General features: G+C 40.2%; 2 protein-coding genes across 3 annotated transcripts; both read left to right on the forward strand.

Annotated features, from left to right (window-relative positions):
* Positions 1-83024: 83024 nt before the first annotated feature.
* On the forward strand, positions 83025-240530 carry TMEM108 (transmembrane protein 108). 2 transcript variants are annotated; one of them, XM_066320875.1, is made up of 5 exons: positions 83025-83087; positions 155833-155914; positions 229281-230393; positions 238639-238793; positions 240182-240530. In XM_066320875.1, exons 2-5 carry the CDS (start codon positions 155875-155877, stop codon positions 240302-240304), a joined length of 1431 nt encoding a protein of 476 aa, XP_066176972.1. In that variant the 5' UTR covers positions 83025-83087; positions 155833-155874; the 3' UTR covers positions 240305-240530. The 2 variants fall into 2 exon arrangements, with proteins under 2 accessions (XP_066176972.1, XP_066176980.1); XM_066320883.1 differs by lacking the exons at positions 83025-83087; positions 155833-155914 and adding an exon at positions 223042-223309.
* A 3349-nt stretch (positions 240531-243879) lies between these two features.
* On the forward strand, positions 243880-265327 carry BFSP2 (beaded filament structural protein 2). The gene is given in 8 exon segments (XM_066320972.1): positions 243880-244335; positions 251959-252129; positions 252474-252556; positions 254428-254584; positions 258072-258233; positions 263488-263619; positions 264078-264298; positions 265094-265327. Coding segments are annotated over 8 exon segments (1386 nt in total). The 3' UTR covers positions 265098-265327.
* The last annotated feature ends 6717 nt before the right edge of the window (positions 265328-272044 follow it).

A 272044-nucleotide genomic window follows, 5' to 3' on the forward strand; every position in this document is an offset into this window, starting at 1 on the left:
CTTGAAGAGACATCACATATGATAAAGGAAGGGAAAAAATATGAGAGGTATCTTTTTGGCTTGGGGTCAACATAGATAAAAGTATGTTCTGGTTACTGGAAGACTGCAATCTCTCTCATCAGTATCTCTGTGGCAGGAGGCAGAGCACATGTTTCAAATCATGGAGAAAAGACAAGGCAAAGTGCTTGGTGTGAGGTACAATTTAATACCTGCTAGTATCTCAAGAGCATTAGAAAAAAGTCTTTGCAGTCACAAGAGCTAAACTTCTTTTTTAAAGTTTCTGCTCTGCACAAAGAAAGCAAGTGGTAATGAGAAGAGAGACCTAACTCCCCAGGGCAGTTTCTAAGAACAAACAAAGCAGACTTTTTCTAGTTGTTTTAAAGACCTTTTAATATCCTTTTAAAGACCATAATGAATTGAAAGGAAAACCAGGCTATAAAATATCTTTTTAATGTATTTATAAACAGCAAAATATCACTTTATTCTCAAGCATGGCAAATAAAGTCATGAAATACATAGCTCAAAAACATACTGCCTTTGATACAGAAGGAATATTTCCCACTACATCTTCAAAACAATTTTAAAATTCTGTCTGGCAATGAGACTGCTCTTCAAAACAGTAACCCTACCTAGCTTTAAACTGTTAAATGTCAGAGCTGAGCTTATGTTCACAATGGAACTAAATGATGAACAGCACCAATTGAATGACCTTTATTGAGTAAACAATTTGTTGCAGTCTCTGGTGAAGCCTTTCCATTGACATGCCTTTAGATTAGAGGATATGTTAGAATAAACAATACTGATAGCTAGCAGTAAAGGAAACATTCAAAATACTACTTTATTTCTCCGTCCTCCCTGAAGCCTGTCACTTCATTCTCATGTGCCTGCTAAAGAAATGCCCAAAGCTGCTTGAAACATTCTGAGATTTCTTTGAAAATTAATCTGGGTGGAAAAGAAATTGAGGGCAAGAGCAATCTTTTCCTGCTAGACAGGTGAATGAAGAAAACAACTGTAGTTTTTGGGTTAAGGGCCAACTTGTGTCAGGAAGTCAGGTAGCAATGAGCTTTTCTTTTCCCACACAATACTTGAATAGCTTGGAAATTAACTGGTCACAAGTGAAGTACCTTTGCTTTGAGGTATTGTGGCAGTGTGCTTCCTCAGGGAATCAGGAGTACCGAGGTGGGGCATTCATATCCAGTAAATAGTAAATTCATGTGCTTAGTTTCAGAACCAAATATCTCCAAATTCCTTCTGCTGGCAATGTGGCAATGCCTTTTTGAAATTGCATTCCAGGATGCATTCCCTGCAGAATGTGCTGTGGAAACAAGGCCATGTCTCTCTTCTCTTCTTATTGCAGTTTAGAGCAAGGTATTAACACAGAGTAATGTCACAGAATTGCAGAATATGCTGAGTTTGAAGGAAACCACAAGGATCGTTGAGTCCAAGTCTCAGCTCTGCACAGGACCATCCCCAAGAGTTAGACATTGTGCCTGAGGGGGTTGTCCAAATGATTCTTGAACTCTTTGAGGCTTGGTGCTGTGACCACTTCCTTGGGGAGCCTGTTCAGTGCCTGACAACCTTCTGGGTGAAGAATCTTTTTTCATTGTTTAACCTAAACTTCCTCTGACTCAGCTTCAGGTCATTTCCTTGGGTCCTATCACAGGTCAACAGAGAGAAGAGATCAGTGTCTGCCCCTCCTCCTCCCCTCAGGAGGAAGTTGTAACTGCAAGGAGGTCATCCCTCAGTCTCCTCCAGGCTGAACAAACCAAGTGACCTCAGCTACTCCTCACCAGGCTTCCCTTCCAGACCCTTCACCATCCTTGTTGCCCTCGTTTGGACACTCTCTGATAATGTCTTTATGTTGTGGCACCCAAACCTGCCCCCAGCACTTGAGGTGAGGCCACCCCAGCTCAGAGCAGAGTGGGACAATCCTCTCCTTTGCCTGGCTGGTGATGCTGTTCCTGATGCCCCCCAGGACATGCTTGTCCCTTCTGGCTGCCAGGGCACTGCTGACTCACATTCAACTTGCCATCAGCCGGGACCTGCCCTGGAGAGATATTGCAGCGTTTGGATGCACCTTTACAAAGGCCAGTGTGTGGCTTTGGTTAGCCTGAAACATAGAATGGTGTTTACATGGTGATGGTTTGTTTTTCTGAGCATAGGCAAATACTTGTTCCATATGAAGTGTCTCCTTAGGCACCAGGCACTTTCAGAAGGGTGTGAAAGCAGAATACCAGCCTAAGAACGCAGCTCACAGACAAATGTTCAGAGCACAGATGGGTTGCATTGCCTGAAGCCCACAGGGAATGAGCAACAGAATTGAGCATGTGTTTTCTTCAATGATGGTTGGGTAGAGACTGTGTTTGGTAGTGGGTTCTGATTTTGTATTTCAGTGCTGTCATGAATTTTCATGAGGTTCAAGAAGATACCCATTTCATTAGTCACACTGTAGGGAAATTTTGCTGAATGTATGAGTATCTTGCTCTCTTATAGCATGTTTTCATTGGAGGAGAAGAATTGGTTCTTTTGTCAGTTATTTAAAATAAATTGGTACAAAACAAGTGTAGTAAGCAATCAAATCAGTGCTAAAAATTCCCTCCCCAATTCTGTGCTAATTAATGAGGAATTAACTTAAATCTGTAACAAATTCAACTAAGAAAGTAATCAGTATTTCTGTGTGGTAAATAAATTCTTTGTCTACTTGAAACCTATCAGTAAGTTTATCAGGTAAAGACAATTGATCTATGTTTGTTCATGCTTCTGATATTAATTCAGCTGTTTATCTCCTTTTGTATGTTTTCTCCTCATTAGTTGTCACATGCATAATTTATGATCTAGTTTTGCAAAGCATAGATTTCTGTATATTAGTTACTGTATATCTTGTAAAGTTTTCCTGTGGAAAACTTAAAACCGAAGAGGATCATATAATATTAATGTATAAACCTCTTCAGAGTGACTGAAAGAAGCAGCGTATATCCTCTGCAAACTGATATTGTCTCTTTGCAGGGTTCCAGCTACATGGAGAGGACATGAAATTGTTTGATTGATTTTTCCAGTAAGCGATGCATGTATATTTGTTTACCTGAGACATCTGAAGTGCATCTAAAACAAGCTGTGCAAGATTTGGTGTATTTGGTAGGGCGCTTGTCAGTGTTCAAGGTCACATGGCTGGGTGACCTGCAGGAGCTCTCAGAACAGCTGAGCTATTACAGGAGGACAAAAGGATGGGAAGAGTAGGAGGGTGCAGGGGAGCAAAGGTGGAAATAGGAGCTTACCCCAGGGCAACACGTTTGGATGTAAGTGGGGAGGTGAGAAGTGGGTATTAACAGAGCTTCAAGCAGCTACACTTCCATATGGTTAAACAGCTGTGTTCTTGCTGCTCTCAGAAACATGTTTTCCTATTACATTTTGGAGCTGATTCACTCAGAGATGCACTCCAGACCATGGCATAATGGAGCAGAGCCTTGGTTTCTATCTGGGTTATGATATTTTAATTAAATACCAGGTAAAATATTAAAAACACCTCTAGGTGACTTAGAAATCTAATTTACTTTTTCATCAGATTTCTTAGAACAGTGTTAGTCTTAAACTCTGTTTGAACCAGCATAAAAACGGGGCCTAAATACCAGTGTCTAATGTGCAGCCACAATTGTTTAATTTAAAGAATCTTAATGTTTGTTAAGAAATGTAGAAAATGAGAAATATTATTGTTGCACTTTTTCTTTAAATCACCTAGGCTGAATTGTTAGATTGAGGAGTAAGCAGTGGTATTGGCAGAACAAAGTATGAATTTTGCTAAAAACATAAACGAGAAACCAAAACTGAAGGAAATTGAGTGCCCTGAAGAATTATTTTTCTTATTACATAATTCTTTTCTAGACCCATAACACCTCTAAACAGATTATTCTATTCTTAACTTTTTTATCTACATTATAATCTACATTATAAAGTCTACATTATAATTTACTCAGACTGTGGAACCTTACATTTTAAATCTTTACTAATGTCTGTGGTAAATACCATGTTTGCATTGATGAAATAAATGATTTTTTGGAGGGAGTTAAGTTAATCTTTTTGCTTCAGTACCTCTTGCTTAACTTTGTTATATTCCTTTAGGTAAGCATTTTAAAATAATACATATTAAAGAGAATTGAAACATGGAATAAATTTGGAAGATTTTAGGAAGGTAGCAAAATCTTAAATGTAGTTGAGATGGTTGCTGGCACATCTTTACTGGGTGACAAAATATACTGTGTAACAAAGCTGTAATGAATGGTGAGATTACATAATATTTGGATTTGAATCATTCTCCTGGGCTTTTATCTCCTGAGACAAAATACATCCACTTCAGATGTAGTTTCAACAGCTCTTGTTTTTCTCCATTTGTAAGTAGTGCAAATATGACTGAAGCATCTGTGTACAGACATAGGTAAGAGCCACTCATCCATGTCTTTTCTGCAAAGCTGATGCAGTTAACAGGGCTGGCAACCACAGCCTTCACTCTTTCTATCTTCCTTCTTCTTCCTGTACAAGTAATTCCTGCAGACCCAAGTTAGCCTGAAATAGGTCAAGACAGAACAGAACCCAAACAGTTCCAAATGACATGTCATCTTGAGGTGAGGCTGTGACAGGAAAGGACTTCCTACAGTTTAGATTTCTACTTCTGCAGAGGAAAAGCTCAGCCTGGATGTAAATAACTCTTTTACGTATTCTGTGGGATGGATGAAAATTGTAGTATAGTATCACACATGGCACCATTTTCACCACATTTCAGAATGCGGTGTAGAAAATAAAGTAGAAAACCGCCTACTTTATTTGTTCACTTCTTTCAAGAAAACTGCGTTAAAATACTTGAATTGTGATAGCTCAATGTCCATATTACTTATTCATATTTTGACTCAAACCCTCTGAACTTTATGGAAAAATATGTACTGCATTCCATTTTTAAACCACCTATTCATGCAGCCCCATATCCAAAAGAAGTTGACTCTTAAATAAGTAACGCCTAAGTGTTCCACTAAAAGACATATCCAATTTGCAAGCAAATGTGTGTTTCTTAACAAAGCAGATAAAAAAACCTTGAAGGTGCTTGTTAAAAGCTCTAAATCTTTTTGTAAAAATGTAAAGAATCACTAGCAACATCACTGAATATAATAAAAGGTGTAAACAGAGAACTGCTTTTCCTTCAAAAGAGAAGTAAAAAATTCTCTCCTAAGAAAACCTTCAAAAGGAAAAAGTAGGATTATTTCAATTCCACAGCTCATGTCATAAATTTTCTAAAGAAAGTGTAATCCTGTGTTAATGCAGCTTCTTTAACTTGACTGTACAAGGTTTGGTTTGATCCCAAAAACCTCTTCAGGAGTTTTAATATCTCTGAATACTCTGGAAGAAGAGTGAGATTCTAGAAAGGAGTCTTTGTACCAGTTATTTTAAGTCTTCCAAAAAGAGATTTTGTAATTTCCATACATCAGTGGGGTTATTTTTTTGTGTTTGCAGAAGCTTAGACTTTTAATATATCTTCTTTTTTTTTCCATGACTTTAAGCATGTATGGTTATAAATCTCTTTTAGAGTGACTAATGATAAAATTCTGGGAAACACAAATGTAAATAAACCAGAACTGTGTTTTCTAGGGTGGCAATTCTACATCACTCTGAATTTTTCAGTCAGCATTAGATTTCTTTTAGTCAATTGATTTCCTTCAACTACAATGTTGAGCTAGATTCAAGGATTGCTCTGTAATATCTAGGAGGTTTTTTTTTTTAATATTGGTGTCAGATGACATGATTGTAAATTCTTTTCTCTTCATGGATACTGGGTCTTGAAAAGGTGGGAGGGGATTGGGAAGGTGGCATGAGCATGGAAGTTAGAAACCACTAAATGAAGGCAGAGGACAAAATGGCATGAAAGGAGAAAAGTATAAAATAGATGAGATAAAGAAGGATATAGATGAGCATTCAGTTTCGAAAGTCAGAAGAATATATCTGACAGACCACAAATGCAAGTGCAAGAGACAGAGTTGATTGAAAAAATTTGCTTACAGTGCACATTTTCAGCAAAACCAAGCTTTGCACTTAGTTGCCCAAGCCTTCAACTTCTCAGGTATGCTGGTTCCATCAAATGGAGTGAATTGATCCCATCTTTCTTTTGCCTGATACCAATCAAAAGACAAGAATATGAAGAAATTCCCAGGGCCCAGCAGGCTATGAAATGTATTTTGAATAATGCAGCTACTTCTACAATACCAAATTAGATTTATCAGCTTAGTTACAATGCCAATTAGCTATAAATAGATCTTGTCACTAGATAACACAAGAGCTGTATATATTTGATATGATTTACTTTGCTTCCTCTGATGGCAAACACTGCTACATTGTAATGCCAGATTGATTTTTATAAAGGGATTTCTAGCTGATATAAAATATCATTTCACTGACTTAAATCCATCCATGTCTCAGTTTAGGTTGAGTGTTTGGCGAAGCGTTTGATAGCTGATGCCAAAAAGGGTAAGAGTAATGGAGCAGAAAAAAAAAAAGAAAAAAGTGAGTGATGAGAAATCTTAATTTTAAAAAACACTTATCTGATTTCTGGGTGAAAAAGTTAGGAAATGATAGCTGCAAGCTCCTGTCTTACTGACCAGCTCATTTATATATGCTGACCACAGAGTCATATAAACAGAACACGACTGCATACCTTAATTCTACCAAGGGGAAAAAAAAACCTTTCACATACTCATTTGCTTTGCTTTACATCAAGGAATGGCAATGAATTTAATTTTCCAGCAAATCAGAACAACAATCTGCTGGCTTGTTTTGTAGTATTGGTAATTTGACAATGTTCAATTACTCCATTTCCCATCTTATAATAAAAGAGATGTATTAATGTAATAGAGATATATTATTTGAACTTATTGTATCCATATAAACTCTTTTTTTCCCAAAGTTTCTAGTAAATTGGGACTGGTGTTTGTATGACTTCTAGATAGTATCAAAAGGCTTTTGATAATTTGTGCAGCAGTTGGTTATGAATTTCTCCAGATATTTCTGAGCTTTGAATCAAATCCTTCTTGGATAGGACCTACCTATCACTGATCATACAAGAATTAACAGACTGAAATTAGTTAAACTACTGTAAATTACTCACACTTGCTGTGAGTGCCCTAGGTTAGTACATTGGCTAAGAAGAATGGCTCAAGGTCCTAAAACTGCATGAATAGTGAGAGCTTTTCTTCACTGATTAAGTAGATAAAAATGCAGCTTCCTGATTTGTGTTGACTTTTAAAATTAATGGTAGTCCTAAAGAGCCAAGTGCTAGCAATGAAAAAGGTGCAAACGCAAAACAAAAACCCCATGTATATTTGAGGTTTCCTCTTTATAAATTTAAGATTAATTGTGTTTGACCACAGTCAAGTACAGTGTGATTTTCAAACCTTCCTAATTTTACTTAAAGGAATATTGAAATACTTCCATAGATTATAATTTATATTTCTGGTTAACCATGCCAGAGTTTTAACAGTTGCATTTTTCCTCTGCTGATTTTATGTCTTTTGAAAACTGTTTCCTTCCATCATCTGTATGGAACAAAGGCAATCTCTGGGGCTGATTGTCATGGCACTTTATTTCCATATTTTTAAACTGTGTGAAAAGAAAGAGTCTAGCTACATAAAGCTTTCTAGAGCAAGGTCACTCAATGAACATATTCAATAGTTAGCATTTAACAGAAGGTACAAGGGCACTGTTGTACTTTGGGCTTATACAGGCTCATAACTCCCTAGTGGGCAGGAGTAGTTGAAGTATAGACTGTTTGTAGTCTAAAATAAAATGTGCAGTAAGCCTTTGAAGGAAAAAGATCTAATTTTATTAGATTATAAATTCTGGGTTTTGATGTCAGCAAAGAAGAACCCAACCTAATGTTTTAGACAGCTGTCACCTCCTTAAATGGCATACAACAGTGGATAATGCAAAATTAAAAGCAATTTTGTTTAAAGGCAAAAATCAAAGAAAGCTGTGCCCTATGAACTGTTCTGCAGCCCTCTGCATGTTCTAAGGTGCAATGATCTTTGCTGATGCTATCTTCAAATGGATAAGAAAAGTGAATTCAAGTGGTTCACAGAACATCAAATTTATAGTGTTGTTCATCAGAAGATATTGAAAGACTGGGGAATGTTCACAATTCTTACAATGAGGCATCTTCAGTTTGAGTACTTTGCTGTGAAAGTTGTAGCACTGTATAGTGAGAAAGATGCCAGATAATGTTTACTGAAATAAAAATTCTTATGCATTCTGTCATGGTAAGTCTTTTTGCACATTTTTAATTTATTGTGCTGCATGTACTGAAGCAGGGTGTTTAGATATGATAGCTGTAATATTTCATTGCACAGCATTTTAGTTAATAGAGTGTAATTTAATACTGAAATAAACAGTGTAATTGAATACTTAGATTTTATAAATATGGAAAAGGCCACCATCTTATATATGTCTCCTTGATATATGAGTATGAAGTATTTTAATAAAGTATACCTTTTTAATTAAATAAAGGAGAAATATCCACATTAAAATACTTTTAAATCCTGAGTCTTTTTCAATAGTGGTATAAATTAGATGGAGTGGCAACCATTTGATTGTAGTGCCTTCAGTTTTCCTAAAAATAATTTGACTTTGGGAGGCAAAATTAACACACATAGAGCACAGGAGAGGGAAATGAAACCCTTTTCAGTGCCTTTCCAGTAAGTCAAGTGCTGCTAATGCAAAGTTTGTTCAGCATCCCTATGGAGTTCCAGCAGCAAGGCCTTGACCCTCGACTGGGATATGATAGCTCAGATTTCTGTGCTATGAAGAATCCCTTTTAAGTCATTGGTGCACACCTGAGTGGTTTTTTATCACAGTTTATCATTTGTTCTATTTGTTTTAGAAGACCACAAGTATCTAACTATATAAAACTAGGCTTAATACAATTCCCAAAGATAGGGCAAGCTAAAGAAAAGGTTGATACCACAAAAACTGCGCTTTTAACAAAATAAGGTCAGTGTCAAACAGAGTTTAAATCTTGTTTCCGGAAATATTGAAATGAAAACAATGCTGTTCTTGATTTCAGGTTCACCATTCATAACATTGCTTTTTCTCATTGCAGAGAGAGGGGGGGAAGAGATCATTCTTACCAGTCTCTCTCTTCATCATGATAAGTAGGCAATTGCACCTGCAGGCAGATGAAATCTACCAGCTGTAACTACAACTGGAGTTGCACCCCTCTTCTTTGAAGGAAGACATTGAGTGAGCACTTTGCCATATGCCTACAAAAATGGTTTCTTTTGGCTTTACTGTGCTCTGGCAGTTCAGCCAGATGTTTTGCTTTTTATGTCCTTATGAGAAAAAGGTTTTCAAATAGCGTAAGTAATGTATACTCATCAGTAAGCCACAGTACCTGAGCTTAAAGAAACATTGAATTACCTTTGTTTAACACCATAGCTTGTACAGAAGATTGTAATTATTTGCAAAGGGGAGATAGAGAGTCCATAGCTTCCCCATTTAAAAAGAAGCATTTAAGAAATCACTTGTCTTATGTTTATTTTGTGACATTAAATGCTAGGAAAAGCAGGTGTAGATTTTTCAGATTGACATCCTCAGACAGAAAAAATGTTTGAGAAACCAGGTTCTAATAGCAAGAGTGTTGTTATGCTATAGGTCTCATTTTGTTGAGAACTGTGCATGCAGAAAAGAGAACTTGTGCTTCTAGCCTATAAATAAATCTTAAATACAGGTCTACGTATTATAAAATGGGTGTAAATGAAGACCAGAAAGGGAGGACAAGGATTCAGTGGGCTGGTTTTGCTCAATCTGATAGCCCATTGTGTTAGCATACTGGTACAGCAAAGAAAGATATAAGGAAAATAACAAGGCAGCTATGCAGATGTTAACATATGCCCAAAGTATCATAGACAGGAGGAAGAAAAGCACAAATTATGTTGCTGTTTGCTTGCTTACCTGTTCATTTAGTAAGACTAAAATGAATTTGGCATTGACAGATCACCATGTTAGTAAAATTTGTTTGGCAGGTAGACATACATGTACACATTCTGAAAATGCATACCGGCCTTTTCTGATTTCTTGTAAAAAGAGAGGGCAGCCAGTGGAAGCATGCCAAGTAACAGCAGGTAAAATATAAACTTGAAAAAATACTTTTTCAGCAGTTTTCTGGATATATATGAACAGAGCCATCTTTCACTGATCAGGACCGACAGAAAGGAGGTGGCAGTATTGCAAGGTAATGAGATGCAGATCCTATGGTTTGATAGCATGCACAGAATCTTAGAGGTGGAGTGGAAGTTTTTAGCTTGATTGATATTCAGGTGCAATGTGGGTGTGAGGATTTAAGAGGGAAGTCTAACTCCAAAGCAGTGATCTGTTTCAAAGCTGCTGTAGTGAATACTGATGAGAGAGATTTGGTGATTGGCAAAGGAAACAGAAGGGAGAGATTAAAAGAAAATGTAAGAATATCTTAGTTTTATTCATGTTGATGAATCTGTGAGACAGAAGGAGATAACTGAGGCATTCAGTTTAACTCTTATTAGTGAATCTGACTGAGTGAGTACATGGTTGTTCAATGTATTCTTAAAGAAACTCCAAAGTTGCAGCTTCTGCAACTTTTCTACTTCTGCTACTTACCTATCTTTTATTGATTCACTACCTTTATCACTAAAATATTGTTTCTAATGCCTAATCTGAATTGATTTTGCTGCAGGTTGTGTATCGTCTTCAGCCGTTTTTTGCCATATTAGCTGTTTATCATACTTCTCATGCAAAAATAACATAGTCACTTCATTTAATTGTTCAGTCACTGATGGAGGTAGGATTTTGAGCTAGGTATATATTGGATTGGTTCTCAGGTTACTGAGGCTCAGTTTCAGTGTATATTCACATGTCTTCTTTATCCTCTGAAGACCAGGAACATGTCCGTTTCATATAGAGTCAAGGAAATGATAAAACTTGTATGGAACTTTTGGATGACCTCCCTGGTGCAAACTCTTGTTCAAAACAATGCCAGCCGAGATCAGGTTGCTAGCAGCTTTGTCCAGTCTTAACTATCTCAAAGAATGGAGATGTTGCAGACTTTTGAACATCTTCTTTTATTATTTGACTGCCTTCATGGGACTGTTTTGTTTCCTCTATATGCTCCTATGAAGTCATTGAAGACCAAGATGCGCCTACTTCAGTGTTCTCCAGTAGTTTCTTTCTATTATTAGAAACAAATATTGAGGAATATTTGTGCATAGTTCTTTTTGACCAATGCATTTCAAGAGCTGACTAGATAAAATGTATTCCTTCACCAAGAGATATCTGAACAAACAAGCATTCCTAATTCCCACCATTCTAGTTTGTTTTGAATGATTTTGCAAAAGGCCTGCAGAAATCTTGATTTATCTGATTCTGATTTAGGAGTAACCTTTCCAGAACAGATTCCCCCCTTTTTTTCCTTTTTCCTGTTTGTTCTTATGCTTTCAATGACTTCATCCACATTCCAGGCTTCAGAGCAAATTCTTCATGTGCAAGCTAATATCACGTTCTTTCTTTGCTATCTTTTATCTTTCTGAAACAAGCCTGGTTAAATGTGGGGCAACTGAGTTATACATTTGCATCACTTATTTCACACCCCGGTCATCTGCCACAGGATTTCTACCACCTTGTGGGTTTTTTTAGTATACAGACATCCAAGCTGACCTGTGATTTGCAACATTTCTTCCTTTTGTCCCTCTCATTTCATCTTCAGCCATTTTCTCAGACAATATTTCTTTGGGCTGTAATATTGGGTTACAATTAGTGAGACTGGATTACAATAGAATTTTAAAAATTGAACGAAAGCAACACTTTTCTCACAATAATGTGTAGAAAACAAACTGTTTCTATGGAGTGAGTTTTCTTCTGAAATGACCTGTAAGCACTTCAAGTGCTGACAGTTATGTAAAGAAACATTACAAAAGAAGTTAAGTGTAAGTACATGGAATGTCATAGTGAGAGCTGATACCTCCTGTTCTGAAAGGACAATCACAAAGAATACAGCACCTTCAAGAATTTATTACTCTATAAACTACACCCATAATTTTAAATGAAGAGCTATAATCCTGTGAGATTGCAACATATAGGATGGATAAGTTGAATTCATATATATTTATTTCCAAACATAACATAAGCAATAAGAGAGTTAATATGTGCTATGGAGTAAGAATTGCACTAGCATTTTTGTTACATAGTAAAGGGCAAAAAACATGCCAAAGGAAGGAAAACAGCATAATTATTAAGTTTAAAATTACTTCTAGCAGCGGGGTAAGAAGTGTAAACCAAAAAATGTTTCATTTGCAAAGTATTCTTTTCTATGAATGCTAAATGTGAAGGTCAACTGACTCTGAGGCCTCCACTTTTGTTTTGTAGTGTAATGTGGGCTTTGTTGGCTCTGATATGCAAGGTTCCTGTGATCAGAAAACATAATTATAGAAAAATGGAATTTGAGCATTGAAGCTTAATGACCTTAGTGTATTCAATTTCACGCTATTCATAGACAATTACACTGAGTTTTTATAAGGCTATTTTTAATAGCTGCTGGACATTTTCTATTTAAGAGAGCACTTCCTGTAATTACAGAGCATGAGAAACCTAAACAGCTTTAAGAAATTTAACCCTTTTAATTGCATCTGGGTTCATTGCTGATTACATCATCTGACTCCTAGTTGTCAAAGTTACACGGAGTTTGCCAGGAAACAAATCCCTGTGGGTGCAGTGAACAGGGTGCAGAGCTGTCTCTCCTCTCATTGAAGTCTTGTAAGAGCAAAAAGATTGGATAGTCTAGCATTAATCTACTTCAGACTTTGTTCTTTCTTATCTTGACTAAGAAACTTTGGACAAAGTATTTAATGAGTGTTTTTAGGCCATTACAGCACAAGGTGTCTGCTTTCTGACTCACCTTTGCTTCTGCAAAGAAAGTGCTCTTCAGACAAGATTTCAGATTAACTTTCATTTTTGCTTTAATTCAAAACTATAATAATAGTATTATAGATAAATAATGCTCTTTAGCTAATGTTATTGAGTATATTCAGGAACCTTGGTGTATACTAATGATACTAATTGAAGGCTCAAGGCAACTGTCCAGTGACTGTCATTGTCACTCGCCTTGATCTTCACACTCTTTGTGCTTTTCCTGATGGTCTTCTACTGAGTTTGACTATTCTGAATTCCTGTACAGGGCAACTTATGTGGATATAGATATAGATATATATCCCCCAATTAGGCTTCACAATGGAAAAGTACTTTCTTCTTTTAATAGTTTACGAAAGACAATTTATTCTCCTTTAACTGCTGAAGTAGTCTTTTTACTTCTAGTTTATTTGACTTTCTAGAATTATTTTCTCAACTGTTCTAGATCAGTCAAATCTGTCTTTCAGGTGCCAATATTTGTTAATCACAGATTTATGAGTCTTCTAATTTAGGTGTGAAGACACAGTTGTGGCTTGTTGTCTATCTGTGCAGAATTCATGTCTCATGAGAGCATGGCTCCCTTACAGTCAGTTCTTCAGGCTCTCTGCTGGTTTTTTTCCTCAAGTTTAGTGATGAACAGAATTCTACAGCAGCAGCAAATTATTGCCTGAAGAATTCAGCGGATTGCTAGAATCAGACCCTAATATAATACTATAATATTTCCTATAAAGAAACTGTCCATATCTTTTAATATCTACAACACCTACCAAATGTCCTTTTTGTTGTATGTTACATATCACATATCTTTTAATCTGACATTCTGATTGCTCATTTAACTGTCACTGACAGTAAACTTTAACAGATATATAAAAGTATTGTATTTGTTCTATACTTGGTATTCTATTGCCTTATTTGTGTGCAACAAATCTCATTTAAGGTATTTGTTACATATATTCATTTTCCCCCCATGTATTTATAGATATGGAGATGTAGTTCAAATGTTTCAGGGCAAAAACAGATGAATTAGAAATTTAATGTAATATATCTGTGTCATAAAAGGAATTTATTGACTTTTGGCAAACATTCATTTATTTTCTGTCATTCCAGTATATTCTTACACAGTGACTAATGGAATAAAGGAAATAACAGGTTTGCATTGCTGCTTGGATTTTTGGAGTGGTTTATACTTCAGGTTTACTTCTGTTCTCCCTCTTTCCACCCCTTCTTTCCAGTTTGGGGCAATATTTTGTCTTTGTGGCCTAAGACAGTAAACTCTCTTGAAAAATTGTATCTATAAGGGAGTAGCTTGGAAAGATGCAGGTCCTCACATAGCTATCCATTTTTCACACGCATATTGATATATGTGACCCCCTTTATGTTTCCTGTGAGCAAGGGAATTTGAATTGCTTTGTTCCTAGTTGCAGAGTTATATTGGTAAAATACAGGAGAGTTTCCCCTTTTTCTGTAAACTGTCAGGAAATAATTTGTATGGTCATTTCAGTTTTACTACAAAATGAATTATTTCATATAAGATGCTTCGCTCTTCTTATAGGTTACTATAATAGGATGTAAATAAGAGACTGTAACTGCATCGACTTGGGAGGTTGCAATGCTACTGAAACTGATCCTATGTCTGACAGTGATCCATAACTGCTGTATGCTTGATTATTTATAGAAAATTTTCTGTGTTAGTTCAGTTTATTCGTCAGTTTAATTCCAATTCTTCCAAGGGCAGTTTAAAAAAATGATACTGTTTACAGGCAGAATTCTGTTTTCTGGTTTCTGGTCGAACTAGAGACTTGATTTAATTGCACCATGGAATGGCACTTTTCACTGACACAGTAATTGTGTTGGGGTGGTCTGCAGCTTTACAAATGCAGTGGATGCAAGGCCTTGTTTTTCAGGGAGTGTGGCAAATCATCATTGGATTGTAAATTAATGGTAGGTACTGCCATCAACATCTTAACTGCTTCACTGGTTACCAATCTGCAGCAACAATGTAAAGAAGAAAATGAGACCTTAATGACAACAGTTAAAGTAGTCTGTTAATTACAATGGAAAACCCCCTCAACTTTTTTAGTTTTCTCTTGTGAGGTGGAGTGGTCAATACCACTTCTCATTTATGAGACTTCTTAGAAGCATGGAAAAATTAATCCTCTATGTCACTTTAGTTTATATTATATTTCTACGCTAACTGCTATTTGCTGCTTTAAATATTGTGAGTGCAAACCCATTATTGCTTTGTTTCTGCAACTATGTTCATCACCATTTTGTTTCTTGAAAGGAAGCAGATCCAAAAGTAATTTTCCAGAAGCTTGTGACTTTCTAATTTTTTTTCTAATTTTAACATTTGGAATTTGAAATTCAAATCTCTCCAAAAGAAAACAGAATAGGAAAATTTGTTTTCTACTTTTCTTCGATGAGTGCTCTAAAACAGACTTCATTACTGAGCACTAAAACTAAAATTGTCTGGTTGTCTGGTTGATAAACAAGCTATCCTTCTAAGAATATATTTTGGAAGTCAGTGCAACTTTGAAGACAATGGAGACAAATTCAGTAAAACAAATTCTGACCATTTGTAGGTGAGATGAGAAAAACAACCATGCATATTTTACAGTGATTTTAGAAATATAATAGTCTGGATATGGGCTCTAGCTATGACTCAAGTATTGCATAGCAAAATTTATGACATTAACATGAACTAAAACTTTAATTTTGAATTCCTATTTCACTCATTATATCCTTTTTGGCTGCATTAATTCATTTACAGAATAAATTAAACCTGTAGTTTTTCTGATGATCCTTAGATGAGTCTTTGCAATTCTCCCAGTTTATGGAAATAAATTACTTACAGTAGACCATGTGATGAAATATAAAATACTTTTCCCTTCTCATTTGTAGGTAGATGTTAGGCAGGACAGCAACAACTAATAACCTTATTTTTGGCAATATTTTGACTCACATAATTTTTGAAGGTAGATGTTAGGCAGGACAGCAACAGCTAATAATCTTATTTTTGGCAATATTTTGACTCACATAATTTTTGAAAAGTGGGTTAAAAGCCTTAACTGTGCATAGATCTAAGGAGCAATTATTTTTAACCTAGAGTAATTTAATATTAATAGTAAGATGCTTCTTTGCTTGAAGAAAAGCTAATGAAAGAAGAAACTGCCATGAGCAAAATTAGATGGTATAAAGGACCATTTGTTTTCATATTTTTCAAATCAATTGATGCACCTAGGGGCTTCCACAATGCAAATAATTGTGAATGTAGAAATTATTACTTCACTTGCTTTTAACTGAAAAATTATTAGATGCATATTCAGAAATGTTTTTACAATATTTTTATTAAATAATGGCAATTAAGAAGAACTCAGAGACTTAAAAGTATGAGATAAATCTAGTCACCATGTAATTACTTTAAAATTAGATTAGCAATAAAGGCTTCATTAAAATTTTTGTAATATAAACCTACACAAAATATTTAGGTATTTAAGAGATCAGTCTCTAAAATTATTTAGATGTCACTTACAAGACTAGAGCCTTTAACTTCTCTCTCTTTGAGATAAACTCTTCTTCATTCTACTGTGAAATAAATCCCTGTAAATCAGAAATCTTGAAATTATTCTGTTGGAACTTGCTTGAATGTCATTAAAATATATAGAGGGTAATTTTCTTTGTATCCCATTCACTTGTACCAGTAACTGTAATTTTAAACTGTAATTCCACACTGTCTCCTAGTATGGGCATCTTTTTACTTTGTGTGAAACATTATTCTGCATACTTATTCTACTTATTCTGTGCATTTACTGTTAATACAGGAAATAGCGTTAACAGAGGAAATTAGTGTGTATTAGCTATTGAATTTCAAATTCACCTGTTAACTTCCTCATCTAAAAAGGGCTATAGAAGAACAAACACCCCTATTCAGGCTCATTTAAAAATAGAATTTACTAATCAATATAGTCTTGCATCTCCTTCCCATAATTCCATGAATTTTCACATAAATAAGGGCAAGGGTGGATGCTCCCATTAAATCACCTCTCTTCATGCAAATGCTATTATCACAAAAGTTCTGACCATTTTCACATACATTACATACCATATGCACCAACACCTATATACACCAATATCTATAGGACATATAAATATGCATCTGTATATGCCTTTATATGTACCTAATATGCTATCTATAAAAAGAAGATCTAATTAAAAACATTATATTTTCTCCTGAATCTCAAGATGTAAAAATACCTTCTACCTACTCATTTTTATGAAATCCATTTTGCTCTACATGCATACATGTCTGTTACTGAATTTTAGTGATATTTTAATTTCAAAACTAACTTCACTTTTCTTCATTCTCTCACAAAGATGGTTACAAGAACAGGCTGGTCTAAACTACTATCAATGTCTAGTTGTTTAAAAATCCAGTAGGATTTTTTAATGCATTGTGCATCTTCAACCTAATCTAGTTTCTAGTGTGATCTGGATCACAATTTTCAGTAATCCACATCCAGTTCTTCTCCAGGAATGATTTTTTAGTTGAAAAAAGACAAATGAGAAATGTTTTATAAATATGTGGGTCTCTTGTACTCACCTGAGATTATTATTGGAAGAATTTTGTGTTTTGAAGAAAAGCTGTGGGTTTTAAGGTCGTGTCTTTACTGACATACTGAATGTCTGAAGCATAAAAAGGACAATCTCTGTTATGTCTCTGCAAAGATTCTACACAATATAGAAGTTCTATTTTTTCTTCTTGCACCCATATCTTGATTATTTCTTTTATAAGAGCGATCAAGAGTGAGAGTGGCATGGAATGGTATAAAACAATTGCAGTCTATTAAACATTCTTACTGTTTTGATTTTGATACTCTTGCAGAAAGAAAAGACAAGAGGCAGCTTAGAAAGAGGCAAGAATAAAACTTTTTGCTTTGTGGTTTTATAGGAAAGAGAATGTGTCTGTTTGCAACAAAGACAAAGAATGGAGGATTTTCTACGTCTTGCAGCCCTTGCAGCTGCTTCAGGTTGAGGTGACAGGGGGCTCACAGAGATCAGTGATGGTGACATGAAGTTTAGTGGGGTCTTGCAGTGATGTTTCAGAGAGGAAGCAGTAGCCCACACTGAGACAATGTGTGCCATATGCACTCATGAGTATATGAAGTAAAATGCAGCAGTATGTGACATCCTCTTGAGGCTATAGCACCTTCTATTCATCCAGCCCATTACTTCAATTTATAAAAATGACTGAAAAGCAGTGTCAGGAGTTAAATACAGCTCTGTTCAGAAAAGGAAATGCAGTTTAAGCTGTATTTACTGAAGCACAATGGTAATCATGTAGGAAGATCTGCAGAAGGAGCTGTTGTTTGTACACCAACTTAGGCAGATCACGGCATGCAAAGCTGCTTTGTTTCAAAGTGATACAACAAAAGCTGTGCCTGTGTTCTTATGGATGTTGCTCTTATGGATGTTGCCGCTTCTTAGCTATTTTTCATTCATTTCATTTTAGCTCAGAGGAGATACTAAAATATAAAAGGACTGCTCAGAAAAGGAGAATATGCTCTAAACACAGTTATAGCAGGAGGAAGCCTGGTGCATAAAATCCTAATTAATTAAAAATAATTAGTAAATGCCTTAGGCAAGGAGATACCCTGAATTTTGCCTAGAAAAGAAGAAAATTATGTTATTCTGTTGTATTCCACTCCTCTGAAACCTCTATAGAGCTTGAGAGAGCTCCTGAAATTAAAATGCATCAGTCAGAATCCAAATGCTTCAATATTAAGCTAGAGAGCTAGGAGCCTATGTGGTCATTAGTGAATACCAATAGGTACAGATACAATTAGAAAATATAATACTCAAATCATATGAAAGGCACAATGTATAGTACGTAGCTCAGCAATCTTAAATTGTAAACATGAAATTAGCTGAATGCAGCAGTGTGATTTTAGTTCTCAGCTGAATTCTCTTCATTCAAAGGAAAAGAAAGCTTGCAAGATTGGGAAGGGGGTTAAATACACTTCTTTCCATGTACCTGTGGAAACAGCATACACACCTTAGGCAAGAGCTATTTGTACTAATTTCTGTGCCTCTGTGTTCATTGAGGGATGTGATAAATATAATGTATAAATTCGTGTATCTAATATTGTATCAAAAGTTTGGTCTATTAAAAGCTACTTGAGGGCATCTCCGAGATTCCAAGGCCTATTGTGCAAGCTGTGAAACCACAAAATTTGCAACAGAAATGACAGGACCAGATTGGAGATGTCCCATTCATCAAGGATGGGCTTCCACTTCACAGCTGATATCAATCTTGGTGGGGATCCAGAGGATGATCAAATCAACACCCCAAAGGAGAAATCTGGGAAGACTATTGAATCATCTTTTCATACTTACAGGAACCCCTTTCAAAACCTTGCTTGGAAATAAAGGAATACATGAATATTGGGAGTTTCAATGAACTTAGCCTGGGGATAAATAAACTGTATAAAAACCATACGCCAAGACCCAGTGGTGTGTGGTTGAGGTTGGATAGTACTTTTGCTACAGTCACTCTGCCCACCCAGCATTCAATAGATGTTGTCCGATTTTATTGTGGCCTTTCAATTTGATTTTGGAAAAATTGCTAACTAAATTCTTTTATTTTGAACTGGCTTCTGAACATTTATTACAATGGGTATCTTCCTTTCAGTCATGCCCTTTCTCCTGTGGCTTCACAAAAACTTTGCTGCCCATTTGCATAGAACTTGTAGCTGCATGGGAAAAGGACCTGGATGGAAGAAGTACATTTATATTGAAAATAGACATCATCACAGCTAAGCTGTAACATTATCATCCTCGAAGGGCCTGGACCCTGGCACCACCGTCAGTATCTTGGGCAAGGCCATCCTAGGATCATGGCTGTTGCCAAATGCTCTTCAAAATTGTCAGAGCATTTACACGTTCTGGTGTTAGGCAAGAAGGACAGAGTTAGACACATGTTCTGTGGCAATTACACTTGAGTATTGAAAGCGTAAGTCACAAAGTTGTCAGTTTGGATCAGAAACTGTTAAGAATTTCCTTAGTATGTATCAAAGTATTTAAAAGGAGTGGCTAATTTTGCATCAAGATTGTAAGCAAAATGCCAAGTAAAGCACAAAAAAATTGCTTTGGGAGTTGGAGACCAAACTGTATTATCAAATAGGAGTTTTGACTCAAGAAGAGCTGTGATTATGTGCCCAAGCACTTAAATAAATCAATTATTTTTTTCTTTATTTTCTTTGGTGTTGGAGTTTTAATACACAGAAAAGGCCAGTGTAGTGCTTTGGAAAGTAACCAAACTTCAAAGCAGTATTTTTTTTTGCTTTAGTATTCTGCTCCCTTTAGGGAATATCACACTGAAAAACTGAGAATTAAAACAACTTAATGGAGAACTATCTAGGTCTACTGATGGGTGATGGGTAGGGGGAGAATATTTTGCAGATTTCTTCCTTGCCTGGAATGTTGAAGGGCTGGTAAACATAGCATTGAAGAGGGAATGATAGAAGGAAGTACCAAAAATTATAACCAAGTATTCTTGGATGTAAAAACAAAACTTAGGAAAGAGGAGATGGTGCTGAAGATGTTTTGTTTGTTTTCAAAACAAAGAGGATAAGAAAGGTGGCAGGAGAGTAGAGGAGTTTGTGTGTGGCCCACAGATCCAGAAGTCTTAAAAAAATTAATATAATTAGGCAATTAAAAAATCTTATCTAAAAAAATAAGTAATCTACATTGACTATCCTCTGTTTGGTGGGGAGATGAATCTATGACTCTCAGGGGATATAATAGATCCAAATGTTGTCCATGAAACCGGATGTTGCATCTGGGTTCCAGTGTGACTGACAGATATGTAAAATCTCATGAAAACAGACAGCTCCCCACTGGCTCTGCATATAAGGAAGGTTCCTGTGTAATGTTTTAATTAAGGTTATTTATTTCTTTATTATGATGATTGCATTTTAATTGCTCATGAAGCACTCCAGGGGTGGAGGTGGAGGTGCCTTATAAATATTATATGACAGTATGTAAGGGAAAATGGTGCAGTTTGAGAAAATTCTTCTGATGCAATCTAAGAATGAACACAGAAATGCTTCTTTAAACCATCTCATTGCTTTTGAATAAACAACATTACCTTATTAATCTTCTCCATAGGTGACTGGCAATAACTCATAGCCATGTCCAAGGTGTAGTTACGTGAAAGATCTCTAATGTACATCTCTGCTTCCTCAGAGGGACCTTTTAGACAGAGTCAGGGTAGACATTTATATTTCCAGTGAAAGCACTGCCTGAATGAATCTCTACTGGGGAAGTAGAATGGGGAAAAATAGGAAAATAAGGGGGAAAAATCCTGTTTTATGACTAGTTTCTCTGTTTTTTCTTCTTCAAGTGCTTATGCATGGACAGAGGTATTTTTTTTCCTTCTACCCCATATTTATTTTCAATGCTTAATTTATTAATTCAGAAAGTGGTATTTTTCAAGATGTCTTCTATCTGGCCAAACTGGGCTTCTTTTTGCTTCTTTCAATATTGAAAATTATTCTTTACAGAAAAAAAAAACCTGAAATATTTCATTAGTCCTGAATTATTTGACACTTTACAACAATTTGGAATTTATTTGAGCATTTCAGGCTTAAATATGTACTTTAATTAGGAAGAGATTTGGCATTTTTTCACACAAACACTGAAAGAGATATCTCATTTGGTTCATAAACAAGAACTTTAGTACTATCTATCAGAGGTTACTTTTATTCAGCAGTAAACATAAGATCATATGTATATCTCTCATTTTCTCCATCTTATCATTTAATAAAACACAGGAGCCTGGCGTGCTGTCCAAATTGAAGTTTGTGTACTGTGACAGTAGAGCTTAAAGAGTTCTGGTGCTTTTTACACCTCTTCAGCCACCTAAAAAGTTGATTTAAACAGTGCTTATCTTCAGGAATAAGGTATCCTAATTTGTGGCTGGATAGTTCCATGTAGTTTCTGTATGTATCAATAGTACTGTGGGTTGACATTAATCCCCCTAGAAACTGGCTGCTTTATAACTGTTACTTTTTCAGAGCTAATTGCCTTACCACAAATAGAATAGAATTCTGCATGTGAGAAAGTCCTGTTGCATCCTTGCTACTAGAAATAGTATCACAATTAACATGGCTACAGCTTGCTGTACATATGTGGGTGGTTTTCATGTGCAGAATTCAAAACTACAACTTCCAAAACATTCTTTAGGTCTGCTTTGTCATTATTTTATCTGCCTTTGCTTTATTTTGCTGGCAATGTGTCAGAAAGGAGGTTCTGCTGGTCCTTTGACAGTAAAGAAACTTCTCAGCCTCTAAAGAAAATAAAAATACAGTGGTGAGGGATATTTTAGGTGCTACATATCCATGCTAATGATTCAGTTGCCAGAAATGCATACACTGATGTCTGTGTGGCCACTCACTATTACATGAATTTGTGGTAGAGCCAGCTCCTCACCACTGACAATTGCCTTCTGTGTGAGTTGTGTCCTTTGAGAACTATAGGTTCAGGGTAGCAGAGCCTTTGTAAATAATTTTCCCATCCCACTGTGGTTATTCCATCACTGCACACAAATCATGCGCATAGGAAATCTGACAAAAATTGTTCAATTGTTCCCACTTTCCTTTCTTTAATCTCTCTCACTTGCTTCCCTTTTCTGTCTTTATAGTCGCTTAGTTTATTTCTGCTCTTCCCCTGGTGTGTCTTCATCTTCCATTTCCTCCTAGCAGTCCATTTCCATCCCAGACAATGCTGATTCAGTGCCTGTGGTACTCAGACAGCTACAGCACACAGAAGCATATAAGAGCTAGCTTTGTAGTTACTCGTTTTGGTATTGATAGCACAGTTTGTATTTTTGTCTAAAAGTCCAGATATGTACCTCTGCACATACAGCCACTCTTGGTGTCTGATCTAGTCCCAAAATGTGCAGGCACAGTGACAGCATTTTAGGTGCACCCTGAGAATAATGCAGCCAAGGTTCAGTGCATTCACTGCCTGTAGTTTTCAGACACTTAGTTATTGTTTAGACTAAAAAAGGCACCTAACTTATTAAGGAGCTGCTGGCTTTAATCAATTACTTATGTGCAAGACCTGTTTACTCTGCAGGAAGCTGGTCTTAAACTCTGCAGGAATCATGGCATCTGCAAGGCCGTGACTATGCTTTTCTCCATTGTCTGAATACTTGTAAAGTGTGTTGAAAGGATCAAAAAGGGTACAGCTAGAGAAATTTTTAAATTTGAGGATTTTTATTGATCGATAATTTATGGAAGTGGTTTCTGAGACTGAAAAAAATAATTCACTAATTATTTTGGATTTATCAGAGATATATTTTTTTTTTCATTATCATCTCCCTTGCATCTCAAACTGAGTTTAATATTAAAGCATGTTTATTTGATTTACTGGTTTGTGCACCTGCATCATCAAAAGCTTCAATATCTCTTTGAGAAGAGTGTTCAGTGTTTGCTGAATACACAGGGAGAAGGCATTGCTTAGGTCAAATCTACAGCAGACTACATTTTAATGGGAGTGGATGGCATGAATGAAAAAGTCAACCAGTCAGCCACTTAACGAATCTGGATTAAACTGACTCAAAGCAATCAAGGACAGAGGTGGTGCCTAAAGGAATTAGTGCAGTTACTTTACACAATGATGATGTGGACACAGTATCCAGTGCAGTGTCTTACTCATGACTCTAGACAAAGAGTGCAAGACCCTTAGGGGAAAAAAGCCTCTAAGAAAGTGTTGTGGATTGAAGGACATTTTCCTTCCATCATGTTAATCTCCTTGCAGTAGTATGTTACACATACAGCAGTATTCCATTCCCTTGCTTATTAGCAAATCTCTAACCAAGGATTGGCTGAGTTATGTCGATTAATGCATTTCTCTCTCTTCCTGGTCTTGCTGTTTCTACCTGATTGGAATACTTTACGAACTCAGAAAATGTGGAGGATAGGGCAGCATACAAAATATATGAACTGCTAAATGCCTGAAAGCTTTTTTCCCAAGGAGGCAATGTTAAGTGAGTTATGTAAGACTAGATTTGTGAGATATTAAGCTCTGTAGCACTCTGGGACAGTGCCAAGTTCCTTAGTCCTGGTACTATTTGTTTGCTAGGTGGCATTTGTGCCTGTCTCTGTTTGGATGGAAGTGCTCTCTCTATTTTGTCTTAGACACTCTCTCACTCAGGATTTTATACAACTGTATTTTTGTTAATTGCTGTAATGATTTCATTGCATTAGTAGTAGATCTATTTCATACTGGAATTCAAGTAACATGTCTTGTAATTTTATTAGAAATACTATGGTAAATTACATTAGATCCAAGTGAGTTTAACAAATGATGGTATAGTCTGACTCTAATTAGAAAGGTCAGATGCATACAACATACATGCTCAAGGTGGAAATCCTTTTCAAAAAGCATATTTAACCCAGTTTAACAGCAGGTCAGCTCAAAAAGAGTAGAAAAGGCATATTCTGTATGTAGAATGAGTACAGAATAAATCTGATTCTTTGTTATCATTCTAGGTTTTTTTTTAAATCCATCTGCAGCCGTCCAGTGAGTGCTCTGGTCACTCTATACAGTGGATTATTTTCTGAAATATTCTCCATTTTCTGAAAACTTCTTCAAAAGCTATAGAAAAGAAGGAGAAAAATGGGAGCTGACAGAAAATTAGTCCATTTGTTTTCCAGGAAGTAAGTAACTTCCAGAGTTACCATGATCCTGTTGAAATAGTGCCATTATAAGTGAAATACTCGTAGAGGGAAGGTCAGGCCTGTGTTTGTTTTGAGGGAAGAGGCTTGTTGTGAACAATTTAAATAGCAAAATGTCCAACTGGTATAATTTGGTATAATTTGTTCAGACTGTCTGAAAGATTTTTTAAAAAAGATTTTCTGAGGCCTGATAGAATATTAGGTTTTTTTCCATAATCCACACTGAGTTACCTATTCCAGTTGAGAATCTGAAGATTCTTCTGCAGAGATACATGCAGCTGGAAACTTCTGTTTTAAGTGTATCTTTAAGCTGAGAAACCTTTGTTAATGCTTTTCAATCATAATACTTGAAACATGAAGGAGTACTTTAAATCTTTATGGATACAAATACCTAGTCTTCAGCTTTCATCCTTCAATCATAGCATGACTGTTAATAGAAACAAATTTTGCAAATGTCAAAACAGCTTTATTTCTTGGACATGTATTTCACTTTCTTCTTGTTAAGTGCTGCATTTAAATCCTCTAAAGTCTATTTCTTCTCATTCATTTTGCTAGCATAATGATTGTTTAAAGAATAAACAGAATCTATTTTTGCTCAATGCATTTAGTTCAAGATTATTTTGGGCTAGCCCTTTTGCCTAGTTTTTTCTTTGTGTGCCATTGTCCTGTTTTAGTAATGTCTTTAAAAAGATACTGTTTTGTTTATACAGTCTTAAAGTCTCTGCACTGATATAACTAATGCAAGGCAACAAGAAAGCCTGCTCTTACTTAGATTCCAGCTCTCAAAGCTAAAAAATTTTCCTTCTTTTACTTCTCAAGCCAGAAGACTTTCCTTCTTTTTATATTTTGTGCTGAAAAATCAGCCTATGGCTATTAATAGAGAGATGGGGGGAAGGAAGATTTCATAATCACTGACAGTGGTACTTGGTGATCTGAAAGATATTTTCCAGCCTAAATTATTCTATGATCTACTCAGAACTTTCTATTCCAAGGTGCAGAAGATCTATTTCTAATCTCTTTCTAAATGCCCCAGTCAGAGATGGTTTATGATAGACACAACTCACATCACATAAAAATGTAAAAGTCTTTCAGGGTCCACAGATTTTCCTTTCTAAATATTTAAAAAGTAGGTGCAACACATACCCAAGTCATAATGAGGTAATGTCAGCTGGGGAGATGAACAGCGACTGAAGAATGACAGTTACTCATTAGCTCTTGAAGGTTCTATAGGAAACTAGACATGAATATGTTGCCATCATGGTGTTCATTTTCATTTCTCTGCTTTGTGTCTCCAAGTAGTTCCTTTGCTGGAAAACCAAGATAATTTTTAATTTCCCCACTCTTCATTCCAGAAAAGTCAGATACTTAAAATATCTTGTGCGTCATCTTTTCGTCTATCTTTTTGTAAGCTTGAAGGTGTAATTTTATTTCTACATGAATTTGGCTGTAATTCTTTTTCAGCGGTTCACAAGTATTTTATTTAGCAGGATTTGCTGAAGAACATTGTCAGTGGAAAAAACTTGTGTAATTTTTTATTTAGCCTTTATTTAGGTGAGATCACCTTTGACTGGTTCAACTAAAGACCCTGCCAGGTGAAGATGTAGTTGAGATTTTGTGAAAGGTTTGACAATGAAGCTTGTTTGAGGTTTTGTTTTTTCCAGCTCTCCTTGCTTCTACATTGCAATTTCCTTTGGGGAAATCAGGTTTCTTTGAGCCAGACAAGTTGTTTTTATTTCTTCTACAATTGGCTTGAGGGTATTTTCAGTTTCTGTCTGCGACTCTCACTTTCATTTTCTGATGTTGGACTAATCTGGAGATGTTTTGCTTTTTATGGTTTCTGCTGTATCCTCCTAGTGTCTGTTCTCCAAATATAAAATTTATGAATGTATATTTATGATTGCTATATACTTAGAGTTGCTGTAACAGTCTGCTGAAGTTCTTTACTTGATTTCTGATGTTCCTGCTCTCCTTCAAATACAGAGATATTTTCGAAAATAGTGAAAATTATAGTAGCTGTTGTAGCTGAGATATATTGTCATTCTGAGGTATGATCAAGTGGTAGAAATATATTTAAAGTTATTGATTTATATTAGCCATCACAGAACTGGTGATTCAATAAGAAAACTCTATCTCCTTGAATGCTGAAAATATCAACTGTATTTTAATAGTTGAACTAACTATCTACTACATTTTAATAGTAGTGCAACATTCAATATTGCTTGCTTTTCCAATTCAGTATAACTTGGCCAGCTGGTTATATATTCTTTGCAAAATCAAAGATACAGTTATTGATAGATGTCTCTATGAATGTTTAGAAACCTAGCCATATGTATGACACACTAGGTGTTACCATTTTTTTTTAATATCTGTAAGGGGCCTGAAAATTTAGGCCTATACTTTCCTTAACTTTTATTGATGTCACTGTTTTAAAAATAATAACTATTGACTATATTCACAGCACAATCTTTTTCTGTGAATGTTTTTGTAACACAAAAAGTACAATCTACGTACCTGAAATAACAGCAGATTTGCCTCCCGTGACTATTGGGTAAGAAGATGACACTTTGAAAATTGTAATAATTTTAGCAGAAGCTATTCTGTTGAACAACATCACAGTGTATGGAAATGCTACATGCTGTTACGTGGTGCTGTTAATTTGCATTAACAATGAATGCATTATAAACCTCTTACATTCTTTTTAAGTACAGTCATGCTATGCGTTTGGTGGTGGATGTATTTAGAAGTTTAAATAGACAAGCTTTGAAGAACTTCAAAGTGCTTTTGGTTTGAACCCCATCTAACAATGATGTGTAACTTACCTGAATTAAATTAGCAACGAAGAAAATAGTTTTTTCATCCTGCCTTCATTGAAAAGTTCTATTAGGATTATTTTTGAAGCAGCATTTGCCCATGGTTGTTTTGGGAGAAAGAGGGAAGCATACTAACTAATAAGGATGATCCTAACTAATAAGGATGGATAATGATTTTCTTGTGGATTTCTACAAATCAGTTTTTAGAGTCATACTGTGTTGATAGTTTTCATTCTGCCTGGCTCTTCTGCCATGCAGGGTTGGTCTTTGTGTGAAATCCATATTGTGCAGAATGGATTACACAGTGTAAACTATTTGCAGGTTGCTCTGTACATTGACTTTTCATAACTCTTCTTAATCCAGAAAAATATTGTTACTAGAAGCCATGTGTTCTACCTAGCTAAAGTGTTATATATCATCCTAATGCTAGAAGCAAGACTTTGATGGAATTATTATAAATAAGACCATATGCTTTTACAAACTCTGACAATGGTGACTGCTTAATTGCATCAGTCATCAATCAGCTCTAAAATATAGTATGTGCAAAGTGTATGTTATTAAGGATTTTTAAAAAGAAAACTTTAAAGAAAATGTATGTGTGTGTAAGAAAATAACTCCTATTACTGTTTGGGTTGAAGGTGTTAAACAAAGAAGCTTCCTTTCAATTCAGTGTAAATGAGGGAATAGCTAATTCACTTTTGTTCAGCCGTTGCAAAAAATAGGAAAAGCAGAACGCAGGCCTGGATAAAAATAAGCAGAAAGCATTTTGGCTAATATCTTTTCTCAGGAAATGATAAAATATGCAGGAACTAGGACTGACTGGAGAAAGGAGAGAAGGAAAAGGAAATGCCGACAAATTAGAACCAAAGAAGCAAAAGTCACAGTGACCTTTAAAAAACTGAGGGAGACACAGTATTGGGCTGAGTACTGACTGCAGTAAGGCATGGATTTACCATGGGGTTCAGGGAAACAGGAGGTTAGATACAAATAAGGATAGCACTAAAGCTACTTGTGCTTCCATTATCAGTTTTTCCTCCCCAAAGAAGCAATTTGAAAGCTGCCAAATTCTGGTGACCAAGTAGGTTTTCCAAGACAGTCTTCTATTAGTAGCTCAGCTGGTCTGGTCATCAAGAATAGTAAAGCATAAGAAGACATTTGAAAATTACATGCATGGGTGTATTGGAAATACGTGTAACTGCTTGTTGGCTTCCTTCCAGGATTAGTTGCTTAGGCTGTGGAATCAAAATGAGCATTTGGATGATCTAATAGTTCCCACTGCAAAGCACAGATAATAAATCTGCAGTTAGTAATTTGTACACTAAATAAATTTAGGAGGCCAGGCATTTTGTAGTTAAAACTTGTAATGGCAGGGAACTTCCCATCTCTCTAGGCTTTTCTGCATTTATTCAGCAAGGAAGGGGTGGGGAAATCAACCCAGTCTTTATTTTCTAGCCTTGTTTTTCAGCTGTCAGAAAAAGTTATAGTTTTATTCTACAAACTGAAAAATGCTGACAACAAAAATGGATGAATCAGATTTGTTTTCTTGTGAGTACAATTCCACTGAAATTAATAAAGTGCCATTGAATTTGCCTGAAAGTATCATTATATTCCTATGTTTTGATAGGCAGTTCAGAAATATGATATTACCATTGGGTTCATGTACATGATCACTTTTATTTACATCTCTTCCAGCTTTTTGCCACCTCATTCTTGTAACTGCAACTGAATCTGTCTATAAAAATATTTGTCTGGTTAAGATGGTAATTTACCAGCTTGAGAAAAGCTTATTGTAGGAAAACTAGTTAAAGTCGAGTGAAGATTTATTTTTTATCCTATGTTAGCCAACACTCAGAATTTTAACACCTTGAAAAATAATGATACTAGAAGATTGAGGCAAACATTGATTGATAGTAAAAACATGGTTGCAATAATATCCGTTTCCCACAGAAACAAAGGGAGATGGTTTTTGAAAATATGTTCCAGCTTAGCCTTTCAAGTCAGCTTTCCTGTCAACACAGATGACTGTCTGCTTTCTGAGCTAATCCTGATGTTTCTTTCCCTGGTCAGCCAAGTAGTAGAGCTACCGAAAGTTCTCTTTGGCTTGACACAGATCAAATGTACTCTGTAAGTTTTGACATAATAGAAGTTGAGGAGAGCATTCTCTGGCAGCATTATACTAGCCTAGAGGCAACACAAATTATTTGCTAGCCACGTTGCCAGCAAAGTAAATACCAATTAAGATACCTTTTTGGGGAATATTGAAAGCTGTAATATTAATTATCAAGAGGTTGATTTGTCAAAATAAATGGAATACATAAAAATACAAAATTCAAACTTCAGTGATATTATTTTCACTTCTCCACAAACTACTGCTTTACTTTCTTTACCTCTTTAAGTTAAGAGTTCAGAAAAATTTGAGATAAGTAACTTGATAAAAGGTTCCCAAAAGCAAATGTCTGCAAAGTAGAAAAAAATCAACAGATATTATCTGTGTGGCATCTATGTCTTTCAGAGGCAGCCTCCCCTAGATGCTGTTTCTTCCCTGGCAATAAAATAAGGACAGTGCCACCACAATTAATATTTTCTTTGTTTACAGTCTCTTTTGCTTGCATGAACTTCAGTCCTTATATTCACTCTTATGTTCGTATTCACTTCAGTGAATTAAATCCTTTTGAACACGAAACCTGCAAACAAAGGAAAGGAGAGAATGAAGAATCCTGGAAAAGGAATTATAAAGTAGTAGTAGTAGTAGTAGTGGTAGTAGTAGTAGTAGTAGTAGTAGCAGTAGTAGTAGTAGCAGTAGTAGTAGTAGTAATAGAAGAAGTATAGAAGTGATTGAAGCCCCAAGCTGCAATTCTCAGAAATCCATTGATGCAAGACCATAATCGCGACAGAGTTTGTGCATAATTTTCCCAGCAAACTTTTCTTATTGTGGTTATTGTATTTGGAGTTTTTAAAATCCAATATTGATAATATTTGCATGAGTCTGACATTTGCTGCTTATTTTTCTTTATAATACAGATCAACTACCCATCTGTCTACATAAGAAAGAAATATTGCACCAACTGTGAGCCTGTATCCAGACAGGAAAATAATCACATCCGTTCATTTTCAGTGTATGCAGAAATGTCTGGAGTTGAAACAGACACAGAAGAAAAGAGACAGTGACTAAGTAATTCCTGCCTTTCTATTGTTAGGATTCAGACAGCTTGGTCAGCAGTCAACACAAATAAATTCCAGAAGGGAATTTACAATCAAGATGCTCATGTTCTCCCATTCAGCCCAAAATAACATGGAATACTCTTACTTCCAGGATGTAATTCCAGAAATGATGGCTAATAGAAAATGAGAACCATAGTAAAGAAGTTGAGAATACCTAGCTGTATCAACATTTGTTTTCAAATCTTAGTTTTATTTAAAGACTTTACTGGTTGTGATCTGTTGTAATGCCGTTGTTTTCTTTGGAAGGGATTGATTAGAAATTATTTTCACAGCTTTCTTTATGTGATTGTGAAAATAATTCAGGCTAGAAAAAGACCTATTTGTGGTTAATCTAATCTTCTGAGGCTTTTATGGTGTACCTGCTGTGGTTTCTTAAGAGTACCCCAAAAAATGACTAAGGAAATGTCACTCTTTCTTACTGGGTCAGAAGCATGCTGTGGTGCTTACTGAAACATGCTGTGTTTTATTTCCTGTAATGTGTTGCTCTGCCTAGGAAAAAGATGCCAGTTGTGTGAGAAGTGGCTTGTGGGACAGGATGTGCTGATCCAAGGTAGTACAGAAGTTGCAGTTCCTGATTACTTATTGATTCATCATTATTGTTTTCTACAGCTTTGTGAGACTCTACTTTTGCAATATCTTGTTGGACTAGTTAACACTGTGTGTGTAGAAGTATATAAAAAACTGGAAAGTGTATGCTAGTCATTAGGACATTGTGCAGTATACTAACTGGACCTTTTTTGAAGATTTGATAACTTAGTATACTGCCTGTAGTCAAATTTTATCAGAATGTCGTGGGTTTTGAATGTCTAAACCATGGCTTTACCCAAAGGCACTAGATTCTCTAGAACTAGGAGCAATGGAATCTTCTCTGTTGGCTTTGGTGGGAGGGTTGAACATCTCTGACCTAAACCACCACTGGCCTCATGTTAATGCCCCCAGGATGAATGTACAGTACAAGTCACGGGCAAGGATGAAATATAGACCTTCATTTTAGGGGAATGAGGAATGGACTCAGTAGTTTTTGATGTCTAAGATCTGAGGGGTAGCCTAGAAGGTCTGATGGTGTGTCTTCATGTCTTCTTTTCTGTTTTCCTGGCATAGTCGCTTCTTCTATTTTTTTTTTTCCTCCTTCCCACACAGGTTCTTCACACACAATGAAAACGTCTTTGGCTTTTTGTTGTATGTTAGGAATAGTACTTCCCAATTCAGCGTCCCCACCGAGAGTTTTCAAAGCCACATTGCTGCTTTCTCTCACTCCTGTGTTTCTTGTCCCCTTCCCACTGCAGTGGGATGGAGTTGAGAATTGGAGGGACAAAAGGCAAAGATCATGGGTTGACATAAGAGCAATTTACTGGAAATGGCAATGAGATAAGAAAACGAACAGTAAGAGCCACAATATTACAACAATGTACAACAAAATGAACTGAAAAGTGTACAGAAAAAAAGTGATTCACATTAAAAATGCTCATTGAGCCCAACCTGACCCAGCTGCATCCAGAGCCCCTGCTCTCTCCAGCTTGGGCCTGGCACTCTGCTAACCTGATCCCACATCTATCCACCATTTTCTTGGCTGAAGGAGCCCCTTCTACCTGGAAAAGAGTTCCTTCCTCCCACCCCCTGCAATGGCATGAGGTGGTACAGATTAGTCTCAGTGTCCTAGTCATGGCCCGCTCCTTGCTGCTGCAAAAATTAACCCTTTCCTGGCTAGAACCAGACACTTCCATTTGAATATTCCTATAAACAGTGGGAGACATTTTGGGGGCTAATTTTTCTCTACCGCTACTTTTATTTTCTTTTGAGGTTCTTATTGTTGAGAAAAGTCCTGTGGCAGTCTTTACCTGTCTAGGAGGCATAGTAGGTTTTAATTTTTTAATTCTCTTTCTATTGTATTGGGGTTTTTAGGGATAAAATTCTACACCAGCATGTAATATTGGAAGTGAGGATACACCTGTGATTTTGATACTAGCATTATATCTTTAAATCTGTATTTCCTTCTTAATGAGACCTAGTGTATTAGCATGATTTTTAGGTACTGGCTGAATACTGAACAAATGTCTTTATTCAGTCCTCCTTGATGACTCCTTTGTTTGTTTTTTTTTTCTTTTTTTTTCACTGAGATCTTATAACTAATTCAGAAGTTATCGGTGCATATGAGTAGTTTAAATTGTTCTTTCCAAGGTGCGCTGCCTTGCACTTTTCTACCTTCAATTTAATACGATCATCATAACATCCAATTGCTTTGTTATAATAGGTGCTGGTGGAGCTCTTCAGAATGGCTCGTTCAAAGGTTCCTTGTCAGTATGGTAACATGCAGCACTTTGGCAGGAGTTAGGAGAGCAATATGATACCCCAACGGGAAAGCCTTGTGCAAGCTAATAGAAATAAAACCTCCACATATATTATTATTAAAACTATGTTCCTCTTATTAAAAAATGACCTTTTTTTCCTATGGGCTTTTAAATTATGCCTAATGTAACCCTTTATTTTTAGATGGACTTCAGTTAGCAAGTCAAAAGGATAACACACCATGGAAAATTGATGTTTTTTCTAAATGGCATTGTAAAAATCCCTTCCATAAGAGGAAGCACTAAAATATAATGATGTATTTGAATAACAAAATGTACTTTCAAGGAGAAAATAAATGAGAAAATGTTCATAAATTTCAGAAAGCCCTTTTAAACAGACGCTATAAATAGAGAGAAACAGATACAAAACATTCCTAAAATATTATAGTATTGCATGATATCTGGCTTAGTGGATGCTATTTCAATCTTGAGTCATTTGCAGTATATGTGTACCCCTACATTTGAAAACCTTCAGTACTGTACCAAATCCTTTATTGCTCTTGGCATTCAATGGTTTTCTAACTGAAATTAGAAAACTAAAGTTAGAAACCCTGACCTTTTAAAATTTTACTTATTTGCACTTAGTTTGCACAGCTTTTGCTCTCACTAAGCTTTTAGTTAATGGTACAAAACTGTTCTATTTTGAAGCTTTAAATAAAACGGTTTTCCAATATATTATGTTTTTTTCCCCAGGCAAGTGTTTGGTTTTCATTGTAAATTGAATCTGCTCCCCTTTTTTTGTTCTCATTTATCCCATGTTTCCATCTGTTTGTTGATTGATTCAGGAGGATCTTGAAAACTTTTTAAACATTTCCTTAAAATAAAATATGTTGCTATATTCAGGGTAAATTTTTTGACATGAAAAATAAAATTCACCCAAACTCAAGGCTATATTGAATATTGGGTTTAAGTTAAGATTCTCATAGATTTACTGCTTCCCATGCAAGGCCATCTATAGTTTAATAAAATTATCACCTTGTAAAGTGGTTGGTATTAATGAACTTTCTGGGATTTTGTGGTCACAGGGACTTCCATGTGTAAATAAGGCTATTGTGACTCTTCACCTTCTTGTGCATCTAACATTAGAGTAGTAATGATTTTTTATGCTTGATTTTAGTAGTATTTTCATTACCTAATTATACATAAAATCAAATCTCAGAGGATCTTTGTCTATGGAGTCATGAACCTCCCATCACATCCATATTTATCACTCGCACGAGCAGATTAAGTTCAAATGCTTGTGTGGTACACGTTGCATATGTAAGAAGGAATAAAAGAAGCTAGAAATTAAATCAAAATGGTGTTAATTGCTAATAAATGCAGGATGCACAGCTGGAATGAAATTTTGCTTTTGGAAGTAGAGTCAAGATCCATGTTATTTAGATATTTAGCAGTATCTGCAAACTTGGTCTCTTTTATATATTCTTTCCATTTTCAGTATTTCAAAATGTGGACTTGGAAAATGAGAAATCCACATTCGTGCCCAATCCTCCCTATCCTCACTCTGGAGACTGCAATAACATAAACCTATGGGAGAATACTGCATTTGACAGAATATTGCTATATATATAATCTATTCACTTGCTTCCAATACATGTGAGGAATATTATATGGAAAGGTTCTTTCTTACTCCAAATACTCAATATTCCCTTACAAATAATATCAAGATATAGACTCAGAACAATATCATTTTTCAGATTATCATACATATGAGGATTTCATAGGGCACAAATACACTCCCTCTCAAAATACGATTGCAAGATGCCAGTCAATTCTTTCAATAAAATAAACATCTGCTTGCTTGTTGTAAACAAAGCACCAAGCCATATTTCACAATTGCATAATAGATGGAAATATTTTTCTTTAGTATTTTAAATAACAGCCCCAGGAGAACTCCATTCTGTCTTTCATGATTAAAACATTTCTACAGAGAGAGTTAGAGATTAAAATCTATTCATTATGGAAACTATTTTCATGTTGTTGGAGCTTTTATGAAAGATTCCAAGTTTCCACACCATTTATTAGGCAATAACATCACAAGAGAGAACCCCCAGGAATATTTTAGATTGGAGGAAATCTAATAAGGATTTTCAGAACTGGGGTGAACATGATTTGAAAATATTTCAAAGAAATCTTATCATTTCTTTAGAGATAGGGAATAACCTCCCTGCCCCACCCTCCCATACTATCCACTTGGACCAAAGTCATATCTTTGCAATTAAATCCAAGTTATTATGAGTCATATGGTGACTTTCCATTCGGTATGGCAAACAAGGATGTTGGAGCAATAGGATAATCAAAAGGATTCACTGAACTGGAAAATGCAGTTTTGACGATAAACTCCAAATAATTTAAAACCTATGGAGATGTGATGATGGGCTTTGCTGGCTTTTTATGGAGAGACATTTAAAACTGTCATCTGTTTAACAGTAATTTTGCTGGAAGATACAGCAACTGAACAGTGTAAAAACATCCAAGGGGAAAAAGAGATAAAAGTGTGGTTTATTTTGTATTTGATTGCCCTGTAAAAAGGTCAAATGTAGACCTGTGACCCACAGGGTGAGAAGCCCACCTCTTTTTCCAGTGGAAAGTGTTGAATTTTTCTTTCTCTTGCTAATATACAAAAAATCCAGAAAGATAGCTGTGCTTTTCTTTTTCTTTTTCTCTGGAAGTTTCTCGGGTTTTTGTGGATTTTTTTTCTTATATGGTAACCTTAGAGCTTCTTTGAGAAGAAAAGAACTGGAAATCTTTTGTGCTCAGAACCAATGCAGGGTAGGACGGCTGTTTTGACCATTATAATGCACTTTAGCTCAAGTCTCAGTATGCTTGTGAAACCTGTGAGATAGAAGGGATTTTCTGATGGTAGACAGCTGTCTATGCAGAGCTAGTTAAAGACAGCGAATTTCCCAAAACTGCTGGATGTACTAAAAGAAATACTAATGTAACCTTAATACCTGGTAAATATATCATCCTTACTTGTGATATTAAAGCTGCCTTGTCCAAGCAGGCACTGCATTTCTTTATTGGTTTTATTTGTTCTATTTTAATCTGTTTCTTTAAAATATTGCCCAACTCTGGCCCTGTGCAGGACACCCCAAGAGTCACACCATGTGCTCGAGAGCATTGTCCAAATGCTGCTTGAACTCTGCCAGGCTTGGTGCTGTGCCACTTCCCTGGGGAGCCTGTTCCAGTGCCCAACCACCCTCTCTGGATGAGGAAGCTTTTCCTGATATCCAGCCTAAACATCCCCTGACTCAGCCTCAGACCATTCCCTCGGGTCCTGTCACTGGTCACCACAGAACAGAGATCAGTGCGTGCCCCTCCTCCTCCCCTCAGGAGGAAGCTGTGACTGCAATGGGGTCTTACCTCTGTGTCCTCTTCTCCAGGCTGACCAAGTGACCTCAGCAGCTCCTCATGAAGCTTCCCCTCAAGGCCCTTCACCATATTTAAAGCCCTCCTCTGGACATTCTTAAAAAAAAATATTTCATTTTATTTCAGTGCTGTTTTAAAACAGTTACTGTTCAAAGGCTTCAGATTTTCAAGGACAAAATAAGAGAGTGCCAGCACTTCTTTAATTTACTGCCTTTGGCTTTACCTCCTGTAGCTGCTTATCTATATTCATTTGCTTTTATTTTTAGCATGTGGTCAAAAAAATCTTTGCAAAATTATTTTGAAAAGCTTTTCATGTGTGAGTGTGTATATGTCTTTGTGCATGTGTTTATATATGGGAGTATAGTATGGCTCATTATTAATCCATACATTATAATTTCATTTCTTCTCTTTGGAATTTTTCAAAGCCTTTACAGACAGGAGCTTCTTTTCTTTTAGTATCCATCTGCTGTGGATGCTTTTATCCTTATTACAGTCTCACATAAGTCATAAATTTCGGAGTCATCTGAAAAATATAGTGTGTGATAAAAAAATTCAGCATTTGCCCAGGCCAGAAGGCTGCAGCTATCCAATGTAAAGCAACACTGTGCAGGGATATCTGCACTAGAATACTAGAAATTATGTAGTTGTGTTCACCTAAAAGAGGAGCAGTGCTAATTGCACTTGCTGAGAAGCCATGTCTAACGTGGGGCCAATAAAAATGTCAATAGAAACTGCTGCAAAATTAATCCAGTCAGGAACCTGCCATTAGCAGCCAGAGTCCTCCTTCTACAGTAACTGGTAAATTCCTGGAACTGATCAGTAATTACACAAATTGTCAATCTGTTTCTTCATAAGACAAAACAGTGCAAGACAGTCTGAAAGATAATAAAGAGCCTATTCTTTCACTGTGCATAATTTTGTGCCATAGTAATCATACTTCTTACTTCAGTATTTCCTAGCACTATATTTTATAGCATTGTTTGTTTTCATGTCACCATACTTTTTTATTCCTTCTCAAATAATATAAATTATACTTCAGAAAAGGAGAACAATTTACTTGGAGTATTCTCTGACATGAGTCAGGGGTGGAAATATCTTATTGGATCAGTCAGTTGACTCCTTTCCAGAAACAACAATTTCTTATGATATATAATAGCTGCAACTAGTATTTGAATTTGAATTACTTATTACTTTTATCTTTTCACTGGATAAACTATTCCATGCTCTGGGAGAGCCCATGAACTAAAGGCATGTTCTCTGCAGAGCAGACAAACCTGGACACACAGCAGGATGGTCATTATTTTAAAGTTGTATCAAAGTAAGATTTGTGAGAATATGATTTTGATTTACATGTAGAAAAATTTAAATTCACTGAACTGAATGGAGTTATTAGGTAGTCATAACAATGAAGAAGAGAAAAAAACCAGGAAAATAAAGGGAAAATAGAGGATGAAGAGATAACAAAGAAAAAAAAAAAGAATAAGGGAGGAGGGTTTTAAAACAAAATTTAAAACTATTAATACCTGGGCCCAGGTAGAGATAATACATAGACAAATTTTAAAGAGGAGGTCATTAAACCCAGTAAACTTCTAGGAGTTGGTAGATGCAGAAATAAAACTCAAGGTGAATTGTAGAATGTGTAACAAGTTCCAGAGTGCTCCTTATTATCACGGCTTTTGAGCATAGGACAGAGTCCAGCTACGCAGTGCCTGATATTCTTCAAGAGTTGGTAATGAAACTGTAGAAAACATGGTCGTAAATAAACAGAAATAAAAGCCAGAGCACAAAAAGAACATTTTCTTGCAAAACCCCTCAATTCTGAAATCTGTCAGAGGCTGAGATGAGCTGGAAAGATGACAGAAAGCTCAAAACAACATAAATTATGCTCTTCACTATTAAGAATTAAAACTCTGCAGCTCCTTTTTCAAGGAAGAGACTAAATGGTTCTAAGTAGGTAATTTTAATCCACATTAAGTCAGCAAGCACCCTTCTGACTAGTGCTGCCCCCACTGACAACAGTGAGTGTAAAAGCCAGGAGCTCTGCAACTCCTTTGTAGTTCCTTAGCTGCTTCTATAGTAACTTTCCCTGAATGCTCTAAGTTGGAGACTGCTTTCATCTTGAAGCCCTAATTCTGATGTTATTCTTACCAGTGGGGCACACAAAGAGTTTGGGAAAGTCACTATGAGTTTTCTAACCAGAACCAAATTCATAGCTCAGAGTGCAGTGCTTAAAAGGATGGAATATTTCATTTTTAGAATAGTGTGTTATGGCACAATTACATTAACTGGGAACATCCTTGCTACACTTTTAAAGTCTTTAAATTCCTAAGTCATTCTGAAATGGGAACAATCTGTTTATAAAATGCAGGCTTCATATAGAGAAATGACTCCTTGTGAAGTTGTTTCCTAGACCTCAGCAACTTCTCTGTGGCAGTTTAATTACAGAATAGCATTCTTTATATATTCTAGTTACAACTAATTTCTTATTTAAAAATGAGGGCAGAGAATAAAGTCACAATAAAATAAAGATAACCTGAAGCTGGGTCATTTTGTTCTCAAGGGATAAAAATTTGCAGTTGAACTAATAAATTTTATTAGAATTTCCTATTTTATTGCTGGAAAAGAGAAAGTACTGCAAATAACTAACTGGAAAGTAACATGTTGAGTTATTTGTCTTCATAGCAAATAATACATTTAAATATGCAGTCTTTCAGCAAAGCCCTCAATGAACTAAATTATAATGCCTTGTGCTGTAGGTGGGCAGAAAGACCAGAAATGAAGTTAGGTTTTTCTCATGGAAGAGCAGAATTTGCAAATATGCTCAGTGTGCCCTCATCCCCTAAAACAGGTGAATATACTCATGTCTTCCTGGAGAGCTAGTCTGCCTTCTGAGCTATGAATTCAGTTCTAGTTAGAGAATTCATAGTGACTTTCCAAAAGTCTTTGTGTGCGCCACTGGGAAGAGCAACATCAGAATTAGGGCTTCAAGACGGAAGCAGTCTCCAAAATAGAACATTCACAGAAAGTTACCACAGAAGTAGCTGAGGATGTACAAAGTATTTACATTCAAACATCCTGGCTTTTAAAATATGTACATCCCATCATTAGTTACTGCCCTTTGGTAAGGTTAGTCAGAGTCAGGTGTAATGTTCCACTGTCATTTCTGAGTCTTCTCAGACACATCAATTAATAGGCTTTGTCCTACTGATCGTAATTGGCTTAAAGCCAGGTACTTTTTTTCCCTGAATTTGTATTTTCAAACAGGAGCCAGAGAGATAAATGTCATAACTAATCCACAGAGTACAAGAATGTGTTAAGAGCTTTTTCCTTCCCCTTTGAGTGGTACTTTGTAATCATGGACGATGCTGTTCTCAGAACATGGTGATGGTAATTGATGCTTTAAGTTTTAGTTGCATAGTAGACACTACAGAGAACTGACAGTTAAGTGAAATTTGGCCTAAAATCCCAGAGGAAGATAAGTGTAGACCAAAGGTTTGGAATTGATTATTTGTGATTAGGGCTATAGTTTTTCTTCCTTTTAATTATGTAATTCTGAAGTCCAAGTATGTCCAAATGAGTTCCAAACATAGACTTTCAGTTGCTGAGACTTCGGAATTCTGTATCTGAATTCTGCAGCTGAGCCCACTTCTAGTGCAGACCCTGATCACCTCTCAGTTGCCTTTCTGAGTGTTTAGAAACTTACCTTTCAGGCATTAATTGTTGATATTCTGGAGGGTTTTTTATGTGCCACTAGTATCTAATGGTATGCTGTTTTCTGTCAGAACTTGGCTGGCCCTAAAATAAAATCCTTAAATATTTAATGTTTGAAGATTCTTGGAGGGCATCAGGTCCAACATATCCTGCACCAACAGCTTTCTTAAAGCTGGGGGTGACTTGCTAACAGGAAAGACCTTGGGTGAAAAACAGTTTATATACACCATTTTGTGGAAAAAACATTTTGGGTACAGCCCTCAAGAAAAAAAACTATGCATTTTATAAGGTTGGATCTAGAACTGTTACAGGAAGTGAATTTTATTTCAGGTGCACAAGTTCACAGTATCCCAAGAAAAGTGACTTTGCACTCACATTCAAAATTTTATTGTTTTCTGTCAATGTATGATGCTGGATTTCAAATAAGTGTTATAAAAATAAACCAGTAAGTCTGGCAGTCAAGCACATCTTGTGAGTACACATGAAAGGGATTCCTAATTTTTTAACCTCTCATGATATATTTAAAAAATTGTGTATCTGCAAGTTTCTGAGCTGCAGATTAATTAAATAAAATATAAATATGAACAGGAACAATTATCCAGCATCAAAAATATTAGCTATATTAGCTATTTCATTTTCTCCCTTTGATATGTTTATTAAAATTATCCAAGATACAGAAATTGCTGCTGTGTAACACTGCAATTCGCAGCAAGATATCTGTATTTTGTTATTAGCTCATTAAATCTTTATGCTGTTCATTTTTTAAAATATTTTAAAATAGAATACAAATAAACCCTGATTCCAGTTCCCATTTCTAGACTTTCAGAAAACTCAATAATAGCCCCAAACCAACAAGCTGATAAAAATGGAATGTAAAGACTCTAAGCATGAGCAGAATGAGAGTTCAGAGTCTTCACATTCTCATTAGAACTGAAAGAGAGTGAATAGTTTAAAACCATAAACCTGTTTATAAGAAAAACCTTACAGTACAAGTATAAGATCTATTTTACCCTCAGACTATATCTTAAATTAGGCAGCCAAGCATAAAACTATTTTTCCTCTCCTCCCTCCTCCACCAGCATGAATCTTGGGATAGCTTAAATACCTAAGCTGAAGCTCAAATCTTGGCTATAGAACTAGTTGGCCCCCTAGCAGGGAGTGCTTGCTCAGACATGCATTTCTTACCAGCATAAATCTCTGCTAAATGCACACAGAACCTGCAGTGTCCATACCATTCTGCTTGCCAGGTCAAGTGGGTATTTGCCATGCAGCAGTTGAGTGGCTTTTGTTGCAGCAGCGATGGTCTTCTGAACACAATGAAATTAGGTATAAATTAGGTCATTTAGCTATTGCTTCCAGGTTCAACACAGAATGACCCTTTAGATCTTTATTTTATATCCTGGGTGCTTTTTGTAGCACAAACCAAGCTCCATGTCATTACAGCTTTGCATTTTGAAATTTCCTATGCAGCTTAAAGTTAACAAACTGATTAAACTATAATTTAATTACATACATCAGCTGTCATCACTGTCATTGCAGTGCACGCATGTCCTGCTTTGCACAGGGCTTATTTTGATGGGTTGACGATACGGTGCAGAGACCTTGATATAACCTAGAATCATAGCCATAGGATTTCCCAGGAATTATTTGCCCCAACACTTGGCTCATTCTGTACTGCAGAGGGGACTGGCTTTGGAGCAGGCAGAGTTGAACACATGCCTTTGATTTGGAGGGTATATTTTGATTAATGATGCTGGGGATCTATATCCCTTTCTGGGAGCCGTATCCAGGAACGTGTCCTTCCCTGAATAGATCTTATCCAGCAGAGTGTTATTGTGAAATAACTCTTCTGTAAAGATGCAGAAATCTCACCTTTTGGTACTGTTTTGCGGATCTGAAGATCACCTGGGGATATTACATTTTATTCTAGGTGGGTTTTGAGGTTTTCACCATTGTGAGCAATCCTGCCTGTCTAAATGACATATTCAGATAAGAAAGAAATGATCTTTCTTTTCTCCTTGATAAAAACTATCATAAAATGGGTTTGGATGTAGGAAATTTTCTCACATGAATATTTTAAGCCTAAGAAAATTACTGCAAAACATTGGTTAAGCAATAGGGATCCAAAACGTGCTTGACTGCAACTCTAAATGATTGATTCACAGAAAAATTGACAGATGTTTTTGAAAATTCCATAGTTGCCCTTACATTGATAATCTTTCTGTCTGGGTTTGCAAAGTGTAATTTCTTTTAAAGTCTTTACATGAAGAGCAAAAAGTGACTTCTGGCATAATTTTAAGGGAATGATATCAGAAAGTCATTAACTAACATTTAAAACCTATAGTTCAGACCACAGCTCTATACATCTCAAAATTTAATATGGTTCTAATTAGGGTTTTATTTTCAGAACATACATAATTCCTTCTTGCAAATTAGCCATTATCGGTGACTCATTCTCTACATGGTATGCATTATAAATCCTGATTTTTGAGAATGGGCGATCTTGACTTTCTGACTGTGATCTTTTCACCTTCCACCGTGTTTGCTTATTCCTGTGGGATGCTGAGAACCCTCGGCTCTCTCTGTTTTTCACACAAGCAAGTTCTGAGTCTACTTAGACTCTTTGATTAAAAGTTTGTTCCTGCGTTTGCTTTGTGCTCCCAAAGGCTTTTCTTCCAGGCAGCCCACATTCATTAAAGACTCTGTGGAAAACACATGGGACAAACTTAATTGAGCAGTGCCAGTCCAGAATAGCAATGTGTGTTCTGCCAGAACAAGGTGCAAGGCAGTTGGCATCTTGGGAGCTGTAAACCATCACCAAGGTCTTCAGAGACAGGTGCATTTGCTGGAGACAGCGCAGTGTGTCAGGGGATGTTGCATCTCTCTTCTGTAGAAACAAGGATTTTAAAGGTTATTGTGTATCTTTCCCCATTACCAAATAGCACAATATCATTATCAAATATACTCTTGAACTACATGTAGTATACACTTTGTCCAATTGCTTATTCCAGATAGTTTGGGGTCTTTTTTTCTTTTGTATGTAACAGAAATTACTTTGGTCCTGTTTCTGCATTCACTGAGAAACTTCAAGTGTGTCAACCACTTAATCAGAGGGCAGATTGAACAAAAAACCCCCCAACACTCTGTTACTTGGTGTATTGAGTAGTGTATGTACTACCTAGAGTAATAGATACCTCATTGATAGCTAGCAAGTACTTTTAGATGTAAATTAGGAATAAATATAATGCAAATTATTAATCTCTGATAAAATATTTACATTCTTGTTTGAAATACAACTACAAGTGTGATTTGGAAAGTTACCATAAATACTACTTAATTAAAAACCAAAACAAACCAAAACTACCAAGTAGACATGATTTCCCAGTAAGGTGATTCAGCAAAGAATATTTGGTCTCGGTGAAACAAATTCTGCATCTATTTCCCAAGTGACTTTAAGGAACTACAGAATTAGGATATTTATTTTTAAATGTAAATGTTACTAAAGTTCTGGATTTTCCTCTAAGAACTAGAATTTCCTCTCCCTGGCAAAAAATCATAGAACATGATATAATTTTTAAAAATGGTGTTCTAAGTAGTTACAGTAGAAACTGCAAAGCTATTTTTGATCAACATTTAGATATCTTAAAAGCAGCATTTCCAAGTTTCCAGATAAAGACATTTTTGCAACTTGTGTAGGAGTCCAGACTTATGAGGCAACAGTCAGCAAATAGAACCCCAAGAGTCAAACAGATTGAAGCATTCTGAAAGCAAAATAATCCACCAGATAATCGCCAGTGCTACTGGGGATGCAGTCAGGCCACTGTTTAGTTTCCTAGATATTTCTTTACCTGTTTTCTGAAGAAAGGTGAATTGAGAGACTGGTTTTCCTTTTTCCCACAGAAAGGAGTGGCGATGGAAAAGGTTGTTTGCAGCTTTTTTTGAAAAAGAAGGAACTAAAGTTTGATGTGTTTTAGAACTAAAATGGATGAAGTATGAAGCTAAGACCCTTATGGAGTCAAAAAGATCTTGTTTACTTTTTCATCTTACATGTTCAACATTTTTTTAAAAATCTATTAGATAAAACTGTCTAAACTACATAAGCTCATCTCTGGAAATTCCAGCATCTTCACAAAAATGAAAATTAGCAATTAAAAGCACAAGTATCACATAATTTCTACTTCGTAAAATTTTTCAGTATCTGTAGGAGCCATTTCTCCTCCTGACATTATTGAATCAGCCACTGATGTTTGGTGGGTTAGACATGCTGATGCTTTTTCTGCTGCTTTACTTGTAAAACTATTACTTGTTTCTAAGTCTATTCTATTTTTTAACTGGATTTCAGAGTCATTAATGCACTTTTGTTGTACATAATTGGAAGTTGTATCACCATCCTGGTGATTTTAAAAAACAGAAATAGCAAAAGCTTGGTTGGATGCCCATGCTTGAGAAGGATCCAAACCCATTCTGTTGTGCTGGATGAGTTTGGTTGCAGATAAATGATGAATATGCCATTGAGTGTTTCACTTTTAACTCCTTATTCTACTAGCATGAGCCCAAAACCAGAAATAGGTCACAGAAACCCTTTAGATGTCGTGAGCTCAACTGACACAGTGTTGCCTTGCAGGAATGATTGATATGGACAATTAAATCATAGCTTGTTATATGCAGCTGATATTTTTGAAATATTTCTCTGCAGTCCCACGTCTTTCCTGTTCTCAAGAACAAACTTATAACTCTCATGCTCTTGGACATGATATAAACAAAAGGAGAGAGTGATACTGTAGGGGGAGTTGGAAATAAACCAAGTAAGTCTGCAAAGTATCCTACATGGAAAAATTACACAGAGTTTAAGACAGGTGAAGGCATTAATATTCTTAGTGTTTAATTGCTTTATTCATTTCTGAGTGGTGAGTGACAGTCTTTGAATAAATGACCAGCAAATCATTTTCCTGGATGCAAAGCAAGAATATGATTTTTCACTAGGGAAATGTCAGAACCTTCAGAATTTACAGTTTCTTTGATCAACACATGTACAATTTAAGAATATATTTTCATCAAAAGTACTCTTAGTGGCAAGGCAGAATAAGATTTACATACCATATAGCTCAATCATTTAATAGCCTTCTCAGAGGCTATTATATATTTAATATAGAAGAGAGTATGTCAGGAATCCTAAAAGCCTGCTTTTAACAATTTGTTATTTTGTACATTATTCATTTCTTTCTGAAATTACACATGGTTTTGGTATTCAATTGTGTTTGAGGATGAGAACTTACTATGTTCTATGGGCATAACTTGCCTAAGGGAAAGGTCCTTCTTCCATGCCAAGAACCTGTTTTTTAATCATAGAATCACAGGACGGTTTGAGTAGGAAGTTAAGATCATCTCTGGTTCAGCTGAGTCCCAGTGCTGGGATAAGCCTGAGGTCACTAGTGCAGTGGAAATGTCCTGATGCAGAGTACAGCTTAAAAAGCAATACACAGAAATGTTTCTGCAGCACAAGTGTGTTGTTGGATACTTCAGTGACCACACCAAAGATTCAATCTGTTGAAAGTTTCCAAAGGCAGTTGGATTGTAATTGCCATCTGCATTTGCTGTTTTCTCATCTTTCAACATCTTGCTCTGCTAGAAAAGCACTGTGTTCTCTGAAAGCATTGACTTCAGTCTCCCATGGCTGGTCATTTGATGAAACAGGTTTATTATATGAGTTTCTGAGTGAGAAAACAAAATCAGCAATAAAAAGAAAGCAGATTGGCAGTTGCTATGGCAATTCCATCCTTTGCTAGGGTTTGATACAAGTCTTAGGAGCTAGGGGAAATGCTCGTAAATGGTAATTATTCTTTCTTCAAGGGAATATAATTTTCCATTGTGAATAGAGATTATAAAGTCAACAATTTAACTGGTGCAACTGGAATCTAGATTTTATATTTTCCATTTCTTAAGGAGAGGCAAGGGACATTTTCTGTAAAATAGTTGTATTGTTACCTGCATTTCCAATTATGTACTGTCAAATTCTATATCAGATTATTGGCTTTTTTTACAAGTGTATATTGGTGAAAATGGTTAATAATATCTGAGCAACACAAACCCAGTAAAGTGTGCTATTTGCAGCAAAGAGATTCATTAATTTCAATATAAAACATGGTGCTAAAATTACTAAGTTTTTTTTTTTTTTCCCAGAACCTGAGAGGAAATCATTAAGTGAGTTTTGGGACACAACTTTGAGGGATGATCTCTGTGGATTTCCTGAAAATGATATAAAGTTGCAATTATCCATACTGTACATTTAGTAGATGAAAAAAGGACTTCCAAATTAGAAGTTTGATACCAACCCATTTTTTTTCTGGAGAAGAAAATTCTCGTGACAATGTATGTACTACTACTGCTAGACTTATAAAGTAACTCTGGGGTAAGGGTAGACTAAAGGAATATGCAGTAATACTATTCCCCATTTATTATTCCAATTCCACAGACAACTAAAGGTTCCTTTATATTGCTTTCTTATTCTGAGATTCTCCTTATATTAGTAGTTATTAAATATTTTGCAGTAGTGGATTTTTTTTTTATTTCTAAGGATGGATATTGAACAGGTTTAGTGGTTTTTTTGGAAGTGTAATTCTCAACATTCTCTGTAGAAACTGCAGCACAACCACAGGACATCAGTTCTGTATCATTTGATATTTGTTTCCAATAGAGCTGAATTTGTAAGAGATAATATTTGTTATCATGAGGTGCAGTTGATTCCTACCCTCCCTTTTAAAATCAGTGTACTTACAAGAAAAATTAAGCTCTTACCATTTGGGAATAGTTGCCTCCAATACCCTGCATTTTCTGACACAGATATAACACTGGGGAACATAAAATGAAATGCTCTCACTGCTGTGTCTGGAAAGACAAAGGAGACATTCTAGGAAAATGAACTAAGAATGGAGAAGAAGTCATTCAAAATAGCAATAGATGAAAATATGGAGTCTAGTTAACAGCTGAGTCACTGTATATGCTGAAATAAGCCTGCAAATTCAATTAAATAATTGTCTGGATTTCCTTTTTTTTTTCCTTGGGTTTTCTGCAAGAAGATTTTTCCTCAATGTACATTGACAAGGAAGATAATACTAATTTTTAGAGCCCTATTTTAATTAAATTGTCATTGCATTTTAAAACATATTTTTTAAAGTATATGACAGCAGAATGCAGTCAAATTTTGAATTATTCTTTTGTTTCCCACCAGAGTTTTATTATAAAAGAACTTCAAAGGAGAGGGATACTGTAAGTCATTATTTTCCTATTGTGATCCAAGAGATTATGATTTACAAAACAAAACAAAACCAACAATCAAACCACAACACAAAAGGAAAGAAGTTGATTAATTGCAAGGAGGAACACTTCAAAGGCTGAACATGATGTCTTTTTCTCTGGTTAGTACTAGCTGCTTCTGATTGAAAAAAATGAGAGAAAAAGCAACATTCCTGTGTGCTTCAGCTCTGAGGTATACAGGAGTATTGGACACCTGTGTGGAGAGAAGACTCTTCATGCATGTGGAAGCATTCTGCCTCTGAGGACATCTGCTCCTCACTGTCACCAAATGTATGAGGAACCATTTAAGTTAAATGATTTAAAAAACCCAGGGAAAATAACCTCTATGTACTTCAGAAAGAAGTATTTCAGAAATTAAGGGATATTACCCTAAAATCTTCATATACTTGCAGTATTCTGGGAGGATTTCAGGGCTGACTAAATAGCATTCTTGGAACAACTAGTATTCACTTTTTATTTGTTATGGGGCATTAATTAGCCTTGGAGATGACCCAAAGTTGTGCATAACCTACTTGCACGAATTTTCATACCCTGGTGTGCTCTGTAGGGAATGTCAGGCATGACTGAGGTCTGTACTTGCCCAGTAAGTGACCCCAAATGTAAAAGTTCAAACGAATCCCCTCCTAGGGACTGTGGGCTGGCACAAACAAAGGTGCTACATAGCACTTCACAGCTCTGAGAATCCATTAGGAGATCTCACAAAGAATGTTTCTCTAAGACACATCATCTGACCAGGAGCCTGCAGCAGAGCTCTTAGAGCTCCCAGGGAATTACTTTGCATGCTAACATGTCTAGGCTTTTTCAATAATTTGTGTTGTAGATAGATGCTCTAAAAAGAGTGCAGAAAAGTATTTTCTCAGGACTTTGAGGAGGGAAGCATCTATTAAATTGTGCTGATTAGCATTTTATAACATTTTCTTTGTGTTACCATCCAGGCAGTAATTTCCTATTACTTCTATGCCATTATCCAATGAAACAGTTTAATACAGTGGAGTGCACAAGTGCCAGTGTTGGTGAGAGCACTTTGTCCTCTGGCTGTTTGCATTACAGGTTCCTCAACAATGGAAATATTCATACAAGAATGTAGGTTTCTTCTTTCCCTGTAATGGTCACAGACATGAATGTGCTGAACAGAGTTGGAAAAGGCGTGCAATATTCAAGACACAGAAGGGCATCTCCAAGTCCATACAGTTGTTGCAGTGTTCTTTGCCATCTGTCTTACCTGGGGGTGCAGAGGTGAAGGAGGCCGGGCTGATCTAACAAGGTTATAAAAGTAACTGTAATGTTGGAGAGTGAGATTTCATCTCTGCAGGCTCTGGCTCTACACAGAGATGACCCTGAATACTAATCCAAAGCAGCCTGTATCTAGTGCTCTAGTTAAGGTCTTGAGGAAGTGTTGAGTCTTCTCAGTCAACTGCAATTGGCTGCAGAGGTGTGGAACAATTATTCCAATCAGAAACACAACATGCACACTGTCTTCTTCCCTAGCATCCAAAACTTTGGAAAAGCAAGGCTGGCATTCATCAAGCCTGACCCTGTGTCCTGTGGCTAGGGATGGAAACATTTCGAGCTCTACCCTGCATAAGCCAAGAAGCTCAAATCCTTCAGCTCCCTCTGTAATGAAGAAAGAGAAGTAACAGTGGGGGAAGTGAAAAAGCCAATGAGTGGAAGAAAACAAGGCAGTGGGAGGTATTCTGGAGCATCTAAATATCTGGGTGCAAGAGCACCAGCTCAATGGCATTATCTTTCCTGCCTTAGGTAATGGAGGTTGCCAAAGTGCGACATGGATTCTAGCAGCTTTGGGAGAAACAAAGCAGAAATAGACAGGATTTGCACACTGGCAGATGCTTTCTGAGCAATTAAACCTTTTTACTTTTGCAAGTTTCTCTGTGATAATGTAATTCTGATACAGTTTTACAATGTGATAAGCTTGAAGAGAACAGGGATTTCACAGTAAATGGAGGTACAGTGAAAGTGTCTTGTAAGGTTCACACCCCATATATCAATGTATTAAAAAACCCAAGTAATTTTGTATGATATCTTACATTTTAATGTATTAGTTAAAATATGGTTCATGGTCTAAAATTAAACAGCCTGAGGTGATCATATGGTAGAGGATAAAATATTCATCTCATTATAATTACAGAACTTAAATATAAAAGATTTAAGCGTAGTAATGTTGTATTTTGGATTGTAATTCTGGGGGGTTATGTGAACAACACCCATTCTAGGATTTTAAAATATTATTTCCTGGCCTAAATAAAAGCATTTTCTGTTGGATTCACTTCTTCTTTCCTCTGTAAAACAAGCAAACTAACAGTGTCCTTTCCGCTGAGTGGCACAGAGAATTTCCATATTAAAATGTACATTTGTGATAATACCACATGAGTAATGGAAGAAACTGCTTCCTTCCCTGCCAAAAATATACACACGGCAGAAAAATCCCCTTGAAGTCTACACAAGGAGGATGTGAAAAATAGCCTAGAGAAGTGTAATCAGAGGCAAGGTAATACCAGTTTTCAAACAGGAAAAAGGTTACTTAAGAAGAGATATTCTGGGTCCATCCAGCCTGTTATTTTAAATGCAGCACCCTCAGAGGACATAAAAAAGCCAGTAATTTGTACCAAGAAACAGCAATCCACCTTCATTATGTACTCCCTCCCTTGCTTATAGGACATCTTAGACACAGCAGTTATGGTGAGACTACATGGCTGGGAGCCATCATGGAAAAGATATTGTTATGAGAGAACTAGAGAACCTGCTTAACTTGAAATGAGGACAGCTCCCATTCCAGTTGCGATTTATTATTAAGTGCAATGACACCAAGGTTTCCTGACTCAATAGCTTTTGAAGCACAAGTTTCTGGCCTCTCTATGGCCATAAACCCCCATAATAACATTATAATAGGATTTTAGATTGGAGAAAGGAATACAGAATGCAAATTCAAATACCACTGGGCAGGTTTGTCGTAAGAATATATGGCCAGAGACAAAATATCAACAAATCAACATATTTGTAGATATAAACTTAACTCAGACTTTCAAAAAATGCTTGTCAAGGACAGGATACAGTCAGATATGCATGAAGAAAGCTATTGCCAAACACATCAGCTTTTTGCTACCTCTTCAAAGTCTGCAAGGAATGGTTTAAGCAATCGCTCTAGTAAATAAATGAAAATTATATGGGGTATTAGATGTAGATTCCTTTTTCCTCATTTTATCTTTCGATTATTGCAGACATGCTGTTCACCTGGAGCATGCTCATTTAATTGTGTAGCATTTATGATGCTTCCTCTGAATTTTTTTTGTTATGTGAGCAACTTCTTCAGTAAGAGCATAAGCTTCTGTGTCTGTTTTATACTCTGAATCTCGTTAAGAAAGTGAGAGATAGCTGTCTGGGAGGTCCAGATCAGTGCCCGCTCATTAATGTCTCATCATTTTAATGGTTCTTTCACTTTGCAGTATTGTTGTTTCGTGGTTATAACACCCAGGAGTGCTAAAGAACAGCCAAGAACAAGGCCCTGTAAGGGACAGGTCTCTTTAAAAAAAAAAAAAAAAAAAAAAAAGAGAGGGAAAAGGGTACACATTTTTTTCATTTTTTTGAGTCTTTGATATTGACTGTCAATCAGGTTGTCATCAAATATAGTCAAACATGATGATCTTTCCTTCAGTCTTGTCAACAAAGGAAATACCATCTTGCTTTTCATTGTTTCTCTAGTTTTCTGTTCAAAATGCTGTACATTTCATAAAATTCAACATATTCCTTGTATCTGATTTTTCTGGTTTTGTAATAAGATACATGATAAGCCTCCAGCCACTATGACTCTATCCTCCTTTTACTCCTTATATAAATCAGAAAAATTAAATGTAACCTATCCTTGTGTCACAGGCTGGTATTAAAGTTTCTAAGTGATGCTTTTCTGAAAGCTTTCTTTTTCTGGTGTCATAAAGAATGGGACAGTTTGAGCAACTCTTTCCTAAAAGAAATAATTCTTCTGGCAATAGATTGCTTGCTAGATGAGGTTAAGTGAGCATGCTCTGACCTAACTACAGGTTCATTTTGTGAAAAAGATTTGAACTATTCACAATTTTTGGAATCAGGAAAAAAGTATTAGTTGCACAGAGCAACTTGTGTACAATGGATTTCTGGAGCAAATGTGCGGATGTGTCAATATTCCTGCTTCACTGTCTCCTCCATAAGAGTTGAGATAAAACTTAATCTTCTGTCCAGTTAAAGACATTTTGACTAAAATATGGCCTTCTCAGGGCTGCTTCCAAAGCTGTAGCAGCAGCAGCAGCAAGAAGAGGGGAAAGACTGCATAATCTCTATTTAGGAACAGTCCTTTGGCTTTCTCCCATCCACATATCAAAGTGAGTAAAACGCTGTTAATCTTAACATCAGCACTCTAAACCGAAAATTAGACCATGTCCATTATTTACGAGGAGGGGTGGAAAGTAAATAATCTTTTTTAGCATTAAATTGCAAATTTGGAGAGAGATATGCAGGTTTTGGGTGATATGACACAGAGAAATAAATCTTACTGCTCTCCCAATTTAACACATCAGATTCTAAAGACATAAAAGTGGTTTTATTTGCTGTATTCCATTTGATTACTTCCCTCTTCTGGTCTTACATCCTAATGTATTTACTCTCTGTTGTTTTGCAGCAGACCTAAGTAAAGCTGGGGTATACTATCAAGATAGAATGAGGAAAGTATGGGCCCTAAGCCTCCTTTCAATTACACCATGTAAAGGGAAAGTTTACTTGAAATTATATTTCCTTGGTGCAAGAGCCACTGACATCAATATTCTCTCTGCGATGAATCTAGTAAAGCAAAAGGTATTTGATGGATTTGTTGCTCACTGTGGGCAATGGCAGCACCTGCTTTTCCATTGACCACACCTGAACATCAGGCTACAATAAAATTTTGCTGCTTGTTTGTCTGTTTGCTTGTTTGCAAATCTGATGCTTTGACATAAAGGAAAAAACAAAATAGTACAGTAAAGTTGTTGTATGCCATTGGTAAGTTTCAAGGAGTTCTTATTTAACAGGAAGAGACATTCTTACCCCATTCCTTCATGGTGTTTTTTTTTTCCCTCCTTCACCCAGTGTCACTTTTAAAGTCTTGTTTCTTGAGTGATGGTGGAAAAATAAATCCTTTTGCAAAGAAATAAGGACAACTCCTTTTAACTCTGCCCCAGGCTGCTTTCTTTGTTGCTGTGTCTCTGCAGCCACTTGGTATGAAACAGTCTGTATTTACAATCCAGAAAGACAACTTTTGGAATGTGTTGGAGGCTATTGACCCTAGAAAAATAAGCTAGCATTTCCATTTAACTTCTACCCTGGAGGCTTCTTACTTGCATGTTAGGATTCATTATCTACACAGAAAATCAAGCTTAAAAAAAAACCAGGCAGAATGGCTGGATACACAAGTGTAGAGCAAAAGAGTTTCTTGTATATCACAGCATTTCTTGCATATCTCAAAGTGCTTTCTGGGGATGCTGATAAAAATTCAAACAGAAAGTGCAATTTTCTTGATGTCAAGGATATAGCACACTCCCAGCTATGCCTTCAATTTTTGTAAGTAATGCTGGCTTTCTTCTTCCTACTGCCATTCCTTTCACCCCCTTGCCTTTTTTTGCCATGTCATATTTACTTTTGATCCATTAGCTTTTTAACTCAGTGTTTTTCCTTTTCCTTTTTACTTTCCTCAAGGAAGCTACACTCAAGAGTGTTGCCTGGAGTCATTTATTTCTTCTTTGCAAGATGTTGCCTGTAAGAGTATATTAGTATCAGGCAGATATTTTTCTACTCCATTGAGTGCTGTTCTCTATGCACTCCTTGCATTATGGAAGAATTCATTAGCTGATTGACTCCTATCTCTTTCCCCACAGTGGCTGGTAATGTTATCTATGAGCATTCAATTTAAATCCCAATCCAACTCAATGTTGTGTGGTCAGGAAAGAGCAGGCTAAGGCTGTGTCTATACTGAAGGATAGTGAGATCAAGCAGGAGAAAATTGGATCTTTGTTCAGGAACTACAAATTCCTTATGTGCAACACTCTGTCCTTTTGAGAAAAGAAGTTTATAGCTTCCTCACACACACAGTAGGGCTTATCTTCTGGTAATGGAAATGGACATTGATCCACTGACATCACTGGAGCTATTTGGATAAAAAACAATTAAGGACTTGGCCCCCTAATCTTGCTTTCCCACACTTTTTCTCAAGGAGAGGCTTCCAGCAGCAGAGATGGTTTATCATCACTGTTCAAAACAGAGACATCTCTGTGAGGAGCACTAAAGAGATCAGGGCACATCTGAGCTGCAAATACCATTGGCATGGACTTGAGCAGCCTCACTGCACATTTGCATCAGCTTAACATAGCACAGTGCCAGGTTATGCTGCTGTTTGTGTTTTCAGAAGTCAATTGCTATCTCCACATGAGACTGGAGCATATGGAACCGCCATCCCAGTTGGAGTTGTTGTGGGAAGCAGTCAAAGTAGGAGTTTACATGGCTGAGATCTATTCTGCTGCTATCTAGCACTTAAGTGTGGTGGAGGGTTGCAAGGAGGGAGTTGTCTTTGCTGGCATCATCTGGCTGCTGCTCTGAAGCAGCAATGAAAAAATACCTGCTAAGAGGATTTTTTTTTAGGCAAACTGTATATAAATTTCTCACACAAAAGAATGGTGATTTAATTAGTCCTTCAAAGACATGAGGGTCAAAGGATAGATTAAAAAGAAATAATGCAGATTTCTTAGGACTAAGCTTTTTCTGCATCCTTTGCAGTGTTCTGGCCTCTAAAGACAACCAGGATTTCCATACAGAAGGGCAGGTAATGTTCAGTTGCTTGCTTAGGAGGAACATTTGTTTGACTCCATTCTAGTGAGGTTTTTTTGCCCCATGGCTTGGGGCTCTTCACCAATAAAATCACTGAAGGTCCAGAAATATAACCTCCGCATTCATCTTCCATCCAGTCTTTCAGGACCAATAAAAGATTTGCATTTGAAATGTTAGTAAATTCTTAGTCCATCTGCGTAATTTTAGACTGGCTGCAAGGTTACCAACAGGAACCTTTGGTAGGCACTTGGGCATCAGATCTATGTTGTCAGTGTCATTCCTTCTCCAGATGTGAGTTACTTTACTTAAATAGTTCCATCAATTTAATAACAAAAAACAGGTTTTATGTGACTATCATAGATTTGCAGATGATGACACAGAGGATATTAGCTGAACCCTTGCTTATATTTAGTGCTTAGCAAATATATTTTGCTGTAGATGGAAATGTCCTTCTTCTTTTACTGCAACCAGAACAGATGTTGGCAGATAAACATAAAAGGCAGACTGCAGGATGTTAAAAAGTCTTGAAATAATTTTGGACACATAAGATTGTGTCACAACTATCGCAAATAAGGTGCCATGCATCCTTTTTTTACACAACTAGCTTAAGTTTCATGCTTATAAAGTTGTGTAGAATAAAGTTTTGAAAGCAAAAGCCTAAAATCTGACATTTACAGCTGTATCCAGACACATAAATAGAAGTGCATGACTAAATTGATAATAAAGGTACCTGGCTTGCAATTTCTTTTAGACTCGCAGATTATGTGATGATTGGTCATTTTGTAAGTAACATTTCTCATACAGAAGAGCAGGTCAGACAAGAAAGTGGCCTTCCCTGGCATCTTTGGTGATGTCCAATAGAGGATGCTTTAGAGAGAATATTGAAAAATTACAAACATATGCTGGCACTACTACCAGCATATTCTCCTAACTTCTGTCTGTTTAAAACATTAGAGGCATCTCTTAGATTGGAATTTGCATCCATAATTGCAATCTATAAAACTATTTGATTCCCATTTAAGGATTTTTCTTGCATGAATTTAGCTAGCAATCTTTTGGATTTCTTCATACATTTGTCCTACTGTGGCCATCAGTTCCACTGCTGAATTATTTTATTGTGTTAAATTGTTCTTCTCTTTTGTTTCTTACATCTCTGCATTTAAAAACAGTGTGGCAAGCTCAGTCTTTCCTGGTCTCTAATTATTGCTTCAATATTTTAAGAATTATTTAAGAGTAGGATTTTCACTTGGGAAAAAATACAGTTCTCTTGTTTTTAGTGTTCTTTGGTGTTAACTAGGCTAAACTTCCCTCTCATGTAGATACTCTGCTAGCTTCCAGGAGACAGACAATGACAGTACCATATGCCAGTTTGTGATGGTCCCAGGTGGTAGGTAAGTGATTTCCAAACACAGGAACAGATTGGTGATGTTTTAGGCTCCACTCTCTCTGAGGAAAAACATCAAATATATCTCACTGTTGTAAAAGCAAATCATTTTCTTCGAATATTCTTTTAAAAATGCTAAATTAGCACACACCTGAATATTTCAGATAAATCAGAATAAAGAGATGAATTACCAATAGGGGAATGTGTTGTGGAACCTCACAGATCTCTTCCCTTTCTAACTTCTGTTGTACTGTCATTCACATTTTTTAAAATTTATGTTTCTGACAAACAGAAACCCTCTGGAACCTATTAGAGAGACAGAAGCAGCCTCTTAAGATGAGGGTGGTGCTCACTAATGGTACACCAGTACATCTAAAAGTTTGCAAAGATTACTTGTCCAATTGGCCCAGCAAATCTGAGCACTAGGTGAGAAATACATTTGCTGCTGACCTTAGGGTGCCAAAACCACTATTTATTGCTCCCTAATGCATCTCCTTCACATTTCTGCTGCTATTTCAAACTGCTTGTTAAGGAAAAGATGGCACAGGTATGACCTCAAATTCTGACTTTTTCAGAAAGAAATAGTAAAATAGAAATGTACCAAATTTGGTGGAAAAATATTAGAAGGTTTTTGGATTCAGGATACAGACTGCTGCAAAAGGGCCATATGAGGAAAAGAAAAATCCCCAGAGAAGCTAATAGCCATAACCAAGACATTCATTTGAGTTAAAAATAGATCTGGTCAAATCAATATGTTGAATACAGAGCAAGGGCTCAAGCAAGTGTCATTGTAGCTGATGAATGCCTTACACCGAAATTATTGGCTTTTGCAGAATGGAAGTCTATCAGACTCTTTGGATTCAGTTCCTGTGCTTTGTGTAAGAACTCCACCTCTCTTGGCAGCAGAAAAATTAACCCCTGTGATGGATGGTTTGATCTCTCTCCTGTCTAGCATATGGAGGATTCAAGAAAGGCACAGTGGACATGTGCCACTCACTTGTTTGGTTGCCTTGATTTAAATAATCTCTGTTCAGCATGTCTCTCATTATTCTTGAGAAAATATTGGCAATTCTTTATAAAAAAAGCAGTCAATGACTGAAGTCTCAGATTTTTTCATGCGTTCTCATTTTCTGACCAGTTTTACAAAAGCATTCATCAAAGGTCCTAAATTACAATTCCTTTGAAAGAGCAGTAGGTTTTAATTATACAGTACTTTTAAGAATGTGAAAAGGACTGCAATTTGTTGGAGAATAAGACCTGAGCATTGTCCTTATAGTTACTGCTCCATCTAGGTAGAAATGCTTTGCTCCCAAAAAAAGGTTTCTAAACAATGCAATGAACATATAGAAATAATTTCTGTAAATTATGTGGCATATGTAATATGCAGCACGGCATAGATGTTCAAGTGATTCAGTATGGGATGATACTCATGACTTCAGCACCCCAGGGTAACTAATCCTTCCACTGTCCCTTCTGCTTCTTGTCTAATTGCCAAACACATGTTCCTTCTTCTGTGAGGGTAATACACTAAGACTTTTTATCTTGTTCTATCACTCTTCTTTAAACAGAATATAAACTCAAGGCAGTTAGTCATATTTTCAAACCATTTTATTATTGAGTTACAATTGCTCAGCATGGACTCTGCTCCTTTCTCCATAACTGAAACTAATTCTTAAGGGAGAGGCAGAATAAATTTGTATCTTCTGTAGAATGCCAGTCACATCTGCACAATGATACAACAAGGAATTTTAAAAAATGATACATTATCATCTTCTAAAACCAGCATTTGGCATTGCTTAAAAGTAATCGCTGATGATGGGTTCAGATCTTATAACTTTTAGTGGGTACAGTAGTGGAGGTCATTGCATTTTTCACTAGTTGTCTGCCTGACCATGAGATGAGAGATGTGTAATTTAGCATCATTTCACCAGAAGGATGTCTGTTCTGGTTTACAGATATTATTTAAGTCCTGTGATATATTTCTGAGCTTTAAAGTAATCATATTTTACTCACTATGTAGACTAAGGGAAAACTGGCAACCTATACGCAGTACATGAAACACTTGCCATGTACTGTGAAAGAAGGAAAAATTGATCTCTCTTTTGCACTGCTAGTGTGCTGTTGGAACACTTATTTTTTGAAGTATTTCTGTGTAATAAAAATCTGAAATTCTATTTGATTATCTTTCTTATTTTACTTATAATGCATGTGGGTCTGTATAGATAATTAAAATAGACAGGTAAAATGGATGAAGTTTTTACCAGCCAAGCACTGTGGTTTGGGCTGCGGTGAAAAACCTGAATTTGGTTTCATATTTAGCTCTATGAGTCAAAGACATATGACGACACTGGAATGATGAATTCTGGAACAGCAAACTCTGTAAATAAAAGTCAAGCATGTATATGGAGGAAAAATGTCAAATTTAGATTCAGAGCTCAGATCTGATATTTTGATTTAAGTTCAACTCCCTTTATCTCTTTCAGCTTTCAATTCAAAAAGGTAGGCATTGTGTACCCTGTTGTTAGATTCCCAGAAACTAGGCAGCTCCTGCCAGCTATGTTCCACTTTTTCATGCTGTGCTTCCCATCATCATTTTCAATAAATCTGCTATGCAAAATGACCTTGATATTTAATGTAGGGATAAACTTGTCTATTGCTACTGAGATACTGAATTTAAAGCATGGGAAATTGTGTAGTCTCACTTCAGTGCATTTTGCCATTGATGGTATCTCTCAGTTTACTCCTCAAACTCTGGTGGTTGCTAAAAGCTGTATCAGAACTTCAATTCACTTCTCATTTTTCACCTTTACCTAGGCAACCTTTTCTGGAAATCAATTTTATTGAAACAAACAGGAATTCAAGCAATATTTATGTCTGTTGGAAAAAAAAAAAGTGTGATTTGTAGTACCAAAAGGCAGTGCTGGTTTCTCTTTTCCAATCCTGGAAAAGCTAGTTCAAGGGATGACACTTCTCTGTTAGTCTCATTCTCATGCAAAGCCAGTGGGAATGCTGTATGTTGGATAAAGCAGTAAAGATAGAGATGATAATAGAACTGTGAAATAAAGCAGTAGGCCAGGTGCTGAGAAAATAGTCTGGTTTTGCTCCATTTGTAGATAAAGCTGTGACTGAGTTTAATCTTTTCACTTGTACTAGGACTTAGTTAGGACCTTAAGGCTTGACCAATACAGAATAATCAGTCCAATAATCTACCATGTGCGACTTATTTATGTCCTGGAAAGGGCAGGGATAATTACAGGTTATAAATAACTTGGTAGACAAAGCATGAAGACAGAGACTTCTCATTGTGTTTTTATATGAAATCGGTACCTTTTGATCCCTTTTCCCTTTGATTTCTTATTGAAGAAAAGATAGTAATCTCACATTAATATACTGCTTTTCACCTCAAAGCACATCAAAAAGGAATACACACATAGTAGCATGTGTGTGCAATGTCTTACATAAATATGAGGCCTTCTATTTGACAGGAAATACCAAGGAGATGGAGGCTCAGAAGACCGAGTGTGAATATATCCCAAATAACCATTTTAAATTTGTTGGGCATTTAAATCTCCAGAACAGAATTATCCAGGTTGGTCTGGTTCTGGGAAAGGGATTCTTGAACTTTTTAGACCATGTAGCATCTAGCATTTCAGCTTTATCAATGCACAAAGCCACCATCTTCATGACAATATGGCTGCACAAATTTAGCACAAATCACTGACTTCTATGATATTGGAAGTGATGCATACAGATAAGACCTTATAAAAAATGTAAAATCATGGCTCAGGCCTTCTACTTCAGCTAAGTAGAAGTGGACTGTGGGAAACTGACTCAGCTGAATTAGAGGCAGAAAAACAAGTTTAATAACCATTACACGTTCACGTTGTGGTGTATGGTAGTTGGTTGAACTTTGTTTGTTATGATTTAAAACTATATAACTGATAAAGAAACTATATAAAACTATATAAACTGATAAAAAACTGATAACTGCTTTAAAAGGCCTGGTTTCTGCAATGAAGTGGCTCTCCTTTGCACCTGCCCAGGGACTGTGTCACCACGGACCCTCACCCACATGAAAGCAATTTCATCAAAGCAATTGAGAATTTCAGTGATTTGCAAAGGCCAAAAGGATTAGTTTTGTTTCGTCAGCTGGATGACAATCACACTCATTGCCACGGTGATGAGGATCTGTGTAGATGTTGATTTGGTGCAGTAACTGTTGACATGTTGATGGTCCTGTGGCTTTGAGCTGGGGCTTCCACTGTCAAGCACGGTGCTGGCCTGATCCTCTTGAACTTGTGGAAATGAAAGTCATAGCCTCAGGTTTTCCACAGGAGAGTGAGCTAGAGAATGAAGGAGCAGTAGTCTCTCCCTAGAGTTAGTTGCTGTGTGGCAGAGGACATAGCATTTAGGAACAACTTTGTTATTCCTTACCTGCAATAAGCACTACATGGGCCAACCAAAGTAGGGGAGGATCAGACATCTCAGAATGAATGCTCTGAGAAGCACAGGCTAATGGACAGAAAAAAACCAACAGTTGTGCTCCTCATGGTCAGAATAAAAGCAACAGTGTATGATCACTCTAATAAACACATCAGAATACAGAAACTTTGTGTCAAATATATGAAGTTTCATTCTTAATTTTCTTTGTGTATTAGACACACATGGAAAGGAGGCAGCTGTGTGAGAATGATATATGGAGAACTTTGCAAATGTTGCCAATGCAGAGTTAGCAAATAAATTTAGTAATGGAAAATCATGGAATCATAAATTGAGTTGTGATGCAGGGTTCAGTTAGGAAAGGACCTTAAAGATCATCTAGTTCCAACTCTCCCTACTATGGGCTGGGACACTTTCACTAGATCAGTTTGCTTAGTGCCCCATTCAAGCTGGCCTTGAACACTTCCAGGGATGGTACAGTCACACTTCTCTGGACAACCTGTGCCAGTGTCTCACCACCATGACAGCAAAAAAATTCTTCTTAATATCTAATCTAAACCTATTTCAATGTAAAGCCGTTACCCTTTGTCCTATCACTACATGTCTGTGTAAAAAGTCTCTCTCCAGCTCTCCTGTAAGCTCCTTCAGCAACCAAATGATGCAATAAGGTCACCCTGGGGCCTTCTTTTCAAGGCTGATCAATCCCAAACCCCATCTCTCTCATCCCCTCCTCATAGGGCCCTAAGTATGTAGCAGAATCTTAGGCAAAAGGAGGAAGGCAGAGTCTGAGTATACATTGGAAACAACAGAAGAAAACCCTTTTAGGCTGTGCTCAGAACCTTGCAGGAGTGATCTGAAAGCAACAATGGCATATATGGCAGGAAGTTTACATTTTGATGAAATCTGTCCAAGCCTTTCTTCCCCCTCAGTACTTCAAACAAACCACCATGTGTTACTCTAAAGAACAATGGGGCCAGAAATGTGAGCAGTAAATAACATTTTCTATTGTCCCATCAAGTAAATTATTCTTTATATATCCTTTTAATCTTGGCTCTGTCCACTGCATTATTGTGGTGTGATATAAGTCCTGCAAAAGTTAGCCTTGGTTACAAAAAGCATTGAGTTTCTCAGATGTGCTATTTCCTTTTGGAACAGCATCAGTTGAGACAGACTGGTTTCCCCAGGGCCCAGAGTAACTGTTTTCTTTTAAGTACTTTTTCTGGTTGATCATTTGGCCTGGCCCTATGATCAAAATAGCCAAGTTGTTTGGTGGTTTTTCATTGTTGTTTTAATCACAGTCTATTGTATACCAAGTATTTTCTTCTTTTGGTAGTACCTATGCTTTAATCTGAATGGTAGACATAATACTGATATAGCACACACTCTGCCTCAGACTGACACATAAAAAACTACACTTCACTGTCTTCACACTTACCTGGACAAGAATTTCTTGATTTTACCAAGAAAAATCATTATCTAAAGTAATGGGTCTTTAGTGGTGACAACTTTCGTGATGACTGTCAGTGTAAGGACATAATAGAGAAATGTCTTCATTTTTTCCTAATCAGATTCAGAAATAAGGTACATTTTTACGTAAGAGTTAGTAAAAAAAATGTTTTGAATCTAACCTCTTGATGATAAAATGGTAGATGAATGACAGCCTAGGGAGATTGGTATACATAGGGATTGATATCAGGGGCAAAAAGTGTGGGGAAATCTCTGCAGAGGGAATCTGTAGCACTTATTTTTATTCTATATTCCCAAATACTTGTGTGATGTGATACACTGCATTGAACTTTGCCTTTGCATAGTTATATATTGTTTCTTGGCTGGTTTCTCCAACGTAACGCTTTTCTTTGTCAGAAAGAACCTTGGATTTTGTCCTCTTCTCACAGGTGTTTCCTTTTCCCAGACTAGTTTCTTAACATTTCCAGCACTTCCCATTTATTTCTCCCCAGCTGTCAGGCCATACCAATAAATTAATGCAGTAAGCATCTCAACAACAGAATAACTGGAGAGAATGTAAATCAGCACAGAGCAGCTAAAAATCTGTCATGATACAAATTTATGAAGCCCAGAGGTCTATAGATATGAACCTCAGTCACAGTCATCTCCCAAAGAAATTTGCGGCCAGTTGTGTGCACCAATACCTACTCTATAATAGTGTTCATAAGCAACAAAATCTATTGTTCAGTTTCAGGGAAAATCAGTCTTCTCTCTTAACTGTTTCTCTTACCTATTTTTCTCCTCTCCTTTTCCTTGACAAAATCTGGAAATCAAGCCTTATCAATAAACCCTCCTTTGAAATGAATGTGCAAGGCACAAATAAGTACTCTGTATGTGGTATTTGTGTGTTTGTGCAGGACAGAGAGACAAAGCTTATGAAGAATGGCATTAAACCAGCTGATACAGTTGCGACACACAATCAATTGGCTCCAGATGCTTGTGCCTAGAAACATGTCCATTTTTCCTGACTGAATCATTTGAACATTGGATCATGTGCCCATCCTATAGATCTTGCTTTATCAGAACTATAGGAGTAGTTTTTATGCATCATAGTCTCCTCAACTCATGACTTGCTAGCAAAGCAAAATCTTATGCAGTAATTAACCTGGCACTGCAATCCTGTCAGCACAGGGTAAATTTGAGTGACATGAAGGAATGGATGTGAGGGATGAATGAAACTAAATGAAGATTTAAGGATACACCTGTTCATCAACCCTGAGACAGCAGTGAATGAATGTGTTTCAGTAATGATCCAAAGAAACAACAAGGCATAGCCCTCTGTTACTGGGACTGACAGGAATAAGAGCATGGGAAAAAATTAATTGCTTGCTGCCTGTATTGGATTAAGAAGTGAGTTATCCAAACAAACATGGAGAACATAGAGTGAACTAATACTTCTTTTTATGCCTGATGGGGTAAAATCTGCATGCTTGACTTCTGCTGAGCTCAACCTATTTATAACCATGCTCCTGCAGACTTAGTGGAATTTTTCCTGCAATCAGATGTTCATTGCAGCATCAATGAACCTTCAGTCAGGACCATGCCTTTCTATTCTTCAGTAGAGCAGCACCTGCAGATGGGTACTTACAATGTGAATAAATGTGTCAGAATCGTCATCTTTTATTTTTAGAGAAGTGGATAAAAAATTTGGAATTGAGCTATAGCAACCTCTTTCTCTCTGAAATATTTTGTGCAGTTGGAGGTCAATATAGTTGATCTCTGATTTCATAAAGGCTTATGTAAATTAAAATTAGGATTACATAATTCTATGCATTGACATCCACTACTGTTGTTTTCATGCTGGATAGCTAGCAAATGGATATACAGCAATTAATTCAGAATTACTATCACAAGAAATGACTGATATAACTATCCACCTTTCTTAACGCAAATTCCTGAAAATTATTTCCCTTAAAAAAAAATTCTACTCTTTTTGTAGAATAAGTCATTCCCACTTCTCTATATTATGACTAATATTTTCTTCCAGACCCTTTAAAGATATGACAAATAGGCAGCATTCTCAGAAGCAAATCATAGAAACATTTACATCGTGGCAAATTATTTCTGAGGAATAGTTGTTAAAGCTGTAAATAGTTGTAAACAAGGCAGAATAGAGAGGCAGAACTGTGTTTTAGCAACTAGGATATAGACTGACAAAGTTAAAATGAGAGAGAGAGAAGTGAACTGCTTCTGGCTAGTGAAGTGAATGGTAACTTACCTGTACTTTTCTGTTAAAGGAATGCATGAAAAATGCCCTGCCTTATCAGTATGTTTCTAGTGGCATTTACTGTACACTCAATTAGGCAGAACCTCACAAAAAAGCTCTGAGTTTCTATAGTCCCCTGTGTTGTCTTACTGTACCACACACAACCTCCAAAATTTACCTTAATTCATGTCAAATTTGCAAATCTGTCTCCACATTTTGAAAGAAACTTAGGTCTGTTTTCCAATTATGTCTTCCCATTTTCCATTCAAACAAGAGTAGTGAGCAGAAAATTACAAGTGTACTCATTTATATTTTAGTGAACTTGGGCAGCTCTTTCAGTATGAAGAAGCAGAAGCCATCTTCTAGCAGAAACTATAGCTTGTTGAACAGGAAATCTCTCCCAGGTCATCCCCTTGAATCATTCCAGTTACTAAAAAGAGTGGTGATAAGGTCAGGAAACTTAGTATGACTTGTGCCTCATCTATTTTCTTTTGTAATCAAGGATGTCTGATAAAAATCAGTAAGCATTGCTAGCCCATACTCTCTAGGTATGTTTTCTTAAGCAACTTCTTTTGCATTAAAATTGCCTCCACACAAAGATTCATGCCTTTAATATTTCACAATCATTTGCTGCTTTAGAAAACACTCTTGAAAGTAAAATTTCATTTTAAGCAAAATGCAAGGAAAAATAATTCTGCAACAGGAAACTGTCTCCTTCAAAGCCAATACCAAACACATAGCATTTTTTTATTTTTTTTTGCAAGGGCATAATGTCCTTCCAGACCAAAAAAAAAAAAAAAAAAAAAAAAAAAAAAAAAAAAAAAAGTCTGATACCTTACAAAACATTTGGGAATTTGATTTGCGTCTTCTAAAGGAATTATTTCTTACTCTTTCTGTACAACATTTAGCACTGTTGTTGGTCCCATGACTGACTGGCCCAGTTTCCTCCTATTTTTAGTATTTCCTTAGACCTTCATTGCTCAGTTCTCTTTAATTTTTTTGCATTATGGACAAAAATCACCCCTGACTATTTGTATGTCTGCTATAAAGTTGTTAACCAAGATTGTTTGTGTCAGGCAAACAGATTTCATTTCGAAGTGAGATGTAGGTTATTTCCCTTCCTTTTAATTCTTATGTCTTTCCTAACCTTCAGTCCCAAAGTTGACCAATTACAACCACACTCCAGAGGAGATTATCCTGAACAGGTTTTAAACTAATGCAAAAGACATCTGCATTTTCTTTTCATTTCCCTTTGTATTCAGGAGCATTAGTTATTTATAACCTAGTAATTATTTTTAGTCATTCAACTGAACAAGATAGGAAGAAAGCAACAGGTAAAGAGAAGGTAAAACCACTTTTGAAGCTAATAAAAAGTACATTGTTCCAAAATCAAAATCCTGACTTGCATCTAAAATAAAGTTCTTGATCTTTGGAGCCAACAGCAGGGCTTATATTGACGTCAGTGGGACAGTACCACTGCCAGAGGTCTTGTGATGCTAATGCAAATGTGCAAAGGGATGAGAGAGCTGGTAGCAGCAATTGAAGTACAAAAATTCTGGTAGGTCAGCATTATGTAAACTATGACTGTGTATTTAATTTATTTTTTTTAATCATTTGAGGTGTTGTTCAGGCAGACTTTCAACCAAGTTTGTCTCTTAAGACTATATTTCCTTTTGCCTGGGCATATTGTGTTTCCCATATGATCTTTCTTGCTATGGCTAGGACAGAAAGGAAATAAAAATCGAAGAAAGAGGAGAATTGGTTCTAGCTTGCTTTAATAGGGATAGAGTAAAAGCTGAAATTAATACAGGTAATGTAGGAACACAAACTCTTCCTGATAAACAGAAACTTCTGTGTTTGGAAAAACCTGTATTGAGCAATGAAAGAAATATATAGATGCATATAAATATGTGCATGCAGTTGACAAAGAAAAACAGGTTCCTTCACTGCTTACTTTGAGAAATGGAGAATTACAACTCTTCATTAGGTAAAGCATTTCTTGGAGGAGATAAATACGCAAGTTCCTAGCAAGACATTGGTGAAGGTTGAATAGGGCTGAGATGAGGCAGCTGCCACACTGAATTGCATTATAAATCAAAAGGTACCAAATAAATAAAACCACTTGGAAGAAGTTGATTATGGATTGGCTAAAGTTTGACTTGAATCTATGATGAGGCTGGAGGAGTAGAGGAAGATGTGTTTAGAGATTTCTTATTGAAGGAGGATAAATCTGAAGATTTAGCAGTCTGACATAGGTACTAAATAATTGAAGCTGTAAGTTCTCTAGGATAAAAATGGCTACATCAAAGCTGAAATGTGGTCAGTGTCTCCCCCCAGCGCCAACCTCCCCCCCCCAAAAAAAAAAAAATCAGACTGAGAAAGAGAAATTTAAATATTTGTTTGAATTCAAACATGTGTTGCACGAGTGCTAAAATTCCATGGGCAGATTATATTAGTTTTACAAACGCCCTTTCTTTTCTGTTAATTTCTTCATTCTTTCCTTTCATCATTCCAACAATAACTGTAGTGGGAAAAAATTACTCGTGGCTCTCCTCAAAGACAAAACAAATTGAAAAAAGAACAGCACTAACACATTATCTTTATTTTTGACTGAATACAGTGTTGCCTTTACATTTTCTCTTATTTATTTTATTTTTGAATGGCAGCTTAGGAAAAAATAAATTATACACTGAGGTACTACTCACACAAATGCAAAGTTCAGTAAACTGTTAATATTGTAAATCTGTTACAATTTTCTCTGCTCCATTACGTGCACATGACTTAAGTCAAAGCTCAGCACATTTGAAAACTCGGACGTAATTTTGAGTCCTGAGGGAGCAAGGCTTAATAAGTACTCACACTTCTTCCCACTTCATTATTACTAGATTATTGCTTTCTTATTCCACTATCTTAACTTGTATGACTTGGCTGTTCAAATAGAAACTCATTGACTTGAAAATGAGCCCCTTCAGTTGGCTCTACAACTTTTGCCTTAGAGGAGAATTTTTAATGATGTAAACCTTGTGAAACTGCAGATACTTGCATAGGAAGAGAGAAGAATGAGGGAAATATTTCCACTTTGTCTTCAAGAGAAAAAGGGGTATGCAGGGAACATTGTATTTTTTGTTCCTATGTCTGCAGTTCCTAAGCAAAAGCTTTAACATTTCTGAACTCCTTATTCAAGCAAAATTATTAACTTCCAAGTCTAAGAATATGGCCACGGGCCTGTAAAACCATTAGGATCATCTTGGTTGATGTGTGTTGGACTGTGAGTTGCTAGAAGGTTAATAACAAGGTTGAATTAAGCAAATAGAACCAGACACAGAGATTGGAAACCTCCCTTTTCCATGTACAGTGAAGAAGTTACAGGACAGATGGAAGAAATGTAAACTCTTCAATGGCTTAAGAAAACTCCTTTGCTTCTGAGCTGAAAAGCTAATGCTGATAAAATAGTTTATTTGGGAACACTGATGAAAGAGGACATGGATGCTGTGTTGGAATTGAGTTGCAAATCACAACATTTATTTACTACTGGACACATATCATGTTCACACTCAAACATAGCTTGCTGTCTATTCTGTGAATTCCAGGCATGGCATGACACCCCTAAGTGAGGGATTTCCAAGTCCCTTTGGGTTGGTTGTTTCAGGTGAAAGAAGCCCTGCTACTATCAGTCCAAGCTCAGCAGCTGATTTCTTACACTGCTACCACAGGGCTGGGTGAATTACTTCGAATTTCACAGCCTGAAAACACCTATTTTCTTTCCAAGGATTGGCCTGTTGGCATACTGATGCATTGGATACTGCTCATTTCATAGTGTGACCAATGTTCAGCCAAACATGTTATGAACAAATTCACCCACATTTGGCACCCTCATTTTTACTGAACATAAGTAAGAAGACAAAACTTTTGCTGACCCATGCTTTCCAGTGAAATCCCTACACGATTCATGCAAATATCAGTAATTGTCCTGCCTGCACTGAGTAACTCGTAATTGCTTTAAAATCTAGACAAAGTGGATGGTGTGCTTGCTTTATTGGATGTTCAGAGCTGATTGAGCTTGCCAGGAGACAAAAGACTTGCTTACAGACAGACATCTGCAGACCTGTCAGTCTGAGGCTGCATCTGGTCGACAGTGGGAGGGTTATTATGAGGAATGTCCTTCCTGACAGTGCATCACCTGAGCCCAGCACTCTCCCCAACAGGAAACCAGGCAATGGCACTCTTTTAAGACTCATCTCTCTGATGGTAGTGCTGTGTCTGACAATTAATGTCAACGTTGATTAACATAGCTAATTCATACAGATTATGGGATAAATATCCAAAGAATGTAATCAGAAATGATGTGACAAATGTAGAATTTGCAGCTTTGTATTGCAAAGCTACACACTGGTCTTTCCAGAATTTTGAAAGGTTCAAACACTTGAATCCACAGGAAACTGATGGGCAGAGGTTTAAAAGGCTGAGCCTGTGAAAATGGCTGAGAACCTTTTGCAGGTAGGGATGAAAGCAACAAATGGTAGAAATGGTAGGTGAAAGGAGGATGGCAAGGTGGGTGGAAAACAAAGAGGTTTTTTTGCCCTGGAATATAGTAAAAGAAAGGAGAGCACTCTCTGAAAATGATTTTATGTTTTCCTGTCTGTGGAGTAAACAAAAATATCACACTCTGAATAAAAACAATCAAAAGAACTCAATATACTAGAACAGAATTCACCTTCCAGGTTTCAATGTAATACATTTTTTTACTTCCCCCCCCCCCGAAAACAGCCATATTTTATTTGTTTTGTCAATGCTCCACATTTATTTTAATAATAAACAAAAGGCAGATACCTTGGCCATATCTTCTTTTTGGCTGAAATACTTTCTCACTTTAACTGGAAGTCATATTTAGACAAAGTACCTTATTTTTCTTTTTCTTGGAAAAGGGATAAAAAATACTGTTTTCACAACATGGAAGCTGCTGTGGAACCCTTCTGGAAAGCTGCACTGACTGGGGCATTTCCAGGAGTCACACCATCAGACAAGTAATACACTACTAAATCAAAATTCAGCTGTATGTTTTGTGACCAAATGCACTTTAAAATCTCTACAAAATGCTAATGTCTACATGGCTGAAATAATAGCCCCTGAAAAAGACATAAAATTGTTTTGGTAATGCAGTTGTTCAAATACTTTCATTCAGCTATGAAGAAGAGATCCAGTAGGCTCTAAATGGTTATATTTTCATAAAACCCAGAAAATAAGTGCCATGATGGCAGAGGGATAGTTTTCTAATTGGATCAGGGACAGTGCAAACAATTTTAATCAGACATCTGTTTCTGAAGTCTCTAGACTTGTACGTTATGTGAGAATTAATTTTCAGTACGAAGTGTCCCAACCCTTGAGGTTGGAAACATGAATTTTCTATTCCTTATCTATGCCTTCTCTCCCTGAAATGCACAGAAGAATGTCAGTAGAAGACAAATAGCTCATCTTATTTTAGTCTTCTTAACTTGGAGAACTATAATAATGAATTAATCCAATACCTTGCTAATTGGAATGTGATGGTAGTTTTAGAGATTTTTACATTTAGGAATAAGAACTGCATTATCTTTTCCAGGGAACTTTTAGCTGAATATAACCTTTTGCAACTTATTGAAAGTTCTCATTGTATATATAATTTCTTCTTCTCAAAAGTTATTTTACAAATAAATGCATCCAATCAAAAAGTGCTGGTGATACTATAAATGTGGGCATAAAACTCCAAAGGAAAAATTTAGGAAGGAAAAGCAAGGAAAATTTTACTTTACCTGTGTTTACATGACAGATGGTGAGCACAATCTTGGGTAATCTGTTAGTCCTTGTGAGTGAAATCAATTAAGTTTAGAAAATCTATTTATTGCCAGGGAGATTAAAAAGTAATTAGCAATTATAAAGAAATCTGTAAAGGTCTTAATTATAATGAAGCAATGAATTTAGTTTCTGAACAGGAGGGAGCTTCTAAATACATGGGAAGTTTGTATCTGATGTGTTGTTTTTTAAGAAAATAGCAAGCCCTATCTTTTTGGTGTTTGTCTGGAAAGGCCACTTGAATTTTTTTATCACAATGCTAACACAGTAGCAATGCCCCTAATACCAGTTTATTAAAACCCAACTGCAGGATTAAGATCTGAGTTAAGAGCATTTTGCAACAGATAGGAAAATAATCTTAGAATTTTTTTCTAATTTTCATATTCTTTCATCTTTTCCTGCAGTTGCTTTTAGTTTCATTTAGCCTTTTACTTGCACCATTTTTTTTTTTCCTAAGGGCTGGGCATAAGGAGAATAATTTAATTTCCACACTAAGTTTCCATGAGATGTACATCACCTGAGGTCTTTGCTGGAAAGCACATACTAAACCCCAGCCTAAAGTTGGTGGTGGAACATTTCTGTTCTGACCATATAAACATAAACTAGGGAAACACCTAAAATGAAGGGAAGGTCAGCAACAACAAATCCCTGGAGTTTACGGGACATGTGGCTTCTTGAAGAGATTTAGGTATGCTGTAGAGGGAGATCTTATTGGTCACTTGCTGTCCAGATTGCCTCAGCTTCTTCCCTGCTGTGCCACTGTTGTTAATACAGACTCTGATAGACACACGGTAAAATGGAACTTAAGCCTCCACTGTTCTGGTGTGATATAGTGACTTTTCAGGAACACAGCTTCCACCAGTAGTGATTGCTCAAGCAATTTTTTATGGGTGAGGACTACTTTAAACTAGTTTTCTCTGTTGACATGATTTTAAAATTGCTTTTCTAAGTGAGAATTAATGTCTTTGTGCTGAACCAAAAAAAAAACCCCAAATAATCCTACCTTTACTTTCCACTACCAGTGATTTTCCTCAAAAATGTGTTTCATTAAGGTATGAGTGAGGTGTACCCACATCCTCAACATGTCTGGTTTTGAGCAGTCTATTCAGCATATTTATGAGAGAAGCATTCCCATTCCAAAGCCTGATATGTAATATCTAGATTCAGATCTAAAATAATTGTGGTAAGCTTTGAAAATGTTATATTTTAGCTTACTCTTTTCAGTGGTATGCTCCATGCTCTTCTGTGAAAACCCTGAACAGCCTCAGTCTTACCCAATGAAAGGTACTCTCAAAGTCTTTCATATTCTCCTGTAAATCCTAAGGTTTTTCCTTCCCTCTATAAAAATTTTTAAAGCATTAGTAGGGTTTTTTTTTTTTTTGGTTGGTTGGTTGGTTGGTTGAAGATTTTGTATTTTTAATACATTGTTTCTTTTCCATTTTGCTTAATTAACTGCTTAGAGCCTTCTGTTATGTTCATGCAACCAGCACAAGAACAACTTACTTCAATTAACAGCTGCCTTTTTGAGAGCCCGTCTTAACCAACACGCATCAAAACTCAATCTGTGAGCACTTTCCTAAAACCATTCAATATATGAGCACGTCTTATGAGTAAATGACTTAATCATTCATAGCTGATCATCTTTTCCTTCTTCAGTCCTTCCCTTTCTCTTTACAAATTCTGGGGAACTTATGACATGCTTCTGAGAAACAAAAAAGGATAGAAAACCCCAGACATGAAATTTAAGGTTTTTGAAGTTTGTAGGCTTAATGCTGGATTTCCAGGACCATGTATAAACATTTAATTAAACAGTGCTCAGTGCTAGAACTGCTAGGTATTTATAGCTTCTACAGGCAGGTAAACATTTAGCATGCCTGAGAATGAGACTATTTAATTAAATATTTTACCATGGATTCAGGGATCCAATGTTAAGCATAAGCATAAATACAAAATTACAGATGTAAAAGAACACTCCACTGCCTGCTGTTATCTGAATTTACAATCAAAATTAATCCAGTGGACACAAAATTAGAAATATTATTTTTAAAACTTGATAAAATGGCTCAGGCAAATGTTGTGGTCCTGAATGAATGAAACTCCAATATTTCCTTATTCTTCCCAGTATTTTTATTATTCCTTTTATCAAATCTTTGTGAGATCCTTCCTTCTTTCATTCTAACTCATCGTTCTTAGCACATGCATAATTTCATGACTTTGTAAAGACGTAGAGATGAATTAAATTTAAGATGAAAGGAAAAGAGATTAATAGTGAAAAGGAAAAAGCTTTCTCTCTTAAAAAAGTGACTCAAATACTACAGATTCACTGCCAGTGCTTTTTGGAGAAGTATTTATGATCACAGATGTTTATAAGCCAAGACATTTTTGTAAAAATATATCAGGGATAGTTTTATGCATTTAAGGAACATATTCTTAATAACAACTCATCTCCAGGTTTTATTTTTAGAGCAGCGCCACAATATTTTAGGATAATTTATTAAAAATTTATTATGCTGTTAGCTCTCAAGTTGTAAATGAAGCATGTAGGAGGAGAGGGATTACTACTGTACAGCTTCTGCAACAGGGAATAATTATAGTCCTTCTAGAATAGGAAGGTGGTGGAAAATACTGTGTAATAAGTTGTGTATAGTTTTTCCTTTCAGTTACAGACCGATTCAGTTTTAAAAACTGCAAATGTCTCAGCTCCTGCTGGGTGTAGTTTACCCACCATGTGACTGGCCTACAGAGAGAAGAAATGGATATGGTCAGAGGGCTCCACTGGGGCTCCTTGTGGCTGTAGCCCTGAGCTGACAGCTCAGTGTTGCTGGTGCACCTCATCCTGATCCTTTGAAGCTGATGGGGATCTATCAGGCTTCAGTTCTTGTGAGTGCTAAGGAGTCCTTCAAGCACAAAGAATTTATGTATATACCCCTGTTCATCCCATTCTGCAACTTCCATTCATTTTGCAAAGATAAATTTTACTTTATATCTAAACCAGTTCAGTTTGGATTTTCTATGCACTAAAAGTTCACATTCATTTTGGTTAGACACTCCTTTTCTAAAAAAATTTCATTATGTAGAAGATGAATATTGTCATGTGTATTTACAAGTCCCATGAGGATTTTGAAAATTTCTTGTAACTATAGTTATAACATCAAAAATAATTTTGTTCCAGTGAGAAAGAAACTCCAATCTTTTTCACTTGTCCTTTATAATTACTTATGAATTAGAGTGCCTCAAAGGAACAAAGCTTGCTGGCTTTTGGCCAGAGACAAGTCATAGCTCTCTTCAAAGTGTAGATCTCTAAAGTGGCTGAACTTCAGTCTTCTTCAGGAAACATCTTTTAACCTGTAAATATCAATTGCTGGCTAGTTAAATAAACGGCCTAAAAGTGGTTAACCTCAGTATGTAAAACCTAGGCAGACAAGTGATTTCTCTGAAACATGGTTTCCAAATCTGGTTTGTGTGAACCCTAGGATAATGTTTTCTTAGCAGCTGAAATTTCCTCTGTATTAAGCAACTATGGAAGAAAAAGCTTTTACAGAAAAAAAAATATTTTTGAAGTTTAGCAGAGTTGATGGACATTCCGCCAAACAAACCTCCTCTGTGTGGAGCAAAGGGGTCTATATTAACTTCAGGCTGTTACCTTATTCTGTATAAGGCAGCAGGGAGATTAGGCAGACTGATGTTCCTTCTCTCTGACTATGAACCAGAGTATCCACAGCCTGGCAGACATAATCCAGGCTGCCAGCTTGGGAAACTGTCCTCATGTCCTCATTTGCTCTTCATATAGGAAGGTGAAGATCTTACACTTCCTAGTCAGTAATAGGTTACTGTGTTATTACAGCTTCATTAGCATATTTAGCCTAATTATTTAATATCTGTACTGTGATTGAAAACATAACTAACTGGAGATGTTAGTTGCTGTTTGACATGGACTCACCCATTCATGCAGCAACTTGAAGGAAATATTGAGCAAAAGAAGTAAGAAGGGAAAGCCAGAAAAACACAGCAGTGTTTTAGTTTTGCACTGACAAAGTAAAATCTCACTGAATAATCCATAGTTTCAATGTTAGTGATATTCCACCAGAAGCAACTCTTTCTTTAATTGGAAAGAAGTCTGCAAAGATTGCAAAGCCTGTTGAATGAAGTGCTGAGCAAGCAGGCAGATGGGGAGATCTTGTTTTGGTCTTTTAATTTCTAAAAGGGGGCTTATAAGAAAGATAAGAACAAAGTTTTTAATCGGGCCAATTGTGATAGGACAAAGCGCAGTCAGTGGTTTTAATCTAGAAGAGGGTAGGTTCAGAGAGTGGTAAAACACAGGCACAGGTTCCCCAGAGAGGTGCTGCACACTTCATTCCTGGCAACATTCAAGGTCAGGTTGGACAGAGCTTGAACAATCTGATCTATTTGAAGTCGTCCCTGCTCATTGCAGGGGGGTTGGACTAAACGACCTTTAAAGGTCCTTTCCAACCCAAACCATTCTGTGATTGTTCCATACATCAGCAGCTCTGTGTACCACTTTGCACTCTTCAGTCCTTAATCCCTGACGCACTCAACATTTCCACCTAAGCAATAATAAGCAAAATGTAAGAGCCTACACGTCAGAAGACAGATGTAGCAGGTTTGTATTGGCTGATAGTAATTATATATCAATAGCAAACCTAAGGCAAAAAGAGGTAACCAAAAACGGTAGGGTTTCCCCCTCTATTGGTTAATATAGAAAAACACCAACCAATAATGATTGTGGTTAATGAAAGGAGAGGGAGCAAGGCTTAAAATTTTCAGGAAGCAGTAGTGCTTTGGGTAAGGCACTGGACTGGGACGGACCTGGGCTGGGAGCTGCCGCTGTTTCTAGATCTGCACTTCCGAGGCTCAGCTTCTCTTGGAGCAGCCACACCAACGTCCCTACAAACGTTCCCTTCCCTACGGGATAAATCCTAACTCATCAGTCGCATATTCCCTCTGGAGGTCTCTTCCAGGCAGGCTCATACCTGTAAGAGTTGCCTTGATAGCCTCGAGCCCGGTGTAAATGAGTGATAAAACACCGCCGGAATATCGAACAACCCAGCGCTCGCAGCGGAAGGGGCCGTGCGGAGCGAACCGCTGTGGCAGCCACCTGTGATTTCACTGTAACGCCCTATTCCTGCCAACAGCTTCTGCCGCGCATTGAACCTCTCCAGCCCGGCCCTCCTAAATCCCGGGCTTCCCCTCTCGGCGCAGTCACGGCCCCGGTAAGACCCTGCCCCTCATCCCTGACAGCCGCTGCCGCAGCCGCGGCCCCTCGTTTCCATTCGCCGCCCGCGCCCCCGCGGCGGGGCCGCCGCCCCCCGCCCTGCCGCAGCCAGGGACCCTTCCCGGGGAGGCCGGGCCGGCGGAGCCCCGCCCGCCGCCGGGCCAGCAGCAGCAGCGGCAGCGGCGGCAGCAGCAGCGGGCGGCGGTGGGTGCCGGGCGGCGGTGGGTGCCCCCCGGTGGGTGCCGGGCGGCGGTGGGTGCCGGGCGGCGGTGGGTGCCGGGCGGCGGTGGGTGCCGGGCGGTGGGTGCCGGGCGGCGGGTGCCGGGCGGCGGTGGGTGCCGGGCGGTGGGTGCCCGGCGGTGGGTGCCCCCCGGTGGGTGCCGGGCGATGGGTGCCGGGCGGCGATGGGTGCCGGGCGGTGGGTGCCCCCCGGTGGGTGCCGGGCGGCGGCAGCGCAGGGGAGGTGAGCGGCGGCGGGAAGCGGCGGCCGGCTCCTGCTCGCCGGGGCTCCGCCGCCGGGGCGGGGGCTGCGCGGCTCGGTTCGGCGGGCGAGGGGTGCCGGAGGGATGGGGCTTCGCTTGTGAGACGCGTTCGCTTCTCGGTTTGTCTGCTTGTTGTTGTTTCGTGAGAGGTGATCCGAAGTGGCAGCAGCCTGGTGGCTTGCGCCCATAGTTTAAGGGGCACTGCGTTGTAGCTGTCCTTCTGCAGCGTACTGGGCTCGGCTATATGTGAATAAGCAGTTTCAGGGGTAGGCGCGTAGTGAAAATAGCGTGTGGATTACTACTCTTCGAATGGGTGGGAGCTGCGAGGGAAGGTGACATTAGTATCTGTCATTGCATGAAAAGCATCATATCTCGCGTAGAAGGCAGGGGTTTTTTTGTTTGTTTGTTTTTTTGATTTTGAAGCAGTAACTACCAGGTGCTTGTCACGACCAGTTTGCAGAGGTGTGTATTGGTAATACACAGCCAAAGGCACGAGACTGTTCCATGTCATAATGAACTGGGAGCCGGTGTCTTGCATGATGTATTTAAAGTCGAACACCTCCTTTTTAAAAGATGTCTTGAAGTGTAACCACAGAAAAAGCCTGTTGTAGTAATGATACGCCGTTTACTAGAGATAGCCTTCATACATTTCTCTCATATAGTAGGACGGGCTCGATGATTGGTTCAGCAAAATATTTTAAAGCATAGATTCATAGATGGTTGTATCAGAGATAAAACAACTATGGATAAGTAATTAAGGATTGAGGAGACTGACGTGGGAAAAATTGGGAAGGAAATTGAGCTATGCTATGAATGGCCACGCTTGTGCAGCAGAACTAAAAAATATATACTGTGTCAGAGAAAATTTACCTCTCTCAACTGCAGAAAGAAGTCAGGCGTTCAAGGTCTATGGAGAAAGTCCTTTATATGGAGAGGTTGCTGTGGAAAAAGCCACTAATTACAGCAAGTAGGATCAGTTCCTCTTTATCCTATTGACAATTTAATGTTTAAAAATGACTCTTTGACTGCCTGAGAAGGTAAATCACCAATGAGGATGTGCTTTTGATACATGAGGGTGTCATTTTAAACCCGGCCTTTGTTTTTGGGGGGATGGAGGGAGAGGGGAAAGTGTGTAAATCAGTAAATTAAGGAATGCAATTCTAAAGAAGAGAAAAAAAAAGCATTTTCTGCTAATGCTTTGCAGCACTACCTCTGGAAGACAGATGTAACTGTTCAGATCTGTGCTAAGTTCTGACTGATGTTTGCAGAGTGATTTTAACCAGATGATTTGTAGGACTAGATAACAGTACGGTAACACTGACACTACCTGTATCTGAAGATATTCTAGTGACTTAAAAACTTAACTCGACCTAGAACTACGCATGCAAGCCACTGGACATTGCCTACTATGCTGTTGTCCCAGAGTGACCTACTCCCCTCTAGTTTATATCAGACTTACTGTAAGTCATAATCGTAAAGTAATACTTCCTGCACATGCAGGAAAATTATTATGCTAAATTTCTTACCAGCTATTCTGATTGTGGTGGACCAGTTATTACTTAAAAAAAAAAAAATAAATTGTTACTTCTGAGGAACTGAAAACTGCAGAAACGCCTTTAATCCTGTTAGAACTAATGGAATTTGTTCCACCCTTGTGAACTGATGTTCCCCAGACTTATGCCAGGTATGGAATAGTTTGAACTTTTGTCTTTCCACTGGAGAGATTAGAGAAAGAGGGAAGCCAATTACGAGTGTTACAATGGTAGAGATGGGATTATGCGATTGCACCCAGGATCTGCATTTACAACAGCCTAATGCAGAATAAAAAAAACTCTCAAGGTTATTATTGACAAAAATCTTTTATTTCTGCTAATAAAGCAGATGTGTCAATATACCACTGACATATCTGCAGTATTGTGCATACATTAAAGAGGTTTTATGTGTTGTCAGTGCCTTTAAAAGTTTGAAAACGCTGGGCAATCTTTCCTCTCCTGGCAACAGGAGGCAATATTCCTAAGTGCTTGTGCCGTGGCTCAAGTGGCTCTGGTGCTGCCTTCCACTGGAGGTCTTGCCACGGCTGAGTGTTGCCTTAGCAGATAAGCTGAATCAGCACAGATTACATTTTTTCACAGCCTGCAGCTCCCCAAAGCAAGAGTTCAGCTAAGCCTGATCCCTTGGTGGCCATACAACAGACCTCAGCTGTATCAACAAAAACCAAGCAACTCCTGCTCCAGTCTAGCTCACTGGATTATATGCAGACCTGAAGTTTTGGCCATGCTATAAATTGGATTAATCAATTGCCAGGTAAATAGAGGCAATTAATGTACTAATTTCTAGTGTATGTGTTTGCAAATAATTTATTCTTGTCAGAATTAGAGGATCTGTGTAGAAAACTTACCCAGACTTATTCCATGACATCACTGCTTGTGCAAAATATGAACTGCTATGCCTGGCTGTGCTTACTAAACAACTAAATAAATTAAATTAATAAGCAACACATGTTTTTTTATGAATAGGTACTAAGTTTGTGCATCCAAAGCTCAGCTGTGTTGTGGAGCACAAATAACGACAATATGGTGTCTACAGCAGATCTCCTTTGAGTGATAGGGAGCAATTTTATGACTATGATACTGAATATATCTAAAGCTTAAAATCAGTAGGAATTAAAGTGAATCAAAAAATCTTGTTATTCCCTGAATTATTTCAAGAAAACCACTAGATGCAGTTACTGTGGGGTAACTGCAAGTGCCTCATCTGGAGACACGTGCTGAGCACACTAAATATACAAAATAGGAAGTATGAAAAATCTCTGTTAAGTTTTTGACATAAACAAAGAGAAAGCCTCATTATTAACTCTCTTGTCTGACTGAAGACTGAATTACTCTTCAAAAGAAACAGGAGTGAACTCCAGTTATAACTTTGGATTTGCTTTGTAGTCTGTTATAAATAAAGCTTTTCAGACTTTAAGATACTAGGACTCAGAATGGTGAGGTTAGAGGTGTTACCAATAGATCATTAGTAACACGAGTGTGGTAGCTGTTGAAATAAGGAGTGATGTGTGTAGGAAAGAATGACCTATCTCTTGCTCCTGGCTGATGGAGGGAATGAATTATACAGAGCACTTAGCCACCTCTTTGGGCAAGGACATGATACATCTCTGCTTAGTACTGAGTAATCCTTGCCACTGATGATGATATATGTAATCCATAGGTAGAACACTCATTGTGACCTTTGGTTTGCTGATTGCATTCTCTGAAAGAAGTGTATGAGCTGGCATGCTTGCCAGTTTTCCTTAGAAAAGCACTTTGGAGCTGGGTAAGGGTACAACTTGTTCTTCGTTATGGCAATGAATTCTCTATGCTTTCTCTTCATTCTTTCTGCACCAGAAAAGCAAGTTTTATCCAGTGTGCTGGGAGGCTGAGGGAAAGATTTGCTAAAAATTGCCTTGGCAGTCACCATTTGGGAGCATGATATAAAAGGCAAGACATAAATGTAATTTTACAAGTGGGTAATGCATTAAATGCTGAAAGAAGGAGTACTGATCTTGCTCCAGGCGGCAGTGACCACTGGAGCTTTTCTCCTAAGAAAAGCATAAAAGGAGCCGCATGATTCTTAGAGTAAGAAGCATCTCTAGTATCTGGGTACATTTTCAAAGTCATTTATTCATCAGTCCATTCCATTTGGGAAGTGTGGAGACCTCGAATGAAATTCTGGTTCCAATGTTCAGGATCAACTTTTTAATTTGGCCAGGTCAGTAACATACTATGGTGAACGTGTTTTAAAAAAAGAAAAATTTGGGAACAGGGCTCTGTTTACAGGGTTGTGGAATTGCTGTGGTTGCAGGGACCTCTGGAGGCTGTGTAGCCAACCCTTTGCTCAAAACGTCTAGAGCAGGTTGCACAGGACTGTGTGCAGCTGGGTTTTGAATGTCTCCAGTCTCTGGGGTTGGAGACTACACTGCCTCTCTGGGTCACCTGTATCTGTGTTGGACCAGCCTCACAGTGAGAGTTTTCTTCTGTTTAAATGTGGTTGCTTGTGTTTTCAGCTGTGCCTGTTTCATCTTGTTCTTTCAGTGAGACCCTGGGAAGAGCTTGGCTTCATCTTCTTTGCTGTCCCTTCTTTGCCATGTGGGCATGCTGCTTGCCTGTGGCCAGCTTGTCCCCTGGGAGTCCCAGGCCTTGCTCTGCAAATCCATTTTCATGGCCAGTTGCCCTTCCAGCCTCTGCTAGCACAAAAGGAGAGGGAGGGCTGAACAGAAAGGTGGGAAGAAGAGAAAATGACAAAGAATAGGAGATGTGGTGGGAGGTGGGTGGGAGTGTGCAGAGGAATGCAGGCATCTGGAGACATTATGCTGGTTGCAGCAGGCTGGTTTACCTCAGCCCCGTTATGGTGCTATTGAGGGAAGACCACATGTCAAGCCACAAGTGCTTTTATGCCTGGTAATTTAAGCACGATTTAATGTATCCTGTCGTTGTAAACAATGACATTAGTATGAATCAACAAGGATGTGTGAGTTTTTTCTCTGAGGTTGGTACGTATGCTTCCTGGGGCAGCCAGGAATTTCAACAGTCTTTGCAATGGCACAAATTCAGTCACTTTTGGTGTGATTTAATAAAAGGTTTGGTTGGGCAGCCCACTTTGCCTTATTAAGCTGCCTGTTAAGGCAGACTTTTCCAGGAATGGCCTTTCAGTAAAACATCATGATGCCTAAAGGAACAACAATAGTTTCATGACAAGCCACTACAACAATATGTTAGTTACGGAGGAAATGGGTGAGAGAAGCCTTCTGTGGCCACTTAAAGGATCACTGACATTCATATTTTAATCCAGTGGTAGTCCTCTAGAGTAGATGGTGGAGGATTACATTTAGGAGTCTTTCATGGTGGTTGTAAAATGGAGGTTGTGCAATAAGGTTGATTCTGGTGTTTCATAACACATGTACACTGAAGCATAGAATTCTTTGGTGTTTGAAAATCACACAGGCATACTGGGAGTCTTTCCTAGCTCAGAAGTAGTTGTAGCTTGTCCTTATCATTAGTCCATATCCAGTTCCACTATTAACAGGTCACTCAAAGTCAGTGGAGCAGTATCTTTCCACCCTTTGTACTTTTTTTTTTCTTCCAGAGGATTGAAAGTCACCAAAGAAACCTAAAATACGGTTTTCCTTTTCAGAGTCACCAGAGGTATGATCCATGCTAAGGAACAGCGTTATCAAAATTCTCTTTACCTGCATCCAGGCACATGCCAAGGCCTGTGTTCCACATGTCACTTTTCTTAACCTGCTGCCTCTTTCTGCCAAGTGGAGTGGTCCTAGTCCGTGTTTCGGTGAAGCTCCTCTTTGCCCCACCATTCAAAGGACAGCAGCCACTCACCTCTGTCTGAGCCCTGCTTGCTTTAAGACTCCTTGGTGTTACGGGGAAACGGAGATGATGAAAACTTGCTGGCTGCCTCTCCTGACCTACAGGTCCATCCAAGAGGTCTGAGATGGCAGGAGGGTTTTGTGTCTTAAGACCAGATTTATTTATTTGAAGGTATTTGACATTATGTTTGATTTGTATTCTGAAAGAGTGACACAGTAGTATGCCAAAATCCCAGCAAAAGCATGGTGCAGCAATTGTAATATATAGAAGAATTGCAATGCAAGATGCTTCCCTGTTCCAGTCTCTGCATGCTCCACTGTCATGAAGAACATGGATTTGTTCTAATTAGAGAGGTCCAAAACCGTGGGTTGAATACAAATATAGTCTGCAAATGTTCAGATAACCTGCATAGTGTGGCATTTTCAGTATTTTTCCCTAGCAGTTTGCACTGTGGTGTTTAATTTACAAGAATGCATGTTGTATTTTTTCCTCATGTTAAGTCATTTTATCCAGTACTTCTGAAGGACAAGTCTTTTATTTCACAGAAACCATGTCCTAAAACTTGTTGGGAGTAAAAGGAGAGCCTGTGTAGTGTTGTTATTATTTGGTGATTCAAAATCAAGGATTCTGGGGTTACCTTTCAGATCTGAGATCTGTCTGCATCAAGGCAGAGGCACAGATCCCTTAAAACATGTCCCAGGATCAAGGCTTTTTCTAGCTCCATCAGGAGTTTCAGATCTGAATAGCAATCAAACCAGACGTAGTAACATGTGCTATCAGTGTGTGACATGCAGGGATGGGTGGCTTTGTGTGCTGCCCTTCATGGTAAGAATTTGCATCAGGATATAAGGCTACTAATGGTTCCTGCATCACCACTTAGGATTTTTAGGCATTCTGACTGAAATGAGTTAATTTTCAATTTTCCATAATAAAAAAGGGAGGGAGAGAGCAGCCTGCAGATGATGTGTATAGTACAAACCACATATACACAAAGCTATACTAACCTTTGAAATACTCATAAACAATTTCTGTGGAGAGCAGGGACGGCTTTTAAGCAGCAGGAGCCAAAATGTGGAAAGCAGCAAATATGCATCCCATTTTCTGTGCCATGGTGCTGGAGCTGGGGTGTCTGGTGAAATCTCATAATGAAACAGTTGTTTGAGCAGTTGAATACAGCTCAGCAAAGCAGCTCTTGAGCTAACACGGGCTGTCTGTCTGCCAGTAAACAGATAATTACACTCCGTTGTTTAATTGCAGTTTCATGAAAACTGCAATATGTTTTTTGAAAGATCCACCATGAAAATGTGTTCTGCTTGTGGATCCTGCATGTGGGGATCAAGATGTTGGGGAGGAGTGTCAGGTGCAGAGGTAATGCTCTTTGTGCTAAACAATCTACAGTGGGGAGTCAAGCATATGTAAGTGGCTCCCTCATAGCTTTAACAAAGGAAAACTCTACTGTATAAGCAGAGAACCTGTTGCTTGGTTTTCTGAGGTCCATTTGATTCAGATGATCAAATTTAGATACCTGGAAGGCACTGCAGCTCTGAATACATTTGAGGAATCTCACTGTGATTCCCTGAGTAGTTAAAAAAAACACCACCAACAAAATCTCTGATTGAATTTTCCTGCTGTCCCACTAATTCATTTTGTTCCTGAAAACCACTGAAGAGTGGCCAGGGTCACTTTTGGGGAAAGTTTTTTCTTTTTTATTACCTTGATTGCTGAATATAAATCTTGACCAATCTGTCAACGTCGAGTTTCTCAGATTAGTAGCATTCTTATTCTGAAACTAATATTTAAATTGAATTTAGTCTTTTTCCATAAGAATCAACCTTTAACGGATAATTTAACAAAGAAATTGACAATTCAGAGATGCAAGTTGTGCCATGTTTTTCGTTAAGTGTTTGAATTTCATAAAATTAGGAGCATGTTGTGAAATCTGTAGGATATACACATATGGAATGTGACAGTCTGGAAAGTCTGAGTCTGCAAAGAAATCCTAAGGAGTCTTCTACTCATACTCCCAAAAATCAATAACCTACAGAAACAATGTGGTCTGTAATCCATTACACTGAAAGCTCTGGAGGGCAATAGGAGTCACATGGCACAGAGCCATATGTATTTAAATTGAATGCCTTATAAAATGAGATGAATAAACATCTTGGAATAACACACCCACTTCTGTAAATTTACAGGTTGTACCAGCTGGCAGATTAAAAATAAGAAAGCAAGAAGCTGGAAGAGTTTTGACCCCCAAGAAGACCACCATTCTGAACCAATGGACTGTATGGATATAGATATGTTTGAAGGCATCTGCTCTTCCCATTACAAGGTAAGACACAAATGGATTTCTCTGCTGGTTTCTCTCTTCAGTTTAGTGAAGCTCTCTTTTGTGGCACTGCCCAAGATAATAGTGGAGGTGTTCTCCAAAGCTTGTTCAACCTGGTGGCTGACTTCTAATAACTGTGGCCAGTTATTAATAACATAAATGGATGATACACAGACCCAAATAAGCCTCAAGTTTCAAAAGCCAACGATAAATTTGGATCCTCAGGGCCTGTAAAATTCAAAATTTTATTATATGAAATATCTGTTCAGATGGCTCTACAGGTTGTCTATTTTTAGCATGTGCTAATAGAAGACCTTCCTGCTCACCTAAGGCATCTTTTTTATGTGCTTAATCATTGCTGTAGATTGAAGTAGACTTGAAACCTGAACGTAGTGTAGCAGCTAGAGAAAGTCTCTAAACTGGATGCCTGAAAATGTCTCTGACTGGAGATGCAAGTTGTGTCACTTTCTTTGTACAGTTTTAGTGTTTCACTTTCAGGATTGTTACAAAACCTGCTTAATTTTCCTCTTTTTCCCTCTTAGTAAAAATAATTACTTACTGGTCTAAGCAAAGGTAGTGGAGAGCTTGATAGATTTGCTGGGCGTCTTTTGCCTCATGCCCTGTCTCTTACTCTGAATGTTTCCTTTACTGAGTTGTTTTCAGGGAAGGTACAAAACACAGATTTTTCAAAAAGCCACTTGAAACTGGTAGAAACACTTGATAAATAATGAACTGGACTTGTTTTAAAGTAAAATTTCTCATTTTCGAGATGATGTAGTTCTGCATGTCTGGAGAATGGCTATGTGGGACTTCTTCATATTTCAACAATTTGGCTCAACACAAGTTTGCTACAAAGCAAAACCATACCATCTCTATGTTACTCAGGAGCTCAAATTAGGCAGCTGAGCAGTTGGAAAAAGAGGCAGCTGCAGCTGGGCTTAGCTGGTCTCTGCTTTAAGCCAGAGAGGCTGAAGAGAGGAGGTTCAGCTCAAGTCAGCGTGATGCCTAATTTCTCCATTTTCACCAGCCGGTGTTAAATTATACGGGAACAATCCTGTGCAGTGCACTGCCATTGCTTCTATTCTGTATGGAAATATGACCACCAGTGTTACCAGTCTGCCATTTCTACAAGTGTGAGATAACCAATCTCCTTCTTTTGTGGAAGAACTAAATTGAAGAGATCCTTAGGTGGGGAATGTAACAGACTGTGGCACTGCATCCTGTAGATATAGCGGGGGGGCTCCATTGCTTGCTAAAATAATAGGAATGACATGTATAAAATATTCAGAAAATGCAAAGATAAGCAATAGCAAACACAATTTAAAAGGAAAAACACATTAAAACTCTTGAGTACTTGGGACATTCCAGTAATTTTCTACAACTCTTATTAGGAAAGAATGTACATAGATCATAAAAATCTGTAGGATCTGGTCTAGATAGCAGACACTTCTCTAGAGAGTTTTATTTTCTCTACCAGATGGTTGTGTAAACTCTGGTGTCCACACTCAAGTGTCCCAGAGGAGTCTGTATTGCCACCAGTTGTTGCCAGCTCCCACAAGTACAAATGCCTGCTGGTCTGTGCTTTCTTGTTTGAGCACCTTTACTCAAGGTGTGTACAGCGGGAGTGGGGAATGGCAGCTTTGGTTCTGCATGTGTGAAGGGACAATGCCATTTCCTGTGCCACCTTGCCTGCTTTAATCATGTCCTTCTCTGGATCAGAGCTTCTCTGAGTTTGTGCTTCTTGGCACAGCAGGGAGCCCAGCCTTGGACAGGGCCTCTGGCTGTTGTGTGGCAAGTAATCCTTCCAAATAGGATTTGCATTCTTGCAGTGGCTGTTCTGGGCATAGAGACTGAATACATGGAGGGCAAATTGTGCTTACGCAGACATAGCTCAAGCCCAGCCATTCAGAACACCAGTTGATGACAGAGCTGCACACAAATTGAGTATCTGAGTATCTGAAAAGAACTTGTACTAGTGGCTAAGAAAAATGTACAGGGTCAGAGTATTCTGCAGTGTCTTAGTTAACTGGATTTATTGGTGCTGTTTCACAGCAGAAATGTTGTTAGAGCCCCAGAGTTGCTTTGTTACTTTTCGTTGCCAAAGGCTGTTCTTTCTGCAGTGTTGCTGTGTGGAAATGAGAGCTTGCAACTCAGCTACCTCTGTGAATGATCTTGGTGTTCACCTAAAACATCATCATTCTTTCAGTGCTGTGCACTCCCTGCTTTAAAGCACCTGAGATGATCTCCTGTCGTGGCTCTTGTATTGGTGTAGTGTGTGTATAGTATAGTTTATATTGTATATGTTTTATAGTGATTCTTGATGTTAGCTGAATAGAATAAATAGCTGGAGGTAATAGTGGCTTAAATCAAAGCCAGAATTTGAATTTTTGAGCTCTTAAGTTGTGGTTTATTTGTGGGCATTATTCTTGATAGCATTTTGTCTGTGTTTATCCAGTTCTGGCTGAGAAATGGTTGAAACACCAAACGAAGCTTAGGAACTGAAAGAACAAATGACCTTCTGGTTTACACCCAACACAGATATTCCAATATTACAAGAAACTCTGTGAATTTCAGTTGATATTCATTTGTCCTAGATTAGAAAAATTAGAAACTGAATAAAAATTTCATTCAACTCATCCAAATATTTTGTAGCTTTAGTTTTGTGGTGGGTTTTTTTGTTAGTTTCAAACATAAGGACACATTTTTTCTCCATATTGAAGCACTGGTAATTTTTAATTGAAACATTTATTTTTAAACTAAGGATAGCTGAATCAAAATGAGTTCACTTTGCTAGGAGTTTACAGTCCAGTAAAATAATTCCTTATAATTAAATTAAAAAAAAAAAAAAAAGATTTTGCTAATGACTTAGCCCTGTCTTTCTCCTTTCTGGTGCACTGAATTTTATGTTCCTATTATTCACTTTTCTAGAAGTGATAAGGGACCCCAGGCCTTGATGGAGCCTCAGTTGTTCTGCATACCATGTTGGGTCCCACATAAATTGCAAATGCATCTTTCTGCAAAGAATATATGATCAAAGAGGCAAGAAAGATTAGATGGGTATGACCCAGGAGCATAGGGACAGTTTCGTCATCATGGTAAGCAGTGCCTTCAGGAACCTGCAGGCAGCCATTTACATATACAACTCTGTAGCCTTGAGGTGATGGTGTTTAAAGGTGGTGGAGAATCAAAGCATTTCATCCGTGCAAGTGGGGAAGGATCCCACGTCATGTCACTATAGTATTCCCTCTATGCTGTTTTGATTTGAATAAGAGCAGGTTGATTTAAATCATCTTGGAAATGGGAGCAGGTTCTTGGCAGTGAGGGGAAGCCTTTTTCTTTTGGAAGTGAGTGTGAGATATAACTCACCTGTCCTGCTGTGTAATTTGTCCTGACATTTGCTGGCACAGTGAGATCTTACTAACTGCAGTGACATTTGCCCTGTGTGACATAATTCTGAACACTTTTTCATAATACTTCCACTTGAACTGAAAGCAGCCAAACTGTCTTTTCTAATTTCAGCCCTCTTGATCCCTTGTCCCCAGTGATAAGTTCTGCCTTGCAGTGTTTCCCAGTGCTGCCTGAAGAAAAAAAAATGAGATAGCAGCTAGCAACCCCAGGTTTTTCACTTGCTGGTACTCAAGATCATGCTAGAAGTTGCTGATCCTTTATGAGCTAAATCCTGAAGGAGTTAGCTTCACAAGTCAGCTCTTCCAAAGCAGACATTAAGATTCAGAAGTAACAACGAAGCCACCTAATAATCAAGTGAGTTTGTTCTTGCCTCTATTACTACTAACACTGGTCGCTACTCACAGAACATTATATTCAAAACCCATCAAAAGGAAAACTGTATGAACAAAGATCACAGTCCAAACACACAAAAAGCATTTTTTTGGTTTTGATGGGGAATTGTTTCAACTTTGTTTTGAATTTGTTTCTAAAAGGAAAGTATTCTGTATTCTTTAGTAAAGAATACCTAAACACTTGTTTCTGCTTATTCATTTATTCAAGCAGCCCGTGAGATGCAGCAGTTGTTTCTTGATGATTAGGTGGAAGATAAAGTTGTTTTGATAGCATTTTATTCATGTTGATGACACTGAATGTACATAATTTACTCCACTTGGTGACCCGGCCCTTACAAGTTTAATTACTATTTCTAACAGTGAATGATAGTGTATTTTTCAGGGTGGTAGGAGACAGTGGCGATGAAAATTCTTTTAGATGCAGCTAAGTATTGTCAAATGTGGTGGGGAATTCACCAGTGAGTGGAGGAAGCTTGGGATTATGGTGTCTTGTTTGGTATCTGGTATGGAAAATAATTACATTATTTATATTGTTATATTGCATAGAATCAGACTGTGAAATCTGATAAAAAGATGAACTTGCTATGAGGCTAATATAAGAGAGCCTTATTATAATAATAATATTATATAATATATAATATTATAATATAATATAAGGCTCATTACTGACAGAAAGAAAGAAGCAGGAACGTGTCTATGCAGTTGTCAGAGTGCTTCCTCTGGTTTCTCACCAAGCATAGAAATGAAAGCTGGGAGACTTTTAGGTATTTAATTATTTAGGCTGTTTCCTCCCAACCCATAATGAGCCATAGTTTTGAGGACAACCTCATATCAGCTCTGTGGGGTGGAGAAATGCCCTTATCCCACCCCCTCATACAGATGGCCACTGAGATTAGCCCAGGATAATGCAAAGCAGAGAACTAAATTCCACTTCTAAAACTAAGCACCAGACCTGGCTATACTCTTACATCCGTGGGCTGGTCTTTCTGCAGAATGAGTGGGCCATACCATGCCTGTCCTCAGATTAAGGGTCAGTCTGTTAAATTTCAGCTGTATACATTTCTAGGTCAGATTTAAAGTGAGTAAAAAGGTCACACTTCAACTCTTTGCTCTTTAGGAAGAGAACTGAAAATAGTAAATGGAGTACAGAGAGCTGCAGAAATTCAAGAGAGACTCAGTTTTCAAGAAGCAGGCCACAGTGAACTTTAAACTCTAATCTGTCTGCAAAGGTGAAATTGCAGCTGAGATAGCATCACTTTGTGCCAAGGAGGTCCTTGTAAATAAAGATCCTCATACAAGAAATTAAGTCAGTATAGAAAATCTATACAGGGTGACTTGTGTATTTGTTTTTGTATTTGTGCTATTAATTGCATGCTAGATTACTAGAAGCGATTCTTTAAAGCTCTGTTTGTGATTTAACCTTTTCTTTTTTGTTTCTGTTTTCCTCCTTCTTTTTATTCCTTCTTACATGCATGTGGTGATTGCTTAGGTTTAGTTAGATGTTAAACTGCTTAAAAACAAACCTTTGCAAAAGCAAATGCAAACATTCTTTTTAAAAACCTCTCTTTTGGCATTTAGCATGCCAGCAACAGTGCTAAGAAGCCAAGGGAAGCCAAGTAGGAAGGCAGAAGCACAAGTGAAGTTTCACAAGTAAAAGCCAGCATCATCTTCTGCGACTAGGTGTTTATGGCTGTGAAAAGCTTGCTGACTGCAGAGTTGTCAAATCAAAGTGCTTAAAAAGTCTGGAAAGATTTTGACTTCTAAATGTTCTGTAGAAGCTCGTTTTCATGCATTTCAGTGTGGGATTCAAAGTTAAACTGTTGGCTTCTTTCTAAATGTGAACAGGCATGGGAAACTGATATGTATGATAGACTATGTCAGGTGAAGGCACAGTGGTGTTTTTTTGCTAGAAACTGAGATGAAAGATGATCTGGACCTGGTCTTACCTGCAGGATCTGATTGCGGGTTTTTTGCATGGCTTTAGCTAATTTCCTAATTGTCCACCTTAAATCCTTCCTTTGGTTGAATGTAGTAATAGCTTGACTTTGGGAATGAAATGAAGAGGTGTAAATATATGTGCGGTTGCTGAAGCTCCAGATTGTTAAAAATGCCGACTGCTGATATTATACAACTTTGGTCTCATTTGAACAACATGATCAGCAGGCAGCATTGTCTAGGCATCCCAGTGAACTACCAAATAAGTATTTAATTCCCTAAATCCTCTATTGTGGTTGTCTTTTGTATGCATCAATGTCATAACTCGTGTTCTCTTTTACAGCTATCCAAAGAAAAGGTTGGTGCTTTTTTTAAAAGTTGTATTCTTTGTCCTAATACTTTTTTTGGAATACTCTGAAGAATTGTACTTCTTGCTCATTTGGTTGCATTCACTGCTGACTTTCCTTGCTCAGCTTAGTCAAATTTTGGAGGAAGGATATATTGTCTGTAAAATTCAGGTAGTTCAGCTGCTCTTCCTTTTATGCTGAATCTTTTTAATTTTCCACACCATTGTCCAGAAGAGACTTTCAAAGCCAAGAATGACTTCAGAGAGTCACCTTGTTCTGTTCTTTCTGATTTGGTCTTATTAGCTGCTCATGCCTTATCTTATGGTAAAGGCAATTCCAAAAATGGTGCAGTCAAGTCTTATTCTCAGAGCTTTTGTTTAAATTGAAAGATGTTTAACCTATCACAATAAAGATACTAATTTGCAATTGTTTTTTTCTCTTTTGAAATGTCATCTTCATGCCCTTGAGTATAATCTCTCTCAACATGATGTCTTAGGCAGACAGTGTTTATTTTATTTCCTGATTCTGTCACAAAACCTAACAGCTTTTAGAATGGAAGCTGTCAGGTACCAATTGGCAGGAACCACCACACTTTTATTTTTTACTTTCTTTGGCAACTTAATAGTACTGTATTCTTCAGTTTTCTGTTTCTCACTAGTAGAAAGTTTGCATCTTTCTTCATCTTTCATTAAGGCAGGACATCATTTATGTCTTGCCTTGATTTTCCCCTTTTGGAGGCTGTGACATCTTTCTTCCTTCCCCTTAGGCTGTTGAAATTCTTCTTTCATCTTCCTGCACCTTTCCAGGTTAATTTTAGTTGTCTGCTTATGGGTGATCAATCTGTTTTTATCCAGCTTTACACTAAGCAAAATCTTCTTTGTGTTTCCCTCCTGGGACTGTCTCATCCCTTGAACTTTTGCTCTGTGGAAAAGTAGAAATATTCTGCTTCTCAATCACAAAAATATCAAACATATTTACAGGCTAGTAGGTAGCTTTTTTTTTTTTTTTTTTTTTTTTTTTTTTTTTTTTTTTTTTTTTTTTTTTTCATACCAAAATGCATATCAAATAGATTTACATGGTGTCTCTTAATCTAATGCTAGCATTGCTATAGTCCTGTGCTAAACTTACTAGGCATGGCTGACATCATGTCTGTCTGTCTCTTGCAGCAGCAATTATATTTATATATAAAATTAATATATATATATAAAATATATACTATATTATATATAATATATGACACATATATATATATGTATATGAGAAACCTATGCCTTGTGCTCTTCACACACGTGTATAAAACTTCCCAGTGACTTTCAGCTGGGTATCTGCTGAGTTTCCAGCCTTGTTCCATCCAGAATCTTTTCTAATTTTATGTTGCTGCTCTCATGATTCAAGTTGCAGAACACCTGACTTCCAGGCTTAGAAGAGAGAAGGAAAGCAGGAACTTGTTTAAAAAAAATTTGGCAAGAAGTGAAGGTGGTAATTTTCAACAACCCAGTCAGAAATAAATTGAGAAAACTTAATGCCTTGTTTCTCTCGGATGTAACTGGTACCATGTATTTTAAAGTAACCTCAGAAATAAAAGACTGAAATTCATATGCTGTGCACATGGCAGATCACAGCAAAGCAGTCCTAATGAAATAGCAGTCCTTTCTCTCTTTACATAAGCAGTTGCTGGGACAGAAGTGCTGTGATTTTCTCCTGCACAGGTAGAAAAAGGCACAGAAAAGTGATGTCATGTAAGGGAAATGTTCCTCAAAAATTTCCCTAGAGTGCTGGCTTTCAAGTATGAAGGCTGTGTAGATTGATCAGTAGATCAGTTTGGGTATAGAAGAAGCCATTCTGCTGATCTTTCCCTGCAAAACTGCAGAAAATTTCCAACTACCTCAGATATCAGAAGCACCATCTCATCTTAGGTGTGCATCAGTTTCAGTGGAGCAAAAAGGAAATAATTGGCTGCTTTCTCAAATGTGTGTTTAGTTTTTAAGAACCACAGGGTATGGAGTACCAGCAGGGCTCCCTATGAATTAGATTTGGCTAGACGGCTGCCAGCAGTGACTCCTTCTTAAAAGGAAAGGGGATTTTCGATATCAGCAACTAATAGTACAGAACCAGTCTAGCACTCAGTCTGATAGCAGCGCCATTGAAGTTTGGTGCCGAGGCGGGAGCCTGGGAGAGAGTGGGGGAAGGCGTTGAGGGGGTGGGAAGATAATTCTCACACTCTGCACAAGTAACATAAGCTCTGTGTTTAATCTAATATCCTGAAATCTGACATGGATAGCTATCCTCAGGGGATGTTCACAGACTAATTGTAAGTTCTTATTTGACGAGAGGAGAACTCACTGAAACATTGCAGGAAGGGTAGCTGTGAAAATTTTTCCACACATTTTTTTTTTTTTTTTAGTGCTTCTTATCTCCAGTTTAACCCTACGTCTTGCTGAATTGCCTTCATTTTCCCTGTCTCATATGGGTTATGAAAAACACTCAGAGCTGCTACAACAATGGGATCATTCACTATTTTTCTTCAGACTTCTAGTAATACTGTTCAGTGGCTGTGGCACACAACCTTGCAGTGATGCAATGGCCTAGCCTCAGGCTTTCCCAGTGTTTTTTGTGCAATAATTAAATGTTACAATACCCTTCTGAGGCAGCATCTGACCTGTGTTAGGCAGTGCTCTGTGAGTAGTTACATCGTAATTATTGTAGCTATTTATGAGTGGTAGTATGGTGTTGGGTAAAATCATACAGATGCCATATATCCTCCTCCCAAGGTCTAAACACTATGATAACAGGAATGACAAAAATAGAAACTATGAGTCTCAACTCCTGGGAGAGTGATTTCATCATCGGGCAGTGTCTCTTCCCTTAGGACCTTCTGTGTATTTGGTTTAATCAACCTTCTTTCTACCTTTGCTGCAAAGAAGTAGTCTGACTAAATAAAATTTTAAATTAAGGTAATTGCAATATGGCATCTCTTCCATAGGGAGTTTGTATTGTCTTTCTTTCTAAGTTAGATATGCTAGGAATTATACTGAACTACTTGCTGTGTAGTCAATACTGCATGAAAATGGACAACATTCAAGTACCTTTTTGGAATAGAGTGCCTCTACTGATGTTGCAAAGCAATTAACAGTTCTGTTAGTTTTATTTGTTGAAAATCAACCAAAACACAACACTATTTTTTGTTTCCCTCATCCCTATGTCACAGCACTCAAATTTTTGTGTAGATGTTAAAAGCTAAGATTCTCATTCTTTAAGAGAGCCTGCACAACTTCACTCTGTTATTATGAGGATTATCATCTGAGGTGTAATCAGGTTTTTTTATACCTTATATTATGAATTATATATTTAATTATTTTTAAATAGTTAAAATAATTATAGTCATTTTTGCTTTCTAAATGCAACAAAGCTTGTGAAATGTGATCACCAAAGGACTGTTGAAGCTGATTTCTTGTCACTGGAGCTTACAAGCTGTAGCTGACAGCTGGGTATACTTGTAACTAGGTAAAGGTCAGAAGTAATCCACCTCTTTGCATTCTGGCACTGCAGACCCAGTCTAAATGCAGTAACTAGCTGCAGAGGTGGGTTCTGTTCAGATGTCCCTCCTGGCATGCACAACGTGATGAGAAAAGGAGCTAATGAAAGCTTAGTTTTATGTTTTAAGAGGGCTTGCCCAATTCCTTTTACTAAAGATCAGGCTGCCCACTGCTTTGCTTTAACATCACCATCATCCAAAATGCTGACTACTCCAGAATAACACTGACCACAAATCCTGGTCAGGAACAGTAAAAGTAGCTGATACCTACCATAGTGCTGCAGGGGAAGGGCAGGAGGTGTTACAGAGATGGGTTCTGTGCATGTTTGTTCACTGGTTTCTGGGACCAGTCCCATGGCTAAATTTATTTGCTCTGTCTCCTTCTGTTTTATGAACTTTGATTTATTTTTATTTATTTATTTTTAGGTTGTAATTTGGTTTTGGTTTTGTTAGATTTGGAGGGGTGTTTTTTATTTTGGTTTTGTTTGAATTTTTAACTTGGTGTTGGAAATACAATCTCAAGGGAATCCACAGGGGCATTTTCTCCCATTGGTGCAGCATTTTCTACTGTGAGGATAATCAAGTCTCTACTAAATATGAGGCAATCTTTAGTAATTTATGCCTGTGCCTTGGCTGCAGACTACAGATTACTTCATACATATTTTTGGAAAAGCACAGGAGATCTCTTACTGAAATTAAAAGTAAAATTTCTATTGAGTTAATGGTTGAAATTATTATTGTGTTTTCATGCAGTTGTTTTCAATGATTAAGGCAGGACATCACAGGAGAATGATGAAGATTTAATAGCAAGAAATTAGGGTTATTTAGAAACCATGGGGTCCTAGAGATCACTAAAGTAGGCATGACTTTTTTGAACATGATACTGGTTTCTTGTTTCCAAAACAGTTACGCCCCAAAGTCGTGGATAAAGTTGTTGTAAAATGTGCTTCTCCAGAAGGTGTCATCCATCAAGATAAAGAAGCTTATTTTTTGTTTGTTTCTGTTTTGGAACTATTTGAATAACCATGAATCAGTTACTCTCTCCCCCACTGATTCATGAGTCAATGTGAAAGATTTTGATCCTATGCTATTAGTGATCATAGTTTTAATTGCAATGTTTTTATGCAGTGCTTTTAGTTAGACGTCTCCGCTCAGAGTTTATCTTATTTTTGTTACTTTATGTACTACATGATTGTTTAGCACATTTGAAAATTATATTTTGCTCAAATTCAGACTTTCTTCTGTCATTTTGCAGTAAAACAGTGTTATGTTACCATGTTTTTATAATCTTCTGAAGAACACCATCATTTGATACCATCATCATTTCTGTTTATTTAAAAGGCTGGCACATTATAGTTTACTTCAGATCAGAAAAAATTAATGAACACTCCAGAATCATCAGGGATGAATGGCAAGCATTAGTTAGTCATCTCCACAGCTTTTCTGTTTATTACTTTTTATTCATAGGAAGGAAAAATTCAACTATTAATATTTTTATTCTTTGTTATTCAGTGAAGATATAATTCAAAATGTATCAATAGCTAACTGAAGAGTGCCATAGTAGTCTAATAAGATAATAAATCACTTTAAAAACTAGGTACTTTTCTGTACTTGTTCTTGATTCTGGACCATGTACTTTCAAGGCTATGTCCTTAAGCCACTGTCCTCTCAGATATTCTCTCCCAGTTATTAAAGAAGGTTACCGTTTGGTATGAACAGGAGTAGAGACTCGGGTTTCAAAATAATTTCTCTATTCTGACCTGTGAAATGAAATACCAGGAGTTTAATGTATTAATTTTAATTAATAATTACAGTGTATTTATACTGTCTTTCAATTCACATAATTACCCAGCAGATGATGGAAAAGATCATAGATAACTCAATTACTGCCATGCCAAAGCAGGATTGTTTCAGGTGTCATGTTTTCCATTGTGTTACGCAACAGAAAAAAATGGTACCCTTTTTGGTAACTTGAAGGACAGAGTGCCCATAATTTCTTCCTCCTGTCTAGGTAAGGTTGAGGTTCTTAAATGAGTTTTGTTCAGAGGCTCATTCTTTGTTGCAGCAGTAGTTCATCAATGTGGAATGACATTTGCTGAGATGAATCCGTGTGTTTTGTGTAATAATGGAGCAGTTTATAAACCTTAATGACTGGATGGTGAAATTGGAAGAGACATTGTGTGACCCCTTGACTTAAAAGGGTCTGAAAAAGTAGAATTGTTACTTCTTGAGGGTCTTCTCAGGTGGTTTATTAAGTGATTGGTTTACAGACTGCAGTAGACATTGGGCTTTGTATTCCAACCTCCTTGGAGAATTCAGTGGTAGGTAGGTTTTCTGGTTACCCAGGAAAAGTTGTGGATTCAGTACCACGTTATGGAAGTGGCTGTATTTCTTTACCAGAATTACTAACCTTGTAATCTAGAGAGAGAGGCTGATCTGTAGTATAAGTCTTTTCCGATTTTGTAACTCTTTATCTATATGAAAGGATTGGCAGTGCCTCCTACTCATATAAAGTCACCTTAATGCAGGTAGAACTTTTTTTTTTCTTCTCTCTTCTTTTTCACAGGTCACCAGACTTACTCAACTAAACCTTTAGTTGTATTTAAAAGATTACTTTAAAAACATTTCCTTTACTTTTTGCAAAATTACACTCAGACTCTTGCAGATTTCCAGTGTGAAAGTGCTTCAAGAGAGCCCTTTCTTCAAGCAGGAAGTTTTTGTACTCTCTTCTTTTATTATGGAGGAAAACATTGAAAAGTTACAAAAATTGAACCTTTGTGGACTGTATTGTCACTTAAACTAGCTACCATAAGTGATGACTGAAGGATGTACAGTCCAGCATTTATCTTGCTTGATTAGCAGACCCATTGACTGAATTTTGTTCTTCCTGACACTAAGGAAGTGAAGCTGCTTGCCCAGCCTTGCCCAGCCTTCTCAATTCTGGCCAGCTAATTTTCTCTGTAGTATTAAATGCAAACAAACCAAAAAGGACGAATGGTTTGTGCTTGGTTTTGAAAAGAGGTGTTAGATATTTGTTCCCATTTGTTGTCATTGTTAAGGAATCATGCTGACAAAAGCACTTTGCTCATGAAATAAGAGGAATGGAAGGAGAGGGCAAGGCAACATTAATACTACTGAGGGATGTGCATGTGGCTTGGCAAATGGAGCAAGTGGAGGAGGTGGGATCAGGGTTCCTGACTTCACAGCTGATGTACTGATTTTCTCATTTTAACTGATTTACTCTGTAACACAGAGTACCTTGGCTCTTCAGTACGCACATCCATAAGAGGGTTATGTTACCTGATTTAATTAAGGGTTCTGCAGATTATTTTGTAAAATGCTTTGGGAAATCTGAATGAGAAGATTTATAGCTGGATAGATACAGATGTAGAAATAAACACAGATATGCATCTTAGCCTACTGCAGTTACAGAGCACAACACTACTGCCACCAGTGGAATGGACTGAAAGAAATCCCCTGGAAGCTGTTAAGTAATTCCTTGAATCTTTTCTTACATGTACTGCATGCTGGTTTTGTTTAGCAACAAATGGGGTTCTATGCAACTTCTAGTCCATGGATAGAGGCAGAAGTGTGGAGAGAAACGATAATTTGTTGAGATTTTTTAATTCCTTTGTAACTTAACTTGTCATTAGAACCAAAATTCATTATTTCTCTCCTCTAGAGCTCTAGCTATTTACTTGGTGTTAAGCCACTGGCTTTTTAAATGGGAGAATTTCAATACGCAAGAATTGCATCTTGATGAGAAATAAAAAGGCTTTTTATTCAAAAGCATGCTTTTCTTGAAGACAGGGTGCTGGGTGGATTTTTCCCTGGTCAGCTTCAGGATGGCAATTTTTAGATGATTATAGCAGCTCTTCTCTGAATACTTCTCCTATGGCTTATCAGTTCCATGTGCAAATCACTCAGTTTTTAAACCATTTAACGGCTCTGTTTAAAAAACTATTTAAACTGCCAAAAATAATACCAACCTGTTCTTCTACAGCACTATAGGATTCATTCCCCTTGCTTTGTATCTTCCACGTATTTTTCTTTTAGATTCCTCTTTCTTCAGCTGTCCTTGTGGCAGTGGTGTTCAGATGAAGTAGAAAGCAAGAAGGGAGAGCTCCCTGAAAGTATTTTTGCTACACCACTGAGAGAGAAGCCTATTGGTGTGTTTCAGCAGGGGCACAGGCAAGAGGTAACATAGCATGAAAGGAAAGGTAAGAAGCCATGAAACTACAAGGGAACAGTATTTCTCAAAGAAAGATAAGTAAAGTCAAAGCAATGTGTAGGGCAGGGACACAGCTGGGGACATAAAGCAAAGGTGGTCAGAGCTTGAAAGTGGACAAATACCATTCTTCCCAGAAAGAGCCTTCTCTGGCTTGAGTCACCCATGGTGACCTGCTGACTTCTGGGGGAAAAGCTTTGGTCTCTTCACACTGAGTTGAATAACCCTGGGTTTTTAGATCAAAAGACATACAGACCTCTCAAATACTTTGATTCATGTTTTTTCTTGAAAGTGTCCTGTGCCATTAGTACATGGGACAAATTGAAAGAGGAGAAATTTAGGTTCAATATTAGAAAGAAATTCTTTACTCTAAGGGTGGTGAGACACTGGAACAGATTCCCTAGGGAAGTTGTGGATGCCTCAACCCTGGCATTGTTCAAGGCCAGGTTGGATAAGGCTATGAGCAACCCGGGAGGCGTCTCTGCCTTTTGAGGCTAGATGTCTTTAAGGTCCCTTCCAGTCCCTTTACATTCTGTCATTCTACGATTAAGCCATGCAATAAGGGAAAAAGCTACAGGGCTGCAGCTGGAAGGTGTTTATTTTGCTAACCAGTATGGCTGCATTAACATTAATAAATGTGGTCAGCATGCCCAGGGTCACTCAGGCCGTGAGCACAGCTAGCTGCATGCAGCTCAGCTCTATATAATCGAACATTTTTTAGTTTTTAGATGATAGACACATGTAAACTGCTTGCTTGGTGTGTTATGTGTAGATTGCTAACTCCTGAAGTGTGGGAATTGTCAAATCCAGGACAGTGACCCTTTCAATGATTTAACAGCGTTGGTGATTGATTTCCAGCACCCAGGGTGCAATAGGTTGGCTTTCTCTGAAGGGTATGGAAAGCAGACATTACAATGATAATGGAAGGTCAGAGATAGGCAGTGAGGATGTCCAGTGAATCATGTTGATCTTGGCATTCTTGACAACCCAAAGCCTTTTGGGTTGACTTTACTCCACCTTCAGGAACAGAGAAAATATTTTGAACAAGTTTTGCTTTTGAATGTCTGAAGTTTCTTTGAGCCTGAGGAGCTTGGCTGGAAAAGTGAACTGGGACAGGTTGCAAGTCTTCTTCCACAGAACTGCTTCAGTTTTTCTTAGAACTCTGCACAAGGAGAACAAGATTATTGGGACTTTATTCCATGAGGACCAGCTACAAAACAAGGCTAGAAAGAAGCACTTTGTTGTTGGCTGCACAAGGAATTGCACTTGCCAATGACATTATGTCAGTGTCATTGTAATGCCCATTTGCAGCAATGGTGTAAGCAAACTTATACTATGGTTTATTTCTAACTAATTAAAGTCTTATTTAGGAATGAGTAATTTGTACACTAGAATTATTTATTTATTTATTTAAAATCACAGAGGCAGGCATTTCATGCTGAGGTCTGCTGCCTCTGTAGTGCAGCTTATTATCCCAAAAATGGTCTGGGGTTGCTTCTTTCTGAATTCAGGCATCTGTGACGTTAATGTTACTGCGTTTTATAATTGGTACTTGATAGTTTAAGTGGATAATCAGCTAAGACATAAATGCAGCTTACCAGGAAACAATTGAGAATTTAAGATAATAAGACTGATTAGACACTGTTATGCTAGTCTCATGCTAAGATAATTCTGCTGAGTTGAAGTTGTACAAATAATGCTGTAAGATGCGCAGTGGTCAGGCAGGCCCCCATCACATATGCTTAACTGCCTATATTTGAGCAAACACTGTCTAAAAGGTAGTAAGCTCTTGTTAGTGAGAAAGATATGGTCCTCAAATCTAGCATCATAGACATTGCTTTCCTGAGATCTTTGCTCCTTCTTTTACAGAGGAGTTTGAAAAACAGTTAATAACATCTCAAAGCAGCCATCATTTTAAATACTTTTCTCCTGTTATCTAGACACTTTATTTTTAGATTAAAACATAAAGGGAGAAATGTCTTGTCCAGCATTACATAAGCCTGGTGGGTTCCAGCATTCTTTGGGAATTCTTGTGTACTGGTAAAGCAGGTGTTAATGCTCTGTGAAGGAGGGAACTGAGTGCATTTTTCTGGTGGGCAGGCACAAAACTGGCAGCGCACAATTTGTATAGGCTCTTAAATTGGGACCCAAGCCGTGGAAGGAGCCATGTGGTCCACTTATGCTGTTAGGGAAAGGTGAACAAAGAAAGCTTTATATTAGCTTTGATCCAAGCCTTCATGAGAACCAATTTAGTCTGTGTCACAAAAGATATCAGCCTTATTGTCTAGGCATCAAAGGGAGCAGACACAGAGCCTGGTGTGGAGGATGTTGTTGCTGGATATAGTGGCACAGGAAGGAGACCATTATTTGTAGCACAGGAAGAAGACCACTCACTCTTTTCCCAAGGCCTCATTCCAGTCCTGATTCCCATGGTCTGGGGGTGGAGAGCAAATGGAGAGAGTTCAGTGATGATAATTACAAGTTGGGTTTTTTTCTAGAGTACGCTTCCCTAATACCAGGAAGTACTTCTACTAAGAGGATTGACGTGTCAGTATCTTGTGCTGCTCTGGGACTCGCATAACCTGAATCGTTTGGATCCATTTCTCAGGTTCCTCTGTACTTATTAGGCTCATGAAATCCATGCACTCTGAGGAGCAGTTAATGCTCTCTGCAAAAGTGCTGGCTAATCCCCAAGTGCATGTTTGGCACGCCCTTGACAACTTCAATGTCACAGGAGCAGCAGCTGGAGCTGTGTGTCTAGTGGCCATGTGATGGTTGGTCAGAGTTTGTTAGACATGTGCTGTGTGTTCAGGGCTATTTAAAGGATTAATTTACGTGAACCATGCAACTGTACTGAATCTACTCTGTCATGCTTAAGCACAATAAATTATTCATCTTATTCCCAGTTTATTTTTCCTCCCAAAAATTCACCAAGGGGGAAAAAAACCCCCGTGAAAATAACAGAACAGCTTCCATGAGTGGTTGGAAGGGAAAGAATGAATGAATGAGTTTCCCTGGCTTTCCTGTTCTAGGCTGTCTGGCTGAAGCCAGCTGCCTGGTCTGTCTGGTTCCTTGATGTGAGTGAGCCACAGTACCAAGGAAGGATGCTGAGGCGAGTGAGTGGGGAGCTTTTCTGAGATTATTAAAGTAGAGGGGAAAGAAAATTACTGTTTAGGAAACAGGCTACCAGTGAAATGATTGCTTTTTTTAAGCAATTTAGGAGAATGATTGTTTTTTGAACTAATAGTTCCAGATTTCTTCTTTAGTTATTCTTTTAGGTCTTTACAACAGACTTTTTTTTCATAGTGGCACTTTTTTTATTTTTGGTATAATAAGGGTTGTTTCCCCGTGTCTTCCAGGCATAGGAAGCTTCACTTTTTTTTTTTTCTTTCTTTGAAGTTAATACATTTTCTTTGTTGTTCTTAGGCTGAGAATTTTTTAATTATTACTTTGTTTGTAGAAGTATGGCAAAAGTCCTGAAAACTGTTGTCCAAAAGGAACTGGCCTCCGTTTGAATTTTTGCTTTGATGCCAAGAAATTTCTGTAAAGGAAGGGAAAACTCTGGTCTCTGTGTCACTGAGAGCATACCTGAATTGATTTCAGTAGAATCTGTAAAATGGACGTCATCTTTAACTACTGGAAAAAGACACTTTGCATTATTGTCTTACTTCTTAGTAACAGTACAGTACTATTTCCATCAAGTTAGACAATTCTGAAGTGTGCTTAATGAGAATAAATATCTAATGGTAACTGTTCCACTAGATCAGCATTGCTGTGACTCAGGAAGACTGAGATTCTGATTTCTGTTCATTTTTTGAGGTACCAACTGTCCAGTGATCTGTCCTTCTATCAAGCTGCTATTGCTGATCTATACATTAACTTTCTAATAGAAAACTTTTTCCTTTCCCCCCACATATTTCTGGAATGCTTGTTTTATTTCTTTATGCGTATATTTATTGATTTATAGTACATCCAGCAAGATGAATCTGTGCGAAGAGCTGACTGCAATTCAGTGTGTCATCACAGCAGATTTTTTCAAGGAGAGCTGGAAAATCCCACTATGACAGTGACAGCCCAGCTGCACATCTTAAAACTTATTGCAGCTCTGAACAAGTCAATTGAACAATTTAAATAATGAAGTGGATCTCAAATGTTTTTATTGCAACCAAACAAATAGACACACAATGAGCACAGCCCTGCCACTGTTGACTGACATAAAACATTAGGAAATGTCATATTTCATGGTGCAGTTAAACACCCAACAGCCGTATGTCAGCATGGATGTCACATTTATATTGTAACTCTTGCTTTATGATGGCCATGATTTTTATTGATGACCCTTGCTGCCCATATAAAACATGTTTTCTTCTTGCAACTGTGTTATCAAACTGACATCACCCCTCTTCTTCCCTACTACACATCCGTGGATTCAGGCAATTCACCTGTTTAGTTGCTTTAAAAAAAATCACTCATAGGTTAAAACTGCAAGATGAAATTATAACATTTCTTACAGTTCCCATCACAAAAGTGTATGTGGCATGGAACCTTATGGGAAGGAAATGTCATATCAAAATCTTACATAGCAAGAAAAATGAACCTATCTCCCTCTAGAGATGCTGATTTTGGGATTTGGGAATGATCTTAGCTTTGATAATGAACTGAATACAAATCACTTGAAAAATATGAGCATGTGCCTTGTTCCTTCAGAGGAGTTACAACTAAACTTGTGGTTCAATACCATTTCCACTATGGTCAGCCAAAGATACTGTTAAAGGAAGGAAGTTTGTAGAGAAGCCAAATCAGCTCTCAAATAGTCAGTAGGAATAGGGGTTTTTTGATTATTTTGGCAGCTTTTACATCCTTATTCTTGCAAAGCTGGAAATACTGTGTGAATAGCATCCCTGTGGGAAAAAAAGTTGTATTTTATTTTCAGCCTGTCAGGAAGGGGGAGATCTGAAAGCTGGTTAAAATGAAAACCAAAGAAAATTGTTTGGATTGGGCTGCTGCCTGAAGAAAGCTTGCTCTGAATGCTGGGCTATGTTCTACTTCATGTTAGAAATGCCCCTATTGTTCAAACTGTGTCTTAGTAGATTAAATTTATTTAGCGATGTCAGCTGAAAGCGCATTCTGTGTTGGGATGGGAAATAATTTGTATGTTTTGTGGAAAGAAACCTGATTTGGTCAGGAAAATTACTTATAAATGCCAGGTACACCTGTGGCTGGAATTTTGGTCTGGTGACCTACTGAATTTACAGTCAGAATTTAGTTTTGAGTGAGATGGGAAATAGAGCAGGTTAGATAGATCTTTCTAGCTAGATGGGTGAGCACGTTTTCTAGGAATAAACAACTGACTGATTTTTTTCTTTTTCAAAGTAGTTAATGTTCTCCAGGGTCTCTTCCTTAACCTTTACAAGCAGAGCATAAACAGTGAGGCATGAATCTTCAGTGCATCAGTTTTACATCAGCCAGCACGAAGCATTCTGCTTCTAAATGGTGCTGAGTCCTCACTGTACAGCAAGGCATTGCCTGAACACGTGCAGCAGTTCTGCTTCTTTCTTGTTGTGTTGAACACACTGCATTTTGGAAGGTTTAATCAACAGGGCAAGTCTTGTACAGTTGTCAGTTGCATTTTTGTTATGAGGTACTCCTCTGACCAGGGATGTTTAGTGTCCCAGAAATTCCAGACAAAGGGTTGAAACTTTTTGCTTTTCCTTGTCTGTAAAATTCCTCAAGCAGTAAAAAAGGACGTGAAGAGTAGTGTTAATCACAGTTATCTGGTGTAATAGGCTTGGAATTCAAAGAAAGGCTGATAATCTTGAGGCTTCTGACGCGGTTCACTGCAAAAAAATTGCTCAGTCACATTGGCTGCAGGTCCTGTCCCTTTGCTTGTCCTGCTGCATGAGCTGTGCCGCTCATAAACAGGGTCGTGCTCTCCCCTGCTAAATTCTGTGCAAACCTGGTGTGGGTTTGCTTGGAAAACTGAAGATAAAAAAGCAGAAAAATAGAATTACGTGTTCTCACCTGTGTTGTCTGAGGTAAAGCAAGTTGTTTACTGACCTTTTCTTGCTTTAATGATCTCTGTGTTCCATCTCTTATTCCAGGAAGCTTTGCTCATCTGCTGGTACCTATGACTAGAAAACATTAATTTGGACGCCTGGATGACAAAGAATTGTTTATTTACATGTAGGCAGCTGCAGTGTTGGAGTGCATCCTTTGAGGATAAGGGCACATGATGGACACTAATTGGAAATCTTTGAAAACTGAGCATTATCTGCCTTGAATTATAACCTTGTGCTATGCTCTGCACAAGATCTGTAAGATCAAGGCAGAAAGTCTCATTGAGAACTAGGACAGAGTTTAAGAGGCTGCAAAAAAAAAAAGGCATTGGCAGTCCTAGAAATGCCTCACTCAGGGGAGAGTGGTTAGACATGCCTCTCAACTGCATGAAGAAGAGAAAAGAATTTGATGTGCTGTTGGGGAGTTCTAAAAGCTATGTTGTGTTAGTTCTGCATGACTTGTAGATCTTCGTTAATTTAAGGAAGTGCTAAGCCTTGAGACCTGAAGCAGCTGATCTTTCATGTGCAGAATTCTGCAAAGACTGCTTTGTAGGTTGGTTTTTTAGATATCTATGAGCGTTACAAGCCACTGTACAATGGGCACAATGAAAAGTATATAACCCAGAAGTACAGACAGTGAAAACTATTATCTCACCAGGAAGCACAAAAAGGGAACACCACTGAGGCAAGCAGCTGAGTGAAAAACTTTGACAAATGGTAACTTTTTCTCTTTGGAGCTTTTCTGGGTTTGCAAGGCTGCGGGTAGAAACCAAGCATCAGTTTTAGTGGAACATTCATGATGGCAATTACTGTCATGTGAGAGGAGACAGAGAGGAGGCAGCAGCCCAATGGAGAATTACCTTGTCATTCACCTAAGATGGCAGCATCTGAGTAAGGGGAACTAGAAGAACTGCCAGTTGTCTCTCACAAGGTGCATTGTCGTTGTAAGGTGTAAGTGCAGTGATGTTTGCCATTTTCCTTTGCAGGACTGCCTGGCAGCCAGGCTGCTCTCAGGAGCAGTATGTTGATTTGCAACAGAGAAAGGCTTGCTGTGTCTTTGTCACTTTGGGCAGTTTCTGTAGTAGACACCGGTTCAGTGACAAGATACTGTGGGTTTTGTGTGTCCCCTAGAAAGGAGTCACAGCCTCTGCCCACCCTTCCTTTTGTAAATGTACATCAGCCTGTGATGAAACATAAATTTAGACTGTTGTCCTGTGCCAGAAATCTGTTCAGTGTTTTCATAATGCAGCTAGAGTGATTTTAGGCATGTGTTACTTTTCTTTAACTTGCTTGCCAGTCATGTTTATTCCTTAAAGAGCACATAGTTCATTGGCACTGTTTGGCCGTCTTTGTGAAACCCTTTTTCGATTGTGTTGGTGGTTTATGTCTAACGATGGAAAGCTTTTTAGTCATGGTCCTTCACAGAAGCACTTCAGTAAACATAAACACTTGGTATATAAAGTACAAGGCTAGATATAATGAAAGAGTTGTTTGCTTGCCTTATTTGGGTGCTGTTATTTTTACATGGATGCAGCTAGTGCTGCTTTTCCGTGTAGACAGACTTTTAGCAGGGGGTTTCACTTACAGGGCTGTTTTCGGGATTTGTTATGTGCATCTCTTATCATATAGGGAAAATGGTGTTTTTTAAAATAACTTCTACATGACAGCTTTACTAACCCAGGTATCTGAAATGCAGATCTCACTTCTGTGGAGATTTGAGGATTAGAGGTTCACGTGTTCCTGTACAACAAAAAGCCCTTCATTGCTATGTGGGCCTTATCTCTGTATGAAATGCTGACCTAAAGCCTTGCTTGTGTTTCTCTTTGTATATCCTGGCAGCAGAGTGTAGCTGGTGTTGCTGCTGCAGGAGTAACAAAAGCTTCCAATTACCATCTGTCATGTCATACTTCTAATTTTCAAGACCCAACCACGGCTCTCGTGGTGCAATTGGCTACGAATCATGATTGACGTTAATAGCTATTTTTAAAAGTCAAAAACTGGGCTTTATTTCTGACAAGAGGAGCATGTTCAATTGATTCTGAACTCATCACAATAATAGAGCCGAGTCCGGGAGTCCTGCAGTGACATTTAGGACAGCTTTGTTTCATATGCGTGTGTACAACTATTTTACTTGTGTAGGGCCTGCTCCAATGCTTTGAATTTAATGCCATGTTTAGGGGGTTCAAAGAAGGAAAAAGAAGGGAGGAGGCACCTGTAGAGGCAGTGAACACCCCTTTTAGAGAGTTATCCAATTGCTGAGTGGAGGAAAATAAATAAAGTGTAACTCTTATGCACTGACTTGAGCCATATTTTTGTTTGCAGAGATTCATTTACCTTTTTTAAATCGTGGCGTGCTGGCATCAAAAAATGCTTTGCAGGGGCAGTAAATCCCCAGTATTTGGAACAGCCTCATTATATGCTTGAGAAAGGCAGACTTTTGATTATCCTTACTTTTGTCATTCATACCTGATTGCTTTTTATTTTATATACCATAAGTAGTTATGAGAGATACAGGCAAAGAGTTTTGATTGATCTTTGAAGCTGGGCTAGAAATAAAACTTTTTTGACAAAATGAAAACAAAAACAAAAAAAAGGAAAGGCAACCAGACTTGTGTGAGCTAAGTTGACAAAAGTAAATACTGCACTAGCTTTAGTTGCATTGATTACTAGGAAATGAAGAGATAGCTGTGAATGAAATCCAAAGGACACCGCCTGTGGCCTGAAAAATCAATATATTAGAATAAATTGTGCAAAACATTGGCTATAGTTGAAAAGCTTGTTCTGTTGAGAAAATCTTTAGAAGTAGGTATTGTATGTCAGAACTTTGCCTTGTATTCAGTGGTTTGTCTACTTCTGTATATTTTTAATAATTTGTGACAAACTAAAATGAAATGCTGAAGGGCTTTTTTCTACTTTTCAGTGCTCAAAACACTTTAAGGTTAAGGGATAACACAGTAGCATGTAAGTCTGCCACCAAAACTAGCCCTGTAATTTCTGCACAATGTTAAAGTGTTTTTGATGATTATGATTCTGTTTCTGTCCTGTATAATAAAGTATTTAAAGGGCTTCCTTCCAGCTCTCTGCCTCATTTTTCGTGCTGTGAGTTTGAAGGGCTGGGCTGGCACCAAATTAAACAGAGCTCTCATGTCTACTCTCTCTGTCTCCCTGAGACATGGAATAAGTAATAATAAACAGTAAAGACTAGATGAGATTAGAAAATCTGCATAAATAAACAATGGGATAAAAATCAAGTTTTACAGAGGCAATTTTGTCTTTAAGCCAAGTGTCATAATTTTTAGAGAAACATCTTACAAATACATAAGTTTATGTAATAATTTGTGAAAATGGTAAGCCATGAAAGGCAGGAGTTCTTACAGGACTATATGGCAACATGATACATAAGTAGGATTTCTTACATCTGATTGCATCCACTGCAACTTCTAAAAGAAGGCAAACTTCAAATAGACATTTGTCATTACCAGCCTCTGTTAAAAGGTGGGATAGAATATACTTATCTTTAGTGTCTGGGAGCACCACTAGTATTTGGCTGGCCAACAATAAAGGCTTTCTAGCAAAATTATGCTCATGGCTGCAAGAAAACAAACCCACATTTGAACAAGTATGTTGGATTATGGTGCTTATGAGCAGATAGCAGCCCTCAGGATGCCCAGCCAAATGTTTGCTTGTCTGTGTACAAGACATTTTTTTTGTAAGCAGTGCTTGAGCACTTTTGCAAGTAATTATTGGACATTCTTGTGAGAACTTGATCTTTCATTTGATAGCCTAATGGACTGATACTATATTTTCATTTTCATTAATACACATGAATTGATTGTGCATGAATGTCACTGAAGAAAGGTTGTTATTTGTTTGCAGACCTAGTAAATTTTGTCCTTATCTTTTTCTAGGCCGTGCTTTAAAAAAACCCAAAATTGTAAAAATTAGAATGTTTGTTGGCACAAACTTCAAACGTCTTCTGAAGCAAACTTCCTTTTTTGAGCTGACTTAGCAAAGTACCCTGTCTGCTCTGTAGCATTCATGCTCAGAAGGCAAGTTTGAAATGCAAAGAAGGTATCTGTTTTAATACCCCCAGCCAGGAGGAGTGAAAGGAGAGCAATTCTTCTTACCTTTAACTTAATTCAGTGCTCCCAGTTCTGGGGGAGAGACTGCTGAAAAGAGTCCTCAGTTTGGAAACAACTAATGATTTGTCTTTGGCTGGGTTTGATTTCAGATCCTTGACCAGGGTTTAAACAGAAGATCGTATTTTGAATTAAACCTAAGTAGAAATAGCTGGGGCAAAAACTTTTAAGTAATTCTGTACATAATAGAGAATGTTTTTCTCAAATACACGAGTGAATGTTTTATGTGAAATTTGTAATGACCATTATGTTCTTTTTGATTCTCGTACATACTAAAAAGCTGAGACATGAGGTATACAGTAGGGCAGATAAATTTAATCTTAAATTGGTTTTCTTCTATTTGAAAAAAAAAAACCCCAAAAACTAAGAGATATGAGACTTAGCACTATCCTCCATAGCTGTGAGGCTTGCTAAGGAAGGCTTGTGAAATTGTTTCCTAGGGGAGGTCTGCAAATGGAGAAAGATTGAACATACTAGACTACACAATTACATTTGTATGATTATTGCAGGGAGCTAATCTAAATGCAGGTAAAAGCTCTCAATATGGGTTGATTTGACAGTTGGCATCATGTATATACTGGAAAAGACATTGCCATTCTTTTGATTTCTGCAGATGAAGTATGTTTAATTGTTAAAGAACACTTGCCCCATCTGGTGGGACAAAAAACCCAGACACTCTCACAACTGTCTGGTCTGTTTTGAGGTATTTTGCCAACAGATAGAATGCTTTTATGGTCAGCCATCAACTAACAAGACTTTCAAATTAATTATTTAGGTATCAAATGCTACCTTGGCACAACTGTTATCTTCAAGCAATGACTTTTTAAGTAGATTGTACTCTAGAGAGAAATGAAAGTGTCTCTCTGCTGTTAGTGTAATTTATGCTTCAAGTAATGTACATACCTTGAACAACAATAATACTTGCAATACTCAATTTTATTTACAAGTAAAGCTTTTTTTGTGATTTCTAGTAATTTTTGCTTACATGATGGGTGGAATGGTTAACATAGACCAAATTCTGATGGATGGAACTAGTTACTGCAATATGGATGCTTTTTTGAGCAGACTTTATGCAATTGAGGTGAGTTTCATACATAAATTCATGTTTAGATATTACACGCTTACATTTGTCTAGAGACTGAGGTGATCACATGTGTAGATATTTGTAGATTAAGTGCTAGACTACAGCTTAATAGCCTAGAGTTTTCAAAAGATATGAGTATACTGAAAAATCTATTGTTTTAGCTCAGCTTCAATATATTTGAGGTACCTGTTGTCATTTTTTAGCACATGCATATTGATGTTCTAGGGTGATTTTTAAAATTGTATTATTTTGTATTAATGCTTGAGTCTGAATGAAGAGCATTTGTAAGCTTTGTCTTAATTTCCTTTTAAAGAAAAAGGTTGTTATAATATCTAGGGATGCTAGTCCAATAAATTCTGCACCTTGCATACATGAAGCGCATGGAATACTACAAGGAGTTTTGCAAGTTCTTCTGTGTCTTCATTCACCAGCCTTCTGCTAGAGAAAGGGCTTGTGATGGGAGAGGCTTTGTAATTACTACAGACCTCTCTTCTAATCATCCATATGGTTACCTCTTACTTGGCTCACTGAAGATCATTTTCTTAGCCTTGGTCACCATGGAGAAAGCATTGTCTGTAACATCTCTTCCTTTCGTCTACCTTCTTCTAATGTGACAGGATTGAGTGAGGCTATGAGACAGCAGAGAATTCCAAACATATCCTCATACAATGAAGTCTTCCATTTCTGATTGCCAGTGAAGGCTCTCTGCTGAGAGGAATGCTCTAGAAACAGCTGTTCCAGGAGCAGTGTCTTCTACATCTTAACCATTGACCAAATACAAAGTCACGGAACCACATAGACTGGTGATAAGCAGGTGTCTCTGGAGGTCACCTGGTCCAGCCTCCAGCTCAAAGGGAGGCAGTACATCAGGTGAGGAATGGCTTTGCCTTTCCGAGTCTTGCAAATCTCAAAAGGAGGTTTTGCAACCTCTTTGAGCAAAGTAGCACCCCAGCATAGTCATTTTTCTCTTGAGCAGGAGGTTCAGCCAGTAATCAGTTGGTGTTTCATGAGCACACAGTTCTAGGTGGAAGGAGGAGGAATTAATCTCTCAGACTGTAAGACCTACACTGTAAATCAAAACACTTTCCACAAGTAGGTTTGCTGAAGAAAGAATAAAGGGGAAATTCCATGCTGGTTTCCTTTAATCACTTCAAAGCTCAACAGAGGAATTTGAAAATCAGTTATACAGACATGACTGCGAGCCAACACATCTCTTTTGGAAATAGCAGAATTGCAACTCCTCTTTTTGCTGATTGTGTCATGAGGAATTTGAAGCAGCAATCTGAACAAACTGCAGCTTAGGCAATGCTTTATCAGCAAAACAGTTATGGATTTGTGGTTAGCAGCATATCGACCATGTATTTTAGTGCATTTGGCAGTTTTATCCTTTAATCTGCTTGTAAACCCTTTTCACTGGCTTGTAAGATAGGCTTTCTCAAAATATGTAAACTGCAGAGGTGTGTATAATGTTACACTGAGATGAGCATCTCTTGTGGTTAATATGATGCCATTTTTTCTTACTGGGACTATGAGAACAATTTGATAAATAATGTCTATAATAAATGATAGATTTCAATAAAAAGGGCAAGAACAAGGTAGGTCAAGCTGGACATAACCAGATACTACAGTAGTTGGTTTGAAAATATTTTTGAGACTTGGAATGAAGTCTGAACTGGGGCAAGGAAATGTACTCAACACTTTCTTTCAGAAGTCACTTTTGATTTGTGCTGGAAATAAGACTGACTATGAGGGAATAACAGTGATGGAGATCCTTTGAGATACTCTTGGTTTTGCAGTGTGTAGAAACTCTTCAAGATTCTTTCAAACTATTTCTCACTTGACATTTTGTGTGCATTTTGCAAGCAAATTTGCCCATGCCCTTGAATTTCAAGAAGAAGCAATTGGTTTAAGGCACAACTCGTGGATGATGGAAAACACCTGAAAAATTGCAATATTTGTTCCAACAGTCCAGAAAGATTTCATGTCTAATCATCAGGAATTCATGTGACTTAGAGATGAGTGCCTGAGGTCTTGCTTTGGGTGGCTCTTCCCTGCTGAGCCCTGCTGCTTAGGTCTGTTATCCAGACATGGACCTGGCTGCAGTTGAATTTGCAGGTTGCCATGGGCATTAAGTAGTTCAAAATGTGTTCTCACATTTTAATAACAGCAAGTTCCTGCCCTTCTGGGGCTGGATGATAATAAAATTACCGTGTGGAAATGGATAGAGGACAAATGACGTGCTGCTGAAAAGCTACATGTGACAAGCAATATGGAGGAATAAGACATTTCCAGGGCTTTCATTTGTGCTGCATTATGTGAAACGGATGAGAAATGGTTTCTTTGTTCAGTCAAGATTTTGTTATGAGGCAGCTAGGTCACCGAAGTTGACTTACAGTGAAAACAGGAGGAGAATATTGATGACTCCTGATTGCTAGCCAAAAGCAGGAGAGAGGGAACAGCAGTTCATTTAAAACTGAGAAGCGTAAAATGTCACAGAACACAGGCTTTCTGTTTCAGGAAAAAACCTAGGTAGAGGGCTTTTTGTTCTCACTGTGAATAGGCATCAGACTTGAAAGTACATATAGTCACAGGTATGCCAGGTCTTAAAGCTGTACAGATACCATTATCGATGGTTTTCCCTTGCAATCCATGCCAGCTCTGTAGTACTTGCGTCCACTTAGTGCATTGAAAAGTAATGACTGATAAGTTTGTGTTTATTTCTGTCTCTCTTTCCTCCCTCTAATGGGTTAAACATTTTCTGTCTCTGTAAGAAGTGAATCAATAAAAGTGGCTGGAACCCCCTGAAATGGACATCAAAGTTATTTTCAGTTTCATAGGGTTTTTTTTCATGACAGCACTTTGAGTCTATTATGTAGTTAGGAATCCTAACCTTCCCCTAAGGTAGGCAAGTGGTATTCTCTCGATTTACAGCTAGTTAAACTGCAGAAAAGCAATAAAGTAGCTTATCAAAAGCAGTGCAGCATCATTTCCTGAGAGGAATCTGGGACACACAAGTTTCTAGTGACAATGGAGTGTATTTTTGAAAAACTGTGGTGCTGGGTTCTGACATAATGCACATAAAACTTGTAGGTAGCCACACAAGTGAACAAGAATGCTGTTTTCTGTATTTTTTGACTGTTTCCTCATGCCAGTCATACATCAGTCATTTAACCAGGACCATTTGCTAATGTTTTTGTTAACTCATGTTTTTTGAGTACTCTGTCAGCAATACATTGAGAACGTCATAAATTGCTAGCAAAAGGGTAAGAGTCAACTTCACTAAACCACTTCTTGAGGCCTTTTCTTCATTGGGTACAGATCCCTCTCTGGCATGTACCAAAGACTAGTTGATTTCTTGGTACAGTAAATCTTACCTGTGATGGAATAGGATGAAATTCTTCAATGGGTTAAAATAGTTATCTGTGCTTGGTAGGACTCCTTTTAGGTATGTTTGTTTATGCCTTTTTAGATTGTCTCTGTTGATCAGTGTTCAATGCCTCGTTTTCTCTTTTACTGTTTAAGAGTTACTGTGTTTTCTCTGCAAGCAAGGCAAAAGAGTTTGTACATAAAGAAAACTGTGGAATATTACCTCTCTGTGTTCAGAAAAATATGGAAACAAATCCAAATAACTAAGTGTACAAGTTTTGAAAAATACTGTGCATATATGTAAGCGTATTAACATCTGCATACATATGTAAAGACACAAACCTGTGCATGCTTTTCCTAAGTCACTACAGCTGCTTGAGATGCATCTTGTTCACAACTGTATTTATGAAATTATTGACTCATGTACATCACCATTTTACTTTTCCTGTGTCAGGGAAAAAAATGGCTTGAGATGAAGTTGACATTGTATGATAGGTCCAGAATAGAAGGGGTTTTATGGTTGAATGCTGGCATAAGGTTCTTGAAAGCATAAAGTTCTCCTAGCCTGTAGTTTCTCCAGTCTCTCTGGGCTGGAGTGCAAGAATTAAGTCCCTACAGCACTTCGATTTAAAAAAAAAAACCAAACAAAAAACCCAAAAACAAACAAACAAACAAAAACCCCAAAAAAACAACAACAACAAAAAAGTGAGAGACAGGCATCACACATCTTGATAAACACATCAGAAGACCTATTGATCCTAAAGTACTAAAATTGCTTGGAGATTGATACGATGAAAGCATCCAATTCTTTGTGTAGGTTTAGTTGGATAGCTCAAAGTCAGTTCATGTTTAGGACCAGATAATTGAAAATAGTATATGGCCCACATGGACAGGTGCCTTGCTGATATTATAATGCCTTTTTGTCTGGCCAGTGAAGATAGGACAGTTAGAGAGACATTAATTCTTCATGCAAGTTTGCTTTTTGCATTAAAAATTGGGCACTGAATGTTGCTGTTGGTCCAGACAACTCATGTCTGACACTGGTTGGTCTCTGCTAGCTAGCCAAGACATCCATGAGGTAGCAGAAAATTTTTGTCTCCTACCTGCTCAGAACCCCTTTTTTGCAGACCCAATAAAATGATAAATTGTATAGGGTTACAAGTGAAATTCTTATACTTCTCTTCCTTCTGAATACAGTCACAGCTTAGTCACCTCTTATCTGTTTAATATGAGAAAGATTCAACACTGAAACTTAAAAAATCCATACTTAAGTGTTACTCTTGTGATCTCTACTGCTCATCTGCCACTGTCTTCAGTGGCTTGTACAGAGAAATTCTGGTCTCACATACACAGATCATTTTTCATTCAGCTGAGCAATCTCTGGAGCAGGAGATGGGAGACTTTAAAATGCATGTCATGGCTTCACAGGACTATGGCTTTGAAATTATGAGAGAATGTCTAGAGGCTGGCAAATGGCATTTCTTAATGGAACATTAACAGTTGGTCACGATCTACCAAAATGTACCTTGGAGTTTTTTCTGCCTAGTTTTTGCACCTTTGAAAGATGGCACCCCCAGCCCTTGATATCACATTTGTTCGTCTCCTCAGTCTTGACTCTGAGGTAAGACTGCCATCTATTGAATCCTCAACATTATCTCCTGCAAAATTTAGCTTTCCTCCTAAATACTGGCCAGTTGCAGAGCTGCTTTGTTTATGGGATCTGACACGATTGGAGGCCTCCCTGGCATGCCTTCAGGCTAGATCGCCTTGCAAGCAGAGATCAAAGTGTCAGAAAGCAGCAGCTGAGCAAGAGCTCTTACCTTGCTGCACTGATCCTTTTTGCACTGAAGGAAGCCATTACAGATGCATCTTTCCAGAACTTGGTTGTCAGATGCATTTTTTCAGGGCTTGTCAAATCCAGTAGGATGCAGCTGTCTTCCATCAAAGAGGATTTCAGGCACTTGAGGATAACAGAAAGAAAGAGATAAGAATAACTTTCAGAAAACACGAAATTTGAACATGATTATATGGAAAAAAGCCTTCCATTCAGCTCATTGATTCCTCTCAATGATTTCTCCTTTCATTTATATGCAGGAATACTCGCAAGTGTAATAAGATTCATACCCTGCATAGTAGTAGCAGAAAAATTTAAAAGCACTGGCAGTATGCAATTCTGAAATTCTGCCGTCTCCCTAGGCACCACTTCACCTTAATAGTTTGATAATGTGGAAATCCCATAAGCACAACAGTTGAAATTTTGTAACTTTTTTTTTGCATTTCAAGATGTATTAATACCCTCCTCCAAGGCCCATGGAGATCCTCCGCTGAATGCAGTGGACTTTTAAATAAGACTCCCTCATTTAAAGAAGTGAACTGGCCGCAGCCCAAGGTTTGTAGCCATGTGGCTCAGTGGTCTTTTCTGGATGCCAGTGCAGTGGGGCTGTAGCAGTTTAGCTAAGCTGACAGGCCTTAAGCATTCTTTGTTAATGTCTAGGGACTTCTCTTTCACAGTCAACAAAGGGCCTGTGTGGGAGGATGGTGAGGAGGCTGACAGGCTCTAAACACACAAGGGTAACTACCAGCCTAGCACCTGTTGTGTTTCAAACGATCCTTCTCCAGGCACTGAACAAGCCAAAAGTGGTTAAAAGCTTCATTTCACTTGACATATTCTGTACATCTGTCTAGAAGACCTCTTTAAAGCTTTCCTTCTATAGCAGTTTTCCTTTGAATATCTCCTTTGTATAATCATTTCCAGTGGTATCACCTGTTTCAAGCAAAATTGTAAATGTCATGCACTGCAGGATGGAGCTAATCATTGAAGATGTCTGAGTTTAAGTTGTGAATCCTCAGAATATTAAGGATTATTATTATTTTCTGTTGCCTACAACTGAAATGTTTGCAGCTATGCCAGCTGAAAAATAAGGTAATTCACAGGCCAAATTCTTCTTCTTTGCTGTCCCAGAAACTGATGTGAATTACTGGGAGCACTCAATTCCAAAGCGTGGTATATTCCCCTTAAGTGATAAAGCAGCAAAGCTCCTTGTACCTGCAGATCCTTCCCTTAGGGTTTAGGAAGGATAATGCTTTCCTGTTCAGGCACCATAAATGAGATAACCCATCACCATCAGAAGGCAATGGAAAAAACAAGGACCAAAGGGTAGCATGAATCTTGTGCTAGTTTGGCATTGCCTGGACATTGGAAATCCACTGTCCCCTGCTCACATTTTACAGCCCAAGGAGCAGAGGCCTCATCTTGTTCTGCATGTAGTACCAGTCACTTGCAGCCCTGCTCCCAAGGCTGTATGAGCAGTGAACTCCTAATGGAGCTGGAACAGCTCAGCCATTGTAAAGTGCAGCATAAGAGTGAGAAATGTCCTTGTGTCTCAGGGAGATAAATTGGATGGACACAGAAATGAGAACAAAAGGTTTTCGAGTGGATTGAGCAAATAATACATTTTACCACAAAGAGTATCAGCACATGCTGGGTGAACATATTACTCAAAAGTGTGTGTTAATGTATGTAACTCTTCATGTGTGGGCTTGTATGCTCCAGTGCTCTTCTGTAGGTGTTCTTGTCACCCACTTCTCTCACACAGACAAAATTGGGCTTCACCCAGCCTGATCTTGCAGAGTGATCCTGTACGAGGACTTTCAGCACAAAAAAAGTAACTGTGCAACAACCTCTGTCTGAGCTGCATGTCGCAGGGGCAGGACAGACAGAAAATTACCTCAGAACTGAAACATGATTTTCTTCCTTGCAAAATCTCCATTTTCTCTCAGTCATCCTTGGGGCTTTTCATTCAGACATCAATAAATTCTTCCTTGACTGCTGGTCACCTGGAAAATGATGATGGCCCAAGAGCTTGCTGTGTGCTCCAAATGGCAGCATCTTGTCCAATTCTTGACTTCAAAGTCTAAGGGAGATTGAATTCTCCTGAGCACATTGGGCAAAAAACGAGGAAGTAGTTGGGAGTTTACAAAAACAAAATTCCCCACATTTTGTGTGAAGAATTAGCCAGAAAAACCTACTAATGAGTTAATGTATGTGTTTTATTCCTCCTGAGGCAAATATGAATATGGATCATCATTTGTTTATGCTGGACAGAGAATTTGCATAACTTTAATAGGGCTTTTTATTAGTTTGTGACAAATAACAAAATGCCAATATATTCATCATTCCAAACCCATTAAACCTGTCAGATTGTAAATGATTGATAAAATGTTCTGATTTAGCCGTGCACATTTTATCCACATTTTACTACAACCACTGCTTCATGTATGAGACACAGCATTCTCACCAGTTTCTCATCAGGGATAAGTAATTGGCCAATTAAATCATAGGCCATGATATCTTGTAGAGTGGAGTTATATCAGTGATAGTCTATCTCTGAACAATTTGAATCTTAATGTAGGATAAATTAAGCTCCCTCCTTTGCGGTTGTCTTCATATGGAATCCTCTGCTGTGAATAATGGAAAACCTGAATTTGTCAGTTAGACAGGGTTTTACGTCCCTTTTTTGTCACAGATTTTTTTCCAGACTGGGTTCCACCTCTACACTTATTACTGAGAAGACATTACCAGCTTTGTTGAAAAAATAATGCCTCTCTTTTTTATGGCTGAAGCCTGACGTCTTGGTAGCAGAAAGTGTTTTTGTCAGGACTAGGACTCCAAGACTTGATTTTGGAGCTTTCAGAGATTACTTTCTCCCAGTAATTTTGGCTTCTTAGTGCTAGGAGTTGAACTAATATTAGTAGTCCAGTAATGTCTAGAGGTTTTGAGCTGTACCAGAGCTCCATTGTGTCACAGACTCTATATAAACCCCTAGTGGGGAAAAGTCCCAATCATGCAGAGACTGCAGTATAATCAGGCAAGAAGATGGGTAACAAAAAGGAAATGGTATCTCTTTTTTTCAGATGGGGCTTCACTATTCACGCAGGATAACAGAACAGTAACGCTGTTTTCAGAAGTGAGCAGAAATAAAGCATTTTGCCAAATGTCAAAAAGAGAATTTGTGTTAGAGTAGGGAATGAGCTGAGGTTTCTTGAGTCCCAATACACTACTCTGATAAAAAGACAATCCTCCTGCTTTGTGATTTCTAAACAAAATTCAAGCATATCTCCCATAGGCTGGAAGCTAAGTAACATTCTTCTGGTAGATGAGAAAAAGCTCTGTACCAAGTGGGGAAGGTGAAAAAAGTAAACAGAGATCATAAAAATAAATTAGCTTTCCTTTTTTCCTCTCTAAATAATTTATAGGTATCTTAGCAACAGTGCTAAAAAGGTAAGAATTGCTTCTGTTTGACTCAGAGCACTAGCGCATAGTTGGAATCTCTCTTTTTTAGCACTCAGGGTTAATCTGGATGCTTGGACAAGAAGGAACAAAAGAAGTGAAGTGTGTGTTGAAGTTCCTAGTGACAAAAATCGTGTATGCAACCAAGGTTTGCTGTTTACACTCTTGGATCACTTTTCTGCATTCCTGTGCTGGCAGGGACTGTTCCCTAACTCAGGACTGAATGTTTTAAGCAAACTCCCTCCCTGAAAGATGGAGCAAACTCACATCCTTATTTTTAAATTAAACCAAAGCCTAGGTATTTTTCCATAGAGGGAGGGACTTCAACAAGGGAGGTACAAAAGCACTGTTAAACCCATAAGTTCTCTTAAAAAAAACAGGATCATAGAGTCATTTACATGAAAAAAGACCTTTAGGATGATCAAGCCTAACCCTAAAAAAACCCCAAAACACAAACCATTTTGATTTTGAAGAAGCTGATAAAACATGGTTTATTTATTTTTAATCCATCCTTTAGTTGCGAGTCAGACAACACATATGCTAAAGCAGTAGCAGGACCATGAAAAGTCCTGATTTAGACTACATTTTGCCATTGAATCCGTGGAAACTACAGTTTCCAGTAGTGAAGAATTTGGTGTGATGTCACATGGCAGTTGCAGGGGCAGATGAGGAGGGCAGAAATGTTGCCTCTGCTTCACTGGAAAAATTTCCTGATGACAAAAGCAAAATGTCAGCCCTGATTGTGGGGTATAGAAAAATGAGTTTTTGAGCATTTCTTTTTGGTGCACTGTGAACTTTCTGTAGGTGGATCATGTGTTCATACATGGAGGAAGGAACAGACTTGGCTTTTCACACCGCATCAGAAGAGCTTGATTGCTTTTTTGGAGGGAATGTGCCCAGACACCATCAGGGGATAAGTAGTAACCAGCTGGTGAGAGGTATTTAGAACAGAGACACATTTGGCGATTAAGTTTTCACTGTTGCACTGATGGCCTTCAGCCTGGTTTCCTTAATGGGGCAGACTTGGCAGCAGGGAGGAGTGGGAACACCTGTCTGTTGGCTTCCCCCGCTCGGGCTTGAGCATCCTATCGTTGGAAACACTGGACATCTGCTGCTAGACCCTGTCTTTGTGAGCATTTGCATACGTTTTCAAATATTGCGTTTGAGATAAATGGCAAATTCAGCTGGGGCAGGGTGTCAGGAGTCAAAAACTGAAGCTGAACACCTTTGCCTCTGGAGTGATTGGTGGGCTTATTTAAAAAGAGCTGCAGAACAGTAGTGCAGTGGGTCTCAGCTGTGATGCATGGTAGGCTTGTGTAGACTCTGAAAACCAGATGTGAAAAGCACCTGCATTTAATCAGTCTGGGGAGAGTTGTGTCTGAGCTTTATCAGGACTTCTGATCAACTGCTGGTGCCTAACAACACCCAGGGAGGGACTGGGAGTTGTTATGTCACTGGCAAGATATAATGCTGTTGTTAATTTAATGCTCTTTAGATTGTTTAATTTGGAAATTCAGATTTAATCAAATGTCAAACTCACTGTCCAAATTCCTGAATTAAACATGAATTGTTTGGAAGCTTCTCCAGAACTGCTGTTTGTTACATCAGTCCCACAGTAACTTTTGTTGGTTGCAGAATCAACCATTTTGCAACAAGGTAATTTGGCCCTTACCACAGGAGTAAGAATAGCTGCCTTGAGACATACTCTAAGAACTGACGTTTTCTGTAAGAACCTGTGATTTTTAATAACATCATCGAAGTCGTTTTGGTGGAGGCTGAGCAGGAGTGGAATAAAAACCCACAAAAGGAAGGGTAATTCCCATTCTCTTTAAGGCATTAATTTGGTCTCTGTATCTTGATGTATGTCTGCTTAATGACTGTCATCTCCCCGATCCTCCCAAGGGTATTCATGTTTGTCTGCTTTTGTAAGAAATGAGTCATCGAGTTTGGGCATTTTTGTCACATAGAAGCATCTACAAAGATCTGAATGTAAACACTAGGGTTTTGTTCAGCTGGTTAAAATCATGGTGCAGAATTCTACCCTGCAAATGCTGTGTTGGCTACAGTTGCTTGTAATATCTTTGTGAAAAGGGGAAACACCAGACTTGGAATGTGAGTATGTTTGAATATTTGTTAAGAGATGAAGCTCTGGAGCAACTTCTTAACTTGATACTGGAGTTTTTGGTGTAGTGTCTGATTGCTACAACACTGAGCATGGTTCCTTGTTAGCAGCAGGGCTTGTGTGAGCTGAGCATTGCTGAAAAGCCTGTCCTGCTTCTGTGTGTGAGCAGTTCACACCAGAGGTATGGGTCCATCTGGTTTTTAGCGACTTCTTTCCACACTGGCACTTGGTAACAGCATTGAGGATGGGCTGTGAGACAGCAGCTATTCTAGATTAGAGTACAAATGCCAAGTGTCTCTCCACATTTTCCTTCTGAAGAGTTGAAGGATTTGGAGCAAGGACTTTGTGTTAGTTTGTTACTGCATAAATGTGTGTGCTATCATAACAATTTTCAGGAGAGTATGGTTTCTGATCTTTTGTAAATCCAGAACAAGTGAAATAGTTTTATTTCATATTTTTTGTAAGCTAATTGAAAGCATAATTTAGTCCTTAATGCAGAGTATAAGGAATAAAATGGTCTTAAAGTTAAGTCCCTTAAAATAGTGACATTGCACTCAGTCCAGGAGGGCTTACTGAAACATTCTCTGCTTCTCCTCCTTTCTCAAGATCACAAACAGTGCAAACGCCCTGGCTCCAAAAATAGACTTAATCAATACCGCTCGTATTTAGATTTTTATTGCATTTATGATTGTCTTTCAACTTTTCTTAATAAAGCCAGCTAGCTGTAGTGTACTAATTCTATTCTTGGTGCTACAGGCAGAAAGGCAGTTACAAGTGTGCTCTGTTAGTGCAAAGTGGATTTTCAATATGCACTTAAATTTCAGCCTGACCCACGTGCTCTTTTACTCTAAGAACACTGAGACTCGTGTCCCACATCTATTCATCTAGTGGTACCAAAAAACTTGCGTTCTGAGCAGTGTAAAAAGAGGTGAATCTTCACTGCAGTGCTCTAGAGAGATACTGGGGTTGCTCTGTTGAGGCAGTCGTAGCATTTGGTATTGATGGGACCCTTTTTCTTGCCAGATCCATTGCAGCAGGATATGACTGAAAACTTCATAGCCTAGACCAGCAAAAGTGTTTGTGTTTGTGTGTAAGGTGTGACTTCCCTCAGTTCAGCTGAACTGCTGAACATTTTTAGAAGCCAGCAAACAGCTGCTGCTTACCTTTTCCTCACTCACTCACACCTGTTACTTTATTTCGTTTCAGCCTTGTTTTTACCCAAATGTGACTTGGACTTGTCACTCACACCTGCAGTACATGGAGCAGGAAAGGAAAAGCAGGAGGGAGAAAGGGATAGGAAAAAAAACTGGCAGTGTGGTCAAAGCCAGATGGTATAAGAGTATGTTTGGGGAAAGATATCTGGCTTCTGAGAATATTTTATACCCTTGTTATTTCATTTTCTTAAATGACATAATTCTGCGGTTAATATTGCTTTGTCACCAGTGTGTAGCAGCTAAAATGTTCTTCCTAGTGCTGCAGAAAGCTGTGTCCCAACTGAAGTGTGAAGCAACATGTCAGAAAAGCAAAGCGACATACTGAGTCCTGAGCAAGACTTTTCTTTTTTTTGCTGAAGGGCAATGAAATCTGAAAAACAAGGAAAGCTGTTTTGGTTTTAATATATCTTGCTTTAATGCAGGATTGGTAAAGGACAATATGAGTGTGCTGTGAAGTGGACGTACAGAATGGGTAATTTAATTTTGTTGCTGTTGTAATCTGCTGGGCATTTTTCCAAAACAAGAGTAGGGAGTAACTGGCATATTTCATTACAATTGCCCAGATGACTAAGAGGAGATTAAGCCTTTAATTACAAGATGGAGCATCCTGAGCCAGCATTACAGCTTGCGACTGAAGCCACAGTCAATCCTAGAAAAATCTAGAGAGTGTCAAATAGATGACCTGTATGTGCCTGCTAAAGACTTTATGTCTTGCTAATTAATATATTTATTTTATTGAAACTATACAAAGGTATGTATAAGAAAATTAATATTTTCCACGCATTGGAAATATTCTCATGCATCTGGTCCCCTAGCCATGTGGCATTGAAACAAACTGACAGCCAGTTCTTTTCCTCTGTGTTTGCATATCAGCAGCCTAGTTTTTAAAAGGTGCTACCCTGTGTGGATAGAACCTTTAAACACCACATTTACACCCCTTGTCTCCTTTTTGACTTTTCACTTCAAATTAGCAAAGCTGATTGCCGTCAGCAGTGGTGAATGGTTAACATTCTTGATGATTTTACTTGCCATCAGACTGTCAAGTTAGGAGATGACGCGCAATACTCATGTAAAAGTGGCAGAGAAAACATTCTCTGTATTTTTTTCCCCTTATTGTAAAATAGGTGGAAAAAAAGCCAAATGGAGAGAAGAGCTCAAGTACCAAGAAGGGCTGTCTTTGGACAATATTTCATTAAACCAACCTGCATGAAGGAGCTGATTTCTCTTTTACCCAGAACATTTATAAGGAATAATGATCTATCATTTGAGTATTTTGGTTTTTAGGGAGCTCCTTCAGCTCCATTTGGTGGTAATGGGAGTTGGAAGGGCTCAACTTACTGCAGGAAAAGAGCCCTAAAATTATGCCTTTATGCACAAGACTTAGGTGATTAAATTTGGGACCTTTTCATTAAATTATGCTGGAATAGTAGCCAGAGCAGAGTGAAAAAATTGTTGTGCTAGTTCATATATATAGGTTGAAGATTTGGCATGGAAAGCTGCATTGTGCCAGTGTTAGATGGTTTCCCAGACAGGAGCATCATGGCATAATGCTTGAATATTGCAGGCAGTACCTGGCTGTGAAGAACAGTCGTTCTCTCTCAGCTGCACAAAGTTTCAGGATGTGAGTGATTTTGTTATTCAGATACCTCAAGGCCTGGAGCAGTACCTGACTTTACTAAAGCTCTGGTACTGTGGACAGTTCTGTTCTCCAGCACTGGGTGCAGGATGCATTAAAAGGGGCAGTTGAAAACAGGTCCATCAAGCTGGATCTTTTTTAACACACACTCTGTGTTTTCCTCACATGTGTCTGACTCTGGTTGGCGTGAGGTGGCCTCTTCCTGCAGAGGTCTCTAAGAAGCAAATGTGTAGTTTTTTTAGACATTACAGTGTGTTTGTCTGAGACAGCAAGAAGTAAGTGGTTGCAGACATGCCAGCTGTAGTTGAATGACTGAAATATGGTGACCATCAGGAAAGACCTAAAAAGGAGCACAAAATTGAGCTTCAGTGGGATTACTGTGAAAAACAGTGTCCTGTGAGCATGCAGTTTTTGATGTTGCTACTCAGAAATCCTCTGGATGACAAAAAGCATTATGGAGAAGCTGTAATTTTACATGGGGTAAGTGCACTTTTTTCTCTTGAAATACAACATATGTGGGCAATGGCCTAATGAGTTAATACTCTTCAGCATCTCAATTCAGGCAACACTGCTGTTACATCAGTGGGTGGGATTTTTCTGCAACTTAATTGTCACTTAATAAGAGGAGAGAATATTTTCAAAAGTAAAAATATCCCTGCTGGCTTTTTTGGAAAGGGGTTTTACCTTTGAGAGCTTTGAAGTTAACATGAGAGAAGTCAGTAAACTAGCAAGCATTATGATATGTAAAGGTCAAGGATAACTATTAGATAGAGTGGCTGGCAGAGAAAATCCAGGCATTTAGCAGTGGATTCATGCCACAGCGAGTTATGATCAGGCAGTTAAATAGCAGGGTTATTTGCATCATCCTTGTGGCTCTTCTGTGCTATTAACCATTCCTCCTAGTGTCCTCTGCAACAATGTTTTTGAAAGTTTGTATTTAATTGCATATATATCCTGAGGCCCAGATTTCTTGTTCTTGTGTTTGTGGCTTTAGCAAGGATATCAAGAGCTGCAGGATAGGGCGTATTGCTTTAGCTTAAGAAATTCAAAGACTGCGTTAAAGTAGCTCTTTTCCTTTATTTGTTCTTACGTGTTCTGCTTTTCATCCTTTGAACATGACAGGAATTTATTTTCTGTTCTCCAATAGTAGAGTGCATTGTGAGCACTGTATATGTCCCTCAGCTATGACTGAAAAATAAAGGAGAGAACAGTTGCAGCTATTCCATAGCCAGCAGCAGCAATCACTGCATGCTGGGTCGCCTGCTTGGCAGGCTCTACAGCTCCCTGCTCAGTAGCTAGTGCAATTACCTCAGTTTATTTATGGTTATGGGGGGACATAAAGAGTAAATCTGAGGAAAAATTCCATTTTCATGATATACCTGGAAGCCTCAGTCACTGCACAAACTCAGCAACCTTACCTCTGTTTAGGCAGAAGCTGAAAACCCATCCATTCTAACCCAGCTATAAGCATCTTGGGTGTGCTTCTGTTGGGACCTCACATCTGTGTTTTTGGTGATCAGCTCCATTGAAAAAGAAAGATAGACAGTGGAGGGTACATCTGCGCTAGTGTTCGAGTTTGGTTTAGGAATCTGATTTTGATGAGAATCCCTCCTGTTCTTATGCTTTCATTCACAGCAGTCCTGGTGCTTGTGAACTGGACTGGTTTTGGATAAAAACTAAAACAGAAGTTGAAGTTTTGTATGCAAATTTCTCAAGCCTTGGGAGACAAAAGCAAAGCTAGTCCCAAGTAAGCTGCCCTAAAACATATGGGATGTGGTTGCTGATCTTTAGCAACACTCTCATACCAAACTACTCCAGCTGGGCTACAGTGCTTGATTAATAGATGTAGCCTGGAACTGCCAGGCTCGGTAGTGCAGCTCATTCCATGGAGTTCAGCTCAAGGCTTCATGCATCTCTGCTCCCATGTAGAAGACTCCATATTCAAAACCTCTCTTGGTGGAGGTGCTGATGGTGATTTCATCATCAGTCCCTGAGTACTCACATCAGGGCAGGGTGAGATCACCTCTGGTACCAGCAGATTCCCAGCTGCCCGGGGAGGAATGCCTCTTTTATCCTGCAATGACTGTGGTATTTTGAACATGGATGATCAGTATGTACTCCACCTTGATTTAACTTCCTCAGTGCTGTAATGAAATGCCACCACCAGGACTCCGGATCTGTGGAGGAATAGAACAATTGTGACTGCTTCAAATCACAGTTTGTTAATTAAAAGTTCCTGAATACAGCACAGGATACAAATACTTCCCGAATAGCGGTGTTTATTACTACTAATGCCTGGGTGAAACAGGACAGATTATTGTAGTTACACAATTGTTAAATAATCAACAGAACACACATATTGTATGGAGGCTATGGACGTTCAGAAGGTGCCTCATAGCAGCTGAAAAAAGGAGTGGAGTTGCAGTTTGTTCCCACCATGTGGACTGGGTAGTAACCAGTCCGGTTCACTCTTGCCAGGAAAACTGGGTGGGCCTGTTTTCTTTCATGCTGTACAAGAAAACTGTCTGTGGTAGCCAGACAACGCCAATGTTTTCAGTATTACATTACCATAATTGAAAATACTACTGAATTGCTAGAAAACTGCCAAATCAAATGTTCCAAATAACCATTGGTGCCATTTGTCTGACAGATAATGTTTGATTTTCTGAAGAGCCATACAGCATGCAGAATTAGGCGAGGGGAAATACACTGCATGGTTATTAATTCTTTAATACTTGAAACTACTTAGCGAAGAACATGTAGATCAAAGCTTTTGCTTGAGAAGATTGAGCTTCCGAGACAGGAGATAGCGGGAGCAGTCTGGAGCAATATAACAGAATCCTGGAGGATAAAAAAAAGAACTGATTACATTTCCATTAGTTTTAAAATCTCCTTTGTGTTCAGTTTAGACATTTTCATGGCTCTTGAATTCCAGGTTAAATGTAACCTGTTAAGCACTTGATCCATTTTCTCAAATTGACATGCGCTAGCTTTCCATTTTTAATAAACATACTTGGAATTTTGGTAGCCATCCTTCAAGAAAAAAGCTAAGATGCTTGTTGATTTCTGACTATTACCTTACATCATGAAAAGAAGAGATGGGTTGCAATAATCCATTCTTCATTGAAACCACCCCCAAAAGACGTATTTCAGACAGGTCAGATTTTCATGACCTCAGTCGCTATTACTCATAGAATGAAAAAAGGAGGGATAATCCTTTTTTTCTTGTTGTGATGTGCATTTAATGATCTGATTCATATTAAAAGTCCAAGTCTACCATAAGTACGTTTCCTACTGACTTCACCTGAAACAGAAATAGTATTTTTTTACCCAAAAATCCTGTAAATCTAAAGTCTGACCCTCCTGAAGTCAATTACAATTATACCAGAGATCTTGTAAGTGGCAAAATTTGACCTCAGGCTCTTCTGGATATATATGGGAGCTTTTGCAAAATTGTTTGGAGCATTAATCCAGTTCAGTCGCATGAAAAGGAAAATAAAAGGTTAAGGGTCATTTTCCTGTATTGATAGCTTTTTGGCATTTAATGTACTCAGTAATTTGATAGTATCAAATCTTCTGAGATTCTGTGCTAGTGTATGTTGCAGTTTAGTGTTACTGAAAAGGATCAGTTTAGCAAAATACTGATTTTCATTGAAACCCATCATATTCATTAGAAAGAGTTGCATTTCTCCTTGTGTAAGTTATTGAAGAACCTGAATTTCATCTCATGAATCTCTAAATCGATTGAAGCAAATTAAGACCCCTACAAATCGTGTATTTGTAAGGGGGAAAAAAAAAGTTGATACACTGCATTTTTTATATTTCTCTGACATATAATCGTGTTTATTTCTGTAATTAGTACAAGTGTGAAAATAGCACAGATTAAGACAGCAAACAGTCCAGTTTACAGAGCTGTGGCTTTGAGCCACTGGGAGGGGAGTCCTGAGCATTGGCTTAGTTAAATACACAAGCCAAGGAGTAAATCATCAGAACACACAAGTAGGCTTTAGGAGACATTAATACTATTTACGTTAGTAACCCTCCATGTGATATAAGAGGGTATATAAATGGTTCTTTCACCGTTGCTGGTCTTACCCTTTTGGTACTAACTGGCAAAGCTTCAATTAAGAAAAGGTCACCAAAAGGTTAAATTCTTAGTGGAATTTTTTTCAGCTCTTTAAATGAAAAACACTTTTGTATCTTCCTTCTTCTCCCCTCTCCACCCCCTTCCTGACCCCTTTTTAATGGGTATGAGCAATGCTGGAGAGGATTTCCAGGATGTTTAGGAGTCACTGTGGCCCCACTGACTTACGCAGATATATGTTGATTTTGACCAAATACCTGATACTTTATTTTACTGTGTCTTTTTGTCCAAAGAGATGCAAGAATCTTGGCTGCTTTTGGAGTTTTTTGTCTTAAACAACATACTGCTCTGTGTTTTAGCTGTGTGCCTCTCTCCTGGAGGCACCACCACCCCAAAACTGTTGTCTCAGGGATAAAGGGATGCATGATACGTAGAAGATGTAACAGCACACAACACCTTGGCTCTTGCTGTGTGTCACAGCCCACTGAACACACCTGAGGCATGTTGTGAAGCACCTTGGAAAGGCTCAATCACTTTTACAACCCCAAATTTACTTACATGCTCAGCATTGGTTCATTGGTACTGAAGCGTTGAACTTTTTTATGAAGAGGCAAATGTGTAAAATTCAAAATGAAGGGGTTTGTGTGCAGTAGGCTGGATTGCACCTTGAGGCATCATGTGAATCAGAGCAGAAAGGAAAGCTTTTGGCTTGCAGTGGCAAGTGCATTGAACTTTTCAAAGGTGTGATTTATGCTTCTCTCTGCTTTCCAGCCACTTCTGCTGGACTGGGGTGAGAGAAAACAATTTATCCCATGCCTCTAAAAAACAAATCAAAGTAAGTTAAAATCTGCTAAATTTTCTTCCCTTCTTCCCTCTTTTTTTACCTTGAATTCAGAGTAACATGCTACCATTCAGTGTAATAGTAGCATGTTAGCAGCAGCACAAACATCACTGAAAAACACCAAGAGAAAATCCTCAGGTTGTGCCATTAGCTGTATCAGATGAAGCACAACTTAGCAGGGCCTGGCTGTGTTCTCTTGAATTTTGGACATGTTTTGTTGGCTTTTTGTCCATACTTCGTTAGTGCAGCATTATGGTTTGCGTACATTTTCTTCATGGGAGAGCATTTGCCACTGATGTCATTTTGTCTGCGCATGTGAAGTGTTGTGCAGTCAATACTCCTCTTGGCACCGAGCTTGGGCCTCTTAGATATGAACTACAGCAAGCTCAATGTTCAAAATGCAATATATTTTGTCAGAAAATACTTTTGAATTGAAAGGAAAGTGTTGTTTTACTAAAATACGCTGCCATTTCACCTAATCTCTGTTTGTCAAGTCCAATGTAAGACAAAGAATGTCTCTCTCCCGGGTACATAATGCCCTCCTGATGTACACACTCCTGTGAGAAGCTGGAGGTATAGATTCAACCAGACAAAGCAAAAATGTGAGCTGGTGCTTTTCTGGATCTAAGGTGAGGGGGTTTTTAGGGTTTCTGGGTTTGTGGGGTTTTTTTCCACTTTTTTTTTCTTTTCTTTTTTGCCTACTGCAATTTTAAATGTGAATTTCCTACCCCAGTGTGGAACAGAAAAATATCCAAAATGTTGGCAATTTCCTTTACAGAAAAAAAAATTCCAGTCCTTTATGATAGATTGCAAGGAACTCTTTATTTAAGTCATGTGTCCTTCAGGAGGAAAACATGATGGGTTAGTTTGGATTCTGTAGTATGTGCTGATCCAGAACAGCATCTCACTGGCAAGCCCTGAAAAGCAAGAAACAAAGTCTCCAAACGCTCCCTACTGTAACAAGGGAATTTTTGCATCAGCATATAGACTTTTGGGGCTGCTATATCCACATTGTTGTAAAGATGAAGCAGTGTGGGAACACAGTGTAAGCTGCTCTCTGCATTGTCTCCACTCGTTAAGAGTGGAGTTTGCAGTTCAGAACAGAGGGTGGTTCTTATGCTGTCTGGATGACAAGGACATAGGTTCTTCCTGGCCATTGTGGAGCTCTTGGGTGGGTGGAGAAGGCGCTTTGGGCTTTAGTAGAACTCTTACTGTCTTCTGTTAGAGGCAGAAGAAAGCCTTTGTTTTGTCCTCCTCTGTCTTTCTCTCCATCCCCCACATAAGAGCTGTGAAAAAACCATTCCTTATAAATTCTCTTCAAATGCATGCCTGTACGTTTAGGTGCACACACACTCACGTGTGAGTGTATGTGGGTATTTCTTGGATTGTCCTGGGGACATGCAGGTGGTCAGCAGGTGGAGAGCACTAGCACACAGCAAATGACCTGATTAGTTTTCCCCTGTTAGTCCAAACAATGCCAGCCCTGCTAGTTATTTCTGGAATGTGTTATAGCAGAGCTGTGTTCAGCAGACTAGTTTTGTTGCTAAGGAATAGCGGCAACCACAGGAAAAAAAAAAAAAAAAAAAAAAAAAAAAAAAGAGGCTGATTTCTAAGCTTTTTGAAACAATGTCTGGAGGGATTTCCCTCTGGATTTAGTACATTAATCTTTCCATCTCTTATCAGAATTACAGTGTATTCATGTTCAGATATCATAGCTTGGATGGGGAAACATTTGTAAACACAGACAAATGTGTCTTCTCTGAGTATTAGGGGTCTTTTTATTTCAGGAAAGCAATTTGGCCACTTCAAATGAATTCTTTACATCCTGTGATTTTAGCACTTGGGAATAGCTCTGGCTTGACAACCTCAGGTACATGGGGCCTTTGTTTTGCTAAACAGCTTTTCCTTAAAAAGGGAGGAAGATGTTGTTTTTTTCTGATGTGTGATGAGCAGATCAGCACCTGGTCTACAGAGAAGAAAACCAAAGTAGTATGGCAGCAGCGTAGAGTTCTTCATATCTGTGTCTGTCCTGTGGCACTCTTAATAACTCAGTAGAATTAATCCCAGTGGTGGCTGTAGAGGGGGACATAAGTTTTTTGCTGTTGCTAGTCAATGATAATATCTGTTTAGTTGCACAAACAGGTGCAACTTTAGCACTTTGGTGCTAAAGCCTGTCTTCTGTAGCTGCTGTGGGTGGTCTGTGGTCATTTTACATGAACCTCTTAACTGTAGGTCTCTTAGCTGCTGTTCAAGAAGTCGAATTGGAGGTTGCATCTTTATTGCAAGAGCAGCAAGAAATAGACATGCAAGTAAAGAAGAAAATGATGAGGGAGAAAAGTAAATCTGTATGTATCCCATCAATTGTAAGCATCACCTCTACAGCAATATGTGGCTTAAAGCATATACAAAAGCCAGGAACAATTTACTCTTGGAATAGAAGGGGGACAGTTACTTCTCTGTGTGTCTTTATGGCTAATGGTCAGAAAACTGGATAAGTATTACATTAATACATAAATAGAGTAATAAATATGAATTGTTGCTCAACATAGCTCCCAGTTTACCCTTCAGATATGTGCTACTAAATTAAGCCTGTTTCACTAGAGAATGAAATAATAGAAAGCTTGGTCAAGAAGCTGTTTCCTGCTTCAAGAGATAAATTCTCTGTAGCTAAAATGTTTTTTCTACCACCAAAATTATAAAGCTAAATGTAGATTGTGTTAGTTTTATTTTTCTTGAGTATTACTGTCAAGTAAATCCATAAAGATTATTAAAAAACTGGCTTCCTTTCGGCCCTTTCATTTGTAAGGAAACAAATGTGCCAGTCTCAGCAAACAGATGTCCACATCATAGCAATCATCATCACAGTTGGCTTGAAACTTTGCCTGTCTCATAAATGCATCTGAGGACTGAAGAGACGAGGAGTTTTACCCCTCTTGGTTTCTCTAGGTCAGACCTGAGAGAATAGCAAAGGAGAGTAAAAAAATCTGCTTTGTTACTTGAATATTATATTGCATGGGTTTTGAAATCCCATGACTCCTGTTGCTATTCTTTAGGGATATCTTGTTATTAAAACAGACTTATAACCAAAAATATGTAGACAATGTTGTTATGTGATTGTTACTTTATTCACACCATGCTAAGCCTGGGAGGGGGGTGCATTAAGGATTTAATGCAAAAGGAGTGAGAGAAAGAATTCAGTTTTATCCCCAGCCCTGGCACTTGGTTCACTGTGAAGGAGGGAACTCACCAGAACAGGGAGTTGATCTGAGTGCTGTGGGGCGATTTTGGGGAGCTTTGTGCAAATTCTTTTACTGACTCCTATAAGAGTGTAAGTCAGACTCACTGGATATGCCTGGGATCTGGCTGCATGTTTTTCAGATTCAAAGATTGCATGAAAATGCAATTTCCTGAATCCTGGCTTTTTGTGATTTCTCTGCATAACAACAACTCCTAAGAGCCAAGAGTAAATTTACAGACAAAACAAGTTGTTTAGACCAATACTTTATTGAGGAGCAACTTCAAATTTGCTGTGGGTGCTGTAGCTTATCAGCCACCAGCATATGCGAGACATAAGAGCAGGATGCTTTGGGGGTGGCTTTGTTCCTGAGTGGCTTTGTGGATTTACTAAAGCCTGAGATGTCTGCCAGTCAGCGTTGGTAAGTAGTGTCTCACTGCAGGATGAGTGGGGAGATTGCTGAAACACTGAAGTCCCACTTCACAGATTATGGTGCTGTTCAGTGCCTATGCAAAGAACAAAGAGGCTGTGTCTCAAAGTGCTTTTAATAATCTCAAATTGGATTTTTGGGGAAAGGAGTGGGTGATTTTACACTACTACATTGTAGGGTAAGGTCCTGTAATCCCAAAAAACCTGCTGTCTCTAGTTTTTATCAAGAGTTCACGGTGCCACAAATGAAGTCTACTGTGGCACTGGGATGGATCTTTCCTTACAGTCCTAAAAGTACTGACCTGTATGAGGATTCTTGCCATATGTGATGTGCTGTTCATGGCATGTGTGTGTCCTGCTTCTGGTGCTGTGACCTGTCTTGTGTGTAGGATGGTGGGGGTAGGGAGAGGTGTCTGGAAAATAGTTCTTTCAAAAGGGCTGCATCTTGCCTGCCTATACAGAAATGATAATGCTGAATTTCTTATATCGTTAATTTCCATGGCAACGAAAAATAATCTCATAAATGTGGGATTATTGCTTTAGGATCAAAGAGGGGAGAACCTGGGCTGTGAAAAAGAAAGTTCTCTAAATATCTTAGCAGCAGAAGGAGTAATAAAACAGCTCTTGAGATTTGAGCATATTTTGCTTTTACTTCTTGATCGCCTATAAACCCAAGCCTTAAGTATTAAGCAAATAAAAGCAAAAATGTTCATCTCTTTTACTCTTTTATCTTGTCAGCACTGTTCATTGCTTCTGAGTGCACAGCAGACAATGAAATAATTGCAGTGGATCAGTAAAGTAGATGTAAAAGAAATCCCTTCCTTCTTTCTGCAGTGTCCTCGCAGCAACTGGCCGGAAGGTTGGACCCCAAAAAAGAATATGATACTGTCCATGTTGTGAGAGTAGGTGTCTGACCCCAAACAGCTTTTAATGGGGACCCCAGTGAAAATATTTCTTCTGAGCACTCTGGTTGGAGGGCAGCAAGAACGTTCGTGGGCTTGCTGAAGAATTCTAGATGGAGTCCACTGCAGTTTTCACCATGAGAGGATTGCTGCAACCATCTCAGTGTCCTCTGCTTCTTTTAATCACATGCCATTTTGAGGCTTGTCTCTCACATACCTATTACATATTGAGAAGCTACAGAGGAAATGTAGGTTTGTAGAGAAGGGCTCACCAGCTGCCATTTTTCCTAAAAGAAAAGCTGCAATTTAACATTAACCTAGCAATTAAGCAAAAATTTACGCTAACATGCTGCTTTCTTGCATAAAATCCCTCTCAGCAACTCTGAAAATTATCTGTGAGAAAGGTAATAGAATAATTCCCAGCATCTTTGATTGGGAAAAGCCATTTTCTGGCATGATTGATATTTCCTTTGTGTTAGCATGGGAGGCCATAGAAAGACGAGTAATCTCTCTAATGGGTGTACTCCACGCTGGTGCCTGGGGTCCATGATACATTTGTCAGGCTTTAATTAAAGCTCTGGAGTTGAATTTCCACAGTAATTAACTTTTATTTTCAGTTATACTGTGTCTCTCATTTTTGACACTGACACTTTCCTGTCAGAGATAGGGGCAGCAATTGGCAAGAAAAATAAAGAATTTGGAAATGAGGAATAATTTAAGAAATGGCATTGTATTTGCCATGACTTCTGACAGTAGCCAAAATCAAATTTTCCTTCAAAGCTGTTTTGTTGTTAGCTACCTAATATGTTTTCTCTTCTGCATGAACACATATCCCATTACCTTGGTTACCCTTCCTTATGCAAGGTCTGGTAGTAAAAAAGCAACTTTTGTTCAGTGGTATCCTATATTGCTGTTACAACAGGTCTTTCTTATTAAGTATTGCAGAAATATTTTGTTACCTTTTGGCAAATCTTGACTTTTAAGCATGAATGTGTGCTTTTAGTAATAGAAATTAGGTGCTTGTATCTTTCTCTTCCACTCTTAATTCATGTAATTTTCACACTTACTGTGAAGTACTATTATGCAGGAGCACAAATAGCAAAATCACAGTGTCACTGTCATTTGGCTTGGCCTTAACAAAACAGCCTTTCCAGGAACAGAGAAATGCAGAGCTGGAATCCAGTCCCCTTCTGTCTGAACTGCTGCATCAATTACCCTTTGACAGACACACTGAGCTTCATTTTTAAAAGTAAGAGTTGCTGTGGGGTTTTTTTACACAACCATGGTCTAAAATCTCCCTATGTGTTGACTGTCTTCTGATTTCCACTTTGAATAATGTCCCAGCTGGCTGTCACCATGTCCTCACATGTGCCAGCCTCCAAGTTCCTGTGCTCCTGGCTGGGACAGGTGAAAGCCTCCTTGCAGGGTGCTGTAATTGAGTTAAGAACTCTCAGAAAATACTAATTTCCCAGCTTTCTAACTTTACTTTTCTCAGGCCTGTTCGTGTAAAATAACTTTGGAATTTGCATTCTGTAATTTTGCAGCAGCTTCTTCTTTCCCAAATACTTAAAATGTATCCCTTGTTTCTAAACTGCAGATCTGGTCTTGCTGCTGTAGCTTTGAAACAGGTGATGGAATGGGCCCTCCAAATGCAATACTACCAGTAAAGAAACAGCTAAGAATAGTATCACTTCTGAAATAAAGCAATAGAGATAATTAAGCAGAACAGTGCAGTAAATCAGTGTGGCACTTAAGGGCATGGCAAAGGCCATGGAAAAGAAAGGTAATAAATTGTATGGTGAGAGATGCTAATTGATCATTGTTTGCAATTTCAAGCTGTGTCTCCAGATTTCATTTTAATATTTCTTGTGGACTGAAAAGCAGGTGCAGAGCTGAACTGATTGTGATCAAATAGAAGAATGGAAGCTGCAGAGAGACATGGGCTATTCAGGCACCAAATTCCTGTGGAATAATTCTGACTAGCAATGTATTTCCAAGTGTTTTGCCTATCTATTTTATAATGTGCTGGCTCTACTCACCCCACTTGTCTTACAAAACTGTTCCATAACAGAATGTATCTGGGTGCTGTGCAATCCTGTATGATATTTTCTCTATACTTTCTGTGTTTTAATTTGTCTTGATTCTTCCTTGATTCCACCTTCTCTGTACTTTGTGTGTCCAAATATTGTTTATCCACTATCTGTTAAAATTGTTCATTGTAGATAATTTTACCAGCTCTTTGATCAGCTTTATCCCTGAATGCACTTCAGTGCTAGCATCTGTTTAGCAGTGCAATGTCAAAGGGTGAGTGGCATTATTTTACATGCAGTTGCTCTGGAGATGTCACAGGGAGGATTCTCATCTGTGTGTTCCGCTGCAGTACCCACTTGAAAGAGAAAGTTGGGGTTTGTTTCATTTCTGACCCTGCTCAAGTTCCCAGATCTGATTTTGGACTAATCTGTGGTTAGTGACCCATCCTATTTTAATACAGGACCTCATCCCAACTTTGTTAAGATTGAAAAAGAACCTATGTAACTGGCTAACAGGAGATTCCCAAAGATGGGCCTTGCCTCAAATCTGCCATTAAACTGAATAATCTTTCCTCCAGACACGTGGAGGAAATATTTAGAGTCTTGCAAAGCAGGAATTAATGTGCATGGGTCCTGTATTGGTAGAGAGGATGTGACCACTGATGAAGTCACAACTCTGTAAACCATATTTATAGCATTGCTTGGAAACTTGTGTGTGTGATACATTGTGTTTTATAGCATTACTGTTGATTTTTTTGTTATAAGTACATTTCCAAAGTTTCCTTCTTCATCTGCAGAGTATTTTATGCCATAAATGTATCATGCAGCTCTTCCAGGATCTGTTTTCCACACAGAACTATTACTTCATGTTTTACAGAGAAACCTCTTACCAGGAGTAGGGTTTCCTGCCTATTGTCCTTTGATGGAGTTTTGCAGACAAGTCTGAGTTCACTTTGATCTTCACTTCCCCAAACCCAGTTTGAATGGGAAGCCCTGTAGCTATCTTAGCTGTGCTTGATCCAGTAAGCTCTCTCAGGAGGCTAGATTTATTCCCTAGAGCATAGTGCCACACAGTGTGGCTTTTGCCTTCAGCCAGCTCACATCATGAGTAGAATATGTCTGTCTTTATCTGCAGAAGGCCGTGTAGATGTAACATTAATGTGTAGAGTGAATGTGTCTTCCCTGGGCTTGCAGGCTCTTGGCTCCTTGGGGAGGCACTTCTTTATATGTAGACGGTGTCTAGGAGCAACAGTCGTTGCTGTTCCCAAACCTTTGGGATGTTTGAAATCCTGCCCTTCATGTGGAGAAACAGACTGAATGTACATTCAGGATGCTTTAATGGTATGTTAAAGGTGAAAGCACACTGTGACATTGACTGGAATCATCCCATCACACAGGGAGGCTTTCAAGGCACCTGCTAATCATTTACAGCATCTGTGGTCTTTCGTGACTCTTGCTGTAGCCAAAATATTGTCAACACAAGTTAGCTGAGCTGATTTGCATCCTTGTGCTTAATATCTCTGTCAAAATGAGCATACATCATGAACAGGATTTAATACTGACCACAAATCTCAGGCTGTTGATGTTGATACGTAGATGTCTGAGTTAAGAAATAGAGAAAATAACAATCTGAGCTTCAAATCTATGTGTGTCATTTTATTCTTTTCACCTAAATTGTAAATTAACAGGCTACAGTCAGTCTGTGAGTCTTAGTCCTACTATAGCCGTTATGTCTCGAATAAATAGTTCAGTGTTCGTGGCCAGAAAGAGAGAGACAGAGAAACTCCTCCTTCTGTTTAGTGAAGATTTTAGGGCATTCTCATTATAGAGAGAAGACTCAGGTTTTGTGTTTTATTTATACAAAATGGAAAAATAGCTCTAGGAGGGCAGGGAAGGAAGCCTTATGTTAGAGTGCTCAGCAGAATGATGGTTAAATTACTTATCTAGGCTGTGGATAACTAGCTTAACCAACAAACTGGAAGGAGCCTTATTTTTTTGAGAAGAGTTGAAAGGCCAATTTTCCATCCAAGAAGAGTGGTCAAATATCTGAAACCACAATAAAAGAAAAAAAATTTGAGGTGGGAAGAATATCTGACTCATCTCACTGAACAACACTTTCAGTTGTAGACACCATCAGAAAGTATCAACATCATATGTCACTCTTCAGTTTAATATTTCTGCAGTTGACAAACCAGAGGCTGGGGCAACACTGCATCAACTCTGCTATCACTGCAGTATTCTAGGCCTGTGAGCTGAGGCAGTAGAAAAACAAGCCAAAAGTTTAACTCCTGTATAAGCAAAATTCTCCAAAATGCACAAGTAGGTGAAACTGGAGTTAGAAATAGCATTACTCCTTGAATTTGCAGTTTGTGGCTAGTGCAGTTCCAAAGTGTAAATATAAGGAACTTGCATGTATGTTAAGCTCACATATACGAATTGTCCTCTTACTGACATCTGTAGTGCTGTTTGCATGACCAGCCTGCTTTCAGAGCAGTCAGATGTCAATAAAAGTGGCACAAACTCTAGGTAAGATAAATCTGAATATATGAGTCTCACCTGCATTCACAGCACAGTGGGAAAGACTTGACAGAGTGATGAAGATGTAAGAAATGGATGCTGGCACAATTCAGGTGCTGTGTGCTAAATTACTTAGGCATTCTAATATAAAGATGTGTCCTGTTTTTTCCTGAATCTGTGATAAGAACGATTATTCAAAGCTGCAATTGATTCGTGGATAATGCAGATGTAGTATATTTTCACTGGAATGCAGAGAGAACTGGTTCATACAGATAAGTTATTAGAGAGGAATGGCACAAGATTTTCTTTCCAAGTGAATAATCAAGCATCTGCATTGCCCTCAAAATGTCTAATATTGACTTTTTCCAACAAATGAACATCAGATTCAGTGGACCACTGCTTTTGTGACTGTGCCTGGTTTATAGATCCAGGATCACTATGACAAACCGCACTGTTCTTTGGTGTGAGATATGCTGTTTCCTCAAGAAAACATGAAATGGTTTGTATTTAGTCAATCTCACTCCCAGCCCTAACAAACTACTCCAAAATTGCTCTTTGTTTGCATTGTTCCATGTGCATTTAGCTTTCTGGTGAACAGCAAGTGAAAGTTTTTTTCTGCTGTGTTACAGCATGCTCAGTTGTACTCCTACCTGGTGGGAACAGATGTATCTACTTCTCCTTCTTCAGAAATGCCTTGCAGGGCTTTGAGACTTGAAATGGCCTATAATCTACCAAATAACAGATGTCTTCACAGATCAGCCTCTCCGAGTAAAAACACAGGCACACCACACAAAAGATGATGATTAGCTAGTTGAATAACAATAGACAAACTCCAGTGCAGATGTACAGGAAACAAGGAAAGGATCAGACACTTATATTTCTGTTTTTCTGAGTTCATTATATACATTCATTTTTACAATGACATCTTAATGTTAAAGCTGCCATTATGCAGCTTTCTGTTTCAAAGCTTCTAACTTATGATTTTTTCAAATTACAATAATGTATTAATATTTCTCCCAATTACATGCTAATAAAGGACTTAATTCAGTTTGCATACAATTAATGCATTTGTTGCAAAAGTATTCCATATGTTACTTTAGTTAATTTTTCAAAATATATGTCAGTTAAAGATTTGCATTCATATCGTTCAATATGAAGGAGACTGAAGAATGCTTCAGTGATAAATCCTGCAAATCATAATACACCTGTTTGTATATGGTCCAGCAGAAGGCAGAAAGTTTACTCACATGATTTGCAGTGAAGCATATGAAGAGTCAGACATATATATCTACAGGACTTCACCTGCTTTATGGTTTGATTGTGTCCTTACAAAGACTTGAATGCCTGCTGTTTTGGTGAGTCTGTCTTCCTGAGTGCGGAAAAATATAGACAAGGACTCTGATGACCTTGAGTCTGGTAAAGGTTACCTGATGCCTATTTTAGTCTGTAATTTTTTTTCATTTCAGTAAGAATAATTTAGTCTCTGAGACAAAAAGAAATGAACAAAACAAGGGGGGCAGAAAATCATGTTTAATCACATTACAGTATCTTGTGTTATTTTGTAGAATTTTCATATCACAGATCAGGAAGTTGAAATCTACTGGGGAGAGAGGACAATGCAGGATGAAAACTAAGGGAGATTTCTATAGTGGAAGTCAAGGTTAGAACTTTTCTCATATTAGTGGAAAACTGCCACATTAGACTGCCTTCTGGTCTGAAAAATTCTTATCTGTGTGTATTTCTTCAAATTTTGCAGTTCAGCTGTCCTAGGATTTTGTCAGTAAGGAGCATGCTTCAGATAGGGGAGATACGAAGGTTGTGGCCATGGCCCAAGTGGTTGCCTTGGGTGCTGAAATGATTAAGAAAGGACAGGGCTGGGGTATGGTCCCGCTGGAAGGGAAACTAGGACAAACTGATTATTAATATGTGGAAATAAAGTGGTGAGACAGAGAGAGAAGGAGCAGAGAGATGCTGAGGAGGAGAGTATGAGACGTTTAAGAAGGGATGGAATCAATACACAGGAGAAAGAGAGAGAGAGGTGGACAGGATTCTGGTAGTAGAGACCAGACTAGCAGTAAGGCAAGGTCAGGTGTTAGTCAGATCAAGGGTTAAAGTCTGGGCTCAGAACAGAAAAGGCTCCAGTTCTCTGGAGGATTGTTTTTATTTTAATTTTTAAAATGTTACAATTTTCTTTTTTTTTGTTGCTAAACTGTGTAAGTTACACTTTAAAGCCTTTTAAGGATACAAAGCAAAGCTCTCTTAAATATGGAGAGGTTTCAGTCAACACTGCTCAGAGGAATCAATATTGTATTTTATCATAGTAGTTCATTATGTCACCTCTTCCTCCTGTAACTGTACATTATTCAGAGTCAGCTTTGAAGCCAGAGTTATTAATTTCCTGGAGAGCACTTCTGTGGCTCTCATTATTTCGGCATCCGAGTACTGTAAAAACATTAATGAATTTATCTTCAGAATGTGCCAATAAGGTGAAATGACATTATGCACTGAAGAAAACTATGCACAGAATCATAATGTCAACAAGGGGCATTTAATTTAGATGCCGAACTTGAGATGTTCATGCCTTGACTTTCCAGAAACAGCATTGGATCATCCTCTTTTTGTTCTGGAGTTGGCTTGTGCTGAGTCCATCACAGTTGGAATTGTTCCCTGCTTCCACAGTTCAGAGCGCAGGTGTTCCATGCTCTGCTCTAAGCAAACAAAGAGGATGCAATTAATAGCTGCCTGCATGGAGTTTGGGTTTTGTGAGTTCCTTGGCATTAGGCACTGAGGTAGAGACAGCATCCAGTTCCCCAGGGCAGCTATGGTACCGTATGGGCAGTATGGTTCCCTAGGCACAGCCGTGGTAGTTTTCCAAGCCCTTACCTCAGTCTTGTTGGACTATCCAAGGCCATCAGTGGTGAGGCAGAGATGCAGCAAAGAGCAAGTTCCTTCTTGTTGTGACCTTGACTTGCTGAATGAGTGTAGTCAGTCCTTGCTCTTACACTGAGTGAGGCTGTATATTAGACTAAAAACCAAGGTATTTGAGTTTATTATCTGCATTGTCACAGCGTGCACAGACCATAGGCAGTGCAGATTTCTTGCACTGCTGGGATAGATGCACCAAAAGGCCTCTCGTCCCTCCATATTGATTCATATCTTCTGTAACTCTGTTGTGGCAATCTCAGCACACAGGAGCAGGGTCTCCTGAAGCAGAGAGAAGCTGCAATTTTATTTGAAAAAGATCCTTCATTGTGTTGCTGGATGGCCTCAAATTGTGTGAGCTGATTTGGGGATAAGGTGGGAACTGTGTCAAAAAAATATACCTGTGGCTGGACATCTCTTGTCTTTGAGCTTGCAAGGCTGAACTCATCGATCAGAAGTGCACTGCACCCAGAAGACACAGCCTGTTTTCCCTGACTTTTTACAGCCTGTAAGAGTAAAGCCATGGTGCAATCAAGCAGGACATGGAAGAGGCAGTCTCTGTATTGCTGAAAGATCCTTCAGTGGGAAAAGAGAGGAATAGAAAGGCACAGAGAATGTTTTTCAGGTGTGCAAATAGAAGCTGGTCTCTATTAGCTTTCACAGTGAGAAGGGAGTCTCACTGAAGTCTGTACCTGCAAAAATGCTGCTATAATAATCCAGTGTCCCCCACATCCTATCCTCTTCTGTTTAATTGTTCTTCCCCATTTTCCTTCATCCGTTCATTTTCATACTGATGGTGGGACAGAGTCACTGGAATTACTCTGGGTTTGCAGTCAGCAGCTCAGAACATGGCTTAGTCCATGTCAGTTGCAGTGTAGCAAAAAGTATTGGACACACCTGAAATGGCCCATCACATTTCAGCTGCAGACAGTTTTTCAGGCACAAATTCATTTATTAAATCCACCTATCAGTCCTTCACCTAAGCATTCCTGTTCTTTCCTTGTTTAGGCTCTTCCTTACTCCTGTCAGGAAAAAAAAGAACAACCTTCTCCAAATGATGGCATTTGCTTGCACTGCTTTATGAGTCTCGCGCCAGGTGCTGCATCTATACTGAAATCTCTTGTCAGGGCCAGTGGGCGTCACCTGAGGAAGAACTTGACAATCTCAGGCAGTAAATAAGAGTTTTCACTAACCTATTAGAATAAGCTGTGCATTTGAGCATAATCTTACTTGACAGCATAATGTGTTTTTAGATGGCTGGTGTTTGAGATTTCCCTTTTTTTTTTTTTTTTTTTAAATATATGTGTTTCCTTCTGGCTTACTTGCACCTCTTTATATGCCAGTGAACCTTTTGAAGGAGGGAAGATGAGCTGTTTAGCCAGTAGCAGTCTTGCTGGCTGCACAAACTGAAAAGAAAGAAAATAAGACACACAGTCATCTGCATGCTAAATCCTCTCTAAAGCTACAGACCTGTCATGTAGAGCTAAATCTCTGTCAGTGCCTGGTTTGCATCTTGCCCAATCATCTTACCCTACCTCTCCTTCTTTTGCCTTCAGTCGCCCTCTCCACAGCCTTAAGTTGCAGACATCACGTTGACACAGGCTTGGGCATTATTATTATTCAGAGTTGCATAAAAAGTGAATTTACATTGAGTAAAACCAATAAGCCATGCTGCTCTGACATTTAATTTTCTTGGAAATTCTTCCTATTGAATCAGACAGCACTACATGCATTTTCAAATGAAATTCTGTGTTTGCACCACAGTAATCTTGTAGTCAGAAGAATGAATAATTTGGAAATTACCAAGAGCCAATTTCCTGCCACCTTCCTCCAAACCTAAATTTTTATGTGGCTATATTTCTGTGTGATGCCATGTTAAATTTTTGTTTTATTTCCATCCACTCTCTCAAAATGGTGTGCAAAATTGTCTTCTATAAAATAAGTTACTATTAATGGCTGGGTCACTGGTTGGTAGTCTCCTATTTTTTCTGTGGCCATTTCTTCCTTTGACATCAAACCCTGGGAAAGTTGAGGATAAATTAGTGGTGTCCCTTGAACTAGACATGGTTATAATAAACTCTGAGATGAAATGTCAAGTCTAAGCCGGTGTACTGTTCTACTTTCCGGTGTATGTTGATCAGCCCACCAAAGCAGTGCAGTCATATTTCAGAGCTCACTTTATCTCCCTTCTCTTCTTACCATATTGAATGTCTGATTATAAAGGAGGCAGTAAATGGCTCTGTTAAAAGGAGGTTTAACCAGAGAGACATAGGTCAAGACATCACGTTAGTTTCTGTGTCAAATGATTATGCATTTATGCATCCATCCATCCAGATCTGCCAAAGATGTTCCTATTCTTAGAGCTGAAGTTGTTATAATTTCGCAGAAGAAGCTAATTCTGGCAGACTTTGTCTTCAAAGTGATAGACTTCATTTCAAGATGAATGTGTGCTCTGAAATAGCTGAGCAGAGCAAACACTCCAGTTGGGATTGCCTCTGAACTAACACCCTGTCATGGGGGCAAGAGGATCTGGCAGAGCACACAGGAAGGTCTTTGAAATGCCCAGCCTTTCACATCTGTTTACCATACTGATATTTTTACAAAAAAATATTATTATAAACCATAGTGGGTTTCTTGGTATTTATGGTCTGTTTAAAAAGCTAGCAGTATAGGTTAGTATTAAATACATTAATGCACCATTGAGACTGAATTGTTAAGAATTCAAAAGGTTGTTATGCTTTCCTACCATGCTTTTTTCAATTATAATAAAATGTTTCTTTCAATCTTAGGTACTTGTGTGTGTCTATTATAACCTGTCATTGTGAAATTAGATCCTTATGCTGTACTTACACATTATGATTAGAGCTAGTTCAAAACATTCAATTCAGAACTGACATGGAAATAATCTTGAACATGTATTTTATTAGGAAATTTAATATGATTTTCTTTTGGCTGAAAAGAAAAAGGAGATATGTTGTACAGATTTATTAATTCTTTTTTCCCTTTTTTTTTTTTTTTTTTTTTACCTTTTGTCACTGGGAGAATGATGCTAGTACTAATAGGGAGAGAAAGACAAACAAAAACCATAGCTCTCATCTATACATATATCCATAAACAAATATATATATGTGCAATTCAAAATTACAATGCTGAATGCATTGCTTTTTATTTAATTTTTTTGGCAACTAAAGTGGTTATGTTCTCCTTAACTGTGAGATCTTGTTTGGTACAATAGGGTGGGCCACAACCAAAATATGCAGGCAGGGCACTCTGACCCCGTTCAAAGTTCTGTTTTTCAGCCATCTTCAGTTCTCAGAAAGGCTGGGTCTGTGGACTGGGCTCAGCATGTGACAGAGCCAGAAGAGCACTGCATTTCCATCCTTCACTGGTGATTATTTCCTCTGTGCTTTGTAGATGTAAACCAGCCTAGGGAGTTGAGAGGCAAGGCAGAATGGATGAGTCTTGGACTCAGGTCTGCTGTGCTTATCTTACAGCAGGTCAGTTGAAATTCCCCTAGAGATGGTACAAAACTTAATTAGCCCATCTGGATCTTTTTCTTCTTTCGTATCTCTCCATCTCCTTAATCTTTACAGTCTCTTGAGGAAAGCTAGTGCAAGGGACCTTTTTTACAGATGAAGTTTTCAAATCCAAAACCCAGTATGTGAGATTTCTGTCAAAACAATTAGAGGCACTTTCATCTCTTAGCTTGCATCTTGAGTTCACTGTAAATCACATAATGCTGATGCACAATACTGAGCCTCCTTTGTACTGGTGTCTTAAGGTTTATTTGTTCAGCTAGGTAATTGTGACGTTCACTAAAGGGAAGATGATCTTGCAGTTAAAATGTTATGTTGAGATGTTTCCATCTCTACTATAGATTTCCTCTAAAGTCAGCTGGGGCCTATGTAACTGTTTTCAGGACTCCAATACAGGTATGTTTGACAGCACAGGACTTGATTGCATTTTAGAGTACTTAAGCATCTTTGGCCTGAATTTCAGACATGCAGAGCCTGCGTACTCCTCTTTGTGTACAGCTGATGCTTTCCATTCTGTAGCAGTCCGCTGTTTCTGCCACAGTGGAGGCTCTGGTATCCAGACATACAGCACGACTTCCACTTTGCTTTCATGAGTGGGTCGGGTCTTGTAACAGACGCATTGTACCAATATGGCAGACGGTTACAAAAGACGTTTATTAAGTAAAGTTTTCAGGTTATATACCCTCGGATCTACTACTACGTCAAACAGGATATAGCCCTACTTTCCGGGTTAGTAGTTGGAGTGGAAAAGTACTGGCACATGTTAGTAGGGGGTCTACATTCCTTTCAGGGGTAGCTCATCTCGAGAGGGGGATGGGGCTTGCTCTTTCCCTCACCGTTACAGCCCGAAATCTTCCGCGCCGCCTGTCCCTATCTAACCACATCTCCCCCCCCCTCTCACAAAAGAACGAGGTAGTTATACGCATATATATATATATAGATATAGGCACTAAATGAGGTAGAAGGTTAGGACTTAATAAGGGAAAAAGGAGTTTGGAAACCTGAGTAAATTTTTGCCAGGCAAGTTTGGAAATCTTGTGACTGGCAATTTTAAATTCACAGCATCTCATGTTGGCCTATGAACAGAATGTTAGTCTGATCTAGGCGAGCTTTGACAAATGAAACTATCTTGTTCAGCAGGCATGGTCCGAAGGTAACAGCTAGAAGTAGCATTGCCAATGGGCCTACCAAGGTGGAAATTAAAGTGGTTAACCATGGGGATTGGTTAAACCAGGATTCGAACCAGCCTTGCTGAGCTTCCCTATCTTTCTGTCTCTGAGCCAGTCTGTTTCGGAGTTCGGCCATGGAGTCCCTGACGACTCCGGTGTGGTCTGCATAGAAGCAGCATTCCTCTTTCAAGGCTGCACACAGACCTCCCTGCTGCATGAACAGGAGATCCAGTCCACGCCGGTTCTGTAGAACCACTTCTGAAAGCGAAGAGACTGACTTCTCTAAGTAGGAAATGGACTTCTTGATCCTCTGCAGGTCCTCATCTATAGTTATTTGCAGCTGAGACAGACCCTGGTGTTGTGTTGCCAGGGTTGAGACACCTGTCGCTGTGCCGGCTGCTCCTAAGGCGAGTAGCATTGCGATGGTAACACCTGTCAATATCTCTCTTTTGTGGAGCCTGTTGGATTCTTCGAGAAGGCTGTACATTTCTTCCTCTGAGTGGTACAGGACTCTAGGAACAATCAGAACTTGGACACAGAAATCGTTAAAATTATCAAACTTGGGAAGAAATACACACGGACTTACTCCAGACCTCTGACAAACCCACATTGCCGACGTAGCAGGGATCACCCACTTGTTATTCTTTCTGTTAGGCTTTACAACTCTAGTGCAGACATTCCCTTTTCGCTCAGCCAGGGTTGCATTACCAAAGCATTTGCCTCGGCCTGAGACCTGGCTTAAGGTGATGCCTCTGCGAGGTGTGTCCCATCGGCACTGCTGGGGTGCATCAGCGGCGGAGTAACTGAATGGGGTGTTTAAAGCAACTCCTTCATAAAAAGGTGGTTGGACATCATAACAAAGCCAACAGGAATTAGTTAGGTTAGGGTTAGATTCATTCAGGGATAGGAAGGTAGCTTCTAACATACGAAAGATTGGATTGGGATCTGACCTAGCTAATTTGTCCATCTGAAAGGCTTTTGCATCACTAGTTGGGGTTCTGCTGACACCTGTAGGTGCAGCCCTAGGATAGGTCATATTTCTCTTTGTCTGTGTGCTTTTAATTATCTTGTTGGGCCCCACAGCTCTGGGTTCTGAGGGTTGAGACTTGGTAATTTGCACGTTCACCCACTTTTTTGACCCTTGAAGGACCACTGTCCAGGTTTTGCCCACCGTCCAGCTAGGATGAGTGGGTTGCAAAACTGTCATGTTATAGTATATGCATTTTCGGATTTTTGGGATCTTGTAGCTATATCGATAGGAATTCCCATGTACAGAGAGAGGTGTTTTACAACCTGCGGGTGCCCAGGTGAACTGCAGGAATTTGTCAGGTTCTTGTGGGTCCCACCCAGGCCCTGACGGCCTGGCGTCTGTTACAATGGTCTCACATCCTCAATGTCCGCAATATCCCCAGCCGGGGTTATTACAATAGCTTTTTCCTGCGTTTGAAGCTGGGCACCAATAGGATAGGTATGTGTGTGATGAAAATGGAGAATGAGGGTCTACCTTTGGTTGTCTTGGAAACAAATTGATAATACGAAGCACGAAGGATGGACTGTTTGGTGTGGTGATGTCTCTGAGCACCTTACCACTGGTAAGATGTCTCATGACCCACCTGAATGGCTGGTGTGGGTAGAAATCTGAGCTGGCTTGTCCTCTGGCGACAAACCCCAGCAACAAAATCACACAGGCATATCGTTGGTGCTTGGATCTCGCCCGCGCGGGTTTCTCTGGTGCTTTCTGACGGCTTGGTGGTGTGTCTCGTTCCTCTGGTAACAAACTTAAATCGGTTAGTTTGCACTGAGTTTGTTCCCTTACATTGTTAAAGGCTTTGCTCGGTTTTGTTGTAAACTTTATAAAATCTGTTATCTCCGTTTCCGAATCGGACTCGGAGCTCTCTGTAGAGCTCGCCGTGGAGCTGTAACTCCCTTCCGTATCGGAAGTGAACTGGTGGTAAGCTTCCGGTTTGCTATGCTTTTTCTCCGGACTCCGTCCCCGTTCCGCCTTCCGCGGGTGGGCTCGGATATCCCCTCTATTTTGATTCCATTCCGCCTCCCGCGCCCGGCCCCCCCCCTCCGACCGGGGGTGACGCCGGCGCCTTTCGCGGGGGTAGTCCCACGTTCCCCCTTTTTGCTCGCCCCCGCGCTTGGTAGATGACATTGGTAAAGGTCCTTGTCCGCGTGTTCGCCCCCCCCCGCTCTCCCGCGCATGCGCCATGTAGGTCGGTGGCTCCGGACTTCCTCCGACCCCCCACGCATGCTCAGTCGCGGGGTTTTGCACTTCCGGGTTCGCATCGCCACGTGGCACCCTCCCCCGCGCGCGCTCCACGTGGCCGGCGCCATCTTGGCCACATGGCGGGGGGGGTAGCGGCGATTGGTCGCCCCGCCCCCGCGCCGGACCGTCGGCGCCATATTGGCCATATGGCGGGGGGTGTATGCCCTCCGCGGTAGCCAATCTCTCGGCGTCTCGCGCTTGCCGCGCGAGTTCTTCCCAGACGAACCGCGCACGCTCCTCCGCCCGGCCGCGCTGCATCTCCGCGCCCGGAGAGACTGCCGCTTCGGACCGCGCCGGACCGCCGCCGCTCTGCGCGCACGGCGCCGCTGCCGGTCCTAGCGCAATGTCGCCGCTCGGACCCTGGACGCGGCAAGAAGGGACGATCGGGGAAGCCGCGGTTTTTTCGGGGGTGTTCGGATCTGGGGGCTCTCGCGGGGGGACCCGGGGTTTTTCCGCGTGCTCCGCGGCTTTTATGCATGCATTTGTGGAGGGGGATAACGCGTCTGATTCCCGCTTTTCCCCTGGGGTTTCTGCCGCACTGCGCCCCCCCCCCGTCTCTTCTAGGGCCTCTCCGGAGGGTTCTGCGCCCCCTCGGTCCCCTCTCCCCGGCTGCTTAGCCGTGAATAAACACGTTTTTGCAGCGTTCCAAGCCTCCTGTTCTTCCATTGCTTTTCGCAACACTTTTTCAACTTTTCCCCATGCTTTTAAAACTTTTCCGCTGCCGGTGGCTTTTGTATCTTCCGCCAGGGCAACTGTATATTTGTCCCACCCCTCTGAATTTAATATGTCTATAGGGCGTGAAATCGCGCCTAGATCCGATAACCTTGCAATAGCAAGAAATAAATCTTTTTTGTCCCACGCAATTCCCGAGTGGGTTGCTATTCTACTCACGACCATCGTCACGGATTCCATGCTGTCCGCGGGGTCCTGGGGCGTCCCCCTTTTCCTTCTCCTCCGCAGAAGTTCGGACCGGCCGACTCCTACCCGCTGTGCCTTTTCCAAAGCGTGGCTCCCGTCCTCCGAGGTAATCGTTCCCGGGTTTACGGCACCACTTGTAGCAGTCCGCTGTTTCTGCCACAGTGGAGGCTCTGGTATCCAGACATACAGCACGACTTCCACTTTGCTTTCATGAGTGGGTCGGGTCTTGTAACAGACGCATTGTACCAATATGGCAGACGGTTACAAAAGACGTTTATTAAGTAAAGTTTTCAGGTTATATACCCTCGGATCTACTACTACGTCAAACAGGATATAGCCCTACTTTCCGGGTTAGTAGTTGGAGTGGAAAAGTACTGGCACATGTTAGTAGGGGGTCTACATTCCTTTCAGGGGTAGCTCATCTCGAGAGGGGGATGGGGCTTGCTCTTTCCCTCACCGTTACAGCCCGAAATCTTCCGCGCCGCCTGTCCCTATCTAACCACACCATTCTTGAAAATTTGACCCAGTCAGTCCACCTTAGGAATACAGTGCCATATTATAAGAGAGGGAAAATAGTACCTTCTCTTTTGCATGTTTTTTTAATCTACTTGAAATACTTGCATTTAATCAAGCTGAATGTGAAAAGCCTGATTTCAGCTGCTTCACAAAGGTAAACTCTTTTTCCACTCTCCTGTGTTTATTACAATGCAGGCAAAGCTATTTGCTTGTCTGTCCTTTACATTAAGTCTTTTTTATTGTATATCCTACACAATGGGAACAAGAGAATAGTTTAACATAGCTGCAGAGAAGTTAACCCCATAAGCCTTGAAATCCCTGTAGCTGGAGAAAGCTCTAGGTGAGATTCCTTTTCCAGATGTTGGCATCCATATTTTAGTGTTACAGGCTGAAATCAATTGATTGACCTTCAGCCCTTTGAAACTCAATGGAGAGAAAGAGCCCCACAAAAGGAATGAGCCCCTTCCTCCCAAGAGAAGCATTTTACACAGGGTACAGACATCGGGCTGCAGAAGAGCCAATCCACCTGCTCATTGCAGAGAGAGCTTCAGTGAGTAAATCAAATGTCACATCCACAGTGGGGGCACCCTGAGGCCTCTGAGGTGCCATAGAATATCCTCCAGGGAAAACCCACCGTCACAGGAATGGTGTGGAAGTAGAGCTGGTTTCTGCATCCATTCCTTGCTGTGCGTGAGAAGGAAAAACAGGCTGTATTTTCTTTTTTTTCCAGAAGTTATAGAGACATCTTTACTATGATGGTCTTGTGTGCCAAAAAAAGTCTTTTAGCAGGAGAGCTTCCAGTGGATATAAAGCTTTCTTGTCAGAGAGCAGGCAATTTACACTGAATGCTTCCTTGGTGTAGTGCAGCCTGTGAAATTTTCATCATGATCTTGAAATGAATATTAAAAGATTTTCCTTGGTTTGGCTGTCACAAGATCCACAAAGAAAATGTTGAAAAATTACACAACTTAAATTTGTCACATCTCATTTTTAAAAAAGTCTTTACAAGAGGACAGTGAAAAGTGCTTTTCACTATGGACTATTTTTATAAAACTTTCTTGACTCAGTTGTTCAACTCCCTTTTTTTTTTAATGTCGCATTGTGAAAGATTATTCTCCCAAAAACTCAGAGGAGTTGGACTTCTTTTCTTCAATTACCCAAAACAGTATGTTTCAAGGTGTGCAATAAAATTTCATTATCAAAGTTTCAAATGCCCATATATTCACATGTATTGAGGGGATTGCTTACTGGGAAAAAGAATATTGCTAGCTGTCCACAGGGATTTCACACATATATTTCACTATTTCATCACTGGATATTTTATATTCAGCCATATACAAGTTTTAAAATGAGCGCACAAGTCTTCACCTGCCCATCCCTAATATGTATTAATGACCAAATTCTAATTATCCCTACAGCTACTAAGTCAGTTTGATCTTTATGAAGATGTTAGCTTCTCAGGGCTCCACAGACAAGAATTATGTAAAGGAAGGGCTGCTTCTTTTCTTATTCTGAAACTAGGCAGACAGGCACACAGTCATGTCTTTGCACCATTGAGAACAAGAAGCAACCAGAACAACTGTTCAGACTTTCTCCCCCTGGAGCTTCCATAAGAAGTATTTGCTAATGGTGGGTAGTTAGGAACAAAGAAATACTCAAGAAATAGTCCCTTGCACCATTGATGTAGTGTGAAGGCCATTTCGTAGCCTAGTGCTTTATAATTTTTCTGATCTCCATCTCTGGGACTTCTCAGTTATAGTTAGCTAAGGGGGTAACCCTATCTGTCACAGCTTTTTCAAAATGGTTGTGTCTCTTGTGAAATGTCTCTAATTTCCATCCTGGTATTTTTTCCTCTCAGTTTTCCCTACCCTTTGAATGATTGCCTTTCGCTGTTCAGTGATTGCACATGAGATGACCATAGATGCCAAGGCATTAAATAGCCAAAGGCAGCAGGAGTTTTACCCAGTGTTTTCCGACTAAGTCCTTCCCCTGGCCATGGTCACTTAGATGTGACGTTCTTCATTCCCATCTATTTTTATGACCGTGAACCCCAAGGGTTCCTTTCTTCCCTCTCCCTTTCATCAGCACGCCCCAGGTCTGACATGTGAGTAGAGGAGGATGGTGAAGGGTGAGCTAGCTGGCAATGTCCTCCACTTGCCACGCAAATGGCAGTAGTCTTCATGTGATCATCGTGCCTGGAGTTGTTCATGGAAACACTGCCGCAGTTGGTAGGAGGGCTGTAGGAACATAGGAACTGGAACCTAAGAATTGTTATGTTAGAGAGATGAGGGATGAGGACGTCAGTAGTTAACAATGAAGTGGGCAAGCTGAGGAAGAGGGAACAATGACTGTCAGGGTTTCCCTTGTATGTTGACGCTGCTTTCTCTGTGTGTTTTTCTTGACTGGTGCTTATCTTTGTGCTTACGGGGAGGTGTGGATCCAAACACTGAAAGAAAAACAACAGCCAGCCTTAGGCCCAGAGGGATTTGTAGATGCTGTGCATCAGTATTCAGAGGGGAGACGCTTTGGGGAGGTTGTTTGTTTTTTTGGTTGGTGAGGTTTTTTTGTTGGGTTGGTGGTTTGGTTTTTTTTTTTTTTCCTGGATGCTCTGAGGTTCTCTGCTTCCAAGTTGGTCACATAGGATGCAAGAAAAGTATGATAGTAGCTCTAGTTCAGTTCCAATCTGACTATTCCTTATGCACATACGACAGGCCTGCGCTCCACACTGAGACTGGTTTTGATCAGCTGTGGTGTCCTGAGGATAGACCCTACTCTTTGGAGACCTTAGGAAAGCCAAGGGTGTATGCTTCTCTGGGTAATAGTGGAAATTGTTGTGAATTGCTTGTTCTTAAATCTGCAAAGAGGAATCTACTTCAAAGAGGGCTGAAAGATCTAAGTATAAAGTGGGCATAAATACAGAAAATTCTGTACTCGGAATGTTATGAAGAAAGATGGTAATGGTGGTTTGCATGTTCCAACCAGTGGGAAATAAATCACAGCAAACAATGTGGCACACGTTGAACAAGAACAGACTATTCCTGCTCAAAGGAATCTTATTGCTGCGAGTTAATCATCTTTTTATTAGCATGCCCTGAAGCTTTTTTGGGATATAAATTTTGCAAAATAAGATCTGGATTGTGGAAGCAGGCCATAGAAATAAGAAACACACACAAAGAAACACGAAGTTGTGCTTGAGCCCTGTGTAGTCAAGAAGAGGACACCTGCTTCCTTTTATGAGACACACTGGAACACCCCCTGTGACTAATCTGTGGGATGCAGTGGATGAAGACCATGGTGGTGGAACTGACACTGGAGGAGTAACTCCTGGGGTAGTCTCAGCTCTCTTGAGTTATGACTGAGGAGCCTCTGCTGTTGATGCCTTGTAGGAAATTTGTTGAACATCCTGGGGCAGTATTATATTGAAAGGATCAACTGTGATGTAGCATTTTCTTGTTTCCAGAATGATCCATAGTGGAGGCAAGGCAGTCAGAAATAACGTAATAAGGTTTATGTGCTTCATGGATGGGAGTGGCGTGTCTTTTGCCTGTCTCCTCTTTTCATTACCATTTTTCAGCTTCTTTATCTTAGTCTCCTGGTTTCCATTTGACAGACAACAAAAAAGAGTTCTCCACTGACTGTTAGCTTTGCCTCAATGTGCAATCTTCTGTTCTTTCTCCTCGATTTCTTCTTTAATTTAAGGCCTGGTTGGCATTTTTTTCCCCATCAGACATAATGAATGGCTGGGAGCTGTCTGCTCTTTTGGACTCTTGTCTTCAATCCATCATTATGTCTTCATTGTCCTCTTTAATTTAACTGAGATGTTGAGGGCATCACTTACTGTGAAAGACAATATTGCTGGCTGTCCACAGGGATTTCACACATCTATTCATCATCTTGGTAAGATAAACTATATGTGAAATATTGTGTACTAAAAAATGCAAAATACATAAGTCCATTTCAGACATCAAGTGCTTAACCAGTATTTTTAAACACAGGTGTCTGTGGCTAGGTATGTGACACCTTTTCTGGATAGAAATTTTGTCTAATTTAACCATGGAAGATGAATATTTCAAACTTGAAACTGATTTGACTACAAACTTGCACTAACTTTATTGCTTTATTTCAAAGTATGTCAGTAGGTACACCAATATGAACTGCAATACAGAATTGAAATAAAAGTCATAATTACACCTTTATTTCCTGGTTTTCAGAGGGAGTTCAGAGCAATTGGGAATATGCCCTTTCACTTGGAGACCAAAATCTAGGAAACTAACTTTAGAATACTTAACAAAAAAATAAATCTCAGAGATTAGGTATATTTGTATCAGATAATTCCCTCAAATACTCAGAATGGCTTCTCTAACATTAAAACTCAGTCTATTTCAAAATCAATGTTTTGGAAGTCTACTTCCAAAAAACCTCAGGGAAGTGTTGAAGAAATGAGTGACGAGTATAAAATGGATACAAAACTCAGAGACTCACATTAGATTTTGGATTACTGAAGTTTAGCACACATTTTCCAACTAATTTTTTTTTTCCAAGACCACTTCTATTTCTGCTTGTTCTTTTTTTTTTTTTTTTTTTTTTTTTTTTTTTTTTTTTTTTTTTTTTTTTTTAACGTGACAATTTTTGTATTTAAAGCGGGTGGTGATACTCTGGTTTTAAGCTAAACTGCCCAAAGTCAGGAACTGACTGTGTGTCTGTATTTTCCATCTGCAAATACACAAGTTTGCTAATCTATTAGTGCCTAAAATTGCATACTAAAATACCTAAGAGAACACGGGTTGGTGAACTAGAGCACTCTTAAGCTACAGCCACTCACTCTGTGACCTTCCTTGATTGGGATAAATAAATGTACCTACAGGGCCCTGAGAAGAGTATTGTGATGGCTGGACATGGGTTGATACTCAGGGAGGAGATTTCCTCTGCAGGTATTGAAATGTCTGACTGTGACATTTTGTTTGTCTTCTTAGAGGTACAGAAGAATTTCCATGATTGGAAGGTACTATTGTAGAAACTGTGGCAACTTCAGAAGTCCTTATATATGATAGGTATATATTTGTAGAATAATAATTATAATAATAATAATAGTAATTCAGCCCTTCATTGCCATCTCTTAGAAAAGTCAAGGTAGTAAATGATTATGTAGTAAAAATGGCAGATGAAATTCCGTGATGATAATTCCAAAGTCACATCCACAGGCAAAAATTAGTCCCAGTTCTAAATACCTGAGGAGAGGCTTCAGAAGAGTTGTTTTTACTTAACAGGCAGCTCCATAAAACAACGGAGTAGAGCTCAGGTGCAGTGGTGAAGACAAAGAGAATTGTAGGCACAACTGGGAGGAGAGTAGAAAAGAAACAGGAAATATCACTGTGCAGTATGAAACTCCAGTACACACCCAAATTCTGGTGGCTGCATACAATTTTGTTCCCTGCTCCTCAGATCTGGAGTGGATAAGTTCAGCTTAAGGCATGGCAATTATCAGACTTAAGGCATATCTTCTTTATGAAAAAAGAAAAAAAGACAGCAATTCCTCAGCTTGAAAAAGAGATTTTAAATGATCTAATGAAAGACTAAAATTGTGTGACATGGAGAAGATAAGTAAGGAATAATTATTCTCAAGTTAAAAGAAGTATGGCACCTTAGGAAATTTATTCCACTCAGGCTTGCTGGAGATAGAGCAATCTATGCCAGGGTGTAAAGATTACCTTGCACTGAGGTTGTTTCAGAAATCATTTCCCTGCTGTCCTGCTGGCAGCTCATGTTTAAGTCAGGATGATGGGCTTGCTGGAGCTTTCACCTGGGTGGGTGCAGTGGTGCTTCCTCTGTTCTCATGTCAAGTCCTGATTCAGGGACTTGATGGGCTGGTTCATCTGCCTCAACTTCGTGCAGCCTGGATGCTCATTGCAAGCAGTCTCTGCCTTTGGAAAACCATCATTGGTGTTCATGGGATTCCAGAGTTATACAAATAAATGTTATTACACGTCTCTTGCCTCACAGTAGAAAAAATCCATGTTTTGCACGCATTTCTTGTACACAAGAAATAAACTATTAAAAACGGTTAAAAGTTTATTTGCACTATTTTCCCCACATGTTTAAATTTAAATTAGTTGAACTAGATGATCGTTGTGGGTCTTTTATGACTGAAATGTTCTCTTCCATTAAGCCCAAGTCACACTGAGGACTTTAATGAAATTGAGACATTGTAAATTCATGGCAGCATTTCACGTATGTATGTTCACTGAGTTCTCTGTGTATAATTTCATGGCCATGTGGTTGGAGGATAAATCTTCTAACTGAGACCAACAGAAGAGCATAGTGAAATTTTCCAGTGATAACCTTTGTTTCTTTGCCCATATGCACACTAGTTCATATTTCTTAGCACAGGGTAAATTACTGGTCTAAATATATATACAAAAGCATATAATTTATTTTAACCACAATACCAGAATTGATGGGCAAATACCTTTATTTATTATTGGTGGCGGTAATATGGAGGTGGAGGAGAAAAGCAAAACAGTTGTGGTTCACAACCTAGAACTGCATCACATCAACATTGCCAAGCATAGTTCAAATTTGTTCAAATTAGTTCAAGTACATAGTTCAAATAGTTCAAATTATACAAGGTCAATAATGTGGATTTAGGCATGCAATTTCAGATTCTCCCTTCTTCCATTTTTTTAAATGACTTCACATGGGTCAGTGCTTGTAAATCCTGTTTTGATACAAACCTTATGAATTTGTACTTTGTAGGAGTGCTTGGGTATATGGTGTTTACATTGTCAGTGGCTAGTCTGGTTCTTGTCTTTTCCTGCATATATTTTTATTAATATATTAGTAGCTGCTAAACACAGAGTAAAGTAGCTGCTTTTGTATATGCATGTTTGAAGAGTGCTGTAATAGATTATATGATGTCTGTTTATACATAAAGAGTGAGGTTTTTTACTGCATCTGTTTCATCATTTGGTAAACCATAGGGAAAAAGGGGTAAACAGAAGTCCCTCAGGATGTTTCCATGATGAAACTATAGCATGAATTGAGTGCCCATTCTGATTAAAAATGGTAAGCTAATTCACAGGTGATAGCTTCCATTTAGGAGAAAACACCTTGCAAATATTGATATTTCTGCAAGTTACAGAGATGTTTTTAAGGTCCAGTTTTAAATGGAAAGTGTGGGGGAGCCCAAACATACAGCATGTGCATGCATAAATTTCCATGTGGAATAACTTAACAAAGCCCAAGCATCTTTTGTTACGGGCAAGAGAAGTCACGATCCTTTTGAGTTTTCCACATAAAAGTCAAATATTGCTCTGTTTTCACAAGCTCTGCAGCATTTATGCAGTTCAAAGGTGTTATTCATTGGTTTGACTTGTTTATCTCATGCCTTCAAGATTGCATTTTAAGTAAGCTCTGAAAGATTTATATGCGTGTTAAAATGACTCAGAAATGTCCCTAGGAGTTCAGAAGATGAAAATGTGTTGAACTGAAAGCAAAAGGATACTACATGCTTTTTAATATTGACCAAGGGCCTTTCAAGGAGGTGATCTCAGTGTCCTGCTTTTCACAGGGAAGTTTTGAATGTTTAGCAAATTCTTTTTTTCTGGAAAAAAGAGCCTGAATGTTGTGTTGTCTTAGTGAGACATTGCAGTGAGACATTGCTCACAGCAGTGCTTTAGGGCTGCATTTGCTTTTCACTTCTGATTTATGCGTTTATTTTCCTCACAATGTGAATAATTAATATCAGCATGATTTGGATATATTTTTTCATAGTATCTTTTAAACCGAGGTGAAAAAATATCCACGTCAAGTATTTGAAAATACCATCTGAGGACACATAAAATATTATTAGCTGTTCCCCAAGTGGGAAAAGGCAGGGAGGTAGGGTGGTCACATATTTTTGCCACATCACATTTTCAGACAGTGGGCACAAGAATTATGAGATCCCCCTCTGCACCAAGGCAATTCAGTTTAGAAGAAACAGAAAATGTCTAGAGACACAGAGAAGGTTCTCCAGCCGAGGTAGCTGATGGGGTATATCAGGAAGGAAGCTGTTGACCTACAACAGCTGATTAAAATGAAGCAAAAAAGGGCAACACAAAGCTGCCCTGTGTGCTACCATTTCAGCAGAGTTTGGGATCTCCTCCACTTTGGCACCACTGAAATTTTCATTGGGAAAGGAGAGGGTGGGATTTCTCTGTCTTGTTCTTCTTGAGTGATTTGAAAATGGGAGGCTCAGGGAGAAAACTACAGGCCCGTGTGCCTAGCACAGCTGCCTGGTGGTGTCTACATGTGTTTGCTTCTCCACTGAGGACCCTTCCTCCAAACTAAAAAGACTCCTATAAAATTATTTTTATCAAGCCATAAGCATGACACAAAAGTGATTTTCAGTGTGTTTATTTCACTTACTCTTGAGGCATTTTCCCTGTTTGGCCATAACTCTATCCTTCCTTGCCAAGCTGTAGGAGAACGTGGCTAAAGCAAGTAAAATGCAATTAGGCAATTTCCCAATGCTTATCAATATAGTTTTCCTGTGAGGCTTCATCTGACTTTGTAATGAATAGGTATAACCAGGCAGCCTATGTTTTTCATATATAATTTTCTCCTTCTCTTGACTTTTTTTGACAGAATCATGAATAAACTGGCAGACCAGCAGGACCACATGATACCATGAAGAGAAGCTTACAGGTCCTCTATTGCCAACTGTTTAGTAAGTAAATATTAATTTTTATTCTGTAAGAAAGAAACCATTCAAATCTTTATGTAATATAGTATTTGCGCAGAGTACAATTCAGGGAAGTACTTAACCACATGTCTTGCTTCAGGTACCTGGAGGAACCATATGGAAGCTAAATTACCCTGTTTGAGATATTTAGCAATGTATTAAAAAAATGAGTTGAAGGATCAGCTTATTCTGCAGAATTTTGTACAAGACTATAATTGATTTACTGTACCTTGCAACTGAGGCAACTATCATCCTCAGAAAAGCGAAATGTAGATACAGAGGATGGTGTCTGGAAGAAATAATGCAACATCTTTGGAAGAGGGATCCATCCCACTTAAGATTTCTGGTGGTCACCACTCAATCTGTGGGGGAGGAGAAGTCTAGGCTCACACAGACCTAACTTCCTGAGATACAAATTTCTTTTCTTTTTTAAGTTTTGGCTTTCAGAAGAGTCCATCCTTTATGAAAGTCCAGCAAAAAACATCAGATGGAATTTAGACTGTGTAGACAGGGGCTGGCTCCTTGCTGTTCATGGCAGTAAGGGAAGGTTTTGGGTGTAAAACAGTATTGATACTGTTGGGACTTTTTTTGTATACTGACAATGTTCAGTGAAAGCATCATAAGCAACAACTTTTCTTCAAAATTGTAGAGATTAAATAAAGTAGGACTAGACAAAATGTAAGTTTAACCACTTGGTGTCATGTTCTAGAAGGGAAATTGCTAATTTCCAGTAAAAATGAAAACAAAAAACAAACCCAGGTTTTTTTAATGTTGTCATTTCAATTTGGCAGAATGTCTCACTCCAATATACATATTATCATACACAATTTTTTATGGATTCTCTTATTCTGGCCAAAGGAAGAGAAAAAACCCAGAAATCATGCTTAGTGTGCTTGGAATGAGCAATGGAGGGACTGTTATTTTTTACTGGATGTGTGGAAGTTAAATCTGAAGAATATTTTGTGGTCTGTTACAGAAATCTGGTTACTGTCATATCTTTGCTGTACTCATGATCATCAGGGTATAGAGTGAGAAATTTCTTTTGCTTTGCTGGGTTGGTTGATGTTTTTATTCCTATTTACAGCTTCTCCTATGACACAGGGGAAACAGAGGTGTGTCCTCATGACATTAGAGGGGAGGCTCCAGAGGTGCACTCAAAGTTATTTTGCTTGGACATAAAGCAAGCCAGATGTGCCTGTATGACCTGCCCAGCAGCACAGTTCTGGCTCCTAGAGATTTGGTGCCTGGCTGGAGTGCAGTGTGGGAAGAGCTCCTCAAGGAGAATTTTAACCAGAAACCCACTGAGAGGAGTGAGACTGTGGTATTTTTACCATAGCTAAGGACCCAGAATACTTTGCTGCATTTTGCCATGTGATTTAATTCTAAAACTAACTTTGTTTCTGGACCAACATTAGGTTCATTGTAAAGAAAATATGAAGCAGAACGGTATAAATACTTTTCTACCAACATGTAGGGAAAAGAAGGAAGGTATACTGTTCATCCAACCTATCACAATGTTGAGTCTTTCTGGAACTAATTTTTTTTTTTTTTAATATCATGCTTCCCAGCTTGGCAGCATTCCCCTTTGTTATCCCTGCTTCTTTAAACTGTATTTTTCATGGCCATATGTTGAAGAGATAGGTGGCAAATAGAGGAACACTGAATATAAAGAGGGAAAAACTGAGAAAACTATATATATATATACACACACTCATATATAGTATGACTGTGCAACAATATTGCCAATTCTGTGATGTAATTTGAGAAGATGGATTCTGAACTTACTACTTCTAATGATACGTAAAAAACCGCTTTATTTCTCTGAGTGCAGCAAAACCTTGTAATAAATGTAGTTTACATTAACAAACACAGAAGCAACTGTAGCTGTAAGAAGTACTTTGGGCATCAGGAATGTATTTTTTCACTGGTTGGTTTATAAAAAGCCTATGGCAAGTTACTTAATTTCTGTTACACCAGCTTTCTTTTTGATGCACTGAGGTGTGTTACCTAAGCTCACTTTTTCCCCAGTTACATCACAGTGCTAAAAACAAACGCCAAGACAGTGCATTCCGTCCAAGGAAAAGGAAATTACTTTAATGTGTTTCCTGTAACTGTTCTTTATGGTATAAGAGGAGCCTGCAGCATGGCTTTATTTGTTTCATTTGGACAAAAAGAGGAAAATTGCTGCTACTATACAGCTGAAGAAAAAGCAGACTTTCAGAGAAAGTATCAAAAGAGGATATTCTGCTTTGGGCTGATTCACCAATGTCTTCCACCTGCCTGCTTTCCTCATCTGCAACTGCAACAAGTGAGTCTGTGGTGCTGCCTGGATAATGCAGCAGTGTTTTCATCTTGCTGCTGTGGCATGAGTGAGTGGCTGAGGTTCAGGGCTATAGAGAGAAGTGCCCTATGTATGCATTCTTGTAAATGTGAACACAGGGCATGCATAAACATAGAGAACCTAGGACGGCTGGAACAAAGTGCATTCTGTGGTGGGTTTTGGTGGGTTTTGTAGACGCAGTGATCACCTGGGGAGACAAGACTCTGTGTGTGCTTGTGGATGTGCCTGTGGCAAAGAAATGTCAGAAGGAGCAGTTTCACCTTCAAACTGGTGTGTTGTTATGAGGATTGCCACATTTTGCTTGAGTCCCAGCTGTGCTCCTGGGCCAGTAGTGGCTACACTCATCTGTGAATTCTTTTCCACCTCTGTTCATTTGTGCTGTGTTTAGCTGTGTTTGTGCAGTGTCTGAGACAGTAGAACTCTGTACTCTAGAGGGCTTCTTGGCTTTGGGGCTGGAAGAAAAGACTTATATGGTATTGGTTTGATTGTCAAACAGCGGGATTTGCTGGCTATGTTTTTAAAAATCAGACCCATATATAAATAAGATTTTCATTGTAGCTTATGTCTGGGTTTTTTGGTGAATCTCACATGAGTTATGTAAACATTCTATTGCCATGCATATTCTTTTGCTGTGCTTTCCAAAAAGAGCACATTCCATCCATTCATGCTGATCAAGAATAGCATGTGAAAATGGCATGAGCAACAGCTGCTCTTTTGAATAGAGTTGTAGCTGGCTTGAATCTCATCCAGGCTGTCAAGAGGTAGAGTTTGTGAAAATTGTAGTGCTATACTTGGCCCAGGACAGGGGCTCCGGGCGATGCTACTTTACCTCTAGTCATTCATGATTTATGAATAAGTAATCAAACATGTGATGTAAAACTATAAAGAAGTAGTGCTTTCATACTGTATCTTCAAAGATTCTATTTAATCTGAAATCTCTTAAGACATTAAAGAAAAAAAAATTAAAAGATTGAAACAAAAAATTTGGAAGAGGTTTCTTAGTAAGAGCTCTTTGAAGTCACTAGCTAGATTGAGTTGATGAGGACCAATTAAAGCAAAACATGTGTCCACAATTTGCTGCCATTTGTTCTAGGCACATCTTTATGGATGAAGTTTGTTGCCTCTGTAATGATGAAGATGCAAATGTCTTTCCCATGAGGCTGAGCGATCTCCGTTTTTTATAAAGACCTAATGTGATGATTTAAGCCCTACAGCATGAGCCACAATATGTCTGCGTTTTCTGTAATAAAACATGCACATTATAATTTGCCATGGGTGCACTGTTTACTCAGGGCTTCCAACTTGCATATAAGCTAGAGAAAAATGCGGGGACTGGTGAAGCTTTTGGTGCACAACCTCTGTATGGGACTTTCTTCCTCAAGCATTTATTTTCCTGAAAAAATGCAAGGACTTTTATTTGTTGTTTACTTACAGCACTAAAGTCCATGTGAGGAGCTGCCACCACAGCCTCTGAAATAAACGGCCATCTGAATGCTTCTTCATGCCATTAGCACTTAGTGTGTTCCCAAGTATCACTCTTTCATCTGGGAAGCCTGGCACAATGCCCAGTAACATCAATAGAAAGAGTTTCCTATTTGCAAGTATGTACCACTCCTGTAGTAAAATGAGCAAAAATGACAGTGAGTGGCCGTGCCTTACAGCACAGGCTGTCACTAGTCTTGTGCCCCCTTGCTGTGGATGCAGCTTGCCCTCCACAGTGTAAACTGCCACCCTGGCTGCCTCTCAGTCAAGTCTTTGCAGAGAAGTTCACCCTGTAGAAAGGGGTAGCACAAGCTGCACTTCCATTCCAGTCTGAAGCAATTCTAGGGGCTCATCCCTCTTCCTGTAAATATTTGATAAGCAGTGTGAGTTTGTGAAATTCCTGTGTTAGAGAAGACCCACTCGTAAGTACCTTCTGAAAGGCATTGAGCAGCATTACCTCCTAACGCCTCTTGCCTCTGGTAGGAGCCCACACCCGCCAGCTTTTCTTTCTATTGCCAAGCGCTGTCTGTGAATAATTACGTGTTATTAATAAGATGGTATGCACTGATGGCTCGTTTATACAATTACACATGGCTCATTTAGAGCAAGTCAAGAGGCATGGTAACAGGACAAGAAAGACTGCTGCCAAGTGCAGGAGAATAACCTATTCTCTGCCCACAGTAGTAGATGAGACATGAAGAAATGGATTTATAGAGCAGGTAGCTTGACATTAGGTATCAGGCAAAAAATGTTATGTCAGGTTAGGGCATTGAAACCCTAGAACAGGCTAGTCAGGAGCATATAAGTCTGCCACTGGAGGACCAAATGGAAAAAAAGAAATCTCTCGGGAGACAGAGGTCATCTAGATGATTTCAAAAGCTCCCATCAAACCCTCTGTTCCTGTGACCACTAGGTACTGTGTCCTTAGTGCAAATTAGCCTGATTGCTTCCACAGAGAGCTCTCAGCTTGCACAAGCCATGTATAATTAATCCCTGAGCTAGAAATGTACAGCTGACATGGGCTTAAATGTAATGGGGATCACTTGATACACATCAGCAGAGTGTGTCTTCCTATCATTCACAAGGACTCACAGGAAAGAAAATAGCATTTTTGTTGTGCTCTGTTAGATTGTCAGGTATTAGCCTGAGCAAAGACAGCAGCAGGGAGTGGTTATCCAGCAACAGATTCCATCTGGTTTTCTTAAAAATTAGAAAGGTAAACAGCCTCTGGCTATGCAGTGTATCATGTACAAAGCTTTTTGGGATACTCACTGGGCTGAGGCATTTGTTTATGAGAGTCACGTGGCATGGTAACAGCCTGCCCATCAGGCTGCTCACAGCAAGCAGTCCCTCAACACCTCCTTTTCCCAGAATTCAATTAAAGGTTGTTGCTTCAGCTTCTCAGCAAAAACTGCCTTCTTGAAAAAAGCTGCAGCTTTCCATTTTGTCCTGGAAAACAGACCATGTGAAAAAGGACTTTAAAAGCAAACCAATGCACCCTATAAAGAAACTAAATAGAATATACATTTTCTTATCAGATGTAGGCTACAGTGTCCTTGATGTGCTCTTTAGTGAGATTTCAGCTGCACACACACACACAAGAGGGAGGGTTCCTGCTTGCTTCCTGAATAAGCAAAACTCTGTGAATTGGATGGCTCTTGCCAGTCCAAAACTGAGATAGTTCCCGTGAATAGCTTGCAGTGTTTATTTTAAATTTGCTGGTTCCATGAACATTCGTGCCCTTAAAGGTGTTACAGTTTGGTAGGATTTCACAGATTGTGTGAACTCTTTAACAAGTTTGATGCACATCTGCCGGGTGGGGATCTTCTGCCTTGTTTTTCCAAGAGTGGATACAAATTCGGGACATAGTAACACAATCAACTAACATACTGTGTAAAGCTCTCCATTTTCCTTGCATATTTGCTGAAACACAAAAGAGTGTGGAATAGGCCTGGGGCTGTAGAATTTCAAGTCATGGTTTAGATCCTTGACACTGAATTTGGGATAAAAAGCCAACAGGCAGTTTCATTATTTTATTTGCTCTTTCTATTTGCAAACAAGTGGTTCATGCCTTTGCACATATCATTTGATAATCTAAGTATGTTCTTGGCATTAAGCACCTTCAATTTTATACTTCTACTGGTGCTATTTGCACTAGAACCCTGTAGGTTTTTCAAAATTAATGAGCACAGATTCTTCACAGTGTTTGTATTCATCAAGCATTCACACACCAGTTGTGTGACGTTCTGGTAACAGTGTTCATGATTAGTATGCTAGAAAACCAAGAAATATTAATTAAATACATATAAATATGTATGCTTAGCCAAATTTGAAAATGCTGCAAGGTTTTGGTTTTAGAATTCCTTACCACATTGTTAGAACAATAATCTGATATAAACCCACAATATTGCTTCCATCTTATGTTGTAAATTATTTTTATTTTGGACCTGAAGTGATCCCCATTGTACAGCACCATATCTATCTAATCTGTTTTAGATTCAGTGCTGTTTGCCTCAAGCCCTGAGAGAGATGTTTTACAGGGAGGCTGAATAGGCAGGAGTACAAATGTGACTTTCCTCTGTTTTCCCTTTCAAAAGTCTATTCATCCATCTTTAACAGAACTGAAACTTCAGGAACAAAGACGTAGCAGCCTGTGCAAATTCACGTGTGTGTTTTGAGACCCAGCATCAAGTGGAGGAAGAAATGTTGCTGATGAGCAGACATAGCAACCATGAAATATCAGTCTTATTGAGTTCAGTTGAAAACTCCCATTGACATTAGTAGGATTGGGATTTTATTCCCAGCCGTCATGTTCCCAGCTTGCTTCGATATGTTACAATATAAAACAAAAATATCCTGTCAAACATGTCTTTCTTTCCCCGAAGCCTTCTTTTCTTCCTGGCTGTGCCTAAGAAGCATTGTTATGGTTTTTGACAGTATTGCAATCAAGACCTAATTCAGCAAAGACAGTTAAATATGTAAATTGAGTTGTTAGCCCCAGCCAGACTGCTCTTACAGCAGCCACTAGCCTTGGGCTTGAATTGCCGTTGAACTATGTTCCAATAATTTGAAATAAGAAAATTTGTATGTCAATATGCACACTGGTGTCTCATATCCATGAATTATCCAATGCCTGTGACAATGTTCCTGTGAGACAGACAGAAAAATTGCTGTTAGATATTCTGTTACATTGTTATCTGGTATTCCCCATGTGTGCACTGCCCTGCACAAGGATTTGTACCGCTGCTATCAGTACCAAAGCAATATTTAGACCCCCATGCTTAGGTGCTGAAACTTTTATATGTTGAAAGTGTCTTTGACTACTTGCAATGCCTTTGAACTTTTCTCCCTCCAGCCACCTCTTGGCATGCTACATTCCATTATTTTTGAGCAGGAAAGACCTAACTGTGGATGTTATGGCAGCTTTTGTTGCTCAGCTGTGTGTCCATTGTAGCTCACTGCAGGCTGTGTAAATAATTTACTTATAAAAACAGGCTCGTTGCAGGCAGTGGAACTAGTTTGGAAGAAATACACACACATCAAAGTGTCATCCAATTCAGCAGCATGTGATGGGTATTATCCCTGTCCCTTCTCTAACTAGAAAATATATGGATGCCCTCTGTGGATCTACAAAAATTCTCCAAAGAACTTGAGCATATACCAAAACTTAAGCACATTCAACTCAATGGAAAACTTCAGAACTCCACCTGCGAAAAAACTTGGTGTGAAACATCATCCAAGTTAGCCTTTGGAACAAAGCCTTTGCTTCTAGAAGCACTGCATCCATCTGGTCTTTGTGTGAAGACAGGCATCTGCAAAACCTCCTTGACAAACCAAGGCCCTGTATGTAATTGGTGTGAATGTATTGTTTTGTAGTACATTATTGGTTTAAGCTGTGTATCCTCTAATGTCTGAAACCTCAAGGGCAGGATGTGATCCCAAGGTCTGGAAAAAGCCTCCTTTCACATTATTTTATTCCCCATATTATTTTTGGATAAGAGGAAGATGTTTCTTATATATCCTACACAATATGTTTGAAAAGTGCCCTTAGCAGGAAAAATACTTCAGCTCTGGTAACTTAAAGCCATCCCTCTAATGGGTTCACAAAATGTTCTGGAAAAGAGAAGAAAAAGTTTATAGCAGGTGACAGCCCTTCAGCTAGAGAAGGCAAAAGAGCTACAACACTGAGGCCATATTTCCTTGGGGTTGAGGTGCTGGGCCTCCACTCTGGCTGGTGTGTATCTCATAATGTGCATCACGAGTGCCCAGGAGGAACCACCACTTGAGGTTTTGATGGAACAGTGCAGTGTAGCCCACCCAGCTTTCCCATTACTGAACTATTCCTTTTGCTCAAGACCAGGCTCCTGGTCATATCCGGGGCCAGGGACAGGATTTCTGGGGCCAGGTTTTCCGTATCAGCAAATGCTTAATTAACTGATTTTGGCACTCAGTGAATTTTCCTAAGTACCTAAGCAGATTAACTTGCTCTCTTCCTGGTGGCTAGAGCAGGAAACTTCTGCAGGTGGCTTGAAGAAGTGCATGAGGCACATCTCTCTAATACAGAGTGCCAAGATATTTTGGAAAATCTGATCCCTTTCCCTCGAATTTAAGGGAGCAGACTTTGTTTCATAACTATGTAATACTATGCAGAGCATAATTATTTTGCCTCAGAATTCAGAGCAGTATTCGGTGCTTGCTAATACCAAGTTATAATGAAGGGGGAAAAAAAAAGAAGGATGTGGAAGGAAGCAGAACACTGTGGATGGGTGGAGAGATGGCTGGATATTGCTCATAATAAAGTAAATATATTAATAATAAATACATCCATTTCTTATTGCAGGTTTAATTGCAGTCTTTAGGTGTATTTCACATACCCATTGAAACATTTGTGCTGATTGGATTTATTGCGTGGCTATTTTGTATTCATTAGAATGTTGTTCCTAACTCTCTACTGCAGCGACATGTAAATATCTTTCCAGCCACTGCCATCATCAGTAGAAGTGTGTGTGCTGTGGCAGAATAAAGCTTGCTCTGTATGGAAATCTAAAATGTTGCCTAGAGGGAAATGTTCAGACCATACAACAAAATATATCTCATGAGAGTTTTAACCCACGGACCTTCCTTATTGCTAGAAAAGAAAAAGCAATTTCCTCTCATCCCTGAAGAATATTGGTCTTAAATAAGTTGATGACCAACGTCCTCAGTTGTTATGAGTCATTGCAGGAGATCCTGAAAGAGTTTGAAATTTTTGTGCACTCCTAGAAGGCTTCACATTGCTTTTTATTGTGACTTTCAGAGTGGACCAGTGAGTATTAGTGACAGTACTTTGGTGTAAACTGTGAAAAGCTGCATGATTTCTGCCACATTATAGATCCATTTTGTAAAACCTGTGGCTTTGTTCCAGCTGGAATTCCTATGCAGACGGCCTGTGAGGGGCACTCAGTTTTCTAATATAAAGTTTCTCATTCTTTATGCATTTGGAAAAGTCACTGCTTCCTTGCATAGGAAGGATGATGACTTTGCACTATCTTTTAAAGCATTGGACTTCACTGGCTCCTGTAGAGGCTACAAATTCATTACACTATTGCAGTTCCTCATTGCTGAGGGCATTAACAATTAAGGTACAAAAACCACAATGAAGATGTCAAAGAGAGGAAAGTAAAGATAACAAACAAGGAGAGAACCTGATAAATTAATAACAGCATGCTTGCAGGGCAAAAACACTTGTGTCTGTATAGACAGATTTAGTTTTGCCGTAAAGCACAGAGGGAGAAAAAAAGTGCCTTAAAATCCTGTGAACTTTCAGCCTTGTCTTGGAGGTAGAATAGATCAATTATCTCCCATTTTGTGTTGTTCTGTTCAGCAGTGCAGCAGCTTGGCACTTTTTTTTTTCCTTAGAGAACCTGGCCATTTCACCTAGTTCAAAGCTGTTTTGTTGTGCCATTTCAGGAAGGAAGAGCTGTTTTTCTGATCAAGGTTCTGTACATGCCTGAAAGCTTCACGTTAAATCCCTGCCCCGGGACCTACTTCTTAATGCTGAGGTTGTGAAGCATAAAGTTAATCACACTACAGTCTGTACTGCACAGAGGTGCCCTGAGAGTTATTAAGGATGAAGCTTGTGCTGGAGAAAGGGCAGTAGGTGCTTAGGGAAGGAGGATCCTCCAAGGCTGATCTGATTCCCAGGAGCAAACAAGGAGGATATGCAGTCTATTTTTTTTTTCTTTCTTTTTTTTTTCCCCATGCAGAGCAATCCTGTATGGGAGAGGTCCTCTGCAAGATAAGTTATAGAGCCCTGGGCCTCAGCTATGCACACTGCAGTGCATCTTTTCTTGCCCTTGGGACACTTATGACTGGGACCATTAGTTTCAAAGTCACTGCTCAGCATGTGTGTGACTGACAGGGAATCAGATATAAATCCTCTAGCCTCTGAGGTGGAGATGAATGAACTGGAGACAGGATAAGACAGACAATTCTTAGTGTACATCATCAAAGAAAGGGCTTCTACAGGAAAAAGGAAGGTCCTCTTTCCTTGCAGTTTACTGAGCTGTGGAAAACTTGGGGTGAGTGGGGTGCAAAGTGCATAGACTTGACTAGCTCTTCTTTCAGGAATGAAAGGCAGTTCTGAGGAAAAGTCTTGGTCTGAATTGTTGTTGGGAACTTCTCTTAATGCTCCAAGCTATTAAGCTTCTCTCAATTCCAGGGCACCTGTCTTCACCAGTATTTTCCAACATGAAAAAGATCCCTCTTTCTTGCAGAAGGTGATGACACCATTTAATGACTTCTGTCAGCTCTTCTCAGCCCTGAGGACACCACCGTCCCCTCCTGTGAATGTTCCCTGCTCCTGGCACTTCAGTTCTGCCAGAGCAATGTGCCTTTTCCACAGTGGTTTTCACTACTGCATCAAAAATTTCAGCTTTATTCCCCTGGTTCTCAGGCTCTGTGGCAGCCCAGAGCTGCACAGCACAGCTCAGCACAGCAGTCTGTGCTTCTGTGGACTATGGGCTGGCTGTGCTCCAGAGCAGCCCCATCACAGAAAGAACAGCTTGAGGGTTACAGTCAATTAGCATAAATTGCTAAGGGCCCAAAATATGTTGCAGAGCCAGTGTGGATTGTTAAGCCTCAAAACATGTTCCCTTTTTCTTGCTTCTTTTTCCTCTGCTGACTCTGTGGACAAGAAAAGGCTTAGAGCCCATTTTTGTCATTCTCACAGGAGGGATGTAGCTGATGCAGCTGGAAGAGTAGGGCCAAAAGGATCTCCGAATATCCAGGAGACCTTGGGCTGTTGTTTTTGTCACTGAATTTCTCAGTATCTCCTGTTCCTGCATATCTTATCTACTGAACTGTAAGCATTTAAGGCTAGGGGTTGACAGTATTTGGATGTGTTATACAGTGCTGAGCATACTTTTGGCTCTTATTTAGTAATTATAACAATTAATAAGAAATACCATATGGCTAAAAATATTGTAACTCTCAAAAGAATTCTTGGGCCATTTCTTTTTTGTGCATATGAGTGTGTGCCTCATTTAAGCCAATTATTTTTGTATTAACTGGCATTGGTTATGCCATCCTTCTGCTTTTATTTTTAGTAGTATTCAGATTATTACAAAACGTGTTATGAGTGAATGAAAAAAAGGAATCAGTTTCCTAGTACTTGTCTTCTGAAATTAAATTTTCTGGTTGAATAATCCTACATTTAATCCTCAAAGGGATGTGTCCCCTAGGGGGAACATTCTCTGCACCTTTAGGTGCCTGCTGTCAAAATGTCACAGGATGGGAGATGAATCCAAATGAATTAATGAATCCAAATCCTTGTTTGGAAATCAAGTAATGTTTGATTGTGGCTTTACCGTCTTTAACCACAAATGTGAAATTTATGGACTAGAGACATGTTACTCTCAAAATTTAATTCTCAGGTTGTGTTCTGCTTTTCAGACAATGCAGCAAAATATGATAGAGCCCCTCTTACTCCCCATATTGTCAGTTATGGGAGACTGGGGAATCTCAGTCTTTAGTGTTTCAAGATGAAATTTTTTGGTCTAGCAGAGATGATCTTTTTTAGCATGGCATAGACAAGTGTAAAGCCTCTTTTGTCCTGTGGATTGAAGGGATTCAAGCTTTATATCCATGGAGGAATGGAGATCACACATGGTCCTGCTGTATCTCCAGACTGCCTCTGTGTGTCCCACTTTTTGGACTGCAGGCTATGATAAAAGTTTCTGTTCCTTTCAGTGACACTTTGACAGCAGTGTGTTGTTACTGAGCCTGTGATCTGGTGCAAAGGATGCATCCATGTGTGTTTGTACTGGGCAGCAGCATCCACAAAGGAACAGGTAACACAGACCAAGTAACAAGACTTGGGTCAGTCTGGTACTTAAATCATCAAAGCGGCAGATTTTTAAAGTAATGAATGATCTTATAGAAGTGTATTTCTTTAAAATTAGCTGTGAGTCGAATATGAAAGCTGTTAAGAAAGGACTAACATAGTCTGCTCATTTTACTCATAATTTCAGAACTATTTCTTGTGTTTAAATATTAAGTAGAAATTATTGAAAAGCTTTGACTACTGCCTTTTTGAGAACAAAAGCACGAGTAAGTATATTTTTAAAGTGTGATCTGATATGCTGAGGGGGAACACAGGAGAGAGATGTGCAGAAGAATGCAGGTTTGTGTTAGTAGTTTTTTAAAAACAGCTAAGATGTTACTTTGTGAAGTAGAGTTGTTTTGTTGTGGCAGATGTATAAAGACATTGGTTGTTTCAATGTCAGGTATCACTGGCAGATGAGTAACAAGACTGTGTGAAGAACTGCAGTTGGATCAGCAAGGCTGATTCTTACCAGTCAGAGAGCTTTTGGAGATTACAGTATAGCATGGAGAATTTATTAAGGTGATTTATCCACAGTGCTTGTGAATACATTACATCCATACTCTGTCTCAACTAGTGTAGAGTGGATCTCAATACCTACAAATATATTATTGATGTTAGTTTAGAAAGCAGTATGCTTTTGAATCGTTTCAATATCCTTCATGTTCATGAATTTTGAACGTAACTCTAAGACTCCCAGTAAATCTTTTGCTGTTGAAATAAATAAATTCTGGGAAAACATAAAAAATACTTTTAAAAATTAAATTTGATAACAATACTCAATCAGCATTCCTGCTGCTGAGAGCTCCTGACAAACAGAAATGAAAATTTCTATAAAAGAGACTCCTGAAAGAAGCCAAGAGGAAAATTGAATATTCTGGTTTTGCCTCTGGGACTGTCTTCTTGTTTTGGAAACTTCCATCACTAGGTGCACTTTGTAGAAAAGACAAGGGAAGAAAAGCTAGAAAAAGGCAACAGACAAAGCACTGTTTCATGTTAAGTACTCCATTTTTCCTCTGCATCCATGAGTTCTTGTGCTATGAGGGAAACAAAACGAAAAAGGCTTATCAGAGGAGGAGACCAAGAATTTTTTTTACAGTCAGCAATAAGACAATCATGTGAGAAAAGACTCTTCAGTTTGTGTGGTTTCTTCCTCTGTCATGGTATCAGAGAGGGTGAGTTCTTCTCTCTGCTTTACGGTGTCAGGCAGTTCCTCAGCTGTTCACCTAGATCCGCTAGCTGACCATGCTGACAGTGCCTCCTGCCCAGACTTGCAGATCCATATATTTTATTGCTCAGCATCCACAGCCAGGGGTGAGTTACCAAAAGAACTAACTCCTTTACAGCCACCAAAGGGTGACCCCTACCTAGAGTTTTTTACTGCTACATTTCTGAGTGGTCCTTGTGAAGTGCAGAGAAAGGAGTCTGGCAGACCTTTCCTTTTTGGCATGCCTTTGGAAACTACCACTGGAGGTAGGAGGAGAAGAGTGGTGTGGGGAAGGGTAGCTCCCCCAGCAAGGGTGGGGAAGATTGCTCTCAGATCAGTGGGGTACCCTGCATCTCAAAGCTGTAGTGAGAAAGAAAATGAACTTGTTCCAGGAGGCCAGTCATCTGTGGCTGATGTTTCATAGCAAAGATCAGCAGTGCATCTTCCAACAGCAGGTGTAGGAAACAGTCATGAATTTGGCAGTGAGAAAATTTTGCCTTTATAAAGTTATTAGCTGCAATGGCTTCACTTTGACAGCCCTGAAATACACAAGACACTGAATTGAGAATTTTCAATTTTGCAAAATTCAAAACTTGTGTCTTTGCACTGAGTTATGGCAGAACACTCTGGACGCCTCTGGTAAATGAGCTTTAGAGACTTACATTCTTATGTTTGCTTTTCTGAGTAAGCCAATATATATTTGTACAGAGGCCGTATTTTTTATGCAAGTAAGATAGGATGCCAATAGTGTTATGTTTGTCATTATATAACGTCAAAAATGCATTAATTTATAATATGCATTCCAGTCTCAAGACCCTGTTAATTTCAGTGAATTTCAGAGTCTGGTTTGAGGGACACTATTTTAATGAAGAATAAATCACCAGTCATAAGCACCTCTTGCAGTTTTCATATGTAAAATGAGTAGCTGTATTAAAGGTTCACTCATATTCATAGTGCTTTTGGTCACTATTGAGGATGTATTTTTCTGACAGGTCTGGGACTTTGTAATTTATAATAAACTGTGAAAGTAATGGATTCAGAACTGTATGTTTCTGAGGGAGAGAGGTACCTTATAATCTACTGAATTTTCCACAAATGTTTATTTAACTATTAAATTATTTTTATTCCATTTTCTAACCCATTTGTCCATTGTTCAGCATAAGAGAATTTCAGCCTGTCTGCCATACATGCATTAAGCACATCTCCTACCCTGTGGTATGCTCATCAGGCTCTGTAGATTGTTAAGGCAATGCCTCTAAGGCAAGTTTGCATATGAACTGCATCAATGGTGCCTTTCTTCCCCTTCTCCTACCCCATTTTCATTTGCAGAGGACGTTGGCACTGCTGGTTATCGGAGGAATGTGGTAGGATTGTTGAACAGGAAAAGGAGATGCACAGCTTTACCCATAATACATTCAGGCTGCTACCTCCAGCAGCTGCAATAGCAAAATGGACACAACATGGAGAGGCATCAGTGACTTTGCAGTTGCAATAATGTTCTGGTGAGGACAGTGAAATTTCAGTACTCCTGTTTTCAGCCCAAAAGGCTTTATAACCCTCAGCCAAGGGCTGGGAACATGTTTAAGTGCTCTGCACAATAGAGGTGATAGATATGTGTGAGTGAAGTGTATACCCTGCTGTTTTGGGGTCTTGTGGAGGAGACATCGCTGTAATGTGTTTCACAAAAATCTTGCAGAACTTCTCGAGTATTTTGTGAAGAGACACTGAAGTTACCAAACTGTATCTCCTACAGCCTTCACAGAAGAGGCAGAAGCTGAACTGTGTTATGGATGGCTAGTCTTCACCCCAAGAGAGTGCTTCGTGGCACAGTCTGGAGGTGATGTAAAGGAGAGAGACCTGTCTCTCTCCTATGATCTCTCCTATGTCTGACTGCTGTGTTTCTATACTATTCCTGTCACCAGCCTTCTAGCTATTTACTTAGCTTTGAATGGAATTATATTTGTGATGGCTCCTCTCTAAAGCCAGTTTTTGTGATGGAGGGGATTAATGGGTCTCTTTTTTAAAAGAGCTTTACTTGGTTCTAAGTCAATATGCTAAAAGCACCCTTAGGCTGTTTTTAATATATGTTGGGATTGCAATGCTCTAAAACATTGCTGGCGGTGATGGAGCACATGCAGTTTTCATTCTTTTAATTTTATTTCCTAGCATTTGAACAGGAATTAATCAGACTGTGAGGAGACTGCTGCAAGGTTTAGGCAGAGCTGTGGCTGCCCAAGCTGCTTCCCTCAAAAAGAGAATGTCTGTCCATTTCTCTGTGACCCTGTCTATGCTGGCAGTCACTGCATCAAATACTTAGCCTGAACAACAGAATGGAAGGTTCAGCTGAAGAGAAGATCCAGAATATTTGAAGAAGGAAAAAAATAGTCCTGAACTTCTTTAAAGGTCGTTGTTAAAATTAAGATAAAAGTCGTTAACCTGCTTTGGTAAAGAGGAAGCTCAGCAAGTACAGGTCAGTCAACAAGGCAAGAATATGAATACATAATGAGAGTATAGATGCATTGGAAATTAGGATTGTGGATGCATTGGAGGATTAGTTTTTAGTATTGTTTAAGAAATACCTCACAAAAGTGAATGAGAATGCAAGAGCCTGAAACATGCTGTGTTTACTCCACACCAAGAGGAAATACATCACCAAAGGGAATCCCTGGAATCTCTGCTGCTGCAAGTACCACCTTGAGGTTTCTTTCTGAATTTTCATCTTTCAGTATATACGAACTTCTTGATACCAAATTGCTTCATTGCAATAAAGAGCAAATAAAAGTAGTTTATTATTTATGCTTCTATCAAGTCAAAAGATCACAGTCACTATTTCCAGCACTGTCAGACCACTCGCATTTCTTTAAATCACTGAGTCAGATTCTTAGTGGACAGAAAGAAGGGTGTGATTAGCTTGGTTTAAGTCATCATCGCTCCACAGAAATAAATCACAAGGCAAGTATGAGAGTTTTGTCTGGCTTTCTTGTGTCCTTCTGCTAGAGTTCACGTTATTGAAAACACTGGTTATTCTTCAGGAGCTGTCATCTTTTAGGCACAGCTTTACTGCAATTAATAAAATAGTGATATTGTATTTCAAACCCATAGATTTAGTAGAACATTTATTTGCAAAACCTAAAGCTAGAAGATATTCATTAAAGTATCTTTTTAAGGTTCCTACTGTTTTCCACATTAGTGTAGTCTCAGCAAAATATGTATGTAAGGTCTGTGCAAACCCTTTTTACATGCAGCTATTCGTGTAAATGCTCTTAAGTGAAATCCATCAAGCATCTCTTAATTTATTTTCTGATTCTTGATGACTTCTTTCTTTTGCTAGTACAGCATTTAAGCATTGTGTCAGAACACAGCTTCAGATTCTCATCTTGGTTGCTGTGATAATTTAATTTTCAGGAGAAAAATTTAATTCAGTAGATTATCCTTGGATTTATACTGATGTTAAGTGTGATCTGGTTCATTCTGTATCTATTCCAATGAGAAAGCCAATCTGTTGAATTATTTTAATACTTTCATATCCCTTCTTTGCTGCAGTTGCCTTAAGTTTTGCCTATTTCTGGCAGTCCTAGATAGTAAACAGCTATCTAGGCTGGTTGACTGTCACGTGAGAGGCCAGTAGTGGACATCTGGCTGGGGTAGGATGCTCTGTAGGAAAATGATCCCCTGAAGTCTACCAATTTTGCAGCTATACACAGCACAAGGAGGAAAGTGGTGGGGAGTGACAGATGGATGCCTCTGGTAGACCTCGCTGTAGGTGCAGGAGGAGCAGATGGCAGACAGGGTAATGTCCAGACATAAGATTTTAGGTACCTTTGACCCTCAGCATAGCTGTGTACAGTAGCAAGGAAGACTGGAGTCTTGTGAGTCACTTTTCCATGGTGCAATGTGCTTCTCTGGCAATTTGGACACAGACAGTTATGAACAGTTGTGAAAGAATAATACTGTCCATTATTTCTTATTCTGAGGCTCTTGTGGTGTCCTGCATGGAAAAACTGAAGAGCTCCTACCCCATTAGTGAGATCCACAAATTAATAATCTGTACCTGTTTCTGTGCTTTGTGTGCTATAAATACATGCTGCAGGTAGAAATGGGTACTGTAACCATGTGCATAATTAATTTCTCTGTCTGTTTTGCAGGTGAAAAGCCAAATCTATACAGGGGTAGTTAGGATAGGTTACTAATCGGGATAACTTACTATGTAAATTACGTGAAGACACTCAGCAAGTCAGTGGTAGAGCAGAGCTGGAGTGACACCTTTTTTGTGTAATTGCTGGTCGTGGTAGATTTTTGGTGAATGTGGCCCAGATTCTGAAGTTTTCCTCAAAATATTTGTTTTTCCTTGACTGGTCTTAGTTCAGATGATAACTTGATCAAAACAGGTGAGTGATGATTTGACCTGAGATTGCTTTTAGTTCTCTGAGTGACGGCTGAATAATTCTCCTTCGTTCTTGAATGAAGTAATGCCTGATTGTGAACAGACATTAATCTCTACTGAGAACATTTTGTATAATGGTGAAAATGGAAAGAAAATGAATCCAGGCTTTTATGCAGCATTTGGTTCTCTTCTTCTGGAGCAGAAAGAGCTGAGTGGTTTATAGGAAGGGTCCCAGTTCTTTCTTTTGTGGCCCCAGCCAGCAAGCAGCTAAAGGCTAGATAGAGCAAAATGACTCTCCAGCCAGGGTATAGAGACCAGGCTAATCTCTGATATGACAGAGCCCACTGACCCCTGAGGATGCCTGCTGCAGCAGTCTTGCCCAAAGTAACGGGATCATACAAGGAAACCCTAATTTTGGGCAGCCTCTTCCGCTCACCTATGAACAGATCCATCAGCCTCTCTCTCATGCCTTTCAGGAACCACTGGAAATCGGTGTGGAGAGATGAATGAGGCTATTTAAGGTGAGGAGGGTGAAGTTACTGCTGCCAGTAGAGTTTTCTCTCAAATAAGGCCATTGTCAGGGTTCTGCTCCTCAAATGTCAGGGGAAAAGGCACAAAAGCTGAGGAAAACTTTCTGTAGCTTATTATTTCTGATGATAATAATAGTCTTTTTGTGTTCAAGCAGGAGAAGGGCCCATTTTTCAAACCTTGTGCACATCTGTGCAATACCATCCTGGATGCTAAAGCATTTGAAATCTGAACTGGAAAAGATGAGCAAAAGCATTATTTTAACACTGGAAAACTGAAACAATGTAGAAACTGGCTTCCTCAAGATTGGGGGAAGATTTGATGTTTCTAAACTCTACCCTCAGTGCATTAGTGCACATTCTTCACTCAGTTTGTCAACCAGTCTAGCTTATTGAATTAGGGAGAAAATTTATCCTGTGTGAATTTCTCTTCTTTCTGGTCTTCAGTATTGTAGAAATTAAAAATAAGCAGCAAAGAGTAAATAACTTGATTTTTATTCCCCTCAGAACTGTATAGTAATTGTAAATCCTGCAGATAGTTGCTGTGTGATAAGCACTCTGCTCATATAGGGAGCTTATCTTCAGGGGAGGCAGAAGTCCCCTATTTCCCCATAATCAGTATGGTTTTGTGAGGGAGAAAAGCAACATGTAGGTTACATGTACAAAGGGAGTCTTTATCCCCAAAGTGGATAAACTACAGTGAAATGGTAGTGCCTGTTGAGTACATGGTAGGACATCATTTCCTGCCACAGGACAATGAAATCAGTGTATTTCTTTCCCTTTTTAGTGTATACTGAAACCTTTGCTCTTTTTCTTCACTTGGCATCTTTGTTAGAAGCTGACCAAGAATATGGTACAGTCATATTACGTCTCCTATCATATCATTGGTCAGTGGGTAGACTGAACACACACTGAGATGCTTGTGTGCACCTGTTCCTTACTTGCTTTCCCTGGAAGAGATGAGGTTGCACATTCTATCACAGACTCAAATGCTCTTTGTTTATGTTGGGTGTTTTCAGCTATGTTGAGTTTCATTACTGTCTCATGTACCTTTTTTTTTACAGTTTCTTTATCTGTCATCTATTTTTGTACTCATTGTGCAGCTTCTCTTGGTCTCTCATGTTTACTGAGCTTGCTGACCATGGCCAGTGGCATTACCCTGCTGAGTAATGCCCAGCTAGGAGCCATATCTTGTCTCAAGCATGGCAAAGCAGGGCTGAGATCTTGCTCTGAATGACTGGCTCCACTGCCACCTTCTGTGTTTAAATCTCTCGTTTAACCTTGAAAGACTTGCTCCATCTTTTGCCTTGTTTCCCCATCCCTGCACCCTGCCTGGCCCATGTCCTGTGCAGAGACTGGGATGTGCAAACACAGCAGAACTTGTGGCCGTAAGTAATGTGGTGATTTAATGTCATCTTGTTGGTTCTCTTTTTAAATTGAAGCCAACTGCCTTCAGCAGCTGTCGCAGATGAAAAGGTCTTTAAGTGCTGGTGAGGTTTAGCAGGAAAGGAACCACTTATTCTGAGTGTGCCTTGGAGGCATCTCAGAAAGAGAACATTTGAAGAAAACAAGAGCTGATTTCAAGTCCGCTCAGACCATCCTCTGCAAAACCGGCTCAGTCCTGCCCTGTTTCTCTTGTTCATATTGGTTTACAAATTGCAGTTCAACAAGCTTTCACACTGACCCTTAAGAATCACCTTCTAAACCAAAGCATAGACTTTTTGTGGTTTTTTCCATGTGTGCATAGAGTTAGTGGCATGATTAAGACTTCGCATGTATACAGAGAGAGATGAAGAAAAACAGGAGCTGGCTTATCAGCTCAGGAGAGGTGTCCTGCTGTGGCTTCTGGGGACATGCTTAGCACGGTGAATATGTGAGTGTAAAATGTTTGTCTGCACTGGGGATGAGCACGTACTGTACCTGTGAGGGAAGGGAAGCTGCTCCTAACCTTGTGCTTACAAAGCATTCACTGCCTCGTGCCAAGCCCAGTCACACTCACTCATTTGGTACTCTGCTGTTAAAAGCTGATTTTATAAAACTGCTTGTTTAGCACAAAATCACAGCCACTGGAAACAGAAGAAGAAAATATATTTTAGGACATACGGTTTATTTTTACACTCTGCCAATTATCTCCAGATGTTCCCACCTCACACTTTCCAGCCTTGAGACAGTCCTCTCTTAAGTCACACCTTTCATACAGAAATTACCAAGGAATAGCAGTTAAGGTCTATTTTTATCTCTATGACTACACAGGACATGAAGCCTAATTTGTATGACACAGAGCTAGAATTACATGGGAAAGGTCACAAAATTTTTTCTTGTCTCTTTTTCTTGTCTGTATACCTTTGGTTTTGGTTGAGCTTCATTTATTTCCCATTAACCCACATGTTCCACTCCTGGTGCATTGTTCTTGTTTGGATGTAAAATGCAATGGACAGATACTCCAGTGCATTGCAGAAATAGTCCAGGGAAAATTAAAGGTTCCAGTAAATAGACAACATATTTTGGAGCTTTGGCTTGTCAGGCAGTCTCTCCTGACATTGATCAAAAACCTGATTTAGGAGTGAATCTCCCATTTTGTTCCTTCTTTACACAAAGCTGGAGGTGGCTTGGAAAGTAAGCTTGAGGAAGCTTTCACAATAACAAATGACTATATAGCTTAATATATAATGATTACTGCTGCTACCTACTGCCAGGGAAGAAGCACGTGGCACTTCTTCCTGCTGATGAGACCATGAAGATGTTAGAATGAAGATACTTAATTTTTCAGCATTAGTATTCAGAGTGAACAGAGCTTTGTAATAAGTCATAAGATTCCACTTCCAGATCTGGAACTGCTGCTTATGCATTGTGCTGGTTGAAATCAGGAGGGCTGTTTGTTTATATGTTTTTGCTTTTTTTGTACTTGAAGCACTACCAATTTTAAATCAGATCTCAGAAAGGCATGAAGCTAAGGTTTGAACTTTAAAAATGAGGCATTCCTATGGCTCTTTCCATTCTCTCATAGCCCTTTATTCAGAGGAATTAGATTATTATATTTCCTTGCACTCTTAATGATGAGACTAAAATCCCACTAATGGATTCGCTGCTGTCTAATGTGCTGTGTGTACCTGCCAAAATGTCCATGGTGCCCCTTTATAGGCCAGACAAGAGCAGGGTCCCTGGCACCAGGTGCTAGCTCTACAGTGAGAAATAGGTGGTCTGTATTCCTATCCAAATACCCTCACCTCCCATCTTCCTAGACATTTCAAGAAAATAATTTTGGAATTTGGCGAGGGACTGGGAGATCATACATGGACAGATTCCCCTGCACAGATAGCAAAGCAATTATGTCCAGTTTAAGGAGACAGGCATCCAAGCTGTTCTGCTTGGAGCCAAATTGAAGTATACCCAAAGCAGATTGCAGGATGTGAGCCTAAATTTGAAACCTCAATATTCTTAGAACTTTCCTTTTATATTTAATTATTATTTACTGTTTGTTTATTTTGTAGCAGTTCTCCCGTCCTTCATCAAGCAGAGCATTTCCATAAAAATCAGCCAATTGATTTCTGTAAACGTGTCAGAATCCAGCTTTCCTTATGAGTAATAAAGAATACATTTATGGGACATTTCTTTTCCACAATGTAGTGCCAGCTCTTCTTTCCACCAGGAGAGACTGTCTTTTCCATGGCAACTGGAATAGAAATATGATTTTTCAGTTGGAATATCCTTAAGAGGCTCATAACAGTGAGGCCCACCTAAGACTGATGGGAGGGAATTGGTGATTTTGAATAAAGTGTCTGGCCATTTTAGACACGAATATTATCTGCAACAGTGGGGCAGAAAGTGTCTGAAAACCCAAACACTATCAGGCAAAGAATTAACTTCTTGTTTATAGCTGCTGAATTGAATTATCACTGGAAGGGAAAAAAGGCTCCTTAATGGTTTACCCAGACATTGATTCTCTGTTGTTGTCAAACCCCCAGCTGTTCTGTGGAAAGGAAGAGTGGGGTCAAAATATAACCCTTGTTCCCCACCATGGAGGATCAATACTTGCAGTATAATTCAGGTGGTTGTAATTACAAGGTCTTGACAGCTTTGCCTGTAGGTTAAATGACAGTCAATACTGAGTTGGTAGATTTCTTTTTCCTGAAAGCCCCTAAGTGTGTGGGGTTTGCTTCTTTTCTAACAAGAAGGGATATGTGAGTCCTGGGACTTCTAAATTATGTGCTCTGTAGACCGGGTGTCTGGGATAAACTCTGGCATCATTTACCCCAAGGAATCCCATTACTTTCTTCTCCATGCAGCCTGAGATCATCCTGTTTTATAATGTTAAGATTTTTTGGGTCATGGTGGGTATGAGGAAAGATATTTCCAATGACCAGGACCAGCTTTTCTTTCATGTGAAGGACAAGGCTGAGGTTTCCAAAGCAGCAGCATGTGATGGTGGGTGGGATGTCAGCTCTGGATCGTCAGCACTGCAGAAGATATGCTGGAGAGCTTTTTGGATGGATTGCTGCTGCTCCTGGATTTCAAGTGCTGTCTCGAAATTCTCATCCACATCTGCCATTACTGTGGATTAAATTATTTGTGTTCTTACTATACAACAGGGTGAACCTTAAGACTGCTTCTGTACTTGTGTGCATGCAGGCGCTCATGCCTACCTAACCCTCCCCTTGTGAGCTAGTCACAGGCTTTACAAGGGACATTCTGTCCTGGAAGGACTCCTGCTTTACTCCAGCATAGCTCACCGCTGCTGCTCAGCTCTTAGTGACTTCCACCAGTGGCAGGAAGAGGATAGTGCCCAACACAAGAGCTCAGTGGGACCAATCACCATTGCACGGCTTGGCTGACCCTACCTGTGAAATAATGCAGGCAGTATGTCATTGAAACGATGCAGGTGCAACTCTATAAAAAAAAATTATGGCATGGTGCTAATCAATGTTAAAATAAAAGCAGCACAGTCTGCTGTCCTAAGAGACCCCAGTGCTGAGGCACTTGGAGCCCAGCTGAGCACAGCCCAGCTCTGCATACCAAGTCCCAAAAGCCCAGAAACCAGTCATGTTGGTATGGGCTGTGGCACTGTGCGTGCATCAGTTTGATATTTTCGGGTGCTGCTGAGCAGTCCAACTTATATAGCATCAAGGAGGAAAAAACCCCCAACTGTTACATCAGTTTATGCTTTCCCTGACATTCAGTACAGTTTCTGGCACTGGAAGAGCTTATAGACTGATCTGTGTACTTCCTGGGAGTACGTTCATGTTGAAAATTTTATATTGTCAGCCTGCATTACAAGGAAGAACGAGTAGATTTCTTGCCATGATCTCTCCATCCAGAACCTCTAAAAATTTTGGTATTCACCCAATAGCTGATGTGCCCAACATAGTTTTCTGTGTCTTTGGAACAATCCGACAGCTCAAAAATTTTAGTTGTCTGCCGTGACAGTTCCCCCATCTGGATATGAAGTAGATATGAAAAGAAAAACATCCTGAACTTCAAACAGTGTTAATTATTGCCACTGATGGAAACTGAAAGAAAATCCCTGTCTCGCCCTTGCAAATCATATTTATTCTCCTGCTTTATATTTTGTCAGAAAAAAAAAAAAAATCTTAGTAGCGTCTAGAAGTAACACTGTAGTGACAGAAAGGGAAGTGTGCCACCCTATGAATAACAAACTGTCAGCAGTACCCAAAACCTATGATTTTTTACAGGTCTGTCATCTTAGAATTCAGTAGACTAAACCATACTTAGCTGTTGAGACCAGATGAGATAATAGACGAGTTACAGACTATCCCTGCTGTGGACAGCTGGTAAAGTCATTTAATTTTTAGCCAGAGATTTATCTGCAGACTTTCACTTAAACATCCCTGAATACAGAAACACAGAAAAGAATTATATCTGTCTGTTTAAAAGTATATATATAATTCTTACATATTTTAAAGAATGAGAACTTGCTTCTAAGTCAAGATGCAATGCAAGTTTTGGAACTTAAGTTATTCTAATAAAATAAAAATTGCTTGATACACCAAATCTAAAAAAAAAAGAAAAAACAAACAACTGAAGGACAGTGTGAGCAACATAACCTCATATTTTCCATATGGATTTGAAATGAAGCTGTTTAACGAAATGGAGACATCTTTCAGTTTGAAATTTCTGTAATCTCTCTGCAATTATGGGATAGACAGGTAATCGATTGGAATTTTGATTTTTACTTACACTGAAAATTCATCCTGATCCTTGTTTTCACTGAAATATTTGGTTTTAAAATAATTTGGATCTCTTTTAGATATGAATGCCTTGAACATTCCTATATGCATTAATATATGCAACAAGTTTTTGGAAACAATATTTACAGTCATCCCTTGAGTCTCAATCAAGGCATTAGCAATGGTTATTGTAATAGCAAAGGAAGGTGCATCCCCTCTTGGCAAATTCCTGTTGTTTGCTTATCTCATATGCAGCTCTCTAGTGTTTTATTTGAAGAACATTTATTGATTGTTCCTCAATAACAGTCATGTTGTATTGAATGAAAAGAGTCAAGTTATGTTTAATATACTGCCCTCAAACCCTTAGGCTTAGCACATCCGTCCTGGTTCCATTTTTTTCCCTGACTGCTTCTATTCATTAGTTTTATTGGGCACTTTGAAAACTGCACGATTAGGAGCTAATTGTGCTTAATTGTTTTTTCTCTTCTCTTCTCTTCTCTTCTCTTCTCTTCTCTTCTCTTCTCTTCTCTTCTCTTCTCTTCTCTTCTCTTCTCTTCTCTTCTCTTCTCTTCTCTTCGGAAGAGGTCTTATATTGGAGGAAAACACCAGCTCATTCAATTTGGCACATCCAACACCTAGATATGGGTATATTTAATCTGATACTATCTTACTGAGACTGGCAAATATATTGGACCAGAGTACAGGGAGGTTCCCTAGAAAACAGCTGCTAGCTTAACTTTGCTTATGACTGACTTTTGTCCTAAAACAAAAGAGCTTATTGTTCCATTTTAAGATAACTAGATTAGCAGTGTGCTGTTCTTTTTGGGTTTTTTTTCCTTAGGTAGAGAAAGACTGGCTCTTGATGATTCTGATTAAGTTTCTTTTTCTACAACAATAACACAGGCCCATTTATATTGTTCTCTCTTGTTCAGAACCGTATACCAAACTACTTATAATTCTACAGCTTCTGTTTTAACACATCTCGCTATTCTACAAGTCTAGATACTATTGAATTTCCAGACAGAGTAAATAGACATGTCAGATTTACCTTTTATCATTATTAGTGTGCAGAACTGTCTCAGAATCCCTTTTGTGCATGTCATCTCTAAGCCTTAAATCTTCATCTCTTCAACTTATCCATAAGGATAATCCTGAACAACTTTAATTATTTTAATATCATTCACATTTTGCTCCTGCCAGAAAAAGTATTGATAATTTTGGGGCTCAACATAATACTGTTTTATATGATTGTATCTATTCCTAACCATACGTCTATGCTTTTGCTTCATAATATTTAGCAGAATTTTTGGCTACATAATTGAAAAGGAGAACAAGGCATGTTGTAATGTTACTTGATAATTATATAAACAAACATAACTCCAAGAAATGACATTTTAACAATCATCAGCTAATTCAACTTAAACTTATAAATAACTGGGGATGTATGACCTCTGTTTGAAGAATGTAGCCCTGCTTCTTCAGCATGATAATTCTGCTTTCTGAGTCACCAATTCCCAAGCTGCCTGTTTTTCTCCGGATGGCAGTGCTGTACACACGCATCATGCAGCACTGACACAAACACGGTTTATTAAGCCACTTTCATCTCGGGTTAGAGTAAATGCTACTGCTGATGCCTGCTGCAAAGTCACCAATATCAGCTGAAAAAGTTCTGCTATTGTTGTCATATTATAGGCCGTAATCCTTCAGAGCTCTGGAAAAAGAAAACAGTGCCAGCTACTGGTTGAATTGAAAAAACAGATTATTTTGGGGGTGCCTAGTGCGCATTTTGACATTTTTTTATTTAATCCTCAGCAAAGTCTGTTCTACACCAATAAAATTTAAATATATATTTCCATCTCCTTGGCAAGTAATGCATAGATTTCTATCAAAATGCTGCCTGAACAGCAGTCAGGTGCGGCTTGATGTCCTACATCCAATGCCAAGTCAATTCTTTGTTCCCAAACCATTAAACTGATACATCTTGTGGAATGATTATCCTCTCTAAACTAGCTGCAAACTAATTTCATTTTGCTCTCTACTGTCAGGTGATTTCTTTTTTTATTATTGTTTTTAGTTGGAAGTGCGAAAGGAACAGGTGAAGCCTGACATTGGGCAGGGTAGTGAGATTTTTGTCCAAACATCCATTTCTGAGCAGGCAGTTTCTTTATGACCTCAGCATGCATTTCAGCGAGCAAATTCAACACCAGCTGCATTTCCCCTCACCCACAAAAAAAAAAAAATTATCCTTCTGGGGCTCAGCTTAGTTTTCCAAGAAACTTTCTAGCCTTAAAAATTGTGGGAAAAGCTCAAGAATGTGACCTCAGTGTCACAGGACACCTCATTGTGGACAAGCCTTTTAGGTGATTGGGCTCTTGCTCCATTTTGGGATGTTTTGAAGCACTCCCAGTTTGCATGCTGACCCTACTTGCAGCCTCCCCACAGCCCATGCAGGTGCTTTCCAACAGACACATACATGTGTGCATTTTGCTCACTAGACTTTACCAGGAAGGTTTCCTGGCTCACTGCTCTCACCAAGCAGTGTTTGTCTTTCTCACTTACACAAGATCTCACCTCTGGGAGTCGCAGCTATTTCCAGTTTCCATCCCTCTTTGAATTACCAGAGACTATGAGGCAGCTCCTTTCACAAAATCCAGACCCCTCAGAATGAGGATCTCACAGCAGATGCCACAGTGTGCTGTGGCTCCATCTCTTGGCTTGTGGTGATTTGGAGTTGAATGTGTCCAGCAGCCACCAAGGTGTCCAGCTTCTCCTGGGGGCCAGAGCCCTAACCCAAGAGAACTGAGCCATGATGCACTGCTCATCACACATTAAGAACCAGCTGTCAAGGTTCTCCCAAGCCTGTCTGATCTACATGTTGGAAGCCAGTGAGAAAAGTGGTTTTGGAACATCTGAGATAATGTGTGCTGGTGTAGCCTCTGCTCTGGCACCCCACAGCTCCTTTTTAGATGTCAGCTAAAATGTACAGCTGAGACAATGCGAAAACTGACTCCAGGGTCTGTGTAGTGGGCTTTATCTCTGCTTAAATTTGCAAAGAGCCTGAAATACTGGATTTGAGCAAATAGCTCACCTTATGGAGGTGTTCAGTAACAAAAGGCTCAAAATGAAACACTGAAAAAAATTGAGTGCAGTATAAATAAAAGCAGATTGCCTCTTAAAATAAACAATAGTAATGATGATTATTTTTCCTACTTTCTCCAATAGTCGTATATTTTAAAATAATATATGTCTGTCCCACAAATGTTGTAGTAATACCTAGGTACTTTGCAACAGAGCTTGAGCCACGCCACCACTGAACTGTTGCAGCCAAGGCTGTAATACATGTGTCTATGGTGAGGTGTATGGAGAGGGATTTGAGTGTCTGTGATTATTTGAAAATCAGAATTTGACTTTGTGGTGGGTTGACCTTGGCTGGAAACCAGGTGTCCACAAAAGCTGCCTTGTCACTCCCCTCCTCAGCTGGACAGGGGAGAAAAAATATAGCCTAAGACTTGAGATAAGGACAGGGAGAGATCACTCACCAGTTACTGTCATAGGCAAAACAGACCTGACTTGGGGAAATTAGTTTTAAATTAAACTATTTGATTGATGGCAATCAAATCAGAGTAGGAACAGGAACAGACTGCTCCAGCATTAGCCTGCACAGGGTCACAAATCTTGCCAGCAAACCTGCTACAGGGCAGGAATCCCCTGGCATCACAGCATCCTTCAGCATTGACTTGATTTGGTGTGGGTCCCTCCATGGGCTGCAGGTGGATCTCTGGTGTACAGTGGAACCTCCACAGGCTGCAGGGGACCGTTGCCTCACCGTGGTCTTTATCACAGGCTACAGGGGAATCTCCATTCTGGCGCCTGAAGCACCTCCAGCCCTTCCTTCTCTACTGACCTTTGTGTCTGCAGCTCTGTTTCACTCACACACTCCTCTTCTCTGGCTGCAGTTTCTGTTGTCACCTTTTTTCCTACCTTGAACGTGTTCTCCCAGAAGCACTGCTGCTGAACACTGATGTGTTCAACCTTGGCCAGCAGTGGGTCTGTCTTGGAGCCAGCTGGCATAGGCTCTGCCAGACACAGAGGAAGCCTCAGCAGCTCCTCACAGAAGCCCCTCCTGTAGACCTCCTGCTACCAAAACCTTGCCATGCAAACCCAAGGCAGACTTACAAGAATATAACTATCTCGGAGGAGCCAAATCCCTTGACAAAACTGTTGAGCAACACTGATGTGCTCAAACATCAAACTAAATGGAGGGCAACTGTCAGGAATCCCAGTCTCTGCTTGATTCTTCAAGATTCTTCTATCAAAATTTTGTGAAGGGTACCTGTTTGTCATCTCTGCAGAAGGAAGTCTTCTCCTGCCCTTTACAGTGAAAAGCTCATAGGCAGTGATGCACAGTCCCCTGACGCTGTTAATCTGAACAGCAAGCTAGAAGGTCTGCCATGGGGACAGGTAGACCACTCATCACCCAGTGGAACCTTGGCTTCTTTCAAAGTAAGAAAAAAAACTAACAAAACTGAAGCAGTTCTTTATAGCGAAAGTGACAAGTTTTTGTTACTTGTGCTGGCTGTTGCCAATTTGGATTGCCAGAAAATTGGAGTGCTTCTGAATAATGGTCTCTGCTGCTTCACCAGTTGTCCACAGCTGCCAGCTGTATGTTGTTCATGCAGACCAAGCTGTATCATCAGATAAAATGGCAATATTGCCTCCAAATAATGATCCATTTACCGCTGCGTCCTGGTCAGGCCCGTATCAAAATATTTTTAAATTAATTGATACATGGTGAGTTTTTTAATATGGGTGAAAGTAGCTCTACTGTAAATCTTGGGGTTGGTATCAGAGCACTGGAGCCAGCTTTGAAGCTTTTGTCTATGAGTATTTCCTCTTCAGCCCAAGACAGTTTATCCTATGGTCATGTATAAACAGTAGCACGCTGATGGATAAACAGAGTTCCTGCTGTGTCCTGTTTGGGAGCTGTAATTATTACTCAACAAATTACTGAGTACCCTGCTGAGACATTATTTAATGCTACTTCAGGTGCACAGGAACTGATTAATTGAATGCCCCTGTAAGCAGCCATTACATTTCAGTAGGATTTTATTGCTTTGTCTCTCCTCCATTGGGTATTTAGAGGACTTTTTCGTTGCTTAACTATCCCATATCACAAGCATTTTCATCTAAGGAAGAGGGAGGAGATCTGGCCGTTCAGGGTCTGTCTGGGACTATGATGTTGTCTCTGTAAGAGTGTGCACCACATGGATTGACATGGATCATAATGGTTAGTTCTTAAGCTGATACAACTGAAGGTTTTCCTCCCCATCTAACACATTCAGTGGATTAGCAAAACCATTTAACATGACTCTTGGCCACAAAAGAGAACAGTAATCGTGAACCTTTAGCCTTCAAATCCAAATGAGTATGTCTGAGATGGAGCTCACCCCTCGTATGGCGGTCAGGATTGGGCTAATCAAGATGGGTTAATGGAAAGATGGGTTTGGGCTGCTTGTGAGTTAATCCACAGCAAAATTCTAAATTAGCTGTCTGGATACAGAGAGAATTAGGATCTTTTATAAACCTTTAAACTGTTCACAGATCATGTATTATTCTGCATTTTAAATCAGTCTCATGCAAATCAGGCCTGTGGGAGGAAAAAGGGTTAGTTAGATACTGATTTCTAACCTGCAGTTTTGCTTAAATTATGTTTTTCCGGCACTGATTTACAGACATGAAGTACAATTCTATAATCAGAACCTCAAATGGACTTAAATATCATGATTGCTATGGCTAGGGGAATGCTATAAGTTCAGATCTGCCTCTGTTTATGCTGCAGTAAAGAACTATTTTGCTGTTTCATTTTGCTTTATTTGCTAGACTTTATGCTGCAGAGAAAGTAGATCTGCAGATAGCAAAAGATAGTTTGCAGTTCCATGAATATATTTCTGTTAAAACATAAACAAGTTCTTACTTTCAAAGTGGTTTTTAGTGTCTGGCTGCCTGACACTGAGCCATCTAGTGGTTTTCATCATAGCATCTGTGAGGCTTGTTACTAATGCCTTGGTGATTTCTCAGCTCTAATTTCTCTCCCAGGTAACCAGCATTGTTAGCTGGATAGATACCTTAAGCTCCCTGGTCAGATGGGTACCAGCACATGTACATGATGACTTCTCAGTTTGTCCCAGCCACAAATGAAAATCAGCCACACATACATGGAAAAGCTAACTTGATGAACAAATCCTCTTTTCCCTTGTGCTCCTTAAAGACCTTAATTAATCTCAGTGGAGAAAAAATAATAATCAACACTTAAACAATGAGTTTTTGCTTGAGACTCTGGGCAGTGGCTTTTAAGCAGCTCATGGTGGTTCAGTCGTGTGCAACTCATTTGAACTCAGTGAGTGCTGCAAAAGCAGTATGCAAAGCAGTTTGAAATTTGTACATACAGCACTGTATAAACATTACGTATGAATGCTGTCTGCTTTCAGGTAGCTTTTCATCCCACATCTTGTACATGAAGGGGCACCAATTCTGCTGACATCTTTATGTGGGAAGAGGAAATTACAGTTTTCCTGCTGTCACCTTCCCAGACAATACACAAAGCTGGTAGTTTCTGTGAAAATTCTAACATCTTATTCAGTATCTTTTCCTTTGTCTGTTTTTCTTTAGTCAATTTATAAAGTCTTCCAATTCTAAGCAAGTAGTGTTGTCAGTTTCTTAATTTCTTGGGTGCCTAGAGCATAAGTGACTGTGTTAATGCAGCCTCAAAGTACTGTATTTAATTTATGTCCTGTTATTTTACCCAGGAGAGCTCTGGATTTCAGCAGCTGAATCTCGTTTAGACTGGCAGTGTAGGCTAGGTCAGCATTTTTGTTCAGATTAGGATGATACTTTTGAAGGGAATCTGCTGCCTGCCCCAATTACTGCACTTTGGTTCACATCAGGGAGCTTTCACAGCGTGCAGCAGTTTGATCTCTGTGGATGAAGCCAGGCTGAAGTCCTCACCCTGGGAGCACGCTGCTGTGCCCCAGCTGCCAGTGTGGGCTAGAGATAATCAGAAGTAGCTCCCTGAGACACATACACTGTGTAGGTGTGGGTCTTCAACAGCTCCAGCTCCACTCCAGAGCTTACCACCAATTGCTAACGTGGTATTTGCTAACGAGGGTCTTGGTGCTTGTTTCTGGAGCCCTCTGCTGCTCCGAGTCACGTTGGGTTGAATGTGCTCTCTGCTCTGAGCCTGCATTTCTGAGTGAGCCAGTTGACTCCAAACAAGTCAGTCCCTCATGTCATGTCTACACCAAACCCATTATCATTCCATAGCACAAGCATTGCTGCTGTGAGATTTACTACATGTATGTGCATGAGGTGAAATGAAGATTAATTTTTGTTCTTTCAAAGCGGGTTGACAAGATAATGAATGAATGAACGTGCAGCTCTTACTGACACTGGATGCCTAATTCAAAAGTCATCCTGCCCATGTTAAAGTCATAATTACCACCAAGTGGGAAAAACATCCATTTAGCCCATGTTGCATTTATCTTAGGTTGCTTCTTTCTCAGTTTTCACGTACTATCAGATTTTGAGTCCCCTGTTGTCAGATGTCATTACTTCAGAAGGTTCAGTCAGAAGAATCAAATCACGACGTTTTCAATATCCCTCTTGATATAGTCCTTCAAATCCTTTTGCCCATGACAGGAAACGCAGTACAACTAACTTGGTAAATGCTTGAAATAATTGAATAAAATCCTATTTTGAGTGCAGAATACAGAGGTTCAAAGCAAATGGTTTCAAATCCAGAGATCAAAATAGAAATGCTACATAATGGGTGTTGAAGGAGCAGGGAAGAAAATTTCCTTTCATTGTGATGAAATTTTGCGTTCTTTCAGCTTCCCTTGCAGCAACTCTGATTTTTTTCATCGTTCTATGTTTTAAATCACAATTTAGATTTAATACTGTGCCAAATGAGATAATTTATCTTCGTCTGACTGCATATTTCTACTTAATCTACTTAACAGATTTCTACTAGCTCTGTCAACCATAAACACAACTCTACCCTCATACAGATTTGTTTCAGTGCTTGTGGCTGTGTGATTACCTCTCCTGTCTTTGCTTCTGTAAGATTTCTTTCATGCATAATGGCTTACAGCTCAGTTGTGACTTGTCAAAAAAAAGAAATGTTTTGTATGCATGTGGTTATGCTGTTGGGAATATAGCATCCCTTCTTAATCAGGAAATGCATTTGGAGTATACAGCAAAGCTGCTACCCTGCCGTACTTTTCACTGATACTGTATTTAAGTCCCTTCCAACATGGAGTGTCCAGTTCTCAGTTATCTTTTTGTGCTGCAAATAAATAAGTGTAGTATTTTGCATATTCTCAAGTGGTGTAAATAGTTGTGAAATTGATTTCTCAGGCAAGGTCCTGTGTTCCCCAGCCTTGCTCCCATTCAGCATGTGGTTAACATTGTACCTCTGAAAGTGGTTCCAGCTGGTCTTAATCTTACTCCACATCTCTCATGGGCACTTCAAATTATTTATGCTGGTATCTACACCAGTAAATTAAGCGTTCCTGAGAACAGTCCTGAGAGCTGAGGCCAACTGGCAGGAATCAGTGGGCTGCTGGGGTTTACTGACATGCCTAGGCTGGGAAACTCTCCCAGCCTGCACAAGAGAGTGGCTGGTGCCCACTGCACTTGGCAGCAGTTTGGTAGCCCTGCTGGATCAGTGCCAGAACTATGTCTGAGCACCCTTTTGCTTTTGGATAACAGGGACAACTGCAACCCAGGACCTGGGGGTCTTCCCAAGTCCTACTTAATTAAACAATAAAGGTGGAGCTTTATTCAAGGCTTGTGTGCTATATTCCAAGGAGGTTAGGAAGTACAAGTCCTTAAGACAGATTTACAAATTAAGATTCACATTTTTATGAGATGGTGAGATTTCACAACACTTCCAAAAGAAACATTTTAAATTATTCTGTCTGGTTGTCATGCAAGTGAAACAGTGTTAAGTGTAAGGGGGTCAGAAGTGAGTCTGCATGGCTGTTCTGTGGAGCACTCTAGTACTGAGCAAAACCAGAAATGTTAGCTTGGAGATCAGTATCAGTGCTGTGTCATAGAAAATGGGCGTGGAATTACTCCTTTTAGTTAATTTATAGTCCCAATTTCTGTGATAATGAACTATGATATGTCCCAACATGAAAGATGTAGAAAAATGTCTGTCTTTATTCCAGAATCAGGGAATGAAGAGAAATTAACGTATAACAAACCTCACTGATTTCTGTTAGGGAGCTCTGTTTGCTGTCTTCTATTGCAGTGTTATTGATACTGAATTAATGTGTGGTAAGAGACCTCCACATAACAATTTATGTCTCTTGGATGGGGAATTTGCACTGAGATAATGAGAAAAGGGTTGCATTCATTCAGTCTCCTTGAGTAATGGTTTTAGCTACCAAATCATTCTTATTTTCAGTAGAGAAAGGAAAAAAAAGTTTTTAAACATAAATCAGGGTATATGGAATAGTTCTCCCTTTAAACTATTTTAACACAGTGCATTTTTTAGAAATAGATTCCATTAATAAAAGAGTACATCATGAGCCAGAAAGTTCTGACTCCTTTTTTTTTTTTTTCTTTTCTTTTGCAATGATGTATCGTAATAAAGCTTATTCCTGTTTGAAGTTAATATATGTCAACTGATATTTATTTAATCTAGGCAAAAGAATTGCAAGAACAGCAATAGATCATATTCTGTTGTGTTGCATTTTTGGTCCTCTGAAATAGATGGTAACAGGAGCTGGTCGTGGTTTTTGCCGAACAAAGGAAAAAAGAAAGCTGATCTGATCAGTTACTGACGAGCTCATCTCTTTTGGATGTTGTCACTTATGTCACCTGTTCTTCATCTTTCCGTAATAAACAAGATCGGCTGAGAAACATGGAGAATTCTTTTGCAATGAAATAAAAATGAGGAGATCATTAATGCTCTGATGTTAAACATCCTCTCAATAGGGAGCTTCTGTCTCAGTTCAAGATAATAGACAATGAAGCTCTAAGACAGGAGCAATTTAAATTACATTTTAATCAACTCTCAGGAGGGAAGGCAGCATTATGTGAAACTGTTAATAGAAAAACAGCAATGTTTCTTACTCTATCATTTGTGTGCATAATGCCTGAACAATCCAATGAATTAACAGATTATCTCCTAATTCAGTCAAACACTTCTGTGATGCTTTAAAAAAAATCCCATCCTGCCTTCCTGACACCCTTTCAGAACAATAACATCAAATAATCAGAGTCTCTTATCTAATTCCATTGCATTTAAAGTCTGAGGGGTGAAGGCAGTGTGAATGTAAGAGGCAATGTTGTTATCACTGCTGCATTGTGACTTTGAATGGAAATATTTTTTCTTCCTTAGACTTTTATGCACCCTGTCAATGTTGCTGGAACAACCTATAATCTGTGTAATAAATGCTAGAGATTTGGCCTAGAGTCCAATGAGCAGGCTGGGTTTTCATATAGCTTGTTCTTCTTCCAGAAGGCAAACTCAATCAGCAAAATGAACCAATTCTAACAGTTATTTAGTGTGAGGTATCACTGACAGAGATGAAATGGCAAGTGTGCTGTGCTAATCCCACTTCCCAGGCTGGAAATGGAAACTGCTGATTAAGAGCAGCAAATCAATTTGCTAACTGTAGTTCTAAAAATAAGGTGTGCTGCAAATAGAAAATTAATGGGAAATGGATAATGTTGAATGGATTGATCAGTGGAAATGTAAGAGAAGACAAATGATGTGTAACTTTACTTTTCCCCTGGCTAATCAACTTCATGCCAATATGTAACCAATAAAAGGAGATGGAGAGTACACATTAGTAAACATTAACCAATGACACTTAACATTGCTCCTCCACAACCCTGAGGAATTAGTACAGGAAAGGAAAAACGTTTTACATGAAAAAAGCTTGTATTTCCCAGAGTCTTGGTTTAGCTGAAATAGATCCACTGTGTGCCTTATATTATCCCTGGATCCACCAGTCTGTAAGAGATACTGATAAGGGGCAAAAATAGAGGTGGGGGCATTACTGGAGGGAGGAGTAATGTCTAAGGAACCTGCACTGGGCTAGAGGAAATACTAAAGTTTAACTGTTCATTTCCATTACTGGGTTTAACTTGCAATGGTGACTGTCGTCATGGTTTCACCTCACATGCTATCCCAGACTGATTTTGGATTACTTAGGATAGAATAAAGTGAAGAACTTTGCTTCTTAAGGCTGAGCAACGTTAGTGGAATTTGGAGGAAGCAAAGCAAAAGTAGAACTCCGCAGCTCCGAGATGCAGTTATGCTGTGACCCAGATTAATCTGAATACCTGCAGTTGTGCTGTCTTTGGAATTCCCTCCTTTGAGAGGGAGGATGATTCATGACTTCTTCTGGGAGTCACACAAATATGTCTGCATGAGGCTCCACTTCTGATCTTGTGCTCTTTGACATATCCCGGTGTCGCTCTAGGAATCTTGATTCCTGATACAAAAACCACAGCAGTGGTTCTCATTCCCCTCAAGCCAAGCATGGAATGGTGGACAGGCTGGAGGGAATCTAGTGTTTTGGTGCAAAGTCTGTATTTCAGATAGCTTTCTTTCATAACAACGGGGGGTTTGAATGTATTTTAACTAGAAAATATTGATTTAATAGGTAAACTTGTACTAAACTCTGTAAAACTGAAAACACTGAAAACATTCTGATTTTTGAAAAAGTAGAGAAATCTGGGGGATGTTTGTCTTCAAGAAAAATGGAACTAAATTTTTTTTTTGTGGTGATGTTAGAAGATCCCCAAAATCTAGTTGCTTTTTTAAACTTCTAAAGTTCAAAGAAACCAAAAGAAAAAAAAAACCCCGAAAAAACCAACAAAAACATTTCATGTAGTGACAATTCAAAGTCAATCCCTCTTTTCTTTTAGGGATAATTTTCCAGTTTCTTTCAGGATTTATTTGCCAGCTTCTGAGCAGGAGTTCGTCTGATCAGGAAGCTCAGGACTAAATCCAGCGCAGAGCAAGGTCTGATGGTGTGGATGCCTGTGTTCTGCAGGCTGCTCTGGGCAGTTGACTGTGTTTTGGCAGACCAGAGGTTTCAGCAGCCTGCACTACAAAGCAGGCATGTCCTGCTGGGGGTTTGTTGGCTGTATGCTACTGACTCCAATCATCACAGCCTAGCTTCATGTTAAAATCATAAAGCAGGTCCAATACCAATGCCATCATGACTTTGCACAGGCTTTCCACAGCCAGGTATATTCATCAGTGGCTGGAGTATTTTGTCAGATCAATGTGACTTCTCCATATCTGATCCTTCTGCTTGTGGCAGTAATAAGATTGATGAGACTTAAGGCACAGTAATTGTCTTTTCAAAATTATTTTTATTTTCTAAATGCAAAGCCAGTTTGTGATTACTCCATAATTATTTCGGGGTGCTGAGATATATTCTGAGATGAACTGTATTTTTATATAATTAATCAATTTCCTGAACATGGATGAATATAATAAGCCCAGTTGCAGGTCTGGAACAGGCCAGTGTTGATACCCAGCACAGTGAAGCATCTAGCCGAGATCAAATCCAGCTTGCATCTAGTGCCATAAGCCATCACAGGGCTTCTCTTGGTTACTATGGGAAGAGAAGAACTGGGAAAGAGAAGGTCAGAGGTGGAGATCCAGGTGCATGAGATGACTGAGTGACCTTAGAGATGGCATGTGCTGTTGAACAAACCAGACAGCACTTCAACAAAAACTGGAATGATGTTGGAAACTCTCACAAGAAATGGTGCTTTGAGAGAGTATATGAGTCAAATGATGGCGCTCTTTATTTGGCTCCACAAGCTAAGCTACCTCAAGATCCCTGTATTAGGATGTGACTATAGTAATCTAGCATTTGTGAAGTGTCCATGTTCTTGCCAGGGCCTCAATATATGGAGGGCTTTTAATCTGGCGTGGCATGTCATCCCAAGGAGAGCACTGTGCCTGAATCTTCAAAGATGATCTTGTCTCATTGGCTTCCAGTTGTGTTTACTGGCAACCTGCAGCGTGTTGCCATGCAGCTGGTGTGCAAGCTGAGGAGAACATAAACAAAACAGTTGGGAGACAACACATGCTGTTTCAAAAAGAAAAAAAACCCCACAAACAAACCCAAAAAAACCCAGAAAAAAAGCAGCAGCACATTTTTATGAGAATTCCATATGGAAACAAAGCACAATGGGGAATAAATCTCACAAATTATTATTTTTGTGGAAAACCTTCCCTTTTCCCTGAAGCTTTCTCTTCAGCAGTCTTCCACTGTAATTCCTTACCACTGACTAAGGTTTTTGGCAGGCTGCAGATATGGGTCTAGCCTGCAGCTGGCCTTTTTGGATGCTGCCATCCTGTAGGAAAGGGATGCCAGGACCACCTTATCTTTGCTTTGCCATTACTAGGAGTCAGCTCTAGTAGTCCAGTAGCTCTAAGGCAGCAGCATCCATCAGCTCGTGGCTGTGGCCAGGACAGCCAGCCGTGCTCTGCATACCCAGCAACAAGTGCTGGAACACAGGCTGCTGTTTCTGAGAGCAGTGGCAAGTATGAGGTGGCTGTAAGCCACATCATTCCTAGGCTGTTAGGCTGGCAAGACAACTTAACCTCCTAATTGGCTTTCCTTCCTGGATGCCCTGCTCTTCCACCTAGCAGTTTGCACATCCATGTTCTGTTTCCTAGGTGTCATGGCAGTAGCTCGTGAGAGCTGGGCTTACTCCAGCAGATGCAACCTGCTGATGCTGAAAGCACTGCCTGTTTCCTCCCACTAATTGCATGCAAACCGGTCAAGCTGCTTTATTCCCTTGCTTCCTTCTGTCTGCTAAGGACTGCAGATCAGGAGCATGCCAGGAAAGTAGGCAGAGGTTGTGTACGGGTTTCATCTTTCCAGGGAGACCAGTGTGTCAGAAAAGAACAGGAGGTCAAAGGCACCAGTGTGCTTCAACATCTTTGACTTCAGAGATGGCTTTTCTCATCGCTGCTTGGCCTTTCCTTCACTCTGTCAGTATCTTGCTACCTTGGACTAAGTGTGCCTTGCGGTCATCTTAAGCTGTGCTTTGTGAAGGCAGGATATTGTCAGTGCTCTGTGTCCAGACTGAAAAAATACCTGCAGAGGGTCAGGCTGAAGTGAGTGCCACGACCTTCCCGCTGCAGTGGGCTTTGTCTCTGCTTTTGTAAAACCAGATGTCAAGGATCAGACATGTGAAAAGGCAAGTGGTTGTTGAAAAGTAATTTAATAAATAAAATAAGTGGATATCACATCCCCAGCTGGAGTTACTGCAGTCCTAAGTGCTTGAAAGTCATTAGTCAGGCTCTAAGAAATCCTAAAATTGGCTTAAATAATATGAGATTAGAAAGTGTTTTGGGGGTTCATGTAGCTGCTTTTCAGTATTGGAGCATTAAGGGCTCATGTGGGTTAGGACCATATTTTTATTAAAAAGCGAAGGAGGGATTTTCGCTGAGGCTGCTTCCATGTTTGAAGAAGTTCACAAAATGTGGCAGAACTCACTGAAGCGTTTCCTCAGTTTTTGATCTAGGGAGGAGAGCAGCATCAGCTTTCAATGGGTCCCTTGAACTCCGTAGGTGCCAAGGCAGCTGCTCCAGATTTACACTTGAGTGTATGAGAATAGAGACAAAGTAGACTTCAGATGACAAAAAAATGGTACAGTAAATTTATAATTAGTCTTTTCTTTGGTTACCTTCTGATTACCTCATGTACTTCTTAATTTTCAATGTCAGACAGCAAAGTACAGGACAGAAAATGTGGACTATTGTATAATGAACAATGACCTTCATATACTCAGGGTCATGTTTTTTGCAGTGAAGGTGGTTATTTCTGGTCAATCCATTTGTATGCTGGCATGAAGATCCCATATGAAGATGAGGATTTTCTTTTTGAGATATTCATGTATCTTCAAGAAAGATAAAATCTTTTAATTGATGTAATCTCTTAGTAGCAGCACCAAGGTACATTTTAATAATAGCGGGCTAAGAATTTTTAAAATTCAGTATCTTTCTTATTGATGCAAACTAAACTCACAGCACTTTTAATTAAGTTGTCAATGTGGTGACAGTGACATTGAGAAGGTAGTTGCACAGTCATTCCTTTTTAATGAGGTCTCTTCTTGGTAATTAAGGTAATTCCAGATTTATGAGGATTAAAAGAGCCATATACCTTAAATTTGTTCTTGGAGGTTCTTGTAAGAGACTGAAAGTATTATGTCAATGTAGTAAAACCAGAGGCAAGGTAATGACAGGTAGATGATTCTCTCTTTCTGAAATCATGTCGTTTGTCTTCTGGAACATTTTTACCTCTATTGTATGCATGGCTGGAGAGAAAGCTCAGGCTGCCCATGGACACAGAGACTACACTGGCGTGGAGGAATGATGGAAGAGTGTTTCTGAAGCAAGAAAGGCATGCTACTTACTGTGGTGAGAGTCTCCTACAGTAAAATCTTACTTGCCTTTTAAATGGGAATAATTATTTGGGGTACTTCAATCTAAAGCAGTATGATGGTTGGGGTGTAAGTTCTTAGAGGACAGGTAGTAGCAGCCTGTTCAGAATCCGAGTGCTCTGATGTTTCTGACACTGATGTTTGGAAATTGAGGTGTCCATGTCCAGAAAAGGGGTTGGTGGATGTGCCTGTCAAGTTCATTTCCTTTTATTCCCCACATTTTTCTTCACACACTGCAGTGTCTTAATGTGCAAAGTTTCTGTTCAGTGTGTGGACTTGTGCAGGGTAGTGGAGGAGGCCAGGTGGTGGCAATGTCTTGTGTTCCTGCCTTCAGCCCCCTGCCAGTGCCTGCCACAGGCAGAGATAGCTTGCTGCCACTATTCCCCACGTGCCAAATTCTGTGCTGCCCACCCACACCAGCACAACTTCCATTAATTACCAGTGCTTCTCCCTGAAACAGCAGTGTGTAAATAAAGCTGGCAGAAAGTAGGCCTCCAAACAGGAGCTGAGAAATGAGGTCTCTGGGCAGGATGCAAGGGACTGGCCAGTGCCTTGGCTCTTGCATGGAAGGGGGCACCTCACCCAAGCCCTGATGTCTCCTGCCCTTAGCTCTGGGTTGAATAAGAGCCTTTTCATGGATCAGAATTAAGGTGCAAGATATTCCCATAGAGACATCTTTCCCATCCCTCAAGTGCCTGTCTCTCCTTCACAGGAGGATAGATCACCAAGCTCTCTCTGCAGCATATACTCAATAACTATTTAACTACTGCCTGCCTTTTCACATGTCTTATTCTTGACATCTGTTTTTACAAAGCCAGACAAAGTCACACCTGAGCTATCTGGGTGGTGAGGCATTCACATGCTGAAATACTCAGCTGAGGTAAACTTGCCACTGATCCCAATGCTACTCTTACTTGAGGGATCAAAGGTTTAGTTTCTCAACGTAATAAACAGCTGCCACAGTGGGTGGCAGCCAGCAGAGCCAGTGCCAGGAAGTCCTGAGTTGCAGGCAATGGTGTCACAGCTGTTCCCAGCCACGCTGGGGCTGAGGCTGCATCCCAGGGTGTCTGGAGCTGAGCAGGAGCACAGGCATTTTCCTTTTTCCCTGAGCTGGGGCACGTTTTACCCACTGGGCCAGTTACCCACTGGGGACAGACATCCTTTAAATAAAAATCTTACTCACTCAAGAATGCTTCATGATTCTAAAGGAAAATGCATAAAGGAAAATACAAACAGTGAGCAGAAAGTGGTAATTAATGTCCAGTGCACATGTGCAGCATCGCTGATAATGTTGCCTGGTAACAGAGGAAGGGGTGGCAGAGCCTCACCAGGAGGCAGTGAGTCCTTTTCAAGTCTGGGGTTTTGCCCAGGGGACAGAGAGAGCCCCACTGACAGCTCTCTCCTCCTTATTGACCTCCATTTACAGATGTACATGCATGCATACATGCATACTTACATTTCTTTTGGGGCTGCAAAATGCCATCCTGAATAAATAAATACATGAGCTCTCTCTTTTCATCTCAAACCAGACACTCATGTTTTGCTGTGAGGTGCCTACAAAGGGCTTTGAATAGCAGCATGTTCAGTGGGGGAAATTTTTTGCATCCTGTTCCTTTGATCATGATAGCATGGTGAGAAGGAAGCAGACTGTCTTCATTTCTGTAACTAGGTAGGGTGCCCAACTTGCCAAGGAAAAATAGTTCTTACCCTACCAATTTGCTTTTTATGACCTAAGGAGCATTAGAACAATTTATGCATTTGTTAGTCCATTATAAAGAAGCTTGAAAAGAAAATGGGCAAATTCCTCAGGAATCAGCATTTTTTGAGTCCTTAGCGTATTCTGTTCTATGAAATTATAATCTGTTTTCCTTGGGGTTTTTACTATGTTTTCCACAATTACAGAGCTAGTGTCCTTTTGTGTTCCTGCTGCAGTATGAGTCTGTTAACCAAAATTTTGCAAACCGTGAATAAGCAAATGTATTTTATTATTGCAGCAGCTACCAAGGCCACAAAAAGACACTCCAGAATTTACACTCCCAGCAGGCTGCAGCAAAGATTTTTGATTCATCCACTCTTAAGTCCCACCTGGTGCTGAGAACTCAAGGCCCAGGATGGAGTCCACCAAGAAGCAGCATGCACTGTCGAGTCAAACGTGCTCTCCCAAACAAAATTTCCATCTTGTAAGGATAGAACTAATTGTATTAGGTGTTTCAATGCTGATGTGAGTCAGGCAGATTATTAATGGTTCTCACCAGCTCTCACAGAAGTCAGAATAGTCTTTATCTGCAGCCAAGAGTTACCCCAAAAGGCTGTGCGTTTTCTTTTCATTCAAAACTACCTTCAAATAAATTCCTTCCTGCCAGAAATTTCTGGTGGCCAGCATGAGCTTCTGGGAGACATCTACATCTTTGTTAACTGAGTTTTGCAATTCATTCAAGAAATAGTTTGTCGCTCTCAGTAATTTGTAAATGTTTGATTAAAATGTTGATGGCCTTGACTAGAAATGAAATAAAAGGATTTTTAATTTCTAAAAAGCCTGTAAGTAATTACCAGTTCATGCCTAGGAAACCATTCAACTGCAGTAGATCCTCAGACCCTTTTTAGCATCTACCTCTAGCTATTTCTTAGAGTGTAGAAGATTAGAATTAAGAAAACCTATTAAACAATTGAATGCCAGCTTTTACAATAACCGTAATCTAATAAAAGATTAATGCATCAGAGCAGATCTGTGTGTGTTGCCTGTGGAAGGTTTTTGACTGAGCCGTTAAAGGTGTCACTTTCATCACAGGCTAATGACTAGATAAATAAAACAACCTCACAATAAAAGAGTTTCAGAAGGCATTTTTTTATGGTAATAAAAATTAATTGCCTACAATCAAAAGTAAAAATACAAGTACACAAGGGATATCTGTTGTTTGAAGAGAATCATAAAAATTGTTAGGAGAATTAAAAAGCTGCAACACAAATAATGTGATTCCTGTCACCACAATCTTAGTGTGCAGTGAGCAGCAGAGTTACCAGCTTTGTTTTGAAATTATAGCAACACTGATTGAGGACAATAAAGAATATAAAAAGTATTTTTTTAAAGGCACTTTCCATTTATAGGCTGCATTATTCAGAGACCAAGTGCTGAATCCACCAAAAACCATTTCACGTTTAAAATCATGACTCAAACAACTTTGCAGGAGTGATATGCAGCCACAGTTCTAATTACTTGCAGTACACAGGATAGATGGATTTTCTGCTGGCTTGGGATTGTCACAGCAGCAACGACATTGGTGTTTCTGAGCGAGAGACTTAGTGAAATATTACCTAGCAGATTGAGTAGCCATGAGATTGGAGGGAAGGTTACACACTCTGAAAGGTGTTTTTCTGCAACTCTGAAGCCATGAAATTGAACAGCAGCCAATCCTTTTAAAAGACTGCTCAGTAATGAGCTGTAAAAAGCGGGGTAGTTCAGTGAGATGCTGCTTTATAAACAGTAGGAGAGAGATTTTGGCTAGCAGACAAACTCCTTCCAGCATCTTGATGAAGCAAACATCGTTTTCCTGCTGGGATGCTGCCCATTAGCATCAATCCAGACCGCTGTGCTTTGGGTCTTCCAAAGGAGTATTTTACACTAACGACATGAACAAATAAAAATTCAGATAGCACCTTTTAGCCTTACTGTGTGTTTTATCATTACTAAACACAACAGCAATCACAACAACAACATATCTGAAGTAAAGTTAGGACATGGAAATACAGTAGCACCTCCACAACCTTGTGTCAGGTTGATCCTCTGATCTTAGTGGGAGCTTCAAGCCGTGGCATTGGGTTGCTGTTTAATAATGCAAAATACAGCTTCATGACTCCCTACACTGAAGAAGAGAACATAGCCAGCAAAGGCTGTTTATTTTCCATTTATTTATTTGCTGCTATCCAACTGTATTGGTTTTTTTCCCCAGCAATCTGCTGTTGCCACACAAAACGCGTGGCAGTGTCGATAGCTGTGAGGAAATGATTCGCTGGAGGATGCCATGAATGGTGTCCTCTCATTCTCAGTGTAGAGCACAACCTGGTTTGGTAGGATTCCTCCCTGACCAACTGCTCAGTTTGAGTATTTTCTGCTGACAGTCTACAGGATAAATGCCAACCATCAAAACTTTAGTTTAATCCATAATATGAAGCTAATTGAGCCCCAGCAGCCATGGGGGAGTGACAGAGAAAAACAGGTAAGCACAGCAGGATGGACTTGGGTACCATCTGGCTTCAGGAGTTCTTCATAACCTGGCTTTTCTCATTTTCTCCAAATTACTTCTGCTAGGGAGGGGCTATCCCCTGGAAATGGCTCACTTTTGTTAGGTACTAGAATACACATTAAAATACTTAATTTTACATGTTCACATTTGGTAACCTGTGTCTAGGAACTCGCAGTTTGAATGGATGTGGGAGAAAACTCATGAAAAATTTCTATTTTATGTCACATAAAATCTAGTATGTTTCTAATTTTGGCCACTTTTTTAGACCTGTGGTCTTTGGACCGAATTTTTTCATCACTGTACCTCAACACATTAGTTCTTGGGAGCTGAATTTAGTTCAAAAAATTTTATAATTTAAAATTTATTTCAGAAAAAATAAAAATAGGGGTTTTTTTCTTGTAAGTTATTTCATTCTGAACATAGAGAATGGGTAACCTTCATAACATCAAATTTAGAAGCACACAGGCCCTGTTTGCCTTCACTTTACCCATGGTTGAGCCAGTATATTTTGATTAGCCCGGGATCATTTAGATAATCCTTTAAAAGTCTGGTCACTTTCATCAGTCTTTGTGAGCCTGCTGCACCCACCTAGTTGTTTTGGAAAGCACCAAAATCAGATCCTTAGGAAGTTTTTATCTCTCAGAAGCTAAAAATCCTCACAAACAGAAGGATTTATCTGCTGGCAGCAAAGATGTGAGTTCATCATAGTGCAATATTTGAGACAGTGTCCTGGCTAATCCCGTTCTTCCTAGATGCTGTTATCTGCAGTACCAACCTGATGGTGACCTTCTGTGCACCTGTGGATCTCTTTACATTACCCCTGCAAGCAAGTGCCTGTGACTTTGTGGTGTATTAGAGGAAAAAATGGTTCATAAGGCTCTTGGGTATCCAAATCTTTGTGTTCACTTGTGTGTCAAAGCTGTTGAAACTGGAAGGATTCTCATGCCATATGTATCCATGTTGGATATACCTCCACCATCTATGGCACAATAATAAGAACAAGATGCAGGCCTAGAAACTGACAAAAAATGCAAACCTCAAAGCTGCCAAATTAAGTAAATTTGTCAGAGAAGCAGTGAAAGCATCTGCAGGCTGCATCTCATGAATTTCATAAGGAAGAGAATTCCACCGAATTGAGGCCAGGCATATTCCAGATGGCACAGATGGTTTAGCAAGTGACAGATTGGAAACAGAACCCAAATTATGGGCAAGTACATAAACAGAAATCCAAATTTCTCCAATAGGTAGGAATCAAAGCCTGAAGGGTCTTCAGAGACAATAATAACATGTTAATTTTGAGCCTTAAGAAGTAGCCAAGTTGAATGCCTGAATAAGGATAGAAGATGACAAGTTGTGAGAAGAGCACACAGCTTTTCAGTCGCTGCCAAGTTTGGAGTAGATCCTCAACAAAACTGAGAGGCAGAAAATGGCCCCCCAAATGCAGCTATAGTCCAACCTTGAAACTGCAGTAAAGCAAGTCAAGATTTCATTAACTGGCTCATTGCAAAACCAGTCTGAATACTGGATGGAAAAAAATTACATTGTTACGTCTTTTTAAATCAAAATCCATTTCAGACTAGCTTTTATGACAGCCAATTTATAGATGGGTGAAAATGTGCAAATTATAAAAAAACAGTAAGTACCTGTAACCATGTGAAGAAAATGTGTGAAAACAATAGGAGCAATACCAGAAGAATCAGAAGTAAGAATATTGCAATATCAATAAGGGAGAGAAGGAAATCACAGCAAAGTTAATCCTCAGAACAGCATGTGGGAAAGAGTGAGAGGAATCTTAGCTCTGACCTAAACAAAGACTGATCATTTTGTTCTCCAGTAATGCAGGCCACCCTATGCACTTCCTTAAAATTCAAGATAGCAAAACATTTGAATTAATTGAATAATAATTACATTGTAGGGGCAGTATAAGAACTTTTGAGTGTGAAAATACCAATTATAAGTTTGTTTGTGTATGTGTATGTACATATGTGCATACACAGATATGTTTATACACACAGACATGTAAAATGCACGGATAAAATTTTACAGCTGCAAGTGTCTCCTACTTCCTTGAAGCCAATGGTAATAAGCTGTCCAAACAGCCATCCCTTTTTTGGCAATGCTGTCCTTCATTGCTGATTAATCCCTAGGTGTTAAACGTGGGCCGTGGGTCTTATTCATGTGTGAGAGTTGCTTTTGTGGCCCAGGGAAGGATTTCTGTGGAGTCAGAGTGATCCAGAACTTGCTGTGAAGCTGGCATGCTCTCTCTTAATACCTCTTTGGCTTCTCCTGGCATTGTGGACAACACGTATTTTCCTGGTAAAAGGTCAAAATAATAAAAGCAGTGGTGGTTTGGTGTTTCAGGCATGGTTAGCTCTTCTGTGTGGTCCTTTTACAGAGAAGCTGTGGGCATTCTTTTCTTGCTCTTTTTAAGGAGCTGAATATGTTCCACCTCCTACAGCCACATGAAGAAGGCTGGAGAGCCTCAGTAGCTCTGCTCTGTCCCACCATGCACACTTCAGTTTTCCACATTCCCCCTCAGTTTCCAGGGTGGCAGAGGGCCATTCCATCTGGTACGTTTTGTTTATGCTTTTACTTGGCCAAGTGCGCTAAATGCGCATCCCCAGGATGCAGGTCAAGCTCTGGATTTATTCTAATGTGGATCCAAGGAACTGTCTTAAGCAGAGCTTGCTCCATAGTACTTTGGTGTAAAACTGTATCATGGCCCTTCTGTCCCCCACAGTCAGAAAAAAAAAAAAAAAAAAAGAGAGAGAGAGAGAGTATGTGTAGCCTATGAACAACCCATAAAATATCTGAGAAGATTAAATGGGAAAAAAACCCCTGTATTTATGTTGAGAGGTTTTTCCTGCTGGCTGGGCAGGTCACCTCTTTTTTTCGTCTTTTAATCTGGTCTATCTGCAATATCATCTCTGCACTGCCTTCCTAGTTTCTTAGTTTTCCTGCCAGTCTCTGCCCTACTCGTTGCCCCACTGTCTTTCTAAATTTCTTTGATATTCAGATTGACTCAAATATGCTCTCAGATCAAGCAGCGGAAAAAAAGCAGTAATTTAAGTCGCATTATAAATCCCAGATAGGCACTAGGGGTTTCTCTCCATATCTGCTTCCCTCCCCTCCAAACATCACCAGAATGTTTTCAGGGTCTGATTCTGCCTGCCTCCTTTATCTTTCCTGAATAAGGGAGGAAAATCCCCTGTGGGTGGAGAACACAGAGACCCTAAAGCCTCTTGTCTCCTCTGATGTGCAGCACGTGCTGATGGTGCGGAAGGAGGGGAGGGAACTCTGTCAGGGGGAAATGTGCTGTGCTGCTTGGGTAAAGGCAGCAAGCCTGTAGCTTAATGAATCAGCGGCTTTCATCTGAAGAGGGGCTTGCACAACGTCCCTGATGGGATTTCTCTGAAGAACTGCAGGTCCTAGACCATCAGGAAGGGGAAGGTGGTGACAAATTTGAGCAGATGAGATTTGGTGTTGCTTAAAGGGAAGGGAAGCTGCTGAGTTGGGGACAGTGTCAGCACCAGCCTCATGGGGCTGCTGTGATATGACGGGGCACACATCAGTGATGGCATCTCAGGCACAGCAGGAGACCCTACTAAAAATAGGAGAAAACTGCCAGCCTTCCTACAACAGCACAATGTCCTGTGTGACAATTTGTCTGACCCCAGAGGGATGCCAGCATCCTTGGGGGACATCTCCATTCCCACCTCACCCCCCATCCCTCACCCTCACTGAGGTTGTGCCATCCATCTTTGGGCTCACCCCACTGATTGCACTGTCTCTGTGGGATATCTGATGTGGATGCTGGGGGCACAGGCAAGTGGTCCCTTGGGAGCAACTGGTCAGAGGGTAGGACTCTTCATTAGGGCTGTGCCAGGGAGCAAACAACTGACAGCTAATGAAACATGGCTTTAGGCTGTGGTCACTACATCTTTGAGAAGAGCATTAAAGGGAAAATGCATTGCTGTATTCTCTGATAGAAAAGAAGTGTTTAAAGTCCCATCATGTGTGGAGGTGGAGATGTTCTTTCAATGGATACCTGTGACAATATGTGATGGGCTCTCACTAAGCAAGAAGACACAGATACCAAGAAATTTTCCTGATGACTGAGAATTCCTCTGCAATTCCTTGGATGTCCATATTTTGCCCCTGCTGGAGTTGCTGTTGCCTTCAAGGGAAGCAAAGATACAAATTTGGTTTCTGTGTGTAGAAGAGGGTGTATTCACTGGTGACAGCTTTGTCAGAAGCCAAATGGAGTCTTCAAACTTGGAGCAGATTATCTGATTATTTTCTCCTTATTCCCTCTATTATGATGGTTAATTTTTCTAAGTAGTTTTGTTCTTTCCCTTTCACAGTTCCACTTCAGATGCCTAATCCAGCCTAGAACTGTCTCTCTGACCTCACAGTCTGTTGCCATGGAAATTCAGCTTGGTAACTTCAGTGATGGATTAGGCAGAAAACAAAAGATAGACTGGATAGAAAATGTTACCAAAAATTCATAAAGTAAAACTCCTTAACACCAACGTGGCATTAAGAAACAGGGATTCTTTATTTGGTGCCAGATGTGCGAGGGGATATTTTCACCAAAATATTGCCCATGCTGGGTACAGAAAGGGCTCTTGTTTATATATTAGAGTTCACTTACATATTCATTGATTTCCCAGAAGAAACATACATATGATAATAATTTCCTCGAAGTCATCAGTGTATTTCCCCCTCATCAGCACACATGTTCTCTTGTCCCAGGGGTCTCTCTGGTCGGCTTTGGTGGTCACTGACCTTGAAGCTGTAGTTCACTGCCTGATGAACATGATATTACCTCCCAAATGTGGAGCTGAGGTGGCACAACTACTCTAGTTCATTACTTTGGAGACCCTTGATGAACAAAAGGTACTCTCCCATCTCTCTCCTTGGTTAACATTTAACATGATCCTCCAAGCTGTGTGGTTTCAGAGGCTAATGGTTTTGCAAGATAATCATTGTCTTTTCCCTACCAGCAAATACTTCTTCATCTGGCAACAAAAAAAACTTTCATTTGCTAAATGGTCAAGACTGGTTGTGGCTGTGCTGCTACCAGGTCTGAGGAAGCTGCTGAAAAGAGAAGTCCTGACTCTGGATTTGCTACAAGATGCCTGTGGCTGGGCTCTTGACCAGCTCATATGTGCCTGCACCAGGAAAGTGGTATACCTGGCAGCCCAGTGCTGGAGGAGTGCATTCAGTCTGTGCCTTTGCCCACTACAGGTGGGTCACATCTCAGTAGACTGCCAGACAGGTGCCAGAATTTCATCAGCATTTCATCAGCCCCTGGTGGAAGCCAGGGCTACTAGGTCTCCAGTAGTCTATATGGCTGCAAATCCTTGATTTACCAAGCCAAAGCACACACGACTCCCTGAGATACGTGCTTTTCTGTGGAATGCCTTGTAGAAACCCCCAGGAAGAAGCTCTCTGTTAGCAAGACAAGGGCAGATGTCCATTTCATGTTTTGTCTTATTGCACTTAATCTTTGCTGTGGAAAGTTGTGATGGGTATGCTTGGCCCCATGGGTTTATGTGGTGATTTCAGTGGGTTTCCAAGAGAGTGGGTGAGCAGTGCTGCTGCCCCCACGCAGCGCTGCACGTGTTGCTGAGTGTGCATGGATAGGGCCAGATGTGAAGCACTTTGCTGATCAACTCCTGAGAAGCCCACTGCTTCTAGGACACTGCTTGACATTTTGGTACAATCTGAGGACTTGCAGCATGTGCCCAGAGCACTGGATTGATGTCACTGTGCTGGATGTGGGCCAAGCATCCAAAGGGCAGTGAGTTGGTTAACATGATAATCACGTTGCATCCCAGTCTCTCCATATGACAGAGCTTTCTCTTCCTCTTCATGACTGCCACATTTTTCTCTAAGGGCAAATGTGACTTAAGCGAAGTGGCAGAAGGGAAAGAGACTAGTCAGCATTCATCAGGGAAGAGAGGTATCTGTGATGTAAAACAGTAATATTTAGGATTATAAATGTCAGGAACAACTCCCACCACTGCTGGATACAGTCTGTTTGGTCTGATAAATCATTGAGAACTGAGAGCCCCCAAGAAGCAACAGGAGTGCTGGAAAAATAATAACCCGGTGAGGGTCAAGAAGCCTTGGGATGGCAGGGACTTCCAAGTCCAATCCAGCAAAAAGAAGGGGGAACTGACATATCTCAGAAGAGGTGGTGCCTCTTCTCTGAGGGATGAGAGCTGCAGCAGCTGGAGATTGTGCAGCTGGCTGCAGGCAGTGTTTAACAGCTGGCTTAACATCCAGCCCCACCAAAGGGCAGAGCTGTCCTCACATTGTGGGAGTTAATTGGGTTCCCAGCATAATTTTATGCTCATGCCAAGGATTAGAGCAGTGCAGGGCCTCTGCTGCTCTCTGGGGACAGAGTAGGGCAGAGGAGCTTGTACGAAATGAGAGCCAAGCTAAAGGTTTTGGCTAAAGATTGGCAGAAATCCTTTTTCTCATGGCAGTGGCCTCAGGATCAGGCCTTGAATCTTTGCATCTTGCCTTGAGCAAACACGGATCTTTTTTAATGTGAGTTTATGTCATCCTATGGATTTGTCATCATTCCCAGCCCTGAACTGAACTCCGGAGTCTCCAGCTGCAACTGCCTTTCCTGGGTTTGTGCAGGCTGAATTTAGTGGTATTGCTTTGAGCTCCTTGGGACAAGGGCTTAGCTCATGGAAACTTGCTTCTGGCTGCGTTTTCCAACTTCTTGGGCACAGCTTGGCCTCATAAACAAGCAGAACATGGGTAAGCAGACCATAGGGAAGAGGGCCATGATGCACCCATCTGATTTCTTCTCTATGGCAAGGATGACATGAACCAGCAATCCTTTGCTATGAATTTGGTATTTTAATGGAGAATGTAGAAACATTGTTCATGCAATGTAATGCTCATGCCATATATTTCCCACCATCGGTTTGAAACAGAATGTGAATTGATATGATCAGTATTTGATGAGCAAAGCTGTAATATCACCGGATGAACCAGAAGAGCTTTCAGCTGAGTGGCAGAATTTTCTCTTAATGTATCTATACAATACTTCAAAATATTTGCAATGGATTTATTTCCAGTTGGATCTAAATCCTCCAGCAAACTCCAGATTTATTACCTCTGTTGTGTGCAAAATACCTTCTTTGTACCTCATATCAGCTTCCTTTCAAACCAGATGGTACTTAGAGTTTATGGCATACTACATTATAGTCACTTACCAACATACATATTGTGTTCTTCCGTGGCTCTAAATGTTAAAGGACACCTTTTTGCCCTATTTGAAAGGAGGGGAAGAGCAGAAAACACATGTATTAGCAAAATTGCTGTCATTTATTTCATCACATCAAGGCTGAAATAACCAATCCATTATAAGGGAGGTAATACATCATACATTATTTGCTGCTTGCTATGGCAAGCCACTGGCTCAGCACATACAGACTTATGGATGTGGTACGTGGAAAACTGTAATGAATGTGCAGTTGTGATGAGCAAAATTAATGCTAATATTTACTGCTCTACTCAACTGCTGTATATTAACAGCTTCCCCCTCCCTTCCTGTTTGCCCCCCTCTGTACATGCAGGCAAGTGTTCCAGCTATTTAATTTCCATCCCAGCTATCACTCAGTAGCAAGCTTGTCAGTAGGGCCTCTGACCCTTTAGAGGACAGAAATGGAACAGAGACCTGAAGGAGGTTGGTTTGCCATGCCTCTGTGACCTCCTCTTTGGCTGCTGTTGTGCCTGTGCGTGAAAAGAAGCTCCAGAAAGATGCTGCCTGCGAACTTCTCTCTCCACAAAATAGTTTAATCAAAATGTTTTGGATCAACTGGAGGATGTCTGGCTATACAAAGCAACAGCGAAATTTGGCATCAAATGTTTTGAACTACTGTAACAACATAATACCTTACAGTGGTGTATGTATATTAAACTTTTTATTTTTATAGCTAGAAAGACATAAAAAAGTATATGTTATAGACAGATAGGTAGATAGATAGATAGACAAGTAGATCTGTTATTATATTCTTACAAAGCCACCTGATTGCAACACCCCATAATAGGACCCTTTATTTAAGCCCCTGCTCCATTGATGGCAGGGTCCGAGTGAGGCATAAGCAGGCTGGGTCAGCTGTGTCCTGCCCAGCTTTGAGTGGGAAGAGGACAGGACACCATGAGGACACAACAGGCTCTGTGCTCGTGCTCCCAGGAGCTGCAGACAGCCCTTCTGCTGCTTCATGGGAAGGTTCCTATGGCAACTCCTGGAGAGGCAGAGATGGGCAGCATGACTAATGTCAAGGCTTAGGTGACTGTCCATGTGCTCCCTTGATGTTCTTTGCATGCAGACTTTAGGTTCCTTTTGAAGTAAAGCAGAAATGTCCATGTGTTCAAGCCTGGCTCTTCACAGTTGCCTGTCTGTCGATGCAACAGGGCATGCTTGAGGCTTGGTGCTTATAGTTTCTGGACTCATTAACTACATGTTCAGGAAGTGGATCCATAAAATTAATTAACCCTGAATGATGCATCAGTACTCCCTATGGTGCAGACATCAGCCCTGTACTCTTATTTTTGCAGTGTGGACAGCAAGAGCACATTCCAGGATTAGTTCTGGCCTGAACACAGCTACTCCACATGCTCATCCCAGGCAGCTGAGCCTGTGCTAAATCACCTGCCCTTTGGAAAGGCAGGGAAAAACACCGGGTCACCTGACCACCAATGTAATTTGTTTCACATGCAGTACAACAAAATCATTGCTACTATTGCAGTGTACCATTATTTTCAGGGTCTGAAATGTTTTTCTAATCAAATTTTTACTGTTTTCCTGAATGCTGAGTTGCAGATAGTTTATAACTACCACTATCCTATTATTTTTTAATAAGAATGCAGTATGCTTACTGAAAGTCTGAGTGGCAAATCTCTTATTAATTTGTCTCTCCACCTTTCAGCATTCCCAGGTCACCCACTTTAACTAAATAGGAATTTTGTGATGCACCTTGGGGAGCAAATCCCCATAAACATGCAAACACTGTAACCTATTTCTAAAGAGGAACAGCTGCACTATTACACTTGGTTCCTCAAAACAGCCAGAAGATAATGGGTCCAGATTTGCCCTCAGCTCTGTTTCTGTAACCCTATGATTTCAGTGCCTTGTAGGTGCCTCATGGATGGGCAGATCCTGCTTCCCCTTGTGTCTTCTTTCGCCCTGACTGTTGTCACAGCACCAGGGTGAGATTGAGCCTGATGTGAAGCCTCTTGGCGCAGGTGGACTATGCAGACTTTTTGTCTTGAGAGCATGAAGCAAAAATGGCAGAGTAGGTATCTGAGCCCTTAAGAAATAGCTGTCTTTTGCCCATAGCATTTGCTCTTCATCACCATCAAAAACATATTTCAGCATCTCAGTGACCGTTCCTTCTGGTGTTCAAGATATGGGCATTTGTGTCTCAATATTTCTATGTTTGCCAGGAGAGCTTGAGAAGGAGCAAAACAAGTCATTCATGGCTCACTAGAGCAGTGAGTGGTTGCAGCTTTTGACAGCGTGACAGCTGAGTAATAACATGTTTTCACATGGTCACCCCACGTGATGTCCTCAGCGTCTTCACGCTGTACTAGAGATTCCCTGTCCCAGGGAATGACATGTGAAACAGGGTAGTTACATGGTGTTTCATAACCACTGCCTTTGGCTAAGGATGTGCATGCAGTTAGGCTGGTCAGAAGGTTTTCAAGTGCAAATAATTCTTAGATAAAAAGAGCTAAAAAGGGACTAAAGGTAAACCAGATTTTGTTCCTCACCCCCCCCATGCGACAAAAACAGGTCGATTTGTAGGCACCCAACTCAAATTCCTCCTTGAACCTTATATATCTGAGCTTTGGAGCTGTGGGATTTACTCCCAGTGGCTCAAACTTTTTAAAAATCTCATTTGATCCTATCAAAGCTGCAGAAGGCAAGCATGGGTACAAGTGTTCCTGGCAAGCATGGGTACAAGTGACCAGATGACTACAATGTCCCTGCAATGCCTAACATGGTCCTCATCTGACCAACATTTCTCTATGTGAAAGGCATAAATATATCAGATGATGGCAAAACCCCTGGGCAGGCTCTGGGAACATAGTTCTAGTTGTGATCTGGACTTCAAGGTTCAGCTTGGAAGATGGGGTAGCCGAAGCAGGCAGTGAGCAAGGATTTGGGGGAAGTCTTACAGACATTCTCGATAGTCATCTTGGCTAGGTTCCTGTCTGTGAGACATAAGGAACAGATTAAAATTTCCATATACAGCCTATGATTATGTGATGCTAAGAGCAAAAATGTCTCTTCTAGGAAAGAAGAAAGCCAAAGTCCCACTCAGGAGCATGTAGGCTCTTCCAAAGCTAATTTATGGTGGAGGTGTGGGAATTGTTAATTACTTCTGTGGAAACAAAACCACTGTTACTGCTTCAGATCCATTTCTTTTTCCAGGCTCTTCCCCAGTTTTCACTTGTTCCTAATTTTCTCAAGAAAGTTCCTTGAGGGGTAGCAATGTACCATTCAGGCATGGCTCAGTCTAAAGGTAAATCTTTTGAGAACTCTCACCAAAAGCAGCCTGGCTGTTTTTATGATATGTGGGCGTGAAGAGAAGCCAGCTATTCCTGTTTGTTCCAGTTGCAGCTTCTCTGACCTCATAACTCAAGAAGAGCTGACGCTAGGAAATTTGAACCCAGCTTGTTTTATAGACCTCGGTGATGAAGGAGAAAACAGTTCATGGCTGAAGAAAATCAATATTTCTAGAGTTGGGAGCAATTAGAATTGAAGGCCAAATTTTGCTTTGAAATACTGCAGCACAGCCCTTCTGAAATGCCAGTCTGAGGGCAGAGCTCATCCTTGGCACAGTTTGTACATATTGATGAAGAATTTCATTTTTCCTAGAATGTTAAACAGAGGCTGAAGGGAGGAATGTCAGATTTATTCTGCATGAAAGGCCCAGTTCCAACTCTGATGCCAAACTCTGGGCCAAAGTATAACTAATCTTCATTCAGCAAGGAGTAAATATCTCAGCCATGTCAATAGGAGGTTTGTGCAATGATCAGAAAGAGGATTTTGCCATATACAAGCAATTAGCTTTTTCAGATAACATTATTTATTCTGGACGTAGTTCTCACATCCCGTATTGCTTGGTGAGAAAATATGCCATCTTCCATTCTTACTTGATTCTGTTCCCTTTTTTCCTTCCTCTGTCTTTCTCTACTCCCTATCTTGGGATATCTCCTTTCTTCTTCCTTCTTCCTTTCCCTCCTTAGAGCAATTCTCTAAGCCTGCTATCTTCAGGGGTTTCCCTAATATCTTACCCGTTCCAGGGAGCAGTAAAGAGTTAATACTGGAATTCAAGTATTGTTTTGGGGCTTTGACTTGATGTGCTGGTGGCAGTAGAGACAAACTTTCAATTTTTAGAAACCCAGAACACAGGTACGGGTAACATCTCATCAAAATATTGAGGGACCAGTCACATTAATCCATCGAGTAAGTTTGAATCAGCCTTTGACTTGTGTATTTCACCCAATATTCACCCAGTGGGGTGAATTTTGTTGTTTCTTTCAAGCTGAGCGCTTGTGTGAAATTCCACATAAAATTCCACCAGGTCTGCCCCTTCATCTTCAAATAAGCGTCTTGACCTCAGAAAAACCACTGTAGACTGCAAATCGTTAAAGGGAACAGACATATTAAAACCCTTTAAACCCATAACGTATTTACAGAAAGTGGATTTTTCCAGCTCCTGCTTTTATTGAATTGTCACGTGCCGTGTCAGGCAAACTGCAAATGAACAGCTGTTACAAATGAAGTCTTTCTAGTCCTAAACCATCGAAAGACACCTCCACAAATGACCCAGCCATCCCCTGACATCTCATGATGAAATTCTCTGCTTAGACTGACAGAGGTCAGCCCTCCAGGTCTAGCTGAGGTCAATTTGTCAGCTAGGGCTCTGTTCCACCCAGTTCAAAAGGATTCTGCCTCTTGTGGTTTGGAGGCAGAGCACTCCATTCTTAGATCTCAGCTGAGTGTCAGTTGTCATGACATATATTTGGGGTTAAGCAAATATGATTGTGTCTTCACTTTGCATTAGGAGGCATCCTTTTAAATTGATTTTATGTTCGTAAGTTGCATGCCATGTGTACATGGTATAAGATTGCCATATGTAGAGATAATGCCTCCAAATGAGTACTTTTGCTCAGGGACTGTAATAGAGACTGACAAAGGAGACTCAAATGCCTGGATTTTTATCTCCTCTCTTAATGGAAATGATGTTGTGTGGACACTTCAGACCCACCTCATAATGCTTCATCTGATTGACAGTACTGCCTTCCTTGGACAGCCTGTATCAGTAGCTTTATCTGACTTCCAACAAATGAAAGACCTTGATAGGAATACTGGAAAAGGAGATAAGACCTAAACTACAATAGATTGATTTTTTTTCCAATTATTTTATTGCTAAGAAGAGGAACAAAATATAAACATGAAATATAAATGTGTGTATTAATTATAACTAACACTGGTATGCCCAGACTTGTCCCTTCACAACTGCTGCTGTAACATACCTGTGCCTGTGGGTGCACAGGAAGGGCAGAGAAAACTCTTCAGCATAATCATACACACATCACGAAAAGACATGTAAATGCATCCCATGAGGTGCCTGCTAGGAGTGGATTTGCATAGCTGCCACCAGCAAGTCCTAGTCTGTGCAGGGTGAGTTTGATCATATTCATGCCTGTGAACAAATGAATGAATGGATGGGTCAATCTTTTTTTTTTTTTTTTTTAACAGAGATTACAGTTGGTTATTTTGTCCTACCATCTAAAAATACTATTCTCTTTCTGCCATCCACTTTTGTCCTTCCTTTTCTTTCTTCCCCCTTGCAGTCAGCTCATTTGTTTGAGGCTAGTGGCAGCACTGTCTCAGGAGGGAGGTGTAGGGAGAAGCGTGCACTGACATGATCCTGTTAATGGACTGTGCCACCCGGACAAGGCTGGAGCTCTGGAGGGGTCAGTGTGTGCTGCTGGCTCTCAGGGTGTGGTAATGATAGAGTGCTCTTGGCCTTGCAGCTGTCCAGCTGCAGAGCCAGCCCCTGGATGGCTCCAGCTTGGCAGTGCTCTTTGGGTTTCAGGAGGGCCAGGTGACTCACACGAGCTCAGGGTCGGGTCTGTTGCTTACAGAGCCTGCAAGACAATTGATACATGTGTTGCCTAGGCCAGGAACTGAGAATACAGGGTTAGGTGGGACCTGTTCATCCCGCAGGTCCCTCTGCTGGGAATGCCAAATGAACCGCTTCCATCCATCCGTTCACCCATCCACGTGGCTGGAGCGCTGTGTTCCACTGGCTCTTTACCTCCACCTCTTGTAAATAATTAACACCCTCTAGAGTTAAATAGCCTTCGTGGGATCACACAGGAAAAGTTTTAGCCTGCTGTAGAAAAAGATCTGAATCTTCATTAAAACTTAAAGGATTATAAAGACTAATTCCTGCTGCAGTCTGCTGGTTTCATCCCTGCTAAGCTTTCCCTTGCCTTTCTCCCATATGGGCCACATGGCAGCAAGCAGGAAAGCCCTGATGCAATGTGCAACTGCCACCAGAGCTTTTGATGCCTCCCTTTCTCACCAGACATTTGTTTGGGAGCCACAAAGGGAGCAAGATTTAAAACGTTTCCCTTTCAAGCGGCTGTGATGCACAGCAGCTCTCTGCGAAGTGACTCAGCCTGCCCTTGGGCACATCTCTGCTGCCATCCCAGGAACCAGCTGCAGAGCTCCCCAGCTGCCTGCTCTCCCCTTCCTCCCCATCCCTGCCCTACGCCGGCATCAAGGTCCATCACAGGCAGCAAGAAAGAGCTGTTCAGATAATTCAGAGCTTTATCTGAAGATAATGAAGAGACAGAAGTCCTCTTGTATCAGAAGGGTTTTGTTGAGGGAGGCTGTGCTCTTCCCGTGCCTCCAGGGATGTTGTATAGGTGACTGGGCAGTAACGAATCAGCTAAAATCTCCTGCTCAGAGAAAAGCTTGGTGTCAGATGTTTTGCTTTCCAGTAACTCCATATAAAAAAATAAACCTCTCTTTTGTTTTCAGGGATCATTTTTAAACTGGCTTGTAAGAATTATCATCATATTCCCCTTTTAATCATGCTCTGCCAAGAGCATCTGCTGCAGAGGTGAAAGAGTGTTTGTGTCCAGCTGCTCCCAAGACCCCAGTGAATGAGCAGAGACAGCACTGCCTCTGTTTCAGTTCAGGGTTGGGCCTTGCATCTCTCCTTCTCCTCCTCTCTTCTGGAAATACCACCCCTGGACTGGCTCCAAACCTGAAATGTTTTAGCCCTGTTAAATAATTATTGTGACAGTTATATGTCTCTTAAAACCACAGGATTATTAGGGAACCATAATTTTGGTCTGTGCCTTAGGTACATTCTTCCCTCCTTTCAGTTCTTTCTAAACTGTTCCACATATATTTTTAACATGTGCCAAAGATTTCACATAGGAAAAGAAGGAAAGTTTGGAAACAGCACTGGATAAGTTAGGTAATATGATGTAATTTCAGGGAATAAGTCTGGATGATTCTTTCCTCCTGTATGGTATGTGCCACGTAGCTTGGAAGATCAGTTAGTGCCTTGGTAGACACGTGCATGGTAGCTTGATGAATTTTCAAGGGACATGCTGAAAAAATGAAGTTAACCACGCCTGAACCCAGTGCAAAGAGTTATACTGCCTTTGAACTTCAATTAGTAACTAAACCCAAAGATGAATCTGACTGTAGAAATTAAAAATATGTCAGAAAAAAAGCCTGTAAAGTGCCCAAGGTGCTGCTGATAAATATGGAACATTTGTGTCTTAAAAAATGTATTTTTTCATAATTACCAGTATATGGATTTGTACTGTTCAAAGCACAAACAGTGAATGGTCTGTGATGGATGCACAATAAAACAGGGCTAATTGGAAGCATTAATTTAGACTGAGGCAGGAGTTGACATGGAGCTCTGAGTAAGAGATGCTTTCTATTACCATAGCAAGTACAAAGTGCTCGATTTGCAAGCTCAAATCACACCACCTTCACAAACAAATCATTGCAAACTGGTGCTGTGTCATTTTTTCCTCTGTTTGTTATATTGCTCATCTGATAAATATCTTGGACCCAAGGTCATCTTCAGGAAATAGTTGCAATGCAATAGAAACGTTGCTGTAGGTGCTGCTGCGTTTCTGGCAATGTACTTGACAGTGAGTGAGCAGGCAGGAGCAGCTCCCAGCAGGGACACTTTTGAATAAATATACAATAAAGAAGCACAGAGGAATGGGAGAGTAATGTATCTCCATAAAGAGCTGTATTCTGTACATCCCCCCAAAGCTCTTCTGTGGTTGCGGCCTGTAAGAGCAGAGGTACATGTCAATTTTGCTTCTTCTCCTGCTTTATCTGCCTGCTCCCACCTCAGTCCCAGTTCAGTAAAGTGTGATCATGCGTGACACTTGTGGCACGTGGGTGATGCCACCGACATCAGATGGAGGCAGCTCTCGCTCCAGGGCCTTTCTGAGGCAGTGCTGGAAACAAGCAGTCCCATTCTGACTGCATGGAGATACAACCTTAGGCAGGTTTACCTTGGGGATTTCAGCCACTGACCTCGGTTCATGCCAGATCACTTGGTTTTAGCCACTATATACAAGTTACTGTTTGTGAGTAATCTTGGCCTAAGCAGCTGTTTTACATGTCTTTGGTATGCAACTTGAGTTTTGTTTAAATCTCCTATTTGACTGAAACACTGATTTCCAGTGAACAAGGTAAAGGGGGAAATTAGACGCCCAAGCACCCAACCAAGGTTGTGCTAAGCTATGATGGTTTCAGATGGCCCACCCACCACCCAGATTTGAAGAGAGCAAAAGGTGAGCCTTTCCACTCCTTTGATTACTTCTTGCAATTCTTAATTGCCCTTAATCTTCGTATTATTTCTTACTCCTAATTTGGTCACTGGTCTTCAACTCCCAGCTGGTTTTTACTTCTTCAGGTCCATTTGGTGTTTCCTCTGTTCTCTTCTGAGAGTCATTTGTATGTTGAATAATCTTCCTAATTGCACAGGAGTTGTCCTGGATATAAGCTGCTGCAGCAGAAGCCACCATCATTCCCAGGGGACTTTTCCTGAAGCTGCTCTCTATCGTCCTAGAATTAGTACCTCAAACAAGCCTTCTGTTACTTATTTCCATCCAGTCCTTTGAAGTCATACTGAGCAGGGCCTAAACTCTGCACTTAAAATTATGTCCCTTGTATAATGCTTCTTGATATTCCTTCCTCTTGGTGTCCTGACCTTTGCTAAGGCTATTGCTAATACATTCTTTTATCCATGGTAGTTAATGCTAATGCAAGGACTAATGTTCTCCTGCAGCTTTAACGCTGATGTGCCACACTTAGTGCTCTGTCTCCAAACAGAATTATGTCCTGAGCCTGCACTTTACTGTGAGAGTGATTTTGCTGTTAGGGTACAATGACAGCTGAGAATGCTTAAAAAGGGAGAGAGAGGGAAAATGCAATAAGGCAAAAGTGTGACAAGACACTTATGTCAGTATTATCATTGCATTTCATGGGACTGTAACATCTGACTGCCACACAGCTCTTCCAGCATCTGTCTGGTGAGGACTCAGAGTGATGTTTAATTGTAGTTCATTCAAAGTGCTTGAACAGAAAGTTCTTTGTTTGTCAACAGCTCCACTGTGCTCTAGTTTCAAGATTATGTTTTGCATATTAATAAATTAAGTCCAGACCAAGGAAAGACTGGAAAAGAGCAGTGTAGGCAGTAAAAACATGTTATTATCTATTTCAGAGATGAATTTGTCTTTCCAAACGCACCTCTGGGTATGTTTGCACTTGCACTGTTTCTAAGGAAACAACTCACAGCTGTGTTAAAAGTTTGTTGCCGATGCGCCAGCAAATCTCAAGCCCTCTCTGAGGCCCAAGCAGTCACACATATTAAGGGCAGTGCAATGAAGCCAGGTGCTACCACTGAGGCAGGCACTGACACTACCAGAAATCGAATGTTCCTGTTCCATGGCTGGCATTTCTGCGTTTCCACCAGAAAAAAAAATCAATAGCCTTCAAGAGCCGTGCAGGTGGGTCACGGGGTAGAGGCACATCTCCCCACAAAGCACTAGGACAAGTACTTCAGGACTTGGCTCCTGCAGTGCTTTCTCAGCGTGGACACCCGTGTACTGTAAAGGCAGAGGTTTCTGAGCACTTGGTGCTCTCAGTAGTCACCCAGGGTTGCTGCACAGAGCTTTGCACACCCTCCGTACTCTTGGAGGGGAGATGGTGCAGGGGAGAGAGAGGAGAGCCGCCCTCTATTTTGCCTTCTGATGCCAGCTCCCATCTGCAGTAGCTGAAAAATAAGCACTGTGCTTTGGGAACTATGTTACAGCCTGACTGAAATGAAATGAAGCTCCCAGTATAGTTTCTGGAGAGGGAAGGAGAGAGATGAGATATCCACATCATATCACCAACAACATAACTGGTATTAACGAAACAGAAGTCAAGGATGAATGAGCATGGAGGCTGAGCTAACTTTCACATCAAGAGAAGATCCCCGAAGGGCTGTGTGCTGACAGGGCAACATGGAAAAGCTGGTACACTTAATCTCTTCACAAGGGCTGTTGTGTGAATAATCGGAAGTTGTTAGGGTTGTCAGTCCAATTTCCTTCCAAAATAAAATTAAGTGTGGAGGTGATGACATTTCAGAAATGGGTAAAGTAAATTCTTTCCTGAATATAAATAGAGGCAGGTTTAACCAGAAAGGAGAGACAAATAAAGTGTCTTACCTGTAAAGTACTGTGTTAATAATGCTGCAGTAGGGTGCCTTCACATTATTATTGCTGTAATTCCAAACAGTTATTCTGTGTTGATGGTGTCAAGTGGCAGCCCATCAAGGGTAAGGTAGGATGACTTTAGTCCACTATGAACGCTTAAATCATTGAATGTAAATGATGCTTTGGCCATGCAACATATTCCTGTGAAAAGACAAGACCAACACATGTTCAAAATTGCATTCCAAAGCGGCACACACATAGTTGGTAGTGGATCTTTTATTTCTTTTTTAATGCAAATGGGAATGTAAAAAGAGGCCATCCACACAGAAAGGTGAAACATCTTACTTTGTTGTGTAACTGCATTCATGCTGAATTGCAAATACAAATTGCAGAAATGAATGAACTGCAGAGTTGATAGAGCAGATTTATGTCAAGTAAGATCCTTTTCCTAACTTCACATGTATTTCCATTTAAATTACTCATCCCTTGGCTAATCAAATACTCTGTGTCACCATGTCATCTCATCCTCCTGTTCCTTGTGTATGATATTGCATATCTCCACCTTTTGAATCAAATTCAGAAGCAATAACACTGAGTGAAATACAAGCAGTGGAGTCCTGCTCTCATTAGCAGAAATTATATCCAGCTCCTACTGTGACCTTACTTATAAGTACATATGATTTACCACACCAGCTTGAACCATCATTCCTTCCAGGCCAATACCCAGCTCCAAAGCATGGCAAAAAAATCCATACCTGTGCAATCTTGCAATTCACCTAATGGAACAAAACCCCCATTCTTCATCTCTGCAGCCAGCAGCTGATATTTTCAAGAAGGGAATTTCATCTTCCCCTTTTATCTTTGTATGTCGTAATGCACCTCTGACATTCTGGAGTTCAAGGCTTGCACCTCTGGTTTTTTTGCTGTGCTGGGGCTTTGCTGGCCCTCTCCAGCTGTAAGCAGAGCTCCTTGGGAAGTAACTCACAGAGCATCCGTGTGGCTCAATGTGCATGGACCATGATGTGTTCCAGATTATTCTGAAATCAGCTTTAGCTGAAACCAGGTTCAGTTCAAGACTGCAAAGAGGCAATACAATTTTTTTCCCAGAAACCAAAGGAAAGTTGCCTCCAGTCTGTAGGAAGGATGAATAGAAATGAAAAGAGCTCACTTCTTTCCCTACCAACCTTACATCCACTCCAAAGGCCTTGCTAGCCTGTATAATCCAGCAGATAATAAAATCAGCTAATAAAACCAGAACATTACAGCCTTTCCCACTGATTTATGTGCAACCTTACATCCTTGTGCTGTTCTCACAGGAGAAAATCTGGACATGGAAACTTTCACTCCCTATTACATCCCAAGTCCACCTTGGGAATAATTTCCATTTACATCTGACTCTTTGTATCCCCAAACCAGTCCCCCGTCCCCTATACCAGAAATACTGACTTTCTTGATCCTGACCTGGTTTGCTTCTCACTTGCCCAGATGATAAATGGGGACTGTAAATAGTTTGCACAGTCCTCTGTCCCCTGCCCATTTACTCACTCTGAGGCAGTGCCCCTTTTCCTTCAACTGAAAATGATAAAAAAAAAAAATCAGAATAAAGCTTTCCTGCTGGTAAATATAGTAATTACTTTCTAATTGTGTCTTATCTGCTCATATAACAAATCAGTGCAAGCTCCTCATTACCAGCTCTCATTGGAGATCAAGCACAAGGATAACCAGGCACTTGGAAGCAATAATGTGTTTGAAGGGGGCATAAGTAATAAATCATCCAAATTACTTTCAGTGAACAGATGAAATGACAGAAATACCTTCAGGGTTTATAGAAGTTAGTCAGCCTGTGCATAACTACAGCATCTTTCCTGGCTGCAATATCAGTATTTCTGTGCCTGCAGCTGGAGAATTTAAGCACAGCTTTTGCAAGGAAAAGAGAAGAAGGTCTACACTGTCGAAGCAGAGGGATCCACAAGTGGAGTGCTCTGCTCCCCTTCACCAGCTGTCATACAGTGTGTAGCAATATTTGAAAACAGCCATGGATCATGGATCATGGAGTCAATGAGAAAGATAAACGTAGTAGGGTGGATAGAGAATAGATAGGACAGGGTCTGTTCCTTATAATGTTTCCTTAGAAAAGACAAATTGAAATGACTGTGCTGTAAGAAAGAGTATCATGAGTCCAGAATAAGCATCCTTGATTGATAGGTAAGTCAGCGTAAATTACTTAGAGCTGGAGGCTTAGTCCTGAAGAAATTAAGTTTGGACAAGACATATCTTCTGGTGCTAGAATCATATGCCTTGGACTTGTTTGCCTCCAACAGCAAGTGGAAGGATTTTAAAAGGAATGCAGCAGGCCCAAGAGCTGTGTGTTGCTTGGAAAAAGGTTTATGCATGAAGAAGTGGCTCCTACTTCCTCATGCTACCCACCACTTTCCAGTTCAGCAGGCACCAGACATCTTGCCTTGCAGGGGCCAGGAGCAGCTGATCTGTAGTTTCTTTGAGAGGCAGCAGCTCCAGTTTCAGCTGGATTAGTGTTTGCCCACTTACCCTCTAATATGTGAAAGAAAAATGCTTCACCGTGGAAAAGCTGTCAGGCCCTGTTCAAGTCCACTCTTTATGCCAATGTAGTGTTGCTCTATAGAGCTTGTTGTTCACTTGGTGTTCTGTGAAAACGGATTCTGAATGTCCAAAGCAGTGGGATTTCATCTCCTAGGAAGTATCACAACACAGGGACTGAATTTCACCTTTTCAAACACCTATTTTATTTATCCCTTTTATGGTTTGCTTTATGATGATGCAATCTAAATAGGTAGAGGGATACGAGGTGGGATTCCTCTCACCTAGTTTTCATCACCTGAAGGATGGACATGAAGTTAAAACTCATCATCCTCAATGTGACCTCTTTTGCTAATGCAGGAGAGGTGCCTCTCTGAGGCACTAGTCAGCCTCTGGATGGAGTGAATTGCCTGCCAGAGCCACGGCTACCTTCGACCAAGCATGTAACTTTTATATATGTGAAGTTGCTCACTGTTTGAGGAGCTTTCAGAAATCTTTTTAGGATGGCTTTGAATCCTCCTTTCTCCTTTCTTATCAGTGCTTGGGAAATGGACACCCTGGCTTGAGTTAGCATCAGTGACACCAACTACATCCTCTCTTTGGCAAGGTCCTATTTTAAGCTTTCCATCAGAGGCCACAGCTATTTGTGTCATTGTCAAAACTCTTCAAAAGGTCTGGTGACATTGATGGTAGGTCTCTTAGAAGCCAAAGGTTCTGCAGTAACACAAATAGGATCAGCAGCACTAAGTGCAGGTGAAAGAAAAGCCAGCTGCACATCCTTTCTGTCTCCCTTGGCAACAGCATCCTGCCAACAAAAACTGCTGCCAAGTCAAGGCTGGAAAGGAAGGGATGTGCATTTGCAAAGCTGGGGCTGGACAAGCTTTGTGTGAGGGGGGAGCTGTCAGAGCAAGGAACGCTCATGTGCTTTTTAAATTATTTTTGGTTTGTTCCATGTGTTTTTGGACAAGGGAATGCACAGAGCCTCTGTCCTGATGAAGAGTTTTCATCTGAAATTCCAAACGACAGTCTTTGCAGTTTTGGGCCATATATTTCCATCCATGACAGCACGCAGGGAAGAAATCTGTGGTGAATTACTACTTACAGATGTGGCAAATCCCCCAGTAAAGGTTAAAATACGTGGCATGGTTCTCTTGTTACGCCAGCTGCAGCTTCATGCTAAATCATTGTTTCAGCAGCAAGCTCTTAATCAGTCCCAAGTTCTAGAAACTGCTAAACAGGCTGATATTTTTAAGGAACATTTTTTTTTTTTCCTATAATGCACTAAATATCTTTATTTAGAAAAACCTTCAGATTGGAAACAATAAGGGCAAAGAGTGAACTGCAAATGGCAGGGAGACAAGGAGCATCATCACAAAAGCACAGAAATGCAAAGCAGACCTAAGATTATTATTTGTATTCTGTTTTTCCACGTTTCATGAAGTTGTCATGCCTGTGAAGACAGAGGTCGTGTAACTGTGGGTGAAATATGCTTGTGATACATGCACCTGCCTACACTCCTGATAGGGACTTTTGTCCCCGAAAATCAGCATTGGTATCACTCTCAAGAGTCCCCATAGCCACTATCACTGCCAGCACACCTATTGTCACCATATTACTTTTTACAGATTTGGCCACAGTGTCAAAAAAGAAGTCTGGTGGCAACATACCTATTTCCAAGGCCTGAAAAAAAACAGGATGTTCTCACCTGGTATGGTAAGAGAGAAGAAAGAACTGGCTTTTCTCTCTAGAAAAATATTAGGAATTAATTTTGTGAGGAGCCCATGAACTGCTTGGGCTGTTGCAGCATCCTTGGATGAAACAGGAACTCTGAATCAAAAACTCTCCAGAAGCCCCCAATTTGTTGCTCTCTTGACATTTTCTTGTCCCTTTTGAGGGATTGATATTTTACTGCCCAGGACGCATTTCTGTGCTCTCCAGGCAGCATGTTCTTTCAGACACCCAGCTGTGCCAAAGAGACAAACTGAAAAAAAAAAAAAAAAAAATAGAAGAAATGGAAGAAGGGGGGCAGGATTATGACTTCAGTAATCACAGGATCTGTGGTCTTCTCTATGCTTCAAGTTGAAATTGCCTGTTCACCACTGAGGAGTGAAGAAAGAAAATACAGAGTATGCATTTTGATGCCAGGGAAGGAGAAGGAAGAGAGGGTGATCACTATTTCATTCCCTGTATTTTCCTCTGACAGGAATATTAATATCATTAGAGATAATTGAATAAGTGGAAAGTCTGGTGGAGGTGCAGAAGCAGGAGGCAGGTCTGTAAAATCTATCCACACACAAAAAGCTAAGCGCTGCTCTGCAGACAGGGCACTCTGCCTTGAAACAGGGACTGAACAGCCTCACAAGGGCATGCAGCTGGGGTGCTTGTTGCTGTTTTGTTCCCGGAAAACGAGAACTGCCAGCAGTCCTCTGGCATCTGAATAGACTCGTGTCAGACAAACTGTATCTGGACTTGATGGGAAACCAAGCTGGAATACCAAGCAGCCCTTCAATCTGCTGGCAGAGAGGGGGACTGGCTCAGTGAGTAATCTTGCCTTGCAGTTGCAAAGGTACTCCATAAAGGAGTGAGCCCTCTCGCTGCACAGCCCGGCAAGACACGCCTGCCTGGGCTGTCTCTGTCCTCATTCCTTCAAACCAGTTCCAACAATAACAGCAACTCCTGCGTGCGTGCAACTGCCTCATGAGAGAGATGTATTTTTCCTTTTTCCACTGAGGGATGAAGCTTCCAAATCCTTGTGGTGTGAGCAGGTGAGGATGTCTGCTGACAAGTCCAAATGATATTTTCAGGTAAGTGCTTACCTTGAACGAGCCGCTAGAGTCAGGCTCTTTCTTTTTATTACCCTCCTCTCAGTAATTACTGATTGTCAGTAAACCTTTTCAGAAGCTTGAACAGCTCCAATATCTGTATATATTTAGCTGAGTAGGGGATCTAAATAATTTCTAAGGCACCTATCCCTATAGTATCTGTGAGTCTCTAGTGCAGTGTGAGAACAAATTGGGAACTGCTTGTTCTGTGACTACACGACACTGTTGTTTTTGTATCACCCATTGTTTAACTCTCTGGAGGGCCAGAAATTAATTTTGATTCACAGGCTCACTCTCTCAAAATCTGTGGTGTAGGTGCATTTTAAAGCAGTAATAGTGGTGTCTGCAATGTTTTTGTGTCTTTAAAGGACCGTGACTTCTTTGCCACATGGAAACCGTAGATGCTGTTACTGTTGTTGCGCAGGGAGTGTCAGCAAGAGCTGCTTAATTTGTGTTTGTACATGTGATTTCCAGAGCTTCTGCTGATGCTGTTTAATGTTACCGTAAATAAAGCTGTTACTCTGTGTGTCTCATTCCCTGCGTTTTACCAAATGCTCGTGTGCTGAAGTTCAGGTTGATCACTTGTCTGATACCAGGGAAAACAGACAATAACTTGTAAGTTAATATCTGGGACTTCTGGCACAACAGATAGACTTTCAGAGACGACAAATTTTCTATGCAGAGTAACCTACTTTTTCTTCCTTCAGTTCTGCAACCAATCATGGAGATTAAATTTGCTTAACTCTTTGTTTGTACAGAGGCTGCTTTATTGTGAGTGAAAATCGTATTGCTTAGACAGATTACAAAGAAATGACCGTAACGGAAGTAATAATACACACTTTGTACACAGTTTCCACCTATTAAAAGATTCATTTTGCTCCCTGTAATGTTTTAGGTTTGTTGAGAGACACATGAGAAGTTATTAGTGTCGAGAAAGAAGCTTTTGTTACAACAATAATGTTGTTGTTGCTTTGAAGAGGGTTTGCCCAGTCCTCTCTCGCTATTAGTAAGTCAAGACAGGAGCACGGAGAGGCTTCAGCATCCCACACTGTGGCCGTGTGCACCCAAGCCCTGGGTCTGTAGATAATGGGTCCTTTGTAGGACAGCTCCCATTGCTTTCCTTGCCCACGGCAGTCTGAAATAATGAGTCCAGCAGTAGGTCTCTGCACAAAAAGCTCTTCCTGACTTCCTAGAGCAAAAATGTTTGCCAAGTACTGCTCAGGCTGGCTCTGTTTGTCTTGCTGCAAGGTCCGAGGTAGCAGAGGCCAGAAGGGGTCAAACACCAGACTGAGCTCGTTGTGCATGTTCATTTGCTGTAGAAAATGTAAATGTGCAGCTCAAAAGTTTCCACTGTATCTCTGGCAATTAGGACTTGATCCAAAGCTCGCTAAAGTCATTGGGAACCTTTCCACAGGCTTTAGAATGGGAGTTACATAAGTTTGTGTTGTTTAAAGGGGGTGCCCCAGGGAGGCTGAACGCATGAGCTGACTCGACAGCCACATGCCTGCTCTGCCATGTCATGCAAAAAGGCTGTTCTCGAAGTGCCCATGAAGTGTCCCGTGCAGCACCAGGCAGCATTAACTCCTGAGTGGAACCTTTTAATGCCGTCCTGTACCAGGACACTGGCTCCTAGTGGAGCCTCCCAAAGTCCAGAGATAACACAAAGAACATAAGCTGCTGAGCCCTGAATTGCTTATTTTTTCTGTTAAGGAAGGACACAGTTCTGTCACTTGTGTGCAGATAAAAGGGTCACAAGGAAGTTTCCAAGTGGTAGCACCCTAAGGATTTCATAGTCTAGGAAAGCAAAGTACTCCTAACCCCAGACTTTCCTGAGACTTAATGAAGACATAAATGTCTTTTAAAACATTGGTGTAAAGGAACTACTTCATTTCCTTCACACACACAACTATGCACACTCTTTCTGGGCTCCTTATGTGAGTGTACAGTGGGAAGAAGCACTGCAGGGAAGTCCTCTTGAGATTTGAACCGTTGCACCATGTTGTCAGGAAGGAGTTTTTATGGCTAAATGCACATCAGCACCCTCTGTGTACATTCTGCTGTCATTCTGCTGTGTTTCCTCCTTGAGTTCATTCATTTTGTACTTAGTATGCCCTTCCTGATGCACTGTGGTCCATGTAAGACCACAGTTCACACCACGGAGATGTCAGGTCAATCAGCCTTCTTATTAGGGTTGAATGGATTTAATGTAGCCATAAAATTAGGTTAAAAAAAACCTGGCTTAAAAAAAAAAAAAGCATGAATTTTACACATAGCATTTAAAAGACAAACCAGTTTGACCTGTTCTGACTCTGAGCTCCTGTACCTTAGAAACAGCCCCTCATGAAAAAACTTAATGGTGTGAACTGACCTTTGAAATTATTATTATTTGCTGTAATGTGGTTGCATCAGTCTGTATTACTATTATGCCCCTTGATCATAAGGACTGCCAGTCCTTACTCCAAGGGGCTCATGCTCTAAGTAAAATCAGCTCTAAGAGTCTTAGGCAGCCAAAAATGAAAGATTTTGGCAAAGACTGCAGGACTGTATTTTGGACTAAACAAGAGCATTTGCTATCTCACCTGGGATATCAAAATTTGGCCAGGAGAACTTGATAGCAATCCTTTCAGTGGTAGTGGAATTGAAGGTAAGCTGAGGCACCAGGGAACAACTGGCATTGTACCCACCATGGTCCTTCACTTAGTACGGGTGCATTTGTGAAGTACAGACAGAGGGAAGAGAAGGAAAGAATGTCACAGGTGCTGGATAAGTCCATTCCTGTGACAAATGCCTCCTGCGTCGTAGTACAGAAATTTAGAATGTCATTTCCCTAGGCTTATGCCAAGGTTGCCAATAAGGGCAGTCCAGTATCAGAGAATTCAGTAGGAGCGCCACTTTGTAGGACTTTGCATATCCTCAATGATAGAAAAGTAAGTGGGAGCTCTGGGCAATCAAGTCACTGCAAATCCAGACAGCATGCTTGGGTGATGATGCAGAGCATCTAAAAATACCAATTCCAGCTTTACTTTTGCTTTCCAGCAAATTAATTCCACTTAAAAGGGCCAACAAAACCCACTGAAGTCCTTATCATCAGCTGTTTCTCTCTAAATATACAGCACTGGCTATTTTTACAATGATCTGCTAAGCTGAATATTTTTTCAGTAGTTAGGGGCACAGATTAGCTTTGGTGGTTACTGAAGGAATTACTGTGGTACATCCAACCAGCAGAAAAAATGTCCTGAAAAGCTGTAGCTTATAGGGTCACAGTGGCTCTGCAGCCTCAGCACAGAAGCTGTTAAAGAAAGAGTGGAAGATGAGCAAAACCTGACTGCCACAACCTGAGATGACCAAAATGTCATGGGAGTTATTGTTTATTGTCATATAAATTACTTCTGATGTAGTATTTCTTATAAATATTTATTCATACCTTACAAGCCACCTAAAGGTACGAGCTAAATGCATCTGGTTTCCCATGCCTGATGTACAGTGACCACAAAAGACTGCCCCAGAGAGACTATGAATCTTTATAGGAGCAAGCCTCAGATCTATCAGCATTTCAAGAAGTGGAGATGGATATTAGGTGGGTTTTTAGCAAAAGATCAGGCTTTCTAACCCCAGGGCACAATATGCAGAAAAGCTGACAACTTCTTTATTCCTTTATTCCTTCAGGAATATCCTGGAGAAAAACAATAATCCAGTAGTGATGGGGGTTATTTTGTGTGTGAGAAGGTAGTTACACAAAGAACATCCAAAAATTCTAATAGGCATTACAATCATTATAATCTAGTATCTCATAATATCTGCCAACACACTTTATCTAGTGTGCTCAGAACAGCAGGCCCAAAGTTTCCTGGAACATTATCTCCACACACCAAATCCAACATAAATCGTCATCCTTTCCTTTTTGAATTAGTTCTGTGGCAGCAACTTGTCTTGGCATGAAATATTAGCCATATGGACACTAGAATATCTGCTTTGACCTTGACCTCAGAAGAAGTGCTGCCAAAAATGTGAGGATAACTCCAGCCTTTTATTTCCAAGAGTGATGCTCCATGGGTACAGCCCAATCTGCTCTCCTGGTTGCATCTCAGTGTACAGAATTCCTGGGTTTTATTTTGAATAGGTGTTCTGCTAAGAGCATATTGTCTGTGGCTGGCTAGGAACTGGAAGCAGTATCCCAGATGATGGTTTATTTGGCAGAGATATCTATTCCAGAAATTTAAAAAAAAGAGAGAGCTAATTTTAGTATCAGGCAGTGGAAAGTGCATTACTTGTAATTGGCTCTCACCATGTTGTTTAGTCAGTGTTTTCATCTTCTGGATACTCTTCCAAGTAACAGGAGGCTGCTGGGGGCAAGATGAGATGAATCTTTCTGGTTGCAGAGCTCTGCGCTTCTCTGGCTCAGAAATGATGGGTAGTGATCAAAGCAGAACATTTAGCTGGGTAAGAGGAGCAGATACTGCTCTTTTGGTGAGTTTTTGTTACATTTATTGCAATGATCATGAATGGGTGTGAACGATACTCAGGATTCAGAATAAACACATTTCATCACATTTGCATTTGCCCAACATGAAACAGAATCAGGGCAGCATCAGAGATCTTCTTTCATTTTCCTGAGTCCCTGTCTTCCTTTGGCCCGTAACAGACGTTCCCAAATAGTGCAGAACCAAATGGCATAACAGCACTCATGGAGAAAGCTGGCCAGCTAGGAAGGGTAGGGCCGGGGGCAGGAAGGCGCTCCACAGTCCTGGCTGGAAGTTGATCATCACCCAGTTTGGAGTCCTGCAGTTTTGACGAACTCATCTCCCCGATTTGTTAAGACTGCGACAACATTTTTCACCTCGACGCTGCTGGTTGAAATTCACACTAGCACGGTGCTAATGGTGCCATCTGATGATGCTCAGTGGACTGTGCAAAATGGATTTATTCCATGTGCTTCCTAGTAGGCAGAGAGCCACATTACACTCGACAGCTTCAACATATGGAAATGGTGACATGTGATTGATGTGGTCCCTGCAGGTCACGCTAACTCATGGCGTATTAGCCCTGCATCCTGGGGAGGCTTATGCTACTGCAGCTGCCCACCTCCATTATCTGGACTGGGAATAAATGAAAGAACTGATGTTCCCAGAGGTGTGAATCTGGCACCTCATGAAATTATGTGCAGCGCTGAGGGAGGTGGGAGGCAAAATTCACACAATCCAAGCCCACAGCACATGTGAGCACAGAACAGGTTACAACCAAACTTTGTTTATGGATGCGAAGGGCAGTTGTGTTAGATCACAATAGTCACAATGTTTTTTAAAATGGCTGGGATAGCTGTGTTTTCTTGTTAATTTTTGACATTTGGAGTGACTAGATTTTCCTAAGTTGCTAAGTAAAGCACAGCATGTACAACCCAGGTAGCCCTCTCAATAGACATCCCTTCTTGACCTAATTTTCAGCAAGGCCAAAGCAGCTGCTCTTTCAAAAAACAGATTGCTTAATGGCAGCCAAGACTGGAGGCAGCCAAATTTAGGATTTTGTGGCCAAAGTAGTGAGCAGACTAAGGTTTCCCATAATGACATGGACATTCATCTGGACACCTCCTGGCCTCAATGAAAATGAGGACGTCTGTTGTTTCTGCCCCTGAAATGTAGGCTGCTTTTTAGCTTCTCTTGGGAAATCACCTGCCTATGGCATTTTAAAGCTTCACATGAGTTGATACTGCAAGCTCCTCTCTCTTTGCCACAGAAATTCCCTGTAATCTTGCTCATCGCTCTCATGGCCATGGGGTCACCACAGCTCCTGCAGATTTCTTTCTCTTCCTCCTTTCACAGAGATGCAAACAAAGTTGGATGCTAACTCTTCTGTAGAACATGGAAGGTATTCCTTCCTGCCAGACACACAAGCCAGGCTGTCCCCATCCACTGGTTGCTCCCCAGTATCTCACCCTCTTCTTGTGTTTTTTCCTCAGGTGTTCTACTGATCTTGGCACTGACAGAAGAGCTGGTGTTTTCTGTTCAGGTACTGTCTCCCACTGTCTCCTCCTCTCAGGGCTTCCCGATGAACACTACAACTATCACAGCCATGGGAACAACACCTCACCACAAAGACCACCACACGGCAGAGCCCTTTCCCACGTCTGCTCAAGCCATGTCCCACCCCATCAGCCTGGTGGAGCAAGCCCCTTCCACCAGGCAGGAGCAAGAGAGTGGCCCTCGCATCGGCGAAAAGGAAACTTACCACTTACACAACCAGAGTGCTTTGTACTCAGGACAGTCTCGCCCCAAGGGGAAAATATTCCAGGTTTTCAAAGGCAACTTCTCAGAGTCGTCAGAGCCTTACCTAAAGACGACCCTGCACTCTCCTTTCCCTACCCTGAGGAGCCCTTTCACAGATCACCCGTTTCAGTCCCAGACCACAGCATCCAGCGATCCAAATGGAGTGGGGCTGGCAAGAACTACACATTCAGACCCTTCTCCCCACCGCAACACCTCGGGAAGCCTTAGGGAAGCAGAGCGAGGGGATGGGACCGAGGTAGTAGTGCAGGAGGCAGATTTTGCCACCACAACTGCTGAGCCATCAACTGATCCTGAAGCAGCGTCGGTGCCTTTTAAGCCCACCCACTATGGTGTGTGGGATATGCTGAGCAAAAACAACTCTTGGGTAACCTTGAATCTCAGTACAAATGTCCCTCTGTTTGCTGGCTCTGGATCTGCTACAGCAGCAGCTGGTCACTCAGTTCAGACCAGTTTTGATGTCGACATCTCGTCCCCGGCAGCGGGAGACCCTGAGGGACTCACCCCGACGCAGCACGGCGCGGTGACCAATGCCACGTCACCAGGCAGTGCTCTCTCCTCAGTGCCTGCCACCAGGTTGCCCAGCTCCACTTCCACAGCTGGCTCCACCGCCACCGGGAACTTCCTGAATAGACTGGTTCCTGCCGGAACCTGGAAACCAGGTGTGCAAGGAAACATCTCCCATGTCACCGAGGGGGACAAACCCCAGCACAGAGCAACCATCTGTCTCAGCAAGATGGACATTGCCTGGATCATTCTGGCCATCAGCGTCCCTATATCCTCATGTTGTAAGTTAATTGCCACTTTATTTTGCTTCCTCTTACCTTAAAATTCAGATTTTAGCCCATGATCCAAGGACTAGCTGGAGACCTAACAGAGGCAGGCCAGCTTGGGATGGATGAGATGTACAGGCATCACATTCACTGACCAAAGTGTTTAACTTCAAAATGCAGGACTGAAATGTTACAGTCTAAGCATACTTGCTGATTGCTATTAAAAATCTTATGGGGTCACTCTCCATATGAGGGTGTAACACTAGCCTGAACGGCTCTAGAATGTGAAGCAGCTTTACTCTAAGGTGTTAAAGACAGTGATCAAAAACTTGGTCAAAGACAGTGATTTTTTTTTTTTTTTATCTAGGAATTTGTATTTGCTGCCCTGAAATTGGATTTAAAAAGCCCACTGCTAACCCAAAGGAGTAGTAACATCTGTAATGACTAATAATTCAGGAAACACCAGTTTTCCAGTGCAATAAAATATTCCATTGCAGGCAGTGCATGAACTATCAGATTTAAAAGTCTGATAACCAAAGTGCTGGTTTCCTCCATTTCAATTCCAATTTACTGTTGCCAAGGGAAGAGAAAGAGTTGGAAACCCTGGCCTTCAGATACCTGGAGTCAGCCACCTGCAGGACCAGGGCAGGCTGCGTTTCCAGAGCTGGCTTGGGGTCGTCTTGTTTGACTCGGTTACAAAAAACACATGAGAAATTATGAGCAAGCGTGTGAGTGCTTGCCAGGATGTCCCATGCCTAGCTGGGTTGTATCAGCTTGGTGGGACAACGTATTCTGTGGGGTCTCACTGTCATAGAGTGTGATTATTCTGATCTGTCTGAAGTGAAACCAAACCAAACATTTCCCAGCCTTTGGTGCCTGAGGAAACATGAAGGGGTAGCAGGCAACAATACTGAGTATTAATGCTCTTTCTGAGGTGCAGGCACCTGATCCTGCCCCTCTCCTTCTGCCTGGGCCTGACTTGTCACCTCCCTGAGACACTTCCAGATTGTTAAAGTGGCCAAAAGATACTCACTTTACTCTTTGGTACTTTCTGTCCATCCAGTGAGCTGAATCAGCTTCCCACAGAGTCAGATGAGCGTGAGACCCAGAAAGGATGAGGCTGCAGGAATGCAAACCTGGAGGGGGGAACCATATTAATCCTCTCAGCAGCTGCAAATTATTGGATTGGGTCAGCATATTTATTAGATTCACAGCTCTGGGACTATCAATTCTGCTATTGCTGGTGTGGTTAAAACCACAAGCGAGAACAAAGCTTAAGGCTAAAAGATGGGCAATCAAAGAGAAACCAAAGCAGAATTTGCATATGCATTTCTGTGCAAGATGGAGAAGAGAAACTGGGACTTAACAACCATGAGGTCAGAAGGAGTGATGATTTGATGAACTATGCCTTGTCTGTCCATCAACAGAACTAGAGGATCAAATAAATTCTTCCAGGAGTTATATTTTGGGCCAATATCCAGAAAGAAATCTGAGCTGGATAGAAAGCATCTGAGTATAAAATGAGAAGTGTAAAACCATACAACATAAGCATGGGAAGTGTAGCCAATGGGTAAATTGAGTGCCATATATGAGCTAAATAATAATAACAGTAAAAATAACAACAGTAATAATGAGAAGTCTGATAGCAGGAGTGCTAAGCCCCTATTCATTAAATAGAGGTGTTAGCACTTTTCTTCTTTTCATTTGTGCCATTATGGTATGTGTTCATGTGACTCTGCCTGTGCCGGTTCTTGTGTTCATAAGCTACATTTTTTTTAAAAACGTCAGACGCTGTTTTGAAAGTTATTTGTATCAGCTCGAATACAACTGAGTGTTTAAACGATTCAGGTATTTAAGTCCTGCTTCCAAGACCAGATTCCTGACGATGGTCTTCATTGGGACTCTCCTTTTAAATCCCGGAGATCCTCGGATGTATTTCAGAGCTGAACGGCAGACAGGCATTTAAATTACATTTCTGGGGGGTGGTGTGGCATCAGCGCCTAGGAAAGTGATGTCATGCGGACGTTCCGCTGTTGTGCGCTCGGTGCCCGGGCGGTCCGAAGGGGACTGTCGCCACCTCCCGGGCACAAGCGCGGCAGCGGGGACAGGCGGCCTGCGCTGGCATCGGCTCCAATGCGCTGGCCTGGAGCGGCCTGACGCCGGGGGAAGGAAGAAGAACAGATATTTAGGGTTCGTTTCATCTTCAAACAGGGAAGAAGTTTTCCGCGAGAGGCTTTATTGTTGTGGGCACGGGTTGAGAAAAAAATACGGTCGTGCTCCTGCCTTGGGATGCTGAAAGGCCACAGAGACACAATCCCATGGTCTTAAATATCTGAGCTGCCTTAGGGGGGATCAAGCCACGGAGGAAGTCACCGAGGACAGTGTCACGGGAGGTTCCAGCTGTGGGCTGGGGGCTCTGTGCTAAAGCTGGCACCTTCAGGAGCAGGCAGAGAGACAGCTCACGGCAGGGAAGTTAGCCACGCACCCTGGAAAGACGTGGAAAGAGGTGAGGAGAGGCAGCCCAGAGCACGAGGCTGCAGAGCTGCAGGAATCCAATTAACTGGGCTCCCCTGCTAATGAGGGGTGCCCCTGAGCCCACCGGCTCGCTGGCCTCCGGGCTCTCTTCCCAGGGCCTTTGCAGAGCTGTGCTGTGGCCAGCGCATCTCTCCTCTGCCAGGAGCACTTGTGTCTTTCCCTGTAATCTCTCCTCTGTGTGAGGAGTCACAAGGAGGCTGGAAAAGCTTTCTTTGGAGGGAGCTCGTGCTACCCAAAAATCCTTAGAAGGGAAAACACATCATGATCCTGCAAAGATATCTCTGTCCCTCCCTGATCCATACATGCTGCTTGCTGTCACACCTTCTAGTGACATGCACCTGTTAAATGAAAACCTGTGGGCATTTGAGCTTCTGTAGCAGGGGAAGTGACTCCCTAAAGAGCAACCATAGGAGGTTTTGGCTCCTCATCCCACTGGAAGAAGTGCTTGGGGTGCTGCACTTCTCCTCACAGAGGACAGACCATGCTGGGGTTTCCTTTCTGGCCCATCCCTGCCATGGGGATTTGCAGCAAAGAGCAGGAAGCAGCTGAGTGTTTGTTCAGCATCACTGTGCCCTGACATCTGAGCCCCACTGAGGACTGGCAGGTCCCACCAGCAGTACTGGTGGCACAGCTCAGGGGCTGGAGCACGAGCCTGAAGATCTGTGCCTCAGGAACTCACCTGCTTAAGTAAGAGCTGGAATTTAGCCTCCCACCCTTACAATACGTGCTTCTTTACAGATGCACAGATTGCTGAATCCCACTGAAATCCCTGAAACTGCTAGCCAGAAGAGTAATGCTTTGAGTAGGAATGCGCATGCCATGTCTGCTGTGTGATCCTAGGGAAATCATTTTACCTTTTGGCAGCTGAGTTTCATGGTATAAATATGAGGGTAATGTTGTTAGTGCCATGAGAGGGCTTCAAAAATGAAGGATTGTGTATCATTCCCTTCCCAGAATAGCAAAATCATATATAACAGTGATATCGTTATTTTCTTTATGTCACTTAGTTTGAGTTGGTTTTGCAGTGTCCTTCAGGCAGCCTTGAACATTTTTGTGCTTGTGCTGTTGTACACGTGTAGGTGCCTCTCTGCAATGCAGAACAAGACACAGTATGAGTTCATTTTAATACCCACCATTCCAGTCCTTGGGGCTCCTGGCCCTTGCGTCACTGTAACTACAGAATGACACAGTGAAATGTGGAAGAACAGGAACTTGCAAGTCAGATGCACAGAAGTCAATTCATCTAGTCAGTTCTGCTGACATGGGAGAACACAAGAGGAAGGCTGAGCCTCTGAACACAGGCATCAGCAGAACCCAAAGAATATGTGAAGAATTGCCTTAGGCCTAAACTCACTTAGCTCACGTTTCATGCACTGCAATGCTTTCCAAAATTACGTGGCTCACCTTCTCCGTCACAAAACCTGTGCTTCCTTCCCTGTCTGAAGGGAGAGGGATCCCAAGCCCTGAGCCTAGTCTGCAGGTTGAGCTGGAGTGACTCCTGCCTCCAGGTGTAAGCAGCTGTAGTCAATAACCAAATACATCCTGATACCTTTATCACGGCCAAGTAAGTGCTGCTATCAGGGAAATTGAAAGAAATATGGAAAAAGCACTTTTGGTCATTGAGGGAAAGGTTCTTTAAACTTAGTTTATGTTGTGAACTGCAGGTGTAGGGAGAAGTAAATGGAGATCCTTCACCCTGAATTTTTTCATGACTTTTAAGTGCTTACAGAGGCAGGTCTGTTAACACCTTGTTCTGTGTGGGAGCTGGAAAGAGAGGGAAGGAAATATGCAGCTGTGTAAGATTGGTAAAATATTTTAGTGAGTTGAAGGGAAAGAATGTCAGAGAATTGTAGGGAATTGTCATGATCTCATTACACTGCATTAATGAAGCTCGTATTGAATGTGGTATATAATCATAGTGGGTTATATTAAAAAAAAAACAAAAAACAAAACAAAAAAAAAAAAAAAAAAAAAAAACAACCAAAAAAAAAAAAAACAAAACACCACCAGAAGATTAGAAAAGAGCCATGGAATGATATAGGAGTGGAGAAATGCAACATAATTTCACTTGTGCCATGATGTAGCATAAAAAGCGGCTGAAGCCTACATATATTGGAGAGATTTCTGACAGCACAGTGGTAGCTTTTAATAAAAAAGGCAAAAGAACATGGAGGAAGTGACAGTTGAAGGTGAAGGTATTTACACAAGAGTAATGTAAACTGTCCCCACAATGGAAATTAAACATTGAAACAAAATTTTGGGGAATGGGATGGGTATCTGGTCACTTTGTATCCTTAAATAATGCTGAGTATTTTCCTATGAGATGTGCTGTGAGATCTTAAATACAGATTATGTTAAAGGTAACAGGTGAAAGTCTCCTGGTATGCAGGTGCTATGTGGGTGACAGTAGGTGATGGACATGTCATCAGAAACTTGTAAATATCTGAGAATCTTGCTTCTGTCACTTGTGTGATGTTTTATGTCCTGTTTCATAGGTGAGGGGACAGATAATGCAGGGGTAACTTGCCCTATGGCCAAAGAAAGTCCAGTGTCAGAGCTTGAGCTCATCAGCATCTCAGCCCCTGAACATGTGAGAAGATAATGGGTTAGAAATCCTTCCAAAATCTCTGAACATCCAGAGACCCCTGATATTTCCTAACATGCGTCACAGTCTCTGTGCAAGGGACTTCAGGCTGACACAGGGACCACACTGACACGTCCTTCTCATGGCACTCGCTATTGACTTGAACCTGGAGCAAGCAAAGGGAAGTTAGTTGAGCTTTTCTGACTCCCAGAAAGCAACCAGAGGACTTCTTGAAAACCATGGAAGAGTTAACCACATAGTATACCAGGATAGATAAGCAGGGTGTTGCAGCTACTGGTTCTCTCTTCAGCTCTGTTGTTGTCATTTACTGCTGTTTGTGCCTTCCAAACCATCTTTGCTCTCTGTATTTCATCCACTTAATATGGCCTCCCTGGCCATCAGACTTGTCTGTCTGGAAAGGTTTTTCTGTAATACATGTAATTCTAGATATGAGAACAAAAGGATATCTAGGAGTATTGGTAAAGCTGTAGCCCGGTCCTAGTGTTGTTCTGGAAGTGGGACGTCCTATGTTGGCTACATTAATTGCACTAAAATATGCCCCAAATGTGGCATGTTACGTGGTAGATGTGACTGTAGTTTAGTGGTGGATCTGGCAGTGTTAAGTTAATGGTTGGACTCAACATTCCTAAAGGTCTTCTCCAACCTAAATGATTCTATGATTCTGTGAAAAGGGCAGTTAATATAAGATGAAGAGGGAATAGCCTCATTCCAGCCCTGCTGTCCTCATTTACCCTCTTAAATGAGGTCTCCTCTGCTTTAAATTGGGGCAGCTTAGGTAGACATCCTTCTGCTAAAATACATATTTGTGGAAACTCAGGAACCCATTTTCCTTGCTCTTCCATCCATTTTCTTGTGTCTGCACTGTGGTTGGAGGCCAAGAGTGTAATTAAGAGAGGGAGAGTTACTGCTGTATGTATCTCTACACATGGCAAGGCTGTTTCCTCCTGGAAGAAGCTGAGATCTCTCTCAACTCAGTATCACCAGCTTTCCAGCCCCTAAACCCCAAATCCAATACTTCTCTGTCAGCAACTACAATATTTTTAAGCTGTAAAACTTCAGGCTTTCAAAAAACTGTTTGCACAGAGTTGACTTTACTGGAGCTCTCGTCCTCAGGCACCTTCAGAATGGCTCTGTGCCTTAGGGATGGACCACTTGTTGCTGGAGTACTGAAAAGCTCCAAGGACTGTTGGCTCTCACCAGCAGTGGTGAAGACTAAATGCAAGTCCTGCATCACTTTCTAATCTTCCTGAGCCTGCAGGCTGGACAGGGACATGGAGAGGGCAGCAGCCAGAGTAGGGGTAAAAGGTGCAGCCCTTCTGGAGGACAGGCATTTCCTCAGGCAGGGAGAGCAGTTCTGAGGGGACCATGAAGTGCAGCAGCATTGGGCTTCAGCAGTTGGGCTGAAGATTCAGACTATTGGGCTGTCAGCAAATGAAGTTGTTAGTGACAGAAATTCCTGAACTGAAACACACTGACTTTTTTAAAATTCTTAGTCTTTATTCTCTTTTTTTAAATAGAGCTCTAGCCTTGCACTGTTGTGTTGCTATTTTTATGTGGTAGATGGAATAAGAAATTAGACCCATGGCACATAGGTAGCTGCAGTGTTTGTCAAAACATACGCAACAGCAGTGATCTCTCTGCAGTCTTTTCTTTCCTCTGAGTTACCATTCTACTACATAATTTTACCTGTAGCTGAGGAAATAATATATTTTTCTGCATCATGAATATTTTCTCTCTTCTACCGTGAGGGATTTAGAAATGATAGAGGGAATTTACAGCAGGGCATTTCCTATTTCGCAGGTACAAATCAAAGCAAGTACATGTGCAGCTACGTGTCTGTATAAATCAGGCAGATTACAAACACAACTGGTCAATGAATTCCACAGGTGTAAGGGAAGGAGACAGGGCTCACACATTACAGCTCTGAGCAAACCCTTGCACACACCCCAGCTTCTGCCTGAGCGAGGGCCGTGGGAGCAGTAAGTCTGTTGCTGTGGGTTTGCCTGTCTCTCCTAAAGTTGCCAAGATTACCCATCTGAATTGCAACAGACATGAATAAATTGAAAGCAATTCCAGAAGATAACACGCAGCCAGCTTTGTGTTCAGCTGCCTGCTGGGAGACAATTCATGGGCATTTCTGGAGCCCAGGGTGCCTGTGGCCCTGAGACCAGACAGATTCCTGAACATCAGTTTCAGTTGCTGGTCACTTTGCCTTGCCTAACTGTTCTACTTTAAGATCAGGTGTCTGAAGATTGTAAAAGCTTAAGTGTGCTCTGCAGGTGAGAAAAAAAACCATTCTCAGATATTACCCAATGCCCAGGCAAGTGTAGGTGAACAGGTTACCCTTATCAGTAGATCCCACATCCCATGACTGATGGAGACAGGCAGGAAAACCCCAGGTGTGGCATTAACACTATCCTGGAAGTGTAAAGTATGTGAGACAGGTGCCTCAGGGGATCTCCACGCCACCTTACCCCTGTCTCATCCTACTCAGGAACCCATCTGTTCCCCTGGTTGCTGATGTGTTGGAACATGGTTGCAAACCAAAATCCAAGTTACACATGGCAGGCAGCAGAGGCGGGGATCAGTGGCCCTTCAGGACAGAAGCTTTTGGCATTGAAGACACACAACTGTGGCATTTATGAATTCGCTGTTGGAGCTAGGACAGGTATCTCTCACTGCCAGCTTGCTAATGTGCTCATCACTGCAGCCTCTGAACACACCAGATGCAGAAAAGATCCCCACAGAAGCATCTTAGTCCCTGAGGAATGCCCTCTGTCCTAGAGGTTCTGTAAATCCCTGCTTAGGTATTAAAATGCCACGAGTTACAACAAACAACACTTTGCTATCAAGCATAATCAGGCAGCCACATCTTGAAGATTACACACTCACATCAAAAGGAAAGTAAAAACTGCATATTCTGCCAAGCCCAAAGCCGCATCTTCTTGGCCCAGATTGTGACGTAATTGTGTAAGGTTTGTTAGCAGAGATGTAGGATTGACCGAGACTGAAGCAGGTCACCAGCCCTCTCCTTAAGTAACATAAAGTACAAATCCATGGTACTGATGAGTCCTTACTGAAAGGAAATAACCAGATTTTTTGACATGTTTCTATTGACAGCAGTTCTGCTGACAGTCTGCTGCATGAGAAGGAAGAAGAAGACATCTAACCCAGAGAACAACCTGAGCTATTGGAATAATGCTATTACCATGGACTACTTCAACAGGCATGCTGTAGAGCTACCAAGAGAGATCCAGTCACTGGAGACTTCAGAGGTACCTTGCTTTCAGAACTGGTGTCTGAAAACTGTAACTGAACCATGCTGGGAGGAGGGGAGGGGAAGGCATATAAATAAAGCCTTGAAATCCCTACACATGTTCAGGGGAACAGCTTTTAGGGAAGGACTCACTCCTACACGTGCATTAGATGGTATAAACATGTCAGCAAAATTGGATTGCCATCCTATTCCCAGCCACTGTAGATGTGTTCCATATTGCTGTGTGGTCACAGGCATTAACCACTTCTAGGTGGTTTTGTTCCTGAGTTTCTCTTCCTTGTGAGCCTTTAGCCAATGTCAAGCCATGCCTTCCTTAAGGGAGAGCCCTTTGGACTGGCTCATTTCTGACAGTCAGTCCACTGAGAGTGTGCCACACAGCATAAAGAGAGGAGGCTAGTGGGAGTTAATAACGTAAAGAAAATTTGTACATTTATATCTCAGGAGCTGCCTGTAACTTCTCAAACACCAGTTCAGGGAATGAGTGTTCCCACTACAAAAGTAATCAGAACAGCAGTATGTAGGGGGGTGTGGTGGTGGTGTACACTCATCAGCCTTTACTTAAGGGATCCAACTGGTTCAGTGGGATTATTCACACATGGGCAGGTGATCCTACTGATAGAAATCTATTCCCTGGCCTCAGAGACAGAGAATAATTCAGTTTAGTTCAAAGGTATTTAAAAGCTAGAAACAGTGGAGTCTGAGTTTATGCTAAAGTGATTTTCAGATCAGCTAGCTGACTAGCTCATGTGACTAAATTAAAAAAAAAATGTTTAGAAAGGAACCTCTGAGATGTGATTAGACAAACAGTCACAGTCACTTCATTAACCCCACTTTGCTGGCAATCATATTGCTCAAGCTAAGGCAGGACCTGGTCTAGCTTGTCCAGAATCAGGCCTATTCACATACAGGATGGTCTTCAAAAGCTGACTCATTTGAACCTGATCAGATTGTGACGAAACTGGGGCATGCCCGGGTGTCTTGGACCCATATATGTGGCTTTCTAACCTTAAAGAGAATTCAAAAGTGAATCTTTGAAGAGTCAAGCCCAGCTGAGAGACAGGAAACACTTCCAATGAGTCAATAAAGTGGAAAAAAAAACCAAACCAAAACAAAAAAACAACCCACAAGAAATGTGAAAGCTCCAATGGGATTGAAGGTTTGGTGCAGCTGACTTCTGTGTCCCCAGGCTGAGAAAGAATCAGCAGACCCACAGAGGAACTTTTCACTCACAGCTCCTCCTGCCTGACAGGGGGAGAAACCAGCTCCCAAACCTGGCTTTCCAGAGTCACAGCCAGGCAGCTTTGGGGGACTGGGAGGAGTGCCCTGTGTGCTTGTGGAGGGTGAAGGGTATGAAGTGCTCAATCTGCTTCTGTGTTTTCCCCCTAGGACCACCTGTCCGAGCCGCGCTCCCCGGCCAACGGCGACTACCGCGACAGCGGGATGGTCCTGGTGAACCCCTTCTGTCAGGAAACGCTCTTCGTGGGACACGAGCAAGTCTCTGAAATATGACCCCGCAGCTGCCCCCGCTACTGCAGTTTCATCTCTACTGTCTCCAAATTATAAATAAATATATATATATATATTATAAATATAACCTTTGTGTAACCCTGAATTACAAGAAATGTTTTCAGCTTTTCTTTTGTCCCTCAGAATTGTCAGCCCCTTTTTTATAAGTGTGGTAAAACTTTACAGAACAAACTGTGGCTTTATAAAATAAAGGTATTTCTAAGCAAAACACCTGTCAGGCGGACTGTTTGCTTTGCTCTTATGTACAAACTGCTACTAAATACACGTGGCCTGGAAAAATACTGAGTAAGGCTGCTCTTGGCGCAGGCAGCATGTGGTGGGTACAGCATCCTGCATCCTACATGATACCACTCAGCTGAGCATAAGCATTTCTGCTCAGTGACTGTCCCTTGTCCTGCTTCAGAATGAGTTCAGTCACTCCTTTCCTTCAGGCTGCTAAGCTAGAATGCAAACCAGACAGGGCCAGCTCAGTTGCCAGAAGCAGTCTGTACAGCTCCTGTGCCAGTCTTGTATCCTTTGTGACTCCAGCACTGCCTGAGCACCTACTGGGATGAGCCCTTTACTATCCCACTTCGAGTCTGTGCTCCAAAACTCTTTTATACAAGCAAGGACAAGAATGGACCTTTTTTGCTGCATAAGTGTTTTAACCACATTACACATTGGACTCACAGCTGCTATACTTCAGCCCAATAAGCCTAGAATTATTTCCTGAAGATCAAACAGCCTCAAAAGAAGGTATGTAGAGTGCTCCTTTCAAAGGAACAGAAAATTACTTAGAGTTTATCAAAAATCTTGCAATCTGCCTACTAGGGACTGCCAGCAATTGAATGCTGTGGCTTTTCCCACATTTCCACTTCCCCACTGTTTTATTTATCTTGTGTGTTTAAACTGATGGTGCCACTGAATCAAGTTTCCTCATACCCTCTTCTCCTCTCTGGGACTTTCCTACTTAGGAAGGAAAATGCAGCATTTCGGAGCAAAATGGCAATTCTGTCCTACACTGTTACATGCTAGATTGCAGACTCTAATAGTGTTAGGGGAATAGTAATGGTGAACAAAGCTTAAATGATGGATTAAAAACAGGTTGCTGCAAAGCAAGACTAATACGGAACACAGAATGACTTAGCCCAAATGAATGCTCTCTCTTTGAGTAACCCAGAACTGTTACTGTGGGACCAATTCTCAGTTTCACTTCTCAAATTGCTTTTTTATATCATTCAGCAAGTGAAATGGCCTCTGTCCTATGAAGTCTTGTCCTCCTTCTCCCCACCTCTGGCCACCAGTTCTGGTAGACAATTTTCTGCTTTCACTCCTCAGCTCATCAGGAACAGGCTGTGAGAGGCAGTTTAGTCCCTGCTCCAGCTGGCTGCTCCCTGCCACCAGCTTTAATGCTTGGCTGCATGAAGGGGAAGTTTGAGCAGGACAGGGTTAGTGTAGCATCATTAACCGTATGTCTTGTTTAAGGTGAGCCACAGCTGGTACTAGAAAAAAGATAAGCATTGGCACATCTGGTCCAGCTGTTCCCATTTGCCAGCAGTGTCCCAGTGGCTGCTGTTGGTGACAGCAACATGACAGCTTTACTAAATGATGGCTGGAGTCAGACCCAGACTTGGCTCAGGGGGCCACAGAGGCCTTGTTGTCCCCCTTTCTCCCCATCCCACACATGCTGTTCTGCTGTGCCAAGGCACAAACCTGATTGGGAGTACAGGCTTCCAGAAGCTGGAAGATTGCAATGTTACAGGGACTCTCCTGGATATTTGTTTCTCTGCTCAGCATCAGAGAGTAATGCAGGGCTTTGTCATCAGGTGATGGGGCAGGCAGGGTGACAAGGCTGTGCATGGACACGGATGGGCACTTTGGGAATGTATCTTTTCACCGTGGGGTAAATGCTATGCAATGTGATACCTGTGGTCCTCATGATCAATTACTAACAGCCTCCTTCAAACTACTGTTTGATAGGAGAGTAAAAAATCCCTGAGAGTATTGACAAGAGCAAAAGCAATCCCACAAGGATCTTTGTTTTTATTTAAAGAGGGAGGTGGACAAAGGGAACAAAGGTTAAAGAAAACCAAATTCAGTTCTTTGGAAAAAAAAAAGTCCATATTATTACATTTGTTTTCTGTACATGGTGTTACTTTTGCAAGGGAGATTTTTTAATTTGACACAGAGCAACTACACTGAAAATACTGTGTAAGATAATACTGGAGGATGCTTCTCATTTAAGCAGCACAGTTTGCTTGGTAATCTAAAGGCAGAATACCTAAACTAGCCAAAAGTATTTGCAAAGCTGAGAGATGCCGCGCTGTTTCCAGTCTTCACACAAGAAAATGGTGACCTGACTGTAAGCAGCCTTGCAATTCTCAAAAAATGAAACAAACACCAGCCATCAAGCTGGCGAGCCCATGATTAGGCACCAGTGGAAGACAGGGATTTCTGATTGTATCTTGTCTCGCCAAAGACTCACCACTGGCCCTGCACAAACCTACACTGCATTAGGGCAATGTCCAGCATCAGCACATTACAATCGTGCCTACAAAGATGTGCTCCAGATCCTATACTGGAGCGGCATCATGGCTGTGAAGTATCCCTGTGTGTAGGTAGAAAAAGCCAGACTCAACACTGTATTGTGAAGGATTGCACTGTACCAGGAACACATCCTACTTATTATTACCTATAAACTACCCACCTGAACACTAGTGGCCAAAGAACAGTGACATAAAAAGGAGAGCGGGGGAAATCTCCCCATTTCTCTGCAATAAGTGTCTAGGATTGATACGCCCTTTTCTTTCAATTCACAGTTCCCTCACTTTGTCACTACCTTATGCAGGCGAAGAAGTGAAACAGGCTTTTGTTGAACAGACAAAGTGCAACTGATTATGTGAAGTTAACCTGACTGAGAGGGGGTGGACATGAGGGTGCTTGTCCCCATAAAATCTGCTGAGATTATATCGATATTGGGTGGGTGGTGGAGCCCACTTGCAGAGAAATCCAGAAGCTGCAGCGGACTCATAGGAGCATTCGATGCTCTGCAGTGGCCAAAGGCTGGCTCGGCTCTGCTCAGGCTGTGGCCCAGCTGACTCCACAGGGGTTGGGTTTTGCTAAGTTAGGAAATGTCTTGCTGAAGTAGACTATGTCTGGAGCAAGTACTGGTGTGAGAAGGAGACGCATTTGTAATATATAACTGGCTCTACCTGGGGCTGTAAGGGTAGGAAATCATCCGGGTGTCAGCGTAGAAAACACTGCTGGTATTTTAACACGTGCATTGTACTGAATCCCCGTCCCGCTGTCCCCGTAAACACCATTGTGCTTTTCATCTGCCACATTTGCAGCAGCAGCAGCAGGGAGATTTCCCCTGAAATGGGATTGCTGAGCCAGCAGCCGCCCGGACAATGTGACGGGCGCTCCCAGGCGGCACAAAGCCCCCCTTCCAGAAAGCCGTCGCACAAAGCCGAAATCCCGCGGCAGCCCCAACCTGCTGGGCTCGGCACATCCCTGCCGCCAGTGCGGGGCGAGGCGGCCGGGCTGCGCGGCGGTGCTGGGCAGGCTGGAGCGACAGCATGCCCTTGCCGAGGCGCCGGTCGTCCTTCCTGGGGCAGCAGCCCTCTGCCTCCGCGGCGGAGAGCTCGGGGCCGCCGGGCCGCCGGGTGAGCGTCGGCGGTGGAGGGAGCCTGTCCAGACCCCCCGGCGTCTACGTGGGCACCGTTCCCACCGGCGGCGTGAGCAGCCTGGGCACCCGAGTGTCCCGTAGAGCCCTGGGCATCAGCAGCGTCTTCCTCCAGGGTCTCCGCAGCTCCGCCGCCGCCGTGCCCCTGGCCCCGGGGCTGGATAAGGGCAGGGGTCTCTCCTACGAAAGCCTGAATGGCTGCTTGGTGGAGTACATCGAGAAGGTGCGAGCTCTCGAGCAGGTCAACCAGGAGCTGGAGGAGCACATCAGAGTGTACCTGGACAAGAAGGCGGCCAGCGTGGGCAGCTGGGGAGCGCTGCGAGAGAGCTGGGAGGCCATTTACCACCAGGTGAGCTCCGGGCGCCGCCGGCAGCCGGGGACGGGGCCGGGGCCCAGGCTGCTCGTGAACGCCGTCTGATTTCGAGGCACCGTGCCCTAGACAGAGGGTTTAAAATCTATCTTCATGGTAATTAGCATTATGATGCCTATTAAGCGGGAGAATTGCCTCAGGCATCGTGCGCATGGGAGCGACTGACATGCACCCCAAGGTGCCGAAGTCTGGGCTGATTAGAACGGGTTGGGTTTTTTCCTTTTATTTTTTCTTTTCTTCTTCTTCTTCTTTTTTTTTTTCAATCTGTGGTTATTACACTGAGTATCAAAATTATTGAAAAAAAGAAACCCGCTGGGACTGAATCAGGTTATCTCACAACAAGATATCATTGCAAGCACGTCGAGTTTGTTATTTTTTTTATCAGCAATTCAGATTTTTACTTTATTCCCTTGTTGGCTTAAGAACGTTTTCAAAAGCTCTATTTATTTAAAAATAATAATTGCATGACCACAAATGAGTGACTCCCTTCCTTTCCTTTGCCATCACCCCACCATCCCTTACTCCCACCTTCTCCATACGGCACAGATGTTTGTTGTGGGGCTGCGAAATGGTGTCTGTATTGACCTCATGGACAAGAAGAGTTCCTTTTGCTGGCCAGGAAGGCCGTGCAGGTCCTGCCTGCAGCAGACACAGGGCTCTGTCTGCTGAAGGTGATGCACGACACAAGCCTGGCTTCCCAGCTCCCAGCAAGTGAGAGCAGACAGGATTCCAAAGACCCGGAGTCTGGCACCTCTTCCCAGCAGCGCTTGTGCAGGCACAGAAAATGCCATCGCTGGGTCTTCAGAAAGCCTGAAAGCCACTTTAAGTTGCCTGGAACCACTGTGTGTTTTAACTTGGGCTGGCCAGTTTTACTTCGCAATTTTAGGGCAGGTCTTCTCCCAGAATGCTACAAAGGTTGCTTGAACTCTGAATGTGTTGACATAAGCTGTTGTACAAAGATTGTGTCAGCAGAAACACCCGGTTAAGCATCAGCTTTTAAAGTTGCTGTCTTTTAGTATTAGTAAATGACGTTGCTGCTTCCTGAAAGGAGCAGCTGCTGAAGTAAAGGGGTGCTCTGAATCTGGGGTACAAAAAGCCATCTCCTTGAACCGATTATCTCACTGGGGAAGATGGGGGCTTTGATAGGGGACAGGGAGTTAATCCTTTGCAGCCGCCATCCCGTGTTCTCCAGACCAGTGTCCCATTTCGTTCTTGTAGACTTCACCTGTAAATCCTACCAGGATTTATGGTTAAGACCAAAAATGTGGGACCATAAGCACTTTAGGAAGGACTGTTTGGTTTTTCATTATATAAACCCCAAAGATTGCAATGCAGATGAATCTGCTCATGTAATAATTTTTCATCCAAATTGCTTTCCTTTCAACCTTTCTTTGTAGTCATCCTTGCCTCTACCTCCTTTTTATGAGTGAATAAGAGTATCTCATAATGAAATCTAGTCTGAATATTGGGCTCTTCCTATAGGAACATCAGAAAAATAAAGCCATGTAGTAATAGCATTTGTAAGTATCAGAAAATAAGAGGAAAAAAAGCATCATCCATATCTATTTAACTATCAAAACACATCAGAGAACACATAAAATTTTCTGAATTGCTTCAATTAAGTCAATAAAAGAGGCATCACTTAGTGGGTTTTGTCTTTCACGGATGTGATCCAAGCTGTTATGTACAACTCTGATTAATAGATTTCTTTGCTTTTTTTATTAAGCATTTAACCAAAAATGAAAGTAGGACCCTGTCCAGCCCAAACACCAATTAACTCATTCGTCCTGGAGCTAATTGGCAAAATTATGCTTGCACCCACATCAAAACCATCACATTTATTAAAATAACATCAAAATCAGTTGCTGCAGAAACAGCTGAAATCACATGAAGTCAGAACCCTTCTGCCACAACACTCCCAAACAGAAAAGTAAAAGGCATTCAGGAGCAAGGTGTAACAGAAATGAGAGACACCTGGCAGATACATTCCTAAATGTAATTTCTGTAGATATATTCAGATTTGCTGCAGATATCCACATCTACCTTGATTTCTCTAAGAGTGGCATGCCCCATTTTCAGCTTCTTGTAAAATCTGAGCACCCCATTCCCAGCCAGGCCCATGGGTTCAGCAGGGAGAGATGCCTGGCAGCCATAAAACCCCTCAGTGCCATTCACATAAAGCAGCTATGAAAGTTTTTGGGGAAAAAACACTGGAACAGGCTTAGGTTTAACAGGTTTAGCCTGAGCACTCATGATAGGAGCAGTTTGTGAACAAGATGCAGCAAAGAAAAATACACAGTTGGGAGGGTCTCTAAGCAGGAGCCCCTTCCTCTTGTCCTGCTAATGAGAAGACAAGGACATGGCCATGAAGGACTCTCCTGGTCTCAAAATCACAAATGTGACAGGCCCATCTCTGCAGTGTCACAGGAGAGACCTCAGCAGACCTGAAGTCCCATTTCCCTCCTGCCCTTCCTGGAATGTGCTCCAGCATCCCAAATTTGGGGTAGTTGCATTGCCAACGAAACCAGCTTGGTGCCAGCATACCTCCTGAACACAGAGCTAAGGGAAAAAATGTGACTCCGAGGGGGTGTGTGAGTGCAGGGTCCCCCAGGAAAAACCACACGTGTTTCCTTGCAATTGTCAGAGCTCTGGCTGCAGCAGGGGATCACTGGTGGGAGCTGAATGATGGAAAGCCACTATCCAGCTCACAGGGTTAATGATCTGCCTGGGCAGCTGGCTTTTAGCAGAGCAGGTGGACACACACTAATTAGGACAGCCACAAAATGAGAGGATTTTTACAGGAAAAGAGGGGAATGAGAAACACTTGCCAAGAGGAATTTGTGTGACAGAATTCCAATTTCATGATGAAATATAAATTTTACCCTGTGCATACTCTTCTCCTCCAGGCTTCACACTGGTCTTCTTCTATCTCTAGATAGAAAATTCTCTCTAATCAAATGTGTCTCTTCTGCAGACTAGGAGACTCTTTGCAGTGGCAATTCCTTCCCAGGGAACAGGGCAGCACCTGGGAGAAGCGGATGCTTGAAACAATCTGAGTGAGTTTACAGAGAGAAGAGGGTAGCTCAGCCTCCATGACTGTTCAATTACAGCTGCATGGGAAACATAGAGATTTATTTTGTCTATGAGATGACACATAGTGCAGTTCAGATCACAGGAGTAAACACAAAAGCAGAAGATGGAATCAACATCCTGGACCAATTTTATCACTGCTGTGGCTGATCATGACATCCTGTGCATGGTTGGGAGCATTTGAAAGACCTCCTGAGTTTTTCTGTAGAGCTACCTTTACTTGCACTTGGCCTTTCTGTCAGCATTTAGTCAGTGTGAATATTAAGCCTGGAGAATACACAGGTCTAACAGGCTGAGGAATTGCCACATTTGGACTCATACCCACTAATTTATTTGCTGCAAGGTCAGAAGAGTCGCTGAGTGTTACTTGTGACACACTCTAGCACAACAGAGTGCGTGATCAGTGTCTGGAAATGGGTGACATAGCACTCTGCTGCTCATCTAAGGGTACAACAAACTCCTACAAAATGGCACAAAGCTTGATCAACTGCCCTACAGAGGATGGCAGTGAATTAGTTTTAATTATGTTCTCTCAGCCACCTCCAACAGCATAAATTTGGGCTGCCTCCACAGGCAGCTGTGAGGGGGTGTGAGGTTTTCTCCTGGTGCTTGGGCAACATTTCAGTTTTACAGATCATGTTTTAAGAGGTATCTCCTGCTTTGAGAACCAGGCGTTCTCTGATGCAGTCCTGTGTACTTACAAAATCCTTGATGTATACATGAAGTCGAATTTCCCTGGATGCAGCAGGAATCAGCAAAGGAGCCATCAATCTCAGCCTCTCTCCAGGTATTATCTTTCCTGAGGCGATGCAACAAATACTGACTGCTCTTGCCGCCTCTGAGGTTTCCTCCTTCAGGCTCTGAGAAAAGGTTCAACATGGAGAGCATGACCAAGACCATTAAGAGTTTATTGCTTGGCAGTGGGCTGCAGGCTTTTAGCCTGAATTTAGTTGTGAATTAAAATGTGTTGGAGGCGATGGCCTGGTATCAACCATTTCCTTGTGTGTGTGGAAGGAATGACTAAATCGACATCTGATCTTTCCCCATGGAGGCGTTCGCTTTACTGAAGTGAACTCACAAGCCAGAGAAGTTTCCATTACATGAATAATTAAACCATGGGATTCATTATCACAGGCCACACCTGAGGCCATGAATTTAGTAGCAGTCAGGAAGGATTTAGATATTTGTAAGAATAGCAAAAGTATACAAAGCTACAGATAAAGCACAGCTGAGAATCGGAACAGCACAGTAAATCTTGCCATGCCAAACTTGGCCAAATCTCTGTTAAAAATCAGGAGTTGCTCATTGCTGGAGATAAGGAGTAAATTCTCCCAGTAAGTGCCTATATCACTTCACACTTTATCAGGTCTGGCATCTGCCCACTCCCCTGAAGCAGCTGTTTTATCCTTGATGCCAGCTTTGTAACCCAGCAAATGGGCCAGCATGTTGATGCAAATTTTGATGAGACTTTTCTTCCAAAAAATTAACATTGCATTTTCATGTCCATAAAATCGCAATGAAATCAAAGAAGAATGTTGCTGCTTTGTAGTTGTTTAATACTGTGAATATTCAGTGCTAGTTCAGGAGCTGAAAAAAATTGTGATCAAAACGTGTATATGCATGACAGAACCGAGTGTTGCAAGACGATGTGTGACTGAAAGGAGCTGTTATTAGCAATAATATTTGCAATTTTTAATACTCTTCCCCATTTTGGCTCTTTGAATGCCACATGAGCATGAATGACTTAAGGCTCCCAGAAGCTCTGTGAGGCAGGACAGCACTGCCTTCTGCTTTACAAGCAGAAGAGGCAATGTCTAAGTGCTTGCAGCATTGCAAGGCCTCTCATTCCCTATGGACACAAAGAAGGGTGTTTCCTAAACTGCTGCATCATGTGTTTTAGCGTGTGTGTCAGCAAAGTGGCTACAGATCTGTCTCACTAATGCTGTGTGTTTGCATCCAGCTGTTGATTAATAGGAGAATTAAATCAAACAAAAGAACTACTAAATAGAAGACTTAGATCTCTTCTTCTAGAGCCTAGGAAAGGGCTTTCACAGTTCATGCAAATCAGAAGGAATTTCTCAGGAAACGTGGTTTATACCATGTTAGACAGTATTAGAAACTACTGTCTAATTACTTGCCCTTCAAGTTCACTGTCAGATTTAAAGGGTGATTTTCCAGGAGGGCTGAAAAGTTGATGTGTGCTGGTTTCCAAGACTTGCTGCTGGCCAGTCATCCCTGAAGTCTTCCAAACATTAGTTTGGGGGGGAGTTTATACCATTTTTACTTACATGGCAGAGTTTGGGGTTTTGTGCAGTTGTGGAAAGCCCTGAGCTTTCTCACAGAGCCCTTGCCTTTAGCTGTTGGTCTATGAAGAGGAGAGTTGGGACTGAATCCTCAGGAGTAGGGTAAAGACATTCACTGTGGGGCAGGTACAAGTCACCTCAAATGCCTCAATAAATCCACAAAACCACTGATGAAAAACACTTTTAAAAACCAGTCTGTCTCCATATAGATGCAGAAATCCAGGCAGTAGCGGTTCACCAGCTATTGACTCCTTCTGTCTTTGTTGCAGCCCAAAAGCCCTTTCACGCTGGATGCAGCCTCTAAACTTTGCTATTAACATGCCTCTGAGTGACACTGTACAGCTCACAGGATTTAATGTTACTTTTGCTTGCAGGATGCTCCCAGTTCTTTCAAAGACAATTAATTTCATCAGACTTTAGGTCAGATGTTGTAACAGTGTGTGATCCCTGCTGGAGGCAAATGGGTTTGTTTCAACAGAGCAGGGCAAATCACAGGGCAGCATTTCTGCTCCTTGATTGAGTCAGAAAAAAAATTAAAGCATCTGTGAAGATCCACACATGTATGAATTATCAGGAAGACAAAATAATTTCTGTAGGAAAAAAAAAAAAAAAGAAAATAAAGGGAAAAAAAGGTAGAAAATACAGCAACCAAGATTTCAGAGCCTGTATCAAAGAGGTCCCTCTACTTCTGTGCTGACTAAATGCCAACTCTCTATCCTTCATGAGAAACTGAGGTGTCCTGGTGCAAGGGATGCTCAAGACAGAAGAGTAGCATGTCCCCAAAGTCCCAGCTCTGCTCAGCTGCTCTGAAATGCCACAGATGGACAACCCAGGGCTTGGGGAATGAGGATAGTGCTGGTAAAGGTGGGGTTGCAAAAAATCAGGGAGAAGGAAATAAGGGGTTGAACAATGAAGAGTAGCCAGTTCTGTATGCAAATGAGCATCCAGAATTCTTCTGTACTTGTGCTGCACAACAGGCCTGGCTGGTGTGTGGTGAGGGACTGTCTCTTTGCCCGCACTTGTGGCTTTCATGACATCTCTGACTCCTGTGCTTTTGCTGCACTCCCCACTTTTGTTTTTTACCCCCAGCAGCAGTATTTACAGAACATCTCTCCTCTGTCCAGATGCTATTTTCATAAAATGTGTTAGAACTAGATGTCTCTGAATGGCCTATCTCTCTATCATATTGTTTGGAATTGGCCAAGAAATCCACAGTTATTGAAGAAAAGAGGTTCTCCATGCAATGGTGTGAAACAAGCTTCAGCCCCAGCCACCTTCCCTGTTTTTTCATAACAGTAGGTGAGAATTAAGAAAACCACTTTTTAATCTCTTGTTCCTAATCAGATTGAAAAGATGTAGAGTGCTTTTAACATCCTGATCCATTATGGACATAATGGATAGTGAAGGAACAGGTTATTTCTCCACATTTCTCCTTACCAGATGCCTTCAGGTATTATAAATTTGTTGCTCCAAACATTTGTAAGACATTTGAGGCAGTAAACCACTGTCCATGAGGGTAAATGTTAATTATCACCTAGAAATGCTCCACCCTTGCATGCCCACCTCTACCTCATCACCAGGCAGCCTCAGGGCAAGTGGGAACATAGGGCAACAATCCCACTTGAGATCCACCTGAGGTAACTTGTCTGGATGCAGCCTTGATGTTTCCACATTGCATGGTGTATTTCACTTTGGAGAAGCAGAATGCTTTGGGTGATTTGCAATCTCAGTTACAGAATTAATTATCTAAGGAAAGATTTTTCTGCTTCAAGAACTGTCCTGGCCAGCTTAAAAATCTGATCTTATTCATGAGATGATTTAGTTTTGACTGCAAATCTTCATGAGTGTCTCCTGAAAAAGACCAAAGAAATGTTCTGTGACAGCATGGATCATGGGGTGACTGAAGCTCCCAGTTACTTGCAGAGGTGATGACTAAGCCTGGTCCTGAATTCTGCATGTCTTTGATCACCTCCATAGCTCAGTGCATGTGTGACTCCAGGGCAGGCAGTGGCCTTTATTTCCTTTTTATCATTTTATTTAACCTTCCTGAATCACAACAAGCTGCTAAGTCACAAGCCTTTCAGGTTTACTTACCCCTCCAGTGCCTCTTGGACGTTAGAGATACACACCCCAGAGCCATAGCCATGATGCCACAGTCTGACTTGCACAATCTCTCCAATCAGTGTAATAATCTTTGAAGGCTTCTCAGGTCTCATATCTATCGCAAGAGCCTAGAGGATCCCCTAGGAGAAGGAAAACGACGCTCTGGGAGCTGAGGAGGGCTCGCAGGCGGCATGAGCAACAAGTACTCCGTGGCTCCCTGAGGAGGACGACCCTGAAGAGGACTGCTGATATGGGAAGTAGAATAGGAACTGCATAAGTGCTGCTTAAATTGTATCTAGAAAGTATAAGTGGGACTTCAATGATGAAAATGAGCACAGCAATGAATTTTGCCCCTTGCAAAGAGCTGGTGATCAGAACAAATGTGTTGCTACAAGAAGATGAGGGCTTAGGAGGAGTGAGCAGTTTGATGACAAGTTACAGCCTATTTGCAGAGGATTTGTGAACTTATATGTACAAAAATAATTGATTAAGTTATCTGGAATGAGTCACTTGAACAGCCCTAGGATAAAGGATTATTTTCAGAATCAAAGCTGTACATCTGCTTAAGATACATGTGCTGAACCTCTTCATTGCTTGAGCTCTGTTGTATCTTTCTTCTAGGTGGGTGAAGCAGTCCTTGAAAATGCTCGTCTTATGCTGCACACCGAGAATATTCAAGCCTGTGCTGAAGATTTTAAAGACAGGTAGTCTTGTGGTGGCACCCAACTGGCCACTTCCTTTAAAATTTGCTTTTGTGAACACTTATTTTGTAGGGGTGTAAAGCTAGGGAGTAGAATGGGCTTGTTTTTAAAAGTTGCATATTCATATTCAACACCCTGATTTGGGAGAAAAATAATGATGGTGCTAACACTATTTTGGAAGATTCTGAAGATTCACAGTAACAAAAAATGTGGACAAGCACAAGCAAAATGACCTAAGCTATTCTTAACACAGACATTTGTCTTAACACAGACATTGGTCTCTCATGGGAGAGGTCAGTATTCATTCAAAATTGGGTTGACATTTTATAAAGGCAAATGTCCATGTGGTTTTTTGTTGGAATTTTCAGTACTTCAGTACCAAAACCAAGTGGTTTTTTGGAAGCAACAATCATTCTGCTACAGCCACAAAGTGAAAACTGCACCACTACAGACATCAGGGTGGAAATGTTAGACAAGAAAACAGAAATGGGCTGTGCTGATTTTCCTTTTCTTTACTGAGAAAAATAAGTAATAGAAGATGATTTTAAACACTGGAAAACTTACTTTTTTATTGTCTTTCTGTTTGAAAAGCGTGATAGTTGTGCATGAGTGCATTAGGCTCTTTAGATTTTTTTACTCATAATGGTCTCATTCATTTACAAATAGCTTTTTGCAAGCTCTGACACAAAAACTGTACTTCAAACTAATTGATTTTTATATCCTATGGTTTTTATAATTCCTTAAACTTCTTTCTCTCTCTCTCTGGCTTTATTCTATTTAATCATAAAACCAAAATGTGTTAATCATTTTTTAAGTTTTCCTTTTATTTCAGAAAGGTACAACTCTGAGATACTCATTTGGCTTTACATCCAGCAAGTTACATTCATACTTATGTAGTTTTAAAAAGTACTTTTTAGAAGTGTCAGCTGACTTGGACAAGCAGCCTACATAACAAAAACAATGTTGAATCAATCCACTACATAGTGAAAGCTCCTGGGATCAGCTGCTACTCTCCCAAGCTTTAAACTCCCAGCAATGAAGGTGGCTATCAAGGAGCAAAGTGCTTATGAAGCAGGTTCCCAACTAACCTGCCAGCCCCTCCTGTCTAACCTTCCTGGCTGCCAGGTCCCCAGGTTGGACAGATTTGGCACAAATATCTCCCACCCAAGGAGATTCACAATGCAATCCACGTTTTCTGTGGAAAGCCTAAACCAAAAAGTTACAAACAACAGCAATGCAGTGCTGCGGAATAGAAACTGCTTGCCAAAATTTCCCTACCATTACACCCATGGTTTGGAAATGAGCTGTTTGTTCCAACAGCAATTCTAGCTGACAAACCAACCACAGAAATTTCCTCTTTATCTTGATACTACTGGGATTTGGTCTTAGGGAGGGCCAGGACCCTGGAACCAGGACCAGACTTCCATCAGCATGTCCATTAGTAAAAGTAATGCTTGATGTGCACTTTTTTTCTTTAACCATAAGAAGTTGCTATGTAGACAAGTGAGTAGGTATTCTCATTTTACAGCCAGGATAACTGAGAAAAAGCTACCCATGGTGTTACTGTATAAAATATCAGATCTAGCAAGAAACCATGAGCCTGTCCGTGCTTTTATGGGAATCCTATCAGAATGATAACCACTGTAGCACACACTGCTAGCTTGGCCTGTTTTCTTACACTCTGACAGGGCACTTCAGCCAGTTAACTTCAAGTATGAAGAGATAAGGTGATAGCAAAGTATACTGTCTGTTCTGCATCTGTCTGGGACACATTCACTAATTAGCAGAAATGATGTCATTCAGAAAAAACCCAACAGGTTGTACTTGCTGAGCTGTGCTGTGTTGAAGTTTGGCTTTTTATTTTTTCTCTGCAGGTATGAAAATGAGCAGCCATTCAGAAAGGCAGTGGAAGATGAAATTAATTCCCTCTATAAAGTGATTGATGATGCTAATTTAACTAAAATGGATCTGGAGAGTCAGATAGAAAGCATGAAGGAAGAACTAACTTTGCTGTCAAAGAATCATGAAGAAGTAAGTCCAGACTCGGGACACTGCAAAGCCAATGTGTGCCTGTTTCATCTGGTTGGTATCATACATCTAGTGCAAAGCAAACATTAAAAACTCTGCCTGCCATGTCTGGGCGGGGGGGATTTTCCTGAAACCTACTCCTCTTTCTTCCTTATCTTTTTACACAGAGGACTAACCCCTGAGGCATGATCAAATTACTTACATGTAGCTGCTAACCCGGTCTCATTTGATAAATGTGATGTGGAAGAGACGGTATCCCTTCGCTTCTTGTCGGGCACCACAGGATGGTCAAGGGGCTGCACAGTCATGTGTGTGGGCATCTCAGCAGGGAGACCTGATGGAAGGAGAAAGTGCATGTGCAGTGCAGCAGCTCTGCTCCTGCTGCACTAATGCTGAGCATTAACCAAGTCCTTATGAAAATACCCTGCTTGGCTTAGCAAGGTGCTCACTTCCCAAAACTGAAACCCTCTTGAGAAGCTCAACTCTGAAGCAAGTCACAGGGACAGTGGCATGAAGGAGTGGCTCTAAAGAATCCTCATCAAAGGTGCTGGCCAAAGCAGGTTTAATATGAGATGTGAAAGTGCAATTTAACTTTGATGGCAAGGTTCATTTTATTACTTACTGTATAATGAAGTTTACAGAGGAAAATTGGATTGGAATCAATCTAGAATGGTTTACATGGAAATAGGGGATGCAGAGGGTAAAGGTGCTAAAGGATAAAGGTTCAAAAGGATTAGGGAAGGCTCTCCCATTAAGTCATGGATTTCAGGGCAGACCCCCTTGCTTTCTGAACTCCTGATGGAGATTAGGTGCAGCTGAGTCCAAACTTTACCTCAGATGTGGTCAATGGTTTATAGCTAAAGGATTTGTCAGCACCTGATCACTGACTAATTTAACATTTACAAAATGATCCAATAGGATTTCGTATAAGCACAGCAGTAACTTAACTGTAGATCTGGGATGGCAGTATTCATACTATACTTGCTATAGAGCATTTAAATCAATTCACACACTCACACAAACAGATATGAAGAAGTGTGTACAAAAGTGCCTGATAAAATTTTCCCTCAAGTTCAGAGCAATATTCAAGTCAGATGCTTCTGCACCTCTCAGCAGGTGAGGGCTGAGCCTTGCGGACTAGTGGGAAATCCCAGGCTCCACCATCAGCATTTGGCAACAGGTATTGAGTATTGCAAACTTGAGAGCTTGCTAGCTCTGGGAGGTGTCCCAGTTAGAGGGAGATTGCTGCTCACAGCCCACTGCAGTCCAGAAGATCTCAAAGGGCCTCACTCAGTACTCCTGTTTATAGAGTCCCAAGATGATTGGCTCCAGTCTTCTGTCATTCTCCATCCTGGCTGTAATCCACGATGGTAATTATTGGAGTTTTCCTCAGAAGTCCAGTAACAAAAATATTGTTCACTTGGGCTATGATTTGGGCAAATAATATTCCAAGGTAATGCTAGGATAGCTGACTATCTCATCCCCTTCCTTTTAGGCAACAGAAGTTTGTTAGGCAACAGAAGCTCCTAGGAACAGACAGTGTTTCTGACAAACTCAAGGGAAGCTTAATTGCCCAGGAGCCATTGATCAATTAAGGCTGAGGTCTATAAAGAATTCCTGAAACCACAGAGAGGCCCAAGTGAGTGGGGAGGATGCACCACTACAGACAGGCAGCCAGGAAAGGAGCCCATACTTGCAAATTTTGCAATACTTTCCCACTTACTGCATTCACCAATACTATTTACATGAAGGTGGTTTACTTCCTTCAGCAGAGATTTCAGGATTGAACACAAATCAGCATCTTTATTCATGGGGACTTGAATATGGAGTTGTTACTAATCCCTCATAAGGGACAGCAAGCAGCTGTGCTGGTGCCTCAGAAGTAAGATAGAGCTTGAAATGCGATGGCTCATGAAAGCAAGGGAATATCCTAACTTACATTTTTTACCTGTTGTTCCTCCAACCACAAGATTTCAGCAACACTGGCTTGATTGTATCACCAACTCCCTACTTGCATCAGCCTAATTCCAAGGCTGGCATTTTGCAGAAAATAATCAGTGGCTTCATCACCAGAGTGTGGCAGGAGAAGATGGAAGTTGGTTTAGATAAGAGGGTAAAGAGAAAAATGATAGAAATAAACAAGATCCTCTTTAAACCTCCAAGTAATGCAATGACTGCTGTGAAAGCAGAAAAGCTGGTGCTGATGCTGTTCTCTGTCTGTAGCTATGGCATAATGAGAACACCACCTTGGATCCTCATGTAGCCAGCAAGGAGCCCTTGCAGAGTGGAAAGATGCTCTTCTCTTTACCCTTTGGGAATACCTGAGCATTTTCAGAACCACTTCAGCACAGGCCTGGTTTTCCCATGGCAGCAGCACCAGGGGAAGCTGCTTAAGACAGAATAAAGGCTAGAATCAACTATTGCTGAACTCTGGAACAATAAAGTCCCGAGGACTTTCCTGAACTAATTCAAGCCTTTCTTTCCACTGGTGGTCTCACTAGCAAATCCATGCCAAGTCCTTTTGAAGCTTTTGTGAACTTGGAGTGGGCACATTTTGAGGTTTGCATTCTTGCAGGTTCATGATTCACATAATTCCCATCCATTTTTTCCAGTATTGTCACTGTCAGGGGCCATTGTTTACAAACACAATTCCCAGATGCATTTAAACTACCTTTTTTTTGTGCCAATAACACAGATAAAATAGTTGATATAAAAGGATTGCAGTGCCAGACAGTTAAGATATGTGTGAAAAATCTCATTAATTCTTGTGTTCCTAAACACAATGTACAACTGATGTGCTACCTTTTAGTGTGCAAATCTAGACCTGCTAATTCTCTACTGGTTACATGGTTTTGGAGCATTTAAATGTAAAGAAGGAACAGAATGCTGCCACAGGAGAGAATCCTCTTCATCTAACGTGCACATGCATAAAGCAGACACTTGTCTCACACAAGCTGCAAGGCTGTAGAGCTCCTGCTGCTTTGCACATCTTATATCTTCCAGTGGATGCAGGGCCATGCTCCTGCATGGTGCAGCAGCAAGGGAAGAGTTTTGATATCCTATAAGCTGTTAGTTCCTTGGCCCAAAGTCCACACTGCAGCTTTACTGGCAAGTAAATCACATAATGATTTCGGGTCCCAGCAGCACAGTGTGCATCTGTCAAGCACTGGCTGCTGGAGAAACTTGCCACTGTTGAGAGGGCTGCTCCAGGCACTGCCTTGGTGCAGGGCTTCATTCTCCTTCCACCAAAGGGAAAACTCTTCCAGTACCTTAGATCTGCAGGAATAGAACCTATGCAGAAGCAAAGCAAATCCACATCTGAAAAATAAACCCTTTAGTGCACTAAATCATTAATGCAGAGATACTTTTTGGGACCAAATTTAATTACTCTCTTTGCTTGTGGCACCAAAAGAGCTCTTCCTGGAGCTTCTCTGAAGATACCATTCAATTGTCCAGTTCACTTTCTTTATGTTTGTTATTTTTGTTCAAGGATGTGAAGGTATTATACAAGCAGCTTGCTGGATCACAGCTGGAAGAACTTGATGTTCCCCTGGGAAGTGGCCTGGATGACATTCTGGAAAAAATCAGAATCCACTGGGAGAGAGACATTGAAAAGAATCGTGCTGAGACAGGTGCCCTGCTCCGTACCAAGGTCAGCACTCTGTAACCCACTCCAACATCACAGGATATCAAACAAACACAAAATCTCTCCAATATTCCACAATATCTTTGAGGGTTGGGTGTTTTGGGGTTTGTTTGTTTGGTTGTGTTTTTTTTAAACAGAAAAAATGTTAAATATCTAAAATATTTTGGTCCAAGTCCAGAGGAGAATGAACTCATATTTATAAAGACTTTCTTGGGATGCACAGAGTTAAGCGCTGGTGGAAATGGCCCTGCTCCTATCGCAGGTATCTGTGGGAGCCTTTCAAGGGCTCTGAAATGTTGGCTAAGGAAAACAAACTTAATCAGTTGATACTTTCTGTGTAGGATAAGCCACAGTTATTACCCTTCTACTAGGGCTGTACCTCCACTTAATAATTTACAGGGGTCCATAAATAAGAAGGGCAAAACACATTGCCCTCTACACTACAGACTCCTTGTCGGTTTCTTCCCAATATTGTTTCCTTTGGCAGCAGTGGGAAAACTAGATATTAACTCAGAAATGAAAAATGATGATAATATCCATTCCCTTTAAATAGGGATTCTTCTCTTCTGAGACTGAGTCTGAGACAGCCTTTTAATGCAGCTTTTTCTCTGTCATGAATGATCACTCATTTTCCAAAGTGTCTGGCTGAAGTATTTTTGCACAGATAAAGCATTAAGTTCAGTGGATGATCCTATATGTTAGAAGCCATCTCATTCCGAGTTGGCTCTTACAGAAGAGCATGGCAGAGTAAATCAGGAGAGCCACCAAGATGGAGAAGGGCTTTGAGGGGAGCCCTGGTGAGGGGTGACTGAGGTCACTTGGTCTGTTCAGCCTGGAGGAGACTGAGGGGAGACCTCCTTGCAGTCTGCAACTTCCTTGTGAGGGGAGGAGGAGGGGCAGGCACTGATATCTGTTCTGTAGTGACCAGGGACACGAGCCAAGGGAATGGCCTGAAGTTGTGTCAAGGGAGGTTTAGGTTGAATATTTCCAAAAGGTTCCTCATCCAGAGGGTGTTTGGGCACTGGAACAGGCTCCCCAGGGAAGTGGTCACGGCACTGTGCCTGACAGAATTCAAGAAGTGTTTGGACTCAATGCTCTCAGGCATATGGTGTGACTCTTGGGGATGGTCCTGTGCAGAGCCAGGAGTTGGATTCAATGATCCTTGTGGGTTCCATCTAACTCAGCATATTCTGTGATTCTGTGAAATCAGAACTGCAGCAGCACTGTTGAAATACTTAGCAAACCCATATAAACATATACCCCTTGTCCAAGGTAAAGAGCTGCCATGGGAAGTGTAGGGGATATTGAAGCCAAACAGAGGAAAAAAAAACCAAAACCAAGAAATATGTTTGCAAACATATGTGCAAGCTCTGAGTTAATTTTCAAAACAAAGAAGAAAAATCCTGTGACAACAGTGATACCTAAATTGCTAGGAAACATAGAAGAAGCCAAGCAGAGGGGTTTATCCCAGAGGCCCCATCAAGTTTGTGAGAATGCCTTTGCTTAATTTTTTATTAAGCAAAGTTTTCATAAAGTTAGTCTGTGGGGCCTGATTTTCAGCTCATACAGTCCAAAGGAAGTGAGCTGTATTGTCTAATTAACAGATTTTTTTTTTACCTCTGTGATATGACTTGCTGTCTGACTCATAGAATCTTATGTGCAAAAAGTAAGGTGTGAGTAGTTCTGAAGACACACAACTTTTTAAGAAATATTATAGTATGGCTATGAAATGAACAGTAATAAATTACATGAGCGTAGAGAGTGCCCCCATACAAAGCACATGCAGCCTTGAAAAACCAGGGTATCCTCAGTAGCTTCTTGACCTTTCCCCAGAAAAATCTGTTCCTGACCCACTGCCAGGTTTCAGCAAAATGAGAATAACTCTGATGGCACCAAATTCTTCAGTGTTCCCACTTGCCTGTCCTACTTGTTCCTGCTCCTTCTCCTCCTGTGAAAAAACACCCTTACAACTTCTTTCTTCCTATTTCTTTCATGCCTTCAATAACTGGTCTTTTAGCCCAGAGATATCATTTGGGGAGAAAATTGACAGCTCCTAGTACACTGCTCTATCATGTATTTGGTAACCAACCCACCCCTACTCAGCCATCTTAGCCTAGGCTCTTACTAGTTTCAGTTGTTCCTGTTTTGGTTTGGTTTTTTTAGGGAGCAAAGAAACAGAGTATCACACATTTCTGAAACTATCAGTTCTGGTTCTGCACAGGTTCTGGCAAGACGTTCTAGGGGCTTTTTTCCCACAAATTAAACTCAGATGATGCAGTTTTGTGTCCCTTATCTCCTACAGTGACAGATCAATTCAGATTACTACTATGTATACAAATAACAAGAGTTTAGCTTTTATCAGCTAAGCTTTTAGTTTTATATCATCTTTTTTGGTTAAGTTTTCTCATTTGGTTATACGGTGAAAAACTTGCCCTTGCTCTTTTGTGACATCACAGGAGGGAGAGCAGTTCCCTGCACTCCTTTGCTCTTCATTACCAGTTTTTTCAGTGGCTCTCTGTGAGGTTTTCCTAGGTCCCTAATATATTAACTTCCTTTTTCTGCATGTACTCTCTGGTATACCTGTGACCAGCTCAGACCAAGGTGTTTCAAATGATGTCCTAGCACTGACTTAGACATGAGTATTTTTTGTATTTTGTAGTATTTTTGTTATTTTCTAGCTAATTACCTTGCCTCATTTGCTTCAGCTTGTGACTAGACTTGCAGTCTTGGCTAGCTTTTTCAAGGATATTTGGGCACCAACACACACAAATTTAAATTCATTCCTAATGGAGTTTCACATGGGTCCTTTTTAGATGAGTAACCTAAGTCCATTCGTTTCACTTCTGCACTTTTTTGTCTGTAGTGGTCAAAATCTTTCCCCAAATTGACACAAGTGATTCAAACCCTTGCAAGACAAGCATGCTATTTAATATTTTTCCCTGAAAAGATGCTTTACTTACTGATTCATTCATGTAGTTTGATTCCTCCCATCCACCTCTGCTCATTGCTAATCTGTATGGTTTTCTGTCACACATAAACCCTTCTAGTTCATGCTTCATTCCCAAAGCAGTAGACCTTGAGGCATCAGCCTGTTAAGCGTCTGTCTTATTGGAACTGGATCTTAATTTTGCTCTTCATGTTCTGTCTCTTGACCAGCTGTTGATCCATGGAAATATTCTGCCCTGAGCACACAATTACATAGCTTTGCCTGTTGTCTCCATAAAAGGTTCTGAAAGATCTTGTGAATTATGCCAGTTGTTTCTCTCTTTTTTTGTTACTTTGCTAAAACTTTCCCAGAATTCTCAAGAGCTTTTAAAAGAATCTTTCTTTAGATACCATGCTGGTCAACTTTGGGTGTTGGTGTTCCATTCCTAATCATTCTTTCATTATCTGGACTCCATGAAAAGCAGACTAATCAGGGATTCTGTGCTCATGCACAGTGCTTGGCTTGGAACTGCACAGATTTGAAATCCACAGATTCCTAGGAAACACAATATAATAATAACCAACATGATAAAGACTTTGGAAGATGATTTCATCCTCTCCCTTCATTAATCCTGTTTTTTGTGGTCACTACATGTATAGCTTTTCCCTTATGGAGCATCTCAGGAATAGGAAAAGTCCCCAGAAAACAGGAATTGCTTAGTGAAGAGGACACATGGACTACTTCTGCACTTCTCCACAGAAGGAACCCCAAAGCTGAGGCCAAGTGTCATGCCCAGCAGCACCCCACACATGGACACTTGGGGCTGGTAGGCCTGTAAGGAGGGTGTCCCAAAAGCTTTAGAGTGCATTCAGTGTGTGCTCACTTGCTGTGTCCTCCTCAGGGTTTAGGACCTGATGTGGTCATCTCCATCTACTCCACCTGCCCGTTCTCTTGTTCACACCACTACGGTCAGGTTCACAGCTTAGGGTAGCTCCTGGAAGGGTTTCAATGCCACCTCTGGTGAGGGCAAGCTGGATTCATAGGTAGCACTTGGGCCACCAGCAGGGTAAATGTGGAAACCAAGCTTCAGGTAGTGGGGTGTAGGCTATAAATACAAATGCAAAGGCACCTTCCCTTCCCTGTGTATCTCTTTTAAAAGAGGCATTTGCAGTCCTCGTAGCCTAAGAAGGTGCAGAATACACTCTCAACAAAATTTAGGAGACACGGTTTACTGAAGAATTGCAGGTCCATGATCACAGGTTCACCAGGAATAGTCAGGCAGAATTATGACTCTCTGAAGTACAAGCCCCAACAAAGCATTTCCAGAAAACACAGGATCTGTGCAATTTGCTGGAAAGGTTTGGTACTTGGATTGAAATCCAGCCCTCTGCAACACAGGTTCTTAAATCTAAATTTCTGTTTGAGACTTAACTGGCATTTAAATTACCTTTTCCACCGAAGCTAGTTCATTCACAATATGCCAGGTGTGGGGTTTACATGGTAGCACAAAAAACTCCCCTATTTTTGGTGCATGGTCCTAGATTTTTTAAATTTTGATCTTACTTTTAAAATAAAAGAATGCATAATCAGAAAAGCAGAACAGGGTCAAGATGAAATTTCAGAGTGGGATAGAAGTATTTTGCATAGTTTAATTTTAGCATCAACCACAAGAAATGTAGGTTTTGACTGAAGAATTGTATTTTCTAGAGAGCCTAGAGCTCTGGGCAGAAAAACCTTGATCTCAGCCCTTATTAAAAATATAGGAATTCTATTTTTGCTAAGGTATTTTTTCCTTCACCTATTTTCAAGGCAGCTGAACTAAAAACATATAAACCCCCCCAAGCCACAAGAGCAGGAAATAGCATAATTAGCTTATGACTTAATTAAAAGAATTTTTTTTTTACCTCTGTGATATGAGTTGCTGTCTGACTCATAGAATCTTAGGTGCAAAAAATTAAGGTGTGAGTAGTTCTGAAGACACACAACTTTTTAAGAAATATTATAGTATGGCTACAAAGTGAACAATTACAGCAATGTTTTCTCTTTAGGGATAATTTTAAACATGCAAGTATGAATTCTGAACAGCTGTTGTTGACACGGATAACATAAATACGCTTGTATGCATAAGCCATTTTACAGTAAATGCCTAGAGAATATGATAATTTTGACACTAAGACGTATCCAGAATTGTTCAACTGAGGGATCTAATACACAGGAATCAAACTCAGAGTCAGAATTGCCACAAGCTGTGAAAATATTACTGTCAGTTGGGTATGTAAGGAAGCTAAACCGTAACTTGCGTGGGTTGTGCTGACAGTCGCCTTCTCTCACCAGCAACAGGCTGAGACGACGGCTGCCGTGAGAACCCAGGAGGAGGAGCTGGTGGAGGGCCTCAGAACCGAGTTCCACGAAACTGCCTGCAAAATACAGAGCTTGCAAGCAGAAACTGAATCTTTGAGAACCTTGGTAAGGAATGATGGATTTTCAGTGGGTGTATTCTCTGTGAACTCAACACACCTCTGAGGGGAACATTCCTGTCTTGGGATGTAGATTTAAGAATGAATCCCATTTTCCACCAGATACTGCTTCCAGAGATAGCAGACATTTCTGCGCTCCTCTTGATTGAAATGGTGCTCTAAGTGTACCACATTTGACAATCAGGCTCCAAATTTTCATGTTTGGTGTGTTCATACTCAAACTCACTGAGATGGTTTGGTAGTGTAGTACTACGCAATGTGAGGAATATCTGCACCTTGTGAAAGTACTTCAGCTTTTGTAATGGTAATACTTAATATCAAGATAGCCAAAGTAAGGAATTCTCAAAATATATATAGTCGATAGAGATACTGGCCAAACCTGAACAAAAATCACTATGAAGCATATGGAAATTGACTGATTTATTGTCTGCTGTCCTGCCCTTGCAGAAGAGGGGTCTGGAGAACTCTTTATATGACGCCAAGCACTGGCACGACATCGAACTGCAGAACCTAGGCTCTGTCATCTCCAAGCTGGAGGCAGAGATGGGAGAAATCAAAGTAGAAACCGAGCAGCAGCAGAGGGATCGTGAAAATCTGCTGACTAGCAAACAACAGCTGGAGAAAGACATTGCTGCGTATCACTGCCTCCTGGACGGAGAGCAAAGCAGGTACCTGCCCTCAAAAGGATGGAGAACATGCTCCCTGGGAAGGGGTTGTGAGGTTGCTGGAAGCAGGAGGACTGGGGTGCTTTTCATAAGGCTAGCTGGTAGATGGTGAGGTTTAGAGAAGCTGCCAAAGGGGAAGAAACACACCAAATCCCATCAAACAGAGATTCATAATGTATTGGAGATGGGTGGTTTCCAGCACCACCACAGATGGGTATGGTTTGGGAACATGCCATGAGTTTCACTTCTCTGAAGGTTTGAGATGTGATATTAAGAAGCTACTACCAGGGGCTACATTAGTGGCAGCACAAGCCACTTGTTGTTGTTTCTTGATTTGAATACATTATGCCATCCCTCCTCCTCCCTCAATACAGCCCAAATATTGTAGCTGTGATCCTGGGAAAACCCCCTTTCTAAGCTTGTAAGTTCCCTCTGAAGTCCAAGGACAGAATCTGGACCACTGACTGTACCTTTTGTGAAGAAATGTGGCTCCGACTCTTAAGATTTTTCCCCTGGGGATAACCTGTAAACAAACACCTTTACAGTGCTCAGGTTGGGTTGCTTGGTTGGGCTTTTCTAAGACCCTTAATCACCCTTAGTCATGGAACCTGTGAAAATCTGATCCAGATTTTGACTTGCTCTTCTGCTCAGGCCAGGGAGAACTTTAAAATAATCAAATCTTGCAGAAGCTGGTGAGATTTCACCAGCTGAACTGAGGATAGGACTTGGTTCAGTAATTTTCCTGTTTGTAGTAGTAACCAATTTTAATTTTTATCCTTTTACTTTTTCTACTTTCAGCTGATTATGAAATTCCCAGCCCACAGAAGACCATTGCCATTAAAGCAAAAGATGTCACTGCCAATTATGTTCGTGGAAGCTAAAAACCCATCAAAGCAGCCTGCTTTATTCAGTTTGATTCAACAATCAAAGTAGGTTGTAGCTTGAACAACTTTATTAGACCCTCTTCATGTAATTGCTTTGCTTACAGATTTCAATTTACTCATGTTGTTAAAATTATAATAAAAATAAAGAATATCAGGCTTTTGTTTGGTTTTTTATTTCCCTCCAGTATTTTTCATGATAGCTGGAGGAGGCTGGATTAAGAATATCAGCTCTCCATTTCCCACCAAGTAAACTTTATTCACAGTACAAGTATTTCAAGACTGAGGTACCCCTCCACTGTGTACCCAGCACCCACATGGAAATGATAATTGCTCTGTTGTGTCACAAGACCACCAGCTCAGTAGTGTGAAATCTAATTCAAATAATGCCAAAGGAGTTAAGTGCACTATTACTCAATGTGATTAATTTTGCGACATGTAAACCAGCAGAATCATTAATCCAAGCATCCCAACAGTAGCTTATAAACACATTTTTAAGTCTAGACTAAACTTCTGGAAAAGCTGAAGGTGCAGGAGAGCAACAGCAGTTCTGCCTGCATCCAGGTTACATCCTTTTACTGCATACTGAAAGTCCAAACCAGGGTATCAGTTAGTGCAAATTTGATACTTTTGATATATTGATGTATTTTTATATTTGTGTTTATACGGTTGCTCTTTCTTAATGTCAACATCTCTCCAAGGCAGGTCAGCCACTTTTCTTTTGAACAGGAATCAACACAGCATCAACCTGTTGGCTGACTTTAGGTTGTTTCCTGTATTTTGATGGCATCACGAGGTAAAATATTTCCCATCTTTCACTTTTGACTTTCTTTTGTATTTTAAACATTGATAACCTCATTGTGTTGCATGTGCAGTATGATCACATAAAATGCCAAGATGGATCTTGCATTTTCAGAGAAACATAATGAACCTTAGCTCCTATCACATCAAATTTTAGGCAGATGGCTGGCTTTCCTTCACAAGTTTCCATGCAGTGTTTGTTGGACTGGGACTTCACAAGACAGACAGTTTCACTGGGTGACAACACAGTTCATTAAATGGACTTAAAGACTGCTGAGAAATGGCATATATTAGAGAACACAGTGGCATACAGCACAGATGAGAGGTAGACTTTGGATATTTTGATTTTTAATTGAAACATTAGCTAAGAAAGCTACTTAGATTTTAATGACTGATAAAATAAATACACTCCAAATCCACTAACTTGATCCACTGGTGAATTACAGGAATAGGGACATAATTGTTGTCATGCTTTTCCTTCTACATTCCCCCACACATGAAAAATCCTTCCTGATGCAGCTGCTTGACAAATGATCCTTCATTTAATCTCTGCAAAAAGTCCATCTGGCATGTACCACCTGCAAGATTTTGATAAAAAATTACTGGATTAAAAGATCACCCAACAACAACAACAAAAAAATAAAAGCAGATGATGGCAGATTTGGGGGCTTCTTTTTCTCATATAACATAGGCTCCTGAGAGCAGCAATAATACCTTCTTATACATCAGTGCAGATGGAACTTACCAAGCTTCTTACTCCATCAAGAACAGCGATGATGACATAAAATACACACAAACAGGAAAGTACACGCATACAGGAAAGTAGGTGGCACATGCCCTTGGGTTGGGGCTAACTGATGGGTGGGTGTCTAGGAATGATCACTTTTTGGCATTAACAAAACATAACCTCCTGCTCATTCCTGACACAGAAGAGAACAATCTCCCTATGATTTGAAAGTGAAGAGGGAATTTAAAAAACATTACAACATACAATCTGGATTCAGATCCATTTCTCTGATGGATCTTCAGTGATGCTTCAGGTATGAAAAGCAACTGACTATCCCACTGTGAAACTATTCTTTATAAATGTCACTCAAGGAGATAAACCTGATGAAATTCTGAGTCTACAGTTATACTCAGATGTGAAGGAAAGATTTTTAAAAAGTTTTTTTTTTTTTTTAATATGCCATGATTCATTATACTCCATAAAAATTAAATTAGGTTAATACCAAGATATTTATTCATTGGAATGGAAATAGTTTCTTTCCAAATCATCAAGGTATTTCAGCATGGAGAAGTGTCTGGAAAAGGAGAAAGCATCTAAGCATAAATAATGAATTTCCAGCTGCTTTTCTCTCTATTTCTAGCAAAGACCAAAAACCACAGAAAAGATTTTTTTTAATAGTCCATCAGAAGTCAAATGTAGCACATCTGGCCCCTTCTAAATCAAAGTCCTTTCACATTAAGAGCCAAAGCTCTTGTGAAGAAATCTCTCTGCACTTTTACACAGACTCCTGTGGGTACCTAGCTGGCTATGCAGCCCCTCCAGGCTGCTTGAATGCTGTCTAAGCACTGACAGTCTTCACTGTGTGAGATGAGAGACGAAAGGCTTTCACAACTATTTGTAAGCACTAAGGTTCATAAACTGATTTAGTTTTATATTTATGCTCTAGTCTAGAAGTTGCTTTATTAAATACACATGATCATGTTTCCAACTGGTTCTCCTCAGAAAAATCAGCACCAGAAAACAGATTTTATTATCTCCCACTGCAGTATCTCTCTCACCTATATTCCTGTGGAGGAATTTGTGGCATTTGCTGTTATGAACACTCAGGATGCAGTCAGAGAGCACAGATAATACAATCTAACAGCTAGCTGCTGCACAAAAGGACATCTCTGCTCCCCCTCATGTGCTATGTATTCCCATTGCACTGTCTTATGTTAGCACCAACATCTGTCTGATGTCTCGGGAGACAGCTCAGATTCAAAATCAGCAGAAAATTAGCCCTGCAAAATACTGGAGAACTTTTCTGCCACTTGGTTCCCTGAATCAGGCCACTGCAGGGACAGACATGTACCAATGGCAGCACAGGGATGGGAGGGGGAGAGGAACTACTCCAGACTGTAAAGCACAGCTACACCTTGGTGATAGCTAGTCACTAGGTCAGATGAGCTGTGCTGTCAAACCATATGTGTACTTTGTACCCCTCCCAGCCAGGCACAGCTTCTTCTGCACCACAGTCTGAACCCACACTGCTGCATCCTTGGGGAAAGACAGGGTGCCAGCTCTATGTGAGCCTTTGCCTCATTTAAGATTTCACACTCAGCAGCAACATAGCACACCAGCTAGGAACTGGTATTCTAGCCTATCATTCTACTGTTTACATTTCAGTATAAGAACTACTATACTGATTCTGTGGTTAAAAGATTATTTTTAAAGTCACTTTCACTCTGGCATTGTCTAAAATGTAACAGTTTAACAAACCACCATGCACTGCTGGCACCAGTGCCTGCGGTCAGATGGCAATCTGTAGTGGAGAAATGAGCACAATAAAACTCCTCCCTTCTGCTTGTAGAGGTCTGAAACTACAGAAAACTCTGAGCTTAGAGGAAGGGCAAGCTCCTAAAGAGAAGTGGGCCCACAATGTGACAAGCACTCCACCAGAGCCCTTCTGCAAGCTGCTCTGCACCTAAAGGCACCTTCTTCAATTTCCTTAAGCAGGCATCTGCCCAGGAGTTACCAAATATTTTTTTCTGCTTGTGCTCCAAATGTCAAAGCAGTTTGCAGTGCTGTCACCTTCATGTCACAGAATGGAGATAATTGGGTACAGAGGGAGATGAAACACTGGGAGACTGGAAATGGAAGTCTGCTCCTAACTCTTGCATCACTCACAACTCACTCCAAATTTCCTTCCTTCAGTTTCTTCAAGTGAACAATGGCTGCTGCATCACTTTCTCTACATGCAGTAGTGCTTCACGCCTCAGGCTTTATAAAACACACCAAGATGCACAGGAAGTAGAATCATGGCAGGACTTGCCATAGCTACAGAATGGAGAAGAGGCAAGCACCGCTGTATGGGGAGGAGAAAGAGACAAAGTCCTCAGAGTCCTGGGGGTAAATCCATACCTGAGCAGAGGCACTCAGAGTGCCATGTCTTGCCAAAGGCAGGTCACACAGGTCAGTGATGCACAGTGCAGCAGGGAGCCGTGGGCTGAGCTCATGCTCCCGGCATGGCAGTGTGGCATTCTGGATATATCCTTGCATTACAAACATCACTTTTGCCAGTCCGTGCCTTTGAGCCATTCTTCAGCCAAGTGTCCTCTGTGCAAGTATTGAGGAATGTTGAATTTGAGAAAGGAAAAGAAAACCACAAAAAATGACCTTTTTTCTGCACTTAACTTTTTACACAATAACAATCTTAGTGGTAAAAGCTGATGCAATGCATTCACACAGAAACACAAACGCCGTGCATCAGCACATTTTCACAATTTTACATAAAAATAAAGGGGTGGGAGGTAAATCCAAGCATAACTGCATAACTAATGCCTCCTTTAAAGCACCAACTGAGACATGTCTTTAAATCTGGATCTAAGCCTTCTGAGGCCTCAAACATTGTTGCTATTTTGCATGATTTCTGCTGAGTCTGTTCCAGATTTAACAGCTGAAACATTTCTTGGTGCTCTGCTCCTGACAGGTATTAAGTTTCTAATCCAGAGCTGGGCATTCCAGCCTTACAGTACTGTGCTTGCAAGAGACAAGTGACGCAGATGCTAAAAGCTGCAAAAAGGCATTGAATTCACATTCTGCAGCCTGATAACAGGCTATCCATATTAATACAATGAAAATATTTTACCAGTTGCTGAAATTCAGTAAATGATCGGCTTAGAATCAGGCACAGCATTGTGCTTAGTACATTATTAGGTTATCTACCACAAAAGCTGAGGGACACTAAGTGTCTGTTTAGTTGCATGGTATCACCAGTGCTGAGCCTGCAAGTCCCAGTGTGGGGCAGTGCTGGAAGAAAGTTGGCTTCCCAGGAAATAAAGGAGCACAAACACAAGGGATTGAGGAGCTTTGAAAACAGGAATGTCAAACACACTTCCACACCCAACCATTCCATGTCACACCTTCCACATGACCTTCCACCAGCTGAAGGGGACAGTAGGAAGGGAGCACCCAGGAGGTACAGAAAAATGAGACTTTGCTACCAAATTTGCTCCCTACTTCAGAAATTATTCCTACCACAAATGGAAAGTGTCACTGATCACATGTTACCAAATGAATTGTTATGCTTGCAGCTTTTAGCTCTCTAGGGTCTTCTCTGTGCAGGCTCAAATCCTCTAAGTACACAGGTAGTAAAAATATGAGGAGGATAGCAGGTGACACATAAAAAGAGGATTGTAACACATTTCCCACAGGCAGAATACTTGACTACAGTGTCAGTTACAGCTACAAAACACTTCATGAAGACATGGTGTATTTAATCTCTTTCTGCTATATGAATGGCACCTTGCCTATGTTTTCAAACAATCTGAGAAATACGGAAGGAAAACAAAATAACAGCATTGTCATGGATGTAAGTTGAGACTGTCAACCTCCAAAGGGCAGAAAAACTTTTAATTTATATGCTAATGCACACATACATAATTATTTCAGGAGAAAATATGACAGGACAAAATTATACTAAATAATTCAAGAATACAAACATGCTTACTTTTATATAATCGTAATACAAACCAATACATATTTGATGGGTAGTTCTCTTTGGGTTCACAATTTACCCACAGGAACTTGTACCTCCTTTAGATGGCTGACAAAAGAAATAAGTAATTGGAAACTTCATGTAATTATTTATGACTCATGACAGACTGAGGATGTTTTTCCAAATGTCCTGCCTCAAAGCTTTTGGCATGTTTTGAAGCCACAGTGAACGTCTTAAACGCCCATGTTTTTTTCCAGAGTTAAAGGTCACTACAATACCCAAAGTGAGAGGTAACAATCTGCAGACACCAATTGTGAAGTTTGTTTTCCAGCATATATTCCTTAGGCTTCAATGCCTGTCAGAAAAGCAGCTAGAAAGCTCAGGCCAACACATACAGACATCCTAGACAGAGTGGTGTTTCAAGACTTACTCACTTAACCACACAGACCCAAGATGAAAGCTAAATGACTTCCTTGCATCCTTTGCAATAAGAGTGTAAGTTCACAGGCCTTGCTGGGTGTGGGAAGCAGTGTTTCCATCCCCACAGTCCATGCTGGGAACGAACGCCACCTTTCCTCAAGGGCTGAGGGGAGCTGGGCTGGCCAAGCAGGGCTGCCCTGACCCTGTGCGACCAGCTGAGGACTGGGCTGCTCCAGCAGCTCTCCCAGCCTCCTTGGAATACTTGGAATACTCCCAGCAGTGCTGAGCCCAAGAGGGCTGTCTGTCTCACCGTGAGGTGGTCCTGACAAGGAACGGCCTGCACCCAATGTGGGAAGCAGCCAAGGGTTTCCAGAGGAGCTACCGCTGGTGTCAATCACAGAGTTGTCCGGGTTGGAAGGGGCCTCTGGAGATCACCCAGTCCAACCCTGCTGCCAAAGCAGGGTGACCTAGAGCAGGTTACACAGGAATGTATCCAGGAGGGGTTTGAATGTCTCCAGAGAGGGAGACTCTCCACACCCTCCCCAAGCAGCCTCTTCCAGTGCTCTGCTATCCTCAATACAAAGTTCTTCCTCATGCTAAGGTGAAATTTCCCGTGATTTAGTTTACGGCCATTGCCCCTTGTCCCGTCACTGGGCACCATGTAAAAGAGCCTGGAACCATCCTCTTGACACCTGCCTCAGAGACATTTATGTAAATTTATGAGATCCTCTCTGTGTCTTTAGGCTGAACAGGTCCGGCTCCTACAGTCTCTCTGCATAAAACAGATGCTCCAGTCCCCTCATCATCTTTGTCGCCCTCCACTGCACCCTCTCCAGTAGCTCGTCTTTCTTGTCCTGATGAACCCAGAACTGGAGAGAGCACTACAGATGTGGCCTCACTGGGGCTGAGGAGAGGGGCAGGATCACCTCCCTCACCACACTGTT

This window comes from Sylvia atricapilla, chromosome 1 (genome assembly GCF_009819655.1).
Source record: "Sylvia atricapilla isolate bSylAtr1 chromosome 1, bSylAtr1.pri, whole genome shotgun sequence".
Taxonomy (NCBI): domain Eukaryota; kingdom Metazoa; phylum Chordata; class Aves; order Passeriformes; family Sylviidae; genus Sylvia; species Sylvia atricapilla.

Coding starts and splice junctions, on each gene's coding strand:
- TMEM108 (XM_066320875.1), top strand. CDS start 155,875: ATGAAGAGAAGCTTACAGGTCCTCTATTGCCAACTGTTTA. Junction 230,394..238,638: donor CGTCCCTATATCCTCATGTT/GTAAGTTAATTG, acceptor TTCTATTGACAG/CAGTTCTGCTGACAGTCTGC. Junction 238,794..240,181: donor AGTCACTGGAGACTTCAGAG/GTACCTTGCTTT, acceptor TTTTCCCCCTAG/GACCACCTGTCCGAGCCGCG.